Source organism: Xyrauchen texanus, chromosome 1 (assembly GCF_025860055.1).
Source record: "Xyrauchen texanus isolate HMW12.3.18 chromosome 1, RBS_HiC_50CHRs, whole genome shotgun sequence".
In the NCBI taxonomy this organism is placed as follows: domain Eukaryota; kingdom Metazoa; phylum Chordata; class Actinopteri; order Cypriniformes; family Catostomidae; genus Xyrauchen; species Xyrauchen texanus.
This window is the reverse complement of record NC_068276.1, coordinates 56,371,015-56,631,014: the sequence shown is the minus strand read 5'-3', so window position 1 is coordinate 56,631,014 and position 260,000 is coordinate 56,371,015. Positions and strand designations below refer to the sequence as shown.

The 260,000-nt window shown below is 39.0% G+C and overlaps 3 protein-coding genes across 6 annotated transcripts in view; all 3 read left to right on the top strand.

Moving 5' to 3' along the window:
* The first annotated feature begins 53,243 nt into the window (after positions 1-53,243).
* LOC127655101 (transcriptional enhancer factor TEF-1) lies at positions 53,244-176,777 on the top strand. 4 transcript variants are annotated; one of them, XM_052142760.1, is made up of 14 exons: positions 53,244-53,631; positions 54,058-54,173; positions 89,164-89,416; positions 140,007-140,071; positions 143,654-143,716; positions 143,808-143,870; positions 152,498-152,632; positions 152,901-152,947; positions 158,732-158,793; positions 159,859-159,983; positions 164,800-164,973; positions 166,885-167,025; positions 168,212-168,364; positions 172,275-176,777. In XM_052142760.1, the coding sequence occupies exons 3-14, from the start codon at positions 89,293-89,295 to the stop codon at positions 172,386-172,388; spliced, it is 1,266 nt and encodes a 421-aa protein (XP_051998720.1). In that variant the 5' UTR covers positions 53,244-53,631; positions 54,058-54,173; positions 89,164-89,292; the 3' UTR covers positions 172,389-176,777. The 4 variants fall into 4 exon arrangements, with proteins under 4 accessions (XP_051998720.1, XP_051998791.1, XP_051998865.1 ...); XM_052142831.1 differs by lacking the exon at positions 54,058-54,173; XM_052142905.1 differs by lacking the exon at positions 143,654-143,716.
* A 7,159-nt stretch (positions 176,778-183,936) lies between these two features.
* Positions 183,937-186,380, top strand: LOC127654891 (ras association domain-containing protein 10-like). Its single transcript, XM_052142471.1, has one exon. The coding sequence runs from the start codon at positions 184,068-184,070 to the stop codon at positions 185,436-185,438; it is 1,371 nt and encodes a 456-aa protein (XP_051998431.1). The 5' UTR covers positions 183,937-184,067; the 3' UTR covers positions 185,439-186,380.
* A 50,015-nt stretch (positions 186,381-236,395) lies between these two features.
* The window catches only part of bmal1b (basic helix-loop-helix ARNT like 1b), a 40,441-nt gene continuing 16,836 nt past the window's right edge, over positions 236,396-260,000 (top strand). Inside the window, exons 1-6 of the mRNA XM_052141676.1 lie at positions 236,396-236,502; positions 245,672-245,735; positions 255,923-255,987; positions 258,727-258,874; positions 259,150-259,170; positions 259,545-259,613. Coding sequence (XP_051997636.1) covers positions 258,735-258,874; positions 259,150-259,170; positions 259,545-259,613 — 230 coding nt within the window. The 5' untranslated portion in view covers positions 236,396-236,502; positions 245,672-245,735; positions 255,923-255,987; positions 258,727-258,734. The remainder of the gene's footprint in view (positions 236,503-245,671; positions 245,736-255,922; positions 255,988-258,726; positions 258,875-259,149; positions 259,171-259,544; positions 259,614-260,000) is intronic.

Genomic DNA, 260,000 nt, shown 5'->3' with positions numbered 1-260,000 from the left:
TGTGAGTTTAGTGAGAACACAGCTTCCCCCTGCCCTCAAACTGACCATGTTTCAAGCATGTTAAAAGCTGCATTGGAGAAACCATTGTTGATTAAAAAGAGGATGTCGATATGTCTAGGTCTAAGTCAATTAAATAAGAGATCCAATGGAACAGCAAGGTTTAGAGGCTTAATCTATAAACACTGAGCTCTAACTAATCTGTTAATGGGTTTGAGCATTACATGTCCAATGCCTTTATAGTTAAGAAACTAATGATACCATCTCACACTGACAATTTATTCACTCATTCATGTAATTAGACTGAAGAGCACATAGAACAGTTATTTACCATTTAACAAGTCATTATTGTGAATGTGAAATTATTTTTAAAGTCAACATAAAATAAAGATCGCAACCCATTTTATTTCCGTAATCTGGTGTAATTCCAAATGTCAGATATTTGGGATTGTAGTGCTCGGAAATAGATTGGATTGTGAAAAATGGCATTACATACCAAAATGGAGCTACAGTAGGTGTTTGGAGAGAAGGGGTTAAAAAATGAAAGGGTTGTTGACGTCAAACATTTACATTTACATTTATGCATTTGGCAGACGCTTTTATCCAAAGCGACTTACAGTGCACTTATTACAGGGACAATCCCCCCGGAGCAACCTGGAGTTAAGTGCCTTGCTCAAGAACACAATGCTGGTGGCTGTGGGGATCGAACCAGCAACCTTCTGATTACCAGTTATGTGCTTTAGCCCACTACGCCACCACCACTCCACTAAAAGGTAAGATATTACATTCTGGCAAAAAATTACAAAGTCAAACTTTATTTTTTCTTTAGAATAACGTGCACAATAAGACCAGGAATGTGAATGTACATTTTGATTTCATGTATTTTGTAGTGACAGCCAAATATGCACACTCTGTCTTTAATTATATTTTTTTGTGAGTACTGCAGGATGTACTGATTGAAGGTCTGAGCTGAAGTTCTTTTGATAACCTGAACGTGTTCAGGGAAGAATGCATAGCATTAAATGAGACACTTTAAGTATCCCCCTCACAGATAAGGCCATTACTGCATAACTGACCTCCAGTGAGCCACATATTAAATGGAATTGAAAGTACTGTGTGCTTAAGTCAAAAATGGTGAGATCTTTTTGTAAATAGTCAATGCTACATTACTGATACATTAATATTAATAATAATGTTAGTCTGAGTTTCTTAAAAGTGGAATACGATTTAGTATTTATTAACGGCAATTTTCCCAGTCTTAGAATTAGGACGTCTCTGGTGTGGGAGGTGGGTGTGCTAACCAGGAGGCAAAAGGCTACAGCCTCTAGCGTCAGTCGCTAGTGCACCTCTTGAGGTGAGTGTGAGGTTTACACACTGCACAGCTATCTACCAGCTGGCTCCCTTTACACTCACACACTGGCTGCAGGTGTGCTGTTGTGTCTGATTATAATTAAATGTCGAGCACACGTGTTTAAAATGGTAGCCAGGAACTTTCCCAACTGTCAATTACGTTTACATTTACGCATTTGGCAGACGCTTTTATCCAAAGTGACTTACAGTGCACTTATTAAGGACACAATGGTGGTGGCTGTGGCAATCGAACCAGCAACCTTCTGATTTACAGTTATGTGCTTTAGCCCACTACGCCACCACCACTCAATTATATGCTACCTGCAATTCAAGCATGTTGATTCCGAGCATTCCAGTACCCTTGGATCAGACACATTATGCCGACTCCCTTAAAAAGAGAGCTGGAAACCTACACATATTGGCAAAAATGCGTTCTTCAGGGTGCACTGTTATTGTTATATCCGTTGACAATAAAGGCTTTTTAACTATATTTCTGATCTGGATGTGTGCCTTGAATTTCCTTCTCTTTTTTTATATGTATCAGATCTTTGTGGTTGTTTTAATGTAATGTGGTTTAGGTTTATTGTAATGATACTTTTGTTTTCATAGTATCTGAGCTCCAGGAGGAGGGTATGTATGTTATTAACCTGCCCCTCAGCCCCTTTGATAATACTTCCATGAAAATACCACACAACTACGCACTGAGCATGTTATTAGGAACACATGTACACCTACTTATTTATGTGATTATCTAATCAGCCAATCAAGTGATTTGACTGGGGCATGATTGCTGGTACCAGACGGGCTGGTTTGTGTATTTTTGTAACTACTGATGTCCTGGGATTTTCACACACAACATTCTCTAGAGTTTACTTAGAATGGTGCCAAAAACAAAAAACATCCAGTGAGTGGCAGTTCTGCAGATGGAAATGTAAGCGCAGCGTAGTTCTAGCGGGAAGTCTAGCAGCTGTTCATCATCACACCATTAGCCGGGTAATTCCTAGCCAATCACATGTAAGCTGTTGCTTTATAAGTCTGCTCACAATCTATCACTTTGCTGTTTCAGTGTGCTAACATGGCAACCTCCACCACCCCACCACCACCAGTTGAGCCCGTCCCGCACGGGGTAGGCTCCTCGCCCCTGCCTCCTATCTCCGGCAGGATATGACGGTTCCGAGTACAACTCCCTCGGACCACCAGACGAGAGACATTACTTTTCTGTTTTACATTCATCAAATAAATGGCATCTTAAACCTCACTCAACCCTGCCTGTCTTCCCGATAGAAATGCCTTGCTGATGACAGAGATCAACAGAAAATGGGTAGACTGGTACAAGCTGAAAGAAAGGCTACGGTAACTCAGATAAACACTCTGTACAATTGTAGTGAGCAGAAGAGCATCTCAAAATATACAACATGTCAAACCTTGAGGCGAATAGGCTACAACAGCAGAAGACCATGTCGGGTTCCGCTTCTGTCAGCTAAGAACAGAAAGATGTGGCTCACAAAAACATGTGAAGACTGGAAAAACATAGCCTGGTCTGATGAATCTCGATTTCTGCTGAGGCAGAGATGGTAGGGTCAGAATTTGGTGCCAACAGCATGACTTCATGGACCCAACCTGCCTTGTGTCAACAGTCCAGGCTGGTGGCGGTGGTGTAATGGTGTGGGCATTGGGCAAAGTTTTCTGGGCACACTTTGGGCACGTTAATGCCAATCAATCATAGTTTGAATGCCACAGCCTATTTAAGTATTGCTACTGACCATGTGCATCCCTTCATGGCCACATTTGACCCATCTTCTAATGGCTACTTACAGCATGATATTGAACCATATCACAAAACAAAAGTAATCTCAAACTGGTTTCATTAACATGACAGTTAACATGAGAGTTCACTCTTCCTCAGTGGCCTTCCCAGTCACCAGATCTGAATCCAATAGAACACCTTTGTGATGTGATAGAACGGGAGATTCACTTTATAAATGTGCAGCTGACAAATCTGCAGATTGTGTGATGCAATCATGTCAACATGGACTGGAATATTAAATGAATGTTTGCAAAATCTTGTGGAATCCAATGACGCTGGTTTGAGAGCAAAGGGAGGCCCTACCCAGTATTAGCTCCTAATAAAGTGCTTAGTTAGTGTATATATTACTATTGTTATCGCTACAACAATATGTTATGTATCCATTATATGTTCAAATCAATAATAGTGACCACTGTAAGGTATGGCATCTAATTACTGAAATTCAATATAAAATGCATGTTTGTTTTAAAAAATATATTATATATATATATTTCAGATTCAGTAGGAAATTACAGGCAACACAAAGAATGGCATCAATCTTTTGCTTACTCTAGTTTGTAATTCTGCAAATGAAAATTTCAAACTGAAATGTTATGAACATGAATAATAAGCACGTAAGTGAACAAGTATAAGAAGCTGATGCTTATGTTATTGTTTAATTTATGTATATGTGTTTGGTGGATGTGTTATAAAATATTAAGGAAACCACGAATGCCAGTGTCTGGCTGTGACCAGCACTGCATTTTAATGGTTGACACATTAGAAACATGCAGTGATATGCCTGGCATGGAGCTGTGGTGTGTAGCATGTGTACAGTATGTCTGTTTGGAGCTGGATCCTGGTGTTTCTGAGCATCTTTGTCATGTGGTGATAGAGGGTGAGCACCAGGCCTTTTCCTCTGCCAGCTCTCTGCTGCTGCTGATTAACAGCGCTCCAGCGGGCTCAAATCAGTTTGGGAGATAAATCAGAGGGCTTGGCCTCTCATGTGGACTTGGGCAGCAGCTGCCGGAGCATGCCTCTGTCGGGAGAAAGATGAGGAGCTGGTGGGCAGACATCCACTAGGCCAATATCCTGGCACACGTTTCTGTTTGATCGACCTGCTCCTGGGACTGGAGAATCCCTCTGCTAATCTTTTTGTTTTCCTTTCTTCCTATTCCTCTTGATACACCCTTTGAATTCAGATATTATTCTGCCATCTAATGGAGTGACCGTTTGCTTTTAAATCCATCCATCCATCCATCCATCCATCGTCAACCGCTTATCCTGTGTACAGGGTCGCGGGCTTTTAAATCCATTTCATTCAAATATTAATTGACTGTTGATTCATCTTGTAAAGTGATAAAATTGAAATTGGACTCAGTTCAAGTTGTTTAGTTTAGCCCTGGATGTGAAAAATCTTCTTTCATTTATCACAGAGCGAGATGCCTTTGATATCCTTTTCGACCATGCGCCAGATAAACAGAACATGTTGAAAAAGAGTTTTTCTCTGTGAGAGCTTTGACTGTTTGACTGATATTATGGTCTCTTCTTGTCACATTTGTGAACAAAACTTAACAAAACTGAATCTGGAGGTGTCAGAGCTTGACACACAGGTAACATGAATGTCATATACAGAGAACGTGAGCAGAGTGTCAAGTGTGTGATTAAGCTCATTTTACCCTCAAATTATCGTTGCTGTAATGCAATATACAGTCCCATTCTTCTTTTGATAACTTTGCAGATTTATTAAAAAGTATTCAAACCCTTAACTCAGTACTTAGTTGAAGCACCTTTGGCAGCAATTACTGCATTAAGTCTTTTTGGGTATGATGCAACAAGCTTTGCACTCCTGGATTTGGGGATTTTCTTCTCTGGAGATCTTCTCAAGCTCTATCAGGTTCTTTGGGGACTGTCGGTGGACAGCCATTTTCAGGTCTCTCCAGAGATGTTCGAATAGGTTCAAGTCCGGGCTCTGGCTGGTCTACTCAAGGACATTCACAGAGTTGTACCTATGCCACTTTTGCATTGTCTTGGCTGTGTGCTTAGGATCATTGTCCTGTTGGAAGGTGAACCTTCGGCCCAGTCTGAGCGCTCTGGACCAGGCTTTCATTAAGGACATCTCTGTATTTTGTTGCGTTCAGCTTTCCTTCAACCCTGACCAGTCCCCCAGTGAAAAACACCCCCACAGCATGATGCTTCCTCCACCATGCTTCATCATTGGGATGATTTTGCACAGGTGATGAGCAATGCCTGGTTTCCTTCAGACATGATGCTTGGAATTGAGGCCAAACAGTTCAATCTTCGTTTCATCAGACTAGAGAATCTTGTTTCTCACAGTCTGAGAGTTGTTTAAGTGCGTTTCTGCAAATTCCAAGTGGGCTTTCATGTGTCTTACACAGATGAGATGCGTCCGTCTGGCCACTCTGCCATAAAGCCTGGATTGGTGGAGTGTTGCAGTGATGATTATCCTTCTGCAAATTTATCCCATCTCCACACATGATCTCTGGAGCTCAATCAGAGGGACCATCAGGTTCTTGGTCATCTCTCTTACCAAGGACCTTCTCCCCCGATTGCTTAATTTGGCCAGGTGGCCAGCTCTAGGAAGAGTCCTGGTTGTTTCAAACTTCTTCCATTTAAGAATTAAATGGAAGACTGATTATGGAGGTGGGCCTGGGTAGCTTAGCGAGTTTTGACACTGACTACCACACCTGGATTCATGAATTCGAATCCAGGGCATGCTGATAGACTCCAGCCAGGTCTCATAAGCAACCAAATTGGCCCGGTTGCTTGGGAGGATAGAGTCAAATGGAGTAACCTCTTCGTGATTGCTATAATGTGTGGTTCTCACTCTCGGTGGGACGCATGGTGAGTTAGCATGGGCCTCTACATGCGATATGTCACCGCGGTAAAGTACTCAACAAACCATGTGATAAAATGCGTGGATTGATGTTCTTAGACGTGGAGGCAACTGATATTCGTCCTCCGCTACCTGGACTGAGGCGAGTCACTACGCCACCACAAGGACTTAGAGTGTATTGGGAATTGGGCATTCCAAATTGGGGAGAAAAGGGGATAAGAAAAAAAATGGAGGCAACTGTGCTCCTGGGAACCTTCAATACAGCCAAAAATTTGTTTGTAACCTTCCCCAGAACTGTGCCTCGACACAATCCTGTCTCTGAGCTCTGCAGGCAGTTCCTTTGACCCCATGGCAGGTGTGTGCCTTTCCAAATCGTGTCTAATCAATTGAATTTGCCACAGGTGGACTCAATCAAAGTGTAGAAACATCTCAAAGATGATCCAGAGAAATGGGATGCACCTGAGCTATATTTCAAGTGTCATAGCAAAGGGTCTGAATACTTATGTCACTGTGATATTTAAGTTTCTTATTTTTAAAACATTTGTAAAGTTATTAAAAATATGTTATACATACACATAGTGTAATGCTTTTTTTGGGCTTCCATATCTGACAAGGTTACTGCTCAAACATTTGTGTAAATTCATTAAAGTAAACAGGACTTTTCAGGAAATCGATCAGCCACGAGAGACTGTGTGTTACAGTGATTTTACTATGGTTATTGTTTATTAATATAGTTGTAGTTGATATTTTAGAAATATAGACAGTAATATAGAATTAAAATTATGAATGGCCACGGCTTTAATCAAGGATCATTCAATCAGATTTAATAAACATATTTTTTTAAGTGCAGTTGGTTTCTCTTTGTCACTTAATTGCATTGCTTTTTCTATTTAACATATTAGGTGCACAATGTTTTATGTTCCTTTGAGCTAATGCAATTTGGTGGTTTGGAGAAACCAAAGCCTACAACTCTTAAGCAAAGACTATTGAAGGTTATGTTCTTTGTATTGAACAATGAACGTCTTTGTGTTTGTTTTCGTTGTTTTTTTCTTGATTTCTAAAGAACAGCCATGGCATGTTGCCTGATTACAACTAACCATAGTTTATTGTTGTTAAGAACAGTTGCCATGTGTATCAATTCAATTTACACCTCATTGCCCCTCTACTATTACAGCTGAGCTTCAATGAATGTGAGAATGTGTGGTTGCTTTATTCACAACATTTGGTGTACGCCCTGATTGCACGCTGAATGTGCAATTTAATTTCCATTTCACTACAAAAGTGCCTCTGAGCAATCACAAGACTTACAGTAAACATCTGGTTCGTAAGGCACAAATAAAGTATCTGAGAATATGCCTAATGGGCGGTTGTGACTAAATGAGGTTTAATGCAAAATATATTGATATTTTTTCAGTAGTGGTACTTGTTACCTGTGTGAACTTGAGGGCAAATGATTTCATGCATTCACTAAATAACACCATGGCTCCAAGTTGTTTAGTTATTTTAAATGCATTTTAGAAGCAGCAATTACAGTAGCTGTAAAGGTGTCAGTTATGTTGAATGAGAGGGATGAGATGATGCTTAATATTGAAGTGCGCAATGCATAGAGTCACCTTTCTATTTAATTAAATATCTAGATCATATGTTTATGTGTTTCATTAGATATTGTCAACTGTGACCTCAGGTCCACATTGAGGATTCTCTACAACCTCTTCACCAAGTACAGGAATTTGGAGTGAGCATTTGTTCCATAATGTCCCGGTTTTGACCTATTATTAGATAAACAAAACGAGTTGTCGCTTGATGCCCCATTTCGCCAGCGAGCTGCTTGGACTTGCTCTCCTGCACTCTCAAGCTGAGCAACAGTTTTACTTAATTATACATTCGATTTAACTTTTTCACTTTTTCACCAAACCTCATTGTATGCTTTCAGAACAATCAAGAGTCTCATAGAATAATTTCTTAGACTTCTGAATTATAATTTTGCATGCTTTTGTAGCTTGAAGAGGTGGCCTGCCATTGTTTGACATCACTGAGCAAATTTTTTTTTTTTTTCACAATTCCTCCCTTTGTGTTAAGAAAAAGAAAGAAAGTCATATGGGGTTAAAACAGCATAGGGCTGAGTAAACAAAGACTTTTTTGGGTGAACAAACCCTCTAATGTGCATTCTTGTGTTACTGTGGTGGAAACAAACATCAGTACTCAAGGGGTCGATAGAGTTTCCTTCAAAAGTTTTAACTGAATGTATTATGGTGGTAGTTGGCTTGAAAAAGGAAACTCGCTATAGGAGCAACTGTTCAGACTTATGTCCGCTATAGTGGCCCTAGCAGCAACATTGAGAACGTAACGTGTACTTGCGTTGCATTATGAATTGTCTGACACATTTTGAAATGCAACAACACAGGAAAAATAACTTGCGTGGCTATAAGCGTCTGTGTTCACATACTTAAGAGTATGTTTTGGCCTAGCAGGGATAGTTAACCAAAAAATTAAAATTCTCTCATCATTTACTCACCCTCATGCCATCTCAGATGTTTGACTTTCTTTCTTCTGCAGAAAACAAATGAAGATTTTTCGGAGAATATCTCTGTTCAGTAGGTCCATTCAATCCAAGTGAATGGTGACCATAACGTTGAAAAAGCACATAAAGGCAGCATTAAAGTAATCCACACGACGCCAGTAGTTTAATCCAGGTCTTCAGAAGCGATACGATAGGTGTGGGGGAGAAATAGATCAATATTTAAGTCCGTTATTAACTATAAATCTCCACTTTCAAGTTCTGCTTTTGTTTTTGGTGATTTGTATTCGTTGTGCATATCGCCACTTACATGGCAGGGAGGAGAATTTAAAGTAAAAAGGACTTAAACATAGTTCTGTTTCTCACCCACAGCTATCATATCGTTCTGAAGACCACTGAAGTCGTATGGATTACTTTTATTCAGTTCTTTTTGGAGCTTCAAAGTTTTGGTTGCATTGAATGGACCTGCAGAGCTGAGATATTCTTCTAAAAATCTTAGTTTGTGTTCAGCAGAAGAAGAAAGTAATGCACATCAGGGATGGCATGAGGGTGAGTAAATGATGGGACAACTTTCATTTTTGGGTGAACTATGAAGTCACTTTTCCCTGTTGTGAAGACACAGCACACAATTACAGTGGCCCTAAAAAGTACACATAAGTTGCACCTAAAATGTATGAATTTCCTTGTAGTTGATACAGTTGCATTAGGCAAATTCTTTGGTGTCGGGTACGTGGTCTAGGGCTGCAACTAACGATTATTTTGATAATCGACTAATCTAACGATTATTAGAATTACTATTTGGCCGATTACTCCAACGATTAATCATTAGCTCTTAACCAACTATTCAGCGAGTTAAAAGGTTGTATTAAACGTGCTTACAAACAATAAGGAGGACAAAATCATCTTTTAAAAATACCTCTAAATGACATTCACTGAATTCCAAGGAAAACAAATACTTGGATTTTATTGTTAATTTCATTTAAAATGATCTAAAAATCCTTAAAACAAGATACATTTATTTGAGAAGCAACATACAGTATAAGATATTTAGACTTGCTTTCGGAGAATGTATCAGAGAATGCATCTTGAATATGTGTATTTTTAATATAAGTGTATTTTGAATGTAAGTGTATTATTTTACTTTTGCCAGTGCATTAAAGGCAAATATACTTATAATAACCGTCGTTGCTGTGTCCGGTACGTGCTTTGCGTATCTATTTGGACCGCACACAGATCTTTAGACTTTCTGAACAGCCCTTTGTCTGCTTTGGTGGACAGCGGAATGGGAACGCTGTCTCCAAACAGAGGCTTTCTCACTGGGTGGTTGAAGCCATAGCATTGGCCAATCACACCCAGGCCATGCCTGTCCCCTTGCGGGTTCGAGCACACTCGATGAGAGTGTGGCATCCTCGTGGGCACTGACCAAAGGCACCTCCTTAACAGACATATGCAGAGCAGCGGGTTGGGCAATACCCAATACCTTACGAGATTTTACAATCTCAGGGTTGAGTTGGTTTCATCACGTGTTCTCTCAGGTCCGAGCCGGTAGATCTCGGTAACGTGGTAACAACTGACCTGGTGTACCGCTTGCGCATAGCGCCCTTTCCCTCCACTGAGGTAATATTGTGCGCTCTTATCCCAGGAGATCCCACTTACTCGGCTCCCTAGATGACTCCTTCCTAGCCCTCTGGTCCACGAATTCCCCGACCAGACCCACTAAGTGTACTCAAACTACTCTGTACTGGAATAGGTGCTCCACAGGTCGGGCCCCTGTGTGAACTTGTCCCCCTGTGTGTATTTTCTGAGGTACGGTCCCCTTGCGAGCAGACCCGCGTCTCCTTTGGGCAGTCCTCGCTGCCCCCCGGTCGCCGTGTTTGTAGCAACTCCTCCCTCCCAATAAGGTAGGATTTCACCACTCTTTACCTCCCCCAGCCTGGGCAGGTGTGGCATTACTATATGTTAGGTGTGGCATTACTTTATTTGTCATTCCCCCCTGAAAGAATAGGAATTGGGAAAGAACGCCTTCCCCGATGCGTGTGATAGCATTAAGATGGCCCCAGCCACTTTAGCTCTATGTGAGAAACATAGAGAGAGAGAAGGCATGGCTGGCGAGGCTTGCTCCTAAGCTTGGCAAGTCGCCTTGTTCCCCCATATCGGGGTGTTGGGAACCAGAAGGTTATGACGATTTTACGGGGTGTTGGGGAAGGGTATGTGCAGTCTGACATGGCTTGTCGCTTTGGCACGCAACTGCCTGCCAGCACCTGCGTCAGCAGCGCACGTACATGGTTCAGCGCATGGCGTGATTCAAATTGGACCCCTAGTGTCGCTTCTTCGACACAACATCGAAGTGAGCCACAGACGGGGAACGTCTAGGTTACTATTGCAACCTCCATTCCCTGATGGAGGGAACGAGACGTTGTGTCCTCCCGGCCACGTCACTGAACCAAGCCACTGTTACGGCCAAACCTCATTTTCGGCTCTTCAGGCAAAATCCTGAATGGACCGACACATTTCCCTCCCTTTGTACCATATGTCCAGGTGCGGGACATGCACATTCTGTCTGCCAATTTCTCATTGGCCTTTTCTCAAGTTCAGAGATACATGAGGCTCTCAAGAGAGACCCCTAGTGTCGCTTCTTCAACACAACGTCTCGTTCCCTCCTTCAGGGAACGCAGGTTACAATAGTAACCTAGACGTTTTGCTTAAGCGGAACATCAGGTACGGCTGCGCTTTATTTCACATCACTACAACACTGCTTCTGTATTTACTTATTTTGTAATTTTGAATAATATTTCACTCATACTTTGCAAACTACATCACCTTAATCTGTTTGGAAAGTTTGGAGTGCGTCTTGGCTATAAGTGTTCTTTCCTCCTCACGTTAATTTGGCACGAGCTGAAGTGATGCTCTCCAGCGTCATCATTAGCATTTCAAATGATCTCATGTTGCTTTAAATGAGATCAAACGACTATTCGACAATGGGAATATTTTTCGACCGGGAAAAACTGTTGACGTTGTCGATAACATCGATTAATCATTTCAGCCCTTATGTGGTCCTTTTTATAATTCCCTTTTGGCTGACCATTGTGGGACGCCTCTCACCTTGTGCTCTAGTTCAGCTGCCAACCCTGCCCTGTAGTTACTCCGCTGAGTAGATAAAAACTGGCAAACCAAGTGGCATTTGAAACTTGTGCTTTTCTCATAACTAACTTCACTTTTCTGAGCCATTATAAATTACTTTTCACCATCTGGTCCCAAGGTCAATTTTAGTGGATGTATGAAGTCACTGACCCTCAAGTTCACACTGTTGTGCTAGCAGAGTAACAATCTACTGTGTATCCTTTAAAAGCTTAAATTTCTTTTTTTAAACATTCTGCTTAAAAAGTGTGCTTGTGCTATCTTTATTTTATACTAAATGGGACTTGGTTTGATATTTTGTTGCATTCATACATTCTAATGCAATTCTACATTCATTTGTATATTTTTAACTCTGGCTTCAAGTGTCAACCCTGTTAGGGGGCTTCCATATCTGACAAGGTTACTGCAGAAACATTTGTGTAAATCCATTAAAGTGAATGGTCACATTGAATTGAATACAACAATTTACGTCAGAATGGATTTACGAATGATTCACACAGAAACACATTCTGTTTGTGTTTCATGAATACGTGAATGAGGCCCATTAGGTTTATGTAGACATGTCTGACACGGAGTGGTTTTTTGTGAATCGTCAGCTGTAAATATTCAATGTTTAGCAACTTTGTGTTTGCACATTTAATTTTAAGTGGTAAGTTAGAAAGGAACTTTTATGCCAGCGTAGAAAGCTTTATTTTCACTTTTGTAATTCCACAGAACGCTTTACACTGAGTCGCAAATAAGTATCTGATTTAGGTTGTCGGCATTACACCCTGTCCAGCATATGAAGTGATTGGAAAAATAATGTGCTCCATATCATATATATTGGCTGGCGTTAAGTGACGGTGTTATATGCAAAACATGTGTTTAGGTGAGTCTGCGACAATTGCCTTTCGATAAACCTTTGTTCTGAGCAATTTACTGTCGCCCCATGATCACTAGAGGTAAAGGGTTTAAATGGCAAGCACATCTTCATCAGAGAGCTGCCTTTGAGAGCATAAATAACAGTCAGGCACCTGTGCAATCGTGCGTCCTGGCGAAGGTGTCCTGAATAGTTGTGTTCCCACCATTAACAGCCCCGCTGCAATTACCTTGCCATGAGTGTCCTTCTGATCCCTCCCTTCATAATATCAAACAAGGCCATGAGCTGGTTTCAGCTACACTGAGCCATAACTGCTGTTTACTCACAAATACAAAGGGCTGAGGTGCGGAGCCACTGAAATAGCTGATAAATGCTGGACTCTCACTGGCCAAGCATCTGATCTGAGCTTATATTGATCTGTACTAAAGATCTTGGTCATTACAAGTAATTGATTGCACAATCTTAGCAGTGTCTTTAGAGGATTATTACAGGACATTTATTCCCACACAAGAGTGCTTACAACATTTTATAATGTTACATTTAATTTGCAATTGCTTGTGTTGTTAATATACTGTATATTGTATGTGATAGTTTGTTTAAACTTTTTTTTTTTTTTTTTAAATGGACAGTTCTGGTCCTGGATGCCAATCGGTCAGCATGATCTTATTATTTGTAGCTATTTGTACATTCTTATACAAAACATTTAAACATACATTTTGCATGTTTGGATAGAGGCTGAAATGTAGGCCTACAATATGGACGTATTGACAGCATCTATTTTTGCACATTTCCAGCTTTAGATATGTAAAATATTTTCAAATCCTTTATATTATAAATATATTAATATAGTATTTTTTTTTTTACTATTTTATAGATATTTAAGATCCCTTAACCCTACCCCAAAATTTGTTTTTCAACAATATAAAAACATTTAACAGGCAGATTATTGCCCTATACAGTGAAAATATTTTTTGTTACAATATACTATTATTAGGACTGTCAATCGATTAAAATATTTAATCGAAATAATTACATGATGTGCTGATTCATTTCTCAAATTAATTGCTGTAAAAACACACATACATTTTTACTGAATAATAGGCTGCCAAATAAAGTTTGTTTTGAATATAATAAATATAAATATGTAAGAAATATTATCATATAGAGCACTTATATACGTATTACATTACAGTATATTGTGGAAACAGTAAAGCATTCAGACAATATAAAAAGTGCCTTTAATAATCAAAATATTGTTTGTTTTATTTCCATATCATTGAACATAATCCTATTATTGGCCTACTTGCATCTCTATTTTTAATTGTTAGTCTATGCACTCATGCGTCTGACGGGTGCTTTTGGAGCTACTTTGATTGCATCGTGTCTCAGTAGTTTTCAGCACCTTTAGTCATAAGAACTGTGTTTTTTGGAAGGTGTGCCATTGAAATTTTGAATAAAGCATCTCAAGATCCCAGATCAGTCCAGTTGTCTTTGAGCTGCAAGAGCATGTCATCTGTGCAAGGCTGTGCTGCCTGCTCATCTGTACAGCTGGTGTGCTGTCTGCCCCCTACTGCATTAAGGTAGTACATCAAGCTTCAGTTGCTCTGCTAGTAGGAACATTCCTTATAAATGAATATGTATATACTGTATACTCTGTGTGTATACGTGTATATATATCAGGAAAAATATATCAGGAATTTACCAGTTGAAACAGTATATATTTATATACTGTTTCAACTGGTATATTCTTGATATAGTCCTCACACAGAGCAATCATATGGTTTCTGAAGACTTGGATTATAGCACATGCTTTTCTGATATATTTTATGGTAATTTATCTGCAGCATATTCAGTAAACTTAAATTAAATCATTTTTTTTTTTTTTATTAATTTTGACATTTAAATTTAGTCTTGGTTTAAGTGATACAATCCTTTGAAACTGTAGCACCAAAATCACACAGAATTAAATTGTTTTAATGTAAAATTAGGTAAATTCCTCGTCTGCATGACCATTTAAGTAATCTCATTGATTATAAAAACAATAATTCCATGATTTCAATATTAATGAACTCAATATTCCTTTTTGCGAGAAGGATTCGTAAACATGTCTCTATAGTTGCTCATAAAAATTATTAAGATTTTACATGCTGTCAATATTTCATTACTGACCGTTTTTAGTCTCTATGTCTACGCAAGGGGGAGGGGGGCTCTTATTTTGACACACAGCCACATGGCATAAAAAAGAGACAACTGTGACTGGAGCCTTGATGGAAGGTAGTAGTGTAGAATCCAGAAGTGATCAAGATATGGAAAGTGAATTGATTGTTGAGGTTAATGGAGGTACAAAAGGTACAAATTGGATAGTTGTGGAAAATCGGAAAAGGAAGAAGAAATGGAACCAGGCATCGGGTACAGATAGTGAGAGTGTCTAGGAGAAGAAAGAAGGAGGATAAGGTAATGCTGAAGTTTGTTTCTGGAACGTCGAGTACAATAAATCCGCTCAAACTAACGAAAGCGTCGAAAGATGTGATTGGAAAGATGGATAGTGCTAAGATGCTAAGAGATGTTAAAGTGATTTTGTTTTGTAAAGATGGCATAAAGCAAAAGGCGGCTCTTAGTATGATGAACTTACTGGGGCAGAAGGTAGTATGCTCAGTAATGGAAAAATGGATGAGAGGAGTAATCTCAGGGGTACCTACTGATATATCTGTGGAAACAATCAAGAAAAACAGAACTGGGGTGACGGTGGTTGATGCTAGGTGGTTGACAAGTGTAAGAAATAATGAAAGAATGGACAGTCTTTCTGTAATAGACCTTTTTCACACTCCGGGTTTTGGAAGGCGGAAGTAAACGTTTACAGGGTAAACTTCGACAGCGGTGAATGGGAGTGAATGGGAGAACACAGCAAATAGTATTTTCACTTAACCATTTGCTCCAACAGCATGCGAAAAAATCCATCATTACGTTTGAATGATTTTCCAGCAGAGGAAAAAATAGAGAGAGGTGGATTAAGACAGTAAAATTGGGGAAGATGCCAAATTTGCTGTCACTCTTTCAGCAGCTGTTATAGAAACCCCATCGCAGTTGTGGTAATATGAAATATAAAAAAAAATATATAATATAAAAATAAATTGTGAGATTTACGCTGATAAATAAGGTGGAAATGCGTCATCACAGTCTGCAAAAATGTCTATTATGAGATTTGACGAAGACAAGCTACATGAACGGGTATTTCTTGGCTTTGTTTGTTATGTGGTTAGGCCATATGTTACCCCTCCTCTCAGATGTTATAAGTGTCAAATGTATGGACATGTTGCATCTGTATGTAGAGGGAAACAATGGTGCGCAAGGTGTAGAGTTGAAGATGAATATGGGAAATGTCGTCATGGGGTGAAACCAACATGTGTAACCGGTCCTGGTCGCCCCACTCCGAACGGGACTCGAACCGACGTCTCTGACGTGGGAGGTGGGTGCTCTAACAAGGAGGCTAAAGGCACAGCTAGTGCACCTCTTGAGGTCAGGAGAGTGAGGTTTACACACTGCACAGCTATCTACCAGCTGGCTCCCTGTTACACATGCTCAAACTGTGGAGTGCAGCATAGTGCTGGATATAGTGGGTATAAGATTAGGAAAGAAACAGAGGAAGTTCAGAATATTAGGACATTGGAGGGAGTATCCTATTCAGATGCTATAGTTAAAGTAATGGAAGCTACGCAAATAAGAGGAAATGGAGAGATTGATTCAACTTAGACGAGAGATAAATGCCACAGCCAGGGCAGAATATGGGAAAATTCAATGATTGTAAACAAGGTGGCGTTTGTTCTTTTATGACTGAAGTGGTAAATTGTTCAGCTCAAACTGAGAGCAGAACAGAAAGGATAATAATTATAATCAGAGCAGCAGAAAAATACTTAGATGTTAAAGGAGTTAAAGTAGAGTTGATTAATGGGAAGCTAATGATGCAGATTGCAAATACGCAAACAATATGTGAGATCTAATGGTTTTTACCATTTTACAGTGGAATGCAAGAAGTCTTTTAGCTAATGGACAAGAATGAAAAAGTGAGTGGATGAACTAGATGGTAAACCTCAGATAGTGTGTATCCAAGAAACATGGCTTAAACCACAGTTACATTTTTTTACAGTGTTATGAAGTTGTGTGTAGGGTTAGATATTCTGGAAATGGGGATGGTGGCTATTTTTGTCAAGTAAGAGGTTGGTTTCAGGGTGATAGATATTAACAAAGATTGTAAGGCAATAATGGTGGAAATATGGACAGGAATACAGAGTATCAGGATTATTACTATAACACATGTAATAGGTTAAGGAAAGAAGTAGTAGAAAACATTGAGGGATTTTAAAGCACATATACATTATGAGCAGGGTTGGGAGGGTTACTTTTTAAACGTATTCCACTACAGATTACAGGATACATGATGTAAAATGTAATTTGTAACATATTTCATTAGATTACTCAAGGTCAGTAACGTATTATAAATACTTTGGGTTACTTCTTCAGCACTGGTAGATTTTTTTCACTTGTTTTGACTATAAAAACTCTGCCAGTACAGTAAGACAAAATACACATGTTAAAAATACATTCTCTGAAAAACATAAATATCTTATGCAGTGTTGTTTCTAAGACAAGATAAATCAAACTGATCATGTTTTAAGGATTTTTAGATATTTTTACAGGAAAACAATAAAAAAATTATTATCAAGAATATGATTTTTGCCCTAATATCAAAGGTTTTACTAGAAAAAATGAAATTATGATCCAAAGTGAATTTTCTTGATAATAAAATATGATCTGAAGGCATTGAAGTATGAGGTGGTAGAGCGAGTCGGCCACTAATTGCAGGGTTGGTGGTTCGATTCCCGGCCCACACGACTCCACGTGCCGAAGTGTCCTTGGGCAAGACACTGAACCCCAAGTTGCTCCCAATGGCAGGCTAGCGCCTTGCATAGCAGCTCTGCCGCCATTGGTGTATGAGTGTGTGTGTGAATAAGTCTCAGTGTAAAGTATAATTTACACTGAGTGTAAAGGGCTTTGAATACTGTTAAGGCTTAAAAAGACGCTATATAAGTGCAAACCATTTACCATAGTACATATCAACATATCAATCTAAATGAGAAGGTTTAAGAAACAGTTTAAATGAGAATCTAGATGTTTTGGTACACAAAGTTTCAACAGGTTGTACATTATATGCAGATTTTACAGTTTTCAAGCTAAAAAAAAGGCTACAGCTAGTGTTATACAGACTTCCCTGGGAGAGATGAGGTATGTAATAAACACTTATCCGATTCATCACTGAATGTTATATTATCTATGTACAATAACATATGGGAAGCAGAAAAGTTACCATCATCTTGGAAGCATGGAACTTTTATTCTCATTGCTAAACCAGGTACAGATAAATCACAAGCTAATAATTACAGGCCAATAGGACTTGCGTCTAACCTCTGTAAGATAATGTAAAGAATGGTAATAGTTATGCTGACATATATTCTTGAAAGTAAGGGATTCATTTCTTATCATCAGAGTGGTTTTAGAAGAGGACGCATTAATGCTGCAACTCTACACATCAGAAATGGGTCTTTCCTACAATTTGGTTCCAGCTTTGAAACTTTTGAAAAATAAAACATACTTTTGCAAGTTTCTTCATGTTTCATCATTACAGGGACATGTTAAAGATTGTATTAGTCATACTGGTCAAGATAAATTACTAAAGAATTCTGATTTACATCCAGTTAAATGGGCAACATCATGGTGGACAATAACAAGGTGGGTATTGTGTGGATAAATGAGCCACTACATGGTCTGTGATTGATATCTAGGAAACATATTTGTAAAATAATATTTATGATTTTATTTCTGTTAACATATAAACTGCATATTGAAATGTTAAAATTATATTAATTTACCATATATTTTCCCATAGCAGGGTGGATATTAGTGGTCAACCGATATGGGTTTTTTAATGGCCGATGTCGATCGATAGGCCGATGCAAAGCAGATATATCACACAATTTCACACAAAACTTCAACTTTGAAAAAAAAATTATATTGTATTTTAAATGGTAGATAGCAGTACTTTGAAGTTGCACTCACACACTTGTGCAGATCTAACGCGAGCAGCAATCTTCTCCTGACAGATTATATGCCCTGGATCGCCTGTTTGGATTGTCATGAACTGACATTGATCCTGAAGTTTTGATTCTGGCTGATAGAATATGTGCTTAAGGTTTGTGAGTTACATCTGTTTAAATGAGATATCTGCATATATTTGCAAATGGTATATTATAGAAGTTTTATTGATATTTTCCTTTTTATCATTAGAAAAGAAAGTTAAAAGTGACAGGGAACTGCTGAGGAGAGGCTGATAGAATAGGTGTTTTAGAGATAAACAGATGGATCTGCTCAAGTTTTGTGAGGTTTGTTTATTACATCTGTTTAAACAAGATATGCACATATTTGCAGACCGTATAGGATTTAAAAAATATATATTTTCCTTTTTATCATTAGTTAAATGCTACAGGGAACTGTTGAGGAGAGAGCAGGAGAATGAAACGGGCGAGCACTTTAACATGAAGAGCTCAAACGCATCTGCCGCGGCTCTGATGTGTGGACCGTTTAAATGAGACTATGTTGCACACCAGTCTATTATTGTAGTAACACAATAGTACGCAACAACAAAATGAACCTGACTGGTCGATTTCATGTCTCAGTCGCTTCACGTGCAAGCATGTATCGACCAATGCCAATAATGAAAAAAGTCAGAATACTGGCCAATTTATCGGCCTCGGCAATATATCGGTCGACCCCTAGAAGACATGTTACGCTTGACCACATATGACTAACATAACAAAATAAAGGAAAACATAAATAAAACAATAGATTTATAAACGTCAAATAACTCAAAGTAATTTTACAGAATGGCTGAGGTACACCTCCACTGTGTGTGATGTCATTTCCTGACAAATGTCTTCAATGAAAGGTCATGGTATCATGACATAAAAAATCAAGGGATGCACATTTACCACAAATGAATGCATGCTAGTGAGAGAATACTGAACTCTTAACTGTGTGTGGGGGAAAAAATAGAAATCCAATGATTTAGCATTTATTTTTTGTCAAAGATGTTTGATGTGCAGTTTTTGGGACATGAAGAAAAGACACAGTGCAATAGAAATTTTAAAATGTAACTTTTAAATCCACAGAAGTGTGTAACCTTATAAAAAAAGTATTTATTCTTGTATTTATTCACCTGTAATCAGGTGAAATTAAACAATATAAATACCACACACTTGTAATGGGGACTTAAAATGTCACAGAAATGTAGGAATGACACATATTTACAGGTGTTTCTGCACGAGACGCTGCTTTAGAAAAACAGCACAGACAGATGCAATAACGTGTTCTTTGTGAACATCCCCTACTATACTTAAAATGAAAAATGCTTTAATACAATGACCAGGAAGAAGAGAGAAAGGAGAGAAAAGGCTTTACTTGAAAATAGTGTATTTCTCCTTGGATCAGTGTCGTTGTTTTGGCAGTAAATAATGTTTATGATAAGGGAAATGTAAGAAAATCTCGTTAAGTGTTTTAACTAAACCTGTACTACTGTACTTTTATTTTGAATTAATGCAGTGATGCAGTTTTTCTTACCCCTCTCTCTCTCTCTTCCTGAACGAGCTCTGACATATGCAATAAAATGTGATGGTATGAATAGGTGGTGGGAAACAATTCACTTGCACTCGAATGCTATATGATTACGACAAAATGTTCTTGCTTCTGACAGAAAACACAACAGAAGTGGTGCGCTAATTGTCACTGATATTTCCCCCAGCCGTTTCTGTCTAGTGTAGCGTCTGTGTAAAGCAGCATCCAATATCTCACACAACTCAATTGAAAGGTGTGTGTGTGTGTGTGTGTGTGTGTGTGTGTGTGTGTGTGTGTGTGTGTGTGTGTGTGTATGTGTGAGCGTGTATTTATCACTTTGTGGGGACCAAATGTCCCCATAAGGATAGTAAAACCCGAAATTTTTGACCTTGTGGGGACATTTTGTCGGTCCCCATGAGGAAAACAGCTTATAAATCATTCTAAATTATGTTTTTTGAAAATGTAAAAATGCAGAAAGTTTTCTGTGAGGGTTAGGTTTAGGGGTAGGGTTAGGTTTAGGGGATAGAATATAAAGTTTGTAGAGTATAAAAACCATTATGTCTATGGAAAGTCCCCATAAAACATGGAAACACAACGTGTGTGTGTGTGTGTGTGTGTGTGTGTGTGTGTGTGTGTGTGTGTGTGTGTGTGTGTGTGTGTGTGTGTGTGTGTTTCAGGTCCATTTCTCTTGATAAGTGAAACATTCTCAGCAGTTTGGGTGTGTAACCCTAAAATACGGGACTAACAGCATCACGTTTCGATTTCATACGGAATTTCTTTCCCTTGATTTCAAGATGATTCCTTATTTTACAGGGCGTTTGGCATATTTAGTTAATTAATTTGACCTGATACTGCATCAGCTTGACCGGGTGACACTCGATGATGGTTGTGACAACGTTTGTCAGGGGCGGGCAATGGCAGAATTCAAGTGATAATGTAGCCGTTACAACAAAGAATCTCCAGTTTCACAAAACAGCATCCAATACACTTAAAGGGAAACTAACGACAGTAGATTATGGACTTCTGAACAGTAGCAAAACATGTGAGTATACTGAGTGTATATGCAAATATTAAACCTTAGAAGTCGTTAAAAAGTAAGCATACGGCATACACGTGCGGATGGCCCTGACTACACCACTGGTCATGCAGAATTTCGTCCAATTAAAAAAGTTTTGGAGGAGTGTTTGGAGTATGAGGCAGCTCATTTAAACAGTTTTTGAATAAATTGAAATAAAGTGAAGTAGTAAAATTTAAGTAATGTAGATGGGATTGTCTAGAATAGAAATCAGCTCAACTGTGGTAGTGCCAATAGAAGATCTTAAGTTGACTGAAATAATCAAAGATAAATAATAAATATATTTCCAAAGATATACTGGTTAATACATATCTGGACAAGATATACACAGATTACATCTAAATATATACTGATGGATTAAAAAAAACTGAATCCAGACATACAGCTGCAGCTGTGTATATACCACAAGGTAAAGTCAGCATAGCAAAGAGGATATCGGATAATGCCTCAGTTTTCACCACAGAGATGATTGCTATTTTAATGGCCCTTCAGTGGGTGGTGGAAATACAGACAGTAGTCACAGTGATTTATTCTGACTCCTACTCAGCACTGACTAGTCTGCTGAGTGGCAAATCTGCATCAAGACAATGTATAGTAAATTAAATTCTCCCAATATGTTTATGATCCACCAGCTAGGGCTAATAATGTCTTTCTTATGGGTGCCAGCACATGTATTGGTGGAAGGAAATGAAGAGGTAGATAATTTGGCAAAGGAGACCTTGAGATACTCAAACATTAATATTAACGTTCCATTGAGAAAAACAGAAATTAAAGGATTAATTAGAGAAGCTGTGATTAAAAATGGCAGGAGATGTGGGATGGAGAAATAAAAGGTTGTCATCTTTATAATATTCAAAAGCATGTTGGTGCTGAGAGGAGGAAGTATGGTGGAAGGAAAAAGGACACAACAATATCTCAAATGCGTATTGGGCATACCTCACTTGATTATTATCTCTTCGTTGTTGGTTAACATGAGTCTGGTATTTGTAATGCTTGTGGTTCTCCAGAGACTGTGGAGTATTTGCTTTTAAATTGCACAGCATATGAAAATGAAATACAAGTAAGAGAAGAATTAAGAGAAAAGTGTATAGAACAGATAGCACTGAAAATATTATTGTAACGTGCCCCAAAGCAGATTAAAATGAATTATGTTCTCTTAAATTACTGTATCCAAGAACAGGTTTGATCAATAGAATATGGAGGGGTATGTATGTGTATATATAGATATGTGTGTAAAGGACCCCCCCCCCCAATATAAAACTGCTGAACTGATTGCACTATTTCAGAATTACCAGATCCTTGTAGTAACTGTTTGGTTTATCAATAAGCATAAGCCAACTCTTTACATATGGTGGCCCGTACGGGGAATTCTTTGAAATTAATATAAGTGCATGGTTTTATTTTTCATTTGTGTCACACATTGCTTAACAGTGTCATCATATACACCATGAGTACTGCTAACTCTGATAATGTTAAGCTGTGGCAACTCCTGATACTGTGGGTGATGCAGAGCCCCTTCCCTTCAGTCCTCCTCCTGGAGAAACTTTTAGAGATCCATTTTCAGTGATGGAAATTAGTTCAGTGTTACGCTAAATTTATATCTATAGTCAAGCTGAGGAGAGTGATGAAGCACAAAGCCAACACAAAGCACAAGAAAGATGGAAAAAGAGTACATCAACTCGCTTCATCAACATTACAAATCCCCCTAGTGGACAAACTCACCATGTGACACTAATACAGTCTACCACACCTTCACTACTTAAAGTTGCCATAGGAACACGTCGATGCCAAGTGTAAGCCATTATTGACACCGTTTCCACTTACACATTAATGCAGAAGCAGCTGTGAGAAACATTGGCAAAACCTGGTGAGCAGGTAAAGAAACAATTCAGCAGGGCTATTGTAATAGCATATGGGAAGGCACATACACTACTGGTCAAAACTTTTGAAACACGTTACTGAAATATTTCACATGCTCTTAAAAATCTTCTGATCTGAAGGTGTATGCTTAAATGTTTGAAATTGGATTTGTAGACAAAAATATAATTGCGCCACCATATTCATTTATTTCATTATAAAACTAAAATTAATAAAGAAAAAAGTTTTTTGAAATGGATGACTTGGAGCAAATAATTACGAAAAGCAGCCAATAAGTGCCCAACATAGATTTTAAACATAGATGTTTAAAAAGCATCCCAGGGTGATACCTCAAGAAGCTGGTTGAGAAAATGTCAAGAGTACATTTCTGCAAAATCTAGGCAAAGGGTGACTACTTTGAAGATGCTAAAATATAACATAGTTTTGATTTATTTTGGATTTTGTTCAGTCACAACATAATTCCCATATTTCCATTTCTATTATTCCATAGTTTTGATGACTTTAGTATTATTCTAAAATGCGGAAAACAATTATAAGAAAGAATGAGTGTGTTTGAACGATAGTGTATGTCAGAAGGCAGAGTACTGCTTATGAATGACATGGGCTAGTGTGGACTGTGGACACTTACATTATGTCTGATGATCAACTGGCTTTTCCTCTCATACTAAGCCTAAATATCTTAAGTCAATCAGGAGTGCAGCTTGCTATTGGGGAATGGAGTTATGGACTCAGGATTAGGGGACAAATTACCATTTTTCCTTCCCTCCATCAGGCTCTAGGGGAACAGCTCTGAGCCCAGCAAAGGGAACATGCAACCAACTCCTATATGGCTCTGCCCTTAGAAGAGTCTGAAAATCCTGAGCTCATGACTTATGCCAAAGCCACAAGGCATAGTGACCTGATAATGTGTCTGTCTCGATATACAACATCTACTGAATTCCTGGCCTAGTGTCTGTTCTGACAAACTGAGGAGAACTAACCAGACAGCACACAACATCATCACTACCAACAATTTCCCAGTCAAGTGCAAAGCATTTAGAGTCTCACCCCTAAAAAAGATGCGATCAGAATGACATTAGAAAGGATGCTCCAAGATGGAAATATTGAACTATCTCAGTCCTCTTGGGCAGCACAAATAGTACTTGTTCCAAAGTCAAATGGAAGCCTACGATTCTGTGTCGACTACAGATGCCTCAATGCCAAAACCCTACATGTTCCTATGGCCATAATACATGACATACTGGAATCACTCCATGGTGCAAAGTATTTAAGCACTCTTGACCAGAAGTCAGGTTATTGGCAGGTGGAAATGGAGAAGATCAGTAGGGAAAAGACTGTGTTCATTACACCCTTTGGCCTTTATAATTTTTTGAACATGCCTTTTAGACTAAAAAATGCTGGATAGTGCATGGAGAGCGTACTAGGAGAGCTGAAAGAAAAAATTGGTTTTGTATACATAGACTACATCATTGTATAATCCATAACAAACAGCAACACCATAAAAATCTTGAGGCTGTTTAGTGCAAATTCCAGGATGCCAAATTGACCTTGAATTTGATGAAATGCAACTTTCTCAAGATTGAGCACAAATTCCTGTATAGACCCTGAATAGATTGCAGCTGTTACTCATTGTCACACTCCACATGATTTACCAGCATTACAGAGGTTCCTGGGCCTGGTGGGGTGGTATCATAAATTCATCCCATACTTCTCTGAACATGCTGCCCCACTGAATCACCTGAAACATTAAGGCATTGGATAGAAATGGACCAGCGGATGCCAGCAAAGTGAGGATAGCCTCAAAAAAGCATTGCAGCAAGCTCCTGTTCTAGCACAATCATACCTTAGCCAGCCATTTCAAGTGCAAACTGAAGCCAGTGTGGTTGGACTTGGAGCTGTACTCACCCAGAAAACCAAAGGTGAGGAGCAAGTAATTGCTTATGCTTCGAGAAGTCTAAGAGGGGCAGAGCTTAACTATAGTACGTCACAAAAGGTGTGTCTAGCAGTAGTATGGGCAGTTGAAAATTGGCACCACTATCTAGAAGGAGTCCCTTTTGTGGAGTATACAAAATGCTGCATTGTCATTGGCCTTCAACTCTCCAAAAACTACTTCACGGCTCACCAGTTGGACCTTGAGGTTGCAGCATTTTCAGTTCCAAGTCCAGTACTGAAAAGGATGGATGAATGTAGTGCCTGTTGCCCTATCAAGGTCTGTTCAGGATAAAGCTATCTTGGCGACATGCATAGCAGAGAAATCCACACCTTGGGACTTTGATCTGCCTACTATGGCTGAGATAGCTTTAGCCCAAAGTGATGGAAATGATGGGGCGCATTGGGACTGCGGATGACAAAGGTGACAGAATTAGGTGGGAGATCCAGAATGGTGTGCTGTACCGAGTGGTGCCCTATGCTAGAGGCACAATGTACCAACTTGTTGTGCCGAAATCCCGCACACTAACTTTCATTGATCATTTTCGCAACAATCCCTTCGGAGCTCATCTGGAAAAGATGAAGACACTCTTAAAGATCTTGGAGGTTGCATGGTGGCCAGATGTGCACAGAGATGTGTGGAAACATGTCAAAGAATGTTTAGTGTGTCAGCAGTAAAAAAGCCCTAACAAAAAGCCCCTAGGTTTTCTTCAGTCAACTGAAGTAAAGGAACCGGCTTAGATTGGAGTGGATCTCATGGGACCATTGCCAAAGAGCAAAAAAGCAAAGTTTTTCTCGTAGTCATTGATTACTTTACAAAGGGGGTTGAACTTTCCCACTGAAAGACAGGAAGACCCATCATATTTGCCAGATCCTAAAGGATGAGATTTTCACAAGGTTGGGGGTACCCAAGTACATTTTGTCTGATTGTGGACCCCAATTTCGCAGTCAGCTCCTAATGGACCTTTGCAAGTGATGGGGGGTTACTCAAAAACTTACCACGAGCTATCACACACACAAACAATCTCGCAGAGAGGGTCAATAAAACTTTAAAGACTATAATGGCTTCTTATGTGGAAGAGAATCACAGAGAATTGGATAAATGGATTGCTGAGATTAGATTCGCTACAAACAGTGGCAAGTATGAATCCACCAACTGAACTTGTTCTGGGTATACATCTAAAAGGACCATTAGAAAGGCTGATCCTCCCCTCTACAAACCCTAATCAACCCTCTTACACTGTTATGGACAACACCAGCTCAATGAAGAGGTAAAGTGATCTGTGCGAAGACAGGTATTACAATGCCCACAGAAAAGATGCACAAATTCAAGTGGGAGATCTGGTCTGGGACCGGGCATATCACCTATCCAAAGCTTCTGATTATTTTTTTCATCAAAGCTAGCCCCCAAATGGGTAGGCCCAGCCATTGTGAAGAAGATGCTTGGGCCAGTAAATTATCAAGTCAGATGGATTAATCCTAATGACAAAGTAGATACAGTAAATATTGTTAACCTAATTTATGTTCACTGGAAAATGTTTTACTGGATAAAATTTATTTGGAATTCATTTAATTTCTTTGAGTTAATTTATTTGACTTTTATAAGAGACCTTAGTTTCCTGCTGAAGTTAATATGGACTCTTATTTTGATACACAGCCACATGGCATAAAAAAGTGACAATGTGTAGGGATGGGCAATACCACTTATTTTCTTTTCGATCCGATATCAATATTTTCAAGTCCAATATCGTCAATACCGATACTTCTGTTAAATGTATTTTTTTGCGATTACTTTGGATAAAATGGGTAATTTTAAATAATATTTTTAGTCATTATGCAAGTAATTATTTTTATATTTGTTTTTTTTTGCCTGAACAGAAAATTATTAGACTTCTGTTTTGTTGAATCTTACAAAAATGAACCATTTCACTAGAGTAATACAGTATAGTTTAACCATGGTATTTAGTTAAACCATAGTTACCACACAATTAACCACGGTTACTACTACAATATTACTACTACAATATTACTGTAGTAAATCAATGGGTTCAATGGTATAGTAACTTCATATTAAATATGTATTTAAATTAATAGGTGTCATTATTGTTCCTTTTATTATCCTACTATGAAAATTGTCTACCAACAAGCATAAGCCAATTTGTCAAGTCAAGTCAAGTGGTTTTTATTGTCGTTTCAACCATATACAGTTAGTACAGTACACAGCAAAACGAGACAACGTTCCTCCAGGACCATGGTGCTACATAAAAACAACAAAGGACCAACATAGGACCACATGAGACTACACAACGAAATAAAATACCTATATAAACTAACCATATATACCTATATAAAGTGCACGTGCAAACATGTGCAAAAAGTACAGGACAGTACAACAAATTACTGACAATGAACAGGACAATAGACAGTGCAGTGCCGACCAGTACTCAGTAGTGCAAAAAGATGACAGTTTCTAAAAATGTAAACATAACATACTATGAGATAATGTTCTATGCACATAGCAGTTATTGAGGTAGCAGACAGCTATAAAGTGACAGTAATTAAAGTGCAACTCAGGACACGTTTGTGTCAAACCAGTCTCTGAGTATTGAGGAGTCTGATGGCTTGGGGAAGAAGTTGTTACACAGTCTGACCGTGAGGGCCCGAATGCTTCGGTACCTCTTGCCAGACGGGAGGAGGGTAAAGAGTTTGTGTGAGGGGTGTGTGGGGTCGCCCACAATGCTGGTTGCTTTATGGATACAGTGTTTTTTGTAAATGTCTTTGATGGAGGGAAGAGAGACCCCAATGATCTTCTCAGCTGTCCTCACTATCCTCTGCAGGGCTTTGCGGTCCGAAACGGTGCAAGTCCCAAACCAGGCAGTGATGCAGCTGCTCAGGATGCTCTCAATAGTCCCTCTATAGAATGTAGTGAGGATGGGGGTTGGGAGATGTGCTTTCCTCAGCCTTCGAAGAAAGTAGAGACGCTGCTGGGCTTTCTTGGTGATAGAGCTGGTGTTGAGGGACCAGGTGAGGTTCTCCGCCAGGTGAACACCAAGGAATTTGGTGCTCTTGACGATCTCCACAGAGGAGCCGCCGATGTTCAGCGGAGTGTGTTCACCTTGTGCTCTCCTAAAGTCAACAACCATCTCTTTTGTTTTGTCGACATTCAGGGACAGGTTGTTGGCTCTACACCAGTTCGTCAGCCGCTGCACCTCCTCTCTGTATGCTGACTCGTTGTTCTTGCTGATGAGACCCACCACGGTCGTGGTCATCGGCTAACTTGATGATGTGATTCGAGCTGTGCATTGCTGCACAGTCGTGAGTCAGCAGAGTGAACAGCAGTGGACTGAGCACACAGCCCTGGGGGCCGCAGTGCTCAGTGTGGTGGTGGTGGAGATGCTGTTCCCGATCCGACTGACTGAGGTCTCCCAGTCAGGAAGTCCAGGATCCAGTTGCAGAGGGAGGTGTCCAGGCCCAGCAGGTTCAGCTTTCCAATCAGGTGCTGGGGAATGATTGTGTTGAATGCTGAGCTGAAATCTATGAACAGCATTCGAACGTATGAGTCCTTATTGTCTAGGTGGGTGAGGGCCAGATGGAGGGTTGTGGTGATGGCATCGTCCGCTGAACGGTTTGAACGATACGCAAACTGCAGTGGGTCTAGTGAGGGGGCAGCTGGGTCTTAATCTGCCTCATGACGAGCCTCCGAAGCACTTCATGATGATGGGTGTAAGTGCGACGGGACGGTAGTCGCTGAGGCAGGACACTGAAGACTTCTTTGGCATGGGGATGATGGTGGTGGCCTTGAAGCACGTTGGAACAATGGCGCTGCTCAGAGAGATGTTGAAGATGTCGGTAAGAACATCTGCTAGCTGGTCTGCACATCCTCTGAGCACTCTGCCAGGAATGTTGTCTGGTCCAGCAGCCTTCCGTGGGTTGACTCTACGTAGAGTTTTCCTCACATCTGCCGTGGTAAGACAGAGCACCTGGTCGCTGGGAGGAGGGGTGGACTTCCTCGCCATCACGCCGTTCTGCACTTCAAACCGAAGCGTAGAAGTCGCTCAGTGCATCTGGAAGGGAGGCATCTTTGTCACAGGCAACTGATGTTGTCCTGTAGTTGGTGATGGCCTGGATGCCCTGCCACATGCCGCATGTCACCGCTGTCCTGGAAGTGACTGTGGATTCTCTGGGCGCAGGCGCTTTGCCTCTCTGATTGCCCGTGACAGTTTGGCCCTAGCTGTTCTTAGGGCTGCCTTATCGCCTGCTCTGAAGGCGGAGTCTCGGACCTCAGCAGCGTGCGCACCTCCGCAGTCATCCACGGCTTCTGGTTGGAGCGCAGTGGTGATGGTCTTGGAGAAAGTGACATCATCAATGCACTTGCTGATGTAGCTGGTCACTGATGCTGTGTATTCCTCCAAGTTGGTAGAATCGCCATATGTTGCAGCCTCCCTGAACATGTGCCAGTCAGTACACTCAAAACAGTCCTGAAGAGCAGAGATGGCTCCTGCTGGCCAGGTTTTCACCTGCTTCTGAAGCGGTTTTGTGCATCTGACTAGCGGTCTGTATGCTGGAATTAACATAACAGAGATGTGGTCTGAGTAGCCGAGGTGGGGCGGGCTCCACCTGCACGCCTCGGGATGTTTGTGTAAACAAGATCAAGCCGCTCGCCTCTCGCTGCAAAGTCCACATACTGATGGAATTTAGGGAGCACTGTCTTGAGATTTGCATGGTTGAAATCTCCGCGCACAATAAACAGTCCGGCCGGGTGAGCGCTCTGCAGTTCGCTCATAGCCCCATACAGTTCACAGAGCGCTTCCTTAGCGTTAGCTTGGGGGAATGTAAACTCCGGTTATGCAAACAGTGGTGAATTCCCGTGGTAGATAAAAAGGTCTGCATCTAACAGTCACAAGCTCCAACAGCGATGAACAGTAACTAGAGACTAGCATAGAGTTCTTGCACCATTCCGTGTTGATGTAAACACACAAGCCACCACCGCGAGTCTTACCGCAGAGAGCTGTATTTCTGTCGGCACTAAACGAGGCGAGCCCGTCTAGCTGAATGGCGGCATCCGGAACTCTGTCGCTGAGCCACGTCTCCGTGAAAACAAAGACGCAGCAGTCTCTAAACTCACGCTGCGTAGTCTGCTGGAGTCGGATATAGTCCAGTTTATTGTCCAGGGAGCAAACATTTGAGAGCAGGATAGACGGGAGAGCCGGCCGGCTAGGGTTTGTATTTAGCCTAGCATGGACCCCCGCCCTCTTTCTCGCACACCGCTTACGACGTCCTCTCCCCTGGCCACCGGCATCAGGCGACGCCGAGGGCTGGAGGCCTGGTCTCCGCAGCAAGCCGAGTACGCGTAGCGCCTCCTGCAGGCCATCATGCAGCTTGGTTTTTGCATGAGTCTTATATTTCAGTAGTGTCTGGCGATGGTAGACACGAACACCGGTTGCTCCGATGTCCATGTGTTGCAAAAGTCGGGCTTTTTTAACAAAAATAGCACCATTGTGGATCCGGAGTGGCCGCTGCGTGCTACCGCGCCGCCATCTTGGATCAGAAAACAATACAGATTGTTACAATACAGTCTTCCATTCTTGCTAAAATACACAAAATATGTAGGCCTACATAATATAATTTCAACCTCATACATAGAAGACTAATTTATTTGTATTGAGTTACTAAAACATGCTTTGTGCCATTTTGTGTAGCCCTGTGTCACTGATCTAATTATACCTCACATCTGCTTTTAATCATATTTAATGGATAAGTTATGCCAGAAGCTATTTCCAGTTTTAGATAGCTTTGATAGATTATGCGTTTCAAGCAAATGACAAAGTATGTTTATAAAAATTCTTGCTCAGCCTGTACCATTCATGATTTTGCTTGTATAAAATATAAAGTTGCTTCAATTATTTCATGCAGTATTATATGATGTATGTTTCAATGGTACATAATGCCACACGTTCTATGTTTAAAGGGATAGTTCACCCAGAAATAAAAACATTGCATTATTTACTCACCCTTCTGTTTGTCCAAACCTGTATGACTTTCTTTATGGAACACAAAAATGAGATGTTAAGGACTGACGGCCTCCGTCACAATTCTATTTCATTGTATGGATAAAAGATGCAATGAAACTGAATGGTGACTGATGCACATCTTTTGTGTTCAGCGATCTCTTTAGATTATTTATTTTCAAACGTATGTGCCATATGTTTTAGTGGTGCATAACACCACACTTTCTATATTTAAATAAACTGTGAGTGACATATAGAGTACAGCATTGATGAACAGACTGTGGAAATCACACTTTTCACACATTTCAGCCTGTTTTGCTCCTTTTACATTAAGCTCATTGCGTGCTCTTAGAAATGTGGAGGACACAAAAGAACAGTATGATGTGGCCCTTTGAGTGTGCAGGTCTGTCATAGCATGTGTGGCTAATCCTTTTCTGGCAAGGATTGGCTATTAAATCCCCTTCCATTCCCTTTCAGAGTAACATCAGCAGCAGAATATGATCATAGCTTTATTTGCTACATCCCTGCAGTGTGGGATTGTCACAATGACATGCCTCTGAGTACCAGGAGGACCATCAAAGGCAGAAGCCATTGATCCAAATCTTCAAACACTGCATTACAGAATTGAATTAAAGAGACATTTAGTCCACAAACATTTGGACATCAAAAACCTCAGCTGTTGCCTGGAGACTAGTGCTCATCCTGGTTCTCAGCCAGAGCACCGCAGCAAGTGCTTGCTGTAACACGCTAAGAGAACATATTTCTACATATGTGTATATATTTTGAGTCTCTTTGTTTTTTTTTGGCTTATATCATAAATACATATTTAGGCATGCATTGCTGATCGCTTGATTGTTCAAAGGATGCCCGATCGAGCATCCTTTGAACAAATCCCTAACTCTATGTATTAAAATTCAGACATACACAACTTGTTTGATACCTCAAATCATGTGGTTTGTTGAGGAGAGGTGTGCTATTACTTTTCTAAGCAATCAGACTTGTGATTTTTTTGTTCAGGTGGGTGTTAAAACAGATGAAAAATCACATATACTTACACTGAAGCCATATTTAGGGACTGGAATATTGTAAAGACTTTGGGCTCTTGTGACTTGGGCCAGTGTGCAACCATCCAGAACACTATAGCAACTGCTTAGCAATGCACTAAAAACATTTAGAACACCATAGCCAGTGTTGGTGAGTAGTTAAAGGGATATTTCACCCCCCAATCCCAGACCTTCTCTGACAATTTTTCTGCAGAACCCAAATTATGATTTTTAGAAGAATTTCTCAGCTCTGTAGGTTCATACAGTGCAAGTACAGTAAATGGTGGCTAACATTTGAAGCTCCAAAAAGCACGTAAAGGCAGCACAAAAGTATTGTGGTAGGGTGAGCAAGAGACAGACACCGTGGGTGTGATATCAGGCCTTTATTATTTATTTAAAATAATAAATAAACAAAAATGTCCAAAAAGGGGAAATAAAGTGACCATGGTGGAAGTGTCTAAAAAAATCTTAAAAGATCTGGTGTCCTCGCACTGAGAAGGGGATCAGTGAATGTAGGGTCAAGGCAGGGTCTGTCAGTCACATGCATTTCTGCAGTCCACTTCTGGGTCAAGGGCGCAAGGGGCGATGGCTTCCTTGGCGCCTCATGCTTCCTTGGGCCATGGCGTCGAGGGGAATGGTAGCCTAACATCCTGGTCCGACGGCAGCAACATATGCTTTAATTCCCCGACAATTCATCTAAACCATGCTGGGGTTCCATGGAGTAGGTCTTGCAATGCATCTAATTCCGCTCTGCTAATGGACCTGCAAGGTAAATGGCGTGCATGCACAGGAGATAGAGACCAGTCCCTTGAGGAGAGGTGCGCTCTGCATTTTAAAAGGTAGCAGTGATCAGGCTCCACCCACATCAAGTGTGCCTCATCCCCTGCCAAACGACGCTTATTAAATTTCACCTCTCCTCCAAGCCCACTCCCGTTGTGTGCCTGGTTGAAGGATGGCTTTTAGAAGAGATTGGGAGTTGATGACAAGAGGGAGGGGCGGGTCGCCATATAATCCATATTACTCCAGTGCTTTATTGCATGTCTTATTAAGCAATCTAATAGTTTTTTTGGTGTGAACAGACAAAATATAATTTCATCTTAATGTAATAAGATGAAATTGTACATCTTGTCATTGCAGTCTTTAGGCATGCTCATGATTTTAAGCTCAAGTAGATGTCCTAGCACCTTCTAGCGTTCTGGCCATGTGTCAAGCTTTACGAAGAATCAAGCTTGAATCATGATCACCAAGGAGACCGCTGATGTCAAGATTTATAGTGCGTCACAATACGTTACGGGTGCATACCGTTCAGAAGTGATCATCCTTATGACCTATAACGTTCGAAGACTTTTCCATCAACCGTGAAAGCTTTGGAGGGCTAAAAGGTGTGGGGCTAAGAAATAAGGGTTATTATAGAGTCGGGCACAACACGTGCTCCAATCTACCTTGTGGGGAAACGGGGAAAATCATCGTGGGTGACGATGCTTCACGGGAGGGGGGTGTCATTCCGTCACAACGGGTATAATAAATTGTGCATCTTTAACTCGGATTAAGCTCAGATCCATTGACTGTTGGCTACCGTTGGACATTACAATTTCTCCCATTCATTTTAATAGAAGTGTCCCGTCTTGTCTAAATAATCACTGTTCCCCGTCTGTCGCTCACTTCGAAGAAGCGACACTAGGGGTCTCTCTTGAGCGCCGAATATGCCTCTGATCTATGAAAAAAGGCCAACGAGAAGTTGGCAGATAGTATTTGCATACCCCGTCCCCGGACATATGGGTATGAAGGTGAGGAAATACTAAGAGTTCATTCAGAAATGTTCTTCGGAGCCGATGGTCGTGTATGTAGTCAGCTGCGAGTTACACACCCGTTCCTGTTCCTCTGACGCTCTGCATGCTGTTGGATTCTATGGCGCATTACAGCGGCTTTCTCCTTCTCTGCACTGCAGTGCAGTTGCCCCTGGGCGCATCGACAGCGCAGTTAAAAGAGTTATTTTCTCTAAAAGAGCAAATACACAGCTGGCGTTGAATGTCTTTTTCAGGACGCGTCTTTTTAAAGACTTATTTCCGCCTCTTTGTAGTTTCTGGATGCGGTTGATTTCTCCCCACCTCTGACGGTCATAAAAGCTGCCTTGCCTGCCTAGGCTGCGATTACACGCAGGCAGCGTTTTATGAATAGTCTTATGTTCTCAGTGCAAGAACATAGCCATGACAGCATTGCGGTCGCGGCTTTCTTTTGTCATGAGACATTTCCTACGGGATTGGGGCAGGCGCCGCGGGCGATGAAGGCGATTTGGGGACAATGACGGGTAAATGCCGGGTAAATCCCCTCAAACCACCCACCTCCACGGCACGCTTGCTTGCTTCCGTCCGAGCTCAGGATGAGTGCGGCCCACTTAGCGGCCGGCCTGCCGGTCCCTTGAGCTCCCAGAATTGGATGACATCGCCGCTGCATCGGAGAGCGCTACAGCGGCGTCTGATGCTGTTGACTCGTCTGGGCCGGGAGGAGAAACTTGTGTTGAAATTATTCCTAGCGGGGGCTGCGGTACCCACATTCTCAATAACAAAGATATTTCCTTTGTCTCTGGGTCACGTGGCCCGCAAATGCCGTTCTCACGGCACTTTGCTTCCAGATATCAACAGTCCTGGCTTCCTGAACGCGGTACCTCTGCCCTTAGCCCCACGACTGTTCCTCGGCCGGCCGGTTCAGACGAGTCCAGAGGACGCCAACATCGGACCTCCTCCTCAGTCACAAACCCGCCCCCTGCCGGGCACGCGGAGCAAGGTAAGTGCTTACGTTTTTTTCTCAGCACCAAAGCCTCGGGACGCACCCTTGCCTCCCGACGCCGCATTACCTGCTCCGCCCCGCCCCGCTGCGAAGCCCCTCCGGGTACGTCAAAAATACTCATCCCCTTGGTGCCCCTAGCACGGAGTTTGGAGGCGTGACTTTCACTGCCCAACCCGTCTACCTCGACATCGACCCTTTCTACGGTTCGCGTTCAACGGCCAGGCGTATCAGTACAAAGTCTTCCCCTTCGGCCTGTCTCTGTCCCCTCGTGTCTTCACAAAAGTCATAGAGGCAGCCCTTGCCCCACTCCCGAGAAGCCAGCATCCGCATACTCAACTATCTCGACGACTGGCTCATCCTAGCCCCCTCGTGAGAGTTACTATGCGCGCACAGAGACCAGGTGCTCAGGCACCTCAGCCGTTTGGGGCTTCAGGTCCTTCAAGCCAGGCGCAATGGTCCCCTTAAAACTTTTCCAAAGGCTCCTGGGGTATATGGCATCCACTTCAGCACTGGCTTTAGACTCGAGTCCTGAGACGAGCATGGCATCGAGGCACGCACCGTGTTATGATCACCACTGCCTGCCGCCAGACATTCAAACCCTGGACAGACCTCTGCTTTATACGGGCAGGAGTACCCTTGCAGCAGGTGTCCCGATGCGTCTTGGTCACGACCGACGCCTCCAGTTCGGGTTGGGGTAGAGGAATACTTTTTTGTATTTTGCTGCTGTTTGTCACTATATTTTGATTCAATTAAATAAAACTGAAGGGCTGTTTTCTAGTTTATAAGTTTATATTAATTATAAATGTATGTTAAATGTCATGTTGTCACCCTGTTTCTATAGGCCTTACGACAATTAACCATGATTTGCTAAAGTAATATTGTAGTAACAATGGTTAATTTTGTGGCTACAAGGTTTAACTGCAAATATAATGGATAAACTACTGTTAACTGTAGTAAAATCATGGTTAATATTTGTAAGGGAATGTCACCCTAATTAAATATATAATCAGGGGATAATGTTGAATTCTAAAATCAGAACATTGTTCTCAAAATTGTTGTACTGTATATCTAAAAGTATTTTCTTTTTTAAATAGCTTCATTATAGTTAGCTACTTTTTGTTAGCTGGTTGTGTAGCCAACTACAAGTCATTAAAAAATTACTTAAAGAGTAGCTTGACTGCAGTTTAATTATTGAAGTATGATTAATTTGTAGCTTGTGAAGCTACAGTTTCAAAGTAGTTCCCCCAACACTGTTAGCAACTTCATAGCAATGCCCTGGCAACCACCCAGAACATTCTAACAGTACAGTGGTGACAAGTTTGGCAAGGCCCACCTCTATTTTCTTAAAAAACAAAAACAATATATATATATATATATATATTGTTCATCAAAATTAATTAAATTATTTTAATTACATTTTGATAACATTATTACTGCAGCACAGCGGTACCAATGTTTCATGTCAATTATTATTTGGGCATTTGGCAGAGGAATCTGATGAAAGGTAACATCAACAATAACAGGCATGTAATCAACATTTCTCACTAATGAACTCTTTGTTTACAATAATGGCGTTTACACACAGTTTCATGTCCCTCTGATTAATTATTTTATTCGGTGACCATTGGCAAACACATTTCCCAATGATTTACATATTTGTCTCCACTTTAGTAACTAAGATTTTTTTAAATTCCTTATTCTTAAGAGGAATTGTTTTTTTTTTTTTTAGAAAAGTGTCATTTTTGGAAGATGGCTTTGGTGTTCAGTACAACAAAACCTGTTTGGGGTCTCACTATACAGCAAAATGCCCTCCAAACAGAAGACCCATCTTTGACCACAAGGTGGCGGCTCTATATATATTTATATATATGTATGTATTCCCATATTTCACTAAAACTGGAAAGCGTCCATCATCATATTGAAGCTCTTTTGTGCACACAGTCATGGTATCAAAATACATTTTAATGGCACGTTCAATCCATGCCCTGCTGGACGCAGTCTTAAACCAATTGTTGGTTTAAACAAGTGTTTTCAGTTAATTACATAAATACTTTTAATCTGAACAACCCCCACCCCCCACACCCCTTGATTAGAATGAAGCTCTATTATTATCAGTGAATGTTTCTGGCTGACGTGACGTGACATGGCACTTATCTCTCAGTAAAGCTCTGTATAGTGGCTCTGAATAGGCTGAGTGGAGTTCTGTGGCCAGGCCTGCTCTGCACCTGGCCTTGCAAGGGCCCCTGATTAAGAGCGGTCACAGGGCAACAGCGAAATAAACTGATCCAGAGCCGTACCACCTTGCCCCACCTCTAGCCCCCTGGAACAAAAAGGTTGACACACTCCAGTCTTAAAAGAGTGCACAGCCGCGCACACACACAAATAAGGCCTTTGGGGCTTTATTTACCTACATCAGATTACATGGCTGATAATGGACATGAAGAAACTCAATCAAACGAAGCAGCTGAAGTTAGATTTGTGTGTTTGTTAATATCCAATAATGATCTATAAACTGCACATTTCACTTTTTTGAATGATACCTCAAATTGTGTGGCTTGTTGATCAGAGCTGTGCTACTAATTTTGTAAGGGATTACATTTAGATTTTTCGCATGGAGGACAATAAAACAAGTGAAATGGAGACACGTGGGTGGGCACTGTTGACTTAGAGGGGTAAACACCAAGTAAAAACCACCTAGAACACCCAAGCAACCATCTAGCAATGCCCTAGCAAACAGCCAAAACACCCTAGCAATTACCAAGCAAAGCTCTAGAAGCCTGCTAGCACTCAGAGCATCCTAGCAACCATCAAAAATACACTAGCAGCCACCAAGCAATGCCCTAGAAACCACCTAGCAGCAGCGCAATAGCAGCCAGAGCACCCTAGTGACCATATAGCAATGGCCTTAAAACCAACTAGCATAATATTAACCACCTAGAACATCCTAGCAATAAACAAGCAACACACAAAAAAAAAAACTAGCAGCAATACCATAGTTTATCATCGTGGTGACAAGGTTTATAGTAGATTAGTGTCACAGATCGGCTGGATGTCTAAGTGGTGTCCAGAGGATAGCATAGGATTTATAGATAATTGGAAGAGTTTTTGGGGTAGACATGACCTGCTTAAGAGAGACCGACTCCATCCCTCCAGTAAAGGTGCCACTCTCCTCTCTAGTAATTTGGCTCATAGTCTTAATAGTGATAGTATTTGACTAATTGGGGCCCAGGTCAGGAAGCAGAAAAACTGGCTAATCCGAACATCTGCTAGCTGCTTTGAGACGTCAAACAGGTCACATAAACTAAAACACATAGAGACTATATAACCTATATAGAGGGAAGGGTTTTAAGTTAATATAATTTGATTCCAAATTGTCTGTCATGTTTATTTAATGTGACTAGAATCAATAAAAATAGTTAATAACAAAAAAGAAATCAAATTGGAATTATGCAATCATCTGTCACTGACCCTCAGAAAACTGTGTCTCATAAATTTCCTCACGAGCAACTTCAATACTTCACTGTCATGAAGAGTTAACAAAACATATCAAAAAATCAAAAGCCACAACATGTATGTTAGATCCAATACCAACGAAGCTCTTAAAAGAGGTATTCCCTTAAATCTCAGAACCTCTTCTTAATATTATTAACTCCTCGCTATTCTTAGGACATGTCCAGAGAAACTTTAAAATGGCAGTTATCAAACTGCTAATTAAGAAGCCATGATCTTGGAGAATTTACTAATTATAGACTGATTTCAAATCTCCCATTTACATGTATGTCAAAAATACTCGAAAATGTAGTGTCAGCTCAACTATATTCATTTTCACAGAGCAATGGTATATGTGAACAATTTCAGTCAGGATTTAGGTCCCATCACAGTACAGAGACTGCACTTATCAGAGTTATAAATGACTTGCTCTTATCATCTGATCGCGGCTGCATTTCTCTTCTACTGCTTTTAGATCTTGGTGCTGCCTTCGACACGATAGATCATGACATCCTCTTGAATAGGCTAGAGAATTATGTTGGCATTAGTGGACTTGCATTAGCATGGTTTAGGTCCTATTTATCAGACCACTACTATTTTTTTATGTGTAAATGAGGAAGTGTCAAATCAAACAAAATTAAGTATGGAGTGCCACGGGGCTCGGTCACTGCTATTCTCCTTAAATATGCTTCCCTTGGGGGATATTAACAGGAATCATGGAATAAGTTTCCACTGTTATGCTGATGTTACCCAACTTTATATTTTTTTCTAAATCTGACAAAATTTCACAATTCTCAAAATTAGCAGAGTGTATCAATGAAATCAAAGATTGGATGGCCAGAAATTACCTTCTACTCAATTCAGACAAAAGAGAGGTACTAATGATTGGACCAAAAACCTCTAAAAATAAGCAGCTAAAATATAATTTGACTCTCGATTGAAGTACTGTTACGTCGTCTTCTACAGCAAATAACTTAGGTGTTATATTTGTTACGACACATGCTCACTGTTGCTGATGCCAAAAAAATAGTTCATACATTCATGACCTCAAGACTAGATTATTATAATGCATTACAAGGAGGATGTACTGCAAGTTCAATAAAAAAACTTCAATTGGTTCAAAATGCAGCAGCCAGAGTGCTGACTAGAACAAAGAAATATGATCGTTTTAGCCCCATTTTTATCATCATTACATTGGCTACCAGTTAATTTAATTAATTAAAAAATTCTGTTAACTATATACAAAGCTTTGAATGGTCTAGCTCCACAGTACTTAAGTGACCTTCTGTCAGGCTATATTCCATCATGTTCATTATGATCACAAAATGTGGCCTGTTAATCATTCATAGAATATCAAAATCCACAAAAGGAGGTAGATCCTTTTCCAATTTGGCTCCTAAACTATGTCTCCCTAACACTGTTTGGGACACAGAAACACTCACTCAGTTTAAATTGTAGGGAATTGGTTTGATGTAAATGTACATGGTATGGAGTAAAGTGCCTGCATACCTCCACCATTATATGTAGGAAATTTGTTTGTATAAATGTACACAGTACGGATTAAAGTGACGCAATTCTCCACCATTATATGGAGGAACAGTATGCGTGAGCTAGGAATTAAATTAAAATATCCTTATTCTACATTATTATGTTCGACAACCATTATAAATTAAATAAATGACAAATAACTAGATTATTTTTCTGAATAAAATTCTCCACCGTTAAAATTGTAATACATCATCTCGTTGTATCAGCTCAAAATTTGTATTGTAAGGAATTAGCTTTAATAAGGAAATTATGATTAATTAACTTATTGGAGTAATATTATTCTCATGGTTTTTAGAAACTAATATCACACGTATTTAGGTACAGCTTTGAAGTGAAAACTTTTAAAAACAGGGATGAGATTTATCAAAAAATATCACAGTCAAATTATCTTTGAATGCAGACAAACTTTATTACAGTTCCAAACATAAAACTAATCTAACACATACAACATGAAACAGGTTGATGGGTAAAGTGACCAAATGATCAATACAGTGAAAATAAACTTTTTGGAGTCTGTTGACAATGCCTTAAGAATAATTTATCCTTCTTTGAGTCTAAATCGATTTGCAATCAGATTATCAGCACTTTGCGCAAAAGCCTGGAGATGTTTGTGGCATGGGGGGCGTGGTCGTGTGTCGGTCTGCCGGAGTGAGAGAGAGTGGTAAGGCTTGTCACCTGGTTTATAATTACCTCTAACACCTGTGAAAATTCCCGTAGCCGAGTGCCCCTGTCGTGCTTTCTGGTCACTCTCCCCCTCTCTTGACACTTGGTGTTCCATAAATGTCTCTCTCCGTATCACTATAATAAGACACAGGTGTTAGAGGTAATTATAAACCAGGTGACAAGCCTTACCGCTCTCTCTCTCTCCCGCAGACCGACACACGACCACGCCCCCCATGCCACAATGTTCTTGCGTGTCATTGCGTTTCCTTGCGTTGCATTGTCTTGCGTTGCTTGGTTCTTTGGTATTTGTATAAAGTTTGTTCCGTCTATGTTTTGGACTGTTATGATCATGGATAGGTATTGTCTGGATGAAGCAAGGTCTTCTGCAAGGAGGATTTGCAACTCGTGGTGGGTGTGTGAACCGTAGAGCAGAGAGTGAGAGGCTCTACATGGCATGGAGGATCTGGAAGCAGCAAGCAATGGTTCCGAATAGAGCGTTGCAAGAGAGAAGTTCAGCAGAAGAGAGGCAAGCGAGAGAGAAGAGGGTGTTCTTCCTTGGGTATGAAAGTTTTGAACTGAAATTGGCCGCATCCCAAAGGTGTCCTGAGCCAATCAGAAGTGACTTTCCAGAGTCACATGGTCTACTGGGCTGTCATTTTCAAAAGTTGATTCGTGATCCTTTGTGGAGGATTCTTAAAAACTCCCGCTCAAAAATAGTGCATGTTTAATCATTAACTTTTATATCATGAAAATGGTACAAGAGACATGACATTTGTTGTCATCAACATTCTCTATGTAAATAAGCAAGCATTTACATACTAAATATGACATTCTTTAATGAATATTATACGTATAAGTAACAAAAATGTAAATCCCTGGTTACAAATCATACTGGTGAATTCATTAGTTTTACAACATGGATAATACATTATACATTATGAGATACCTGATTGTCGGGGTATAATATCCAGTTGAACCTTGAAGATACCATACAAGATTAAAGATTATAATAATCGATTTGTTAGTTGGAAGTTATTACAAATCACTACACAAGTGAAAGGGTTTAAAAAGGTACATCAGGCTATAATCATTAATTTGTTAGTTATAAATGTGATCACATGTCATAGTCATTTTCAGAATTATCTAGCAAGGCTAGATATGCTGTATATTTTATAGGATTAAATCACATGTACTGGAATGAGGATCTCATGGGGATCTCACAAGGAAATCTTTTAAAGAAAACCTGCTTTAGCTATGTGTGGAAGTTCAGAAGGTCATGCTGAGGGTTTAGATTTGTGGAACAAATAAGGATCTTTTTTATTGGTCAGCTCTCTCATTACAAACCCTAGTTTGAAATTAGACAGGCATGGGAGAGATGGTCTCCTTCAGCAATTTAGGCACCATAGATAAGTATTTATGACTATCTAATGGCTCGGTGGGGGATCTCTCTGATCTGTGGAATGGGATGTGTTCATTTGATGGCTTTGTTTGTGGATAATCCTACAAAGTCTAGACTAAAGATTCATCTATTTAGCCAGGCATACACCTAATTTATCCATCAACTCACAATTAGGCTGCTTTAGTTATGTCTGCCAGAACCAGAAACATTTATCATAATCTATATCTCTGCAATAAATTGAATGGCATCTATGCTAACATTATTCTATTTGGTTCCCTGTCTCAACCCCAGGATTCATATCCAGAAGTTACCAGAGCTGGCCAGATCCAGCTCCATTCTTGCTTGGTGTCGGACTCCACTGCTACGTGTCCCTGAGTGATGATGACAAACTTCAGCTGGTGCTAGCCAGACATCCCTTCAGTTTTTTACAATGGACTTCAGAGGATGAAATTATGTTAACTCCAACTATAAGACATTGGAAACTTCATATGCCACTGCCTGAAACTTGGACTTGGGATGGTCCCCACCGAACCTCAACGAAATGACCTGCCGGTTGAACTGCGATGTACCTCATTGATCTCTGCCTGCATCACCTTTGTCTATTACAGTCTTTAAATGGACTACATAGTCTATCAATTAATTGCCAACAAAAACCTTCATCAGCCAACTAACAAAGGACAATTGCATCTATGTGAACTTCTGCAGTTAATCCAGGATGGACTTCAAAGACAGAAGTCATTAATCTTACAGTTCATAGAAAATATTTGTTTAAACACTGGACCTTAACACTTACTTAGCTTACAAATTTTAAACCATGACTTGCACTGCACATAAATAACTAACCCGTTTAATCCCAAATTTTTTCTTGCAATTTGAGTACATGTATTTTACTCCTTAGACCTCCCTGAAAAACAAACGTTATGCCTTTTTTGATTTTATGTTGGTTAAGTTAGTGAAATAATAGGTTTTATACTCGGTCACAATAGTGACCGGTGGGAAACAGCATAGTCAGAATTCATACAAATTCTTCAATTAGACCTTTACATATTTAGAACATAAAATAATAGTAACTTTTTGGATTGAGGCCATTATCTCATCAAAGCGATTCTTCTCATTGCATTTGAGATGGCTTCATTGTAGACATCAGGGTCATAGAAAGTCAGCAACTCATCCATGTTCAGATCAAGTGTCTTCCCTTTGGTTTGCACTGAATAGATATTTGACATTTCAACATTGAGCTCCCTCAGAGTAGGAGGGTACATCAACAGGAACAAATCGACTGGATCGGGCCTAGTTTGCTTTATGCACTCTGCTGCAGTCGGGCCATAGGTCACGAAAGCTGGAATCTTGGACGTGGCAGGTCGTTTTGATCTTTTAAAAACTCTGTCCCTGTTTTTCATATTTTGAAGAGATGTTTTCTGTTTTTTTGGTGTTGCGGGGTCTCATTTTCCTCAGGGCATCTCCTTTTCTGGCTGGCCACGGTGGGAGACCCGCCAAGATATGGCAGTAGGGGCGCGTTTGCGTCAACACCGACTGCTGCAGCGAGAGGTGGGGGATGATGGTTGAGGTGGGGCACACCAATTGGTTCTCATGAACATCTGTCTCATCCTCCAGATAGTTCACCTCTGCATCGCCTTTCAATAGTCTACCTGGTAAATGGGCCGTTTCACCCTGGTACTCCCAATATGAGCCATCACTATCACAGTCACTTTCAATTGCCTCTTTTTCAAGTGTAGGAATGACGGTGATGCTGCACACAACACTTGGGGCGTCACGTACGCCTAGGAGGTCCAACACATCTGATAGTTTTAAACGGTGTAAAAATAAACAAATGATAACTAGGATTAACAGCTAAAACCTGAAATTTCAATTGAAACACTGTGTTATACTACCGGTCACAATTGTGACCATTAACAAATTTACACCTCTTACGAGCAAAATATATATGCAGGAGTATAGTTCTCAAAATATATTAGTAGTAGACCCTTTTAAGAATAAATGTACAAAATATGATAGTTCTGTTTGTTAATTAAGGTATTTTAGTTACTTCTTTTTGTAGTAGTCTGAGGAAGACATCTTCTTCTAGATGTGCAAGAAGGAAGTAAACTGATCTGGTCATGTGACCTTTTGCACTAGCCACATGAAATTGATACATTTTAATCAAGACAATCTATTTTTTTCATTTAAAAGTTGAATTTCTTGCCCAGAGCCAAAAACAACACTTTTAGAGCTTCCAGAAGTAAGAAAAAAGACACGGTCACAATTGTGACCGGTAGGATTAAACGGGCTAATATTGGCATTATATTCATGCTGTTTAGCCAGAGGGGAACTGGCCCCCACAGTGAGTCTGATTTCTCCCAATGTTATTTTTCTCCATTAACAAACATCTTATGGAGTTTTGTGTTCCTTGCCACAGTTGCCATAGGCTTGATCACTGGGGTTCTAAATACAATTATTATTTATTTTTATACAAAATTTACAATCATATTTAATCAAAGTTTACTATGATCACTCTGAAACATTATAGATATTACATTTTCATTGTCTGTTAAAGCTGTTTTGAAATTATGTGACTTCACTTGACATAGTAACTTCCCAAAACACCCTAGCATCCACATAACAACACCCTAGCAACCACACAGAAACTCCCTAGCAATCACCAAGTAATGCCATAATAACCACCCAGAGCAACCATATGCAAAATACTAGCAACCGCCCAGAACACCCAAGCAACAAATTACCAATGCCCTAGCAACCAGCCAGAACGCCCTTGCAACTACCAAGCAACCCCATAGAAACCACCTAGCAGCACTGACATAGCTAGCACCCAGAATCCCAAAGCAAACACATAGCAATGCCCTAACAATCAACAAGAACAACCTAGCAACCACCAAGCAATGCCCTAGAAACCACCTGACAGCAACATCATAGAAACCACCTAGAACACAGCTCTTTCTAAACTGAAGAGTAAGTTTGTTGCTTAATAGATATATTTATATCCATTTGTATGTGCAAAGAACAATTGAGTGCAGCCTGAAATGAAAGTCCCAAGTTTAGAAGATTATTTTCACCTACCTTACCACCAGTACCTCTCTGACACAGCCATTCTCAGGTTTCTACTGTGCATCTGTCGCTTTGTTCTGAGGCCTGCCCAGTGTTAATTCAGGTGATCTCTGTTTGCGTACACTGTCTGTTTGACCATATGGAGAGGGGTGTGTGTGTGCAGTACATGGAGAAAGACACCTGAGAGTGTGTTTTGAGGTAAACAGCTTACAGCCTCTGATTTCTCCTGCGCTCTCTCTTTTGTCCTTGTTTGATGTCTGAGGGTGTAGACTGCCGGTGTGGGCTGCAAGCAAAATATTGGATGGCAGCACTGGATAATTGTTTATCAAATGTTTAGACCCTTCTGTAGTATAGTCTTTTTATAACAAACAGGTGTAAATTTATAAACTCAAGAAGTTACAGTAAGTCATCATATGCATAACTGGTTCATAACTAGGCCAAGGATCAACTAAATTGTGTAAGTTTTCATAGTCTTTGTAATACATCACACTGTTTGAATGATCAGCCTGAGGCATTTCAAGGGATTGTGAGAATATTGCTCAATTGTACCTTGTATGAAATTGATTGAATCAGAGTGCAGAATGCTGCATGAGGCCGGAGTGCTTATTGGTTTCTCAAATGAGCCACTTTATCATTTTATCTGTGTGCAACACAACCATGCCATCAAGAAAAAAGTAATCTCATCCATACATTTACAGGCTGTGTTTGTTTAGTGTGATGGTATATGATGGGTCGTACTTGTCTATTTGCATTACACAAATCTAAAACTGTATTCGTGGCGCTTCCCTATCACCATTGCTTATACATTTGAAGCAATAGTAATAGTACCAAAGGAATACTTTGGAATAGTTAAACATTAATCCTCTACAAATGAATAATTACTTATTTAAAATTGTAATCTGATTAGAGAACTCTTTATTTAATGAAAAAATAAATCACATTGCTAATTATTTTATTACTATATAATACACTTATTTATTCACCTTAATCATTATCATACGCAAGTCACCATACGTCAGCACCATGCGTTTCTCCCTTACACGGGTTCTAGTTAGTGAAATTAAATGCAAACAGATGTATATATGAACATAATTAATGTTTTAGATATATTTTTTATATTTTATTTTAATATATTTTATATACATTTAATATGTAATGCATTACACCATTTTTGACCAAAAAAAAGGTAATTTTACCTAATTTAGCCCTGGCAACCAACCAGCAACATTCTAACCCAAATCTAGTTAACTGACTGGAATTTCGCATGCCCTGTCCCCAATCGGCCTGATGGGGCGCGCGAGGCATAAAGGCAGCCGGTGACGACGGTTCAAGAGAGAGAGAATTACGGGCATGTCCGTCATGTGTGTGTTTATGTTTGTGCTTTTTGTTTTGAGTTTAATTAAACATTATTTATATTGACAAGCCGGTTAACTCCTCCTCCTTGCCCATCTGAATCCCCTTACACTGATGTACTTGTTCCCCAAAGGACCAAATGTGGCCTTTTCAATATCACCAGTTTTAAGAGCTATAAATGACAGCACAGCAGCAGCGATATATACAGTGTACTCTGTGTTTAACAGTGACCATTCGCTTTGGCATTGTTCCTCGCAAACTACATTTCCACCTGGGTTCACAGACACAGGATTTTCATATGGCTGCTTCCACCAAATCCAATCTGCTAGGGCAGCTCAGCTCTTAGATAAGGCAATGAAAACAGCTTCTGATGTAAGGCTATGAAGCCATTTACAGTCCGCTATTATGCCTGGATCCATCACTGAGGCTTCCTGGATACACAGAGCTAATGTTTAACAAGAAGCTTGTGAAATCCTTCTGGCAGATGACCCATGAGGGTGAATGAATCATGGCTGTGGCTAAACTCAGGTACTGCAGCTGTGTGCCTAGCCAAGGGGGTCGACTGGCTCCTCCAGGCCTAGCTGTATTTGCATAGATAAGCCATCCCTTTTGATGCTTAATAGTTTGGGAATTGAAGGAACAGAGACCCTTTGTGAGGAGGAGCATTAGGTGATAAGATAAGGAAGCCTTGGAAAGCAGACGTTATACTGATGTCACAGATATTGAAGGTAGAAAGGGAAGCATTGCATTGTGGAGGCCCCCCATGACGTGACTACGTTCACCTTTATGTGCTACAGGACGCTTGGCAGATTTGATTGGGTTTTTCAAATAGATGGAATAAACGTTTGTAGCAATGTCTGACACGGCCCATTTTATGTACTTTTTATTATGAACCGATCCAAAATCATGCATTATTATATAGGGACGTGCACAGTACTCAAATACCAAAATCATTATTCGGTTATTCTGCACAGGTATAGAGGTCTTACATGATCGGGCTCTGACGGTAGCCGACAAACCATCAGGTTTTGGGCCAAGTTCGAGTCAGTTTTTCAAGCAGGTTATAGAGTTAGAGAGTTCACACCTGCAGCTGCGCTGTTTTTAAATAGTGTTCTTTGTAAACGCACTGGATGGATGTCTTTGATTGTTGCGCCACAACTCGGGACCATCACATTTTTTAGACACTGCATTAAGTTTGAAAGAACTTTACTATTTATAAACGCATCTCAAGACACTGTGTTCTGTTTCATCATTTGTTGCACTGCATCAATTTTCAGCGCTGGTGTCAAACATCGACATTCTGATGAATTTCAGGTTACAAAGAGGACGTAATGTGAATATTACACATGATTCCAGATTGTTTTTCACCTGGCAAAGTTTCAGCACTTGTTAAACACAGTGAGCCAATGTCTACGCCATCTTTTGCTTTATCATTAAACATTAAATGCATGTACGACTTAAACATTTTAAAGTCATCCATACTGTTGCACGAATGCTGTCGCTTTTATCAATTTAAACCACCAACTTTGTAGACAGCCTAAGTAAACTGCACTTTATCTTTGTGTTTTGTGAATCAAAGCAGTTCTCTGTAGTTCTTCAAATACACGCGCTGCACCTGTGAGACGCAGATTCCTTGTGCTCGCGCTGCTATAGTCCAGCATGCATTTGGCCAAACAAACGGTATTTCACATATGGCTGACATTTACGTGGATTTATAAAGACCCTTTGGATTCAGAGGCCCCTGAGCAATAGTCCAGTCGGCCCAGTGGTTAATCCGTTCTTGGGAGGCACCATCATACTCTAAAGGGGGCGCCAGAAACTCCACTGGCTGCCCTTACTCTAACATTATTTGTTATTGAAGGAGCTGGTAACAGTAGTGGAACACAGACGGTCACCTCACACTTTCACACCACTCCATCAATATAATATAGTATAGTACAGTAGCTTTTTGTTTGGCTGCTTGGCTATTTGGCTACTATGTATCATTGTATATGGCTGCATATAAATGAAAGTTATGAAATATAAATTTTCCTTGTGTTCAGTTTTTGAAAAACATGCCTTTAATTATTTTAAACTACTGTTCTTACTAGCATGCATTACACATTTCAATCTGCTTGACAGAAATGTATGTTTAGTTGAAATAATGGTTCCTCTGATTTAAAGAAATGACTTTTAAGCCATTTCAGAACAAATATCATTATCGCGATACATATTGGCATTTTGTATGATTGAAGATGAATGAATGACTGCTGATGTTAGTTAGTTTTGGATCATTGGAAATCACTATGTGATGTGATGAATGTTCATCGTCACGTTGTACATCATCACTCATATAACAAAATGCAGTGCTAATAATGTATGATCAGGGGTGTAACGTAACAAATTACAAATACTCAAGTTACTGTAATTAACTACTTTCCCCCAAGAATTGCACTTTTTTAAGTATTTAAAAAATTGTATACTTTTACTTTTAATTGAGTATATTTTAAGTGCAAATGTACTTAAGTGTAACTGTACTTTTACTGCGCTATTTTCCCACGGTCTGTGTTCGCTACTTCCCTGTCCTGATTTAATTTTTATCTGTCAATATGATTGGCTAGAGAGAGTCTCGTCCAATCAAATTACGTGTAAAAACTTGAACGGCAGCAACAGATCTGGTGCCAACTATTATGGATCTGGAGAATGCCTCAAGTACTGTTTACAGCTGAACATCTCGGCTGCACCTGGAAGGGCTTTTCGCAGTGTAAAAGGCCAATTGCTTGACTGTGTCATGTGAGTTTAACTTGCTCAAGCCAGGCATCAGCATTAATCCTGCCTCTAATTTGAAGAAACATATCGAGGTAAATTTCATATTTCTGTTTACTGGATTCTGTGTGTCTATAACGTAGCCTGTAAATTAACTATCTATCACTGAGATTATTGGGCTGCTGTGAGAGGTTAATGCAAAGTTATCAATAGAGCTGGGCAATAAAATGATCTAGATGTTTATCGGAAAAAGAGAGATATCCTCGATCAAAATTTTAAGTAGTTTTCTATATTTAACCTACGTTTTCAATATAAAACAGGGGTGTTCACTACAACGATCGTGATAGGAAGAGCACCACTGATTGGTTGATCTAGATGAAATATTAAAGATTGACTTTTTATTTCCTGATGTCTGTAGCTGCATGCTGTTTGATTGACAGGTGGCTAATGTTTCAAAATTATCCTAAAATATCAAATACGCGTTATAATTCCGCCAATGCCCATCTTGATGAGGATTCAATGTAAACGCAGTCGTTTATGTCTAAAGTGAATTTAAACAGTGGGACAAAATGCGTATTTGCATCAAAATGTCAGACTTGAAGTGTACGTGTAACCGAATAGAGCACCTTCTAGTAGGCTATGTCATATAAAAGCTATTAAACAATAATAACAAGGAAACGAGAAAACCACTCACTACTTTTGGCTGAATAACTTGAGTAGCTTAAAAGTATTAATGTAATAGAATACAACAGTGACAATTTTAATAATAATATTTTTTAAATATTGTTAGTTTTTTAATTATACTGACACCTGATGTAGAGAGTGTGTTAATTGTTATAATATATTACCAGGAAAGTAGAGATGATAAAATCATTTATAATTATGCTTAGCCTTTATAAAGATAGAAAAGTCTCAACATTTGCAAAGCAAAACTTCAGCAGAATATTCCACCAGTCACAAACTTCAGAAAATTGTGCATCATGCATGAGAATGAGAACACATCTATTTCTGGGCTTAAAAGACACAAGAACTAAATCAATGTTGTATCTCAAATGGAGGACAATGTGTACCCCCATGTGCTACTTACAGATATAATTCACACAAAAATGAAAATTCTCTTATCATTTACTCACCCTCATACCATCTGTCTATGACTTTCTTCAGAACACAAATTAAGATTTTTAGAAGAATATTTCAGCTCTGTAGGTCCATTCAATGTAAGTGAAGGAGTGCCAAAATTGTTATGCTCCAAAAAGCACATAAAAGCAGCATAAAAGTAATACATACAACTCCAGTGGTTTAATCCATGACTTCAGAATTGATATGACAGGTGTTGGTGAGAATCAGATCAATATTTATGTACATTTTTGCTAGAAATTCTTCTCTCTGCCCAGTAGGTGGCGATATGCATGAAGAATGTGAATCACCAAAAACACAAGAAGAAAGTGAAAGTTAAAGTGGAGATTGACTGAGCAGGGAGGAGAATTAATAGTAAAAATTAATTCAATATTGATCTGTTTCTCACAACATCTATCATATCGCTTCTGAAGACATGGATTAAACCACTGGAGGCACATGGATTAAACCACTGGAGGCACATGGATTAGACCACTTTTATGCGGATTCATGTGATTTGTGGAGCTTCAATATTTTAGCACCGATTCACTTTCATTGTATGGACCTACAGAGCTGAGATATTGTTTTAAAAATCTTAATTTGTGTTCTGCAGAATAAAGAAAGTCATACACATCTGAGATGGCATGAAGGTGAGTAAATGATGAGAGAATTTTCATTTTTGGGTGAATTATTCCATTTTAAGTGTGGTGTACCCCCTGTACCAAACAACTTTTCCCATGCTTGCTCTACTCCAATTGTGCACGACATGACGTGCAAGTGATCCTACATATTTAGCATTTATTTGCATTTCTTGCATTGTTTAAACATGTTTTATGCACAACAATAATGCACGGTCAGCATTAAGGGAAAGTTAGACCATACACATAAACTGATTTTAATGTAATTGTTTCATACATTACGATTAAAAATGTTGATCAGTGTATTGAGAATAACTTTTTTTTGAGAATAAAATGTGTTCATTTCTGTTATCTATCCCTTTTAGATTCATGTAGTGTTTATCATAGATAAGTGATGTATTTTAAAAGTTTGGCATACAGTGTTCATTATAATGGGGCATATGTTTTGCAACTCGGTACTCAATACTCATTACTAATGAGTACTTTTATATGAGCTACTCTTTACTCTTACTTGAGTAGTTTTAGGGCAGCTACTTTTACTCTACTCACACTACATTTTTTGGGAAGTAACAGCACTTCTACTTGAGTATGATTTTTCAATACTCTTTCCACCCCTGTGTATGACCAAGAAGTTATGGCCATACATTTTACAGACCTTTGCTACAGTGTGCCCAAAAATTATTTGGGTACATTTAAAAATGTATGACTGTCATCCCATTACAGAACAAAATACACCCCAAAAATTATTTAAGCTCATTTTTCAGATTTAAAAATTTCAATATCATTACACAATTCCATCAAATTGTGTGATATTTAACCAAATTAAATGAATAAAACCTAAAGTATTATTAGTATTTTTTTAATTGTAGTTTATTAAAGATAACTCAATTCATGGAGTTTTGTTATGACATTGAAATGCGTTAATTTTAAATATTTTATTTGAGTCAATCAAACTAAATGTCATGCAAACAAATGATGCTAGACATTTTATCAGTCATAATTTAACTTTTCTGAGCCATTATAAACAGCTGTTCATTTTCATTGGATGTATGGCAACAGTTACTTTCAAGTTCACACAAGTGGTGTATGCTCATGTGTTATTACATGTACTATGGACATGCACTTACTTAATGGACACACCACTAAGTGTAATATAAAGAAAGTGGCCAAATAGATTTCATCTTCATTTTGAACACTATATCTTTTGTTTTAAACCTTGCAAACTTTGTAATGAGAAATGTGTGCCTGAAAAGTGTGAGCCAGGGGTGCACAGCATAAAATTAGAATAGGAAAAAAAAAAAAAACATCAACTTAATAGCCACAGCACAATGGAAATGAGCCTCAACATAATGAATAAGAAGAAAAAAGCCACAAAAGCCCCAATAAGCATATTACGTATTCCGGGTAGTGCACCAAATCCCTCGGGTGGCACCATCATACCCTAGAGGGGGCACCAGAAACTCCACCGGCTGCCCTTACGCCCACGTTATATGTTATTCAAGGAGACGGTAACAGTCACCGAACACAGACGATCGCCTCATAATGGAAATTAATCACTACAACAGAAAAAACACAAGATAACGAAAATTAGCCACAAAAAATAAAAATTATAAAATAAAAAATAAAAATGCAATGCAAAAATTAGCAAAGCAAAGCACAACGATATTAACAAAAAAATATTTTTACAATATTTTTTTTGTTAATATCGTTGTGGTTTAATTTCGGTTTATTTCCATTGTGTTTTCAACTTTTGTTTGGTTTGCTAATTTTGTTGTGTTGTGCACCCCTTGGCCACTGTACTTAGGCTTATCTTTATTCAAAATAAATGCCACTTGCAAAATCATTTTTTATTTGGTTACATTGGCCAGTGCAATAACATTCATACTTTATTTATGTATTTATTTTTGCTGTGGCTTAGGTATAAAATTACTTTATTCTCCTTTTAATATACATGAAATGAAGTTAAGCTAATACACTATTAAAACTACTAGACAGAGATCTGAATCCTTGCAAAAAATAAAAAAAAAAATAAATAAATATTAAAATAAATGGTGGGTTAGAAAGTATCAACAGCTCAGTTGCTCTCACTCTCTCAATTTCAATTTCAATTTAAAAGTACTTTATTGGCATGATTGTGTTTACATGCAATATTGACAAAGCATTAATACACAAAACAGATAATGACAAGACAAATAATAATAATATTAAAGATAGCAATAAAGATAGAATTAATATAAGGTGCCAGGTATTGAATCAAATAAAATAAAAACTATAATAACAATATACACTATACAATATAAAATAAAATAAGCATTTAACACGACATAACTCTCTCTCTCTCTCTCTCTCTCTCTCTCTTTGGAGGGTGATTTGGACGTGTCCTGTGAGGTCATCCCCATGGTGTGGTCCCTCCTTCCCGGTGGAGAAGCTCTGGGATGACGCCACCCTCTCGCTCCGCCCTACTGCAAACTCGACGCTCGCGTTCATTTCATTCCTGCTCTCATTCCGAGCATTCTTCGCATCTCTATCGGTGCGGCGGAGATTCACGTCACATTCCCGGCCGGCCCAAGAAACACAAGAATAACTTTACACAGTTTGCAAAAAAAAAAAAAAGCTAAAAAAAATTCTAAAAAAAAGAACTATATATAAACACACACACTAGAAAAAAAAAAAAAAAAAGAAACCAAGGGGCCGAACTTAAAAATTGATATAAATAAAGCGGACGTTAAGGTAAGTTTTGAGGCTATTAGCCTTTATGGTATGCGAAATGGTTTATTTTTCGTATAAGTTGGGACACGAGCAAATAAAAACTGTACTACGCTATTATGATTGTTGACAGGCATGTAACGAGAGGGGTCGGACTGAAAGTATCTTTTCAATGGGGTTTAGTTCGACGCTGCATCAACAGGGTGCTTTCACTTTGTGCACCGACTCAGTGTGACATAGCGCGAAAATCTTTGACATTTTTCGCATTTTTTGTTGTTGCGAAAGAAGCATGACCTCGCGCGCTCGTGCCCCTCAGTAAGTCCTGTAAATGTACACCAGAAACAACAAAGCGTCGTTTTGGGGGAAAACATTAATGGACGTACATTATTGCATGAAAAATAATTTTGGACAAGATGACGGATCCAAATGTTGCTGTTTTCTCCTCCATAGTTGGCTGCATATTTCCTCGCAACGTTTTCGGAGCGGTGCAAAAAATATCGCGCGGAGAGACTTGTTGCTCGCGCATCTTTGGCGTTTACTCGCGAGCTCCTGTTGAAATCTTACCCGTAAGTACACATTTGACCTTTCTTCTCTTTATTTATCTGACTTCATTGAACTCTTTGCTTCTGTCTTAGGTTGCATAAAAATGGTCGTCTTGTAATTTAATTGTTACTGAAATACTATAAAATCCATTTTAACTTGAAGCTTTTATTTAATAAACAACAACAACAACAACAACAACAACCACCCTGTGTGCTCTTATAAGTAAACTTCAGAGCCTTAGACACTCTTTAGTTTAGGAAACTTTTGTTGACTGTCACAATAGTTAAAATAACCGAATTATTTAACCTATATACAATCCCAGCTCTTTCATTTTATTCAAATTGTTATTTTAAAAAAAAAATTATTATATCTGTCTTGTTGTTGTATTGTTTGTAGCTATACAAGAAAAATTCCTTGCATGTGGATGCATACTTGGCAATAAAGCTCATTCTGATTCTGTATCCCAGCAGTTGTTGACTTTGTTTGTAGATTTGTGGGCTTGTATTCCGAAAGGTTGCATGGGAGAATCTGAATCTATTCCTCTGTCATTTCCTTTGTTGGGATTGCCCGCCCTGTTTCTTTATGGAGCAATGTCCAGCTTCAGCGTATTGCATTTGGACTTAATATTCAGATGCCAGTTACAGCGTGTCAGGGTGTGATAATGACACTTCTATTGAGAAACACAGTTTTTTTTATAATCATGAGAACAGATATTGAATGCAACGATAACAGCAGGACGGTAGCTAAGCCTAGCACTGTACCAATGACTAGCTTTACCAACTCCAAAAACTGTCCAAGCTTTTTACCTAATGTAATGTAGCATGTTATCTTAGAGCATGTACACGGGTGTTGTTAAACCACTTCTCAAAGTTTTATGAATTTTATTTGTAATTGCCAGAGTGAGCTCGTAAACTTTGACCTGTCACTCTTTGCTCTTCTTCAGTTTATTCCAGTCTGGCATTCAACTCCAGTTCCCATACAGAAGTCTGATATGGCCACATATATAAATATACTTAATATATTTGGGCATATATGTAAATATTGAAATTTCACTATGATTTTGGAAAATATATGTTGCATTTATGAAAACAAGTTTTTTGAAATATACATTGCATATATGTGGAAGTATGTGACTTTTTTAATTGTTTAAATCTGTGAAAACCATACATCAATATTTGTTTTGTGTCTATTGCCATATAGCAGACGTATGCATGGATTAATACAACTAAATGACGTTTAATAAGCCCAGAGCTTTTGTATTCCTGAAATGCTCATCAAATTTGAACAAAGGGTTCATTGCTGAGTTATGAAGTGTTTGCATAATGAGTTGATTATCATGAGTCTCTTGCAAAAAAAATCACTGTTATTACAACAAAAACTGTAACTTGGTTCGGACCCTTTTTACACTTCTGTGTTTTGGAACGTGGAAGTAAACGATTGCAGGGTAAACTTCAATAATGGCAAATGGGAGTGAATGGGAGACAACGGCAAATATAATTTTTGCTTACACATTTGCTCCAACATCAAAAGAAAAACACCACCATTACGTTTGCACAACTTTCCATGTGACGAGAATTAGAGAGCGATTGATTGCGATAATTAGAAGAGAGAAGGTTTAACAGTCGAACTTTACTGCTACTCTCCTAGCAGCTGTTTCAGAAACCTCACTGCATTTGTGGTAACTCGCTTTTTAAAACCAATTCCAGGGTAATGCAATACAAAAGATAATGTTATAAATGTACTCTAAATTATTAAAAAATCCCAAAGAAGTCTGCTACATTTACGCTGCAAAATAAGGCCGAAATGCATCATCACAATCTGTGAAAAGGGTCCATTAGCTAGGATATTATTTTGGCTGACACTATGCTTGCCATGGCGCACATAGAGTATGTTGTAAGAGTTAAGAGTTTTATAGCCTAGTATTTTTCATAACTACTGTACAGGATAAAGAGCATTCATTGTAAATCATGGGTTTACAACCATGATTTTCATCATGGGTTTGGATTATGGGCATTTCCTGTCTTTTTCTAATGCTAAAGCTTTAAGAATGTTGCCCCTTGCCCTGCTATGGAGTTTCATTCTTGACAGGAAACAAGTTCCCCTATTGTGTGTTTTAGGAAAAGACCCCTTTTCTTGCAATTATTTATTGTCTTATATTTCACATTGGCCCCCTTTATAAAGTAGGGTCAGAGAGACACAATGTGTTGATTGTATCCTCTAGTTCATTATCATGTAGTACGTTAAACACATTGACTTCTATCAGACGCAACCCCTGACATGACACAGGCAGTGATGAGATGCAAATCTGCTTGTTGTTTGAAAAATAAGCATAGTAAAAGGTGCTGTGTGTTCAGTTTTATGCAGTGTGTAAACGTGTTGAACACAAGACTGCTTGACATTCTCAGATGAGTATGAAACATTGTACATTGAACTCATGTGTTGATGTTATGTATGTGGTTGGAAGACTAACTACTCATCGGCTACATCCATACACGTTTTAATTTGGTAAACAAATATAAATGATCTAATATGAGGAGAAATAATTATCTTGAGCAGTGAATAAGTTTTCAACTTAGTCTTAGCTGTATACCGGCACACCTTATGCTGGGTGTGCTTTTGGTCAATGCGCAAATTTGTAATAATCAGGTTGCATGAGTTTTTTGTTGTTGTTTGTTATACTGTTCTGTTTTCTTTTATGTGGCACTGTTTGGCTTGCAACGTACAGCATAGCAGTCCACTTTAAAATAGGACTTCAACCTGTGTTAAGGGAAATCCCACATGGCTGGGCATAAATAATGAATTTGAATTAGAAGGATGGAAAAAACCCATACATTTCAATACTTTTCTTTTTCAGTGGTGCTCTTCGCCGTGGCCGAGGAAGAAAGCAGTTCTTTCAGTTGTGAAATGAGAAGAGAATAGGTGCACCGCTCAGACATAGTGGATTGGGTTACCTCTGGGAATGGAGGATTGTGGGGGAATGGGAGCGGATAGAGAGAACCTATTGTTTTTCCTGTTGCTTAGGCTGGGAGGAGTGTGTGCTAGCCTGTTGAGTTGCAGACGGCAAACAGTGCTGTGCTCCAGCAGACATCTGGTTTAGTCCCTCTCTGCACCTGTAAGGAAATAAAATGCAAATATGAACGTTTGCTCGCACATTTACTGCTCAGGGAACTGCCATTTGTCATACTGTGCCCGTCATTCGCTGTTTAGGCCCGGCTATTGTTATGCCAGCAACAGGCGGCAGCGGTCGTGGCACTATATGGCTCGTGTACATTTCAGATGAGATATCTGTTCACTTACCTTATCAATTACATTTTAAACTACTTCATATTTGAGTCGTTAACTTTTTACGTGTTCTCAAGTTATTTGTTTTTTTTTTAATTATAAAAGATTAGAAAGTCAAATATTGTTGTCTGAATGATATGCTGCTCGCTAAACAATAGCATTTCCTTTGTTTGTATTTTTTGAGTGACTGATGGAAATTGAGTTATGCAAATGACATTTTTATTACTAAAATACAGTCTCTTCTAAAAACAACCTGTTGATTCAGTCTACATGTAAAGTTTAAAGGGATAGTTCAACCTAAAATGAAAATTCTCTCATCATTTACTCAGCCTCAAGCCATTCCAGATGTGCATGACTTTCTTTCTTCAGCAGAAGACAAACAAAGATTTTTAGGAGGATATCTCAGCTCTGTCAGTCCATACAATGCAAGTGAATGTTGATCAGACCTTTGTAGCTCCAAATCCATAAGGCTCTAGTGGTTAAATCCATATCTTCAGAAGCGATATTATAGGTGTGGGTGATTTATTAGAAATGATTTTTTACTCTAAATCTCCATTTTCACTTTTACTTTTTCATCTGAAAGTCACATTTAGTGACTGTTTAGTTTCTGTTTTACATGGGAAAGTGAAAGTGGAGATTTAGAATTAAAAAAAGACTTAAATATTGTTCAGTTTCTCACCCACACCTATTATATCACTTCTGAAGTCATTGATTTAACCAATGGAGTCTTATGGATTACTTTTATGTTTGCTTTATGTGATTTTTGGAGCTACAAAGGTCTGCTCACCATTCACTCGCATTGTATGGACCTACAGTGCTGAGATATCCTTCTAAAAATCTTTGTTTGTGTTCTGCTGAAGAAAGAAATTCATATACATCTGGGATGGCATGAGGGTGCGTACATGATGAGAGAATTTTCATTTTTGGCGAATTATCCCTTTAAGTAATATTGTAACTTAATAGTTGTGAGTATTTGCTATTAAAATGTCAATATACTGTACTTTTGTCTGTGGTTAGACTCCCCACCGGAAACATTGCATCATTCTAGTGAATCATTTCAAGGGTTGTTTTGACTGATGTCCAAATTATTGGCTATTCTTGAATTAACACCTGGCACACAGAATAGAAAACAAGCTATAGGCTTTTAGAAATGCGTTGAGCTTCTCTGGGCTTTTTTTTTCTCTTTCTCTCACATGTTGATGCTTTTATTGACGTCATGTGATTTATGTTTACTCAGGGGGCAGCATGGAACAAATAGGTTTATAATGGCGATACACTATGAAATAGGGTTTACCTCAACGAGGCTTCAACAGATATGAATGAACCGCATAAAAGTGCCTTTGCCACTTCTAGAAGCAGCTAACTCACTTTGCAGCTCTCTGTGGTCATGGGGTAATGTGAACTGCTAAACTCTGCTGGGAGACAGACCAACACAAACAGCCACGTCCTGTGCGTTTTACTCTTCATAAGCATCATTTCCTAATAGAATCTATCTGTGGTCAAACAGGAATCAAGATTATCACAGGCAGGACAAAAAAATCAAAGCCATGGAAAATATTGCACATTTGTGAGGTCCTTAGAAGGTCTGGTGTTTAATGACTGACATAATAGCAGGGCTATTTTAAAACAAGTATTCCTCCCCAACTGTATTTCATACTTTTACTGAGTGAAGAATAGGTGAAAGGAATAGTAGTATGCTCACTGTATGTTCAACAGAAATATGCTTGTCTCTTCTCACAAGCGCATTCTTTGAGAAATGGAAACAGCTGTTGTGAATAAATAAAGGGCTGAACTGAGCAGTTTTACAAACTCAAGCATTAGTCACTCTTTTTTGATTGATGAAACTCAAACAGATGTATTTATGGTCTTCATATGGATTCAATGTTTTTGTTTGTACACATTTTTGATGGAGAAAAAAGAAATTGTCAGAATGGCCAAGAGTTAGCGTATGTATTAACATCAGATGTGATACCAAACCAAAGTTTGACCCTTTGCGTATTCAAATATGATGACATATAAATTATAAATCTAGTTAGATTAATGAATGCATGGTCAATTCACTGTTTACTTCATACATGTTCATTGAATGCACCTTGATTTTGAACTAAGGTATAAAATAAAGGAATGTTCCGTGTTCAATACAAAGTAAAGCTCAATTGACCGCATACGTGGTATAATGTTGATTACCACTCATTCCTCCTTTTCTTTAAGGAACGCAAAATCGAGGTTGCGGTGCGGTGCGGCACTTACAGTGGATGTGAATGGGACAATGAAATTGAATGAGGACAATGAAAGTGAATGAGGACAATGAAAGTGAATGGGGCCAGTTTTTGGAGTGTTTAAACAGACATGTGAAGCTTATTATTTTATAAAAGCAATTACATTAATTCTTCTGTTAAAACTCATGTGTTATTTGAGCTGTAAGGTTGTTTAAATTGTCATGGTAATGAAGTTGTAAAATTGGCTATAACTATACACAGAAAAGATTAGTAAGTGATTTTATCACACTAAAATAATGTTTATGTGTATATCCTTTATATCTTGTGGCTATACTTTTGAAAAAGTATTTTAACATAAAAAAATTGGCCCCCATTCACTCACATTGTAAGTGCTTCACTGTAACCTCAATTTTTACTTTTTTAAAGAAAAGGAGGAACAAAATAATTTTTTGTGGTAATCAATATTATGCCACAAATGCTATTGATTGAGCTTTAACTTGCACTGAACCTGGAATATTCCTTTTAAGGTTTAAATTATGTTATTAAAGCTGAAGTGTTTTGATTTTTCCCAATGTTAAATACTTATTTCTATCTCAGCTTAATTTGCAGAGAAAGCCACTTTGTTGGTTGATTTCCTCAAAAAGTGTAAACACTGTGGCATTTTAAAACTGTTATGCCAGAATGCTGAAATCCCTGATATCCGTTCTCATGATCGCATTTGAATTGATGTTACTGGCCGTGCCTAAACACAATGTGAAAGCACCTTTTGCTCTTTCCTCATGGATTATATCTAAAGCTATTTTCAAAAATCAATCAGTCTGGTTTTCTTTTCCACCAGATTCATTACAAACGCTTTGACGATATCAATCATCAGTGTGAACACAGACACAGTGAAAGCGCACGCATTCGCACATGTCCAAAAGTAATTTTACACACATACTAGCAAAAAACAACAGAAGCAACACATTTTTGCGCAGTTGTCAAGCAGGAACCTTTTTTCCCCCGGTATTAAATAAGTTATCTTTTTTCTCTTCTCTGGGTTGCCTTGCTGTAGTTTTGTATTTGTTTTTTCATTCAAGTAAGGTGCTACTGACACGGAAAGATACAGCAGTGATGTACACCTGTAGTTTGTTGATTTTAATAGAAAAGAAATCACATTTTTGTCTTCACACTGCTCTGAAAATATGGGATTTGGATTAGAGCAACCTCCACACGTTACATTGTCATGTAACCTAAAAATGTGCTTCAAAAATGTAAATCTAAATTATCTAGTTTTAATCAGGTAAAAAAATGAATCACAATCTTTACTAAACCAACGTGATTACATTAGGCTACCTGAATGTAATCATTTTTACAACTTAGTCTCATAGAATCAATATTTCTATACATTTTTGCAACCTGATTTTACATGCTGACTTCTATTGTGAAATTAACACTAGAGACACAGCAACTGCAGTTTATTCACTTTCGCACAAATCACGACGACAACAGCTGATTATGACTTTATTAACTTTTATATTTCGCACTATTTCTCACGCACTGCTATGTTATGATTTCAAAACACTTTTACTAACACATCATTTGAAAATCGATACATTTTAATGCTTCTATTACAGACAAACCTGCATTTAAACACTTATTCCAATGTAATTAGCTTCCGCGGTATCTCACCTGATAGAGTGTTGGACTTTGGACTCTGAAGTATGCGGTTCGAGACCAGTGAAGCACGCAAGCTGCCACGTGAGACGAGAGTGTCAGAACCGACACAAGATGACATGGTTGCTCCGGAAAATGTGCTTTTCATTTCTCATTTTGATTTGGACACTATCGGTTAGGTTTAGGTTGTTGGTTTAGGGTTAGTATGTCCTTTTTTATGTCTACCTCTCGCTGTTGTTAAAGGTTTTGGTTAGGGAGGTACGTTTTACTCATTAAAACCTCCATGAAATATTCACCTTAAAAGCCTAGTCTGATTACGACACCGTTTCAATCGCTTTTGGCGCCCCCTGCTGGATATTTCAATGGGAAACTGCAGCCAAACCTGTAATAAGGCACGTAATCGTATTTTACAATAATGTTGCCAAGGTCACGAAATGTTCATGAGACCTGGCAACATTTTTAAGGGTCAAATCAGGTAGAAATAGCTCCTTAAAGGAGCCCGGATATGTATATTCCAGTATCACAACTTTTACCACAGCATCTTAGCACAATAGTCAAAATTGTCGACAGTTGTGGTAAAATAGTACACTTGATGTGTATGCATTTAGTGCATGGCAGGATTTGCATTTAGGCTTTTACATTTGTGAAATTCCTGTTGCCTTTGTTGTCAAGTTGGGGAAATAATTTTTTGATATGACTACTGACTCTTAAAATTGGTGGTGCTTTATACTGTTTTAAAACCAGTAACGGGAAGCCTGCAGTCTGGGCACGGCTGAGGTAAATTGATTCTCAAAGGATATGACTGAGTGTGGTCTGCTGTTTAGTTGTAATGACAAGCCCTTAAAGACACTGAAGTAAATTGCCACCAAAATAAAAAGCTGCCTCTAAGCCACTGACGTCATGTATGTAAATGTGTTTCATGACAACTGCCATAAAAAGACCACCTGCCACGATGCGCTATACAAGTGTATTCACTTTTTGCCCCATCTGAATAACTAAGAAAGGAAAACACTTTATGATTTGTTCTTTGTTTTTGTCTTTGTCAGTCTATCAACTGTGCAAGTGATTGTAATGACCTAATATGCTGAGTGACAATTTCTACATTCACCCATTCGAAAACATTGAGACCACTTTAGTTTGAAGTTTAATTTTAGCATGATTGTGAAGTGTTCAAAGTAAACGTTAGTAATGGAAGATCATTTTGAGAGCCTCAAGATAATTTAGAGAGACTTAAGAGCATTTTTCCTTGTGGCTAAAGGAATAGATCAGCCAAAAATAAAAATGCTGGCATCATTTACTCACCCTCATGCCGTTCCTTATGACTTTCTTTCTTCTGTGGAGCTCAAATGGTGAAATTCTGAAGACAATTCCTTCAGATATATTAAATGGGGACTGAAGTGTTCAGGCTTTACCCACTGTAAAGTGTTCCATATGACTTGTCGATTAAATTCCAATACTTTTGAAGCCATATGATGACTTTGTATGCCAAACAAACCTTAATTTTAGTCATTATTCACTGATAATCTTCACCTCCAGTGAGCTGTTAACTGCTGCAAACGTATTGAGTCAGTGAGTGAATTTGAAAACATAATCATCCTGATTCGTGAACGAGTCATTCAGGCATTTTTCATTTTTTTGTGAACCAGGCTAACCGATTCATTGAAAGGTTATGACAAATAAATAAATAAATAAATGTAAAAATTAAACAAAGTCATATAAGTGTAGAACAACATAACAATTTACATTTGTGGGTGAACTATTCCTTTAAACCCAAAAACAGCGACACGATTGTTCCAACACTTCTAAAGTTATGGCTTTGTAACTCAAACCAGATGGCGAGCTTAGTCAGTTTGAAGGAAGATACAAATTCTGTCCAAACAACTTTAAAAACAATCATTCTACTAAAACTTGGTATTATTTCTAATAATATCATACAGTTTAGATCTCCCACCCGTCTTTATTGTACTGAAACATTGTATGTTCTTATTCAAACAGGTTTTTCCATGACCAGAAACATGTGAAAGGCAATCTCTAATCCATGAATCATTAGATGAGTCAGTTCCTGAAACGGCCATAAACCTCCAAGTTCTTGGCCACAGCTGAAAGCAGGAAATCCAGACTTCAATAACTTCCTTTCCCAGACTTGGCCACACTAGTGGTTAGTGTGTCCCGTTCCTTGCTCGCAATAAGAAGATGTATGCCTGAGGAACAAAGCCGCTCAGTCACTTACTTCATTTGCTGAAACTGTTTATAATTTGTGGCCTGTATTCAAATGTCAAGCGTCCAGAATATTAGGCACCATCTTCTATGCTCCTCCATCACAATAAATCCCTAGCAGGCCTTTCATTAATTGCTGCTGTATTGTTATCATGAGCTGGCCTGGATTTAAAGGGGGAAGAGACAGACTTTAGGCTACCTCTGAACATTAGTATGCAAAGTGGGCCTGGTCATTGAGTTTGAAATCTCACTACAGTGCAGCTTTGTAAACACTGACTTACCTCCCAAATGCCTTATGTACATATTACAAATCACATGGATTCAGATTTAGGTTATTGTTGCTTAAAATATTTACTATACTATTGTTTCAGCCATTGAACTAAAGGTTAAGTGTGTATTTGTTTTATGCTAAAGTACCTAGCCTAGAATAATTTGCCTTTTAAGTAAGCCATTCGTAGGTTGACTTCCCGAAAAGTGTTAACACTGGCTCTGCGGTGCTTTCAAAACATTGCTCTGTCAGAGTGTCTGATGTGCCAACTTCTGACTCAAACAACTGAGTGAGTTTTACGGCGGGATTTCCTGTTTGTCAGAACTATGGTAAATGGGAGGATCATTGTTTTTTCTATGAATTACATAGAATATATATTATAGAAATTATATGACTGCTATACATGAAATCATACAGTAAATTGAAATCTGGTAAGGATGCAGTGTGTAATTTCTGCGCAGCTAGATTCACCAAGCGACTGTTTTCAAACAGGTTTTCCAAACACTCCCAACGCTTTCCATTTGTTGGACCAACAGATAGTCCCACTCCAAATTCACCCCATTTGTTCGACCAGTGTTGCTGTGTCATGTTGATCGGGATACTTTAGCAAAACAGAATATGTTGTGATTGCATAACTGAGTTTACACTTTTGAGGGAAGTCACGCTACAAATATCTTTTTTATAGTGGTCTCTGCACTTTAAGATGGGTTTGAAGTATTTTATATATATTAAAAAAAATGACCTTTAAAGGGATTGTTCACTCATAAATGAAAATTATGTCATCATTTACTAAAACTGAATGGCTAACTTTCCTCTTTTGAACACTAAAGGTGATGTCTGGCAGTCACATTCACTTTCATTTAATGTTTTAAAAAACAAAAAACAATGAAAGTGAATGGGGCTTCAGCCATCTAAATAGAGACCAATGCATCGGTTTTACCGATTAATCGGTGCCGAAAGTTGGATTTTGGAACAATCGGATATCAGTAAAAATCTATATTATCATTTTTGTATTACTTCTTGTTCCTCTGCGGCTGGAGCCGGAGGAGTCTATAATAAAACGGCTTGGTTATACATAACAGTGGGGAAGTATTAATCAGTGCCGATAGTTGCTTTTTGGAACTATCGGATATCAGTAAAAATCAATGCCGATAGTTATTGAGAGATTTTTATGTATGACTTCATGTTCCTCTGTGGGTGGCGCTGGGGGTGTCTACAGTTAAAACGGCTTGGTTCTACAGTATCACTGGGGACTCTAGAGGTGAAATAAATACCTCATGGGGATTTTCTGTATATAAATAGTTTTTTTAAATCTTTGGTAATATTCATCAATTTTTTTTATCCTCACTTCAGTGCATATTTTGTTACTTTGATTAGATAATCAATTGTTTTAAATTAAAATTTAAAGCAAAAGAATGCAAAGACAAATGCAAATCTATGGAAACTTCCTTGTCAGCTCATACACCATGTCTCCAACTTCATATCTTGTGAATAATAATGAACCTTATTCATAGAGGTGTAACGGTGTATCATGACACGATATATAGAATAGTATATGCATCGTGGAGTTTGGACCTTGTTATTATTTTATAAGCATCTGTATCCAAAACACACAAAGTCCTACGTCTACAGAACATTTCAGTAGTGTTTTAAGTAAGGACATTATTTAACTGGATAAACATGCACTTCCATTAAATATGTATTTTTAAAAATAATATTTAGATGGAAGCAGAGAAAATATTATTTGAGCTTTAATGTGAAATATTTTTAATGTATGTAATCAGTGACAGTGTTGTCAAGCAGCATTTGTATCTAACATTATTCCATATTTCCAGGAAAGTTTATTATTAGCTTAGATTTCCAATTGGTGCCATTTGGTGTCAACATTGCCCTGTTCTATCATCTCTGATGGATCATATAGCACTTTTAATAATAGTGCTAAATTTGAAATGTTTTGCATATGTCTTTAAAGTAATAATAACAACAAAAACAACAACAATAATAATAAAACTTTCAATCTTAACATTTCTTGATTCGGGCTTAGTTTAAAGAATCGTAAACTGAACTGATCCGAATCGTGAGATGACTGAAACGTTAACCCTGATTTATTTGTTATTGAATCTCATGTTGTGAAATATCTATGTATGCAAAACTCTTCATCTGGTGAAATATATTGGCTATAAATATCTTAATTTGGCTAATACTTAAATATAGAGCATTATAACACAGCCATGTCTCAGTAATTTCAAAATAAGAGTCCCCAGTGTGTTTTGAACTTGTTTATAGTTAATAGTCTAACGTTATGCACAAAATGTGTATATATATATATATATATATATTTTTTTTTAGGCCAATTATTGGGATTTTGTTTGAACAATAAACTACATCTGGGATTTTGATAATTTTACACCCTTGGAGCCTCTGTGCCCATAAATCGACCAATGTATCTGTTATCAGCCTTTTCCATCACCTTAATTATCGGTATCAGCAAAATCTTCTGTTTGTCGACCTATTATTTCTAAACTTAGAAAGTTAAAAGTGTTTGGAACAGCATGAGTGTGAGTAAATAATTGCATAATTTTCATTTTTTACGGTGAACTATGCCTTTAAGAAACCTTTTTATATTTTTAATGCTGACAGTTTTTAAGGAGAAACTGCGAATATGCTGTATGCTTAGATTGTCAAAGCTACACTTTTTTTACCTAGACAATATTTTGAAATCGCATTGCTCAACCCGACCTGACAGGGGTTTTACAAGCATGTTACTGCAGCGTCTGGTTGGATGGGTCTCATCTGGTCGCCACTGCTCATGAGACACCAATGAACACAGGCTCATCCCTTTGCCGATGGATGAAAAACAAACAGCGTGTCAGAAAATTCCATGTGACCTTTCCGCCATTAGTTCTGTGGCGGAGAGAAGTGATTTATGACAGATGGAGGTGCGCTCCAAACAGACGCTCGCTTTGACGTGCTGGGACTTGTGAAATGCAGATGGCCTCTGCCCATCACTGCCATTTCATTCCTCATGCCTCGCCGCATGTCGCTCAGCCTGTGTCCTCAGCGAGGAAATCTCTTTTATTGTAGGCTGATTTATTCACTGCTTTTATTACATGTGTTTTATATGCACTATTTCCACACTTGTTTTACAAGCTTGCAAGTTGGGATGGTGGAATGTGCAGCATATTTATTTAGACACTTTCTTTTAAAGGTCACCAATGCATTCTAAGAAGCATGGATAAGGTCAATAATATCAGTGTAATTTCAATATTGATTGTTTATTGTTGTCAGAAATATGTTATATATATATCAGTTCACTGGTCCTAATTTTGAAGCTGATGTATTTAAAAATTGCAAGCATGGTTTTCTGTCCTTTGCTGATGTTTTTCCTTGCGAAACAGTACGTTTGGGTGGGACACATCAAAGGGCTCATCCATTAAAAATTAAAAATAGCCAATAGGCTTTAGTTACGTGACAGGGATGATTCATAATTTGCTCCTTGCTGGTCAGTTGTAGTAGGAAGGACCCTCTCATTCTAAAGCGCATTTGATTAGACAAAAATCTGTGTAGTGCAACATGAGAAATCAATATTTTTGATACACTCTGCCTAACATTGCACGTTGTGTTTCGCAGTGGAAAGAAAGTCATATGGGTTTTTGAATCACATGAGGGTGATTTTCATTTTTGCGTGAAATATCCCCATAAACTCCAGGCAGAAAATGGGGCCACTGCCACAACATCGTTGTGATGGGCCAAACATTGCACCTGATTGTGGTGCATTGGAGGCAGGTGGAGAAAGTTGTTTTGACAGGCCCTGTAAATCAATCCAGCTCTCTGGCCAACAGAAATGGATCCCAAAGCAGTCCATAAACGCAGCACCAGGCAGTGGTCATCAGGACTCAGGTTTGAGTTGGATGCTATCAGACGGTTTTGCTGTGTCCAGCCTCGCCAGTTTAAAGAGGCATGAAATAAACGCTTGGGTCTTACCAGCAGGAGGGCTGCACTGGCCATCCACTTCACTGGACCTTTGCCGTCTGTGTGGGGAGATTGGTCGTGAGAGACTCAATCATTGATTCATCAGCGCTCTGGGATTTATTCATGAAACCTGGAGAAAGGTATAGGACAAAACAGATCAATCCGAATTTTTTCATGGAATAAAGATTAAAATTCCTGGATGCTGATGTATATATAAGAATATTATGAAAAATTATTGATTCATATTCAAATATTCAGTATTCAAAAATGTAAATTAATTAAAAATATTATGGACATTTCTGTCCAATATAAATTTTCAAATATTATGAATAAAATGTTCAAATATGATGACGTTTAAAATTCTCGAATACTGACAGAAATTAAAAAACTGCAAACAATAAAATAATTTGTCATACTGTCCAGTCTAATTATTATTTACTAAATTTTGTTGAATAATTACCAATATTAATCCATTAAGAATATTATGAAAAAAATTATTTTAACAAAATAATGTTAACAAAACAACAACAAAAAAAAAAAAAACTGTTGAATAAAAGTCTAAAAAATTTACCGATATTAGGATGTTAAGAATATATGACAATGACATTTTTGGAAAAACTGAATGGCTTTCTAAAATGCTTGGCATGATGGTATAAATTAAAACTGTTAAAAACGGGTGGCGGAGGATGAATCTTAGTTGCCTCCGCAACTGAGACCGTCAATCCGCACATCTTATCGTGTGGCTTGTTGAGCGTGTTACCGCGGAGACATAGCTCGTGTGGAGGCATTACGCTATTCTCAGCGGCATCCACCGAGAGCAAGTACCACATTACAGTGACCACGAGGAGGTTACCCCAACGTGACTCTACCCACCCTAGCAACCGGGCCAATTGGTTGCTTAGGAAGCCTGACTGGAGTCACTGCAGGTGTGGTAGTCAGCAATTGCTTGCTGGGCTACCCAGGCCCCCCCACATTTATTTTTTGTATTTTTTTAAAGTATTTTCTCTCGTACTAGTGGACAGAAAAGTTCCCGTCATTGAAGACTCACCCTTATTTACCTATTTGATTTTATAAGAGTAGAAACTAAAAAATGTCAGAAGTTGAAATATTTACGGAAAGAGAAAAGACATTTCAATAGTTTTCTACTTAGTAAGATGCAACAAGAAAACCATGACATGGCATTTTGATGAAGGATTTCATTAATCATTTTAGAATTTGGTTTCAATGAAAATATGTTATAATGCAAACAATGTTAATGAAATTCAAATCGTCCTTTTCAATTTTGACATAATAACGAGTAAAATGACCTCTCAAGGTTTATGTGTTGTGCGAAAGTCATTTCTTACATTCCAGGAATAATGAATATGCTAGCAATGAATATGTTTGGCACAGTGCATGGAATCCCAGTTATGTCTAGTTGTTGTGAAATGCATAATTTGATAGTGCTTGTTCCAAACAAGCATACTTTGAAATAGACTAGACATTACTGAAATGATTAACCAGAGAAAATAATACACTCTTTGAATATGATGTTTAGTAATCATATGGTAATTAGTTCTTAACTGTAGACCTTATCTACTATGGGTCATTATAGGGTCAGTGAAAGTCATTTACAGAATCATTATTGCACCTTTAGAGATAATGGCACAAAAAGACACCATGCAGAAAATTACATTTCAAACCTCTCATCTTCTGTTTCATTACCCCAGCCTTGTGTGATACCTAAAATTGGTTCGCTTCATTTAGGGAGCCGAATTCCTGCATAGCTTGAACCTGAGTGGTTTATGTAATCTGCCGATAAGTGTCGTCTCACAGCCATGGGCCGCTCTTACCGTGGCATTCACTTGTTGCCTGCTTCCTCCTTTATCCCGCTAATAAGACCATTTCCATGGTGCTGTAGACGGGCAGATAGGAGAATGCAATTATTTGTTGAGGCTGCGACTTTTTTCCACAGGTGACATTCCTGCCTTTTAGTAGCTGTGATAATTAGTGTTCTAACAGGCTGTAGCACCCTCCACTCTGGCTTTGACAGACTTGTGACCAGAGGCGAAGATGTAGTCTCGCTAAAGTTAGTGGAGAGCCACTTACCTCACACCTCTGAATGTTCGATGTGGTTGCCAGATAAAAAGTTTAGAGTCAAAGAAATGTTTTATGATATATATGTGATTTCAAGACCAAACTTTATAATTAGGCAGTATTCTACGTGTCCCCTTCTTTATTGATCTTTATTATTATGGCTAAATAGAGATGGTCCATTAAAAAATGAAAATGCTGTTCTCATTTACTCACCCGCATGTTGTTCCAAACTTGTGACTTATCGTCTCCCATGGAACACAAAAACTAGATGTTAGTCAGAATGTTAGCCTCAGTCACTATTGTACCAGATGCAATGAAAGTGACTGATGAATGGGGCAGTCAGTAATGTTCTGGCTGTACGTTCTTTGTGTGTTCATTTTTTAAATAGGGCTGGGGATTGATATCGGTTTCCTGATTCGATTCCGATCCACAAGCACTCAATTCGATTCGATCTCATTTGGATATGAATTGCAATGTCATTTTTGCTTACAAAAGAAAAAATTCTCTCTCAGCTAATGCTGTTCATTTTACAGGGTACCTTCTACCTAGGTACATAACGAAAATATAAATTTTACTAATTTTATTTTATCATTAGTTTTTCATCATTTGTGTCACATCTTAGCTTTTAAAAAATGTACAAATCCATGTATTCTATGAATGAATGTTAATATAATATCACACACACACACACACACTATGGGCTGGCACGACTATTACATTTGGCTGACAATTAGTTGTCAAACAAATAATTGCGAGTATGTTGATTAATTGTCTGTTTTTGGGCTTTCACGATTAATTGTCATAAATTGTCATATTTCTTAAGGTGTATATGTGATTCATACATCAATACAAGGTCAGCAATTTGTTGCATAATGCAGATAACTACAAAATGATTTGTTGACATTACATCATCTTGGCAAATGTTAGTAAGTGATTTTATCACACTAAAATCATGTTTACACGCATATTGTTTATGTCTTGTGGCTATTGTTTTGAAAAAGCGAGTATTTTCACGTAAGCGAGTGCCTCACTTTAACCTTGATTTTTTCCTTCTTTTTTTTAATGAAATTGTATTGTAGTGATCAATATTGTGCCACAAATGCTGTAGATTGAGCTTAACTTGTAGTGAACCCGGAATATTCCTTTAAATTCAAAATCAAATAATAAAATGGGAATATACACCGATCAGCCACAACATTAAAACCACCTGCTTAATATTGTGTAGGTGCCCCTCGTGCCACCAAAACAGTGTCAACCCACATCTCTAAGATGCTATTTGTCTCACCGCAATTGTACAGAGTGGTTATCTGAGTTACCGTAGACTTTGTCAGTTCAAACCAGTCTGGCCATTCTCTGTTCAACTCTCTCCTCAACAAGACATTTCAGTCCACAGAACTGCCGCTCACTGGAGGTTTTTTGGTAAATTCTAGAGACTGTTGTGTGTGAAAATCCCAGGAGTTCAGCAGTTACAGAAATACTTAAACCAGCCTGTCTGGCACCAACAATCATGCCACAGTCAAAATCACTGAGATACAATTTTTTTCCTCATTCTGATGGTTAATGTGAACATTAACTGAAGCTGCTGACCCAATGAAAATTCTCTCATTATTCACTTACCCTGATGCCATCCCAGATGTGTATGACTGTTTTTCTTCAGCAGAGACCAAATAAAGATTTTTAAAAGAAGATCTGTCAGGTCTTATAATGCAAGCAAACATGTGCCAGTACTTTGATAGTGCAAAAATCACATTTAAGGAGCATAAAAGTAATCCGTGCATCTCCATTCGATCAATGAATGTCTTCTGAGGCAAATCAGTTTATTTGTGTAAAAAATAAATTGATAAAAGTTATTAAATGAAAAGTTGTGAGCCCCTGCACACGTTACGAGTCAGCTTATCTGAATATCGTACAGGTGCAATCGTACATGACACAACTTCACGACCTGGCGAATTCCGGAGCAGTCGCATGAATTTTCGTGCTATTTATCATTATAAGACATGAAGTCTGAGGAGGACATTGCTTTAATCACCTGTAGCTTGCGATTTACAAATAAAAAGAGGACTGGCTTGGCCAGGGCTGCATTAGCTGAAAACTCATCTGCTGATTTAAAAAAAGAAAAGTGCTGTCCAACATTTGACAGATTCAGATTTGATGGAGGATGGTATGTTTTGTTATGTTAACTCTATACTCTGCTGGAAAGCTTCACTTTATTTAGTTGACCAGCTACTGGAAGCTTCTAAAACAACCAGACCAGTTTAACTGTTACACTTAAATCAACATGCAACAACTGCTTTATGCAGCACAATGAGCTAGTAGCTAACAGCTAGCGGTCGTGTTATTGCTGTGTTTAAGATGATGTCACGGCAGTAGAGGCGGCGCAACTATGACGATCAGCCTATAATCCCACCCACGCTGAGGCGGCACTAAACAGCAGTGGAAAAGCAAGCTCAGAAAAGTAAAGGAAGTAGAGTTGTGGCGAGTCGAACCGTAACATGCAGTGGATAATGCCTTAAGTAAACATACTTATTTGGCTCAAGGAAACTGAACTTCATTTTTTAAGTAACATTAAATAGTTACAAGTAGCTTAACTCATCTATGACTAAAGTATCGTTGTTTTGATTTAATTAATGAAATGCTGTTATAACATGTCTTATGCAGTATAAGGGAAATTATGACTAGACTCTAGGTTAGCCATATGGCACACTGGACTCTTTATGTGCACTAAGTACTTCTTAGTGCACATAAATCTGCACTTTTGTAAAGTACAGTTGAGTAAACAAGAATGGCTTAAACTTAACAGGCTCCAAGTTCACCAGAGGTAACACTAATCACCCTCATGTTGACTTCACAAAAATCTCAATTAGCAACCAGCTACAACAGAACAACAACAATATTCATAATCATTTAAACTAAATACATTTTTAAATAAAAAATGATCATTTTACTACATACGTTCCCTTGTTTTGACCAAGCAAACATAATTTATTCCAAGGGTTTATGGGTATTACACAGTTAGTATGAAGCAAGTGTGCCGCACAAGCCCTCAAAAGTGAAGCCAAAACATCTCGATCGCCCCCCGGTGACTGGTCCTAGTATAGGTCATAAACCCCGCCTCCCCATGTTATTCAACGGGACGTGAGACCAAATAAACAATTAAATTACACTTCACATATCTTTTTTCCAAAGATAGTTTCTGTCAACAACCAGGCCACTTTCTATCATGTTGATGTCATTTCAAGTGTTTGTTTTCAAAATAAGTTTGTTTTTAGTTGCTATAAAAACGGTGCTGTGACATCATGATTGACAGCTGTGATTGACAGGTTCTCTGAGCGAAGTAGTCACTGAAGCACCAACTGACTTTTTTTCGGGATCTTCGGAGGACTGAGGAGATTGGAGCTTTAAATTTAATATCTAAATTTCTATAATTAATTATTTCACACGTCATACGTCAAAAGTCAAAAGTGCAGGGGCGTTTGCTTGCGATTGATTCAACGAGAGTGAGGGTGGGGCCTTGATTTTGCGGCTTTATTTCCTGCTCACTACTGCGCAGGTCTGGTCCCGAAATCGCAACTGCGCAGACTCAAGTCCCAAGATGTCAGCGCCATATCGGGACACTGGCGGCTTCAGTTCTCACCAATGGAAAAGAGCGAAGGGGCATCGTCCATCTTTTTTTACAGTCTATGCTAGGAAGCTGTACCCAAAGCCAAAGAACTTATGTATTTGAGTTATGATTGTGACATAATGTGACATTTCAAGTAATGTTTTAATTAGGACCACCTAATTTTGGTTATTAATGACAACTTTAGGATTTAGAGAGTAACGGTAACTTAATTAAAACTAGTAAGAATAGTAAAAATATAAGATTAAGTTGAGTAAAAAAACTTTTTTTTAGAATTTGAGATTACTTACAGTATTTACAGTGCACGCGATCTCTCCTGTCTGGAACAGCCGTAAAGCCGAAAATCGCACCGTGTCCGCCCGCCTTTATTTGGGCATTAAAATATGATTAGATTTTAAATTACACGATAATCACGGTTAGATCAAATAACATATATATAGTTACAATATATAGTAAATGCATAATTTATACTATTTTACAATTGATTTGTAGAGCAGGGGCAAAAATGTTACTGTCTCTTTAAGAATAGCGTCAGTTCATCAAGCATCCCACAGAAGTGTTTTGGTTGAGCGCACATTAACAAGAGAATAATTCTATGGCTTGTGTGGATTTACTCATATTAGAAATAGTTGCCGCATATAGTTAAAGATTGATCTTGGGATTTAAGAATTAATATCGAGATCAGTCAATTAATGTCAAGTTTTTCAGTTTGGGCGTGCTTATACCTAACATGGATTTGCTTGAATATTATAACTATGCACAATAATTTGACTTAATAGTGACAGTGTTCTACATATTGATATGATTCTAATAGCTGTAGCACATGAAAAGAGTGGTGCCTTACGAGACTCACACAACTACAAAAGAGGTGCACACATGTAAATATGCTATTGAAATGCAAATTATCACCACAAAGGAGTAACCTCTTAAAGAACACATTTTGTAAACCTTAATTGACATTTCTAACCACTATATGAATTATCATAAGTATTATGATAAGAGTGCAATATTTATTATATAATTTGCAGAGAAGCATATTATGTAAATCCATGTACTCTCAGTATTTTAATAACTTGCTCTCCCATATATGAGTGACTTTATCTGGTTTTAAGTAATTAGAATTATTATTCCATGCAGGCATGTTCTTCTTAAAGGGATATATCGTCACCATTTACACACCCTCATGTTGGTCTAAACCAGTATGACTTTCTTTGAAATGGAGATAATGAATATTAGCCTTTCTCACCATTCACTTTCATTGCATCTTTTTTCCATACAATGAAAGTGAATGGTGACTGAGGTTGTCAGTCCTAACATACTGCTTATACTCTCTCTCTCTCTCTCTCTCTCTCTCTCTCTCTCTCTCTCTCTCTCTCTCTCTCTCTCTCTCTCTCTCTTCTTGCTCCTACTGGGCAGGAGTGCTCACACTTTTATGGAATGAGAGCTAATTTTTATAATGTTATTATAGCAAGATCTACCATACACTATATTATATATATATATATATATATATATATATATATATATATATATATATATATATAGTCCATACGTAGTGAAATTTGATGATTCTCTATACCTATTTTAAAACCACAAAAAATAATGATAATTATTGATTTAATTATGTAAGCATTGTTTCAAGTTCTCAAGTAATTATTCAAGACAAGTCAACAGTCTGTAATCAAATAAGAACAAAGAAACAAATGGATTAAAAAAGCAATAAATATAAACAAATGAAAAACAATAGTACAAAAAGTCAAATAAAAAAACTGTGCTTTTTTAACAGCTTTAAAAAATTAACAACAGGAGTCCATCAAGTATTCAAGTAAACATTCAGAATGAAATTAAATGTGACATAAAACTACTACAAGGTACTGTCTGATTATATTCCATTAACTCTTTTTAAAGCTTCTAAATTGATTCAGCTAAGAGCAGTGAGTGGCATTTTAGGTTCAGCGGCAGGTCTATTTTATCCCCTTTTTTCCCAATTTGGAACGCCCAATTCCCACTACTTAGTAGGTTCTTGTGGTTGCGTTGATACTCACCTCAATCCGGGTGTTGGAGGACAAGTCTCAGTGGCCTCCGCTTCTGAGACAGTCAATCCGCGCATCTTATCACGTGGTTCGTTGTGCATGACACCGCGGAGACTCTCAGCATGTGGAGGCTCATGCTACTCTCCGCGATCCACGCACAACCTACCACACGCCCCATTGAGAGCGAGAACCCCTAATCGCGACCACGAGGATGTTACCCCATGTGACTCTAACCTCCCTAGCCCAATTTGGTTGCTTAGGAGACCTGACTGGAGTCACTCAGCACGCCCTGGATTCTAACTCGCTACTCCAGGGGTTGTAGTCAGCGTCAATACTCGCTGAGTTTCCCAGGCCCCCCACAAAAATGTTAACTTTAATATTTGTGCTATTTGTGTCTCTTTGGAATCCCTGTTCTTTCCCTTTTGACCTGTTATCGAGATCAACCAGTGCTTCTCTTGCTATCAACTGGTGAGCACCCCTGCTATAGGGGTTTGGAACAACATGAAAGTGAGTAAAAAATGTAGGGCTTAATCAAGATAAAATCTAAATGCTATTTTGAGATTATCAAATGGCAAGGGCTGCGATTTAATTTGATTAATAGTCAGAACACGCTGCTCATGTGCAAGCATAAATTAGTATATCAAATTAGAACATAAATGTACTACTGTTTTATATTAATAATAATAATAATAATAATAATAATACGCTAAATATATTTACATAATTATTTCTTTAAAATAGTTTTCCATTGGGTTCAAAAAATAATGATGAAAAGATGGGTGATATCCTATCACAAAGTAGACAAAAATAGTTACATAGTTTTTTTTCCTCTACTGCCTTGTAATAATAATAATATATAATAATTATTATTATTATTTTATCTACAATGGTTATGAGTTGGTCCCAAAATAATACCATTCAGATGGGTAAAACATTATGGTTGTATTTATTCTTCATGCATGCTATTTGAATTGGTTATTTGGGAATGTTTCTCTCTCTCTCTCTCTCTCTCTCTCTCTCTCTCAGGTTTGTATTATTAATACATTATTATTTTTTTCTCATCCATTTTTTCCTTGAATTCATTGTATTTATGTATTAGTTTTTCCCTCTTATTTTCCTGTAATTGTTTGCCTGTACAGTTATTTTTTGTGTGTTTCTTGAAAAAAAAAAAACTGTTATGCAGGGAATAGATACAACATGAATATGTTTTTAAGTATGAACTTCAAGTTCAAGTATGAACTCCCTTTCTTAAAGACTAGTAAGAATTCCCTTTCTTTTTCTATTGGCAGTCGTGCTTGCCCATTAATTAATTTTGGTCAAAAGAGACACATATATCGCAGTTCAAATCGCAATCACAATATTTTTTCAAAATAATCGCTAATACATTTTTTTCCCAAACCGTTCAGCACTAAAATAAAGACAGAATTTTCATTTTTGGGTGAACTATGCATTTAATAGGACCAGTTATAAGGAAACACCCATACGAACATGTTAAAAGCCCTCTCTCCCTGTGTCACCTCTCATTTGTTTTCTTTCTTCCATATGCCGAATGCTAGTGGAGAGAAAGTCTTAAATGGTATTGAATTATGGCAGAGGCATGTTTGGGCACATCCTGGCTCAAATGTGCAGGAGTTTTATCAGTGCCTAACACATACATGCACGTATAATGCAACACAAATGTGCTGAAACACACATGAACAAAAAAACACAAAAGCACATGCATTTATTCACACACACACACACACACACACACACACACACACACACACACACACACACACACACACACACACACACACACACACACACACACACACACACACACAGAGAAGCATACAGAGATGCCACAATGAATGAGAGTGGATATTTCTAATGCATATATCCAGAAGGTTAACAGTGTTTCGTATAGTTTGCATGTTGATTGGCACTGGCAGTCACCATATTAGAGTTCAAAGATCGATATGTGAAAGTATGGCAAAATTGTATTATGTTTTTAATTATATTTTTCTTTTTGGGAAAAAAAGTAAGCACTATTTAGAGCAAGTTTGTGAGAAAGCAAAACATACTGCAATATTAGGTCACCAAACACTCTAACAGTAATACAGTCTAATAGTTATTATTTATTTATTTTTCTATCCTAACTATCCTGCACGCTTTTATGTTTAGGAGTTGCAGGAGTGGTGGTGGTGTAGTGGTCTAAAGCACATAACTGGTAATCAGAATGTCCATGGTTCGATCCCCACAGCCACCACCATTGTGTCCTTGAGCAAGGCATTTAACTCCAGGTTGCTCCAGGGGGATTGTCCCTGTAATAAGTGCACTGTAAGTCGCTTTGGATAAAAGCGTCTGCCAAATGCATAAATATAAATGTAAATGTTTAGTTTATGATTTGCATTTAAAAATGTTTTTTTCCTGCTCAGAACCGACCTGTGACCCAGTTTGGGACATAACCCACCAGTTTAGAACCACTGTTAACACACAATCTGATCACTGTATGACCACACAAATAAAAGAGAATATTGTTGGATTGCTTTCTAAAACTGGGCAATATGATGGCACCAGAATTGGGTTTTCATACCCACAGCCAATTCAAAAAGACAGGCCTGTTACAAATCACAGTCTTGGGCATTAACGTTTTTAGCCTCCAAGAAAAATTATATTACACATATTCTTTTTATTCTTTAAACAAAAAATATGTTAACAGCATATTTCAGGGTGGTAAAACACAAGCTGTGGCAACGTTTAACTGAAAGATCACCTCATTACATTTTTATGGATAACGTCGAAATTTCCCGTTATCTTATTTTGTGATACACTTTCTCTAGTGAATCAGTTTTAGTCTTGTGAGCAGCATAGTTTAGAGAGATATTCAAGGGAAAATGAGGGAAACTTTTTGTTCTCCACCCTGTGGTTATTATGTGTAAGTGTGCACTCTGTGTAAGGTGCAGGTGCTCGCATTGTTTGAACACAGAGAAGCACTTGTTTCTCCATTAAAGTGTAATTTTTAATGAATCAAGATGAAGATGGATTCTTTTTCATTCTTGCCAAAGTGCATGTTGTCAAGGCTTTTTGGCTGTGTGTGCCTGGTAGCTGCTGCGCATAAAGAAATCTTTCATTGTCAGTTATTCTGTAATCATTGCAGTGGTTTACGATTTCCTGTGAGGACAACAGAGAACTGAAGAGGCTATGATGTATTGTGTCATTGACTGTTGTTCTCATAATACACGCAACAATAAAGTCAATATGAAACCGCGCTCACATTTGACTTCTGCAATGTGATGTATGGATGTAACACAAATGTAGGGCAGGACTTGATTATTTTCCCCCCCAGAAATTTGATTGGATTGTGTAAAGTTGTCTCAATGTGTAAAGTGGTTTGAGGGGAGGGAATTACAGTAAATGCATTACATTTATTTTTAATTCATTGTATCTGCTCTGTCAAAATCGGAAATGATCTCAACATTTTGCAATGGGCTGCTGAGTGCAGTAACTGCAATAAGAATCACATTTATTTTAAAATAATTCTGCCTCAAAAGTAGAAGCATTAATGCAATCATCAAGGAATTAGGGCTGGGTGATAGGACGATGTAATCGGATAGCGACGATATCTTACAAAGATCCGGATGCTGATTGCGACACTCAATTGACAGACGATGATCGACAATGTCGGGAAATGCAAAACCATGGATCTGGGAAGTCAGCAAATATATTAGACAGTAGCCCAGGGTGGAAAACTAGCACCCGCCATATGCAACGAGGCTGAACCCAGTTCGCAAGCTCCAAATGTAATTCATGCGTGAGTAATTTTGCTCATCTACCCGCAACAGGCGGGGGACTTGCAAGATGTCTCGAGTGACGCTGATAAGAAATTCTGTTAGTCACAAAGGCACATGCTTGAAGAAACACACTTTATTATATTTTTAAGAACAGACAAAAGATAAGCTGTCAATGCTTGTTTCTTATTTGCTGTTTGTTCAGAGGCGTGCAGCGTGAGCCTGTCTCATGGAGCAGGTGCATGCAAGAGTTTTCACTCTAGGATCTTTTTCATTCGTGTGTAAACCATTTGCAAGAATAATGTCATCTATGAGGATTCTGCAAATGATCTCCGATCATCTCAGGAGGTGCTGTGAGTTTACTTTACTTTATTTCCACAGAACAGTTCATGGTTAACATGCATTGTGAACACAACTCTACAGGTTCAGTAATACTGTATATATTTTTGTATTAAAGAAACAAAGACGAAAGTAATTAAATCATAAAATAACACGTTCACCTTGAACCTAAAATGAGTTCTATTTTCTTTTCTTTAGGCAACATGAACTGTATTTCCAAAACGCAAATACAAAACATACATTTGTTAAGAGCACACATTAGCCAGCATTATTTTGGCTAATTTATTAGGATTTATTACTATGATTATTATTATTATAATCTTTACATTTATAATTGTCTTTAGTTCTTAATCTGTTGGCTATTAGCAATTTTCCACCTGTTGTCGTTGACTGATGGCAAATGGAGCCGTTGGAGGCGGTAAATGTTTGTATTTGGTTGGGTAGGTGGTCAAATACCAAAGTGTTGGGGGGTATGGGGGTTGTTGACGAAATAGTTTATTTTAGCAATATTTTTTAAGGCGATTATCAATAAAATATTTTTTACCTATCGCCCAGCCCTACAAGGAACCGGAATCATTAACGTAAATCAGTAAAGTAACACAAAGCTGTGTCATGAAGTAGAATCCATTTTTATTGTCAAGTTACTATTTGAGCATAAATAACACTACATCACTCAATGTATATTTAGTTAATGAAGTAGAGAGACAGGGTTTCTCACAGACGTAAATCTAATTAGCTCCATTTCCAGAAGTAAAAAAGTTGTCTCAGCAAGTAAATTCCTTCTGTTTGTCTCTTTTTAGCCAAGACGTGCAAGAACGGACGGTTTGGTGTGAAATATTTTAGAGAGCAATTTCAATTAGATGGGTGACCAGATATAAAATAGAAACGATTAGAGTTGTCTTCTGAAATGTTTTTCACTTTTCATAAAATAGTAAGCACATTTTGTATTCCCTCTCACCTCACTTTAAAAGTTCAGACTTGCAAATTATTTTCTTGCTCTGATCTGATGGATGACGGTTTTATTATCAATTGGAGAGGGAAAAGGCATAAAGATAAAATCCTGCTTTAATCATACTCCATTTATTGTGCATGTTGAAGTAATCCAATAATGCAGAGCTCTCGAACTGGGCGGATATGATAATTATCTTTGTAAACAGCATTGATCTGGGCCTCCCATGAGAAATGTTGCATGAAATAGTGGCAGAGGTAAATCAGTTCCATTGATGTATCAAAGACTGAATGATCATCGAGGGACTTCAGCCATGTTTAGGCTATGTTTTTAGGCTACTGATTTTACCTCCATAACACTTGTTTGTGTTAATGCATGCTCATTTCACACTTGATCTAAAACAAGATGAGACATGGAGTAAAGGCGAATGTTACATTTAACGGGAGACCTAGTAACTGGCCTGCATTAAAACCCGTGGCCTGGTCCCTTGTAACCTCAGCAACAAAGGCGCCTGCCTATCTAGATTCAGAAACATCTTCTCCGAATAACCTCCAATTAATGTAAGTGGAAATGTACATTTAGAGTAGATCCATTTGGTCTGATGATGTACCTCAATGATATCTACTGTATATCACAATCTTTCAGTATTCAGAGGGAATATTGGGAATCTCAAAAAACTGTAGATACCAAAGCTTCCATTGTGAAGGGTTGAATTATTTGTAAGCTTCAAAGGAAAAGCATGACTCATCTACTGTTGTAATTGGTTGAGCTAAATACACCAGGAACTAAATAAATAAAAATAAATTGATAAATTGTCACACATTATACATACATTTCTGCATATACATGGTGAAATTATTTATTTTTCACATATCCCAGCTAAGCTGGGGTCAGAGTGCAGGGTCAGCCATGATACGGCACCCCTGGAGCAGATAGGGTCAAGTGCCTTGCTCAAGGGCCCATCAGTGGTGTCTTGGTGGTTTTGGGGCTTGAACCCCCAACCTTCTGATCAGTAACCCAGAGCCTTAACCGCTGAGCCACCACTGCTGATTGTATTGCCGCAGGTTGCCACATACCTGTATACTTTTTGTCACTAGTTGGTGTTCCTACTGAACTACAGTATCTGACATGAGGCAACTCGCATTTGTTAATGACATCCGGTCCATTTTAAAATATCTTTAGGGCAGTGCTCCCACAGTCATGAAAATTGAAGAAAGGAATTTTAAAATTGTGATTTCTAGGCATGCAAAATCATTTTAAAAAGACAATCTTCAAAAGTAACACAAAAGCCAATAAAGGGACAGTTCACCCAAAAATGTTAATTCTCTCATCATTTACTCACCCTCATGCCATCCCAGATGTGTATGACTTTCTTTCTTATGCTAAACACAAACAAAGATTTTTAGGAGGATATTTCAACTCTGTAGGTCCTCACAATGCAAGTGAATGGTGGACAGAACTTTGAAGCTGCAAATGCACATAAAGGCAGCATAAAAGTAATACATAAGACTCCTGTGGTTTAATCTATATCTTCAGAAGTGATATAATAGGTGTGGGTGAGAAACAGTTCAATATTTAAGTCCTATTTTACTATAAATTCTCCCCCTTGCCCAGTAGGTGGCGATATGCACAAAGAATGTGAATTGCCAAAAAAAGGAGAAAGTGAAAGTGGATATTTATAGTAAAAAATGTCTTAAATATTGGTCTCCTTCTCACCCACACCTATCGTATCACTTCTGAAGATATGGATTTAACCACTGGAGTCTTATGGATTACTTTTATGCTGCCTTTATGTGCTTTTGGGGGCTTCTAATTTTTGGGCACAATTCATTGCAGTGTATGAACCTAGAGAGCGGAGATATCCTTTAAGAAACCTTTGTTTGTAGTCTGCAGAAGAAAGAAAGTCATACACATCTGGGATGGAATGAGAGTGAGTAAATAATAAGAGAATTTTCATTTTTTGGTGAAGGTATCCCTTTATCATTTCTCTAGTTCAGTGTTACCCAAACTGGGGTACGCATACCCCTAGGGGTATGTGAGGTGACAATGGGTGTACGTGAATACAATTCTGAGATTTAAGATCTTTTAATTTCATCACTGTCTAAAATAACATTCAAACCCAGTTCAAGTATTTCTCACTGGCAAAAATTATTTTGTGTGCCCCCTAGTGTAGAAACACCAAAATGGTTGTGTCATAAAGGTTAGATAAATATGCAATGATATAACCCTATATTTTGCAGTTAAAAAAAATGCATTTACTCGTGTCGTGCATCACACAAGTATCTTTTTTTTCACCAGCACATCACACTGCTATGTGACGTAGCTTAGTGATAGTAAATACAATTAATGCTTTACTGTTTTACCAGACTTGCACATGTCAGTCGTCCATGATTTTTGTTTGTTTGTTTGTTTTTCTCAGTTTAATGTGATTTGTATTTAAGGTTAGAATCATAGGGAGCTCAACCTTGCTAAATTGTTAAATGTGACATAAAAAAGCACCTTGAGCTGACCACGCAATTGCACAGATACTTAACTGCAATGCTTGCGAAGTTGGCCGGCAACACCGTACCTGCAATGATGCGCAATTCCACGCACAGAACCGAACGCTATTCTTGCGTACCGTGACGCGAGTTTTCAAGTTATGCAGTTGTATCATATCTAGCACACCCATCTCAATCGGTAAGCCATTTATTCAATATGATTAATATAACATGTACAAAGCATATACAAATATAACATGATTAATATAAGGGAGCTGTTTTACAAAGATAATTATGTTAAATATACATATTTTCAAAGTACATTTTGTGAATTTGATCTATGCGTTATAGAGAGTACTCGAAAGGATGTTGAATGTTTGGAGGGGTACGACACTGTAAAAAGTTTGGGAACCGCTGCTCTAGTGAATAATCATTTTATTATATGCTATATATTCACCCTTATGTCTTTCCAAACCCATATGACTTTCTTTCTTAGGCGGAACTCAAAAGGAGGTGTTTTATTATCTCAATCTGTCTTTTAATACAATGACAGTTGATAGTGACTCATTTTAAAGCTTATAAAAGGACATAAAAAAGCATAATAAAAGTAGTCCATGTGACTTGTGCGTCATTTCAAGTCCTGTGAAGACTTACGATAGTAATTTATCAGTGAAAAAGGTCCTTGAAGTCCTTTGTGCATTCATGAGTATATGAGAAGCTAGTTCACAGTGCCCCACATTTACGTGAGAACTTGCATTGTTTTTAGCGCTTAACAACGCAAGTTTGAGACACTAAAAACATACCCTCATAGCGTATAGGATATTCTCTAAAAAGTGACTTAAGTAAAGAAAGTTATATGGGTTTGGAATGACATGAGGAGTAAATTATGACAGAATTTTCATTTTTGAATGATGAATGAAAAAAAAACCTTATCTGAAAATCACAAATGCCTGGAAAAGCCATGGAAATTAATTTGGTCAATACGTATGTGGGAGCCTTGTCAGTGGGAATCTTCCTGTTTGTCAAATGAAATGTGGGATTGTACATTTTACAAAAAACCTTTGCTGAAATGTCACTGGTGAATTTAGGAGTCAAGCTCCAGAAGGCGCAACAGACATGTCCAAACATTTGCCTTTGTGCTCTCTTTCAAGTAGGCCACCTATGAGTGAGGGACCAATGGTATTTATCAAGAAGGCTCTATGCTGCCATATGTGAGCAACACTGAAAATATAGTCGAAGTAAACATGTTTATCTACGTCAAACTCCTGAGCGTTCCCCCCAAAACAGTTTTTATATCTGACAGTGAGGGAAGAACATGATTCCAAGATGAACATATTAGGTTTGTTGTTGCGCTGGAAGTGATTACCAGTGTAGTTCATTATTCAGTTAGGTTTGGGGAGAGTGGAGTGGGGCAGAAAAAAGGGCCCAAACCATTTAGTGGTCAGAAAGGGAGGCTTTTTTTCCCTCTCTCATCAGTCTGTGAGTCTGTTCTGCAGTGTCAGCATTCAGCACACAAAAACGGAATTCAGTAAAAGCTCCCTTCACTCTCCCTGAGCTTCCCCCCACCCCTTTTTTCCAACAGGCTGCTCCCATCCCCCCTTGTGAACTGACATTCTAGAAGAAACATATGCTGCTAGTCCCACATCACAACAGCTTGTGCTGCCTGAATGGGAGCAGGCACAGAGAGAGGAAGCTGTAAGCAGGGTGGGGTGGTACTAGACTTGCCACGATATAATTTTCACACCGGTGCAGTGTTCAATCCGACTTACCGGATGCTAAGTGTTACTATGGGGTAATTTTTGCAATAACCTACACAATAATGCAAGGCAGCTTGATTTCAAACTTTGGACTTTCGTTTTTGTTTATTTGAACAAAAAACTGAAATGAAACTGAAAAAAATTTGCAATTAAAATGTGTTTTTGAAAGAGGGCTTTTCAACAGTTGTGAAGGGCAACGTCTCTTTGGCAGTGAACCTACTTCATCTGTGCATTCTCTACATCATTTATTTGTATTTTTTAGAAAGTGCATCTTTTTGCACTATTCATTACAAATGTGTACTGGTCGGTGCTGCACTGTCTCTTACTGTGTCTATTGTCCTGTTCCTTTTAGTCATTTATTGTACTGTCCCGTACTTTTTTGCACACGTTTGCACGTGCACTTTATGTAGAAATATTATGTAGATATGTTATTTAGTCTGTGTAGTCTCATGTGGTTCTGTGTTTGTCCTATGTTGTTTTATGTAGCACCATGGTCCTGGAGGAACGTTGTCTCATTTCACTGTGTACTGTACTAACTGTATATGGTTGAACGACAATAAAAACCACTTGACTTGACTTGATCATGGGATACCGGTCGGGTATTTCGTTGTCCGGGCAAATACATCACTTAATGTGGGTTGTTGCGGGTTTAATGTTGATGTTTTATTACCTTTGATCCCAGGACCCAGTTTAGGGTTCGGAAGGGTAATGACTTTGAATGTGTGTGAATATATTTGTTTTGTTCCCTCCTAGGTCTGGGCAATATGCAAGAAATATGTTGATCGATGTTGTTTTATATACAGTATATATATATATATATATATATATATATATATATATATATATATATATATATATATATATACATATACTGCATTTGTGCATAGAACTACTTTCTTACGCGAAGGATCAGAATCTTCCATTGCTGGTTCAACACAAATGATGCGTCCAAGCCTCATGAAATGTCACTTCAGAAATAGTATCATGGCTTGTGCTGTTTCAAACAAGTTATTGGATAAACAAGGATGTGTCTGTGTGTGTCTGTGTGTGTGTGTGTGTGTGTGAGAGAGAGAGAGAGAGAGAGAGAGAGAGAGAGAGAGAGAGAAAGAGAGAGAGAGACAGAGCATGTGCGATCACCTGTTGCCACACCCAAGCAGAGATGCTGTCAGCTTTCTGAATATCAGCTTTCTCTGTGGAAAAATAGCCGTCCAAGCGGGGGTATTTCTCCCTATTTCGCATTAGCCAGTGCACAAAAGTCTTTCACTATAGAAACCGCTATGTCCTCTGCCATTTTAAACATCACGTCCTCTACATATGTCATGTAAAAAAAAGAAAAATAAAGAGACACAACAGTAGCTCTTAATACACATACACTTCTCTTACACTTTAGTTTAGAACGGCACGAACACAAGTGGAGTTATACACACACGGTGAAGCGTTGGATTGCTGAACATTTCACACCATTGTTGTCCCTTGTACCGAGTAAAACCGGTTACACCGTACACTGTTGCAAACCTAGGTGGTAAGTAGAGTAAGGGGGGCTTCAAGAATGCCTCAAAGAAGAGTTGTTGCATGTTTGACAATCAGTATGTTTACATTCACTTTTAAAATGTTATGTTAACGCGTAAGTCCGAATTAAATGTACCAGTCCATTTTTGCGAAGTCAGCCTCAGAGGCCTAGATAATGGAATTGTAGCGTTCCGTCGTCCTACATACACGTTAAGCTCAGCATTTCAAAGTGTCCGCTACAGTCTTTGCTTCAAATCACAGAAAAATGAAAAATGTATTTGCAACTATGCAAAAACCTGCTCGGTTTTTAACTGCACATTTAAGCTTACTGAAAGACATCCTCAATGGTTCATGTGGATTTCGGTGGAGAATATTACATTTGAAAGAGCAAGGCACATTTGTAACGTTTATGACCTCAGACTCATAAGCAATTGACCATATGAATGGGAGATTGCCATGAACAACACAGTTTTTGCATATATATCACATAAATGGAGTGGATAATATTTTTTCTTGGGCTGTATGAAGAATAACATTGTAATGCATATTTATCTGAAGTTTTTTTGTAAAAGAAATTGTTAAATTACACAGTAATTTGATTAAAAACTTAGTTTAAAAGCAATTACACATCTAAAAACATAAGTGAACAGAGCTGTTTAACATCTCAAAACACACACATTTTGATGCTGTGAACTGTTTATTTATTCTTGCTTTTACTTTGACTTGAATCAATACATACAGTAAATGAACGTTCGGTTATTTGCTTTAATTTACCTTGGAGCAAATGTAGGTGTCGTTGCAGATGTTATATGTTCATGTGGGAATGAGGGCTGACAGTTTAATCCATAACATACTCCTCTCCAGATTTATTCAAAGATTATTAAAAAGAAAAGAAAGAAAAACACTGCGTACATCCTCTCTGGGTAACATGTGTCACTATTACAAATGACCCAGCAACAATGTGTTTTATATTTGTTAATATTATTTAGATAAAATCCCACTTAAAAGTACTCAACCTAACATTAATTTCATAGCCTGTCTTTGGAAAATAGCAAAATCGTGTCAGAGTAATTGTGGCAGGGCAACAGTTACTAAGACAGGATTGGTCAGCAGTGATTTTAAGACAGAGCTTAGTGAAGGGTCAGTTTTCTTGCACTCCAAATTAGAAACTTTTGGAACACAAGAACACAAGCCATGGGTCTATGAGGAGAAATATAATATACACTGTAAGAAGTGGTAATGTGCAATTGTTACCATAATGATCTATTTCTTCTTGATCTACCCCTGTTGCTGAAACCTACTGTATTTGGATTAATTTAGTCATGTTAAAAAGTATTTTTCCCCTCAATAAAACCAGTTAATTTAGATTTTTTTTAAAATGTTGGTTGCTGGACAAAACATATTTTAAGTGTCGTTCACAATGAATGCCATTTTTACAGAGAAAAAGGTCTGCAATTTTATGGTTTTGTTGCATTATTATGGAGAAATATTTTTAAGTGTTTTAAGGTTATACCTTCTAGTCAGACTTTTTCTTCAGTCATTTGTATTTCAGTTGTAGTAATTTGACATGCCTGTCTTCAGAATTAATTTAGTCATAACTCCCTTTAAGAAAGAAGAAACTAATTTAGGGGGCACTAGTGTTAAGGTGATTTCATTTCAGTGTTCACTTTGATCATCCAACCCTTGACAATTTAAAGAAAAGAGCAAATTTGATTTTGCAGTGATGTGTAGTTAAAGGTGAAGTGCATATTTCTTTCAATGTCAGAAGGCTTTCTCCTGTGCCAGTTCAATGTGCAGAGACAACTACAAGTGAGTCCTTCGTAGCTTGACTTCCTGAAAAGTGTGAACACTGGCTCTGCGGCACATTCAAAACATTGCACTATTTGAGCAGTCCAACATACCAACTTCTGATTCAACCAATGGCACGAGTCTAGGGCAGGAATGTATCTGTTTGCCTGGACAAATACACATGGGGTCTGGATAGAGGCGGTGTTAGGAGTATTTGGGTAACCTCTTTGGAAACGGTTATTTTTCAAATTCCGTTTGGTGCCGCTAGTGCCGTGGAAATTACACACTTCACTTGAAATCTATGTTCCTGCTTTATTATAGACTTGACCCCACTTTTAAACCTCCTCACAGAAAGGTTTATTTGTTGTAGAGAGTAGAGGTAGACCGATATACTGAAAAGGCCTATATTTTGCCAGTTTTGGCTACATTTCACCAGTTCCAAAATTGACTAAATCTAGTGATTTTGAGTAAATCTAATTTAAAATATGTTTTCAAATCAGCATTTTTGTGTACATCTTATTTGCTATTATTACATTGTATTAAAAATACAGTACTGTGCAAAAGTTTTAGGCACAATTTATCTATAAACATCATACAATGTCCGGTAAACATAAAAAAGCTAAACCAATTCTCCTAGGTACACCTGGACACAGTTTTCCTTGGTTTTTGGCAAATAGGATGTTCCAAGCTTCTTGGAGAGCTTGCCACAGTTCTTCTATTTCTGTCCCAATTGCTTCTGTCTCTTCATGTAATCCCAGACTGACTCAATGATGTTGAGATCTGCACTCTGTGGGGGCCATAACGTCTGTTGTAGGACTCCTTGTTCTTCTTCTATTCAATTCTATTTGCAAAGGGAATGTTGTAATCTAAAATTGATATTTCCTACTGATACACTAAAAGCAGAATATATAAAACAACTGTCTTAAGACAAAGGTTTTAGTGAAAAATATGCACCTAAGTACTGTAGATCGGCATTAAATCAGGCATTAGCCACCCTTCTCTATAGATATTGGCATCAGCTATGAAAAAAACAATATTGGTCAACCACAGCCATGTGTTTTTTTTATCACTTCCAGGATTCACTGTAGTCTGCTCCAGGCTTCGGCTTGGAGGTCTCAACCGCCATAATTGATCCAAGCAGTTGGAGTGGCAGTGAAAGCTCTGCCGAGGACATTGAGAGGTTGAGCGACTCGGCGGACAAGCCCATGGATAATGATGCTGAGGGGGTGTGGAGCCCTGACATTGAGCAGAGCTTCCAGGAGGCGCTTGCTATCTACCCACCCTGTGGACGTCGCAAAATTATCCTCTCGGATGAGGGCAAGATGTATGGTAAGAAAACGGTTCTTCTTCCAAACTATTTACTAAAGAAAAACAACAAGATTGGACAAAGCAAACAATCCATTTCATATGAAACTTAGTCTTGTGTTGCCAGACTTTTGACTATTAGCAAAGTCTGGTCCAATTTTCAGCTTATTCTGGCCAGGAACCACCTATTTAGACTTGAAGAGACAATCTGATCGACAGGTAAAACTATCAACCACAGTTCATATTTGATTTTTGCATGCTGTTTAGAGATGGGTTCATCTGAAATAGTTGGTACCATTTGTCAAACTGGTACTTTGTAAACGTGACTTTATTTCCAGGCTGACTAGTGCACCGCGCGACTCTTGGAAGTTGTGTTAAGTCATCCAATAAATTTTTTTGTGTGCAAGATGCATCAGATGATCAGTTCTTTCATTTTTCAATGTTAAGATACTTTCCTACTTCCATATCCAGGCTTAACATACTGAGACAACTATAACTATGCAATGTTGTTGGTTAATTTACTCAAGAAGTGCAACACTGTAGCTCTGTGGTACTTTAAAAAATAAAAAAGTTGCTCTGTTAGTTTGAACATGCTCAACCGATTGTGTGAGTTTGGGATGGGACAGAGGCGGCACTAGGGACGGTCTAGCATGTGATTCAGCCTCCCCAAGAAAGTCCATAGCACCCAATTGCACCCCCAGCAAATGTTTGTAACAGCCAGCAGATTAATTTGTATGAAGAAACATTTTCCCTGACAATATTTTAGCAATCATGTCGTGTCCCATATTTCTGTCGCCTGTTTAGAATCTGAACTAGTGATACCCAACCTCTAGGTTTTTACCCAAACTAGGTTTTTACACAACCCCTGCTTTGGCAATATTGTATTGTTTACAGTCATGCCAATAAAGCCACTTTGAATTGAATTTAATTGATACCCGATTTATGAATTGATTGCTCATTTGAGTTGATTCCTTCAATGAATAATTCAAACGGTTTAGCAAAATGGTTTGAATTGTTCAGACAGCTCACACAAACTGTATCGTTTGGAATGTTTCTCACTCTGTAAAAATAGAAATTAAATAAATCAAGTGGAATATATACTGACATGATACACAGAGCAGATGAGGAGGTAAACTTAAATGTTGAATCTTTATTAAGTGCACTCCAACTGCATGTTTCACAACAACTCTCTCTTGGTAATGGTGGAACATCCCACGTAACCTAGCAACCCCGGAATCTGCTTTGTAACAATCAGAGTCCTACTTCTTCCAAGGTGAGCCTGCAAAGTTAGCAAAAAAACATAACGCAGCAGTCCCATAGACATTTTTACGACGATTCACTGGCGAGGAGACAAGAGACAAGAATAATAAACTGCTTTTGTGAGGAAACGGTGCATAACTTAATGAACTGACCACCTGTCTGCTAATCTTCAACATGTTTTACACTCAAAAATCCTATTGGAATGAACAATGTGTGGAGTTTACTTCACTAAAAATGGCAGGTTTTTAATAGAGGACACAGATTATTTTGCGTTATGTAGGTGTCAATTACGGCTCTCCCTGTTCATACGGTGACGGCGATATGTTGAATCAAAACCTGCATCCTGTGTTTGACAGTGATGAATAATGTCTATGTTAAGTTCAGCATTAAGTTTGTAGCCTGATATATAATTGTAAAAAGGTAAAAATGCTGCTCCTAAAGTATGCATGTCCCCATACCCCTAATAAGGGTAGACTATTTTGCTGGACCTGTGCTTCAGACAGTACTGTAAAAGGCTAAAAACTCTCCTGAAAGTGTGTTTCCTGTTTTATTGAGGCTGAAGCATATAGATTTCTCTTCTGTTGTCACCTCATGCAAACTGATATTAATAAAATCGCTTGGCCATGCCAAGTTTTGCACATTAAACACTCCACAGATTTCATTTCTCCACAGAAGTTGTTTAGGACATCTACTTTGTGCATGACATGAGTCATTTTTCCAACAATTGTTTACAGACATTGCAGTGGGTCAGAAGTTAACTGTGCCTTTAAGAAGCTTGGAAAATTCCAGAAAATTATGTCAAACCTTTAGGCAATTGGCTAATTAGCTTCTGATAGGAGGTGTACTGAATTGGAGGTGTGCCTGTGGATGTATTTTAAGGCCTACCTTCAAACTCAGTGCCTCTTTGCTTGGCATCAGATAGAACTAAAATAAATCAGCCAAGACCGCAGAAAAACAAATTGTGGAACTCCACAAGTCTGGTTCATCCTTGGGGGCAATTTCCAAATGCCTAAATGTACCACGTTTATCTGTACAAAACATAGTATACATGTATAAACACCATGGGACCATGCGGCCATCATACCTCTCAGGAAGGAGATGCATTCTGTCTCCGAGCGATTAATGTAATTTGGTGCAAAAATTGCAAATCAATCCCAGAACAACAGCAAATGATCTTGTGAAGATGCTGGAGGAAACGGGTAGACAAGTATCTATATGCACAGTAAAACAAGCCCTATATCGACATGGCTGCTCAGCAAGGAAGGCTCCAAAACTGCCATAAAAAAAGCAAGTGCACATGGGGACAAAGATCTTACTTATTTGGAGAAATGCCCTCTGGTCTGATGAAACAAAAATTTTACTGTTTGATCATAATGACCATCGTTATGTTTGGAGGAAAAAGGGTGAGGCTTGCAAGCCGAAGAACACCATCCCAACCATGAAGCATGGGGGTGGCAGCATCATGTTGTGGGGACTGGTGCACTTCACAAAGTAGATGGCATCATGAGTAAGGAAAATTATGTGGATATATTGAAGCTATCTCAAGACATTAGCCAGGAAGTTAAAGCTTGGTCGCAAATGGGTCTTCCAAATGGACAATGTCCCCAAGCATACCCCCAAAGTCAAAGGCAAAATGGCTTAAAGACAACAAAGTCAAGGTATTGAAGTGGCCATCACAAAGCCATGACCTCAATCCGATTTGTGGGCAGAACTGAAAAAGTATGTCCGAGCAATGAGGCCTACAAACTTGACCCAGTTACACCAGTTCTGTCAGGAGGAATGGGCCAATATGTGATGAAAGAAATAAAAGCTGAAATAAATCATTCTCTCTACTATTATTCTGACATAAATTCTAAAATAAAGTAGTGATCCTAACTGACCTAAGACAGGGAATGTTTTCTACGATTAAATGTCAGGAAATGTGAATAACTGATTTTAAATGTATTTAGATTAGTCTTATATAAACTTCCCCGTCAATGATTTAGCACCTCTTCAGCACCAACAATCAAATTAGCTGGGGATATTTAGTCCCTGGGATGGGTCTATTTGTTTGGCCGACCAAATGCAGACACAGGCTTTGTCAAGCCAACATACTCTTATTCTTCAAACTTGGTTCAGAGGTTTTTTAGGTCTGTCTGTCTATCTATCTATCTATCTATCTATCTATCTGTCTGTCTGTCTGTCTGTCTGTCTGTCTGTCTGTCTGTCTGTTGATGGAATACATGGATTTATTCATTTTTAAAAAGCTAACGTTACAGAATGATACAAAAAACAATAAATTATCATATTTATATTTTTGTAATTTACCCAGTTAAATGATCTTCTGAATAATTAACAGCATTAGCAGGGAGAGAATTTCTTTAAAATTTAAGCAAAATGCACATTATAACTGAAATATACCCGTATGAATCTAAATCGGAATAGAAATCAGAATCGAATTGCGAGCTTTTGAATTAGAATCTAATCAGAAAGTGGTCGACCGATATGATTTTTTTTAATGGCCGATGTCCAGAGAGCAGGGTGGTCGATAGACCAATACAATGTCGATATATCACACAATTTAATATAGTAAATAACATAAACATAAAATTGCTAAAAAATTTATAAACTCTTATTTAGCACTATATTTACTCAATTTCACACAAAATGTTAAATTTGTAAAAAAAAATATAAAATTGTATTTTAAATGGTAGATAGCAGTTTCTTCTGATTTCTGTTTAGGTACATTTTAGTAATTTATCTACATATGAAAAAATTGTTAATATATCGGGAAGAAGGAAATAACAGTACAAACAGTAGTCCAGCAACCATGGATGGCATGTCCACGTTTGCTATCACATTTTCTCCAAAAAGACAGAATCAAACCAATTGTACATACAGTGCATAGTGAATAAGACATTTACAAGTGAAGCAGTTTTAAATTAAAGTTGCACTCACGCTCATGCGGATCCAACGCGAGCAGCAATCTCCTGACAGTTTAAATGGCATGGATCGCCTGCTTGGATTGTCACAGACGGACCATCATGTTTTGTGAATCAGAGGAACTTTTGATCCTGAAGTTTTTGATTCTGGCTAATGTAATACGCGCTTCAGAGGAAGGAGAATTTAAATGAGCGCACAACTGGAAGAAAATGCTGGATTCTCGTGAGGTTTTGTTTAAATGAGATATCTGCATATTTGCAGATGGCATATAACAGAAGTTTTATTGATATTTACCTTTTATCATTAGAAAAGTTACAGGAAACTGTTGAGTAGAGACTGTTACAATACGTGCTTCAGAGGAAGATTTATGAGCGCTCCACAGGACGCTGGTTCTGCTGAAGTTGTGTGAGATTGGTTTATTACATCTGTTTAAATGAGATATGCGCATATTTGCAGATGGTATACAATAATAGTTTTACTGATATTTGCATTTTTATCATTAGATAAGACAGGGAACTGTTGAGGAGAGACAGTGAGAATGAAACAGGCGAGTACTTTAACATTATGAGCTCAAAAGTGTCTGCCGTGCCTCTGATATGCGGACCGTTTAAATGACACAGTGTTGCACACGTCTATTATTGTAGTAACGCGACTGCATGTAACAACAAAATGAACCATGACTGGTCATTTACATGTCTCAGTTACTTCACATGCAAGCAGGCGATTCTCAGCGCCCTCAAGAAATCAATCGGCCAAAGGGGAAAATGTATCGGCCTCTGCAATATATCGGTTGACCACTAATCAATACCCATCACTAACTGTTATGTCTGTTTAACCATCTAACTTTTAAACTGTTAAAACTAGTATAAACCTTACAAAAAGTCTCAGTCAAGCCAATTTAAAAATTTGTCTTGACAAGTGGTGCAGAAATGACACACTTCAGCTTCAAACATCAAATATTTCTGATTGATTGTGATTCTGTTGCAGTACATTTCACATTCACTGTGGACTGTGAAATTACTTGTTGCTGGAAACTTGTCACATCGCTCTGGGCTTAGACGTGATGTAAGTGTGTTATATGACAAGGTAAAAATACAAAGCCCGACGATGGACCCTCAGAACTTAGGGTGTTTGGATCAGTCCCGTAGGTGATCGCCAGAGGTGAGAAGTGGAACTGAGGGCTCAGAGGAAATACATGAGAGTGAATGGTTGGAGAACTTGAGAATAATTGTCAATCAGGTATCTCAGAAGTCTTAGTGGGCCTCTGCAGCTGGCTTCCCGTTCGTTTGGCCGTTGTTGAGTAGCACGAGTGTAAGTAAAGCAGCAAGAACTATTAGTCAGGAGCAGATGGTATTGTGGCTGTCACCAGCTGTGCCCCGTCCCTCCTTCTACTCTGTTCCCCCCTTCCCTCCATTCCTGGATGGGTGATTTCATGGAAAGAGGGAATATTTTCTTTCTGCAGCATTGGAGTCTCTCACAGCTGGTCAGTGTCAAGTGAAAGCAGAAGGCCCTTGGGGCAGTCGTTTGCAGCTTTCATGTGACCCCCTCTGGCCAAATGAAATGTAAAGATTAGGAATGGCATTGAAGCATCTCAGCTGCCACTACAAGAAGTGTTTTGGGCCACACTGCCACCCGAATGCCCTGCATGCACTCTGCTCTTAAATTCACTTTCACTCAGTCCCTCTGTTCATGATTAAATTATGAAAAAGAGGGTTGGCTGACCAGTCTTAAATGATTTACTCCAAGTGCAAGATTTACTAGTGGATTAAGCTGTACAAAATATATACTTGCATACAACCTTGTATAATAACTGCAACTCTCTTGGAGATTGATTAAAGTTAAAATGTAAATGTTGGACCTATATTTTACCTTGCTGCATTGCCTCTTAACCATCACTGCAAAAATAGCTAATATAATTATATAATTTTTTTATTTCAGTAACACTAGACATTTTCTGAAGAATGAAGCCTGTGCAAAACTGGCCATCCTAATGCTAGGAATGTTGGGGTAATGTTGGTCTTTACAATGCAAGTGAATGGTTACCCGAACTCAGAAGGCCCAAAAAGGACATAAAGGCAGCATAAAAATAATCCATAAGACTCCAGTGGTTAAATCTTTGTCTGCAGAAGCGATATTATAGGTGTAGGTGAGAAACAGATAAACATTTATGTACTTTTTTACCAGCAATCTCCTCCTTTGACCGGCAACAACCTGTAGGTGGCTGAATGTGACAGTGAACGTCACTTCCACACAAGAATGTGGAAGCGAAAGTAAAAGTAGGTTTATAGTAAAAAAGGACTTAAATATTGATCTGTTTCATATTACCTCTAAAGACATGGATTTAACAACTGGAGTCTTATGGAATATCTTTATTCTGCCTTTATGTCCCTTTTGGACCTTCAAAGTTTTGGTCACCATTCACTTGCATTGTAAGGACCGACAGAGCTGAAACATCCTTTTAAAAATCTTTGTTTATGCTCTAGAGAAGAAAGGAAGTCATACACATCTAGGATGGCACAAGGGTGTGTAAATGATGAGAGAATTTTCATTTTGGGGTGAACTATCCCTTTAATGTTGTTACTAAGAGTGTTTTACGTCCGTTGCTATGCGGTTGGTAAGGAGTTGTGGGTTGTTGCTAGGGCATTGCTGATCGAAAGAAATGTTTTAAGCCCCTACTTTTATGTAAGTCTATGGGATTTCTCACCCGTTTTATCATCAGCCAGGCAAAGTTAGAATAGTAATAGCACAACTAGATGTTTGTTCAAATTCCTAACCAAAACTATGTGCGATAGTAACAGTGCTGCTTGCCTTAGTAAACACCTCTAATATGGAAGAAGAAAAAAAAAAAAAAAAAGAATATATATATATATATATATATATATATATATATATATATATATATATATATATATATATTTATTAGGTTTATGCTTAAAACAAGTGAAATAATTGCTAATGGGCCGAGATGAAAAACACTTAAAATTCAAGAATATTTCCATGAAAACAAGTCTAAATACAGTATTTAGGGTTTTTATAAGCTGTTTGGATATTTTAACATGTGAACAACAATGCAGCCCATTGGAAAGGACAGGACACCAACAAAATCTCCTGAAAGTGTTGTCAGTGGAGATCTCGCCTTGAGATTTGTGTGCAGTACTGGGTATGGTGACCTGTGTTAGAGTGCAGGGATTGACCAGAGGTCAGCTTTACCAGCTGTTCAGGGTGTCCAGTTGCATGTTTACTCAACAGCTATGTCTGTCATAGCCTCAGGAGTAAAGCTTCACAGTCTTGCAGACCCCAGGCAGAGACAACAGATAAGCAACAAACACTCACAAGATGTATTACAAGCAGATGATCACATACTGTAGACAAGCCAGATTTGTGCACTAATGTCTGACAGCAAAGTTGAACAGCATTGTTTTAGCTACATCTGAAGATCTGAAGATTGTTTTGAGATTTTAGTTAAGTTCTTAAAGGGATAGTTCACCCAACAATGAAAATTCTCTCATAATTTACTCACCCTCAGGCCATCCCAGATGTGTATGACTTTCTTCTGCATAATGTATACTTGTATGCAACCTTTACGTGCTTTTTGGAGCTTCAAAGTTCTGGCCACCTGTCACTGGCATTGAATGGACCTACTGAGCTGATATATTTGACTAAAAATCGTCATGTGTGTTCTGCAGAAGAAAGAAAGTCATACACATCTGGTGACATGAGGGTGATTAAATGATGAAAGAATTTTTTGGTGAACTATTCCTTTAATGTGTAACAGAAGGGTGGTGTTTTTGGAAGAAAAGACTAGGGAAGTCTAATAAGATGCTCTATTGTCATGGCATGGTGATTGCACATTGAGTGAGGATAGAGAGAAAACAACTGCAGGAAGAATATCCGACACGTTTAGTGCCAAAATGCCAAATTTTGTCTGCAGTGCAGAAGAAAGAATATTCAGACTTTTAACAGCCTTAGAAAAGGGACATTAAATTCATCCCAGGCCAAAGCTAGACAGACTGTCACCTCAACTAGTTCATTTTTGGACTTTGTTTACAAAGCAAAACATGTTCACTGAGTCCTGCAATACAAACTTGGTTTGAAGAATGTAAAAAGATCAAATAAAAATAATAATGAAAAATGTCTTAAAGGGATACTTCCCCCAAGAATGAAAATTCTGTCATCATTTACTCGTCTAGTTTGAGTCTATTTTTAGTCCTCCAAAGGAATTTCAAGACAGATTTGATACATAAATGAGAAGACCCTTAATTGTCCTATTTTCAAGTTACAGCATGTTATCTCTGTTTTGTATATACAGGCAACAAATGAAAAGCACAACAACCCAAGAGTCAAAATACCCTTGTGTAGAAAAACTGGCCATTAACCAAATTCTATTCACAAAAAATGCCAATCAAGTGTGTTACTCTAATTTACCCTGGAACCCCACTGACAGACGCACCCTGTTGTTTTGACAGTTGTAACGGCCCTTGTTAATGGTTGAGTGAGTGAACGGGTCACAGTTCACGGTGTGATGGCTTTGGCACTAGGACCGAGTGACAGCTGCAGAGCTGAAAGACAAGACTATACAACAACTCAGAGAGAGAGGGGAGCCACAATCTGCTGCACTCAATGTCCCGCCAAACTTTGTTTTATCATTGAAAGGCCCAAACATGGCCTTTCAGAGCTTTGCTACAGATACAATGATACAACACTCAAAGAAGCATTATTGTCATGACAAATACAGAGTTTACATTGCTTATGCATTAGCACACTTAGACACATGCAGCTTAATCTTTAAAAGGACTAAACTTCATCATTATTGTGTATTTATGCATGTATTTTTAGTGTTTGTTGATCATGATCTTGTTTTTTTGTTTTGTTCTAACAGTGGTAGTTAGTCCAAAACTATTTGTTCGAAAGTAGTTCATTCCCTACTATACAGTTTTTTACATGCTGTCCTGCCCCAAACTGACAGCACTGGTTGAGGCAGAAGTTAACATGTTGGTCCGCCCAAATAAACAGAGCAATGTTTTGAAAGTTCCACAGTATTTGCACATTTTAGGGCTGTTCACACTGAATGCATTTCCCGTCTGCACTGTTTTTTAAAATAATTTTTCTATACAAACATGCTCTAGATGGGCCGTCTTATACTGTTGTGGCACGTCTTTGTTTTTTCAAGAGTGCTGCATTTTAAAGCGTGTCGAGAATAAAGAGCTACACCATTTAAAACGTGTCTTGAGAACCTGCATTCTGTTCAATTCATTGTGCTGCATCTAGCTTTTTTTAACGCTAGCACACGATTGCACTGAATGGCCCCTAAAAACGACACGCTTTACCTTTAAACATGATGGATCACCATAAGAAAGATTTTCTTTAGGATTCAAGGCAAAGCTGGCAATCGAGTAAGAGTGACCTGATAATGTTCTGGAAATGTATCTGTAACGTCCTCCACTCTGCACCACTGTGTTGCTTAAATGAAACATGCTAGCTGGCAGGCCATTTTCCAGAATGCCACAGGAGCTGATGAGATCACCTTTGAGAGGTCCTCCATGCTGATGAAGCACCTTGGTTGGCCGGGGATTGGATGATTATTTTGGTTTTAGGGCGGTAGAGAACCTGATGGTATAGAGATTCACACAGTCCTTTAATTGGTGTCCAGCCTTTCGCCTCGATAAAATGACCAGCGCACATCTCCTGGCTCGTACGATGAGGAGAGCAGGAGAGGCACAGGTATTTTGTTACAGAAAGACCCACAGGATTGTACATATTCATCGCGCATAGCTCTCTGCGAGAGACGCCGTCCTGAGTACCCTTAAGCCCTTTGTTCCCCTGGCTGAATGCAGTTAATTAGCAACAGTCACTATAGCAACTGCCTCTCACTTCAAAACAATGTCTTATTTTTGCTGCAAAGCTTATCATACTGTTTACCTGATGGGCTCTCTAGCGCCCTGAGTTGTGCCGGGGCTGGCTCCCTGCCCAGCCTTAGAGGTTAATTGTGACCACGGCGAAAAACATCACGACAGCTGCTTTGTGATAAGACGAGCGTGAAAAGGGATAGAAGAAAGTGGCCAGGAAAGAAGCAAAGACACAGCACTTACATACTGTAATTCACCTTCTTTGCGAGCCTCCATTCAGCACGCCCTGTGTTATTACATACCCTCTGGAGGATACAAATGAACACATGACCAGATGTGAAATATGGCAAGAAACTCACAATAGGACATTGAGTTCCAAGAAATTGCATTTAATGGGTGTTATTGTGCACGCAGCAGTTCCTTAAGTCAATTTGTTATGAATATTGTGCCAAGCATGCTGCTGTCCGTAATGCAGACATGTGTTTTCTGTGAGTCTGTAAAAAGAGGTTTTATTTAACACAAATTTGGGATTCTTGTTCCAAACAGCTAAAAGATTGTTGCTGTTTTCCCTAGTTTGATGGCTTGTATCAGTTTATGTACTGACCTAAATTGAAAGGAATATAATACCCAAAAAATTAAAAATTATTTACTTCCCACTCATGTCAGTCCAAACCCATTTTTTGCATTTTCATCGCAAAATCAATGTGTTTACACACGAAAATGGATTTGTGTGGAGATGGCCTCAGTCACCATTCACTTTTACTGTATGGAAATAAAGATGCAACAGAAGAGATAACAGAAGCAAACACTCTGCCTAACATCTTCTGTGTCCCTGAAGAAAGAAAATCATACACATTTGGAACGACAAGTTTCATTTTTAGGTGAATTATCCCTTTAAGATAGGAAGTGCATATTTTAGACACAAATTGGCCAGTCATTTTGTCTGATTTTGCTCTTGTAGTAACAATAGTTCAAAACAAAGCCAAAGCAGGACTGCTGCGTGCAACACACAGTCCAACAGCCTGTCTGGAACTCCACAAACATGGACAAGTGGTGTGATACAAACAGTGACGTGTCCCGGTGCTGTTATACAAAATTTACTTACCGTATTTTTCTGAATGTAAGTCACAGTTTTGTTCATCATCTGAAAGGTGCAAACATCAGTCAAGAGATGGTAGAAGCATTTTAAAGTTGCCAATTCAGAATATTTTTCCTTTACAAAGTACTTTGTGCAACTAGTTTAAATATTTTGTCCATCATAACATTATTGTTGAAACAAACACAACTCCTCACATGCCCACAAAATGATGTTTTAAATTAAATTTTTTATGAAACATTCACTCAGTTAACTGGATAATTAGTCCAAAGCAAAGAGGGTTGCAATAGTATCAGAAATAACCACAGATGGACAGTCGTTAATGGTAATGAATGAATAGAAGACAACAGGCATACTGTTTTACCCCCAGACTAAAAGCTGTTTATTTGGGCACAGCATAGTTACAGATGTTATAAACAGACGTGGCTTATTGTTGCTTTTCTTTCATGAAACATAATAAGAATATTATTTATTTAAATCAAATTCCTGCATTTAAAACAATACAAATATTCCATTCTATGACAACCATTAAATGTTTTGGTCTATGATTAGTTACTTTTGCTTTATTTTTGCATTAACCTTGTGCGTTAATAAAAGAAATGTTACTCAGAGGTCTTAGAGGACAAAAATGTCTGCATCAAAAAACTGCCATAATAATACTATATATTAATATTATTTTCCACTTTCAATGAGTTGGTTTTTTAACCAACATCAGTCCTGACCATAACTACCAAATACTCATTCATTTTCAGGATTTTAACCCTTTGCCACTGTTGTTTTCACACACACACACACACACACACACACACACACACACACACACACACACACACACACACACACACACACATATGTTGTGTTTCCATGTTTTATGGGGACTTTCCATAGACATAATGGTTTTTATACTGTACAAACTTTATATTCTATCCCCTAAACCTAACCCTACCCCTAAACCTCACCCTCACAGAAAACTTTCTGCATTTTTACATTTTCAAAAAACATAATTTAGTATGATTTATAAGCTGTTTTCCTCATGGGGACCGACAAAATGTCCCCACAAGGTCAAAAATGTCAGGTTTTACCATCCTTATGGGGACATTTGGTCCTCACAAAGTGATAAATACACGCTCTCTCACACACACACACACACACACACACACACACACACACACACACACACACACACACACACACACACACACACTCTCTCTGGCATCCATACCAACACATCCACACAATTTTAGCTGCATCATTTATTCAATTGTCCTGCAGTGCTCTATAATACAGCAAAATAGGAAAAAAGCATGTATTTGCTCCATAGGCTAAACATGAGAAAAATGTCACCATCTCGTGGAAAATATACTTTTTATTATTATTTTGAAGCCAGGGCTCCAGAATGAAAGCATAATATCATAGAATGCATGATTTTATGCTTTAATGGCTCTGGGATCAAATAAATTTTTGTCCTTAAGGTCCTGAGTGTAATTATTTTGTGTACACAGTGTATTATAGATGTATTATAGGAACTGAGGTTGAAATATCAAAATTCCCCCAAATACACACCTTTGGAAAAATATATGCCGTTGGCATTAACAGACAAAATGATCGAAAAATAAAAAATGAAGAGCGCGAAGAATCTTAAATATGGGTTATTGAAATATGGTATTGAAAACTGGTGCGCTAGTTCTATTTCATGGCTCCATGATGGTTTTCTTTTCTTTCTTTTTTTAAATGTCTGAGACCTTGCCATCTAATCCTTAAGGGTTTTCAGTTTCGTACCATCATTGACTTTTTCGAAGGTTTTTCTAGTGTGAATGAGAAGTGTAAACATGGCAAAATAATGGTCATTTTTTTTTATTTTAAAGAAAATGTATTTGTGTGGACGTGGCCTCAATGAGAGCCAGCATTTTATCCATCAGTGTTTTAAAAAATCATTAAATAAGGACAACGTTCCGGTTAACTCAACATCCAATTAATGCTTATTAATAAAATGCTGCAACCTTTGTGGTAGGGAACTGAATGTGTGTATCATGGTATACCATTACTGGCCACATATTTTGTACCTAAAGTTGTATCACCTACCCCATCAGCACTCTTGGAACACAACTTGTCCAATCAGATTAGAGGTTCAGAACTAACTGTTTTTATTTTTGTATAAAAGAAAATTGGTTTTATACTGTATGTACTGGATTTCAGATGCACATGCTTAGACAGTTTCATGACATTTATTAGTATCCTAGCTCGAATAATTACCATACAGCAGTGTAAATATCACATTGTGACAAGAGCGTGAGAATACATGAGGCTGTTGCAATTATTAATTGTGAAACGTCCATCTGTCTCAGGAGCAACGAGCAGCTTTAAGTCACAATCACACTCGCAGTTAGCAGGCTTTTGCCACCAGAACAGTTCCCACAGTTCATCTGTTTGCTTTGAAGGTGGCAAACATTTATCATATTGTGTCATTTCAACTACGGCCAAAGAGTGAAAGACATTTACAGGGAGAGCGCTGCTTGACGTCGGCTGGACTCATTTGCCGCCATTGTGTGGAGATTTTTGTCTGCCGTGTTATTACAGATATGCAGTGTGCTCAGTCATCTCATCAGAGCCGGACTGGCGTCTGGGCACTAAGTGGCACTTGGTTTGCAGGGCTGCTGTGGATCATTTAGGCCTAATGAGCGAGCCTGGCCTCCCCCGTGGGGCTGCCAGAGCTCTGTTCCCAGACCTGCCTCAGTGGCGATCCGTGTAGTGCTCACACTGCCGGCGCACCCTAGCTACCTGCTGTGAGGATGATGAGGAATTCTGGGATCCGCTCAGGCCCCTGCATCCTGCATTCACTCAGAATGGAGTCTGTAGAACTTTCTTAACACACACCTCCGATATAATCCCTCCATTTTGTTTGTGCGCAATTGTGGCTTTGGCACGGCTCAGTGATTTTACACCTCCCAAGAAACACATTTGCGATTACAAAACTATTACATTTTGCACTGTCAAAATGAGTCGGAAATATTGCCTGGGTTTTGAAGCAGTTTGTGGTCTTTGGTAGCAGCATCATGATGATTAGTGTTTTTGCGCGTTCTTATTTGCCTAAAAATCCACGGAGCGCCGTGCCCTGAATAAGATGTTCCTGAGGCGAACAGCTGCAATGAATTCTGTATGGGTAATACAAACCAGCAAACTAGCTGTGCCTTTCTCTTTGTGCCGTGTGAGATTTTTTCATTTTCCTGAAATATTTGGAGTGGTTTCTAACAAAGCAGATTGAATTATCATTCATTGTGTGCCCTAAAATTCATATTACTCCTGTCCTTTTGACTTCAAAAAATGAGAATGAGGGGGGCCTGTCTGCATTTTGTGACGTAAAGACAAAAATTTGCATGTTTCTTCTTTGGTGCACATTTGTACCCTAACAAACACAAAGAGTAGCAGAGCAGTACATTGGTACACATATACCAATGTATAGTGCTGATTTATGTTTTTTAATGTTTTTGGTGAATTGAGTAAATATTGTTGTTTTAATTCCATAGCATTTTTAACATTTGTATTATTATTATTATTATTATTTTAACAGCAACAGTTCCTGCACACGTTGTCAGCAATCTTGGTTCCTGAATTATTTTTTCCATAGGGAATTCATAAAGTTTTTCACAAGAGTTCTAATCCATGAACCAAACCAACCAGCTCTGAGGTGGATCACAACATGATTTGTGGCAAAAAATGTTATTAGAAAATCATACAAAAAGACAAAGATATAAGACTTTCTATCAGGAAGACTCGCATACTTGAGTGAAATTGAAGATTACATTTATTTGATGAATATAAAACAGAAAAGTAATGTCTCTCTTTGGCGTAAAAGTAATGTCTCTCTTTGCCCCGTCTGGCGGTCCGAAGTTGTCGGGGATAGGAGGCATGGGTGAGGAGCCTACCCCCGTGCAGGACGGGACTCAACTGGTGGTGGTGGGGTGGTGGAGGTTGCTGTGTTAGCACACTGAAACAGCAATGTGATAGATTGTGAGCAGACTTATGCAATGCAGACAGAGCAATGGCTTACATGTAATTTTCTGGGAATTACCCAGCTAAAGGTGCGATGATGTACAGCTGCTAGTGCTGTGCTTACATTGACGTCTCTCAAGAGGGAATGAACTACAATTCCATGAAGCATTGTGAATTATGTAATCGGACTGAAGACGATAGAAAAATATAAAACTTGATTTAAAGTTGTTGTTTTAAGTATATAAACATTCTATTTTAATTTAACGCAAACTATTCCTATCTATACAAATATATAAGTAGTTTGTGAGCGTAGGGAGACCAATTCAGTTGCATCATTCGCAGTGTGTCATGGAAGTAAACGGTCACTGCTGAGCTGTTTTCACACTCTTTGTTCGCTGGGATTTTGTGATTGGTGGTTCTTTCTCTGCAGGTTCATTGATAGTGTAGTACTTAACCAGAAATTCAGCTATTACATTTTTTTAAATTTATTTTGTTTATGCAGTTGAAATAACTCATACTGATGGCTTCAAAAATAGCATACCATCTATTAATGACCTCAGTTTTTAAAAGTCTGAGTTATTGTTAAAAATCAATTTGTCTAGAATGAAAATGAATGTGAATTTGACTTCTGGAACCAGACTTTTGGGCTCTACTGGGGGAGGATAATTCTCATTCTAGATAACATTTGATTGGGCACAAATCTGTGTAGTGCAAGACTAGTCATCAGTCTTTCCGGTCCTTTTTCCTGGGAGAGAAAGACTGTAAATTTGTTTTTAGAGACATATTCATGTTTTTAGAGTTGTGAACGTAGATTTTATCTCAAGCTTCCTGGTTCTGCCACTTTTAACAAAGCTCAGTGTTGACGGCCTTGTTGGGGCTTGTCAGCATATTATGTTTTTTGCTAACAACAATAAATAAGAGTATGTGTTGCTCATTTGGACCAAATTACAAGATGCCATTAAAACACATGGATCTGACTGAGAACCAACACATTTTCTAAACGTCACCCTGTTTGCATTGACTTGCTCTGTTATTTAGTGGAAGCTTTAGATTTCTTGACATCTATAGTACCTGTGCAAACACATGCCCTAAGGTATTGACCTTTTCAGTTTTTAAAAGACCCTGTGGTCTACGGCTGCATGTCCACACCAGTCAGATATTCTCTGTTCCTACCAGGTGTAAAGCTAAAGTGCTTTGGGTTGTCTAGTCTAGCTCATGCTTGGCTGGTCAACTCTAAAAGCAAAACACCCAAGGCATTTAACATTTGCTATTTTTTTGACCACTGTGTGACATGATACTTTTGACAGCTTCTCAGATTGCACAAAGAGGGTGGTTTTAAGATTAGAGAACACAACGACATGTAAAACGTTGTGGTCAATTTGAGCAATTTCATCATTAGCATGGAGAACACATTTTTTTTCCGGAATAAAGCCAGAGTAGGACACGTAGGAAAGGAAAATCACTATTAAGAAATCTTTAATAACTCAACTGATTCTCCTAAACAGCAATGGGATGAAAAGGAGAGCAAATCACTGAAGAGAGATGCCAGTATCTATAATCTGCATTTATCTCCTCTATAGTTACAGAAGAGATCTCAACAGTGTTTCAAGCTGTGCTCAGATTTATAAACTACGATCTCAAACATGTCTCATCAAATTCTTAAAAAGATTACAAATATATGTATAATTTTCTGGGTTGTGTTATCTATATTAGTTTTGTAGTCCATACTCTCACTGTATGTCAACAGAGGCTGAGTTTTTATAACAATTTATTAATTTTGTTTCTTTACTATGACAGGCACAAAGAGTCCTAAATGAATAAAGTCCCAGATGCAGTTTATTGTTCAAACAAAAAACCAGAAAACATGAAGATTTGTTGCGTAACGCGGGACTTTCATGTATAAACAAGCCCAAAAAGCACCGGGACTCTTATTTTGAAAAGACGAAATGACGATATATTGTCATATATCATATAACTATCGCCATATATTTTTGCAGATAAAAATAGTTCCAAACTGCAACTATCGGTAAAACCGATTAATAGGTCTACCTCTAAACTACATTATGTATCCTGAGATATGAAAGACCAACCTTCTGAGAAATATAATTTTTCTCTGGGGAGGAATAGATGTATTTTAGAATGTAAAGAAATTCCAACCAGACTTAATTGAAATCCAATTTTTGTCACCAATGACAGGTCAGTCATTTAGTTATATGCAACAGTTAATTCCGGTGCTCGAATCGGATTGGACGAGTGATGTTCCATGAGTAATGATGTCTCAGTACATCAGCACTCAGACGCTTCACTGTGTGTATCACTCCGTTTGTGTTCGTGCCATTCTAAACTAAAGTGTAAGAGCAGTGCAGATGTGTAAAAAGCTAGATGTGTCTCTTTACATTTATTTTTGTGACATCATAGATTTTAGACAGCAGGTGGCAGCAAAAGACCATTTTTGTGTGTAAATGATTCAGCTGAGGTGACGTTCTTTGCCAGTCAGTCAGTATTTTTATTCATCGGCACGCTGTCATTTCTTGGATTACTACTACACTACTAAAGCTGGGAAAAACAACTTTAAAAGAACAACCTCAGCATTAAGGCTCATCACAGCTGAGAGACACAACAGACTGATTAATTACACAAACTCAAGATGCTTACCTCTTACCGGATTCCACATTGGAGAGGACAAAATAGCAGAGGAGTTTGCGGTTTCTATAGTGAATGATTCTTGTGCTCTGGCTACCGCAAAATAGAGAGGAATATCCCTTCTTGGACAGCTATTTTTCTACAGAAAACAACGATGCATTTGACTAAAATGGCATTATCTTAAGAAAGCTGACTAACACACTATAGCATCTTTGCTTGGGAGTGGCAACAGAGACAGGTGATCACACACTCCACATCACTCTCTCTCTCTCTCTCTCTCACACACACACACACACACACACACACACACACACACACACACACACACACACACACACACACACACACACACACACACACACACATCCTTGTTTCTCCAATAACTTGTTAGAAACAGCCCAAGCTATGATACTAGTTCTAAAGTGACGTTTTTGAGAGGCTTGGACACATCATTTGGTACACAATGGCAGATTCTGATCCATCGTGTAAGAAAGTAGTTCCATGCTCAAATGTGTTTTTTGTGACCGTACTTTTTTAAAATGTACTTGTTCATTGAACTGTTGTATATAAGCAATCTCACACTCGCAATTGTGCTATATGGCCCTACATCAGCACAGCTGTGATTCAGTGAATCCAGCAGAAGTCAGTCAGTGCAGACGCTGGTCTCATATTTCACCACTGCAGTTGGCTGCCTTTGTTTGAGTGAAGCAGGAAACTCTGCTCCATTTAAAGCCGTAGCAGCTTTCTGAAATCATATTAATGTGAGCATGTTCCTTTTCTGGTTTCTGCTTTCTTAAATGAAAATTCTGAGTTCAATACATTTTAAGCTCAATCAACAGCATTTGTGTCTTATTGATTACAGCAGACATGTATTTAAAGTTCCCTCCTTTTCTTTAAAAAAAAGCAAGCAAAAATAGTGGTTACAGTAAGGATCAATCAACCTTACAATACTCACTGTTTCAAAAGTATAGCCAGAAGATGTAAACAATATGCATGTTAATATGATTGTAGTGTGATAAAATCACTAACTAACCTTTTCTGTGCAAAGTTATAAATAATTGTAAAACTACTTTGCCATGACAACATAATGCTGTAAACCAGGGATCAGCAACCTTTTTGACATAGAGTGCCATTTTTTTTATTTTCCTGGTGAATGGCTGTGCCGACTTTTTGTTTAATCACCCATTCAGCTCATGAAACACTCTGCGTGATCATGAGGAAGGATTACATAAAGATGTAGATTGGAATACAGGTGTGGAATTTATTTAAATAAAATAGTCTACTTCTCTCTCGCCATTGCTTTCAAACCCTTCTAAGTTTCTAAGCAATGAAGTTTTCTTATGGGTTGGCACAGGAGCACAATTCACTAAAAAGTGGTTTACTAAGAAACTTCACTTGAGTTTGTACTTGGAGTGCTGCATTGCATGAGACAGAGCGGGGATCTTAAAGAGGAGACCCATCAGTGTCATGAAGTTTGGGTTTTCATTTACACATATTGGTGTCTGCTAACAGGTTTCTCTTCATGTTCAGACGTGGCATTGATCCTGAGAGATTGAAAATATTGATCTGTATCTGGCTCTGAATGTGCACGTGCTGGGAGGTGCCAGCTACCGGTGTGTTCACACATCCGCAGGACTGAAGGTGGAGTTCTCCTGCTTCTCTGGGGAGGTTTGATTACAGCTACCAACTCTGGCCTATCAGTCTGCTGTCCATCTCTCTCTCTCTTTCTCTCTCTCTCTCTCTCTCTCTCTCTCATAACCCCCACAGCTAGGCCTGCCTCAGCAGTAATATATGTGATGATGTACTCACCGCCTCCTAATTGATAGAGTGATTCAATGGAGGACTCGCTGTAATAATTGGTCCTATGGGAGCACAAGCAGACCCTGGGAGGGAGGGAGTTTGGCTGCCTGGAAACATGGCGCAATAGAGGAAAAACTCAACCTGCAACTGGTGCTGGGCGAAATGAAGTATATATAAATAGAACTGCAACTCTTAGTTCCGGTCCTCTAATTTTTGACAAATGGCGTTCCAAGGGTGCTGATATTTAGTAACAACACTAGGACATTTCACTGTTTGGATTTGTATCACTCTGCTTGTCTGTGTTTACTGCATTTTGGTACACGTAGCATCGATCCTGCTTTGTTGATAGAACATTATTTTATAGAACTGGTGTATAAAAACAATACATCACTCGCAAACAGCACTCTTAATAGTGTGGTATTGCTTGATTCACGATATAGGGGAGACTGGGGGTAACTGTCAGGCTTTTTACTCCTGTGAAATCTTGTTCATATAGGTTTATTTTCAAAAGCCAATTTCTGCAGAGCCACATACCTTGAAGTCTTGACTACAAAAAAAAAGCTATTGAACATTTTCACCATTCTTGCCCAGGAAAAAAAGTCACAGTTTCTTTTATGACAATATAAACAAATAAAACAGCAAAACAAAATGTACGCATCTCTTTAAATCTAGCCTGTTAATAAGCTTTATAGCAAAATGTAAAAAGCAAAACAGCTAACATACAAAAGTGGTGGTGGTGGCGTTATGGGCTAATGCATAGAACTGGTTTCCTTTCCGGGTTTCGGCACCAGTGTAGCATTGTTCAATGGAAAGGAGGAGGCGAGAACCGGCTTGATAATATAAATAATATTTGAATAGTAAACTTAAACAGAAGACACAATCACACATATGACGGACATGTCCGTAAACTATCTCTATCTCCCGCACAACCCTCCGCAGTTGGCCTTTATCCCTCTCGGAGGCTTGATTAGCCTGATAAGGGACCGGGTGTGTAGAATCATGACCCGCCCTCCGCCCTGCCACATTCCTATTTTCAAAGTGATGGCATTTCCACCCCATTTATTCAATTCTTCTGAAACTTAATGTACATACCTCATTTCTCATTGGGAACAAAAAAGCCTCAAGAGTCCATAAGGTCCGGCATGATGGATTTTCCTGTACACTGAACATTTTTCGTTTAGGATTCCCCAACACTCTACTGATCAATTTTAAATGATTTGCCATTTTGAGGAGGAATCGCATTGCTGCTTGCAGCTATATTTATTGTTTTGCAATCTGCCTTGTCTTGTGCCTCACATTTGTGGTAACGTTTATACAGAGTTGCATTAAAAGCATCTCCGATTTAAACTTAAGAAGCAAAAATGCTACTGTACAAGAATATGTAGATAAATATTGCTGTATATTACTGTGAAATGGACTAAATATAATTCTTTCTTGGGTTTATTTTGAGAAAAACAATGTGGCCTTGATTATTGTAACTAGATTTTTATTGTATTTTACTTCTTGCATTAAACATTTGGAATCTGATTAGCTAAAATAGCATACATGCAGTTGACCTAAATATCAAGATAAAGCCTAAAGACTGAAAAATATCCAGATCTAATTTCTTAGCTAGATCAACCCTGCCTGCCACCTCACCATTAGGATTTATGAGAGGTCGTTTACTGTAATCCCCTCCATATCTCAGTGCAGGCTCGGGGGTTGCGACCCGCAGAAATCTGCTGTTGGCTTGTCTGTTTCCACAATGGATGTCCGCCATTAATCCTCCCGTGGTCTTCTGACTCATGACACTCTGTTTGTAATCCAGAGTCCCATGACCAGAGCTTTTAGACTTTTCACAGGTCACCAGTAGTTATCTATCGATTTCTTTCAGTGTTCTTACACTTTCAATTGATTTTTAAAATGATATTTATTATACTTAAAGACAGTATTATGAGAAATTAATTGATCTGCTGGCAAGTCTGCACACCCATGTTAAGACTGATTATCTTTTAGTCAGCGATAAATACTGCATTACAGAATTGTGGTCTTAAGTCATACTGACTCATTTCTGGTGCTCTTTGACCTGTTTATGTCAGATTCTTTAATGAATCACTCTTTAATGAATCAGTTGAACATTTTGCAAGGCAGTTGTCACTTGATTGTACAGGAGAACTTTGTTTGGGAGTAAAAGTGTAATGTCGGAACCATTAACGTCTAGGTTACGTATGTAACCTCCGTTCCCCGATGGAGGGAACGAGACATTGTGTCTCCCCTGCCACGTCGTTGAGCCGAGCCCCTGTTGTGGCCGGACCATTTCCGGCTCCTCAGAAAAATCCTGAATGAACTCCCGTATTTGCGCCGCTTAAATACCCGTATGTCCGGGGGCGGGACATGCAAATACTGGTTGCCAACTCTCATTGGCCTTTTTTCATAGTTCAGAGGTGAATATCGGCGCTCAAGAGAGACCCCTAGTGTCGCTTCTCTGACACAACGTCTCGTTCCCTCCATCGGGGAACGGAGGTTACATACGTAACCTAGACGTTCCCCTTCTGTCGCTCTCTCCACGTTGTGTCAGAGAAGCGACACTAGGGGTCCACTTAAAAAGTGCCATGCGCTGAGCCGTGTACGTGAACTACTGATACAGGAGCGAGCAGGTATTCCTACGTGCAGACCGACCAACTGTATCAGCTGCACGTACCCTTCCCCAATGCCCCATTTAAGCCATCAGGATTCCTTATCGTTACCCTGGAGGGGGGAACAAGGTGATGGCCGCCAACATGGGAACGGGCCAGCCTGGCTGGGCCTCTTTTCTCTCTATGTTTCTCGCATAGAGCAACTACGGCCGGGGCCCTTACACGCATTGAGGGAAGGGGGTCTAAGCCCTTATTCAGAGCGGGAAAAGACCCTGCGGAGGCCACACCTACCCGGGAGGGGAGGCAACCTTAGTGGCAAATGCATCATATGGCCTGACTTAGGACCTATGTGGAAAAGCTGGTGCGGTGGTAGATCCAGCCTCGTAGAGGGGGGGAAGCATACAGCACGGCGACCGAGGCAGCTGTAACTGCCTAAGGGAAACACGGAGTCAACTCGTGAGGGGACAGTACCGTGGTATTACACACAGGGGGAGTCCGGACAGGAGGCCTTACCTGTGGAGCACCTATACCAGTACAGGGTAGCTTGCGGTACCCGCAGTGGTTTGGGTCAGCAAGTTCCTCCGCCGAACTGCGACCCACGAGGGCTAGGGAGGAGTCAACCAGTGTCCCAAGATGGGATCTCCTGGGAACGAAGGCGCACTGTTTCCCCTGGTTAGGGGGAAGGGCGCTAGGTGCAAGCGGTTCATCCGGTCAGATCGTCAGCGTGTTACCGAGTTCTACGGGCTCGGTACCTGAGAAAGCACGGGACGATACTGACTCAACTCGGAGATTGTAGAATCTCGCCAAAGTGTTAGGTGTTGCCCAGCCCGCTGCTCTACAAATTATCTGCTAGGGCAGTGCCCCTAGCCAGTGCCCACGAGGACGCAACACTCCTGGTGGAGTGGGCTCGGACCCGCAAGGGGGGGGGCACGGCCTGGGTGTGATAAGCCAGGGAAATGGTGTCGACAACCCAGTGGGCGAGTCTTTGCTTGGAGACAGCGTTCCCTTTCTGCTGTCCCTGTGTGCGGTCCAGATAAATATGTAAAGCACGTACTGGACACAGCAATGAAAGGGCTGGGTCTGCCTCCTCCCGGGGCAGCGCTTGCGGGGGACAGCCTCCTCTCCAGCCTCTCCTGCAGGAACACGAGCACTGACCTAACTGCGCACTTCTGTGGGTCTTCGGCTCGGGAAGAACACCAGTCTGCGAACAGACGCCATTTTAGGGCGTAAAGATGCCTGGTCGAAGGGGCTCTGGCTTGGTTGATGGTGTTTATGACGGCCGAAGGTAGGCCGGCTAGATCTTCCGCATCCCGTCCAGGGGCCAGACTTGGAGATTCCAGAGGTCTGGGTGCGGATGCCAGAGCGTGCCCCGTCCCTGAGAAAGAAGGTCCTTCCTCAGGGGAATTCGCCAGGGAGGGGCTGTCATGAGGAGCGTGAGATCCGAAAACCATGTCCGGTTGGGCCAATAGGGGGCCACCAGAGTGACTTGCTCCTCGTCCTCCCTGACCTTGCATAGCACCTGTGCAAGAAGGCTCACTGGGGGAAAGGCGTACTTGCGCAGCCCTGTGGGCCAGCTGTGCGCCAGAGCATCTGTCCCAAGGGGGCCCTCTGTGAGGGCATACCAGAGCGGGCAGTGGGAGGTTTCGTGGGAGGCAAACAGGTCTACCTGGGCCTGCCAAACCTGTCCCAGATCAGCTGGACCGACTGGGGGTGGAGCCTCCACTCTCCGCTGGGCAAGCTTTGTCTTGACAGCGCATCCACTATCACATTGAGGTTGCCGGGGATGTAAGTGGCGCGCAGTGACTCCAGTCGCTGCTGACTCCAAAGGAGGAGACGACGGGCGAGCTCTGACATGTGGAGGGAGCGTACTCCGCCTTGGCGGTTTATGTAGGCCACCACCGTGGTGCTGTCTGTCCTGACTAGGACATGTATCGACGGCCACGAATCAACGGAAGAAACTTCTTCAGGGCAAGAGAAATGGCCAGCAGCTCTAGGCAGTTGATGTGCCAGCGCAGTGGGCCTCGGTTCCACTGGCCTGCGGCTGCGCGGCCGTTGCACACGCGCCCCAACCCAATTTGGAGGCGTCAGTTGTGACCAGAACGCGTCGGGACACCTGCTGCAAGGGTACTCCTGCCCGTAGAAAGCAGAGGTTTGTCCAGGGTTTGAAGGTTTGGAGGCAGGCAGTGGTAACTTCCACGTTGCGCGTGCCGCGGCGCCATGCTCGTCTCGGGACTCGAGTCTGGAGCCAATGCTGAAGTGGTCTCATATGCATCAACCCCAGCGGCGCGGCCGCCGCGGAGGATGCCATATGCCCCAGGAGCTGTTGGAAACGTTTTAAAGGGACCACGGTGCCTGACTTGAAGGAAGCGAGGCATTTCAGCACTGACTGAGCACGCTCGTTGGAGAGACGTGCTGTCATTGAGACTGAGTCTAACTCCAAACCGAGAAAAGAGAAGCTCTGGACCGGGGTGAGCTTGCTCTTTTCCCAGTTGACCTGAAACCCTAGACGGCCGAGGTGCTCGAGCACCTGGTCTCTGTGTGCGCATAGTAATTCCTGCGAGGAGGCCAGAATGAGCCAATCGTCGAGGTAGTTGAGTATACGTACGCCGGCTCCTCGTAGCGGGGCAAGAGCCGCCTCTGCGACCTTCGTGAAGACGCGAGGGGACAGAGACAGGCCGAAGGGGAGGACTTTGTACTGATATGTGTGGCCGTCGAACGCGAACCGCAGAAAGGGTCGATGTCGAGGGCAAATCGAGACGTGGAAGTACGCGTCCTTCAGGTCCATCGCTGCGAACCAATCTAGATGCCGGACGCCAGATAGAATTTGTTTCTGGTTGAGCATTTTGAACGGGAGTTTGGACAAGGTCCGATTGAAAACTCGCAAGTCCAAGGTCGTACGCTGCCGCCTTTCTTGGGTACAACGAAGTAAGGGCTGTAGAAATCCTTCTTCGTTTTGGTTGGAGGGACAGGCTCTACCACGTCCTTGATTAAAAGGGAGGCGATTTCTTCGCACAGGGACTGAGCGTGTCTGTCGTGCACTGCAGCGAAGTGAACGCCCACGAAGGGGGGCGGAGACCTGGCAAACTGAATTGCGTAACTGAGTCGAATGGTCCGGTACAGCCAGCGTGATGGGCTGGGCAGTGAGAGCCACGCCTCTAAGCTCCGTGCTAGGGGCACCAAGGGGACGAGTATTTTGGACGTACCCGGCGGGGCTTCGCAGCGGTGCGGAACAGGTAACACAGCATCGGGAGGCACTGCAGCATCCCGAGGCTCTGGTGCTGAGAATAAACTCAAAGCACTTACCTTGTTCCGCGCACCCGGCAGGGGGCGGGTTTGTGACTGAGGAGGAGGTCTGCTGGTGTCCTCTGGACTCGTCTGAACCGGCCAGCCGGGGAACAGTCGTGGGGCTGAGGGCGAGGACACAGCGTCCAGGAAGCCGGGACTGTTGAGGCCTGAAAGCAGAGTGCCGTGAGAACGGCATTTGCGGGCCAGGCGACCCAGAGACAACAAGGAAATAGCTCTATAGTGTGTAAAGAATTTAACAAAAAAAAATTCTCCTTCCGGCCCTCAACCGGGGAACGGAGTGGTCTTACCAGCTCCGGAGCTACTGTCTCGGTCTCTGGGTCGGTCATCTCAGGGGCGCCTGGGAGCCTTCTGGGTCCACAAGGGGGCCCGTGAGACGATGGGCGTCCAACTTCTGCGGGGAGCTCGACGATGGGGCTGAGAGCTGGGCCCACTCACTTGTTAGTTGAGGCGGAGCACCACTTTCTTTCTTCCTTGAAAGCCGCAGGAGGGCGCCCTCGTCAAGCAGACAGGGCATGGCCCCTGGCGGCAGGTTTGCGTCAGGGCAGGATGTGTGAAAATAGCCTTCGTCTGTTTCTTCACCACTGAGGACTGCCTTTTTGGGTGAAGTCGTCACGCGGCGTCACCGAATGGACGGAACTGGAAGACGGGGGCGTTTGAGAAAGCGTGCTTTGTCTGCCTCCTTTACTGCCTGTCCATCGTTGCGTTTCTGGACCACGGAGTGGCCATCGCCTGTTTGAGTGCAGTTCCTGCAGCATGTCAAAAACAGGACTACCCAAGTGCAGATTTTGGAGTGCCCTGGCCCAGTGGACTTGCAGGAGGGGGCCATGGCGTGCAGGGGGGAGCGGTCTGGGACCGTTCTACCACCGAGGGTAGCGAGAGCGGAGGAGCGAGGAAGCTGGGCTTGCTCAGCTCGTCATGCACGTCCGGGAAGGGACCCGGGGGGGCGCGGCTGTGAGCGGCGCACATGCCCGCGGAACCAATTAAGCCCGGGGAAGCATAGCGGACCTTCGTGCGTCAGGTTCAGACTGGGCGGGGACCCAAAGGTGGCGGTGTTACGCTCTCTGATGCAGCGGTGATGTCGTCATCCAATGCCAGGGAGCTCGAGGGACCGGACGGCAGGCGTTAAGCTGGCCGCACTAATCCCGAGCTTGCGGGAAGCCGGCAAGCGTGCCGGGGAGGCGGGAGGTTTCGAGGGGATTTACCCGGCGAAAGCGCCCCGTTATTCTCCCCAGATCGTTCTTCATCGCCAGCGGCGCCTGCCTCAATCCCATAGGAAGGAGGCGAGGTCGCGGGGCGGCTGAAGTGGCTCTCTCTCACTACAAGAGAAAGCAGGGATAGCAACGCTGCCGCGGTTATGTTCTCGCACTGAAAACATAACCCATTGGAGAGAATGCTCATCCCGAGCTCGGACGGAAACAAGCAAGCGTGCCGGGGAGGCCGGGGGTTTTGAGGGGGTTCACCCGGCGAAAACGGAGCCTGTCATTGTCCCCAGATCGTTTTCATCGCCCACGGCGCCTGCCTCAATCCCGTAGGAAGGAGGCAAGGCGCGGGGGGCGGCTGAAGCGGTTTTTTCTCACTACAAGAAAAAGCCTACGACCGCAATGCTGTCATGGTTATGTTCTCGCACTGAGAACGTAGACCATTCATAAAAACGCTGCCTGCGTGTGATCGCAACCCAGGAATGCAAGGCAGTTTTTATGGCCGTCAGAGGTGGGGAAAATCAACGCATCCAGAAACTACACAGAGGCGGAAAACCGTCTTTAAAAAGACGCGTCCTGAGAAGGACGTTCAACGCCGCTGTGTTTTTGCTCTTTTAGAGCGAAAATTACTCTTTTAGAATAACTCTTTCGAGTTGTCTGCGCTGTCGAAGCGCTCAGGGGCAAAAATGCACAGCCGTGCACGAATGAGAAAGCCGCTGTTGTGCGCCGTCGAATCCAACAGCATGCAGAGTGTCAGAGGATTAAACAGGAACTTGGTGTGTAACTCGCAGCAGAGTTCATGCACGACCATCGGCTCCGAAGAAATTTTCTACGTATTTGCGCTGCTTAAATACCCGTATGTCCGGGGGCGGGACATGCAAATACTGGTTGCCAACTCTCATTGGCCTTTTTTCATAGTCCAGAGGTGAATATAGGCGCTCAAGAGAGACCCCTAGTGTCGCTTCTCTGACACAACGTGGAGAGAGCGACAGAAGGGGAACAACACTTTTGACACAATTGATATAGCCTCATCGAAAAACATAGAGATAAACTGCCAAATTGAGCTAAGAAAGTATTTTTCTAAAAAAATTAATCTGCCTCACAGGGATTTCTGGAAACACTTCTGAGTGAAGACTCGAATTGGTGATTATTTTGTTTTCATTGGTTCATTAAAACAAACTGTCAGAAGGAAAAGATATCAACAAAATTACTCATTTGAATCAATGTAACTTTGACTCTTATCAAGGAAGGGAGGGGATATTATACAGTCAGCTGGTCATTATTGCAAAAGAAGGGTATTCTGTTTAGTATTGGATCATCCTGAAAAATCCACAAAATGTTGATTTGAGTTCATTTTTATTATGTGAGAAGAGAAAGACCATGGAGTGATGTGAGAGACATGAAACTAGCAGTTATGTAGGAAATCAGTTGTATGCAACAATGGTCAGAACAGTTTAGCAGTCGGTATATTAGGGCTGGGCGATAAAACGATATCAATATCTATCGCGATAAAAAAACTCCAGGATATCGACGATAAGCTTTTGAGTAATTTTCGATATTTAGCCTGTGTTCTACATTTAGACATGCGTGTTGCTAAAAACACTAGCAGTTTGGCTTTCTTGTTGTATGTTTCCACTGGCGCGTGCTGAGCGAATGTGAGCGAGCGCTTTCAATTCCTTCCTATGGAAGCCGAGAGTCAAGCTCGCAAGGTGGATTGTAAAATTGACAGCAGCACGGGGCAAGCGGTTCCCTAGCGTTGGGAGTGGCTTTGTGCGGATTACTTCCACGTCAGTGGAAACGCCGCCTCAGACTGTATGAAGTTGCTATTGCCCCCGCTACGCAGGTCACCGCATTCCAGATCCGGACCCCAGATTGATTTGATCTTGACTGCAAGACATCATGACGACGGTTACACCCTCTCATCATCTCTAGTGAGCAACGCGACAAAACAACAATCCCGTTACTCATATCTGAACTTTCTGCGCTGTGTTCTTGAATATTTTTTCTCTATCACTGAAACACGCTTCACTGATGCCCTGTCCCGGTCCGCACCCGCTTCCTCTTTTCCCCACATGTGCGTAAACATGAGGTGCGTGTTTCCAGAGCGCCTTTAGACCATAACGTTTTTTCTTTCTAAATGTAGTTTTATTAATCTGCATGTTCCAAGCCTTTAATAATAAACACATAGATTTCAGTTCTAATTTTGTGAAATTATTCAGATTTCATCATCTCTGACAAGGACAAATGACAAAACAATGACTAGTTTGTTGTCTAGTCTTTCTCACTTTAATGAAAATAGAAAAATGGTCCATTCAGACTTTTACATTTTCAAAAGTTTCTCTCTGGAGATACCCCTGAACCCCCACACAGTATCATTCCTCAGTCACAAGGGCTTCTATAACCCCATACTGGGATATCTGCATGTAAAGAAATATGAAAATATTTTTTATGTAAACTTTATATATATATATACCTTCATTATGATTCAAAATGAACAGATCATCTTATAAAATTCATATCCAACTGCACTCAATTGATAAACTCTATAAAATATTGTAATATTTTTCATAGAAGATCCCTCAGACACCACTGCATTGTCTGTGTCTAGGCCCCCAACACAGTTTTGTAAAGACTATTTAGACTGTTTAGGTGATTGAATATTGTGATAAATACAGGTGAAACTCGAAAAATTAGAATATCGTGCAAAAGTTCATTAATTTCAGTAATTCAACTTAAAAGGTGAAACTAATATATTATATAGACTCATTACAAGCAAAGTAAGATATTTCAAGCCTTTATTTGATATAATTTTGATGATTATGGCTTACAGCTTATGAAAACCCCAAATTCAGAATCTCAGAAAATTAGAATATTACATGAAATCAATAAAAAAGGATTTTAAATACAGAAATGTCGGCCCTCTGAAAAGTATAATCATGCATATGTACTCAGTACTTGGTTTGGGCCCCTTTGCATTAATTACTGCCTCAATGCGCGTGGCATGGATGCTATCAGCCTGTGGCACTGCTGAGGTGTTATGGAAGACCAAGATGCTTCAATAGCGGCCTTCAGCTCTTCTGCATTGTTTGGTCTCATGTCTCTCATCTTTCTCTTGGCAATGCCCCATAGATTCTCTATGGGGTTCAGGTCAAGCGAGTTTGCTGGCCAATCAAGCACAGTAATACCATGGTCATTGAACCAGGTTTTGGTACTTTTGGCAGTGTGGGCAGGTGCCAAGTCCTGCTGGAAAATGAAGTCAGCATCTCCATAAAGCTTGTCTGCTGAAGGAAGCATGAAGTGCTCTAAAATGTCCGGTAGGCGGCTGCGTTGACTCTGGACTTAATAAAGCACAGTGGACCAACACCAGCCGATGACATGGCTCCCCAAACCAACACAGACTGTGGAAACTTCACACTGGACTTCAAGCATCTTGGATTGTGTGCCTCTCCATTCTTCCTCCAGACTCTGGGACCTTGGTTTCCAAATGAGATGCAAAATTTGCTCTCATCAGAAAAGAGGACTTTGGACCACTGAGCAACAGACCAGTTCTTTTTTCTTTAGCCCAGGTAAGACATTTGACATTTGAAGCCCATGTCCAGGACCCGTCTGTGTGTGGTGGCTCTTGATGCAGTAACTCCAGCCTCAGTCCACTCCTTGTGAAGCTCCCCACACATTTGAATGGCCTTTTCCTGAGAATCCTCTCCAGGCTACGGTCATCCCTGCTGCTTGTGCACCTTTTTCTTCCACACTTTTCCCTTCCACTTAACTTTCTATTAATGTGCTTTGATACAGCACTTTGAGAACATCCAACTTCTTTTGCAATTACCTTTTGAGGCTTTCCCTCCTTGTGGAGGGTGTCAATGATGGTTTTCTGGACAACTGTCAGGTCAGCAGTCTTCCCCATGATTGTGAATTCAACTGAACCAGACTGAGAGACCATTTAAAGGCTCAGGAACCCTTTGCAGGTGTTTAGCTGATTAGAGTGTGACACTTTGAGCCTACAATACTGAACCTTTTCACAATATTCTAATTTTCTGAGATTCTGAATTTGGGGTTTTCATAAGCTGTAAGCCATAATCATCAAAATTATATCAAATAAAGGCTTGAAATATCTTACTTTGCTTGTAATGAGTCTATATGTAAGGGATAATCCACGGCTAGCCATGCATTAAAGGATTTTAATGCACGACGTAGAGGCGAAGAACCACCCGACGCGAAGCGGAGGGTGGTTGCCTCTACGTCGTGCATTTAAATCCTTAATGCATGGCTAGTCAGATATCCCGCTATACCACGGTTATTTGCCAAGTTAAAAATAAGTTAAAGCTGTAACTGATGTTAATTTTGTAAAAATAATGTAATTTTTTAACAGACGTGTAAAAATGACGGTTATTTTCTTAAGTTACGGCTCGTTAGTTCTAGCACTCCGTCCACTTTAAATAAAGTAGAGCCATCGGATTGCTTTTATTTGAATGAATTATCACATTTATTTAAATTCATTATTAAAAGAGAGAGACAAAGAACTGAAAGAGTCCCCTCGTTGCTTAAGCATATAGCTAACTTAATGATTATTTAATGGATTTATTAAAATTATTTATGAATGACAGGCAACACTGACAGTGACAAGGCAATCTTTATTTGAACTAATCATGTCATTTATTTAAATGAATTATGTAGAGTGTGAAATAAAACCGGTGTCTCTAACCACGATTAGGCTATATAAAGACACATTAAATTTATTGAAATGCATTAAATTAAATGAAAACAAAAAAATCAAACAGTTGGAAATTTCGATAGGGGATTGTTTTACTCAGCATTATACGAATTGATGTTAAACTCCATATTTCCATTTATCGTGAAGTTAGACATGGAAAAGGGTAGGGTTATTTCAGTTTTAGGCTTGGAGGTGAAATTATGTTTCGCTTTGCTTGTTGAGGTTCTAGATGTCAGTATGTCACTCCATGCCCTCCTCTCTGACAAAGATGGGGCCCAATATGACCACAAACTCGCCTCGCATCGGTGGCCTGTCACTGACATGACCTGGCGACTTTCTAGTCCTGCATCAGAGAGTCGTCCAACGGCAGTGCTACGCAAACTATGGTTTGTGTACATTTGTGAGATACCTTCCACCTGAACAACAACAATTTAAAGTATACAATTTAGATTTGGAAAATAATATAAACACAGTTTAAATTTATGGGCAAAAACGAAATAGGCTATCTATTACCAACCTCTTCACAAATACTTTTTAGCATATTGCCAAGGTAGTTGAGGCCCATCGGCTCCCTGGTGAACCACATTTCGGTGCTCTCGAGTTTGCACAGAGGGATGCGTCTCGGATGCAAATAGAACGCCCGGTATTTTCTGGACACTTTGACAGATATTTTTTAAAGCTGTCCACGGGACAAAGTGGGTCGCCGGGGCTCGCAAACATAAATCCTCGTAAATTTTCTCTATGCGATGCGGTGGGATCCTTGTGGTTTTTTGTCTCTGGGTTATGCGCCAGGGTCAGGTACTCTTTCCCATTCTCGTCTTGCCGGAGAACGAAAGACTCTTTTGATAGGTTACGGTTTCCTTCTCTTCCCTCCGTGCAAAACACAGCTGTATGTCAAACCAAACTTTTCTTACAAGTCCTGTGGGTGTGAAAGGGAGAGTGCAGGTGCATTTCTAATTTTCTCCAAGTCAGACTCAGTAATACGCGGATGATGAACGCTGGTGTCTTTTCCATTTTTCCTGTAGCGCTTTAAAACTGATTTAAAGATGGCATTGCTTGACTTGAAGTCTTTATCACTTACGATGTTGTATTTTGTAATGTGACGGTTTATACCTGCTCTGAGACACATCAAACTTGCAACACTGTATTCGCGTCCAGCGGTAGACTGAACAGAGGCATAAAACTCCCGCAATGTCTCATTTAAAAGAGAATTAGAGCAGGTCTCGAAATCACAATTTTTCTGTCTTTGGCGCAAAAAGTCACTGAAAGTGTTAACTGCCCATTTAGTTGTCTTTTTCGTATTGACCTCATCTTTGTCGTCTTCGATCTTATCTAGCTCTGTCAGTGTTAATTCTTTGTGCCGCTTTTTGTCATTCAACGTCTTCTCCAAGTCTTCTGTTTCGTCTTGTGCCTGGGCCCATTTCTCAAAATTGCCATATTCACCATACAAATTAAACGATATGCAAAAATCATCCATTTAGCCTACCTAAATAAACGTTTTCATATGTTTCTCTCACTCTGTTTGCAAGTGTAACTGTGTTACTATGGTTACCAATGATTATAGTAGCGGATTAATTTCGAACTGTAATCAAACTGACTGGTACTACCTGTGCATTAAACGGTTTTACTGCTCACCTTCCAGCCAATCAGAATCGAGTATATAAACAGCCCGTGGTATAAAATATAATAGTTTCACCTTTTAAGTTGAATTACTGAAATTAATGAACTTTTGCACTATATTCTAATTTTTCGGGTTTCACCTGTATATCGATATCGAATGATATGAAAAAGAATATAGTGATAATGTTTTTGCCATATTGCCCAGCCCTACGGTATATAAAAAAATCTTTGAATCAGAATGCCACTATTTGCCAGTTTGATGAAGTGTTCCGGAGAACTGTGGAATAGACGGTCATATCTCTGGAGGTAGAGTTTTGCTATGCTCCCGGTCAGTACCTGACAATCTTTTTCGGTACTTTCTCGTTCTGTAGATGGAAGTGATGGTCTATTAACAACATATGTCTCTAGTTCCTTTTACATGCCATAATCCCACACACTGTGAAACAGCAGTGCACTGCATGACAATGATGTAGTGGGGGATATTTTGGGCTAAATAAGAATTAGGCAGTTTTCAGGCCTACAGCACTCGTTCGTCATCTGTTGACCACAAATGCAATCATTGATATTGCAGGTAGTTGTCTGTTGTTGGACGACTAGTCAACCACCACAAGTTGATTAGTGAGGTCAACTAGTTTTAGGTTTAATATTTTAGTGGTAATGCTCTATTGCTCTGCACTCCGTCTTGCTGTTTTTGAACTGTTTTGAACATGTCAGATTAATCCGAAAATAGCCTAATTATGTTTGGTTTTCTCGTACATTTTTAAATATGCTGTTTTGCACATGGCTAGTTTTGTGCTGTAGTTGCACGAGGATGCACACTAATCTGTCATCAGTGAATATTCACCCAGAAGCTGCTGATAAACGATTTGCTCAAACAGAAGCTGCTTTTTCTACATTAAGGTTAAATGCTTTTAAATATTTTTTATGCTCATTGAGTATTGGCTCATGAAGTATAGCTGTATAGATATGAATGTTGTGAAACAAAGCCAAGAAATCCTTGGCTCAAGTGTGGATTGGATTAAACGACAGCCTTTGAAGATTAGATTTAATCGACGATCTGAAAGATTAAAGATGTACGATCAGTGTACTTGTGCCCTGCTGAGAGATGATGTACATTATTGCATTTATACAACAGAAAATTAATACCATCTTATAAGAAAATAAATTATCTGATTGATTCAAAAGATGTTTCTCATTATTTTCGTGGTGTGATGGTTCTATGTGTGATCCATGCAGGTCTCACTGTTTTGTGATGTGAAAATGCTCTCAGCTCAGAAATCAGAGCAAGTACTTTCATTAACCTAATGCTCCTAAAATCATCCTGATTTTTGCCAAGCATTGACCAGCATGCACCTTGAAAATTTAACATCTGTTGCATAGTCTAAAGATCCTTTGATGAAGGACATAGTTTATAGTTTTGATGATGCTCTCAATGGCTTGTATGAGAGAAATCAACTAGATATTTACTTTTTCAGAAGAATATGTATGTTTCTTGCCCATACAAAAGGCTTCATAAATGTGGTAATAACATAGATGCAAGCGTTAATGTGTGTGTGTGAGGCCTTGCTTCTCAGTAGGTGGCAGATGGTACAAGAGCCCGGCAAAATGGCCTGACCACAGACACATGCACGCACACACTCATTCACAGTGCATAAATGTATAAGCTTAAACTCTTAGCTTGTTAAAGCAAAAAGATGGGTGGTGGGCCAACATTTTGACCCTCAGAAGGCTAAGGTAGAAGGACTGGTCACCGCTAAGGGCATGCCGACAATGGCCTTTATGTTCATTCTGCAACCCTTCTCTCTAAGCCTCCCAATAAATACAGCTGATTGACATGAGTCACATTTGGAAGGAAACGTTAAAATGGATCTTTCTACATGGACTCCAGTGGCTAAGCACAACATTTTTTTTATAATTATATATATATATAATATACAAATATTTGCTGAGAAATATAAAAATAATTAAATATATAATTATGAAATAATGATACATAGTTATCTTTAAATATTTAAAAATGATATATATATATATATATATATACACACACACACACACACACATATATATACTGTATATACAGTATGTATAAATAAAATAACATATTCAGGTAATTAAAATGCTTTACATTCTTGTGGCAGAAGAGTTAATTATTGATAAGACAATATAAAAAGCGGCTTTAGAATACAATGTATTGTTTACTACCATATTATTGAACTTAAGACAATCATTGGCACACAGTTCACAGCAATCCATTACACAAGTGACTTTGTCAATCAGAGATTTATTATGAGGGCTTGTTAAGGACCTGTCAATGTACACCTGCATCAGACATGCTTGTGTAGCATCAGGGGTGCGTTGCGTCATTTTTAGGTCACTGTGTCAAGATAAATATAGTTTAATACTTAGAACACATCTTGAGATCCCTTAGTTCGGATTTGCACTGTGATCAAGTGTTTTGAAGGCAAGAACGTAACGAATGTTTGTGTTGTGCTGCTACTGAAGTGTTTTCTTCACTGTATAAACTGCACGTTGCCCTCACAGCTGAAGTTTCACTTACTGCCCTCTGGAGTAAACAGGTGGTACTACAAGCTTGCATTTCTCAGGAATCTTCCTTATTACAATCCGGAGTCATTCCATTAAATCAACAGCCCTTATATACATATATATATACATATATATATATATATATATATATATATATATATATATTTTAACTATAACCACAACTAGAAGTTGCTGGTCTAGGATGAGATATCTGATTCTGTGAGAGTGTGAATGTCAACTTATCCTCTCCTCACCAGCACAGGTGATAGTAAAGCGATTTGAATAGAGGGGTTATTGCTTCAGAAATGTATTAAGTATCTTGTGTATGCTGTGCCATCTGTCTGATCTGCGACTAGAAGTCAGATCGCATGACCCTGTCGCAAACACTACGATGGATTTCAAACCTGAGTTGCCCGATGAGCGAGAGATCGGCACAATACAACAGCCAATGAAATGGAGAGAATGCAAGAGGAGAGAAATGCATTGGGAAGCAGAAGACAAAAAAAATTAAATAAAAACTAGAGATGCATCGATACCACTTTTTCTCTTCCGATTGTGTGATCGGAAATCTGAGTATCGGCCGATACCGAGCCAATACATGTGTTGTTGTTTTTTGCATAATCAGTTTAGAATATCTTTACATTATTGTGTGAAACTAATTGGGGTTGCTCTGTAATATGTAAAGAAACACAAACCTCTAACTACACATTATTTCAATATAAATGTACAGCTTATTAAGAAACACTAGTATACTGGATAATGTAGCAGCACAATTAATAGTAATTCCAGTAAAAGTTATCAGTAGAAAAGAAGCATTTTTTACTCTTTTATTAGCATTTGGTTTTTTTTCAACTTGTATCTGGACATAAAGCATTCAGATCTCTTTAATTTTGTTCAGTTAAGTTGTAAGAAATCAGCTCACTTTTCATTCACAGTGTGATTTTTTGTAACCCATCCAACTTAATTATTATTATAATTTGTAAAGAAATAATAATAATAATAATAATAATAATATATTATAATAGTACTAAATAGTAATATATCTCAATCGTGCACCTTTTGTCATCCACCTGTCTCTCTCTCTCTCTCTCTCTCTCTCTCTCTCTCTCTCTGTCTCTCTCTCTCTGTCTCTCTTTCTTCTTCACTGCTGGCTCACTCTCCCCTGAGTTCTGATTACATGCACCTGCATATTATTATTGGCTAATCAATGACTGCATATATACCCTGCTTTCACACACGCTCTCGATCTGTTCTCATCGATAGTATCTCTGAGACTCCAGACTATGTCAAACATATCTGTGTCTTCATTATTACCTGTAAGTATCATACGACTGTTGTGAGTTATCTGTTCATCATGTCTATGCCCTGTCTGGATATTACTCACCTGCTGTTTGCCACTCTGCTCAACTGGATTTACTCACAATGTTTACATCACTGTTTCAATCATTTGTTCAATAAACCCTGCTACTGAGTACATATCTCTGCCTCCATGACACCTTTAACTTTTAAAACCTCATGCTTTTATTTTGACATTCTGAACTCTCCAGGAAGTCCTGTATGTGTCTGTTTGTAAATGCATATAAGTGAACCAAACTATTGAGCATCTACATCTGAGATGTTTGTGGCTCAAATGTTGTGCACCGTGTGGCTAAAAATAGCCGTGAGTGTGTTTGTAAACAGTGCAGTGCCATTCACTGATGCGCTGGAGCTGCGTGTGCATTTTAGATATTTACTTATTAAACACAGACTTTTGTGATTCTCAGAGCTTTCGCACATCTTCAAGTGGCTTTGAATAAAGTGCACAAAACATATGAACTACTTTAATTGTCTTTAATGGTTATTTGTCATATTTTGAGCTTGACAGTTCCGAACATGACTAACACAAAGTATCTGATTTGGAGCGGGCTAGTCAGACCGATTCCCGATCAGTTTAAAAACGATTGGTGCATCCCTAATAAAAATATCACCCACGTCTCCCGCACTGCTGTCTTATTATTTTCAGCAGTTCTTTTCCGTTCTGTGCAAATCAGTGCAATAACGGGTGCGTGCCCGTCTTTCATGTTGTTTGTTGACAAGTTATCACGAATGATCTCTCTCGTTACTACGTGTGTGAATTTGTTGATGGATTTTGAGATTGTACTTTCATTCGGGCACAATTGATCATTGGGTTAATAATACACCTTGTCTGCAAACAGTCTTGTTTGTGAGCTTGGCTGTACGTAGTGTATCCGTGTCTAACATGTGTAATTGTTTCTAGCATCTCACTCTGTCTCTGGCGTGCACAACTGTGCTGCCGTAGTTTAAATTGTACTCTGAATCAATTCTGATTTTTTTTTTTTTTATCAATTTGGAATCATTGGAGAAAGAATCGCGATGCATCACTGAATCATTTTTATTTTTCTCTCCCACCCCTACTATTGTTATCTCCAGTCTAATAATTTTTTATGTTAAATAAAATTAATTAATGGTAATTTTTATATCATTCAGGAGTATTAATGTATTTTAGTTTAGTTTCTGTTTTACCCCATTAACAAATTATGTTTTTGTTTATAGCACTATATAACCTAAACTAAATTACTACACTGTGTATATATATAATATAGTTTCCTACAGAACTCAGTTCTTGCAGCATGGGGAAACCTGGTGTCCAGATATTTTGCAGGCAAAACTTTTGCATATACCACGTGTTTTTTCCTGCTTCAGTACCTCATTTGGCACACTTGAGTTCTGTGTCACCTGCTCTACTCCCAATGCACAAATCTTGCTCTTTGTCTCCTGTCTATGTGTGTTCCCCTTCCTAGCAAGCAGTGGTCCTTGAATGCCGTTGTTCTTGGGAGTAAAAGGCTTCCTGCTTCCTTTTGCCCCACTCTGGCCCTTCCCCCCAGCCCACCCTAGCCAGGGACCCTTGGAGTGAATGCCTACATATTGTTGGTTTAGTCTATTGTGATGCTAATGGTAGCCGGAGACCCTTGAGTCATCTATCACGTGTGACAGGGACGCGGGGCTGTTGTGTGTGTCTTGTATTGCACATTTGAAAAGGACTGCCATCTCCGCTCAATGGGAGAATATCAAGCCCCAAGAATTCATGCTTTTGTGGTAATATGTCCACAATGACTATTGCCAGGTATTACTCACTACCCCAAAATATGAGCATTCAACTTAGAGCTAACCTCATGAAACCTTATTTCATTCTTTAATTTTAAACACAAGTATTTGTACTACTGCCATACTTGCATTGAATCAGTGCACTTGATAATGAAAATTGTAAAGACATTTTTCTTCATTTTCACAATTTATTTTCACAACTAGTGATAGACCGATGTGTTGGATAGGCATGAATTAATGATGACTGAATTTTCATTTTTGGGTGAAGTATTCCTTTAAGCACAGAGAGAATTCAAGTGAGCCTTGTAAGTATAAGAAATATGTAGATATTGTCCAACTCAACAGTCATGATCCAGCATCCACTGACCTCATCCCTGTGCAATCAGCCAGATTTGAGTGTGGTCAGGTCTGTGTTAAACAAATGTGTAGGAAATTAGCCTTTTTAAAAAAGCTCTGAGAAAAAAAACTTTTTTTAGCAATGTTTTTTTAGCAATCAAAGGATAATTACCAAAAACATTAAAAGACATTAATGTTCCATAACTATAAATGATGACAATGTTTATGGCATCGGGTCTGAGATGAGCACCAGGATTTTGATTCGATTAAATAATCTTTGCTGTGACATGCTGTCAGGAAGGATGACGGGGCATTATTTGCTTCACTCCCTCCATGTGGAATCATTGGCAGTTTGATGCTGTCTTTTTTAAATGATATAACACACTCCTGCTGTAGAGGCTGTTTGGCTCCTGTGGAGCACTGTCTGTGAAGGGCTGAGAGGATGCTAATGGAAGGGCTGGTCATGAGGTCATGATGGTTTTATCTCAGTTAGACCTGTAAGAAGGAGGGTACTGCCCCATGTTTTTCAAAAACCAGGTCATTCCATCTTAGTTGGTCAAGCTGGTTTGTTACTCTTCCAAGGTGGTCTGCTAGCTCTGACCAGCTTGACTATGATGTTCTAAAAGGTTGAAACCAGATCCACCAGATGATAGGCCAGCTGATCAACCATGTAGACCTGCTTGGACCAACTAATCACCCTAAACGACCTGCAACCCTCTTAGAAAGATGGTCAACCTGGTTTGTAGAAGGTGGTTACTGCTGTGTTGCTGTCCAAGGTGTTCTAGCATTTCTGACCAGTTTGACATTGATTTTCTGCCAGGTTGAAACCAGATCCACCAGGTGGTAGGCTAGCTGATAAACTATATAGTCCAGCTTAGACCAGTGAATAACCAAAAATGACCAGCATTACGCTCGAAAAACCTAATCATACAAGCTTAAACTGGTTTGTTGCTTTTCCAAGGTGGTCTCCTTCTTCTTTAACCAGTTACTGAACAATAATGGACCTACATCCTACATTGTAAAACATTAAGTGCTAGATTTGCTTACAAATATAGTGTATCATATTTGCGACACACTTTTTAAGCAAATTCCAATAGGAATGTTAAGCAACATTACCTAAAAAACCTTTGTTGGTTATGCCCAAAATTAGGAGCTTAGCTGCAAACATTTTTACATTAAATACTGTGCCATTGTACCCAACCATGCATATGCTCATTTAGCTAAAATGTAAGTGCTATTAGCAGTTTCAAATTCTTGGTTCTCTTTGCGAGGTTTTGCAACTTACACATCCCGACACTCGTCCCGAGTGTTACGAGGTAGGTAGGCCGGGCAGCCGGTTGGGTGTACCACTTGCATTACGCCTTTCCCTTTTTCAAGGTGATAATGTGCGTTATTTTGTCCACAACAGTTTCCCGTAACTGGTGAACCCTGGACACCTCTTTAAATCTTAAGCACTGTTCGTTGACGAACTCCACAGAGGAGTGACGCCACCAGGCCCAGTACTCGTGGTATGCTACTTTTCAGGTGAGCCTGTGTACATGGGCTCAGTGCTTCTTACGTGGTGTTTCCCCTCTGGGTAATCCTGTGTGACATATTTCCACTGTTCAGGTTTCCCCTCTGGTGAACCATGTGTTTTCCCTCATCAGAGCCTCACTCTGCTTCAGCCACTGTTACTGTGTACCCTCTCTCCGTAGGTAGATGGCATCATGGTGAAGGACAATAATGTTGATATATTGAAGAAACATCTCAAGACATCAGCCATGAAGTTAAAGCTCAATCGCAAATTGTTCTTCCAAATGGAAAATGACCCCAAGCATACCTCCAAAATTGTGTCCAAATGGCTTTAGGATAACAAAGTCAAGGTATTGGAGGGGTATCACAAAGCCCTGACATCAATCCGATAGAAAATTTGTGGGCAGAACTTAAAAAGCTTGTGCGATTAAGGAGGCCTAAAAACCTGACTCAGTTACACCACTTCTGTCAGGAGGAATGGGCCAAACTTCCAGCAACTTACTGGGAGAAGCTTGTGGAAGGTTACACAAAACTTTGACCCAAGTTAAACAATTTAAAGGCAATGCTACCAAATAATAACAAAGTGCATGTAAACTTCTGACCCACTGGGAATGTGATGAAATAAATAAAAGCTGAAATAAATAACTCTCTCTAATATTTTTAGACATTTTCACATTCTTAAAAAAAATGTTTTATCTCCTTTTCTCCCCAATTTGGAATGCCCAATTTCCACTACTTACTAGGTCCTCATGGTGACATGGTTACTCAACTCAATCCGGGTGGCGGAGGACCTATTCTGTTGCCTCTGCTTCTGAGACAGTCAATCTGTACATCTTATGTGGCTCGCTGTGCATGGCACTTGTAGAGACTTGCAGCATGTCGAGGCACATGCTATTCTCTGCGATCCACGCACAACTTACCACATGCCCCATTGAGAGCGAGAACCACTCGTCGCGACCACGAGGAGGTTACCCCATGTGACTCTAACCTCCCTAGCAACCAGGCCAATTTGGTTCCTTAGGAGACCTGGCTGGAGTCACTCAGCACTCCCTGGATTCGAACTTGCGACTCCATGGGTGGTAGTCAGCGGAGGAACTTTTATTTGGCATCATAATACATAAAACTCAATTAGTTTGCTGACGATAATGGAATCTTGGTCAAATACAAGCTATTTTCACAGTACTCTCCACTACCATCTCGGAAACTCAGGTATCAAAATTATATCAGTGTTTCCCAGTAATTATGACTTAAGGGGTCATTCGTGTGCAACTTCTGAGTGGAAAACTCATTTACAATAATTCCAATAGCACGTGAAGGCAGCATAACTGTCTCTCTGGTGAAAAATTTGCAGGACTTCTTCGCCACTGACCGACAATGAGAAAGCTTACATGTTCACATCGTATTAGCCTCATGCAGATATGCATTCAATATACTGCAGATTTGCAAACTAAACATAGCGTAGTTTATGTAACTTCTTTAAGCGAACAGAAACTTGAACAAACAGAAAATGTATAGACCTTTATGGCAACGTTGTCCATGAGCCAGTCCCAATTATGCTTGCTTAAAATTCAATCACATTCTGCATCATGTGGTTTCGCATGGAATCTTTAAAAATTGTTGGGTTTACTAAACTCCAGATTAATGTCGCTTCACTTAAAATAATTAGCAAAGTTTCTTAATTATTATGAGTACAGCATAATCTCAATATCTTGTCACATTATAACATTTCGTGGCAAAGGAGGAAGACTTCAACAAACACGAAAGACACTTTAATCACACTTTTCAGTGTACAACGTAACTGAGTGCTTTCCGGACCCACATAAAACACACGCACTGCTTTTTAGACAGCTGCATCAAACAAATGAACACACACACACACACATACAGTTTTGTGAGTCTCTCTCTCCCCTCTGCCACTGTCTCATCTCCTTAAATACTCCCGCCAACCCTCGCTGGAACGCAAGACCAGTGTGGCACACAGGTGGACCTGATTCATCACTCATCTTCCCGGCTTCACTCTCCCCAGATGCCGCTCGGCTCTGCCCTGCTCGCCACATACCCCCATCGCCAAACTCAGTTCAAGGAATTCTCCTGTCTGTGACACCCCCCCCATCCCCACAGATGAGCTGATGAGCCAAATAGATTAGCTTGGACCAGCTTATGACTATAAATGTCCTGCATCCTGCTCTTTTATTGTTATTATTATTATTATTATTATTATTATTATTATTATTATTTTGCTGTTCCAAGATGTTCATCTAATCATCTTGAAAAATGTATTCTACAAGGCTTAAATTTGATCCACCAACTGGAAGGTCAGCTGATGAAGCATTCAGACAAACTTGGCCCAGCCAATGTCAATAAATAACTAACATCTGGATGAAAAAACATGCTAGCTTTAGGTCATCAAGCTGGTTTGTAGAACAACGTGGTTTCTTGCTGTCCTAAGGTGGTCTACCAGCTCTAACCAGCTTAACCAAGGTGGTTTACCAGGTTGAAACCAGATCCACAAGCTCCCGCTGTTTATCCATCTTGTTCAGATTTAACCAGTTAATGACCAAGAATCGGACCAGCTAGAATCCACGTAAAGTATTAAAATTGTTTTAGCTGGATTTTCCAGACAGATTTCAGCAGTAGAATTTTGTTGATCATTATGGACTGTGAAAAGATGTTTAGTGTAGACACATTAATAATGATTACTAATTTGAAAGATGAATTATAAAGCCCTCTTCGTCCATTGCTGCTTGGGTGTTTTGGCAACTCTGAGAAACAGCTATAAACACTGAGGAGATGCTTGCTGTGCAGAGCTGATTAAAAGCAGCCTGGATGAGGTCATGAAACCTCGCGCAAATGAAAGTAGTGTGATGCATTATTGTGAAGGGCGAGTGAATGTGTGGTAAAGTGGGCCGCATCAGAGGGTCACAGGGGGTTAGTGAGAGTAGCGGTAGACATAGCAGCTGTGTAAACCTCATCAGTTCAAAGAGAGGATGCAGTACCGAGGGATGAACGGATATAATGAGAGGGTGAACATTTGTATTAAGACTGTTAATTGTCCTCCAGCTTAGCCAGCGTCCAACTAGAGTCACACCTCAGTTCCAGACCGGGCAATTATCAATGACACACCCTATTCAGATAAAGCCTTCAATGGCAAGTGTCTGTACATGCAGATCTGTGAAGTTTAAGGGGAGGATGAGTTGGTGTCCAAATTGGAAAGGGAGTGCTGACAGCTCTCAGTAGGGATGGAGTGTGTGCCTCTTTCCTCTCAGGGAGTTGGTGCAGAGGGCGGAGGTGCATCTCTAATTGAATGAAGAGTCAGCTGGGTGACAATCCTAGAAAGAGGGGTACTGGCAGGCCCCACTGAGTGGCTTCTGCTGTTTTGGGAGCTATTGATGTGGACCCTGGTGTCTTTAAAATGAAAGGAAGCCTTTTCTTACTCGAGAGGACGAATACAAATATTTCTTCTCTACCTGATGCCCAGTGCTATGCTTTTGGGGGAGTGAGGCCCATAAATACCTAATCCTTCCCTGCTGTTTTGACTGACAACTGGAGAAACTCTTTCAACAGTTCACATCCTCTCATTTCCCACCCTCTGATTGATGTCATCCTCACTTATACTACACTGCTATAGAACCAGCTGACTTAAGGCCTGTCCATACCGAGGGTGAATATTCGCTTTGAAAATTCACTATATTCCATATTTACCAAATTGAACAAACTTCAAATCGTAACAAAGCATTCCTGTTGACCTGTTCACACTGGGGATAAAAGTTTGTCTAATGTCAGAACAAAATTTACTTTCTTGCTGTAGGAAGTACTGTAGAATTAACTGTGGGGCTGTTGCGAGTAGTGGTGGTGTAGTGGGATAAAGCACTAAATTGGTAATCAGAAGGTCGCTGGTTCGATCCCCACAGCCACCACCATTGTGTCCTTGAGCAAAGCACTTAACTCCAGGTTGCTCCAGGGGGATTGTCCCTGTAATAAGGGCTCTGTAAGTCGCTTTGGATAAAAGTGTCTGCCAAATGCGTAAATGTAAATGACTGTTATCTTTGATCTATGGTTTTTCTATTTTTTATTTCCATTGCAGTGATTCTCAAACCTTTAGAAAAAGCCAGAGATGATGTAATAAAGGTGGTGATAGTAAAGGTGTGCGTAAACTCTGACTTATGATTGGTAGGACAGTACGCATGTACGTCAGTAGATTCTGAGAATTTATCCACGTTATTTGAGAAGGAACGTTTCCATCTATTCACTATGCTGCCTCATGCATGAGCAATAACAAAAACCGAAAACTCAGTCATGCCAACTCACTTTTTTATATTATTTACATTGTGTAAATGTTTCCAGGATTTATGCCTACATGGTTTACTGGCATTACGTCGTCTTGACAGTGCAGTTAAAATACTGCATAAGGTAAGTGAGGGATTTTATCACACTAGAGGCATGTTAACACTCGTTATGCTTAAGTGTTGTGGCTATACTTGTGTGCATTTCATATTTTGTATATTGGAACCTTTAAGTTTAATTTTGTGCCTTATTGAACGTAATTTGTTTCTTTAGAAAAAGAGGCACAAATTATTTTCTGTGGTTTCTTATGCCACAAATGCTGTCAAGAGAGTTTAACTACGGTGGTCAGCAAAGTTTTTGACACGGAGCGCCAATTTTTATTTTCCTGTTCAATGGAAAATGATCAAAATGTCTTATGTCATTGTAATTGTGTAATCACTAGCACGCAAGCAACAGCGAGAGAGGAGCAGACTATTTTATTTATATGTATATATATTAAAGTTTTTTGCACCTGAATTCCAATCTACATCTTGATGTAATCCTTCCTCATGATCATGCAGCGTGTTTTCATCAGCTGAATGGGAGACTAACACTGTTAAAGTGTGGCGAGACTCGCGCTGCACGTGCAGGCCATTCGTGCATCACGATCAAATATTTAGCCTTTTCGGAGAGTTGCATCTGCAAAATTCTAAAACTTTATTTTCAGGTTTAATTTATATTTTGAATAGACTCCCCACAAGGTGGGTTTATGTTTTCTCTTTTAATTGTTTAATGTAACTTTGAGTGTGACTATGGTTTAAGGAGGGTGTGCCTGTATGCTGGGTTGGAAATCTCAAGGAATAATAGTGGTGTTTTCCTCATTACATCACATGTTGTTCTGAAAGCAAATAGAAAGAAATGATACACGGAATGTGGACTGTCATCAGTGCAGCCTGACCGAAGCAAAGTGGGAGCATTTGCTTGCACGATTAACCGAAAGTGAAGGATCATGAGGAAGGATTACATCAAGATGTAGATTGGAATCCAATCTAATAAATAAAATAGTCTACTCCTCTCTCGCCATTGCTGGCGTGCCAGTGATTACCCCTCCGTGTGCCAGTATTGGCCATAGGTGGCCGATCCCTGGTTTAACTTGTATTAAACACTTCTTGTGAGAATGAATATCTGTGGATTAATGTAAAGTCTCAAAGCAGTGCTGTATTTGATGGTAATGTCTGCTCTGAGTGCTGTTCTCATTTCATTCTCAAAAGTTTGAACAAAACATCCAAACCTTTTTGCAGATTTGTTCAACAGAACTGTTCAATCATCTTCACTTTTGTCCCACGACTAACATACAGCGAAGTGCCCCTAAATTATTTTATTTTCATCTCCACTTTAATGTGATGTTTAGCCATCTCTTAGGAACTTGCTTGCTGAACTTAATGAAATGTAAAGCTTATTTTTGAAAATTTACAAGGTAAATTTGCTCTTGTTAAAAACAAAAGAAAAAAAAATCTTAGCAGTCTCCAAATATAGATCTCTTCAGCAGAGTTTGACGTCTCCTGTTTTTATAGCTGTTTGTAAACTTTTAGATGCTGAAAGGTGCATTGTGTCACCTGAAGTACTGTCGTAAACTTTCCTTTCGTTTAGCCTGCTGAATATATATATATTTTTTAATCCTGATGTGATAAGTTTTACATTATGTGCTTTTATTGTTCAGCTCTTGGTGTAAATAGACCTTTACAAAATGCTTTTAAAAAAGCACAAAACTTTTGTTGTCTTTGAGGATAAGGAATGATTTTCTAATGTATTCACCTACTTCTATTAAGTTGAAATTTGAGAAGTGCTACAAAGTTGAAAATGTCACAGTATTACTGAGACGGCGATGGTGTTCGCTTGCTTCCTGAAGTTTAAGGAACTCCAATGTGTCCTGTCCCTCTTTTTTTGACTCCTTTTCTCTCTGCCAATATTGTTTTGCCCAGCAAACACAGGAAATAAAGCGTGCTGGCCAAGTCCCGCTGAGCCGGGTTTTTTTCAAGGCGGTGAAAAGAATGAATTATTCAGCAGTAAGCATGCTTACAGCTGGCCGTTTTTGAGCTTTGATCTAGGAATCAGGCGCCTGCATGAATGCCCTTATTGTCATGATATGTGTACACAGTGTGTGAATTATTGAAAGTGGCGAGGCCCTGGCTTCATATGGGAGAGATTACAGTGTTGGCATGGTGGGGAGGTGGGCTGGAACTGAAAATCCCCAGATGCTATTTATTTGTCCTGCAGGTCACATGGTGTTTCTTTGCTGTTGTATCCTTAATAAAATGCCCTACGTTAAGACCAAGAGCTGCGCCTCCTTTCAGAACGCACATGCTTCAAATACACATGTTGGAAAGCCATTGATTGGCTTTGGCCCTCTGTTGAGGAGTGTCTTCATAAAAAGGGTGCCTCGTTTTTTCACATCGAGACCGTTGTTGTTTTTTGGCATGGCTAAATGTTTGGATGATTTGTGAATATCTAGCACAATTGTTAGAACATGGTGCTAGGTCATGGGTTAGATTCTATGGTAATGCATACTGATAAAATGTATATCTTGGGAAGTTATTAAATTAAAGAATCTGCCAAATGCATACACAATCTTACATGGTAAGATGTATTTTGTGCATTACCTTGACTTCGGTTAGCATGTAAAACACCTCTACCAGCATTATGGTGGCTTTGTATTAGCGCTTGCATAACTGTTTACGGTTTCAATGAGATGAGTTTTGATAGTTCCTCTATTATACATTGAAACACTTTCACTGGAAATGCAATTCCAGATTCCAATTTTCAAAGCAAACTGTGCCTTTTGAGCATTATTCAACACTTAATTATTTGAATGCCTCTTTTGATATTTTGAAATTGCAAAAGAAAAAAGAAGGATTTTATTGACGGAGAGACGGAAGGAAAAAGCATTGAATGTGTGAGAACGGGATTCCCTTTCACACGGCAGGTGTGTCTAATAGCAGAAGCTCAAAAGACATTACCCAGCCCACCTGAACGTAACAAGCCAACACCACTCCCACCCCACTCCAGTGCACAGCAGGTGGACTCCATGGCTTTGCCATCTCAGTGTGTGCCCATTTCACAAACAACAGGCCACAGCCCAACCTCAGCCACAGCCAGTCGCCCCACATCCACTCCAATCCACACCTACAACACATCTGCTGCCATTCTTCCTCACACACTATCTCCAAAAATGAATATTCTGTCATTATTTACTCACCGTAATGTTGCTTCAAACCGATACGACAGTCTAAATACTATTTTTGTGATATACGAGTGAATAGCAACTTAAATTTCTGTCAGTTCATCACACAAAGGGATCCTAGACTTCAGTAGACTTTGAAAATAGTGCAAGAGTCATACTATCGACTACTGTAGTTTTATGATGTTTTTCGTTGTCCTTTTTGGAGCTTGACAGCTTTTATGATATGACTAATAAGTAGTATGAAAATGTTTCATATTCATATTCAAAATGAAAATGTTCTATAGAAGAAACAAAGTCATACAAGTTTGAATCAACATTAGAATGAGTAAGTAATAACAGAATTTTTTATTTTGGGTGAACTATCCCTTTAAGTTGGAGCCATGGCCTTGCAATATAGTTAGTTTGAGTCTTTTCCTGGATGCCATTGTGACCCCACGTCCACATCTTTGCTATATGCAGTGCATCATTTAAATGAATTAAAACCAACAGAATACTGTTCACAAGACTCTACTCTGTCATTTAAGAGTTAAACTTCTGGTGCACCGCATCTCTTGACACAACAGCATGATATCGATTTCCATGAAGTGCTAGTATGGGCGCAGCGCCAACAAAAGTGCCTCTGGTAATAAATATCTACGTTTTTTTGTAAACCTGTTTGGATGTCTCTAGTTTTGTTTGATAAGTCGCTTTAGAAAATCCGTACATTTTTCATGCGTCAGTACGCTCACAAAATGAAAATGGTTATTGTCCACGCTATAACATCTGAGGGTCATTTCACTATATTTGAATATATATTGTGTTATTTTATTTTGTTAACACTGAACAACAAGATTTGATTCATTAACATTAGTAAATGCATTCCTATATATTTAATATGCATTTCACATTGAGAATTAATGTATTCATGCAAAGCTGAAAATTTTTGCTTTCAGGGGCTTTATATGGAGTTAGGATTAAAATAAGGTGCATTTCTAACTGTTCTGAGACCAGTGCAGACAGACAGGCAACACACTGGAGGTTAAGTCATTCACTAAATAGGGAGCATCCTATAGCTTTCTATGCAGTGCCTTCACTCCTAAAATCCAACCAAAAGTTCAGTTTCAGGCTGCAGATTATGTTTGGACCACTCAACATGTTTGGCAGACATGGGGCAATGATAATCAGATTTGATGATGCTGGCCATTACTTTTATTCAGAATGATTTATTCAACTTTACAGAAAATCAGCTGTTATGTCTGTAACGTCTCAGAAACGTGAATAACCAACACTCCTGGACACATGATAAACGATTTGATGAAATAAATCAGAATTTCTATAGCTTGGTATTACTTAACATTTCACAACTTAGTCCCATTTGCTGTGCAGTTGCTAGGATGTTCTGGGTGGTTTCTAGGGCATCGCTAGGTTGTCATACATTGTGGTCATATGTATGGCCCTCCTTCAATGTAAGTCTATGGGATTCTTCCCCTACTGTTTTTATCATCCGCCAGGCACTAATTATAGGTACTGTACTAAAAGAGTATCACAAAGCAGTTGTGGTGTGTATGTGACAAACATGTTCGTATTTGCTCGTGGTCAGAAGAGTATCCTTTGAATGGCACCGCCGTCAATCCGAAACACACAGAAACATAGTATATACTTGGGCCCTAACACTTAGCATTAGTGTAGTATTTACAGTAGAACAAATATGTGAAATAGCAGCAGTAATGAAAATGCTTGCTTTAGAATTTGTTGTGTGGCTCAACTATAATGTAACATTTTAATGTTCTTGTCCAACAGCATCATTTTTTTTTTTTTTATGCAAATTGTATTTTGTTCCAGAGTAAATTAGGTGGACATGTTGTAAATTCAAATTGTAGCTACATCAATTTTGTGGTTGCCTGTTTAAATAGCGAGTTTTATTACATGGGCCTGTAAAAAAAAAAAAATAGAGGGCTCTATGGCAACTTTTGGCTACAGCTGGACACATAATTAAAGTGGCTCCTTACATATAATTTGCGTAATAGTTTATGGGTGGAGGTATGTTATTAACATATGAATAGGCTTAGCAGGGGTCACTGTGCCTTGCATCAGTAATTAGAGCAGCGCCAAGGGCACAAGAATGTGTAGAGCTGCCATTAATTGGAGATCACAACAAAACCATGCTTTAATTATTATTTAGTGAGAACAGTAGTGTGTTAAATGAATGCATTTCCTCTCTGCTGTTACGCATGTAACCGTATGAATGTCTGGATCTGTTTCTTTTCATGGCGTGAGGCTTTGAAGAAATTGGGATTAAATTAGATTAAATTTAAAAGCTGTAGAGCTGTTGGGTTATTTTCATGGTAATAGCATCTGCGGGCAAGTTTTCATTTAAATTAGGCGTGTTTGTTCATTTGCTGGGGTAAAGACTGCTACATGTTGCTTACATGGTGGGAACAATTATGGATGTTGTCTTAATTTTGGCTTATGCATGTGAACTGAAGGCCATGCGTTTCCTGTCTGATAAGGGTAATTAATTCCAATAAATTGCATACTGTCTACTAGACACTTCCACATTTTTATGTATTAACATTAACTGAATTTCTTTACAAAGCATATCTTGTCTTCTGTGTTTCCATAGGTCGCAATGAGCTGATAGCCAGATATATTAAACTCAGAACTGGGAAGACGAGGACAAGGAAGCAGGTAAGCGAATCCATATGATCTTGCATGCATGGCATTAAAAAGGGAAGGTCAGTGCTGTTGTAATGCGCCTGCTGTCCGAGCTTCTGCAGAATAAAACTTGCATCTCACACAGACAAAGAGCAGAAATAAAGAGATTCTCACACTTAGGGGTGGTCGGTATGAGCAAGCATTTATATTATGGTATTCTTTGCACTTTTATTGATAAACAATTTTTTAGAAAAGTGACTCAGAAACAACAGAAAAAGATTATGAAAGCGCCATTTTTGAGTTTCAGTCATGTAAATGACAATGAAACAATTTGATCAAAAAATACATTATTTTATGAAATACTGTTTTTTTTCCTCTTAAGTGCTTCGTTTGCCGTAAGCATTTCCTTCGATTGTGAAGCAAATCACTCCATTACGTGTTTCTTTGCCTAATTTTTTATATTTTGATATACATGTAGCCATCCATATTATAGACATCTTAACAACTTTGTATCATTACTTTTTAGATATAACAAGTACTGGTAATATAGATATGATTCAATCATTCATTAAATAATTCAGTGATTCACTTGAGGATTTGAGTGACAGCTGTTGCTGAGTGACACTCTTCAGTACAGTATGTCTACTGTACCTTGTTAGACATGCAATGGTGTTTAAATGTATTTATGATAAATAAGGCGATACTCTGACATTTATACCGGTTGACAAATTACTACCGGTTTATTGTTTAGTATATCGCCCATCCCTACTTGGACACATACAAACACAAGTTTTACACACATGCATGCACACAAACAAACAAACACAGAGCTGCTCACGGAGCTTTGCAGCATGCTCAGGCTGGGCGCAAGAACGCTGATGCAATTTTAGGAGAGAAGAACCCGTAACACTGAACTTTGACTTGAGATATATTATTCAGCTTCATGGGAGCATTGTGCTAAACTACAGCTATGGCTACAGCTATCAGATATTAGCAAACATATAGCCTATCTCTATATCTCTATCACTATTTTAAGGTGTTTAAAGTGTTGAGATCCGATCTAGCGAAACAGAGAACAGACAAATTGAAATACTTCTACACTGATGACCTGTTTACCTGTTTAAATTCATGGATTATTATATTATATGTATTATAATTTGTCATGATGGTCTGTGTGTGTGTTAACAGCTAGATGTACTATAGTGGGCAAGGAACATCATTTATCTGTTTATTTGTTTTATTAGTTAAATAAATATTCCAGGTTCCATGCAACTTAAACTCTATTGACAGCATGCTGCTAATTACCACAGATAATAATTATGCTCCCTTAGTTTTTTAAAAACAAACAAGAAACATGTTTACAGTAATGCACTTAAAAATGGAAGTAAATTGGGTAAGTGTACAGCACTGGACAGAAAAATGAAAAAACACTTTTTAATTGATCAATTCATGTAAGTGCTTGTAAGAACTTGATTCTTCTCATCCTGTAGATGAAGAAACATTTTAAATCACTGTCTAAAAGACCATTCCAGAGCCAGCCTTAAAGGGATAGTTCACCCAAAAATGACATTTCTCTCATCATTTACTCTCCCTCATGCCATCCCAGATGTGTATGACTTTCTTTCTTCTGCAGAACACAAATTAAGATTTTTAGAAGGATATCTCAGCTCTGTAGGTCCATACAATGCATTTAAAAGGTGACTAGAACTTTGAGTCTCCAAAAATCACATTCAGCATTTTAAGGACATAAATGTTGATCTGTTTGTCACCCACACCTTTCATACTGCTTGATGGGAATTTAACCACAGTTATCCTTTATGTCCTTTTTGGACCTTCTGAGTTCTGGTCACCATTCACTTGCATTGTGTGGACCTATAAAGCTGAGATATTCTTTTAAAAATCTTGATATGTGTTCTGCAGAAGAACAAAAGTCATACATATCTGGGGTGGCACGAGGGTGAGAGCGTTTTCATTTTTAAGTGAACTATCCCTTTAACAAAAATACAATCTTCACATTTCTGCATTTAAATCCTCTAGAATACCTTGCCCCATAGACTTCCACTATAAGTATATTAATGTAAATGTGATTATTCTGTTTGTTTGTTTGTTATTTTGTTATAAACATGTAGATGACATGCAAATGCCAAAATGTTTATACTGACTCAAACTCACAGCAAAGAGAAAAGTCCAGAAATCGACCCAAACGTTGCAACATCACAACAGTCCCATTCTAATTTCATTTGGCCAAACTTAAACCATTGAAGTGATTGTTGTAATTAATTTGGAAAGGTCAAAGGACCACTTGTGGTGCTGCGATATGTTTAATGTGACTTTGCCAGGCTGGTCAGATAAGAGCGGCAGGCCTCCGGAGACCACCGGCCCCATTAACGCACCACGTTCAGTGTGAGGCCCTTGTGTGTGATTGGCCTGATTAAGATGAGGAACGCTTTCCACGTAACCCCTCTGAGCAGAGCCTCATTACAACATCACACAAACTCCGATTATAATTATACAATTAGTACATAATTCACAAACACAACTATGACTTGTTGGAATATGCAGCGCAGTGGTTAAAGAGCCTTGCGGCCGCTCTCCTCCCCGAAGAATACTAGACGTGGCCATTCTCATTCAACACACAGAAGATCACATCTGTGCTCTCTTAATGTGCTTAAAAAGCCTGCATCCTCCTTAATCAGCTCACTTAAGTGAGGAGGTAAGCGGACGGTATGCTTGTTGGCTGTCGGCTCGCTGCGTTGCTTGGACATGCTTTTCTTCTAATCAAAAACACTCTAAACCCCTCCTCCAATGTTCTGTTTGTTAAAGGAATAGTTCACCCAAAAAGGAAAATTTCGTCATTATTTTCTCACCCTCATTGTTGTAAAACTGTTTGACTTCCTGTCTTCTGTGAAGTTTTGAGGAGCATCCTGGCCACTCTTTTCCATATAATGGAAGTGAATGAGAACTGGGATTGTCAAGCTTCAAATTGTCAAAAAAGGCCCATTTAAGTCTGATAAAAGTTGAAATTTTGAAAAGATGTACTAGTCGGAGGCTTTCAAGCTTTACAAAATACACAAAAGTACCATAAAAATGGTCCATACAACTAATAATATGATTTATTCTATGTCTTCTAAATCCATATGATAGCTTTGTGTTAGGAACAAATTGAGATTTTAGCTGTTATTCACTGAAAATCTTCATGTCCGCCCTACATTTTGGCACATTTGTGAGAGAAGTATTGATGAGTCATAAATGAATCGTTTTTTAAACTAATAAAATTTCGGTCTGTTCCTAACTCAAAGGAGGAATATTACTTAGTGCATAAGTAATATGAACCACTTCAATGGTGCTTTTGAATTCTTTTTAAATCTTGAAATCCACAGTCCCCATTCCTTGTAATTGCATTGAAAATAGCATAGTGACTAGTACAACTGTTCAAAATGTCTCATATTGTGTTTCAACGAAGAAAGTCATCATATGGTCATTTTGGAACAACATGAGGGTGAGTAAAAATGGTAGAATTTTCATTTTTGGTTGAGCTAATCCATTATAAATGTATATAATTCTTCTTCATTTTCTTTTTGCCTTTCTTGTTTTGTTTTTTTAAAAAAAATGGAGGTGTCTAGTCACATACAGGTCATAGCAAGAAAGAAAGTTCGAGAAATCCAAGCTGCCATCAAGGTACGTCTGGCTCTGCCCAGTTGCAGGGGGGCTTTTCATCGCCATGGTTACAGGCTGTTCCTTTGTTTTCCTCCCCTCCCCTACCCCGCAGGTGTCTAGTCACATTCAGGTTCTTGCCAGAAGGAAATCTCGTGAGTTTCATTCCAAGCTAAAGGTATGCGCTTTTCTGCTTTTGGGCTTGTGGTTGCCATGCGTGTCACTTCCTGTATCCTGTGCATGCCTTGTTGCTCTAATTCTTGTAACCTAGATGCCTTGCATGTGACCGTCTCTTTAGCATACATAATTCATAACACTTCTACCCCCTGATCTAGTCCCCCGATAAACCTCCTCCCTTCACTGTCTCTTCGACAGTCACTCGCTAGTAGACGTCTGTTTTCTTCTCCCCCCGTGTCTCATTGACCACTAAGTGCATGTGCTGTGAGGCTAACACTAAAGATCCTACTGTGATTGCAGGTTTAAATATAGCAGGAGGGGAGTAACTGTTGGCACATGTACCAAACCTGAAAAGAAGCATATATTTAAGAAATTAATATGGATGAGAAATTCAATAGCCTCTGGAGAGTGAAGGCAACTATTACATGCCTGTTCCATGATTCAGCAAATTTGTTCTGCGCTCCGATTTAGAGGTTTTATGAATCCCGGAAATTTCCATCCCTTTAATTTTGGGGACAGTGAGTATTTTTAGAAACGCTCACAAACAAAACTAAATCTTGAGGTTCCATCATTGTGGTTTACGGAAATATTCTTTTTTTTTTAATCAATATCAAATTCAGTCAAATTGTTTTGGACACACTTAGACTGAATTTATGTTTCTCATGTTCTTAAAACCCATTTGCTCTAAAGGGTTATGCTTAAATGCTTGAAATAAGTTTTGTAGAAAAATATATATATATTTTTTTAAAAGTGCATAAAATTAGATTTCATTTTCATGAGGACTTTAATATTATTTTTAGATGTGGAAAATTGTAATGTTAATAATAAATGGTGATCATTTTAACATTAAATTACTAAATGGTTTAATGTGCCCATCTAGTTTAAAAATAATAATAATACATTGAAAATAATTAAAAGAAGCACTTATTACATGTCACAGGGATTCTGGGGGTCTTACCATGTCTTAATTTGCACCTTCCAGAAATTAAGGCCTTAAAAAGGTCATTGCATTAAATGTTACATGAGGGATTGTTTTCTAGTTGTGTTTAAGTCATTTTAAAGTGAAGAGGAGCCCTTTTTTTTTGCGTCACATGGCTTAGATTGCCGATTATTCATTGAACAGTATACAGTAGGTGGCGGTATGTGCTGCTTCATCTGTCAATAACCATAGAGCAAACATGCGCAGATGCTCCTTTTCTGAATCTCGCAGTTCAGAGATGTAGTTCAATTGAGAGGCCGATTGATAAGTTGGAGAAATGGGGAAATTTTTGTTCCAGCCAAAATGGACAAAATTAAGATTTTTGTAATATGAGTTAAAAAGTAATGGACATCTATTGAAAGTTGCATTTTTAAACTATGAAATGTTGCTATAAATATGACTCTTCATGTGCTACCTAGACTTATTGTGTTCCCTTCAATTTATTCCTTTCATTTTCTATAGTTGGCCTTGAAAAGGTCTTAAAGTCTTAAATTTAGCTTCATAAAACCTGCAGAAACCCTGTAAAATAATTCATCCAAAACTTACACTGGAGACCAAAGTTTGGAATAATGTACAGATTTTGGAAATTAGTACTTTAATTCAACAAAGTGGCATTCAACTGATCATAAACTATAGTCAGGACATTACTGATGTAAAAAAACATCACCATCACTATTTTAAAAAAGTCATTTTTGATCAAATCTAAACAGCAGCATCACTCCAAACACCTTATCTTTGAGTAATCATGCTAAATTGATCATTTGGTACTAGACAATCTCTTGCCATTATATCAAACACAGTTGAAAGATATTTGGTTCGTTAAATGAAGCTTAACATTGTCTTTGTGTTTGTTTTTGAGTTGCCACAGTATGCAATAGACTGGCATGTCTTAAGGACAGTTTTAGGTCAAAAATGGCAAAAAAAATAAATAAACAGCTTTCTCTAGAAACTCAACGGTCAATAATTTTTTTGAAGAATGAAAGCTATACAATGCTTGAAATGAAAAGATTTCATAAAAAGGTGTTCACTGTGGTCTTCAAAGTCAAAGGACAACTGGCTCTAACAAGGACAGAAAGAGATGTGGAAGACCAGATGTACAACTAAACAAGAGGATAAGTACATCAGAGTCTCTAGTTTGAGAAATAGACGCCTCACATGTCCTCCGCTGACAGCTTCATTGAATTCTACCCGCTCAACACCAGTTTCAGTACAACAGTAAAGAGAAGAATCAGGGGTGCAGCCTTATGGGAAGAATTGCAAAGAAAAATCCAGAAAATCAAAAAGGAAAGGTTAGAGTGGGCAAAGAATCAGACATTGGACAACAGATAGTTGGAAAAGAGTGTTATGGATCTGAACCCCATTGAGCTTTTGTGGGATCAGCTAGACTGCAAGGTGCGTGAGAAGTGCCCGACATATCTGGAGTGAGTATCTGGACAAACTGACAGCTAGAATACCAAGGATCTGCAAAGATGTTTTGATGAGATCTCTTTGTAGTAGATTAAGAAGTTCTGAAAAAAAAAATTCAAATTGTAATTTCCTGACTATACATTGTGATCAGTTGTAAGCCAAAAGTACCAAATTCTTTCCATAAGAGCAAAATCTGTACATTATTCCAAACATTTGGCAGCCAGTGTATATTATAAAAAATAACAGACAAAAAAATGAAGTCTCAGATTATTGAATGTACAATTGACACCTTTTAACTTTTGTGTTTTGACTAATTTAAAAGAAATGTTAAAGTCATAATTTACCCAAAAATAAAAATGTTCATAATTTACTCACCTTCACGTTGTTCTAAACATGTATGACTTTCGTCCGTGGAACATATAAGGAGATTTTAGGCAGTATGTTAGGGACTAAAGACCTCAGGCACCATTCACCCTCCCCATAAATTAAAGTGAATAGTGACTGAGGTTAACATTCTGCCTAACATCTCCTTTTGTATTCAGTGGAGGAAAAAAACAATGAAGACTTGCCTTTTACACTTTCAAATGCATCTGTTTTTCATGAATCAATTTTAGGAGATTTTAAAACCCTAATAATAATAATAAATAAAGCATACACAAAAGCATCTTGTAATTTGCTGGTGAATGCTTCTGACTCTGTTGTGCTTGCATGTGTGTGTTGTGTGTGGAGTGTCTTTTCTCTTGCTGGCAGTACACTTTAGCTGGTGAAGAGCAGCTGAGAGCTGCAGGTCAGAGTTTGGCAGGTTTCTGGTCACTGTTTATAACAACATGACTTTTGGAAGCGCCCCAGTCTAGAGTAGAGCGAATGCTGCTTTGCCTTTCTTTCTCCTGGAGTTTAATGAGTTCATCTGTTCTCCCTAAATTCCCTGCGCAAGAAACCTAGACCAAAGAGGCCCATTAGAGGCGATGCAAAGATGCTTTTTTTTCCTCAGTCCTCACTATTTCTTCAAATAACCCACTGGCCGTCAAATGCTTCCGTCATGCTGCATTAATGAAACTACCCCCAATCTCTCTATCTCCCACCAATGTCCCTCCTGTGTGATTCAGCCACATAAACAGCAAAGTGTGCTGCATATAATCACCGTACATCAAATACATCTCATTCACAAAGGCTGTGGCTTACAAAAAAGGGGGCCTTTTGTGGACGGGATAATCTGATAATAAATTGACCTGTCATTTAAGACACATCTGCAAGGGTTGTTTCCTAATATCTGTATTTTTACATTAGAGACCTTAGGTTAGTCTGACTTCTCTGTCTCCTTCTCTCTCTTTCTCTTTCTTTTTGTGAGGTGATGACTAACTCCTTTTGACCAGCACACTTTACCACAGTTTCCAGTTTACTAAGATAGATTAATGACTCCCCCATTTGTGTGTGTGTGTAAGTGTGTGTGCCTAGTGGAGCGTCTTGTGTGCGTTTCCGCTATGAATGGCTGGTCTTTCAGGGACACTGACGGCTGCCTGCGTAAAAACAGCCAGCTTTTGTATGGGTCTCTGTCTGCTCTCATCTAAAGCAAATTAGAAATCAGGAGCGGGGAAGAATTTGAGCTCCCTCCTGCCATTTGCAGCGTAGCATTATAGTAAACCTGCCCAGTGTGCTCTTATCTGAGACATGTTGACTGAAATGACAGTCATTATAGTGCCACTCTTTGAGCTGGTCTGTAATGAAACCCTAGCCATAGTGATCTCAAACTGCCATATTATCAGCTATAAATCTTCCCTAAAGATGCTTTCTGCAGTTCATCTGCTCGACCAGCGCTCACATTAAGTTAATCTTGCTTTAAATGTTATAGTGTGCAGTGTGACTTTGTAGGACTTTGCAAAGGTGTATATATATATATATATATATATATATATATATATATATATATATATATATATATATATATATATATATATATATATATATTATTTATAAATGTGTCAGTAGTGGCATACTAATGAAGTTTACTCATTTTAAAATTTGATCAAATTCGTAATTCGTAATCAATCTTTTCCAGCAGTTGTTATCCATCATTTCAGTCAGTGTATTGTATCCCAGCTGAAAAGACCTGCGTAGACCAGTATGAAGTTCAGTTCTGGTTTATGCTAGTTAATGCTTAACTAGTGTAACCAGCAATACTTTCCTGCTCAACCAGCCTCACCAGAAAGATTATACTGGTTACATTTTGTTGGTGAATAGCATGAATATTCTAGCCAAGATTGGTTTATGCTGGTTAGGGCTGGTTTGGTGCTTCCTAACTAACTTAACCAGCAAGAATTTCTTGGTCAACTAGCTTTACAATATATATGTAGTTCATGTAGTTCAAAATACTGGTGCGAGACAGTATTTCTGTGCTGGTCAAGGGCTAGTTCTAGTTCTTCCTAACTAGCTTAACCAGCATGAGTTCCTTGGTCAACCGGCTTTATGAGAAATACCATACAGGTCCAGGATTTCTTGGTAAAAACAGTATTGCTATGCTGGTTTATGCAGGTGCTTTCTAACTAGCTTAATCATTAAGACATTCTTGATCAGGCAGATTTACCAGAAAGTCAACAGGCCAAAGTATTGTTAGTAAACTGTGTGGCTGTGCTGGTCCAGGCGGTTTATGCTGGTTAGTGCTTTTTTGGTCAGCCAGCTTTACCAGGAATATCATAGTGGTTAAAGTAAACAGTATGGCAATGCTGGTTAGTGCTGGTCTAGCTAGTGGATAGCCATGCTGTACACCATGGTGTAGGTGTAGCCACCACTGCCTTTCAGGTGAAGCTTTCTAATCGTCTTGCTGATTAAACCAGTTAAGATGTCTGGTGGGCACAACAACAATCCAGCATCAAAAATATATCACAATAATGCATAGTGCAAGTCTTTTCGGATGAGATAGCTGTTCTACGGAAATCTGTGAAATTGCCACAATTCTCTCGGCACACTCTTAGAACAACTGTAGTATGTAAATATATACTTATCTTAGGGAAACAAAAGTGCAAATTGAAAATTTACAATGAAACCTTGTTTGTGTTTAGGTGACGAGCATGGTAAGTACAAGTTCTCAATACTCTTGGCTACACTGATGTGTCGCTGAACTAGCTGAGGAGTGTCTTCCGCTTACGCTGTCTCAGTATAGCAGCCGCTAAACACCTGCTTGAGCTCTGAGCCTCTCTGCCCGACTCTAAGCCAGCGCTCTCTCTTGCTCTCTATCATATATATATACACACACTTGAGTCGCTACTGCCAGCATGTTGCACTGTCTGTTTTAAATGTTCAGAGGTAGGATTTCCATCTTGATATGAACAATAGCCAGATTCACCCATGCATGCTATACAATCCTTATGTGGAATCTTAGCCTTTGTTGATTTCCGGCATACACGCTTCAGCTCAGTTAATGAAATGGCCAGTTTTAGAAATCTTTCTGTGCATGGACATTCCTTGGGTCTTTCAAATTCAATTTTAAGATATTGTCTTAGGCCTCCTTGTAAAAATAACAAGGAAGACGTGTAAAGGAGAAAGAGCGGTGTCCTTCAGCCCCTTTTCTCCAACAAGTTAGTCTGAACTGTTCTGCTCAGTTTGCTGACCTTGATGGAAGCTTTTAGAATGAGTGCATTACAAACTGCAGGAAAAGAAAGTTAGTATTACTTAACCCTTGTTCCCAACGGACAATGCATTTTATTTGAAAGGAAGGGGCTGCAATTTATGACATCAATGCCACTGCTCGTTGGATTTAGTTCTTTCAGTTCTTTGCTCGATAATCAACATTATAACTCCCATTCTCTGAGCTAAAAGCTTCACTCTTTTCAGACTTTTAGTGTCTTTAATGCTGTTGCACATTCCTCTTACGATCATCTGCTTTTAAGTCTCTGGCATTTAGCATGCTTTCTGTCTGTGGATCTTTGTGTGTGGGTCTTGGCTGCTTTTTCTTTAAGTGTTCCATGTATGTTATTTCTAGGGATGAAGCGGTTCAAATTCCCAATGGTTCGGTTTTTGTGTCACACTTCTGTGTTCCAGTATTTTGTGCATCGCTATTAAGGATAGACTGATTAGAAAATGTGAGGCTAATATGGATTTATAATAGTAACGATTAATTTAACAATGTGAATGGCTCAACTTGCATCACTAGGTTTGTGATGATCACTAAAATTAAGATCTCTAGAATATGAATAATTAAAAAACTAAACATTTGCCAGAAGACTCTGTGTCATTATTGCAGGATAAAGGTATTTTTTTTTCAAATTTGGGCACATTTTGTCAAATGAAGGTCACAATATTTAACTATTTATCCATTATAATACAAATTATTACATGTTTAAAACTATGATAATGTAAATGGAGAGTGAAAGAGTGACATTAGCAAACCTTTTTTGTTTTTTGCATAAAAATGTTATCTATCAGTCTTTCAAAAATAGATCTTTTCAGCCATGATGACAACTTGTAGGCTAATTCGCAAGGGGTCCCCTCAAGATTTTCCTATGGGTTTTTATAATGGAAGTTTTGGATTTATTATCGAAATAAGATCTGTGCTAAACCTCATTTAAAGATACTTGTACGTTTTGTTCTACAACATAAATTCCACTTTCAAATTAATTTTGAAACTGTCATTTTTTTTTTATGTTGCTTAAAGCTGAAGTATGCAACTTTTCCTGTGTTAAAATACTTTCTCCTATCCCAAATGAATATGCAACTATTAGTAAGCCAATCATAGAATCATCTCAGAAACTGTAAGCATTTTGTTTCTGTGGTGCTTTAAAAATTGCTTTGTTTGGTTTGAGCGACCCGCCTAGACCCACCCCAATAACGTAACTCAACCAGTGGCATGAGTTTGGGGGTGGGAAAATATCTTTGTTTGACCTACAGCAGACTGTGGGCATATTCAAAAATCTGTTTTGAAAACAAACTTTATTTTTGCAGTTCGGTTTGGTGGCGCTATTGGTGCAGAAATGGCGTACTTCAGTTTTAAATATGGCTTGTGTGTAATTTAAGTCGTAGAACCAAACATCTACATGTTTTTAAAGCTACACAATGTAATTGTTTTTGTTAGAAATGAAAAAAAATTCATTAATGAGCAATTACATCAACACTCTGTCTTCCAAACCATTTATTTGCCTTACCCCAGTTCAGTATAGTAGCCTATAATAAGTATTTATATTTTAGAGCTGTTGGGACAGATTTGGTGGGAAATTGCATACATCCGTGCGTGTTTACGCCATGTCCGTAAATAAAGAAAAGGAGGTCCGGAGCTACTACAGCGTGTGTATGTGTGCAGTGATAGGTGTGGTTGTAGTTTGAATCTGAAAGCTTGTAGCCACAAGAAATGAACAACATTGACCATAGATCATTCAAAACAGCAACCCTCTGGGGAATCACCAGTTTTCAAAATAAAGAAACCTGGACCCGAGAAGAGTCTGCAAGCAAGGAAAGTGACAGAGCCCATAATAATAAAACACAAAACAACATCAGCTTGGCTTTTTCAGATGTGGTGACAACTCCGAGACCTGAAAGGATTTAAAACGGACCCAGAGATGGCTTTTCCTTAAGATGCTTTATTCAACAGATAGTTAGCCAGGTAGCCCCCTTAGCACATTAGTTGGTTAGATGGCATAAGCCTCTATAATGGGACGTTTTATTATGGGTTGTGGTACTGCGGTGCTAGATTTCATTTTTGAGGAAGGACAATGGTAAATCTTTTACTTTATGCTGGTAACAACAGCAATCTCTAAACCAGTTACTACCTTATTTGCCTGCTAGCTAAGTTATAATAGTTTCCACCATTTGACTTTATCTGATATGACTAGCAATCGTTATGTCTAATGTCATTGTTGCGTTAAAAACTTTTTTAACACTATTTATTTTGAAACAGTTGTTGTCAGCAAGTCAAAACAACTGTGGAATATGTTACTTACCTGCTAAAAATATATATTTTTGAATATCTGTCTGTTTCTTCCAAAAAAGTAAAAGTGCCCAAAGTTGACGAAACACACATAAACTTTTCTTTTTCATAAAAAATACCATCCAGTACATTCTGAAATTCATATAATTTGTGCTCTCAGACTTTTGGACTTAATTGCATATTTTCAGTGGCATCAATTAACATGAGATGATTTTGCTGAAAACATGCATTCTGAACCATGTTTTTTTCAATGGGAGCCGTTTCACCCCTAGTTCAACACATTTATTCCCTTCTGAGTCTTAAGCTTATTTTGTACATGCTTTTGAAGGATCAAAGCGTGAAGGACAAAGCTCTCCAGAGCATGGCATCGATGTCTTCTGCCCAGATCGTGTCTGCCACAGCCATCCACAACAAGCTGGGTCTTCCGGGCATTCCGCGTCCTGCCTTCCCTGGAGCACCGGGGGTAAGACAGCTCTCTGGCACCCACCTATCAGTGCACTTACTTCAGCCACCCGGCAGTTCCAATCCTATTACACACTCTCTGGGCTGTGCCCACATCACCTGCCCTCATCAGATAGCACACTAATGCCACACTCAGGATAACTAGAATGCATGGCACATAGTACACCTCCATATACAGTTGGCATGTGATATTGCATATCAAGAGCATACAGATGGTTTTTGTGAATAGGCTGTTTTTTTGTTGTCTATTTATTTATCTAATTCTCTAGTTTTGGCAGGGCATGATATCCACAGGACAGCCTGGATCCTCGCAAGAGTAAGTATCTTTTAAAGTTCTGATCTAATTTGTAGTATTTTTTATTTATTCCCTTTTCTCCCAATTTGGAATGCCCAATTCCCACTACTTAGTAGGTCCTTGTTGTGGTGCGGTTACTCACCTCAATCCGGGTGGCAGAGGACAAGTCTCAATCCACGCAATTTATCACGTGGCTCGTTTGCATGACACCGTGGAAACTCCGCATATGGAGGCTCATGATACTCTCCGCAATCCACGCACCCCATTGAGAGCGAGAACCACTAATCGCGACCACGAGGAGTTTACCCCATGTGACTCTACCCTTCCTGTCAGAGATTTGGAAAATGTCATGCATGCTTTTATTTCTACCTGTTTAGATTAGATAAAAAGGCTTTTATCTAATTCCAGGAAGAGGGACTATATAACACCTGTTTGGCAGCACTTCACTGTCTTCTGGTGCAGTTTAGGATCCAATATAAGGTGTTAATGTTTGTTTTTAGAGCCCTAAATGGATTGGCGCCACTGTATATCAAAGACTTGATCATCCTTCATCAATCCCAAAGATTCTTGTGCTCTACTGACCAGTTGTGTCTTACAGTTTCATGGTTCCACATGAAGTTCAAAGGCGACCGTGCTTTATCAATGGCAGCCCCAATATGGAATGATTTCCCCCTGTCTATAAAATCTGTATCATGTATTGATGCTTTCAAAACTGGCCTAAAGACTTATTTATTTGCTTAGGCTTTTGATTAAGTTTTAACTTTGTGAGAAGTATTTATTATGGTGTACGTGGCAAAGTAGTATCTTTGCACTTGCTTTTATTTCCCAAGTTTTTATTTGTATGTCTTTGTATAAGTATTTTAATTGTCATGGTGTGCATTGAGTTTGATGTTGAAATGGGAATCTCTGTACAGCACTTTGGTCCATTCTTGTGGTTTTGAAAGTGCTCTATAAATTAATAAAAGTTGAGTTGAGTAGAGTAATGTTGATTACCAAAAAAAAGAAACATAAAAAAGCAAAAATCTTTGTGAGTGTAAAGTGTAATGGGGCCAATTTCTGAACGTTAAAATACTCAATGTATCAAAAGTTTAGACACAAGACATAAAGTAGATTTTAGTGTGATAAAATAACTTACTAACCTAATCTGTGAAAATTGTAAGTGCCTCACTGTATCCTCGATTTTGGAATTTTCGTTTTAAGAAATGGAAATAAAGTCTAAATAAATTTGTGGTAATCAACATTATACTACAAATGCTGTTGATTGAGCTTAACTTGTATTGAACCCAGAACATTCCTTTAACAATCTGTAGCCACTCACAATTTATTATATAAAAATAACGTGTTAAATAAATTTACGCAAATAATCATGCCCCTTGACGCATATGCAAATTCTGCAATAAAAGTACGGATTTTCCTACTATGCAAGCAATTCAATCTTGAAGTATATCTGTTTTTACGAGCCTCGTCAATAGGTATACCGTCAAGCCCAACAGAATACAGGAATCTTGAGACGTGATTTTCAAAATTTGTACTACGTTTAACTTGACACATCATCCTAAAAATGTGGCCTTTATGACGTTGAATACCAATGAGACGCTCCAAGAGTGTCAATCTGAGGTACGCACATGTATATAGAGTGACAATTAAAAATAGTGCAGACGGAAGTATGCAAGAAGGCGTACTGAGAACTGGACATGTAGATGAACTCAATACAAAACAGGTTGCTGTCATCTGTAGGCTTGTTCAATAATATGAGAAAAACAAAATAATATATATACACTCACCTAAAGGATTATTAGGAACACCTGTTCAATTTCTCATTAATGCAATTATCTAATCAACCAATCACATGGCAGTTGCTTCAATGCATTTAGGGGTGTGGTCCTGGTCAAGACAATCTCCTGAACTCCAAACTGAATGTCAGAATGGGAAAGGAAGATGATTTAAGCAATTTTGAGCGTGGCATGGTTGTTGGTGCCAGACGGGCGGTCTGAGTATTTCACAATCTGCTCAGTTACTGGGATTTTCACGCACAACCATTTCTAGGGTTTACAAAGAATGGTGTGAAAAGGGAAAAACATCCAGTATGCGGCAGTCCTGTGGGCGAAAATGCCTTGTTGATGCTAGAGGTCAGAGGAGAATGGGCCGAATGATTCAAGCTGATAGAAGAGTAACTTTGCCTGAAATAACCACTCGTTACAACCGAGGTATGCAGCAAAGCATTTGTGAAACCACAACACGCACAACCTTGAGGCGGATGGGATACAACAGCAGAAGACCCCACCGGGTACCACTCATCTCCACTACAAATAGGAAAAAGAGGCTACAATTTGCAGGAGCTCACCAAAATTGGACAGTTGAAGACTGGAAAAATGTTGCCTGGTCTGATGAGTCTCGATTTCTGTTGAGACATTCAGATGGTAGAGTCAGAATTTGGCGTAAACAGAATGAGAACATGGATCCATCATGCCTTGTTACCACTGTGCAGGCTGGTGGTGGTGGTGTAATGGTGTGGGGATGTTTTCTTGGCACACTTTAGGCCCCTTAGTGCCAATTGGGCATCGTTTAAATGCCACGGCCTACCTGAGCATTGTTTCTGACCATGTCCATCCCTTTATGGCCACCGTGTACCCATCCTCTGATGGCTACTTCCAGCAGGATAATGCACCATGTCACAAAGCTTGAATCATTTCAAATTGGTTTCTTGAACATGATAATGAGTTCACTGTACTAAAATGGCCCCCACAGTCACCAGACCTCAACCCAATAGAGCATCTTTGGGATGTGGTGGAACGGGAGCTTCGTGCCCTGGATGTGCATCCCACAAATCTCCATCAACTGCAAGATGCTATCCTATCAATATGGGCCAACATTTCTAAAGAATGCTTTCAGCACCTTGTTGAATCAATGCCACGTAGAATTAAGGCAGTTCTGAAGGCGAAAGGGGGTCAAACACAGTATTAGTATGGTGTTCCTAATAATCCTTTAGGTGAGTGTAGTTCTTAAGCCACTTTTTGTATTGTCTAATCAACGCTTTATTCATCTGCTACAATGATGCAGTTTATTTCAAACTGAATTACAAGCCTTATAATATATTAACTATAGGCGCTATATATAATATTTACATTTTACATTTACATTTATTCATTTGGCAGATGCTTTTATCCAAAGCAACTTACAAAAGAGGTACCATTCATATTACACATCTGTCTGTCTTGTCATGGAAGTTGTAGCGTTTTCAAATTACATGATGAATCGGCAACATGGGTGAACACGTTACAAAACACTATTGACGAATCCCCGACGACTCTGCCTGGACTCCAAATAATGTTTCACAATGGAGTCCATGCGAGAAGTGATACAAGATATGAAAACAAATGCTCTTGATCATATGTTATGCATTTCAGAAACATATTCTGAAATGCATAACATATGATCAAGAGCATTTGTTTTCGTATCTTGTATGTTTTTAATCTCCTAAAGGCATCATATATTTTATTGGTTACAATATGAAAAAGTACCTCCTACTGAAAAATCTATTCCTGACTGTCCAAGAGAATTTGCAGTTTCTTTCCAACTCTTCTCTTCCTCCACCTGGTTGTGGTACAGTTCCGATGAAACATCAAATAGGCACTGGTGCTCCTGCCAATGTTCCACAAATTTTTCCTCCATTTCTTCGGTCCAATGAGACTTTCTTGACACCGCAGCCATGCTAGTTGATTTTCTGTTGCGGGTACATCAGAATCACAGACAGGGCCAGATATTAAACATTCTAGATATCTAACTTTTTTCATACATTCATACATTGCGCTCGTCCTTCACGGGAGCGAGCTCTGATTTGCCTTCGATTTTGGGCTTTTGTCGGCGATCTCTACAAAACTGTCTGCTAGCGAAAATCGGGCTTAAATTCGTGTAGTGTAATCTCTGCATTAAGAAGAGAATCAGAATTGTTTTCAAAACAGATTAAAGTGCAACAAGAATTTATTATTTTCTTCTTAGTTACTGGTTAAGTTCTCATGGAAAAGATGTGTTTTAAGTCATTTTTTGAAGACAGAGTGAGTCAGCATCACGGATGGTGTTGGGAAGGTCGTTCCAGCAACGTGGTATGATGAAGCCGAAAGTTTGGGAAAGTGTTTTGGTGCCTCCTTATGTTGGTACAAGAAGGCGACGTAATTTAGCCGACCGCAGGCTTCTAATGGACATGTAGATCTGCAGAAATGATTTTAGGTATGCTGGAGCAGACCCAGTGACTGTTCTCTGTGTCAGAGCCTTGAATTTAATACGTGCATCAACCGGCAGCCAGTGGAGAGAGACAAGGAGTGGTGTAACATGTGCTCACTTTGGTTCATTAAAGACCAGACGTGCTGCTGCATTCTGGATCATTTGCAGAGGTCTAATTGCATATGAAGGGAGGCCTACAATGAGAGCATTACTGTAGTCCAGTCTAGTTATGACAAATGACTGAACAAGATGTTGTGTGGCATGTTCAGAGAGGAAGGGTCTTATATTCCTGATATTGTAGAGTGTAAATCTACATGATCTTGCAGTCTTTGAGATGTGGTCTGTGAAACTGAGTTGGTTATCGATGGTTACCCCTAGATTTCTGACCATTTTGAAGGCATTATTGTAGTTGCACCCAGCTGAATGGTGATGTTGGGTTCAACAACAGGGTTGGCTGGAAAGATAAGGAGCTCGGTTTTATAAATGTATAAGTATTTGAATTAGCATGCATTCTTTATATGAACTATCTTTATACTTTCTCAGCAAATAATAATTAATGCAATTTATTGCATTTAATTAGGTTGATTAATCAGCATGCCATGTATTTAATATGATTACAAATTTGTATAGATTGACTGCCTTACTTTTAATTTGAATTGAAATCTAAATTTAGTCTGCCAGTTGTCAGATTTGCGCACCGCCCCAGTTAAGGAGAGAATGGCAAAGACTAACAGCCAATGAATTTGTGATGAAAAAAACTAGGTAAGAGTGAGACATTAGGATGCAGACAAAAACATCAAACTGATATCCACGTCTCCCCAACCACTGTCTCAATCTAAATAGTTAAGTGATTTTCCCCCGTTCTGTTCAAATCAATGCAAAAACCACTGCAAGCACTTCCTCAATGTTTGTTAACATATTGTCAAGAATCAACTCTAGTTTTACTCGGCACCCGAGTTTGTGTGAGAACAGAATTTCACAACATTAGCTTGTCGGAGAGTAGAACGAACTGATCGTTTAATAATCGGCAATGAATTAAAAGAATGCAAGAAACTGCGGTTGTGCACAGGGTGATCTGTGTCTTGTAGTGTGTGCTTGTCCTTGCATTGCCCTTATTGTCATTATAAATACTGGTTTGTGTACACATTCGACTGAAAACAAGACATACGCTGAGTGTCTCTGATTGGCTCTGATGCAACATTTCATTTATATAGACTTCAAAGCCCTGAACCTGAACATTACAAAGAAATGTAACACCTTTACCAAAAGCCTTCTCCTTCCAAATGTGCAAATATATGTAGTTAGCTGTGTTTTCATGCTTTGTTGTTAATATTTTCATCTTGATTTTTGTCTTTTCCCAAATCGTCCATCTCTTTCTCTCTCTCTCTCTCTCTCTCTTCTCCCACCCCTCCCCCCGTCTCTCTCTTAGTTTCTTTCTGAGGCAGAGAATCCAAGTTTGAATACTTTGCACAGCATACTGAATTTTTTGCTATATAACGCGCATAATCTCTTCAGTATGTAGAGCAGCTAAACACTCAGACTGCTGGTTTTCACTTTATTAAATCTCCTTTTTCTTTGTTTTAGCATCAAGCCATTTGCTCAGCAAGCATACCCTATCCAGCCAGCAGTCACAACTACAATTTCAAGTATGTATCACTTATTATTAACTACTACTTATACTATTATTTTGTATTTCTTTTTGTTAGTTATATATATATAGTTATATTTTTTGTTAGTTTTCACTCGATTGGTAAAGATTTCCAATTTTACAATATACTATATACTAAAAACTTAAATTAATTTGTGGTCATTTTATATTATTTTATTGAAAATGTTTTTTTTTATTTAGTTTTTTCAATTATGTTTAGCATTTCAGTTATTAAAACCTTTTTAATGTGGTTTTTATTTTAGTTTTGATTTATAATAGGACTGACTGTAAATTGAATTAATTACATGATGTGCCAATTAATTTATCAAATTAATCGCATACCAATTTTCTCATGCCATTACTGATAAAGGCCCCCATTTAAATGTAATTTTGAATAATTAAAATATTTATAAATATAATTAACAGGCCTAACAAATATTACAATTCAGATCATTCAAATGCATTACATCATATTGTGGTTACAGATAAGTAAAGCATTTAGACAATACAAAAAGTGTGGCTTTAAAAGTGGTCATTGATCAATACTTATCATTGAAAATAACCTTATTATTGGGCTGACTGCCCTTTACTGCATCAAGGTGGTACATCAAGCTGGAATTGCTCCGATGGTAGGATTATTCCTCATTACGGACTTTACGTACAGATCGGGGGCTTGATTCTATGTGCCAAATTTTTCGTTAATTAATCACATTAAATCAACATCCCTAGTTTACTAAAATTACACTAAATAAGTCAAACAGGCTATTCAACTATTTGTGTGTGTGTCCTTGATACTCACAACTCGTGATTCTACTCACAATTGGCCAATTGCTCAGTCAGTCCATTTTAATCCTGATTTCGCAGCACCGTAGTGGAAAAAGGAACCACAACCATGACAACGAGCCTGGTTCCACAACACGAACCGTTAGGCCCTGTGGTGGAAAAGAGCCTAATGACATGACATGTGTGACCTGCAAGTTTTCTTCTGAAGCATCTGAACCATTTATGTCCTTTTCATAATTCTTAATAAATGTTTAATATTTTATTTAATGTGTGTGTTTAGGTTATGAGCCCGCGGCACAACCAGCACCCACAGTGCCCGCCTGGCAGGGCCGATCTATCGGCACATCAAAACTCAGACAGGTGGAGTTTTCTGCTTTTCTGGAACACCAGAGAGATCCAGATTCTGTGAGTAGATTATGTCTGTAACTAAATGTCCATCCACTATTTGCGCTGTTCTGTTATCGACAAAGTGAAAATGCGTAAAAACTACCTCTTGCTCATTTCCATTCAAATGGCCTTTTACCGATAAAATGGTGTGCGTCATGGTATCATTGTAAAAAAAACTTGTGTCTGTTTGTCAGGGGGTGGGGGCAAAGGTAGGACAAAACAAAGTAATTTATTAATATAAAAAACAAAGGCAAGGCCAACATAAAAACATAAACAACCCCAAAGGGGACAAAGGGAAATCCGGGCTGGGAACAGGGGCACAGGATTGAACGGAGCAGGCAGCGAAGAACAGGACTGAAGCAGACAGGACCAACAGGATGCATGAAAAACGACTGATAACAAGACAGTCTGCCACGGGACGGCAAACACGAGGTGCCTAATATAGGGAGAGAAATCAAGTGGGTTAACAGACATGGCAGGTGTGACTAATGAAACAATAATGAGCAAACAAGGAGGCGGGGTATGGCATCAGACAGAGAAACACACGGCGATACAGAAACAATAACAAAGCCGCGTGTTCTCACAAGAGAGCAAACACCCGAATGACATTAGCGCTCATCGCCAAGACAACGAGGTGTTGTACTCTCATGCCAATCGGCAAACAAGACGAGAGAATGCGTAGCAACACTAAACAAAGCAATGCCACGTATTGTCACTCAAAACAAAACCTGAGCGTACATCGCGAGGCAAATGCCACACGATGCACGCAACAGGCGACAAAATGAGACAGGACACTTGTGTGAGACTTCGGTCACACGCACCGGAAACTGAAGACCGACTTGACCGAACCTCAGCACAACATGAAGACAGATCGCGACCCGGACTGTGAGAGACAGTCACAAAGACAGACATAAGTTATCGATGCGATCCAGATCAGAACTGAACTAGACAGGAATTCAGCATCCCGCAACCGCTCTGTCCACCTGGGGGACCGCCGTGTACCCGTGGGCCGCTCCGCCATTGAGGGTCGTTAGAGCGGATGGGCGAGAGGCATGGTGACGGGTGGAGAAGGGTGTCCTCCATGAACTCGTCAGCGCATCATGCACTTCCGGGAAGAAAGGAACTGGGTGGGGGTACGGCTGTGAGCGGCGCGCAGACCCGAGGAATCCGTCATCCAGCCACGAAAGCTGACGGCGGCCCGAGCAAGCATGTCGGACATCTTGGCATCAGCCTCAGACTGGGCATGCTGGCCCAAAGACAGCAGCCCAGTCGAGTCATCCGCGTCAGAAGCCGGACCACTCTCCGATGCAGTGGCGAGCTCATCCGGCTCAGGGGGGCTCAAGAGGTTAGGCAAGCTGGCCGTGAGGGTCGTCCTCAATCCCGTGGGCTGGAGTAGCGTTCCTTCTTAGGAAGGAAAGCCGTGACCGCAACGTTGCCATGGTAAGATTCTCGCAGTGAGAACATGAACCATCCACAAACGCTGCCTCGGTGTGATCGCTGCCCAGACACACGAGGCAGCATCTGTGACCGTCAGGAGCGAAGAGCACTCTACCAGGAACTACACAAAGGCGGAAAGGCATCTTTTTAAAGACGCGCCCTGAAAAGAACTTTGTGTACGCTGTGTATTTTGCTCTTTTAAAGAAAATAACTCTTTTAACTGCGCTGTCGAAGCGCCCAGGGGCAAGCTGCACTGCTGTGCAAAGAAGGAGAAAGCCGCTGATATGCGCCGTAGATCCAACAGCAATCGCTCAGAGATGGGAGGAACAGTGTGTGACTCGCAGCTCGCTGCATACACAACCGATTGGCTCCGAAGAAAATTTCTGAATGAAACAGACGCATTTCCCTCCCTTTATACCCGTATGTCCAGGGGCGGGACATGCTAATTCTGTCTGCCAATTTCTCATTTGCCTTTTCTCATAGATCAGAGATGCAAAAGGCTCTCAAGAGAGACCCCTAGTGTCGCTTCTTCGACACAACGAAGTGTCTACATAGGATTTATATGTTAAACTTAAACGCAAAAATAGTATGTCGACATTTGTGAAATTTTATCGATAATTTGTGATTCCATAAGCTTTATTTTAATGCGCTAAAGTTTTTTTTGCAAAACATCTAAGATGGAAACGCAGTTTGTGACTGTGCACTATTAATGCCCATCAAATTAAAGTGTCGGTTCAGTTCTAAATACATTTTTAGATTTGCTGAAGAAAATGTGAGTGGTGTTGTGCGAAACGTTTCCACCTTAATTCTAGAGTGTGGGTGGTTGTCAGATCGTTGCTATGTGGATGCTAAGGTGTTCTGATTGTTTTTAAAGCAATGTTATGCGGTTGCTATTGTATTCTAGATGTTTGCTAGGCTTCGGTGGTTGTATAAAAGCCAAACTCAAATGAGCCCACCTCCTGGTACCCATTCTCATATTCTGGTCCTTATATATGGCTTTTTTTGTTTAACTCTTTTATTTTATTTTTTTTTCAACTAGGCAAAAATCGTAAGATGAATTACACAGAATATTACTATTTCGGATTAGGGATTTTGAAAAACCCATATATGAGAATTAGTAGTGATGCTTGCCTTGGCAAGCACCTATAATATTAATAATCACACACAACTGATTATGACATTAAATCTTATTTTATTGATGGAGGCACAAACGTGGTCACTTGGAAAGCCCTCTGGCTCTTTAACATCGAGAGACATTTCACTGACTCACTCTTTGAGAATTGCCTGAGAATGTCTTGACATTCTAGTTGCCAAAAGAGACTAAAAATGTTTCTGTTTTCTCAGAATGTCAACCCCGAGACCAGGCTTCACATATTTATTTTTTATTTGCCTCAGATGGCAGCAATCCATCATTGTTTGCGTGTGCTATCCAGAGAATTCAGTTTTTTTTGTTATCGATGAGAAATGGCTGGAGTCATTTATCAGCCGTTTAGTTGCATTTCTGAAAGTCTGGCGTTGGTACATATACTGTAGACATGTAACATTTAGTGATGCTTGCTAAGAACATGAATGATAACTCAAATGATACTTGTGCGGCTTTTTGAGGAGAGGTGTGAGATTATGTTTCTTAGCGATCAGACATGAGAGTTTCGCTTGACAGATGATAAAATGGGTGAAAAAATGTATTTGACTTGAAGGAACTTGAATTGAATGAATGACCCAAAACATATGTAGGGATCCTAATATCATAGAGACTCGAAGGTGAGCTCGTTTGACTTAGTCCAGAAAGTGACCACATATCAACACCCTAGCAACTACCCAGAATTCCATAGCAACCACACAGAACCACCCTGGCAACCAGCCACAAAACGATAGCATCATGGTGGTCTGTTCGAATACTTGATTCTGATTGGATGGAATGTGTGTCCAGCAAGACCACATCGCGATGTTATTCTTAATTCAATCAATCAATCATGCAGCCTTAATGGATACCATATGGATGTCTCAGGGGTCAAAGTCTATAGATTTTGGCTGTTTTGGATGGTTTTCTTCTTGTCTTATACAATAAATGCTACTTTTACAACTGTCACATCACTGCGACTCTGTTTTTTCCTCAATTATGTGAAAATTACAAAGAATAGTAATTCAATATTACATGTTCTGAGGAGTACCAACCCTTCTAAATTATGTGGCTATTATTATTTCTTGATTTAGTATTTCAATTCACAGTTATAAAGAGTGTTTGGTCTCCAAATATCTGTGATATTATTGCACTACTTTATCTCTGTGTCTGATTTAGAACGGGCAGAACTCTAGATCTAACAACCTGTTGATAAAGTTCATCTTTATTGTTATTCTTCCAGTCAAAATTGGAAGTGTAAATATTTTTTTTAAATTGTATAAAAAAAATGGAAAATTGTAACTGTAAAAATCATTGACAGCTGTAACTAATAAATGCTGATAACATAAGTGACTATGGTAGAAGGATAATCCATAGCTTGGTTTTGGGTAAAGGTGATTTTTTTGCGTTAAACGATTTGGATGCACTTTGCGTCGGGTGGGTCTTTGCCTCCACGTCATGCAATAAAATAGTTTAGCGCACAACTAGCCGTGGATTATCCCTTACATATATATATACACACACACACACACACACACACAGTGTATTTACAGGATATAAATGATACTATGTTGCTTTCTCAGCAGTGTTTTACGATCATTAAAATCTGCAAAATATTAAAACGGGCAGTTATTTGAGAAGATCTTTTTTTATGATGCTTTGTGGGTTATGCTCTGAGAATATGACAACAATCTTTCCCTGCAGTCTTTAACAATAATAATAAAAATTAGCGAAATATGAAAATTTGCGCAAACACTGTTTTTCAAGTTTGTGTTTTTGTTATTATGTTTTTCATTTATTTATTTTTTTTAAGAAAATGTCAATTATTTTTGAACATGATACTGTCTTGGTGTTGTTCTGAGAATGTCACAATATGCTTTCCTAGCAGTGTTTTAATTTAATTACAATTTGCGCAAGCACAATTCTTTTCAGATTATGTAAACATAAATGTTTTTTCTATAAAACTGTTTGGGTGGTGTTCTGAGAATGTCACTAATTATATATATTCCCTCCAGTGTTATAAAAAAAAAATTTGCTAAATATTAAAATTTTCAAAAGTGCAAAAGAAAGTGCAACTTGGAGTTATTCCGAAGATGTTGTGGACTCTATAAATATATTTTTTATTGTGTTATGAGAATATCACAATAAGCTTTCGCTTTTACGATTCTAATTAAAATTTGAGAAATATGAAAATTATGTGGAAACAACTTGTTATTTCGAGAAGATTTTTTCTTGTTTCTAACGAGTTTTCTATATGTGTGTTTTTTTTCTCTGCAGTACAACAAGCATCTTTTCGTGCACATTGGTCAGACAAATCACTCATACAACGATGCCTTGCTCGAGTCAGTGGACATTCGTCAAATTTACGATAAATTCCCAGAGAAGAAAGGAGGACTGAAGGAACTGTTTGGCAAGGGTCCTCAGAATTCCTTCTTCCTTATAAAGTTCTGGGTGAGTGACTCTCAGCAGAAAATGAACATTCACAGACTCCCAAAATGCACTTGCCAAAAAAAATGTCATACATGGAAAAACATTGTTGTATAATTAGTCCAGGAGGAATTTGTATTTTTCATGTTGGGATGGAAAATAATTTGTATTTATCGTGCTTTATAATATATTCACAGTCTTTGTTTTCTTCTAATGAGAGTGAAGTTTCTGCAGTTTATGTTTGCCACCCATACAACTGCCTATTTATCACATATTTATCCACTGGGTGATTACATGCATGAATAATTATGCATTTCTCTAAAGACACTGGGCCACTTTAGTTTTAAAGACAGCTCTCGCTCTATTTGTGCATCCAGACTGCCAGCTATATTTGGCATGGCATAGCTGGAGAGTTGATGATCAAAGCTTTCACTTATTCAGTTTAATATTTCAAAACAATTGGATGACCTGGTTGCTCCCCTAATAGCTATTCAAACATTGCATGCATTTTGTGAAATGCTAACTAGCGGCAACCAACAAAGTAGGCCGTGTCGCGGTCAGAGCGCGGCCGCTCAAATTCCGTTTGAAGTAAAAGAGGGGTCTGAATTTCAAATGAAACTCTGAATCTGCACAATAATGCCTCTCTTGAATATGATGTGAAAATGTAACAGGCTTGTCTTAATGAAAAGAGAGCATGCCAGAAATGAATATTTGAGTTTGCTTTCTTCTCCTGTTTTCTAATACCAGTAATGAACAAGCATACTGAAGGAGCTGCAAGCGATCGGTTCTTTTTGAGTGGCTTTTTACTTAAGTTATTAAAACTTTATGGAGAAATAGACTTGATCAAATCCATTTATTGTCACTCAAACATATACACAAGTGCCCCCCCCCCCCCCATGTATTCAGTGTAATTGAATATGAAGTGTTGTGTTGACATTCGGCTGTCGGTTGATATTCACTTGCCAGTGTGTTATTAAGAGAAGTAAAAAATGTGAGTCCAGTCTGAGGCTAATAAAGTGCAGTGCTGATATATGTATCGTGATCAATCAAGAGTTCACATGTCTGATCGCTTGGGGTAAGAAGCTGTCATTTAGTCAGCTGGTGCGGGTCCTGATGCTGCGATACCGCCTGCCTGATGGTAGCAGTTAGAGCAGCCCATGACTCGGATGGCTGGAGTCTCTGTTGATCCTCCAAGCTTTTTTACACACACCGCCTGGTATGGATGTCCTGGAGGGAGGGAAGCTCACCTCCGATGATGTGTCTGGCAGTTCGCACCACACTTTGCAGGGCTTTGCGGTTGAGGGTGGTGCTGTTGCCATACCAGGCGGTGAGACAGCCAGTCAGGATGCTCTCTACAGTGCTTCCAAACTTCCTCAGTCATCTCAGGAAGCTGGTGAGCCTTCTTTACAACGGCCTCAGTGTGGACGGACCATGTGAGTTCCTCAGTGATGTGGACACTGAGGAACTTGAAGCTGCTGAGTCTCCACCGGTGCTCCATTGATGGTGATGGGGCTGTGTTCTCTGATTTGTAGTTTAGTATATGAAAAATACAATCTTTAAGGGTTAGTTCACCCAGACATTAAAGTTACGTCATTTAATCACCCTCATTAAAACACATTGTTTCCTAACCTGTATGATTTTCTTTATGTGGAACACAAAAATATTTTAAGTGTCCAGAGTGCTCTTTGCATGGGTATGAGGGGGCATCAAGCTCTAAAAATCTAAAATAATACAGTGCACTGTATTCCAAGTCCTCTGAAGTCATACGGCAGCTTTGTATGAGAACCAGACTGAAATGTACCGGTATGTCATTTATTGCTGAAAAATGTGTATATGCTATGCTTACAATCTCCAATAGATAGCAGTTTTGTACCGAAACATAATGTGCTGTTAAAGCTATTCATCACTTTAAACTGTGATCTTATTGGTTCTTAGGCTGACTTGAACTGCAACATTCAGGATGAAACTGGGGCCTTCTATGGAGTGACCAGTCAGTACGAGAGTCCGGAGAACATGACCATCACTTGCTCCACAAAGGTTTGCTCATTCGGCAAACAGGTCGTGGAGAAAGTGGAGGTAAATTTTAACCACATGTCACTTTTTGAGTAGAGGCACAGCTAAAGGAAGCAACAGGTGTTGTCCATCAAAATACACAATCTTCTCTGGCAGTTAATGGAGTTTCAAGTTGTTTCAACATTGTCTCAGATGTTTTTCCTGAAATTGCATTAAGATGATGGTATCAGATTGTACTACGGTACTTTGAAATACACCATGGTACAAATTAATGGAAGGCTTCAGGTTCAATTCAAGTTAAGCTCAATTGTAACACTTTACAATAAGGTTCCATTTGTTGATAACATGAACTAACAATGAACTTTAACAGCATTTATTAATCTTGTTTAATGTTCATTTCAACATATACTAATGCATTTTTAAAATATATTTTTTTTATATGTTAACATTAGTAAATGCACTATGAACTAACAGGAACTAAAAATGAACCATTGTATTTTTATTAACTAACATGAACTCAAATTAATAAATAATAAAAAATGTATATTGTTCATTGTTAGTTCATGATACCTAATGCAATAAATAATGTTAACAAATACAACCTTATTGTAAAGTGTTACCGGCTCAATCGACAAAATGTGTGGCATAATGTTGATTACCACAAAAAAATTTAGATTGCTGAGATATAGTGCACTCACGTCCATTCACTATATAGGAAATAGCAAATGAGTGAACGATTTCGGACCCAGCCACTCTTCGCCATATGATTGCCTCGTGCCCGCACATATCTCGCCTCGCCGTGCACGCACAGAAAGGCTGTCTGTTCACACTCCAGTTGTCAATCACGCGAACGGCAGAGCAAAAGGCATGTACACTTAACTTGGACAAAAGTGTCACTTTTCGTGCAAGTCCGCCACCATTTTAACTAGATCGAAATAAACATTGAAACCACTTTTTTCACAAATAACCGTTAGATTTGCCGTAAACATGTGAAACTTATATACCATAAATTGTTTGGCTATGCAGCTTGGACAGAGAGTGCAACAGGAGCCATCAAATGTTGTTTATCAAATTAGATACACACAGCCTTATAGGGTTAAACCCGGAATATTCCTTTAATGTGCCATTATATTTTCATCTTACTCCATGTTACTTTAAAGAATACAATGGTTCTGTCATGGGACATGCCCAAAAACATGATACTTTTTGTAAATGCATGTAATCATCTATCTTTCATCTCTCCTTTTAGACAGAATATGCTCGCTTTGAGAACGGACGCTTTGTCTACAGGATAAGCCGGTCTCCCATGTGCGAATACATGATAAACTTCATCCACAAACTCAAACATTTGCCTGAGAAATACATGATGAACAGTGTCCTGGAGAACTTCACCATCTTGTTGGTAAGTCTGCTTATCTGTCAAGTCATGTTTAAACCACGTTACTCTGAGGCAATCAGTGAGAGCTGTCAGTGAAGGGCGGAGCCTGTGGCCTCTGAGCATTCCGGAGCATTCCTGGCATTCCTGTGGTGCTGTGGACAGCCTGATAATCTCCTGTAGACGGGCAAAGGAACCCCTTTCTTAAACCATCACACACATGCGGATTACTGCCCTATTCTCTCCAGTAGTGAAGGTCTTTGTAATGCAGGGGGGCGCACTTTCCCATCTCACTTCCTCTCTCTTCCTTTTCAAATTCCTCACTTCCTGGTGCTCCACTGTGTAACTGTGACCATTTCACATGTGTGGGTGAACTTATGCCCTATTTTGAGGGTCATTCATACGGAGCTTCCAAAGGGCCAAAGTGTTGGGTCGGGAAAAAATATAAATAACTACTCCCCTGCTAATTTTTGTGTGCTCTCATAAAATGTTTGTGTTCTCTTGCTAATTGTTTTTTTGTTCTCTCACAAAACGTTTGCATTCTCTCACAAAACTTTTGTGTTCTCTTGCAAATATAGAGTTCAACAAGAAGAAAAAGCCAGTGCAAGGAAAGACAATACTTAGGCAATGCACAAATCATAATCCTCAATTTATGAATTTGTGAAAATAAAGACAACACAGTTAAAATTGCTTTAAATGTGATTGGTCTAATTGGTGGACATTTGATTTGCATATCATTATTGTTTTTGTTGTCGTAGTGATGGTGTTTCCTTCTCAATTAATAAAGCAATAAAAACTTGCTTCATTATGTGGGAAGTCATGTCAAGTTTCTTAGTAAACCTAAAGATATGCAGATTTTACATAATAAAGGATAATAAGATTTGTTTTGGTCAAGAACGACTCAGGGTGCGTTCCATTCAGAACCGATCATCCCTGTGCCTTATGCGAGGGCATGGGGGAGGGATGGGTGTTGTTTTTGAAGGTTTTGGGCTTTTAAATTAAAATCATTTGGATGCCACCCTGATTGCTGTGCCCTGTGGAGGCATCATTTATGCTGTTTGGTGTGGCAGTGTTGAAGATTGACTCATAACACAATTGTCACCATCTGCTGGCACATGATAAATGGCCACATAAACATACGTATATATAAAATAATAGTTGATATTTGAGCATATTATGATATTCAATTCACACTATAGTTTGAGAAAACATGCTTCATATATTAAAAGCATAGCATTTTTAAATATGTTGCATTTGAAATTGCATTAAAATCATACATTGTATGAATTATTGAATTATGTATAATGTAATGATGCAATACAGAGAAAGGAGTCACTGTATCTTCTTACTCTATACAAGTTTACAAGTGTCACAATTCACTGTTGTCTGCCCTGTGTTTTGCCTCTCATCTGTTCCCCATGGACTACACTTCCCATAATTCCCTGCCCTCATCACTGCCAGCTGTCTTCCATTGTCCTCACCTGTGTTTATGTCACGATTCACTGTTGTCTGCCCTGTGTTTTGCCTCTGTCATCTGTTCCCCATGGACTACACTTCCCATAATTCCCTGCCCTTATCACTGCCAGCTGTCTTCCATTGTCCTCACCTTTGTTTCATCTACTCATGTATATTATGCCCTGTTGGTTGCTTGTTCTTGGTCAGTTGTTCTGTAACGCAGGGAAGAAGTCAAGAGAGCTGGATCTAGGTGCAGCGAAGAATTTTAATGAAAAAAATAAACAAATACAAATAACTGGGAGACACAGGAACAAAATAAAACATCCACGAAGGGCAAAACGTCCATGAAGGACACTGGCAAAACACCGTAGGTCAGGATACATTCAAGAACATACTTTCAACAACTGACCAAGAACAAGCAACCAACAGGGCATAATATACAAAAAGACTAATGAGTAGACGAAACACAGGTGAGGACAATGGAAGACAGCTGGCAGTGATGAGGGCAGGGAATTATGGGAAGTGTAGTCCATGGGGAACAGATGACAGAGGCAAAACACAGGGCAGACAACAGTGAATCGTGACAACAAGATACAGTTGTCCACAAGTAGACACCGGCATTTGTCATCTCGACTTCTCTCATAAATGCAATAGCCAGCAGAGCATTCAGACAAAGGAGTGCATATACGAGAGCATAAGTTTTTTGCGAGAGAATGCAAAATAATTTGCGAGAGAACACAAAAGTATTTGCTTATTTTTTTCCCACACTACAAGTTTTTTCCCCACCACATTTAGGGGCTACATACATTAAAGGGATTGTTCACCAAAATATTTTTATTCTGGCATAAACTTATGTCCTTATACCCAAGTCTGCATGACTGCATGTTTCAAATCGGCACGACTTTCTTTATTCTGTGGAATGCAAAAGTAAATGTTTGGCAGAATATTTTAGGGGCTGATGAGCTCAGTCACCATTCACTTTCAATATATGGAAAAAAAATGTGCAATGAAAGTGCCTAAGGCTGACATATTATGTGTTTCATGTAAGAAAGTCATGTGGGTTTGAAATGACATGAGGGTAAATCAAGACATATTTTTGTGGTGAACCATTCCTTGACATTTTCATATTTATGCACATTTTTACCACAAATTCTTATTACCATCCTTTTTTTTATTATTTTTTTTTTTTGAGTTTGTAATTCTTGTTGTTCTTCATGGTAATTCTCATTTGATACAATGATTTTTTTTATTTGTTTGTTTAAAATAATACTAAATATACTACAAATAATAATAATAATTATTATTATCATTATATTACAACCCCAATTCCAAAAAAGTTGGGACTGTAAGAAAACATTTAATAAAAGCAAAAAGGTGTGATTTGTAAATGTACTTTGACTCATAAAAGTGGCAGTATTTGCTGCTCCAAAATTTGTACATATCTGTCTGCATTAATGGTGCCCTCACAGATGTGCGATTTACTCATGCCATGGGCACTGACACACCCCTGGCCCATACAGACACTGGCTTATGGACCTAACTCTAATAACAGCTTGGAGAACACAATGGCTGTGTTTTTCAAAAACTATTTGAAATGTGGACTCTTTTGACCAAAAAACAAGGTTCAACAGTTCTACTTTCCATCTATGATGAGAACGAGCACCGAGAAGTCTGCAGCGCTTCTGGTCAGTGTTGATGTATGGCTTCTGCTTGATAGTAAAGTCTTAACTTGCATATGTGGAAGCAGCGACTAACAAAGCTTTACTAAATTAATCCCAAGCCCATGTTCATGATATCCATTACAGATGAATGATGTTTTTAAGACAGTGATGTCTGAGGGATCAGAGATCATGCGCATTCAGAAGTTGTTTTCGTCTTGTCCTTTATGCACCAATATTTGACCATATTCCTTGAATCTTTTAATTGTAGAGGGTGAAATGCCCAAAATCCTCATTTGTCTTTGGGGAACATTGTTCTCAAAGTGCTGCATTATTTGCTGAAGCATCTGTTGGTAAATTGACAAGTCTCGAATGATCCTTGCTCTTAAAGGACTAGGCTGTTTTTGGAGGCTCCCTAAATATACAATGACACGATTGTCTCACCTGTTTCACATCGCCTTGTTATTTTAACTTGTCAAATTGTTATTAGTCTTAAATTGCCCCATCTCAACTTTTTTTGGAGCTTTTTGCAATCATCTGATTTGAAATTACTGTACATAAAAAACAATGTAAAACCTCATATAATGAGTTGTTGTAATGTTTTCAATTGAGCAAATTTACAGATCAAATTGAGCAAATTGTTTTTATTCGCATTTTTCATACTGCCCCATCTTTATTGAATTGGGGTTGTATAAGTACTCATTGTTTTGGGAGAAAATGAAATCAAAGGAGCCTTTTACCCCCGGGAGTCTTTAGCCCCATTGTACCCTACATTTATGTTAATTGTGGTACTTTTACAGTAATGCCATTTCTCACTGTTTCAGGTGGTCACAAACAGAGACACACAGGAGACCCTGCTGTGCATGGCCTGTGTGTTTGAGGTGTCGAACAGTGAACACGGAGCCCAGCATCACATCTACAGACTCGTGAAGGAATGAAACCGCTCTTTCACACAGACTCTGAACCTCAGTACAGTGGCAGTGCCTCTCGCATAACACTCACTCAAGATTATTTTCCCACTCATTTGGGTGACGCTTATAATTATATATATTTTTCCTTTAGTAATATGTGTTTGACGTTTAACTGCAGCTGTGAATTGCGGTACAGTTGTATTATGTTTCAATATGGGAAAGAATGTCAAAGAATACGTAATCAACATTAATTCCTAGGCTGTACAGATAAAGTGACAGTATCATTTGACTTTAAGGTAGGGTTGATTTAGATTGAATCTGAAAACAACCTTGTTTTAATTTGTATCATGTAATGTACAAGAAAAGAGAACATATTTGTCATTTGTATGAAAGCATATGGGTGTAGCCATAAATGTGTGTGTGTGTGTGTGTGTGTGTGTGTGTGTGATGTAGGTGTGTACAAATGTGTATATACATTCTCACATACTTGTAGATTTTTCCCAAAGAAAAGGTATTTGAGAGATTCCATCCCGGAACATTGATTATTATTTTTAAAGAAAGAATGCTACTGTAGACTGACATTCTTGTGGCCATCTGAAAACAACAGTTCCTGCATTCAGAACATCCACATAATTCAGGGAATTCAGAAGTCCAGCCATTGAAAAGAAATTGTTTTGTACACGTTCCTTCATTCTTTGTATTCACATCCTGAGGAATTACTGCACTGTGATAAGTTTATAGTAACCTGTGGGTTTTTTTTTTTTTTCACTTTCGTCATTGCCTGCAATAAGAAATAAGCTTACTGTTTCCTGTACAGCTAAATATCTCCTGCCAACATGCTTGTGTAAAGAGTAACTCAACAAGAAGCACTGCATTAACAAACAGGGGTTGATGGATTATCTATCGACTTATCCCAAGCATTTGGATCCACTTGTTGGACTTGCCTTAGAGCGTACACTCCCTCAGATTTCCCCGCAGATTTGGGACACAATTGTTCCACAGACGCACTGAGGAGGTCACACTTCCCGAAGCCCATCCCTGAACGCTCCTGTACTCTATGGAGCGCTTCATCTTCAATACGGATTTAGTTATGGAATCAATCCTGCTGCCTTTGTATACCCATACAGCCCATGTCTCTGTGGCCTAAGCGTTTTCTACGACTGCAAAGCCTTAATAATAGCTGTGTGAAGTCCAAAAGATGCCACTAAAGCTGTGACCTCTTTCCTAAGCTGGAATACTTTCTTATCACATGTTGTAGGAATTGTACAGTACAAAACTGCCAAAGTGTAACTCATACAGCACAGTGCCTTAGTGTATGAAGTGAATACAATAGAGCGTCATTATTTTGGGAAAAGAAAAAAACCACTAAGATTCTAAAGTGTGTGTCATCGAAATTAAAGAGCACTGGCCAGTGCGCACGTTTGGTCAACCTTTAACTCTTTCTTGATAACGTCTCAGTGATGTAAAACATGTAACACATTAAACAAACTATCCAATCTTGCCTTTCTTATCCAAAAAGACCAAAAGGTTTTAAGGAGTTTCATTTTATCTTCTCTTTATTTCCTGCACTGTAGCATGAAAGTGCCTTTGGTTCCGATTTTCCAGCTTAGAAAAGACTTAAAGGGATAGTTCACCCAAAAATGGTCATTTACTCACCCTCATGCTGTCTCAATCTCGTGTGACTTGAAGGATGTACGATGTGTTTTTGTCCATACATTTTAAGTCAACAAGGTGTAACACTTTCAAGTTAAAAAAGCACAAAAAAGCAGCATAAAAGTAATCCATAAGACTCAATAAATGAGTGGTTTAATCCATGTCTTCTGAAGTTCTGTGATCATATTGGGTTAAAAAAAACAGACCAAAATGTAAGTCCTTATTCACTATAATGTGCCCTTCAAGTGGAGTCGGAAATATCGTAATTAGGAGTTCTGACCACATAAATGACCAAGCGAAGTCATATTAACGAGTGGGAAACTGGAATCCTAGATGATACATGATTTTCAGAGTTGGGACGATGACATGAAAAGCAACGATTTTGCAAAATGATATCATCTTTGTAATTTATTTCAATAATATTAATTTGTTATATATGTCTGTAAACTAATGGCTCACCCTTCGTGGTTTGTTTGAAGCAAATTAATTAATATGTTAGATACCATGCATTAATAAATCATATATGTCTTTTATAAGTGATGCAGGTTTATTCACCGGTACAACAGAAAAAGGGGCATTGTTTATGTTTTGCTTCTTCTGTATTTGGTTTACCACATGAATGCATGACATATCGTAGTAACGAATGCCCGACTTGGAAGTACGAGCTTCCTAGGTGCACTTGAAGGCAGCATAAGTCTTTACACCTAGGCAGATTGGAACACAGTGCAGGCTTCAAGACTATTCCTTGATGATGCACACGATTGCCAAGTACTCAATCCTGATATCAGACAGTATACGTCAATAAGATGTTCCATTTTCATTGTCTAGTGTTCATCATCAACCTTTTGGTGACTGCGATACATTTTAAAAGTAGCCCAAACAACTCTTGTATATGCATTTTCAAAATAGCCCAACTGGGCATGAGAACCTGGCAACACTATGTCTGGTTTGTGTACAGCGCTCTGTATCAAGTGAGAGGAAGTGTGTGAATGAGCTTCTCTCATGAGCATGTGTCAAGATTTACAAGTGAATAAAAACGTACATTTTGGTCCGTTTCGCACACAAAGTGATCGTATTGCTTCAGAAGACATGGATTAAACAACTGGAGTCGTATGGATTACTTATGTGCTACATTCATGTGCTTTTTGGAGAAAATTTCTAACCCCATTGACTTGGACAAAAACACCTCATAGGTCTTTCAAAATGTCTTTGTGTTCTGCAGAGGAAAGAAAGCCATTTGAATTTGAGCCGTCATGAGGGTGAGTAAATGAAGCAAGAATTGTCATTTCTGTGTGAACTATACCTTTAATATTATTTTGCATTATTAAGATTATCATAGATACCAAATAAGTGGATGTAGGTCAAATATTCACCACATTGCCTTCATAACATTTTATAGAAAAATCAACATGGGCTAGTGAGTGGATATGTACTGAGATAAATGTCTATAATAATAATTATTAAAGACAAATATCTATCAGCATTTGGTTTGGTGGATGTGGCAAACTGTCCTTTTTTTAGTTGAAGATCCTCAGTTCATTTGTGCTGAGTGCTGTGAGAGACTCATCTGACATAGAGTTTAGCTACTTTTTTTTAGTGCATACATAAAAGTGAAAAACCTCATGGCGGCGTTGAGATTATAAGAGCTGAAATGGCGTTTTCTCTCTTTTTTGTGTGTGTGTATTGTTTTTAAGCCATTTTAATGTCTTATTTTTCTTTCATGAATATAGTAAACACTATTTTGAGTGACGTCAAGGTGTGTTACTCCTCAAACCTTAGCAAATAGTCAACCACAATGTCACTTTTAAATCCTTTATGGATAAAGCTGACTTCTACAGACCATATTATCTCCACTACACTTCATAATTTATTGTTTATGTAAGTGGACGATTTCAGAGGAACCATCAGAGTGAAAGACTCATAAGTTAGATTTACAGCTCTCTATGTTGTACCGCTTAAAGTAAACTGTGGAGTTCAGTATGCTTGATATCAAAACGGCAAACGATGTTGAGTGTTTTGTGTTTGCCTTCCCTTCGCCCTTGGTTCATGTTTCATATAGAGATCTTTCTGTATTGTTCTACGTGTATATGCGATGGTTTTGTGATGACGTCAGTATGATGTTCTGAACCCATTTTGGGTGGTGATACTGTCACTGCTGCTCTGCTGGTGCTTTTGCTATGTCAGTTCCTCCTTTAACAGTTCTCCTATACGTCTCTAGGGATCTGAGGACTAATGCCTTTAATATGATGAATGTTAAATGGACATTATTTTGCTAGAAATAGACACTACACAAGGATTTGATTGGAATCTGGACTACAGTATGTCGGCAGCTTAGCTTATGTTTTTTGATCGTTTGTATTTTGTCTATGTGTAGGTACTGGTACCTTCTAAGTTCATTACCATTTAAAGATGTTGGCTTTAAAGTGAACTTTTCTCTAGTTCAAGATAGTATCATAAAAAGATATTGGGTTTGTGTGCAGAGATTTTTTTGTAAAAAGGTGCTTTGTATAAAATTATATATTCTGGCTTTTCTTGGTACAAAGGTGTGATATCTTTTAATATCCTGCCGATGATGGAAAAAAACAACAACATTGGAGCAAGTTTAAGAGAGAAGAGAGAAAATGTACTATGTGTGTGTTCTTTATCGCATATGGTCTTGTCTTTGCTCCGTAACATTTTGATGCCTTCTTGATAAAGTGGTAGGTATTTTGTAGCTTTCTAGATACTTTGTATGTACACAATATTGAATAAAATAAATAATTAAAATGCTCCTTGGCTTTTCGCTGTTTTTTTCCAGCATTTTCATTCACATAAAAGTCTTTACATCAACTATTAGAAAATTCCTAATGTTCTGTTTGAGGGTCTGAGAGACCACAAATCCATTTCCACAGCTTGAAAAACAAACTTAAAGGGACAGTTCACCCAAAAATGCAAATTCTCTCATTGTTTACTCACCCTCATGCCATCCCAGATGTGTATGACTTTCTTCAGAAACACACAAATAAGATATTCAGAAGAATTTCTCTGCTCTGTAGGTCCATACAATGCAAGTAAATGGGTGCCAAAAATCACATAAATCAGCATAAAATAATCCATAAGACTCCAGTGGTTAAATCAATGTATTCAGAAGTGATATGATAGGTGTGGGTGAGAAAAAGATCAATATTTAATATTTTTTTTTACTACAAATTATTTCTGCGCAGTCAATCTCTACTTTAACTTTCACTTTTAAATTCTTCTTCCTCTGTTTTTGGTGACTCATATTCTTCATGCATATTGCCCCCTACTTCATGGAGAAGAATCTATAGCAAATAAGTATTTAAATAGTGATCTGTTTCTCACCCACACCTATCGTATCACTTCTGAATACATTGATTTAACCCCTGGAGTCTTATGGATTACTTTTATGTTGATTTATGTGATTTTTGGCGTATAACAATTTTTACTTGCATTGGATGGACCTACAGAACTGAAACATTCTTCTAAAAATCTTCATTCGTGTTCTGGAGAAGAAAGTCTGGGATGGCATGAGGGTGAGTAGTAGTGGAGTGGTGGTGGCGTAGTGGGCTAAAGCACATAACTGTTAATCAGAAGGTCGCTGGTTAGATCCCCACAGCCACCACCATTGTGTCCTTGAGCAAGGCACTTAACTCCAGGTTGCTCCGGGGGGATTGTCCCTGTAATAAGTGCACTGTAAGTCACTTTGGATAAAAGCGTCTGCCAAATGCATAAATGTAAATGTAAATGATGAGAGAATTTCATTTTTGGGTGAACTTTCCCTTTAACTTTGAAGCATCAGGTTAATACTTCATGACTTTTCATCAAGAAATAACCATAGACAAAATTTGAACTTTATTACATGCTTCAAACGTCCCATATAAAAAAATATATTAGACTCCATATAAATAATAATGCATGGTCAAATTTTGCATGGTCAAATTTAATAATTAGTGTACTGTGCACAGTATAGCAGTGCATAAATGCCAATGTTTTTTACATGATTTTCTTTGAAAGTTGCCCTAAATGGAAACAACGGTACTATATTGGACAACAGACATGTTTTTGAATGTGTAAGTCTACATTGTGATACAACAGACAAGTTAATAATGCAATAATATGTACCTACTTTAAAATCAGAGCATATCAAACTAATTTAAAGGTTGATTTCAAAATTACTATTCACACAACAGGTCTGTGGAACCCCCCAAATATAAAGAATATTAAATTAATCTCAACGGAACATGAGTGTTAGCCAATTTAACCTGCAGCATGGATGGAAAATCTGATCTGAAAATGCGGTCTACAGCGCCCTCTGTCGCCACATACAGGAACAGCTTTTCTTCTTAATCCCGTTCAAATAACCGCACAGATATTAGATGTTGTACGCCGCTTGAAATTCAGTGTACCTGCCTAATAAAAAAAATTAAATACATCTAAAAACACCTGATTGACTGACACACCTGCCCTGGCTGCGTTTCCCAAAAGCATCGAAATTTTAATATCGATAATGTACCAAAATGGTTTCTACGATCTACTCACGCTGAGCTGCTTTTGGAAAACGCAGCTCAGTCAGGATGGTCAGTTGGCTGATTTTACAGGGTTTTGGGTACTTGCGCACCAGCTTTTATAGCCTGGGAGACCATCTAAAATCAGCTAGGACCAATTTAGGCTGGTTTAAGCAGTTTAACTCAAAATCTGTCTTCTCTTTGAGAAAGTACAGTGATGCCTGTTGCTGAGGTAATACCAGCCTTGATCACTAGAGAGAGGGACTGTGCCAGATTTCATTTGTGAAAGTGTTGCATCAATCATAGTGAACAGCCATGTGGCAAGATAGACTAATGGCTGTGCACTGAGCATCAGATGACTGTAGTGTGTGCACCAGTGTTGTAGTTGAGACCAGCGCATTCGAGTCCAAGTCCAGACCAGAGTTGGTCGAGTTCGAGTCAAGACCTAGACCAGTAAATGCTGAGTCTAAAACAAGAGTCATTTATGAATGTATTAAATGTATAACTTAAAGAACGATTGACTCTAGGCGCATATCAAACAAAATGTCAGTGAAAAACTTAACGTAAAGGTTCAAAGTGCCTATGTGGCTTAGCATGGCAATACAAACTACCAGCTTCTGTATAGGCTACTATTCTGTTCCATTCAAGTACACATTTCTGCTTTACAAAATACTGTTTTACTGTACTATAACTAAAACAGGCCTAAAAACTGCTTACTTTTGTCTGCAATATTTCATCTCGGGGTATGCACAGAAACCATTTTAATTTTAATTTAATTTTTCAGAAACCAATCAATTCTGATGACACTGAGAGAATAATTTGAACATTTTCTTCAGTATGTTTACCATTCATGTAACTACTGGCTAAAGCATTTCTAAAAGGCTAGAGGCCATTCAGACCAATGCAGTGCAACAAACCAAGATAGCACAAGTACGTCTACAAGATGTCTGTTTTAGATCTTTTCGTCTGGAAAGCATCTAACATCTGCTAAACATCTCAAAAAGATCAGATTTACAATCATTCTAAATCAGATATGTCTCAAAGACATTTGCAAAAATGTCTTATCCAAGACATAGGCTACTTGTTGACATACGTCTTAATAGACGTTTTGCTGATAAGCAAACATTGTAAAATAGACGTCTTCCAGATGTAAACACACACACATCAAAAAGACGTCTGGGTGTTTTACGTGTGCTATCAGGGAAAAGAGTATATCACCGGTGTCTGGAGACACGTTTTTAACAGTTGAGGTTCTTCTTAACTTGACAAAATAACTTTTTAAAACTTATGGTGCTCCTCCAAGTGATGCCAAAAACACAGCGATGCATAATGCAACCGTCAAAGACATCTGTTTAGCGTGTTTACATAGAAAAACAACTGAAAAGCAGCATGGGTGGGCACAACAACACTTTGGTATGAATAGCCCCTTATTAACAAGACACAGCACCAATGGAAGTTGCATTTCAAAAAAAGCAGTCTTTTGTTGACTGTAGGTAAATATCCAATTTATCCAACGATAAGTTTGTTTTCCATTTTTCTAAAATATCCTGATGCTGTTTTAATGAGTGAGAAGCCGCTGCAAATTCTTCAGTGAAATAGCAGTCCGAACCAATAGGACTGAATAGCCAATCGATTCAAACCTTTTTACTAACCTGTTTGGCCAATTCGCAGAAAAGAACCGACTCAGAATGATTTATTTGTGAATCGGGCATCACTAGTTCTGATTCTACGCTGCATACTGAAATGCTGGACAAACGTCAAGATTTCTGATATGTCAAAATTCAGATAAATCAAAGTATCACTGTATATTTTTTTAAAAGAGACTCGACTGGACTCGGGATTAAGTCCGGGTGCACACTTGCTCGGGTACAATTCAAGACCGAGTCACACTGCTCACAAGTCCATGACAAGATCAAAACCATGAAAATGTGGTCTTGGACTTGTATTGCAGATGAGCAAACAACATAAAACTTACTATGTCTTCCAGATGTAAACACACATCAAACAGTCTGGGTAATGTACGTGTGCTATCAGGGTTCCCTTTTCATTCAAGTGAAAATGTCTTTCTTTCTTTCCTATATATATATATATATATATATATATATATATATATATATATATATATATATATATATATATATATATATATATATATATATAGTAATTCCTCAAAACAAAGATTGACAGATGAGTTTCAAGAGAAAGCTTTTTCTTTTTTGCCATTTTGACCTAATATTGACCTTAAGACATGCCAATCTATTGTATACTGTGGCTATTCAAAAACAAACACAAAGACAATGTTAAGCTTCATTTTGATATAATGGCAAGTGATTTTCTAGTACCAAATTAGCAATTTAGCATGATTACTCAAGGATAAGGTGTTGGAGTGATGCTGCTGTCTAGATTTGATCAAAAATGAATTTTCAAATAGTGATGGTGATGATTTATATACATCAGTAATGTCCTGACTATACTTTATGATCACTTGAATGCCACTTTGGTGAATTAAAGTACCAATTTCCTTTCGAAACAGCAAAATCTGTACATTATTCCAAACATTTTGCCACCAGTGTAGTATATACAGTATCTCACAAAAGTGAGTACACCCCTCACATTTTTGTAAATATTTGATTATATCTTTTCATGTTACAACACTGAAGAAATGACACTTTGCTGCAATGTAATGTAGTGAGTGTACAGCTTGTATAACAGTGTAAATTTGCTGTCCCCTCAAAATAACTCAACACACAGCCATTAATGTCTAAACAGCTGGCAACAAAAGTGAGTACACCCCTAAGTGAAAATGTCCAAATTGGGCCCAAAGTGTCAATATTTTGTGTGGCCACCATTATTTTCCAGCACTGCTTTAACCTTCTTGGGCATGGAGTTCACCAGAGCTTCACAGGTTGCCACTGGAGTCCTCTTCCACTCCTCCATGATGGAGCTGGTGGATGTTAGAGACCTTGTGCTCCTCCACCTTCCGTTTGAGGATGCCCCACAGATGCTCAATAGGGTTTAGTTCTGGAGACATGCTTGGCCAGTCCATCACCTTCACCCTCAGCTTCTTTAGCAAGGCAGTGGTCGTCTTGGAGGTGTGTTTGGGGTCGTTATCATGCTGGAATACTGCCCTGCGGCCCAGTCTCCGAAGGGAGGGGATAATGCTCTGCTTCAGTATGTCACAGTACATGTTGGCATTTATGGTTTCCTCAATGAACTGTAGCTCCCCAGTGCCAACAGCACTCATGCAGCCCTAGACCATGACACTCCCACCAGCATGCTTGACTGTAGGCAAGACACACTTGTCTTTGTACTCCTCACCTGGTTTCCGCCACACACGCTTGACACCATCTGAACCAAATAAGTTTATCTTGGTCTCATCGGACCACAGGACATGGTTCCAGTAATCCATGTCCTTAGTCTGCTTGTCTTCAGCAAACTGTTTGCGGGCTTTCTTGTGCATCATCTTTAGAAGAGGCTTCCTTCTGGGACGACAGCCATGCAGACCAATTTGGTGCAGTGTGCCACGTATGGTCTGAGCACTGACAGGCTGACCCCACACCCCTTCAACCTCTGCAGCAATGCTGGCAGCACTCATACGTCTAATTCCCAAAGATAACCTCTGGATATGACGCTGAGCACATGCACTCAAATTCTTTGGTCGACCATGGCGAGGCCTGTTCTGAGTGGAACCTGTCCTGTTAAACCGCTGTATGGTCTTGGCCACCGTGCTGCAGCTCATTGTCAGGGTTTTGGCAATCTTCTTATAGCCTGGGCCATCTTTATGTAGAGCAACAATTCTTTTTTTCAGATCCTCAGAGAGTTCTTTGTCATGAGGTGCCATGTTGAACTTCCAGTGACCAGTTTGAGGGAGTGTGAGAGCGATGACACCAAATTTAACACACGTGCGCCCCATTCACACCTGAGACCTTGTAACACTAACGAGTCACATGAGGGAGGAAAAATGGCTAATTGGGACCAATTTGGACATTTTCACTTTTGTTGCCAGCGGTTTAGACATTAATGGCTGTGTGTTGAGTTATTTTGAGGGGACAGCAAATTTACACTGTTATACAAGCTGTACACTCACTACTTTACATTGTAGCAAAGTGTCATTTCTTCAGTGTTGTCACATGAAAAGATATAATCAAATATTTACAAAAATGTGAGGGGTGTACTCACTTTTGTGAGATACTATATATATATAGTATCCCAGCCCCATATATATATATATATATATATATATATATATATATATATATATATGGGGCTGGGAAATTTAATATTTTAATTTCCACAATATAGAGATGACTGTTTAACGAACACATTAAAAATGAAAACCTTCAAAGTTCTGCTCACTATTCACTTGCATTGTGTGGAGCAACAGAGCTGAAAAACCTTCATTTGTGTTCTGCAGAAGAAAATAAACTGGGATGGCTTGAGGGTGAGTAAATGATGAGTGGATTTTCATTTTTGGGTGAACTATCCCTTTACGTTTTATCTTGCAAACAAAGCTTGACATGAATTGAATCTGCCCATCTGATCCACTGGAAAATGGCAGAAGATGTTGCCCAATTTTAAATAGCAGAATGTCAACTGATTTAATGGCATGTATACATAAACTTATATCAAAAATATTAAAAAAAATTATATTAGCCTACTCTATCTGCAAAATAACTGAACATGTACATATTATTTTCTAGCTCTTTGTGACAAAGTATAAAGTAAAAATTTATTATTAGGCTATATTAATGTATGTTTTAATGTACCATGTGCCACGTTTAATCACGATTATTACAGAAAACTGCGATTTATTAGTTAAAAAATATAATCGATTCACAGCCCTAATATGGCCTATATACTATATCATTATAAAACAATACATTTAATATAGTTATTAGAATTATGATATTATTCTCTATTGCTTTTCTTTGCACTATGTATTATAGCCTACATCATTGTTTACATTCATGTATGTAATACTTTTTATGCTTATATTCATAATATATATTTTTTTTTCACTAATTAGATATATAAATTATAAAAATAAAAAGTACAATGTATTACAGTTAAAAGAATTCTAATATTATTGTAATTATAATAAATTATTGTAATTATGAATTAAATTAGCATTGTAAAAATAAGTAGATTCATTAGAATGGGAAAATGTCAGTAGGTACATTTAATGGAATTTTGCTGAAAAAATAGAATGCGTAAATTTAAGAAAGGTTCTTAGAATGTTCAGACATTGTGTGGCAGTGTTTTAGATCATGTGATCAGAGTAGAGTAGTTTGAGCAGCGCTGTCCCATCTGCTCTCATTCACTCACAGAGACAGAGAAGAGACACATGTGCAGACCCCGCAACCTGCCAACACTGGACTATGAACTTCACTCTATATGGGGAGCAAATGAACAACATTTAATCCGACTTTTACATTACTGTGGATTAACCCTTCATTTTTAACATAGTATCCCACAGTTTTCAATTACCGGACCAAAGCGTTTAAGACAGCAGGCAACTTTAACAGACTTGGTGGGATCAGTTTGAGAGATGGAGGCTGAGGAAAGCAAAATATCAGTGTGGGTTTGTCGAGAGGAGAAGCTCGTGTCGGGCTTGTCGAAGCGCACGACCTGCGCTAATGTGATCCGAGTGTTACTGGAGGAGCAGAACTTGCACCAGTGCGTCACCACCGCGATGCTCTCGGGCTCGCCACAGTCCTACTGCATTGTAGAGAAATGGAGGGGGTTTGAAAGGATTTTGCCGCACAAAACGAAGATCCTTCGTCTGTGGAGTGCGTGGGGAGAGGAACAGGAAAACGTCAGGTTTGTGTTGGTGAAAAATGAGGCTTCTTTACCCAGCAACGGGCCGCGGAGCGCAGAGGCGCGCGTAGTGCTCAGCAAGGAGAGCCCGACGTGCGTCTATAAGGGGACCGCAAGAGCGACCATGGCTCTGTCACAAGAGAAACAAAGGCGCATCGTTAGAAAAGCATTCAGAAAGTTGGATAAAATCAATAAGAAAAGGGCGCAGAGTGTCTCCAAGGACGCATCGTCTTTGGAGAAAATGGAGACCCTTGTGCACCTGGTCATATCTCAAGATCACACCATCCGCCAGCAGATTCAAAGGATAAAAGAGCTTGACATGGAAATTGACAGGTATGAGGCCAAAGTTCATTTAGATAGAATGAAGATGCATGGGATAAATTATGTCCAGGATACGTATTTAGTGGACGCCAACCCAGAAAACCCATCTCTTGATTCTGCAGAAGCACTCGCCCAGTTTGAGGAATACGCTCAAAGATGTGAGGAGGTCATCAAACTGCAGGAAGAACTGGCCGAACATGAGGCTCTTATGGAGAGTATTACAACCGAGATCCAGGAGGAACTCAATAAAAGATGGATGAAAAGAAGGCATGAGGAACTTTCAAATAAAGACTCTGAGACCAGCTCCACCCAGGGGCCCCTTAGAGTTACAACTCAGACTCAAGACAATGATGCAGGACCTCCAAAGGTGGATGTATCATCCGAAAATGAGCCGCTCTTGGAAGAAGAGAGGATCAGAACTCAACTCGATACAAGTTTGTACATCGGCCTGCGGTTGAACACAGATTTAGAGGCTATAAGGAACGATTTGGACTTGGCAAAGGAGATTTGGGGGGCAAAAGACAAGGAACTGAGGGATTTACTGGAGAAAGTGAACTCTTTGGATTTTGAGGAGGATTGCGAGGACGCTGGGGATCTGAAAGAGGATGACAAAATAAAAGCAGACACACTGATGCCTCTCAAGGGAGACAGTGTGTGGGTGGAGCAGGCAAGAGGCCTTTCAAAAACATGCAACACTAATGATGACGACTCAGATACGGGACTCAGTTCAATGCATAGTCAAGACTCAGATATCACACCCATATGCGAATCTTTAGTGTAATAAGAGAGGCTACATAAAAGCCAAACACTCAGGTTCACTACATTGACCACCATTTATCACATCAGCATGCATTAGTGTTATTAATGCCATGTCAAAATGTAACATATTAAGAAGATAATTATGCACTTACGGTATATGAGGATTCTTAATCTCCAATCAGTGTTAATGTCATCTCGATGAGCATATGAATTGAAGTTAAAGTCAAACAAGATTGAAATCATTTTAAATGTGGTTGGATGCATATTTCTGCACAGGGACCAAATATGATTTGGACACTTTACACTGTAAAATGTGTTTGTGTGGTCACATCTAGATTAACTGGTTTAATTCAGTTCTATAATATGACTAAAGTATACTCGCTGCAGTTTTTAAGGGTAACGTATATCAGGTAGAAATAGCTCCTTTGGGTTCAATACTAGTCAACATAAGCTCATTTGACAGCATATGTGACGATGTTGATTACCACCAAAAAAGTAACTTTGACTCGTCCCCTTTTCTTTACAAAAACCAACAATAGATGTAACATTGAGTCACTTACAATGAAAGAGGCTGGACCATTTTTGGAGGCTTTCAAGGCAGAAATGTGTCACTTAGAAGAATTCATCTGTGCTTTTATAAAATGATGTTAAAACTTGTGTATTGTTTGAGCTGTAAAGTGGTTTAAATCATTGTTTCTACAGATGTTTTGGGGTCTGATTCATTTCTGTGGTAATCAATATTATGCCACAAATGCTTAACATGTATTGAACCCAGAATATTTCTTTAAAGGATTAGTTCACTGAAAAAAAAAAATCTTTTGTCATTTACTCATTCTCATGTCTTTCAAACTCATACGGCCTTTTTTCTTCTGTTAAATAAAACGGAGACACTTTGAAGCAAGTTTATCCTTCTCTTTCCCATACAATAAAAGTGAATGGTGACTGAGGCTAACATTCTGTCTAACATCTCCTGTGTTGATTTTTGTGAAAGTCATACAGTCTGGAACAACATGAGGGTGAGTAAATCATGACTTTTTGAGTGAATTATATCCTTATGGTATCTAAACACTGTTGGGCTTTTCTTACATGAAATTGGCAACCCAGGGTCACTTTTAACCCTAGATAAAAACAATCCTAGGTTATCTTGTTCCATATTTCACACGGGATAGTAATTTACACTGCAAACTTTTGGCACCGTAATTTGGGGGTAGCATTGCAGACCTTTCAAAATGACAACTTTGAACCATTGCTCAACTCAGGTTTAAAAGTGGCCTTAACTCTGGGTTAAAAAAAAGATGTTAAGGTTAAACATATAGTGTGAAAAGCCCTTATAAAGACTGTGTCCTGCAAAGCAATTATGCCATCTGATAAGTATTACAGGATGGTTTATTCTGTTTGCATTGTCATGATGAAAGGTTTTTAAGTTAAAGAAAGTTGAGTTATGGCACTGATAGAAGTGCTTTCACTTTGCAGTAAACCTTTAGTTAAGAGTGACACATGATGCAGGTGAGATTTTTGTCATTTCATTGCCTTTTTTATTCAATTAGGCGCATACTTTACAGACTTTACATGACATTATGCTCTCTGCAATTGTTTCTCAGTTAGAATCTATGTTTGTGGAAAAACTAGTACAAGTGGCAGATCGCCAGAGGTATTTTTCTTATAGACACAAGTTGTTAGATGGAGAGGGTATGGGAACGATATGGGACATTTTATTGTGCTGTATTTTAATAGAGGACCACTTGTTTAGAATTGTACAGATATAACTGGTGTGTAATGGTTTATGTTGAGAGTCTTTATAAAACAATGTTATCTAATCATCTCATGATTAAATTATTGGTGAATGCCCCATTTATTGGTGCTTTGAAATAGATAGTCTTAACATGCCACCACTGAAAGGGTGGATCTGACATAAACGGAAAGATTGCGGTCAAATTTCACCACAAAATCAAATAGAAAGAAATAAGCAGTTATATTTTGCTTTTATTTCCATTATGGGAAAAATGTGCTCTTATTATGCAATGCGGATTATTTAAATGGCCCTTCTTGTGCCATGGTAGTGTCTGATATAGTGCCATTATGATCATTAAAAACTTGTAAATTCAGGTGCATGGAGACTCAAAAAAATATCACAAAAACAAAATCACAAAAGTTGCTGTCCGCACTCTGAATGGCAGTCAGATATTATAAAATATATAGCAAAAAAAATATATATATATTTTATAATATATAAATAAATTATATATATGTATATTATAATTATATATATGTAAATATATATATATATATATTTTACTCACAAAGTGAAAATGTGCAGTGTTTATTTATTTATGTATTGTTTATGGTCTATAGGGCTTGAATGAAGAGATGAACAGAGATGAAGCTATGGACTGAAATGTTTGATTTAAAGTATTTTGATATAATTTTTTTATCTATATATTTTTGCTAGATCTTTTTTCGGATTGACTGTCATTCTGTTTGCAGACATCAACTTTTGTGATAAAAAAAAAAGACTATGACAGTAATGAAAACCTAATAAGAATTAAAAAAAAGAATAAATAAACCATCTGTATGCATTATGGTAATTGTCTCTCTCTCTTTCTTTCTCGCTTAATTGTCATAAATATAAATTCTGAACTGTCCCTGAAAATAGGCTTCATTTTCTATTTGTATCATTTATTGATATCTAGTGATGTTGGGTTAAAATGTTTTGGTGAGATTCACATGAGAATTTACATTACACGCTTTACAGCTTATGACACACCCAAGCTACATTTAGCAATTTAAGCACATTCTTTTCAGTGCTTGCGGTGTTTTAGAGTGTTCAGACATTTGTATTTGTTCAGAAACTTGTCAAATTTGTTTAATGAGCATCACAGTTAGTTCAACGTCAAGAGCAATATGTGTTATGAGACAATTGCTGTTGCACTTGTCTGTTCATGCAGCGTCATATATCACAACATTTCCTGATGTTTAACATAAGGGGAATGTTGGAGCATACACATATGTTGTTACCCTGATTGCATAATTGCAGCACTGTAAATATAGTTCTGATAGATAGGTAAAGAAAGGTAACTCGCTCTAAAAGGTAACTATTATTGTTGTTGTGTGAACTGTGTAGATAAGTTGCTGGTAAAGCATTACGCAACTCTCCTGTCCAAGAGCGAGGGCAGGCCGGGCACTTTGGGGAGGTGAGGTGAGGTACACATTTTGCACAGCTTTTCACAGCAATTCATTCATTGGGAAAGCAGGGCATTTACATAACACACCCAGATAACCTCCTCACGTCCTCACACCTCAGCTATGCAAGGGCAAAACTGCCTCAGAGAAAGGCCAGGATCATGAAAAGGCAAAAGACTCTAGACTCTTTCAGATATTATTGTACACTGTGCCAGTTTGGCTGGGTCACTGCTACTTCACTCTACTGAATAGCCAATAGCCGTGTGAGACTGAAGTAATGCTATTGAGACACAGGTGCTGTGTTACATAGAGGCTGTTCCAATTGTTGGCAGGTTACTGAAGGACATTAGGCCCTTTTTTCCTTAGAAAAATTCTGCTATCGGTACAGCGATGGCATCAGATAAAGCCATGGTACTTTGATATATACCATGGTTTTGAATGAAGTACCATATTCATGATTTTTGCATAGTATCCCAAGATCATGAAAGGAATAGTTCTCCCAAAAACGTAATTTACTCATCCTTATGCCATCCCAAATGTGCATGAAAGTGCATGAAATTTTAAGAAGAGTATCTCATCTCTGTAGGTCCATACAATGCAAGTGGATGGTGGGCAGAATTTTGAAGCTCCAGAAAGCACCTAAATTCAGCATAAACATAATCCATATGACTTCACTGGTTAAATCCATGTCTTCAGAAGCAATATGATAGGTGTGGGGGAGAAACAAATTGATATTTAATTTCTTTTTTTTTTTTTTATGATAAATCTCCATCTTTGACCAGCCCAACCAGTAAGTGGTGTTATGCATGAATAATGTGAATTGCCCAAAAAATAAAAAAAATAAAAAAGTTTATGTGAAAGTGAAAGTAGAGATTTATAGTAAAAAATAAAAGAAGATACATTTTAATGTATTTTTGAATAAATATGGACAAAAACCGTCATTGACAATTCTACCACCTGTTATATCAACTTTGTTTATTAATATACCACCAATGGCCGCAGCCCTTTGCCCCAAGCCAATACCCCCTGCCTGGTATTACCACAACTGAATTTATAGCCAATTCTCAAGAGTGTTTGGCTCGCAGGTTGGTACAAACTGGTTATATCCTCACTAATGCCTGTGGGGGAAGAGTTGGCAGTACATTCGAGTACCTTTTGTACACTCTCACACAATAAAGTCAAAAGGCTGTGAAACAGCAGCGGGTGGAATGCAATTAAAGTGCCTGAAACATAGATAAAGTCATCAAACCCTCATGTCAGCAAAGGAACATGCATACAGGCTCCATCTATTTGCTGCGGCACAGGGCAATGAAATGTGGACAAATTGTTGTTTCCTTTTGCAGTGCATATTTTTAGAGGCGTTTAATAGATTTCAGGTGTACACCTGTGCACCAATTTGCACTACAATCGAAGGCACACGCTGTGCAATCAGTTCTGTGTTCCCACTTATTGAAAAGTGCCTGTTATCTCCCTGAAATATAAGCCTGAGGTCTCATTCATAGTGTCAAATGCTTAGTGTCTAACCTTTATGCAGTAAAATTAGTTTGCAATAAATCTGTGTGGTGACAAAACAGATTGTATTATTTTATTTTTTAATTGCTGGAGTAACTGGTGATGAACTATTCACAAACAATGCATTTTGAAATGTGTCTGCACAAATAATAACATGTAGTCGATTTCAGTTCAAATATAATTTAGTACAAAGACTATTAAGACGTTTCTGTAATATGGCCCCTGGTATTTAAACTTTGTCTAACCAAATAGTATTTACACGGTTTATAATAAAATGGGTGCAAGATTTAAGGATGACCACACAGGTTCTGTGTGTATAGATGTAATGAAGTGGAAAGGAATATAACCTTTCAGATGGACTGAGTCTGAAGCCTTTTGGTCAGCTTCCTCGGCATTTTCACATTTACTCTCAAAAATTCCCAAATGGGATCTCTTTAATATCTCAGTTGTTTTCTTTAAACAGCAATGAGATTAAATAGAGAATTGTGCTGCAGTCTCCTGCTTCCCAGATGTTTCTCCTAAGAAATAAATACTTCAGAGTGATTAACGCATGCGCATAGCGCTAGATGGCGCTAGGAAATTTAATCGAGCTTGAAATCATGATCACCAAGGAGACCGCTGATGTCAAGATCTACAGTGAAAAATAACTTATATTTTGGTCTGTTCTCACCCAAAACTGATTATATCGCTTCAGTAGACATGGATTAAACCACTGGAGTCTTGTGGATTTCTTTCATGCTCCCTTTATGTGCTTTTTGGAGCTTCAATGTTTAGCCATCATGCAGAAGAAGGACAGTCATGCACATTTGGGATGGCATGAGGGTGAGTAAATGATGAGAGCATTTTCATTTTTGGGTGAACAGTTTCTTTAAAGGTGACGTGTTTCATTTCTGTGTCACTAAACGTTTATCCGTCTGCCATTTAACAATTCTCTCATCATTTACTCACCCTCATGTCGTTACAAACCCATATGACTTGCTTCTGTGGAATAGAGAAACAACATTTTGTTGAATGTCGATCTAACATTCTGCCTGACATCTCCTTTTGTGCTCCACAGAAGAAAGATAGTCATGCAGGTTTAGAATAACATGAGGGTGAGATTATAACAGGATTCCTTTAAGACTCCTGAGCTATGCAAGTAAAACCTTTGAGCAATACATTTACATATTTTTAAACTCACTTATTTATTTGTTGGTCCCATGTGTAAATGCTCTAACTCAATAACTCAGCATTCTTTCATGTGAATGGTATTAAAGGCAGTGAGGGGCAGAGCTGCATTCAAATTCCTTGGGTCAGCATGTGAAGGTGCTTCAGGGGACACATGCAGAGGAGAGGACAGGTCAAGCTGTCATTCATTGTGCCTTGTGGCCTCTTCTCTGCAGGGCAGCAGTTGTGTGTGTGTGTGTGTGGAGGGCGTCTGAGTTGAGCAGAAGTGTATGTGTGAGGGCGAGGAAGTGGAGTGGAAGAGGAGAGTGGAAGCCATCTGTGGACAGTACACAGGATGGGTCACACACATCCGTTGAAAATGTGGGCCTGCTGCATACCTGGTTCCACTCATTGAGATCTTGATGCACCTTAGGTAAACACATGATAATTGTTGATTTTGGATGTTGATATGCAGATGTCATGCTGCTGAAATTATATAGCCATATGTCTGACAATAGCAGACATGAGATTTGTCATTTGTTATTAATCAAAAGATGTCTCTTTAAACATTATTATACTTGCCTTCAGCACATTTCATAAGTGGGGGTTGCTAAAGGCAAGCATCAGTATTACTTTTATTCATACTTCGGGTCAAGGATTTGAACAAACCACTTATCAGACTTATGATATTTGCCTTTCAACAGGCATTCATTTTATCCTTAGAGGAATTGATTTTTAATGGCAACTTATAAACCTTTTAGTTTGCCCAATAATGAAAGTTCTATCATTATTTCTTCACCCTCATGATATCCCAGGATCCAGGATGAGCACACAAACGCACCATTGTGAGTAAAGAAACAGATCAATGCACATCTAAACCAAAACCATCCGAGATACTGTACAGCGTTCCTCCTTCTCACTTGTAAACAGCGCTGCTCTTCCAGCTGGGATGCATGTGCCTCAGTTCTCATGTGTTTCGAATGTCTATGCGATTATGTCACACGTGCATACTGCAGCAGATCTGAAGCATGATTTAGAGTAAAAAGTACTTTTTGCAGCAAAAGTGATCATGTCACTTTAGAAGACATTCATGTAACAGCTGGTGTCATATGGATGAAGTTTATGCTGACTGTCTGTGATTTGTGGACCTTCAAAAATGTAATCACCATCCACTTGCATTGAACTTACTGAGCTGAGATATTTTTCTAATTTTCTTCATATGTGTTCTGGTGAAGAATGAAAGTCATACACATCTGGGATATCATGATGGTGAGTATATAATGTGAGAATTTTCATTTTTGTGTGAACTATCCCTTTTAAGACAGACCAGTTACCGTTGTTAATTGGTGGTATATTTTCCAGTTGAAGTCATCAGTCCATGTTATTTTAACTTCATTTTTAATTGTGTTTCATATTAGAGAAGATCAACACTACCTATAAACCAGCTTAGAAAGATCCACCAATCAGAGAATCATGATATTTTTGTAAATATCTGAATATTTTGCTGTTAACATAAAATATGTTCCTATACTTACTCTCAACGACTGTAAATCTACTAGGTAGAACTTTAATTCTACTATGTCATTCGCAGTGCTTTATGGAATTGTAGTTCATTTCCTCATTAGAGATGTTAAATTCACAGTCTTGTACCTTTGTCGTTTTTGCTTCAATTCAAAGTTTGTAATGTTGATATTTGCCTCATGTATGGTTGGCTTGATTCATGACTTAGAACCCATTTAATGATTTTATGAAATCCCTATGGAATTTATGAATGGGAAAAATACTTATATCGGGAAGACACGCAGGCTTGAGTGAAGTTTAAGATGCCATTTATTTGATGAATGAAAAACAGAAAAGTAATGTCTCTCTCTTTGGCGTAGGCCCTCCGAGGGAGTTGTACCCGGAACCGTCATGTCCTGCCGGAGATAGGAGGCAGGGGCGAGGGACCTACCCCCGTGTGGGACAGGGCTCAACTGGTGGTGGTGGGGTGGTGGAGGTTGCCGTGTTAGCACACTGAAACAGCAATGTGATAGATTGTGAGCAGACTTATAAAGCAACGGTTTACATGCGATTATCTAGGAATTACCCAGCTAATGATGTGATGATGTACAGCTGCTAGTCTTCCCGCTAGAACTACGCTGCGCTTCCATTTCTGGAAACAAGACGACACAAGAAGTGCACAGGTATTGTTGCGCTCTAAATCAAAGAGACTTTGTAAATGAGATGTATAGCATCATGCTAACAACCACTCGGAATACCTTAGTAATTGCATAGCAACGCCATAGAAACCATCCAGAACACACTAGCATAGCAAAGGGTTTTTCTTTAGAAAATGTAAAGTCTAGTTTAACTTGCTGACTTGCATTCTTTACCATATATTCTGGTGACTCTTCAAATCTCTATCTTCTTGACCTGCTTTGAAAAGAGGTTTACATGCTCTTGTGTTTTCTGCAAATGGAACAAGGCAGCTAATTTGGCCACCCCTTAGCTTAAAGCTAAGCTTAGCTGATACAATAAAATGTATTAGTCACAAAGCCTGAAGTACTACCAAGCATGTCAGTCATGCACCAGTAAACCGAACCCGAACATAAGTAGTTTTTAGTTCCTATTAGACCTTTGCTGACTTCCTGAGAGATGGGTCTCTAACGAAGTTACACTCTCAGAAATGCTTAGATGTGCAGCCACTCATTGTTTTACAATTGAATTCTACAGCAGATGTCCGTGTGATAGCAGATGTGGATTTCCATTTATGTGTCCAGACCAACCCATCTCATGTTATCATTTCTTTGCACTTATATTATATTTGAATTGGCCAGTTTTAAACAAATGTTTACTGTTCTAAATGTAATGTTATGTAACTTTCATGCGCTCATGCCTTGTTAGCAAACATGTTTCCCCTGTCAGACAACTTGAGTAAAATTGTAACAGTGCTTCTCTGTGTCACTGAGCTCATGGGCAGGAAACTGTGAAGCATGATTATTTAATGTGTATCCATTGCTACATGATGACATGTCATGTGTAAAGCCATTAGTTTTATGTAATATGTCTTGCAGTCTCCAGGGATGTCAAATTTTCAGCTTTTCCATGAAGTAGAGGAGATCAGGGCTATTGGGATGACATGAAGGTGAGTAAATAATGACAGTTGGGTGAACGACAGTATTCCTTTAAAAATAATAACCTCGTGCGACCCCACATCCACATATGTGGACGTTGTATTTTGGCTTCGCTACACGCAACGCATAATTTAAACGAATGAAACCTGTCTGAATAATGTTCACAAGACACTACATTTACATTTCTGCATTTGGCAGATGCTTTTATCCATAGCGAATGAGTGCACTTATTACAGGGACAATCCCCCCAGAGCAACCTGGAGTTAAGTGCCTTGCTCAAGGGCCCAACAGCAGCATCTTGGTGGTGCTGGGGCTTGAACCCCCAACCTTCTGATTATTAACCCTGAGCCTCAACCACTGAGCCACAGTACAATGTCATTTAAGGGTTAAACTTCTGGCACACCACGTCACATGACACAACTGCATGACCAGAAGCATTTTTGATTGAAACCTATTTGGCTGTAAAGAGTAGTGTCTCTTGTTTTGTTCGATATGCTGCTTTAAAAAAATCCAATGATAAACATGAAGTCCACATATGTGGAAATTTGGGCAATATTCCCTCAAAAGTTGAAAAAACATGTTAGTTATTTTGAAGAATTTTCAACTATAATACATCTGTGGGTCATTTCGCTTCAATTTAATTCTTTTTATTTTGCTGTCAATGTACAATACTACATTTCTACATAAAGTGTAGTGTGCATACAGAACAAGACGGTACAATAATTGCTGAAACAGGACAATAGGCACAGTAAGAGACAGTGCAGCGCTGACCAGTACACAGTTCTAGTGTGAAAGTGTCAGATGAAACGGGTAGTGCAAAAAGATATTACAATATAATAGAAAATGCTGTGAATGTGAACATAACCTACTATGACATAGTATTCAGCAGATATGCTTATACTATATATGGACATAGCAGTTATTGGGATAGAAGCCAGGTAGGATTGACAAGAAATTAAGTACAATATTTTATGAATACAGTATCAGCAAAAAATAATAAATAAAATGCATTCCTATATATTTAATATGCATTTCACATTGAGAATAAATCTATTCATGCAAAAGCTGAAAAATGTTGCTTTCAGAGGCTTTATATGGAGTTAGCATTCAAATAAGGTGCATTTCTAACTGTTCTGAGACCAGTGCAGACAGATTGTACAGCACACTGTAGGTTAAGTAATTCACTAAATAGGGAGAAAGGGACAAGGGTGCATCCTATAGCTTTTAATGCAGTGCCTTCACTCCTAATATCCAACCAAAAGTTCAGTTTCAGGCTGCAGATTATGTTTGGACCACTCAACATGTTTGGCTGACATGGGACAGTATTAATCAGTACATATATTCAGAAGTTTATAATGCAAAATATTATATTAACATGGTTGGCAGTGATTTGATGATGCTGGCGATTACTTTTAATCAGATTTATTTATTCTGCTTTAAAGAAAATCAGCTGAAATGCCTGTAATGTCTCAAAACCATAAATAACCAACACTCTTGGAAACATAATACAATCTGACTTTCTATAGCCTGGTATTCCTATAAGTTTCACAACTTTGTCCTGCTGGCAGTTGCTCCATTGGTTATTTGTTTATTTGTTTGTTTGTTCATTAGGTGCTACTAATTACAAATCAAAAAGAGGAATGGAAAATACACACAGCAGTCACGCAGAGGTCTCAGGAGGTTAAAGAAGGCACTGGGAATGGGAATTTTGGCAATGCTTCAGAGAGATCACAGTCAAAGAGATATGATGGCTCAATGGATTCCCCTTTTTAAAACACACTTGATTCAGTGTCAAACCTGAGGGCAACTGCAGCGACATCTCTCAATACACATGCACACACACCTTTCTTTACCCTCTTAGACCCACTTTTTGAAAGATCTGTTTTTAAAGTCAACCAGGCACAGAAAGTAAATAAAATAAACTAGTGAATAAATCTGTTGTCACACTGGATCAGTAGAGATGATAGCTGGGATTAAGCAGGAACTTTTCTGCATAATTAGGTCATCGAGTTCATGGAGATTTTACATTTTCTTAAAATCCAGATCATATTTTATTTATTTTCTGTCTTAAATTTCACTAGAGCTCTATTACCTGTTCTCTAATTCAATCTGCCTCACACAAAGCCAGTGTAAATGTACATGAAGTGGATTAACAGTCTTCTGTCCATATGCTCAAATCTCTAAAATCACGGTTTTCAGTCACATGCATTATGCTACTCCACCAAATGCAACACATGCTGATTGTATAGGCTTAAGCTCAGGTGTGTAGTAATGAACGTAGATGTGGGCATACTGTGAATTTTTTGAAGGGTTAGGTAAAACAAAAACTAACCCTAACCTAACCCTGACTTCCACTTATAATTTTAGTCAATGTTTTTTTTGTGTGGTTTTTTGTGGTCTCCTAAAGCTATTACGCCAGACTACATTAAACGTTAGGCCAGCTGACAGTGAAATCGAAAGCACACAAATTAGGATTATAATTTAAATGTGGCTAATGTGAATATATCGATGCCACAAAAAATGCATCGAGAAAATAACTTGCTGATAAATAATCGATATATCAATATTTTATGACATTCCTATTATCCACAAAAAAGAAATTCATACAGGTCTACAACAACACGATGAGCAAATGATTAAAGAATTTATATTTTTGGGAAAACTATCCCTTTAACGTCTCACTCTCTTCACGTATGAATGTAACAACTACGAGGAAGCATTTTATGTTTGCACATACAGTATTGTACTCTCAAAAACTCAAAAGCAGAATGTTCACACAAACTGCATGTAATATACTATACTTGTACATTATATGTAAACACTATCTGGTGTCAAGGTGGATGGACTGAATGGAAAGTTAATCTTCTCAGGTAGTCGTTAACTGAGGCCAATCTTCCTCTGTAAGCTCAGAGCAGGTTGAGTTGTGTTACAGCGAGTGTAATGAGATCCATGTGTGGCAGATTGTGGGTCAAGTGCTAATGTCTGATATGTGTAAGGGGAGACGTTGTCTGCCGTCCTTAGAAGATGTACAAAGAGTCAAGAAGAACATTCAGGCTCTATTCAGTGCTTTAAATGGCCGAATTCTCTTGGAGAATTGTCAAAGCCATTTGGACATGGCCTCATGAGAGGGAGTCCCATAGCTGCCTTTATGTTTGCATTTGTATGACAAAACCTCAAAGCAATGAAAATCAGATTTTTGTGTGTGTGTGTATTGTGTAAAGGAAGTGTTAGAACACGGACAACATGTGCATATACAAGATCGATAGCAAAGATCTGGTTTGTATTTTCAAAATGCAAAATTGTTTTTAATTCAGTCTTAACAATGAAGAATGTCATTTCTGCACCGCTAGTGTGAACAAATGGATTTGCAAAAAAATTATGTTCTTCAAACAGGTTTTTTGAACACTCCCCATCTACTGTTGGTCAGACAAACAGATAGCCACGCCCCAAACTCATGCCATTGGTTGAGCAAATGTTGCTGTGTCAGGCTAGTCGGTATGGTCAAACAGAGTAATGTTTGATAGTGCCACAGGCCCACAGTGTTTACACTTTTGGGGGGAATCACCCGAAAATGTAAAACCTCATAGTGCTAAATAACAAAAGCATAGGAAGTTCTTATGTTGGCTGCAACTAACGATTATTGTGATAATCGACTAATCTAACAATTATTAGAACGATTAATGGACTCTTTGGTTGATTATTGCAACGATTAATCAATAGGTCTTAGACGTTGAATTCAGCTTTTGTCTTAAGTTAAGAGGTTGCGTTTAACATGCTTACTAACAATAAAGGAAAGGGGGGATTGAAGTCAAGTCAAATTTATTTGTATAGTGCTTTTCACAATAGGCGTTGTTTCAAAGCAGCTGTACATCAAATGACGCTATAACAGAAAACGTATGAATATAATTTCAATATTGGTTATTTATGTTTAGAACTATCAGTGGTTCAAATTAGTAAACTAAGTAAGTGCTGTGGGTCAATCATTAAACATGAGGATTTTATATTAACTATAAGTTCTTAAAGTTCTTGAAGCCATCCCGAATTAACTGAGAAAATACACGTAGATGCATTGTCCTTTAATTTTGGCAAATAAAGGCTTTTGTTAGTGGTAAATTCATTTTCTATGTAGTTTAAGAGAGTGTTGTCCCTCCTTTAACCAAGATGATACAGGTATCATTGAGTGAGGTGCATCGCAGTCCGGCTGGCAGCTTATGGCAGTAATTTTGGTGAACTCCATCCTGAGCCCATGTTTTAGACAGTGGCTCATGAAGTATTCCATGTCTTTGAGTTTGCATAAATTAATCCTCTGTGAATTCTGCCTTAGTAGACTGAAGGGAAGTCTGGCTGGCACATGCTGCAGTTGGTCATCATCACTCAGCGAATTGGACATCAGGAAGGTTAAAAGATTATTAGATTAAATTATAGAAGGGTTTCTGGTTCTGGCAGACCTAACTATAGCAGCATAGCTGTGAATTTAGGGATACATTAGGTGCATGCCTGGCTGAATACTCAAGAATTAATTAAAGCAATTAAAAGTACTTTTAAATGACCTTCACTGAATTACAGAAAAAAGCACTTGAGGGTTTTAATTCAGTTCATTCAGCCAATCCTTATACATTTACCCAAAAGCAACATTGCATTAAATATTTTAGACTTATTTTTAGGGAATGTACTGTATCTTCAATATAAGTGTATTTTGTTTTACTGCACGGGCAGATTTCTTTTTATTTCATTTTTTGGGGTCTTTCCTTTGCAGGTGCACATTATTTCATGACAGCATTGGTTGTGAATTTCACTTATTTAGAATATTTGTATAATTCCCTTATACTTGGCTATATACATAATTTTAGGCTCTTTGGAGTGTGTCTATATGTGAGCTGCGATTCTTCCAGCTGTATACGGCACTTGGGCTGCAGTACTACTCTGGTGAAATCACATCATCATTAGAATTTAATATGATCTCATGTTAATGTGAGATTAATTTCTTTTTATTGTCGATAATGTTGACTAATCATTTTAGTCCTAATATTATGTGAACATGCCTCTCATGAACACACAACGGACATCAAGATTTTATTACAGTGTTGAAAGGCAGTGCTTGGAGAGCTGGAATTGTGATGGCTTACACTGCAGCACAACTTCAAGTGTCAGCTCACTTACTCACTCGACGTTGTGTCGAATGAAGTGACACAAGGGTTCTTCCTGGGATGCCAAACGTACCTCTGTACCTGAGAAATGGCCAATGTCAAGTTGGTAGACAGAATTTGCATGCCCCGCCTCGGACATATGGGTATAAAGGGAAGCGGGGCAGCGAGTGCCAGTCAGAATTTTTCTTCGGAGCCGAACGGTTGTGCAACAGCAAGCTGAAGTTTCACTCACCTCTGTCAGCGAGAAGCATTGCTGTTGGATCTATGGCGCGTTTCCAGCTGGCATTCTCTCTCTCTGCACGCTGTGCAGTCTACACCCCTGGGTGCTTCGACAGTGCTTTTCACTGCTAAAAGAGTGTTCTCCTCCTAAAAGTGTTTCATGGATGGCTCATGTACTCATTGCGAGAACATGACCATGGCAGCGTTCCTTCCTCAAGGTGAATGCCACTTCAGCCACCCCCGCGTTGCTCCTTCTTCCCACAGGATTGAGGACAACCTGGCTGGCGATGAAGTCGATATGGGGATAACGACAGGCTCGGTTTTTCAGGGTAAATGACCAATAACCACCAGCCCCCGACATGCTCGCTCGCTTCCGTCTGAGCTCGGGATGAGTGCGGCTCGCCTCACAGCCAGCCGGCATTCTCCCTTGAGCCCCTGGACTTGGATGATGACATCACGCTGCATCGGAGAGTGTCCAGGCGTCTGACGCGGAAGACTCGACTGGGATGCCGCCTTCCGGCAAGCCCGCCCAGTCCGAAGCGGACACGCAGATTGTCGACATGATTGCCCGGGTTGCCGTGAGCGTGGGCTTGGACTGGAACCATCCGTCTTCTCCACAGCCTTCGCGGCTTGATGACTGGTACCACGGCTCCAGGTGCCAAGACAACTCCGTCCCTCAGTGGAGGGCCGGGAGGAGAATCTTTGTTTTGATTACTTTTATTTGCCGCACCACCTTCGGGCTGCGGTACCCACATTCTCAATAAAAGAGCGATTTCCTCACTCCCTGGGTCATCCAGTCAGCGCGCGCCATTCTCACGGCACCCAGGTCCCAAAACTCTACAGTCCCGGCTCCCCGGACGCAGTTCCCTCGCCTCCGGACCCGAACTGCTCAGCCCTGGCAGGCCAGCGCTGACAAGTTTCGAAGACGCCTCTCTCGGACCTCTTCCTCAGTCTCTAACCCGCCCCCCAGCTGGGTGCGCGGAGCAAGGTAAGTGCTTTGAGTCTTTTCTCAGCACCCAAGCCTCGGGACGCTCTTCTGCCTCCCAACGCGCTATTACCTTAAGTTCAATATTTATTAAATATTTGCTTATGGTTCACAAGAGATCATCTGAAAAGTCACTGGTTTCCAAATGTTCAATGCTACTGCCTTGCACGTTCTGTATTAAACACATTTACACATTCAAAAGATTGTAAATTGTATGCATAACTTACACTTTAATTGAATGAATGAATGAATGAATGAATACTTGGAGACCTCCGACATTTTAGTGCTGTGGGTGGAATTTTCATATGGTCCCTTACAGGTGCTAGTTAAGCATTTTTTGGCATAATTCTCCTGCTACAACAAGCATTGACCATTTGAGTTCAATGTTTTATGCCTGTATGATATAGACAAATCTCCAAATTTTTTTAGTCTAGATCTAGGCAAAGAGAGTAAACCAAACTCTGAAGATCTCAGAGTTCTAGAAGGAATATATGGCTGAAGCAAGTTTGACAGATACTTAGGGGTCAAATTATATAGTGCTTTGTAAACAAACAGTAACATTTTGAAGTCAATTCTGCACATGACAAGAAGCCAGTGCAAAGCAATTAGAATAGGAGTAACTGACTCGTACTTGCGAGTCCCTGGGATAAGTCTGGCATCAGCATTTTGTACCAGCTGCAGGCGAGAGAGGGAAGACTGAGAGACACCATAGTAAAGAGAATTACAATAATCTAAACGAGATGCTACCAAAGCATGAATCACAGTTTGAAAGTTGCGCATGGATAAAAAAGGTTTTACTTTTGTGAGAAGGCAAAGATGATAAAAGCATGACTTTACAACCGCACTAATTAGTTTATACAATTTTTAATTGTCATGAAATTGTACACCCAGGTTTCTGGCGCATTGTGTTTTATATGGGGCAAGAGAACCTAGGTCGAGGTCAGCAGCACAATTTTCCTTAGGTCCAAATAAAATAAAATCTGTTTTACCTTCATTTAGATTCAAGAAGTTATTTGCAAGCCATAGCTTAAGCTCTAGTAGACAATCCAACAATGGTTGTAAGGCTGATTTATCATTATGTTTTAGTGGAAGATAGATCTGAGTGTCGTCAGCATATAAGTGATAAGCAACTCTGTATTTATTAAAAACAACAGCGAAAGGAAGCATATACAGGAAGAACGACACCGGACCAAGGATTGATCCCTGAGGAACTCCACATTTGAGAGGTATATTAGAGGAGGAGTGATGGCATACGAACACTGAACCACCTATTTGTCAAATAGGAGCGAAACCACTGTAGTACAGTACCACGAAGGCCCACTGCTATCTCCAAGCGAGTCAACAAGATCTCATGGTCGACCAGACCGAATGCAGCACTCAGGTCTAACAAGACTAAAGCCATAGACTGGACCATTTAATATGAACTAGTGACCATTTACAAGACCTGTACATGCAGATTATAGGCTACTGATTAAATTCTACATAAAAAAATGTATGTAGCCAATCATTCATTTTACTCAAGAATGTTACTATATTAGTCATTCTAAAGAACATCATGACAATGTGGCCTAAAGTTTGTGGGTAAATCCAGAATGTTAGGTTGTATTGACTTATTGAAACATTTGTCCTGAGCCTGTTTGTTTATACATTTTTAAATATATTTTTTAACATATTTACTCAAATTTGGTGAATCTTTGTTTGTCTGCAAATATTAAAACAGCAAATTATGTTTAATACGAGTACAGGGAACAATTAAGGTATAATACGGTTGTTCCCCTACAAGCATAGCTGCACCAACATGTGTGTGTGTGAGAGAGAGAGAGAGAGAGAGAGAGAGAGAGAGAGAGAGAGAGAGAGAGAGAGAGAGAGAGAGAACATAGTTCTAGTGTCCCCATCGCAAATCGCTTAAAAAACATACTAAATGTTGTTTTTGTTTTTTTTCTAAAAATGCAGTGTGTGTATGTGTGTTCTTTCTTATGCTCGGTCAAAATCCACCTGGAACTCGAAAGGTTGATAAAACTTCCTAGATTCATAGAGTCAAGTAAGATTTTGTTTAGATGGCAAATGTAGGAAAAGTCACCAAGCCTTGTACCACTCTGATGGAAACCATTTTTATTAAAACATAATTTTTTTATTAAAATCAAATCAAAATTGGCTGTCTTCAGTCATCAAAAATGACTGAAGACAGCAGAAGGATTAAGGACACTCTACACACTTATGTACACAAGCACCGTCTGTAAGCTCTGCATCACATTTCTGAAATGAATAGAAATCTCCTTCAGGCTTGACACTGTGTGTTTGCAGTATGTGGGACCCTCAGGGCAGAACATGCATTGACTCTAAACTCCAGCCTCAGCGGCATTGCAAAGAATGTCTCCTTATCAGATCTGCTCAAAGCAGACAGTGAGTCAGACACTGTATTGTTTGAGTCTTGAGGGCATGGAGTGCTGTCTTGATGTAGTAATGAATAAAATGAGCATGATTTCTACTTAAACCCAGCCTGATCCAAGATATGCTGCCCTTCAGTTAGATGTGAAACTAGATAGGATGTGCTGAGGTTTATTCTGGTAAGAGGCGAGACGCTTACCTTGCACTAATTTCCCCCCTACAGTTTTTTTTTTGCTTTGTTTTGTTTTTTGGCGTCTACAGTGATGCAACAATTTATTTAAAGGGATATTTCACACAACAATGAAAAGGCAGAGTCTATTTGCACTAAGTGCAAAGTGCTATTTACTAAGTGTAAACAGCAACCAAAAGCATCTTCTGTGCAAAAATTGCAAATAGTGTTAGATGTTATATTCACCCCTAATTAAACAGTATATGGGCATCACTGCTTGTGTTTATTTAGAGTCCCACAGACACCCTACATCAACCCCTACACCTAAACCTTTCCCTATCCTTCCCGTTACAAAAATTAACCATGGTTTTTGTAGTGTATTGAGTAGAATGCACTTAGAGTAAACTCAGGAATAAGTACTGTTTGGCCACTCTAAGTGAACTCTGGGTTAGAGTTGGGTTGTAGTAGTGGGAAGTTCGGATCATTTTACTGACTCGGATCTTTGAGTCTCGTTCAGCAAAATGAACGAATCTTTTTTCGAGTCATTTCGTTCATTTCGTTCATTTCAGCAGAATATAATTAAATGTCATGTTAAATAGCACAACACATCAAGTAGTCTACTTACGAAAATGTTGATTCAATTTGAAATAAATAAATAAAAATAAACTATAGGGTAATGCAGCCAAAGCCAATTTACAAGAAACCGAAATGTTAATTTATTAATTGGGTCTTAAGTTTAAGCTATTGCAGTTAGTTCACCTCACCTCCTTTTTCTCCGCCTCTTGTGTCATCGGGTTCGAACTTCAAAACGTTAAAAATACTTAGTTGTCGATGTCGACTCGTCAGTGTCTGTGTGTGGGCCGTGTGGTGTGACACAGCAGCCAATGCACTCACTGACTGCATGCACATGCAGCATACCGGTCCGGATCCGGAAAGATAAATGATTAGTTCAAGTCTCGACTCTCGAGTCTTGAGTTTAGGTTGGCGGGTCGAGTCTTCGTTCTTCCTGTCAGTCCCATAGAGACTATGCTGTCAGTACGGAAAGAAATGATTAGTTCGTCTCTTGGTTGAGTCGTTAGTTCTTCAAGTCAGACTCACAAACCCATAGCACAGCACTAAGTGCTATGGGTTTGTGAGTCTGACTTGAAGAACGAACGACTCAAACCGAAGAGACTAACTAATCATTTCTCTTCCGTACTGACAGCATAGTCTCTATGGGACTGACAGGAAGAACGAAAGACTCGACCCGCCGAACCCGAAGACTCGCGAAAGATGAACTAATCATTTATGACTTCATGTACCTTATGCGATGTTGCGCGCATGCGCGGTCAACACAAAATGAACGAATCACTCTCTGAGACAACTCGGTAGTCCCGAGTCATATTAAAGATTCGTTCAAAATGAACGAATCGTTCATGAACGACACATCACTATTGGGTTGGCCAGCGAGTTGTCTAATAAGAAACGACATGTATACGCCTTCTGTTAGTGCACAGTAAAAAGAAAGAAGAATTGCCTTCTATTATATTAATAGACAAACACAACAGTTTTAAACCATAAACCATTGTATCACCATTGTATTTTGTAGTAAAATTGTACTAACCACAAAGTTAAAACATGGTTACTATATTAACATCATATAACTAGTAACACCATGGTTAAGTGCTTTAAAACTATGAATTCTGCCAAAAAACATGGTAACAACCTGGATCAAATCTTTCTCTCAACACCTCGACTTTCACAGTGACCAAATCACTGCGAGTGTGAAAAGTGTATATTATTTTCTTAAAGTCTGCCAAAAGGGCCTATTGTTGAATAAAAACGTATTTTATTTCAGTTCACCCTGGAATTTCATTTTTAATTTCCAGACTGATCTCACACAGTGAAATCGGAAACAGTAGGTTGACTTTTCTTTAGCTGAAATCAGTCCGTGCTTACAGAAATGCGAAACACTGCCCCTAGTGAAACTAGTAGTTTTCAGTCGTACAGGCTGAATATACAGTGAAGAGGAATGCATATATTATCAAATGTAACCCCAACACACACCCCAAACCTAAACCTAACCATAAGTGGAGTACAATTGCAGCATTATAGAGGGAAAAATGCAACCTCCCAATCCCGCTCGCCACTGATTATGCGTACATGATTACAACACAGGATCCAAATCCAAGTTTCCCACTCTGCTGGTCACACCACAGGGGAAGGTAAACATGCTGGAGCTGATGCAAAAATGTCTGATAGGAGATGGCACTTGTCAGCAGGTTTGGGGAGTAACGGAATACATGTAACGGGATTACATATTTAAAATACAAAATATAAGTAACTGTATTCATTGGTAATTAGAATACAGTTACATTCAAAAAGTATTTTGATTAATGAAGAGATGACCTTGAGTAATCTAATGGAATACATTACAAGTTACATTTTACAGCAACTGATCTATATTTGTATTCTGTAATCTGTAGTGGAATACGTTTAAAAAGTAACCCTCCTAACCCTGCTTGCCGGTGAGTCGGCATAATGTGGCCGATCTTAGGGTACCAGAAGTATCAGAAAAAACATGCCAACCTCCTGTGTGATCATGTTGTAATTTGAACATGTTTTGGAGTACATACCACTGCATATTTCAAAATGTATTTTGATTAATTATAGCTATAAAGTAAAAAAAAGAACATTAATACAATTACAGCCCTGTATTATAATTATAGACTATCTACAGTATATCATAGATATATTATAGTCCTCTAGAGTTGCCTGCTTGGACATTGGCTGCTTATTTGACCTGTTGCAAATTGAAGAGGACCTTCATTAGGCCTTTAACCCTCTCAAACTGGGAAGCTGAATAGGAATGCTATAACAAAGGCTAGTGTCAGGTAGGTCATGGACCACTGCCCAGTATTGAAAAGTAAGGTCTATTCGCTACAATTGAAGGTTTTGGTGCCCTAGAGACAATACTGGCCTCTTGTGTTTTTTCAGAAAAGGATGTGGACTCAATAGACTTGTAGTTGTCCTCAAGCTGTCTGTGCACATTCTGGCAGGTAAATAAAACATTGGTTTAAAAAATAATTAAGTGAAGAGGGCATTGAAGACAACCAAACACCAAAGAATTATGTAAAAATTATTACAATGAGTTGTTTACAAATTCTACTGATTGTAATTGTAGATGCCTAAAATGCCAAGACTAAAATGAATATTCTGTGTTCAATACAAGTTAAGTTAAATTGACGGCATTTGTTGCATAATATTGATTACCACATAAATACATTTTGACCCTCCTTTTCTTAAAACAGCAAAAATCCTGTTACAGTGAGGCATTTACAATGGAAGTGAATGGGGGCCAATTTTTCAAAAATATAGCCACAAGACAAAAACAATATGCATTTAAACTTGATTTTAGGGTGATAAAAAAAATCACTTACTATCCTTTTCTGTGTAAAGTTATATCCAATTTTACAAATTTGTTGTTATGACGATATAATGTCAACAAACCGTAAAAAACCCAAAAATCTACTTTTAAGCTCAAATAATAACGTGTTTTTTAGCAGAAGAATTAATGTTAGTGCTTTTATTCAATTATAAGCTTCACATTTCTGTGTTTGAAACCTCCAAAATCTTGTATAGATTGTTATGTAAACCATAATTTATTTAACATCTATGTATAGATGTTAAATAAACCAAATTTCAGAAACTTCCCTGGCATAGTTTGTTATTTCGTTAAGTTTGTTTTGTACTTTTTCTATATAAACATGAATGATTATGAAAGTCAAAATATCAAATTAATTAATTAATATCCAAAGTAACAAACAGGCACAAATAACATCATACTGTGTATAAAGATATTTCTAAGAAAATATAATCATTCTAGGGCTACACAATTATGAAAAAAAAAAAAACCATAATAATAATTTCCATTGATACTGTAATTTTGATTAATTTTGTTTAATTGAGGCTACACTAAAATACTTAAGTGGAGAATCCACTGGCCATGTTCTGTTGGTGTTTGTTCTATGCAAAAGACCATCTGACTGCTCATTCAGCTTATTAAATAACTATTTGCCAAATGAATAAATAAATAAATCGACCTGAAACATTGATTTCCATTGAAAATATGCAACAATGTGAAAGAAATCGCTGAACGGCTAAATTCCAACTCCAGTTTGCATCTGAAATCTGCTGGTGTTTACTTTGTAATTAATGACTGTATGACTGCTCATTATCCAGCTCATTTAAAGACTGCTTGCCAAATAAAGAAATAAATGCATATGAAACATTGATTTTAGTTGAAATTATTTTACTAGCTTACTTGTAAGAACACACAGTGATCCACATAGTAAAGATGGTTCGCAATACCCGGATAAGCATTCAGATATGTGGATGAGCGGTTGTTACTCAGAAATATCAGACCACTAGATGGCACCATTGATCAATCAGAATCAAGAATTCAAGAGAGCCATGTAATAAACACACAAAGCAAGTGCTCAATTGCTGCAAAAATAAACAGATATTAATAGGAATTTTGGCCTAAATGCAATGCTGTAATTGACACTTGTCACGATTAGTTAAGTGTGGTGCATGTAATTGTTGAATGTATTATTTATTTGAGTAAATGTGCAGCCCTAAATCACACTGTCACTCATCAAAGTCACTTTGAGGAAAGTCGGGTCACTTAGTGGTCATATTCATAATGGCTCCTGTCAGCTATTTTCTAGTCATGAAAGAACAGCTTCTATCTAAAAACGGAAAGACTAAATTCTAAAATTGTTGGTCGAGATTATATAACATGTTTCAAATCGGAAATAAAACCATGAATAACAACACAGATATCGTGAATCATGCTTCTTTAGCTCTAATGAAAATCCTCTATTTTTATCAGGTTTATCCAGCTAATGAGCATGTGCGTTCTCGAGTAAACTGGCAGACGATGTCTCTATCAAAAAGGTGATTGGCTCTTTTAACTGTAAAGCAGGACTTTCAGTCCTACAGCTGCCAAACTAAGCATTGCAATTTCTCCAATCCAGTCCAGTTACCCACCTCTTCCTATAAAGTCTCTGATATTACAAACCGATGATCTTGCAATATGAAGACAACAGCATAGCTGGACCAAAGCGTTGATGTCTAATGGGACTGAAGTGGTGATTGATGTTCCTCAAAGCCACCTCAGTTGGCAGGAGCTCAATGGAGATTCTCCACCGTTGACAGACAGAACACAAAAACACAAAAACCCTGCATGTCTCCTTTGTGCTTGCTCAGGCTTATAGAGCCCTTTCCACCAGGAAGGAACAACAGGTGACAAAAGGTGTGGACACTGGAAGACATTATCCATTCACATTTTGCTTAATGTGTTACCAGACACTTTTCAAGGAGAAGCATAAATGAAATGAGCTGTGGAGGCCATCCTTAATTGACTAGTGACAATTAGCAGCAGTCTGGAAGGGTTTTTGACATTTTAAGATTTTATAAACTAGTAGGGCTGGTCTCAAGTCTAATGCTTTAAATTTCAGTTGTTCTGACTATGTACGTTTCATGTTTTCGTCTTTTTTCACGTTTCTTCTACGTGATATGGCGGTTGGCAAAGCAGCTTATTGGTGCATTTCCGACACTTGGCTGGGGTTTGGAGCTTTGAAGTTGCTCTCCGGGAATGTGGGCATTGTCTTTTGACCTGTATTTGCTTGGACAAAACACAAACTTCAGATATGAAAGTGAAACTAATCAGGCACCACGTGTGACTTACAGATGTAAAAGTGAAAGTGTAGATTTAGAGTAAAAAAGGACTTTTATCTGTTTCTCACAAAAACCAACAGTATGATATAATTTCTGAAGAAATTGTTTTAACCACTTGAGTTGGAAACGGAGGCTGGTAGCCGAAGCTACACTGGAAGGGCAATAACCCCATAGACGGTGGCAAGGAATTGTGACCGTACTTGACCCAGAGTAAATTATCGCTCCAAGATGATGGGTTACGGGAGGCCATAGAGAGTGGGGTCTTTTCCAGTTCCTGATTAGTTCGCTCTGCTTGCCCATTTGTCTGGGGGTGGAACCCAGAGGACAAACTCACTGTAGCACCCAACTGTTGACAGAACTCTGCCCAAAAACGTGACACAAACTGGGGGCCTCTGTCAGAAACCACATCTATGTGCGTGTTCGTAGACAGGTGTATGCGTTGTGGAAGTCAGGAACAGATCCGTAGGAAGTGTCCGTTGAAGCGTGTGGTGTGGTGAAGGAGGGCAGTCGTATTCCTGACACATGAGCAGAGACGTGGAATCCTCCACTGGCGATTTGTGGGTGGCGAGGACTGGCGAACAGCAAGCTGCAAGGCAACCACACTTTCCAACACGCGGGCAGAGACAGGCAAGCAACAGATACACGAGAAAGCAACAACTAGACAAAGAGAGCAAGTTTAATCACTTGACAGCACAAACAATAATCTAGTGAAGACAGTGAGGGCACACAAGGATTAAGTAGGGAGTGCAATCAGAGTAGTACAGGTGTAGCTAGCACCTATGGCAGTTCCCATTGAAACACTGATCATGCATGCAGGCTCCATCTCAATACATGAGAGAGAGAGAAAATGAAACAACAGAATAAACCAGCAAACTCACCGGAGCATGACCCACCCCCTCTACCTCTTTAGTGTTCCTCAACCTTCTCTTCTGAATAGTGTAACAAAAACACAAACAAATGACAAAATTGCAAAAAATAAATTTTTTAAAAATGCTTAGTTACCAAAAGTGTATTGGGTCATTAAAGACCCGGGATATGTAATTGTGTTTTATTTATTTATTTATTTTTTTGCACTTCCATAAATCCTAAATATTTTTATGATAACCATTTAATATCTATATACATTTACAATCACAGGATATATGTATTTCTTTATTATAAGTGAGAACTACAGTATATTCATACAAATTACTACTATATCACGTTGATTTTCTGTGAGAGAATGGTGAATTATCAGTATTCCATATGCGTGTACACAAATATTATACATGCTATTTCTTGCTCGAAGTAGCACGGATGTTTCAGTGATTGATTTGATTTACATTTGACATTGCTATTTGTCGAATAAGCAATGTGGAAGTAAACTATAGCAAGTGTAACAAATGAACCGTTTTACATTTGACAATGCTATTTGGCGAAGAATAAAAAAGAAGCAAGTTTAACACATGAACATTATGATTTTCTATCATCATTTGTGTGTACTACTGAAATTATGTAAGTTGTGCATCTATTTAGACTCAAAAAATGCCTGAGAAAATACATATGTGTAGCTTACGTGTAGTTATTTGTTATGTGTAGCTCAATATGTGTTTGACAGACAGAATGAAATTCCAGTGTTGAAGTAATGAGTCCTGTTCTATATTTGTTGCATTATCATGTATTTGATAAATGAAAATAAAACAGCACAATATATCAGAATATATCCTATTTTATTATTTTTTAACTCTGTTGAAAATGTTTTGTAAATTTGGTACTATCTGGGAAATTTTATTAGATTAGCTCCATCAATTTCAACATTTAAGTCAACTCTAAAGACATTTATTGTGTCTTTAGAGTCACAATTATTGTGACCTGTTTTATCTTCATTTTATTTGTATCTACTTTGTATGTTTTATTTTTTGTAATAACCATTTTACCTTGTACAGCACTTTGGTCAACCATGGTTGTTTTTAAACGTGCTTTATAAATATTGATTGATTGATTGATTGATTGATTGATTGATTGATTGATTGATTGATCTGGGCCTTTTGTAGATCCATCTGTGATAGCTATACGAACCGGGTCACTAAAGACCTAATTATCTAATAATGTTTGGAATTGTGGGCATTGCTGAGCAACGTCTGTGGAGAGCGACGCCAAGAGAGGAATAGCGGTAAGGACTGACACCTGTGGAAAATAATCTCTAATGGCTGCATTGTGTTGCAGTGAGAGCTGGAGAGGGAGATAAGGGCAGTCAAGACTGCTGGAGGAGGGAGAGAGAGATGCACTCAGCCTTGTTTATGTGTGTGATCATTTTTGTAAAGCTAAAAAGCAAACCTTTTTGTTATGCCGAAAAGTGTTCTCCCCATTTGAATTATTGTATGGGCATCAACCATGCAGTGTGCTCCTACGGCAAAATTGGGAGGGACCTTCAAACAGCAAAAACAAAATTCAATATGTTCTTGTTCTGAGAGCAAAAGTCCACACACTGTGGCAACTAACACAGAAGAATTTGCTCTAGGATTGATGAAGGGACATATTGTCAGATCCCCTTAACCCCAATTTCCCGTGAGAAAACAGACTCCTCCACACCATTCGGTTTACACCAATCCATGACACTTCCGTTCGGTATGTTCATGGCCCTGGCTATGTTCCAGCGGCTCATGGACAGAATCCTCAGACTGCATGTTACTTACATGCAGTATCTGAGGGCTGTCCTGAGGTCATTGAGGCAAGTGGGGCTCATGGCAAACCCAAAGAAGTGCGCAGTTGGGCACGTGGAGGTATGATATCTGGACTTCCACTTTGGACACGGGCAGGTGCGGCCCCAAATTTATAAAACCACAGCGATTGCAGCATGCCTGAGACCTAAGACCAAAAAGGAGGTGATACATTTCCTGGGACTGGCTGGCTACTATTGTGGGTACCTAATTATTCGGCCATCACCATCTCACTGTCTGATCATACTAAAATGGAGAACATGATTGAATGTTTGTCCGGGAAGAGGGAAAGTGTTAAGGATTCACCCCTGGGTGATAATTATGTCTAAAAGCTGTTTGTCGTTACAGTAATCGTCGGGAGAGCTCATGTCAGAGGAAGGGAGATAGAGATGCACAGCAGTGTGGCACGTTTATGTGTTTATGTTTAGATGGAAACGAAAGCTGAATGAGGCTGATTTACCTTTCGGTTAATAAGGTTCAAGTTTTAAGAAGAAAGTCCAATTGCATAAATGTGTGTTTTCTCTTTAGCGTTTGTTATGTTGCATTAGAAATGAGAAATATTAGTGAATTCTAAAGTTCTAACTGAACTAAAATTCATCATATAATTGCAATGCAGTGATAAAGTTGCAATACAATACAGTTTAGCCTATTGCTTAACAATGTTCTTTGCCAAAACAATGGCTTGATATTTTTTATGCAACCTTTTACATTTTTGGCTGTTTCTTGAAACATGTGTTTCATAATTGTTTTACTGTTTGAATTTAGACGAAAAGCTAATAATTGGTAGTTTCATGGCAGGCTCCTATTGTGACAACTATGTTATGGTATGATATGGTATGTTGTCACAAAGGGTCAACTTATATTTGGGTATTTTTTTTCTTCTTCTGGGCATTAATAGTGGAAAAGTTCTCCCCAGTACAATTTTCAGCTCTGTTTTCTTTTCAGCTTGTACATAAACCAGTAGCTCTTACTGAGATTGCATTGGTTTTAATGGGGTACTGACACATTAACCCGACTTAATAGCAATGCCAGGTCTCCCCCCAAGAGCCAATACATTGAGCCTAGATAACATGAAGCCAGTGTAGATTGTTCATGCACAGACCAGAAGCTGATCTCTTGTATTAAAGACTCAGAGGTCATATGCCCCAGTCATTTGAAGTAATAAGCAGTCCAGCAGCATCCTAGATAGGTTTCCAAGCCTTTTTTATGTTTTCACAATTTCACAGTTTTGAGATCTTGGAACAAGACAGAATGCTTTCTATTCTACAGTATTATAGTAGACTTAAATAGGTAAACAGGGGCATTAAATAGTAAAAAGTTTATGACAAGCCAAGTTGTGCAATTTTCTAGTCTTTCCCACTCAGCCTATAGGCAGGGTGACTATTGTTCAGCTGTTCTCTAATAAATGGCTGGATTTGGATGCTTTCACTCCTCTTTTTTTCCATTGGATTTGAAACTGAAATACACCAGTTTCTACAGTTGCATACATCTGTTGCTATTTTATTGGTGGTTGCAGGGTGTTTGTGCTGACAAATTGCCCATTGACAACCAGCCAGTGTGAGCTGTGAATAATGTTGACAAGGAGTTTTTTTTTTTTACATTACAGTTTCTTAGCAGCTTGAATCTCACATATATTATCCAAAACCATGTCACAAAGTTAAATGCTCCTTGTAAAAGGGTTATTTACAATGCACAGTGAGATATACACCTTCAGAGTTCTTCCTTATGACCGACCTGTGACCGTTTCATACCCTAAATCATTGCTCAAACTGTCCATGCCGACTTGAAACTGACAGACTGGCTTTATCTTCATGGTTGAGGCCCTCAAGCATCTGTTCGTTCTTCTCCATTTCCTCAACTCCCAGTGGACTTTTTGGAGCGCTTCCTGTGTAGTTGCACTGTCAGCAGGGGCCTAGTGTGCTCCAGTAAGGGTTGCCAGGGAGGAGCCAGATGAGTGACATTTTCCAAGCTGGATATTCAACTGCCCATATCAAAATCTCAGCACGATTACCAGTACCAAACTATAATTTGACTGATGTCCATCCATTTTTCCAAACTTGCCTACTTTAAAGGGAATAGCCACAGTTAACACACCACAGATGGAGGTTTACAGAGAAGTTGGGCAATCATGTGGAATTTTTTTTTTTTTACAGAGAATTGTGCCAGAAACCTCTCTGCAGGCACTTCAACATAATGTGCAAGCACTGTCAGATCATGCTACAGTCTGGGAAACAAAACAAATGCTGGAAGTTTAGGGCAAAGGTCAATCTCACAAGGCCAGATGCACAGCAGACCTTGGTCTCAAAGATCTGAGAGTTTCATGCATTCTTATCACAGGGACTCCAAAAGTCTGACAGTGCAAACAAATGCCACATGCACTTCTTGGTCTATTCTTTCAGAGAATATAGGCGGTGGGGTGGCTAAACATGACATGCATGTCACATCCTCTCTATGACCTCACAGCGGTGGCGTCTCAGTGGGCAGCTGGCTACTAAATCCACAGACTGCCGTGAAAGACTAGAGCAATGTGGTCCTGGAGGGAGGGACATGGTACAAACTCCACACGCTTCAGCTCAGATGTTTTCACATGGCCCTAAAACTGCTCTCAAAGGCATCCCTTTATTCTGGAGAGCCAGGGCCCAGTCTGTCATCTGTAAATACTATTTTGCATGCCTTTGTCAACAAAGAAGCCAGCCCATCTGTGGGAAGCAGTACGACATGATTTACTTCTTTTGTTCCTCTGAAGACGTGGTGGGTTAAGTCAAGCGTGGGAATTCCTCATTGAGAGGGCTTTGCTTTTCATTTTGATGGCTGGTATAGTATGAGGGCTGCAGTGAGGGCTTGGATTTATTACTGAGGCAATTGCACTCACACTATTATAGCGTTGGCAGACACGTTTTTAACAAAATATTTTTTACGAATAATATTTTGTAAGAAAATACAGTAGTCATATTTACTTTTAGTCAGTTATTATATTGGTTTATTGTCATAGAGTTCTGTGAGATCACTTAAGCAGAATCTGACCCAGGGGTGGGGTTTTTTAAGCTCTTTGACACAGCTTTTTATTGGTCAGATACGTAAGACTGACTTACAGAGGAAACAGTATGTTTATTTAGTCTTGGGTTTAAAAAAGCTCCATATATTTAAAAATGCGTAAGTCAAAAGGAAATCGCGGGGGGTCGGGGGGGTGTTGTCAGGGCAAATAATATAATGATATATTCTTAAAATAATTGTTTAAGAAATAAAATAATACAAATGCAAACGGGGCAACAACAAAAAAACTTTTAAACATTTTGAGTCACCCCTCCCTTGCCTCACAGTGCTTTGGTCAAGTACAATTTTGCCTGTATTATTGGTGTCCCCTTCAAAAATTGCTCTTGAGAATTGTTATGTTTATTGTCCCCCCCCCCCAACATTTTGATGAAATTTTCGCCCCTGCTTTTGATGTAAAAACATGAACAGGCATCTGTACAACACTTGTGCACATTGGATAAGCCAGAAACAATTGCATTAATTGTATTTACAAGCAACATAAAATCAATCGTTTTTCACATTTCTCAAACCGTTTATGACTTTTCCCCAATAAAGGAAAACCGTTTGAAGCATTTAAATACACTTTGACGGCTTATTAGACATAATCAGTGTAAGATCATGAATGCAACGCGCTCCATGAACAGCTTTTCTTCAATTCTTGTTTAAATGTAATAGGAGTGGTGGTGGCGTAGTGGTCTAAAGCACATAACTGTTAATCAGAAGGTTGATGGTTTGATCCCCACGGCCACCACCATTGTGTCCTTGAGCAAGGCACTTAACTCCAGGTTGCTCCGGGGGGATTGTCCCTGTAATAAGGGCTCTTTAAGTCGCTTTGGATAAAAGTGTCTGCCAAATGTAAATGTAATTTCTACATACGTGAAAGTATATATTTAACATGAAAATTTGTACTCTTAAATACACTTATATCACTGATGTATTACACGTTAAGCTCAATCAACAGCACGTCTGGTCTTTAATGAACCAAAAAGAGCACATGTTACACCACTCCTTGTCTCTCGCCATTGGCTGCCGGTTGATGCACGTATTAAATTCAAGAACACTAGTCACTAACAAAAATAAATAAATAAAATATTGCACTTGTATATGTTTTGAATTCTATTCTGATGCAAGTGAAACTTTGTAATATGGCACTTTTGTACCTCTGTCTCCTTAAGATGATTCGCTTAAGATGATTCGCACACACAGCTGTCCGTAAATAAAAATACAAAAAAGAGTGGTGGTGGTGTAGTGGTCTAAACCACATAACTGTTAATCAGAAGGTTGATGGTTTGATCCCCACGGCCACCACCATTGTGTCCTTGAGCAAGGCACTTAACTCCAGGTTGCTCTGGGGGGATTGTCCCTGTAATAAGGGCTCTTTAAGTCGCTTTGGATAAAAGCGTCTGCCAAATGTAAATGTAATTTCTACATACGTGAAAGTATATATTTAACATGAAAATTTGTACTCTTAAATACACTTATATCACTGATGTATTACACGTTAAGCTCAATCAACAGCACGTCTGGTCTTTAATGAACCAAAAAGAGCACATGTTACACCACTCCTTGTCTCTCGCCATTGGCTGCCGGTTGATGCACGTATTAAATTCAAGAACACTAGTCACTAACAAAAATAAATAAATAAAATATTGCACTTGTATATGTTTTGAATACTATTCTGATGCAAGTGAAACTTTGTAATATGGCACTTTTGTACCTCTGTCTCCTTAAGATGATTCGCTTAAGATGATTCGCACACACAGCTGTCCGTAAATAAAAATACAAAAAAGAGTGGTGGTGGTGTAGTGGTCTAAACCACATAACTGGTAATCAGAAGGTCGCTGGTTCGAACCCCACAGCCACCACCATTGTATCCTTGAGCAAGGCACTTAACTACAGGGTGCTCCGGAGGATTGTCCCTGTAATAAGTGCTCTGTAAGTGGCTTTGGATAAAAGCGTCTGCCAAATGCATAAATGTAAATTTAAATGTTATTAAAAAAAACTTCCCTTGTAAGTGCCTTACTGTAACTGCTTTATTTTTTTTTTATAAACAAGGGGTGAGTCAAAATATTTTTTGGTGGTAATCAACATATTGCCGCAAATGCTCTTGATTTAGCTTAACTTGTATTGAACACAGAATATTCCTTTAACATTATTTAATTTTTTTATGATCAAACTTAATTATTATATTTTGTAAAAAATTATTGTTCATTGTTTATTCATGATACATCATGCATTAACTAATTTTAAAAGGATAGTTGACCCAAAACATTGTATTCTGTCATCACTTACCTTCATGTTATTCCAAACCCCTTTGACTTTGTTTCTTCCATGGAACACCAAAGGAGATGTTGGGCAGAATGTTAGCCTCAGCCACCATTAACTTTTATTGTATGGAAAAAAGATGCAATGGAAGTGATTGGTGAATGAGGAAAACGCTGCAGAACACAGTTAAGTGTTCCACAGTAGAAGGAAAGTCACACTAGTTTGGAACAACATGAAGGTGTGTAAATGATGACAGATTTTCATTTTCGGGTGAACTATCCCTTTAATATATAGAACCTTATTATAAAGTGACAAGTACGTCTTTCTTTTCTTTTGCATTTTGGTAGAAGTTACTGGTATATGCACATGTCTATGGTTACATGAACACTTTCTAGTCTTTTATGAAGCATGTAATCACCAGGTGTGCTTTATAGCAGCTGATTTAGTCATCATTAGTGCCCTGTGGAATGGTCAAATGTCAAATGTCAACGATGGTCTCTGAGGTCAAGCGTGTCTTCAGGGAGGTAGAACTAAGTTCACTCTCAACATATTATTTACGCTTTAGACTGAACTCTAAATGAAGACCACAAAGAACCATCTGTACTCCAATTCAGCGACTTAAGAACAAACCTGAAAACCATGCAGACAATGTAAAGTATTTGTGGAGTAGTTACTAATTAGCTATTTGTGTTATTTGACGTAGACTATGTTAAATTCCTTTAGTCCAGAGGAAATGTGCAAGATGTCAATGTGACGACTGTGTATACGGTTACGGAAATTGAAAAAGACACATTTTGTATATACAGCCTATAAGCACATATTGTTTTTAATCTTTCTGCATACTGCATTTAAAAATCTTTGACAATACCTTCTCTTGTGCTTGCCAGCGAATTATTGTTTTGACTCGCTTTTGACCAGAATGTTATGCATCAGGTGCAGGGGAAGTTATGGTTGGATTAACTGATAATGCCATTGTGAGAAAGACCCCCTCCTTGTGGATTTTTGTCCCATATAAACTAGAACTGTATTATATATTCTTCAGACTCCCAAACATAATTTTTGACTATTTATATTTTTTACACAAGTACTTTGGATTGCGTTATGCTCAACCTGGTCTCACCTGGTGTTACTACATGTTTGCTAAATATGTGCTTCATTGTATGGCAGTTTACTGGTGAAACAAACACTAGAGTTGCAACAACTTTTTCACTTTTACACAACTATTTTAATTACGAGTATAACAGCAGATTGTCACTTTTCACACTGTTCCTCACACACTACATTCTAATGACATCTTAACACTTTTACTATTGTCCATGACTTATTAGGCGATAACATTTTGTGGTTTCTTCAACTATTGTGTTTTTTATCTCATATTTGCTTATATGACTCGATTGGTTAGGGTTTAAGGTTAAGGATTGGTAGGTAGGATTTGTTGACCTTAAACTTGATAGAGCATGAACCTTATAATCCACATCTGTTTGGGAGAAAATTAGCACCACACAGTCGACATTTCACATGGGGACTGCCACGAAACATGTACTAAACCAGGAAATGTAATTTTGCTAAATGTCGTCACAGTCACGTAATGTTCACGAGTTCAGGCTGGGTATGCCATTTTCATGCTTGGATATATAATTTATAGGTGTGGCATAGTCTGAGTATTTACTGTACTCATTCATACACCAGTCAAAAGTTTGAAAACACATTCTCATATATTATTAATAGTTTTCACATTTTAAAATAAGTCTATAATTTATCAAACTCTGAAACACAATGGGGAAGTATGTGAATTATGCAGTGACAAAACAACGCCCAAACATATGCCATATGAAGTGTAGTGAAGTTAAATAGCATTTTAGGGGCATTTAACCTCAAAAGCAGCATAAAATGTCATCAGATCTCTTTGTACTACATTTGTGTGTGTTGTACTGTACCATTCTGAACATTAGGCCTTCAAATAATGCCATTACTTATATCAGCATCTGTGGCAGGATTAATGGAATGGAAGAGACGAGAACCGGCTTGACAATATAAACAATATAACTTAAACTAAAAGACAAACACACACACACAGCTGTCCATAAATCAAGTCAATCAATCAATCAATCAATCAATCAATCAATCTCTCTCTCTCTCACTGCCATCTTCAGTTGGCCTTTATCCCTAATTAGCCTGATTAGGGGCCTGGTGTGCAGAATCACAACCCGGCTCCGCCCTGCCAGTGTCATAATAAATTACTTTTATTTATTTTTTAAAAGCACAGTTTAATATGTATTAATTGATAAAACATCCCATCTGTGGGAACTTGCCTTAGGCTGTCGACTTGTGTACCGCAATACTTGTTTGCTGTGACATATGATGATTGTAACTTGCAGGAGAGAGGTGAAATAGGAAAAAAAAATGTTTTTAACTTTCTATTAATTGTAACACGTAACAAAACAAAAGCAAGAACACTGTAAAAATAGATTTCTAAGCTTACGCAAAAATGTGCTTCATGAAGTAATATCTAAATGAATTGCTTTCATGCAAGTCCCTTTTTTAGGGTCAGATAATGTAAAATGAAGTGTTATTTGTGGTTTCGTTGGATAACAAATGCATATCAAATAGCATGCATCTTTCCCTGCATGTTGTGCAGTTGCATTGTTTGCTAAAAAATGTGTCCTACAAAATGCTGAAATGTAATACAAATCTATTGTGATTGGAAACAAACTCTTCCTCATACACAAATAAAGCAGGGGAACTGCAGCAATTGTTTGGATGCAAGATATTATGGGTGATGCCCCAGGGCCTATCTATTCATTTTTATGGAGGAAAAGATAATTCAAGGTGTTTCAGCAACACCCAGACATTCTCATGTTGTGCTTTTACAGAAATAGTGTATTGACTCCTTTGAGTGCATGATAAGGAATCGGCTATAAGCAGAGATCATTGCCTGTACTGTATATGCTCAGCTGTAAAAGCTCATCTTCTTCCTGACAGTGGGTGTGGTAGTAAATATAATCTGCCCCTGCATATGTGTATAACATTATATCACATCTTCAGATTGTTTTAAGATTCCAGGCATGTGATAATGCTTGTCCAAGAAGTAGTTGATAGATGATTTAATTAATTCTGAATAAAAAAATGAACTTTATGAAATGTTGTCAGAAGTATCGAGATGATGCAGTGTTGATCTGTAAATGCCACTGCTTTGTGGAGTGGTCGTGTACAAATCCTTTTTTTTGTGCTGCGAAGAGGCCTGTAGAATTCCACAGATTAGAAATCCCCATAATGTTTGTGTTGAATATTCTCACTGATCTTTAATGTCTTTTTATTTTAACCATTACTTATTTCTTTTTTCATGCAATTGTTAATTATAGCGATGCTTTGAAAGTATATGTGCGCAAAACAATCATGCCAGTAAACTTCTTTGTAAATTGAAATTTTAAATTGAAATTAAAATGATAAGTTAAATAAATTAAATTTAATTATTTTAAATTAAATTAAAAAAAAAAATAATTAAATGGAATTTCATTTAATTTGGCATTAATTTTTTTATGTTGTTCAATTATCTTTTTATTTTATTTTACTTAATTTTATTTTAATTGTATTTAATTAAATAGCATTTCATTTAATTTGGCATTTATTTTTTATGTTGTTCAATTATCTTTTTATTTTATTTTACTTAATTTTATTTTAATTGTATTTAATTAAATAGCATTTCATTTGATTTGGCATTTATTTTTTATGTTTTTCAATTATCTTATTATTTTATTTTACTTCATTTAATTTAATTTTATTTTATTTTATTTCATTTTAAATTTTATTTAATTATTTAATTTTATTTCTTATCATTTGAATTTCAAATTACTGATTCCTTTTTCTGTCATTTTTACTTTATTTGTAGTGATGCTTTGAAAATATTGTGCCAAAAAAAAAAAAACATTCCATTTTTTTATTGGGATTAAATAGAAGAATCACCATAATTTGTCTATATCATTTCATGTAATTTTGAATTTATTTTTGTGTGTGTGTGTGTGGGGGGGGTTTATGTATTTATTGGAATTATTTTATTTTTTGACAATCAGTGATTTTTTTTTCCCTTTTTTTTCTGTCATTGTAAGTTTGAAAATATTGTGTGAAAAACAATCATGCCAGTAAAGGTCTTTGGAAATGTAAATTTTTAATAAAAAATCAAATAAGAATTTAATTTTTATTGTATTCAAATTTTATTTATACTGATGCTTTGGCAAAATGATGAGTATAAAAATATGCTAATAAATGCCCTTTTAAAAACTGAAATTTGAAACTGAATATAGCAGTGAAAATGTGCTAAATCTTTTCCTTTTACATTTTAAAGCCGGTTACAGTCAGATAAATGAACTGAATGTAAATATGCAAATTCTTGAGTCATGTATGAACACATGAATGGCTTTACAACAATTATTGAGTCAGGTTTAACTGAGATGATAATGTTTCCTTCAGGTTACGGTCTCCTGCCCTCCTTCAGCCACACATCTATGAACAGTGTTGGGTAGTAACGGATTGCATGTAATCTGGATTACGTAATCAGATTGCAAAAAGCAAGCACTTATAATTGGATTAAATTACATTTTTAAATACTCATGATCAGATTACAGTTACTTTTTATAGATTACATGATTACATATTAACAAGGCAACGGCAGAAAATTGTTAATAATTACAAAAAAAATTTCATTCTATATATTTCATTTTTCAGCACACCACTGATATAAGTTCATTTTATATAAGTAAGTCTTCAAGTGTTTTCGGAAGAGAGGTGGAGGATTGTGTGTATTGCACTCAGAACTGATACTCGTTAGTCACTACTAGCCAACCAGGTGAAGATAGAGCACTCTGCCTCAGCATTTAACCACTGGATCTATAGAGATGAATGAATGAAGCTACACCAATGTTGTGCAGCTCACACATTGAACTTAATTGCTTTAAATGATCTAGTGGATGCCATTTATAAGTGTCCTGCCCACAGGGTGTATAGTATGTTAGTTCAACTGCAAAGTGTGCTCTACTGTTGCTGCTGATGCAGTGGAGTCCACTGCATGAAACTTGACATAAAATTAGACACAATTGATCCTTGACTTGTTGGGAATCTGCTGTTTTAAAATATACTTGTTGTTAAAAGATAATATCTTGCACATCATCTTTGGATAGATGATGGACTATCAGTAAGCAATAGGGGATAAAAGTGTTTCAGTGTTTTCAGATGAAAGCTTTGACCTTGAAATGTCATTGCTGTTAGATTTAATGTTTATTTAATTCATGTAATGTTTAATGCACATTTTGTTATTATTATCATGCTTTTTTTGTTATTAATAAAGAATGGAATACATTTTATTCCTCTTTGTACTTTTATGTTAAAATAATTATCCTACTCAAATGCACGTGACATAAAATGTATTTAGGTTGAAAGTAATCCACAAGTAATCGGATTAGATTACACCAAATCTATGAGATTACGTGATTGATTGCATTTTTTGTGATGTAATTATTAATCAGTACCTGACTGCAATTCCCAAGTAATCCTCCCAGCACTGTCTGTGGCTACAGACAAAACACTCACACTGAAGAACTTCCGAAACGTGTTCATACTTGACATTCCTCTCTGTTTCCATGCCAGCATGTGAGTGTCTGACATTTCCAGAATGAGAACAGGGTCATCAGGGGTCACTGAGAGGATTATTCTTAAAAGTGTGAAATTAGTTTATATTTTTCTTTTAATTTTATATTTATCTTTTCCCATTGACCAGTGATCAGTCACGTGACACCCGATCCCGGAACTGAGATGGTAGCCTCAATTTCGCTTGCTTTCTGGGAACCCACAGTCATAAATTTAATGTTAGAGGGTAAAAAAGCAACCTCCAAATCGTGCTCTTCACTGATTATGTGAAAAAGATTCATTCCTCCCAAGCTTATCAGTGAGTCGGCATGAAGGAGCTGATCCGAGGTTACTGGATTTCTCGGAAACAACATGCCAACTTTCTGTGTGATCATAAATCTGTGTGACCCAAAGCATCCCATAACACTCTAGCATCATAGTGGCGACTTTTGCATGGGCAAGCACCACATAAAATACTAGTTTTTATCAGGTTTCTTGGGTCTGGTTAATGTTTAACATTAAACAGCAGCATCTAGCAGCTATCTGACTGAATACTGCTGCTTAATACAGGTATGAAACCAATCATTACTGGCAATGAACATGGTTTGTTTTGACTGGGGTCTGTCCTTGTTGTGTTTTGCAAGCTAGTTCTTGATTGTGGGCAAGCTTCCTTAAAGATGTATGAAGGCAAACTAAAAGCAGGGCATTGACTCATTTGTGGGGAGCTTTTCTCAAGACATGATGCCCAGGTGGAATTTTTCTCCTTGACAACCAACAAATTTCATGACTAGCGTTGCATCTAATGGACGAGCTCTATGAGGTAAAATAGCATCTTATAGGGTTTCTGAAAGTCTGAAAAATTCCTTAAAAAGTCTTAAATTTCCATTTTGCAAATTAAGGCCTTTAAAAGGTCTGAAATAAGAGCAACACGTCTTAAATTCATAAGGTCATGGCATTAAATGTTGCATGAGGTATTGGTTTCTTGTTGTGTTTAAGTCATTATACTCTGGGTTCAGCTCAATCGACAGAATTAATGGCGTAATATTGATTACCATAAAACTTCATTTTGACTTGCCCTTATTATTTCTTTTCAAAGAGCAAATATCGAGATTACAGTGAGGAACTTACAATAGAAGTGAATGTGACCAATTTTTGGATGGTTTAAAGGCAGAAATGTGAAGCTTAAAATTTTATAAAAGCACTTGAGTATTATTTCAGCTGTAAATTGTCATAATTTAACAGACATTTTAGGGTTTTCGGGTTTGGTGATATTATAATGTCATGGCAACAAAGATGTAAAATTGGCCATAACTTTATACAGAAAATGTTAGTAAGTGATTTTATCACAATAAAATCATGTTTACATGCATATTGTTTATGTCTTGTGGCTATACTTTTGAAAAAGTGAATATTTTAATGTTAAAAAATGGGTCCTCATTCACTTCCATTGTAAGTGCCTCACTGTAACCTCGTTTTTCCTTTTCTTTAAAGAAAAGGAGAGACAAGTCAAAATTAATTTTTACGGTAATCAATATTATGCCACAAATGCTGTCGAATCAGCTTAGCTTGTTTTTCTTGTTGTGTTTCGTCCCTTGGCTCGGCCGCATCCGCAGACCGCCGTTTCAAGGTGGAAATATCCCATGGTGAAGACTTTGCTGTCCCACACGGTGAATGGGGTCAAAGTCTACCGCAGGGCCCCATGGGCCCCGTACACCTTGTCATTACTCTCATACAGCGACGTCTAATGAGGTGGAGCCCAGATTAATTCCTAAGGACACTTTGCCATCATGGGCCCCTGATCTCTTTGCTCTCAGAAACAACTTGTATGGAAAGCCTCCTGTCTCCAGCTCTAACAGTCCCATAAAAGTCACTGATTCGGGTGAGGTGCGCTTGAGCAGGTCAGCCTATTGCCATTACTGATTGGCCCCCTGTAGGACTATGGTGGTTTGGCTAGCATTATTAGTGACGCAGCGCCAGACCCCTGTCACACATTTTGCAATGCAACACAAAAACACAAAGTAATACATTCCACAAATTAAGAATGGACTGATATTTCTTGACAAGTATGAGTGACCTAAAGTCAAAAGTTTCTTTAAAAGAAAATGTATTTTTATATGTAATGGGAGCCAGCTGGTAGATAGCTGTGCAGTGTAAACCTCACTCTCCTGACCTCAAGAGGTGCACTAGCGATTGACGCAAGAGGCTGTAGCCTTTAGCATCCTCGTTAGTGCACCAGCCTCCCATGCCAGTGACGTCGGTCCGAGTCCCGTTCAGAGCGGGGGCGAGAAGGGCTGGCAACATATACACTCAGAGACCTGTTTAAGCTCTATAAAGGCAAGCTTAGCATTTGTGTTTTTCAACTCCGATGGACAATTAAATGGATGAAAATATCCCATTAACTCACACTAAGAAATCTCGAAACCAGAATATCATAGCGACTTGAGTGTGAGCTCTTTGAAATTTTACAGTAAGCAACGTCTCAGCAACTCCAGCTGTCAAAATTGATTTAGTCCTGTTCAATTTAGCATGGCGCCACTATTACAATATTACCACTATTGCTCCAACATGATCACATGGGAAGTCAGCATGTTGTTTCCGAGAGTTCCGGTACCCTAGGATCGGTCGCATTATGCTGACTTATCGACAATTGGCATCTTATACCAGACATTTTTTCATCTGGTCCAGCATGTGTATCTTCCCATGTGGCATGACCCAGACTAGCAAACAGTCTTTAAGTGTCACCCTAGCAACTGCCTAGCAATTCCTTAGCAACCATCAAGGGCACCCTAGCAACTGTATAGCAACATGTACCAGCAATATCTTGGCACCAGAACGTAGGAGAGTGGTGGGTCACAAGTCAACTCATTTGACTTGGGGCAGTGTAGTGAGGCACTTTGTGGGACATTTTGGCAGCAAGTTTCTAGTTTTCTATAACTGTTGAAGATAGAATCTCCCTTTCAGCGAAGTTGCTATAGAGACGTTTTCCTTCAAGAAAATGTATCAATAGCCTCTTCTCAGAGAATCATAAGGACGTGAGCCTCCAAAATGGTTGCTTGTTGTCTGTAAAGTCTGTTCTATAGTACATCCATGTAGTTTTTAGTATTGAGCAACAACTGGTTGTATTGACCTTAGCACGTTTGGTTGAAGCTTACACAAACTCTACAATACTGAACAGTCAGTCTATATATACTGGTGTTTCTAGGCTTTTGGGAAATAATTACTGGGTAACCTTCTCATACTGCACCTCGTTAATGCCAAGAGACATGCTCATTATAAAATCCATTGAGGAATTTCGAAGGGGACCCTTGAGATTCCAATTGACCCCTCTGATTCACAGAAAATAACTTGCATTGAAAACACAACAGCTACGTGTGGAGGAGAAACTAGCTTATGTGCATGGGAAAGTCACTTGAAAATAGTGTGTGTGTGTCTGTGTGTATCTGTGTGTTACACCCTGTTTTGCTTCATTGCTTCTTTTTGGTTGTTTCTGTACCCTCTCTGCTTTGTTTGAAATGAGCCAGTGGCAATACTTTGTGCCTGTATCTTCTAACAAGGTCACAGAACGTGATACCGTTCTACAAATGATTTTTAAACAAATTCTTCAATACTTGCTATTATTTAGCAATTTGTAGGGATTAGGTTTCCTCTAAAGTGCTGGATGAAAATTAAGGTGTCTCAGGTCTGTTCCATTACATCTCATTTACAGACAGCACTAAAAAAACCTTGAACCCTACAGTTCCCCTTCTGTCGCTCTCTCCACGTTGTGTCAGAGAAGCGACACTAGGGGTCTCTCTTGAGCACCGATATTCACCTCTGAACTATGAAAAAAGGCCAATGAGAGTTGGCACCCAGTATTTGCATGTCCCGCCCCCGGACATCCGGGTATTTAAGCGGCGCAAATACGGGAGTTCATTCAGAAAATTTCTTCGGAGCCGATGGTCGTGCATGCAGTCTGCTGCGAGTTACACACCAAGTTCCTGTTTAATCCTCTGACGCTCTGCATGCTGTTGGATCTGATGGCGCATAACAGCGGCTTTCTCATTCGTGCACGGCTGTGCATTCTTGCCCCTGGGCGCTTCGACAGCGCAGACAACTCGAAAGAGTTATTCTAAAAGAGTGATTTTCGCTCTAAAAGAGCAAAACACAGCGGCGTTGAACGTCCTTCTCAGGACGCGTCTTTTTCCGCCTCTGTGTAGTTTCTGGATGCGTTGATTCTCCCCACCTCTGACGGCCATAAAAACTGCCTTGCATTCTTGGGTTGCGATCACACGCAAGTGTTTTTATGAATGGTCTATGTTTTCAGTACGAGAACATAGCCATGACAGCATTGCGGTCGTAGGCTTTTTCTTGTAGTGAGAAAAAGCCGCTTCAGCCGCCCACAGGGGCAGGGCACTTCAAAATCTGCACTTGGGTGGTCCTGTTCTTGACGTGCTGCAGGAACTGCACTCAAACAGGCGATGGCCACTCCATGGTCCAGAAACGCAACGATGACAGGCAGTACGGGAGGCAGACAAAGCACGCTTTCTCAAACGCCCCCGTCTCCCAGCTCCGTCCATTCGGCAACACCACTTGACGACTTCACTCAGCAGTCCTCAGCGGTGAAGAAACAGACGAAGGCTATTTTCAAGCAAAAAAAAAAAAGCATCCTGCCCTGCCGCAAACCTGCCGCCAGGGGCCATGCCCTGTCTGCTCGCCGAGGGCGTCCTCCTGCGGCTTTCAAGAAAGAAAGAAAGTGGTGCTCCGCCTCAACTAACAAGTGAGTGGGCCCAGCTCTCACGCCCATGGTCTCACGGACCCCCTTGAGGACCCAGAAGGCTCCCAGGCGCTCCTGAGATGACAGACCCAGAGACCGAGACGTTAGCTCCGGAGCTGGTAAGACCACTCCGTTCCCCGGTGGAGGGCCGGGAGGAGAATTTTTTGTTAAATTCTTTACATTCTATAGAGCTATTTCCTTGTTTTCTCTGGGGTCACCTGGCCCGCAAATGCCGTTCTAAATGCCGTCCAGAGGACGCCAGCATCAGACCTCCTCCTCAGTCACGAACCCGCCCCCTGCTGGATGCGCGGAGCAAGGTAAGTGCTTTGAGTTTATTCTCAGCACCAGAGCCTCGGGACGCCACATTGCCTCCCGACACCGCGTAACCTGTTCCGCACCGCTGCGAAGCCCCGCCGGGTACTTCCAAAAAACTCGTCCCCTTGGTGCCCCTAGCACGGAGTTTAGAGGCATGGCTTTCACTGCCCAACCCGTCATGCTGGCTGCACCGGACCATTCGACTCGGTTACGCAATTCAGTTTGCCAGGTCTCCGCCCCCCTTCATGGGCGTACATTTTTCCGCAGTACGCGGCCAACATGCCCATTCCCTGCACGAAGAAATCGCCTCCCTTCTATTAAAGGACGCGATAGAGCCTGTCCCTCCAACCAAAACAAAGAAGGGTTTCTACAGCCCTTACTTCGTTGTACCCAAGAAAGGCGGCGGCTTACGACCGATCTTGGACCTGTGAGTTTTCAATCGGACCTTGTCCAAACTCTCGTTCAAAATGCTCACCCAGAAACAAATTCTATCTGGCGTCCGGCATCTAGATTGGTTCGCAGCGGTAGACCTGAAGGACGCGTACTTCCACGTCTCAATTCGCCCTCGACATCGACCCTTCCTACGGTTCGCGTTCGACGGCCAGGCGTATCAGTACAAAGTCCTCCCCTTCGGCCTGTCTCTGTCCCCTCGCGTCTTCACGAAAGTCGCAGAGGCAGCTCTTGCCCCGCTCCGAGAAGCCGGCATACCCATACTCAATTACCACAACGACTGGCTCATACTGGCCCACTCCCGAGAGTTACTATGCGCACACAGAGACCAGGTGCTCAGCCACCTCAGCCGTTTGGGGCTTCAGATCAACTGGGAAAAGAGCAAGCTCTCCCCGGTCCAGAGCATCTCTTTTCTCGGTCTGGAGTTAGACTCAGTCTCAATGACAGCACGTCTCTCCAACGAGCGTGCTCAGTCAGTGCTGAAATGCCTCGCTTCCTTCAAGCCAGGCACCGTGGTCCCGCTAAAACGTTTCCAACAGCTCCTGGGGCATATGGCATCCTCCGCGGCGGCCGCGCCGCTGGGGTTGATGCATATGACACCACTTCAGCACTGGCTCCAGACTCGAGTCCCGAGACGAGCATGGCGCCGCGGCATGCACAACGTAAAAGTTACCTCTGCCTGCCGCCAAACCTTCAAACCCTGGACAGACCTCTGCTTTCTAAGGGCAGGAGTACCCTTGCAGCAGGTGTCCCGACGCGTTCTGGTCACAACCGACGCCTCCAAATTGGGTTGGGGCGCCATGTGCAACGGGCGCGCAGCCGCAGGCCGGTGGAACCGAGGCCCGCTGCGCTGGCACATCAACTGCCTAGAGCTGCTGGCTGTTTTTCTTGCCCTGCAGAAGTTTCTCCCGTTAATTCGGAACAAACACGTCCTAGTCAGGACAGACAGCACCACGGTCGTAGCCTACATAAACCGCCAAGGCGGAGTACGCTCCCTCCACATGTCACAGCTCGCCCGTCGTCTCCTCCTTTGGAGTCAGCAGCGACTCAAGTCACTGCGCGCCACTCACATCCCCGGCAACCTCAATGTGATAGCGGACACGCTGTCAAGACAAGGCTTGCCTGGCAGAGAATGGAGGCTCCACCCCCAGTCGGTCCAGCTGATTTGGGACCAGTTTGGCAAGGCTCAGGTAGACCTGTTTGCCTCCCAAGAAACCTCCCACTGCCCGCTCTGGTATGCCCGGACAGAGGATCCCCTCGGGGCAGACGCGTTGGCACACAGCTGGCCTGCGGGGCTGCGCAAGTACGCATTTCCCCCAGTGAGCCTTCTTGCACAGGTGCTATGCAAGGTCAGGGAGGACAAGGAGCAAGTCATTCTGGTAGCCCCTTACTGGCCCACCCGGACTTGGTTTTCGGACCTCACGCTCCTCACGACAGCCCCTCCCTGGCGAATTCCCCTGAGGAAGGACCTTCTTTCTCAGGGACGGGGCATGCTCTGGCACCCGCACCCAGACCTCTGGAACCTCCACGTCTGGCCCTTGGACGGGATGCAGAAGATCAAACATGTTTGTTTGCTATCGCGGCCCACCACGACACGGTAGACGGCAAGTCTCTTGGTAAGCACAACTTAATCGTCAGGTTCCTAAAAGGTGCCCGGAGGATAACTCCCTCCCGGCCTAACCTGTTTCCCTCCTGGGATCTCTCAGTCGTCCTTACGGGACTCCAGAGACCCCCCTTCGAGCCGCTTGACTCAGTTGGACTCAGGGCCCTCTCTCTCAAGACCGCCCTGCTGATCGCACTCGCTTCCATCAAGAGGGTCGGGGACCTGCATGCGTTCTCTGTTAGCGACGCTTGCCTGGAGTTCGGTCCGGCAGACACTTTCGTGATCCTAAGACCGCGACCGGGCTATGTGCCCAAGGTTCCTACCACACCCTTCAGGGATCAGGTGGTGAACCTGCAAGCGCTGCCCCGGGAGGAGGCAGACCCAGCCCTTTCACTGCTGTGTCCAGTACGCGCTTTGCGTATTTATCTGGACCGCACACAGAGCACCAGACGCTCTGAGCAGCTCTTCGTCTGCTTTGGGGGACAGCAGAAAGAGAATGCTGTCTCCAAGCAGAGACTCGCCCACTGGGTTGTCGACGCCATTTCCCTGGCTTATCACACCCAGGCCGTGCCCCCCCCTTGCGGGTCCGAGCCCACTCCACCAGGAGTGTTGCGTCCTCATGGGCACTGGCTAGGGGCATTGCCCTAGCAGACATTTGTAGAGCAGCGGACTGGGCAACACCTAACACTTTTGCGAGATTCTACAATCTCCGAGTTGAGTCAGTATCGTCCCGTGTTTTCTCAGGTACCGAGCCCGTAGAACTCGGTAGCACGCCCATGATCTGACCGGGTGAATCGCTTGCACCTAGCGCCCTTCCCCCTAACCAGGGGAAACAGTGTGCCTTCATTCCCAGGAGATCCCAGATTTGGGACACTGGTTGATTCCTCCCTAGCCCTCGTGGGTCGCAGTTCAGCGGAGGAACTCGCCGACCCAAGCCACTGCGGGTACCACAAGCTACCCTGTACTGGTATAGGTGCTCCACAGGTAAGGCCTCCTTCGGACTCCCCCTGTGTGTAACACCACGGTTCTCTCCCGTGTTTCCCTTAGGCAGTCACGGCTGCCTCGGTTGCCGTGCTGTATGTTCCCCCCTCTATGAGGCTGGATCCACCACCACACCAACGTTTCCACATAGGCCCTAAGTCAGGCTTCTGATGGTTTTGCCACTTATACTTGCCTCCCCTCTCGGGTAGGCGTGGCCTCCGCAGGGTCTTCTCCACCCTGAATAAGGGCTAAGACCCCCTTCCCTCAATGCGTGTAAGGGCCCCGGCCTTAGTTGCTCTTTGCGAGAAACATAGAGAGAAAAGAGGCCCGGCCAGGCTTGGCCCGTTCCCAGGTTGGCGGCCAGCACCTTGTTCCCCCCTCCAGGGTAACGATAAGGAATCCTGATGGCTTGGGGCATTGGGGAAGGGGACGTGCAGCCTGATACAGTTGGTCGTCCTGCACGTAAGAATACCTGCTCGCTCCTCTATCAGTAGTTCACGTACACGGCTCAGCGCATGGCACTTTTATAAGTGGACCCCTAGTGTCGCTTCTCTGACACAACGTGGAGAGAGCGACAGAAGGGGAACGTCTAGGTTACGTATGTAACCTCCGTTCCCCGATGGAGGGAACGAGACGTTGTGTCTCCCCTGCCACGTCGCTGAGCCGAGCCACTGTTGTGGCTGGACCATTTCCGGCTCCTCAGATAAATCCTGAATGAACTCCCGTATTTGCGCCGCTTAAATACCCGTATGTCCGGGGGCGGGACATGCAAATACTGGGTGCCAACTCTCATTGGCCTTTTTTCATAGTTCAGAGGTGAATATCGGCGCTCAAGAGAGACCCCTAGTGTCGCTTCTCTGACACAACGTCTCGTTCCCTCCATCGGGGAACGGAGGTTACATACGTAACCTAGACGTTTTACTTACAGTATACAGGATGTGCAAGTTACTTTTGTTAGACAAATGCCCGAGGGCAGATTTGTTGTGCATATTTTTATTTCTGTTAAAATGTAGAAAATAAATGTGAATTATTGATATAATTGCATGTCTTCAGAATTTTAGACAGATTCGTTTAGAGCGATTTTACAGAAATATGTAGTTTCTAATATTGAGCAACTGTTGGTTTATACTGACCTTAGCATGTTTGTTTGAATCCAATTTGCATTGAAAACATTCTGTTAATCACTTAATGCCAGACCCACCTGTTCTGTTTGACTGTATGTTTGGAAAGCTTTATCCCAGCAGTATTTTAAATGCCTTTCATTTGAATATGTTGCATGCACTTTGATATGGACTGATTCAGCCATGAATTTATAAATAGATCATTTCACATTACTTCCAATTTCAACTCTGATTCTAGCTAATATGCTTGAAATTAGCACAGTTTTACCAGATTCATGTTTTTTCAATTATTCAGATTCATACACAGTAAACTATTATTTTTATGTTGTGACAAGCAAAAACATACAAATTAGTCATTTCAAAACAAATATTTGACTGGCAATTCTCCTTCATACGATTTAAACTGCAGAAACGTTCATCCTGGATTCCTGACCATTTGTTTGCACAACAGAACCATTAATGCACCTTCTCCCAAACATCAGGGAGAATGCTCTTTGAGTCATGTTGAGAGGCCTTCCAAAGCGAAAAGGCTTAATCCTCATCCACTTCCATGCATGTTTGTCTGCATCAGAGTACTGTCAGTAGCCTTTGCCTTTTTTTTATAGTAGTTAGAATGTAAAAGAAAAGCATTTGCACAAGAGACCTTGAAAAATAATACACCTGCTTAGTTTTATTGCATAGTGTTTTATTGTTTGCATGTGATGTAAGAATCACCTGCGCTTCATGTGTATTTCATGTCACACAATTCAAGCACAACAATGTCAGTGGTTCCTTACGGTGGCTGCAAGGCTGTTTGCACACCAATCACTTTTCTTTTCTGTCCCTTGAAAAGGAGCTGTCACCAACTCGTCACACACCGTGCCAAGCAAACAACACAAAACAGAATAAACAGAAACGGACTGAAACAGAGTCATTTCAAGCACTTTCCTTCAGCCGGGACTTTGACATTTAAAGTGTAAATTTGTTTGTGCCTCTTTAAAGGTGTTCATTTGGATGCTAAATGCACAGTATAATTGGCACATTAGGGGTGTTTTTTTATTCTATTTGTTTCCTCAATTACTTTAAAGCAGGGACTGATTTTGACTTGCAAAGGCCCCGGGGCCCCTGGTAGTCAAGGGCCCCTGTGCACTGGCCCTGTCGGTAATCCATCCCTGCTTTAAAGGGTTAGTTCGCCCAAAAATTCTCTCATCATTTACCAGATCCATCCCATTGTCATCCCAGATGTGTATGACTTTCTTTCTTCAACCTAACACAAAGATTTTTAGAAAAATATCTCAGCTCTGTAGGTCCATACAATGCAAGGGAATGGTGACCAAATCTTTGAAGCTCCAAAAAAAGCACATAAAGGCAGCATAGAATAGTAATGGAGTAAGACTCCAGTGGTTTAATCCATATCTCCTTTTGGTTTTTGGGTGGGAACAGACTAAAATATAGCACCTTTTTCACTGTTCTTTTTTGCCATTGCAGTCTCTAGTCATGATCGTGATTTCAAGCTCATCATTATGACCGCTGATGTCAAGATTTATATTGAAAAAAAGAGTAACATTTTGGTCTGTTCTCATCCAAAATCAATTAAATGCTGCCTTTTATGCTGCTTTTTGGAGCTTACACGTTTTGGTCACCATTCACTTGTATTGTATGGACCTACAGAGCTGAGATATTCTTCTAAAAATCTTAATTTATGTTCTACTGAAGAAAGAAAGTCATAAACATCTGGGATGGCATGAGGGTGAGTAAATGAGTAAGTAATTGTAATTTTAGAGTAGCCTATCACTTTAACTGTTTTTGATTCTTGATAACAATACTCGACTGACACAATTCAATAAAATTAATAGAAAGACAGATAATTAGTTTAAAAGAATGTTGCAGGTCCAATACAATTCATGTATCAATTGACAGCATTTGTGGTATAATGTTGAGTACCACAAAAAAACAAAACAATGGAAGTCAGTTTCAAAATGATTGCCACATTATAGCCAATCATGTGTAACATGATTTTAGTGTGATAAACTCGCTTACTAACCTGTTCTGAGTAGTTATATCCAATTTCCTTCAAATTAAGTTAAATATTTTACCATGATGGCATAATACTGTAAGCCCTAAACCCCTAAAATGACTGTAAAAACTACAATTTAAACAACTTTACAAAGTCAAATAGTACACAAGTTTTAAAAAAGAAGAATTAATGTAAGTGCTTTTATAAAATTATAAGCTTCACATTTCTCTGCATTTAAACCCTCCAAAAATGTCCCCCATTCACTTCCATTGTATAGTGTCGCACTGTAAATGTGATCTTAGCTTTTTTTAAAGAAAAGTACGGACCAGTCAAAATACATTTTTGTGGTTATCAACGTTATGCCACAAATGCTGTTGATTATGCTTAACTTGTATTGAACACGGAATATTCCTTTAATTCAGTGTAAATTAAAACGAAGGCCAAATAAAATGCATTTACAAACACCTGCATTCAGATTAATTCAGATGTGTTCGGTAATATTTGCTCATCCTAATCTCCTTATGTTCTGCAACCTGGAATGATGATTATTATTATCATTATTTTGACAATTTGGGTATTGTTTAGCATTGCTTCTAAAAAATTAAATCTTTGATTGTAAACAGTGATTCATATACAGTTTTATAGGCAAAAGCTCTGCAAAACTGCAACTATATGGGTGGTGATGTGTAGTGGTCTAAAGCACATAAATGGTAATATGGTAATCAGAAGGTTGCTGGTTCAATCCAAACCGCCACCACCATTGTGTCCTTGAGCAAGGCACCAGGTTGCTCTGTGGGGATTGTCCCTGTAATAAGACCTCTGTAAGTCGCTTTGGATAAAAGCGTCTGCCAAATGCATAAATGAAAATATAAATGTAACTATACTAGCCTAATCAAGTAAGCAATATTTTTTAATGGCTTTGTGCAAATTTATATATATGAATATTTGATGTCGGTTCCGCAATGAATGTGGAATTTTAGTTTTTTCAATTCAAAACACAGAAATCAAACAGGTCCTCAAACAGACTGCACTGTAAAATATCCAACTTGTAAACATTTCTCCCAAAAATTATAAAAAAGTAGCTTGAACTAAAAATGTTCAGTAGGAGACAATTTATTGTTATTGAACAAAATCAGACAAAACATGTTGCAAAGATTATTTTATTGACATTACTTTAATACCGAAGTGATTGCATTAGTGGAAGAAACAGAAATAAATCTACATAAACATGCGTTGCAACTATATTTGCCCCAAAATTTGTCCCAACATGCCAAACACGTCTGAACAAACAATTTCATATTGAACAATGCTTGCAAGTTCCCAGCATTCTTTAATCACATTTCAATTTCACATTTGTGTAGCATTTCAAACAACAGTCTCCTGGCAGAAAGGATAACGGTGCAAGTGCTTCAGTTTGTCTTATCTTTAAACACTAGCTGCCTTATTTACATAAACATATGCTGAACTACCACTGGCATCATAGAAATCCCAAGAGGGCCTGACCAGCAATCCTAATAGAAGAGCAGTGACTCAATGGATCTGTCTGCCCTTTAAACACATTTGAATGGTCTCATGGGGTATTTCCCATCCTCCATGGTCAAACTAAAGCATATTATTAAGGTGAATAGAGCATGTCTGCAGTTCAAATCATTGCTTGCATATATTGTAGACTGTTTGAAACATTAATCGCCCAGAGGAAGTATTATTAGAGCTGGTACATGGAGATAATTTTCTATTCACTGCTTTCATTTCTAATGCAAAACTAACCGTTCATGTGTCTAATAATGTTGTTTTGGCGCCTTCTCGTGGATAACTTATGTAAGTGATTGTTTTGCTGTTGTCTGAAAGGTGTAGCCTACTTTTTCCTGAATAAAAAAACTTAACAAGGCTCGCTAATATATATATATATATATATATATATATATATATATATATATATATATATATATATATATATGAGAGAGAGAGAGATATATATATATATATATAGATATAGATATATGTTTTTTTTATACCAAATTAATCGTATATCTCACATAATAATTTACATATAGGCATCACAAGCGTTAATTACTTAAAACCCATCGCCTATGATCACCACTATAAGATAGGTAGTATACGTATTTAAACCTGTAACCCGTCAAAACAAAATGTCATTGAACTGCGTGCTGCTTAAATACATTAATCCTCAGTTATTATCGCCATAATGACTGCAGCCACGTTAGAGCAGCGTGACGTAATAACCAAACTTTACATTGTACTGTAAGGCTGAACCTTTTTATTTATGGCAAGCTTTAAATCTGATCAATAAAATAATCAGCCTGACACAAACAACATTTTGCTTTGTTTCCGGAAAAGACCACTAGCACTTTATTGTTATACAGTAGTGTTGTTGTTGTTGTTGTTATGATGCTGTTGCAATATTGTGGTCAGTTTCTATTGGCTACAATCTTTCGCTGAGTGTTCTCATTGGCTGTTAAAATCGTTGAGCGCGTTCTGATTGGGTAGAGAAGACAGCGCTTAGTCTATACATGAATGTGATTGGCTCAATAAGTAGGTTAGTGGTCGCCTGCGGGATGGAAGTAGGTCATAACGAATATATATTATTACTGGTATAGCGAGCGCCGTCCATATTGGCCTGATCATGCATGTGCTTTTCTGCCTTCTTCATGTAAGTAAGACCATTCTGATCTGAAAACTGGCTAAAATGAGTGGAGTTATGTATTTAATTCTTTATTTTCTTCTGTGTTGATTGTTAATTCACTGGGTTGTCACAAGAGCGAGATTAATTTAACTTTTTTATTTATTTTTTAATTCACAGCTGTGTAGTTTTCGACATTTATTTCTATCAGCGATTTTTGTCCCCTATTTTTTTTCTTCTGTAAAACGCAAGCTGTCTTTTTACTCTGATTAATGACTGCGTGTCAGTTATATTTCTGAAGAAATTGTAATTGTTCAGGTAAATCTCATGCGCAAACTTGCCATTTAAGCACGTTGAGGTTTGTTGCTTTAAATATTCACTTGGATAAAGTGATCACGAGCCGTTATACAGTCTTCACAGAATGAACGACACGTTCCGGTGTGTCAGGATACTAAAAGCTATAACCAACATTTTTCAAGGTAAACACACTCAACCTGGCGAGCTTCCTACCCAGTTATAATTTTGGGGCATCAAGAGGGCGTGCAGCGAGATATCTCAAGCGCGTGCAGCATTTTTGGGCATTACAGAGCAAATATAAAAAATTGTGTGAGTTTTCTTTGATCCAAATGATCATGACCAGTCTCTTAGAGTTTAAAGGAATAGTTCACCCAATAAATCCACAAAATTCTCTCATTTACTCACCCTCATGCCATGTGTGACACAAACGAAGCTATTTAGTGGAATATCTCAGCTCTTTAGGTCCATATAATGCAAGCGAATGGTGACAACTTTGAAGTAGGGCTGCACGATATTGGAAAAAACTGACATTGCGATATTTAGTTTTTCTGTGATATATATATATATATATATATATATATATATATATATATATATATATATATATATATATATATATATGCTCTATGACAAAATACAGGATGACTTTGCCAGATGACTTGAATAGCTCTATTTGAGAAGAAATAATTATTCTAGAATGATTGGGGTGATTTTGTAGGGAACTGCATCTTCATGGAAAATGTTAATTAAAAAAAGAAACTGAAAATGGCTTTTTACGTTTTGACTTATTTTGGGTAGATTATTTTATTATAATAATTAATACACTGTTTAATTCACCATGGTTCCATTGTACTCATGTAATACTCCTCTATCAATTCACCCTAAAGTCAATGATCTAACATGTTATGATATTAATAATGCATGTTGCTTCCCCTAAAATATAGGGGCTCATTTGTGAATTAAGTGTCTAGAAGGGATCCATGATATTACAGGAGGCTTTATCTCTGTACTCCAACCAGGTTAAAACAGAGCATTACACTAAGTTTCATTATCTCAGTAGGGCATTAATGTGAATGACAAAATAAGTAATTTAGATTACAAATTTTTTTTTTAAAGAAATGTAAACAATAAATATATTTTAATTTAAACCCTTTGGGGGGTTGGGAGTGCAGCTATACACAAAATATACAAAAAAATACAACATAAAATATTTATAAAAGAAATAACTTAAAAAATAGTTGCGTGATTGTATTTCATACCGCTTGTCAAGTGACCGGATCATGTTTTTATAACCCTCTTTGGTAAATGTGTTAATTGGTACCATGTCTTTCGCAAGGTGAAATGTTACTGAATCTGTGATTTTTGTCTGCCGTTTGGAAACTTTCTCGTATGGTGTAACACTGGCAAAGACATCTGAAATAGTTTTTTTTGCTTTGGACGGCATTTAGATCTGGCTTTGCACTCGACATACAAAGATTTGTGGTGCTGACTTAAATGATCAAACAAATTGGTCGGGTTTCCTCGTGTTGTGGCAACAATTGCAAGACACTCGCGACAAAGTACCTATTTTTGGTCAACATTATCTCGTCTGTAGACAAAATATTTCCATATAACTGACAATGCATTTAATTTCGCAACCAAATCCTACATTTCTTTTCGCCTGTTCCTCGCTCATCGTTTCATCAAGCATAAGCAGAACCTGCACGTCAACAGCGTGCAGCAATGAACGTTTAAAACAAAAAATGATAATAAACTCGGTGTATCTGTGAACCTATAAATCGGAGTAAATTACATAATATCAGACAGATATAATGCTACTTTTCCTATTGGAAAAAAAATATTGTAGACTATATGTTTATCTTACTACATCGCACATTCTGCGATGTGACTATTGCGGATGCGCACATCGCGCTGTCGATGCTGAAACGATATATTGTGCAGCCCTACTTTGAAGCTCCAACAAGCACATAAAGGCAGCATAAAACAAAAGTAATCCACATAACTCCAGTGCTTTAATCCATGTCTTATGAAGTGATCTAATAGATTTTGGGTGAGAACAGACCAAAATATACTTCCTAGTGCTTGAAGCATGCATGGCACTAGGATGTGTAATCGAGCTTAGAATAATGATTGCTATTGAGGCTGCTGATGTTACATTTTATAGTGAAAAAGGAGTTATGTTTTGGTGTTTTTGGTCTCCAAAACCAATTAGATCTCTTCAGAAGAGAGTCGCATGAGTTAATATTTATGCTGTCTTCATGTGATTTTTGGTGCTTCAACGTTTTGGTTACCATTCGCTAGCATTGTATGGACCTACAGAGCTGAGATATTCTTCTAAAAATCTTTGTTTGTGTTCAGAAGAAAGAAAGTCATACACATCTGGGATGGCATGAGGGTGAGTAAATGATCATATCATCAAATCATAAATGGTTCTTTCTTTCTTACACGATGTTTCTCCATGCATTAATTCATTAGCATTGGCTTTGTCAGGGATAAGAACATTCCTAAACAAAGATGGGGTTAGTGAGGTATCTTTAACATCTTTAATCCTTCATTCACCCTCTCATAGAGATCTGTCTCATATACAGACTTTGACAAGGAGATTCATTGGTCTACAGACATCAACACCTGGGTTTCCACCACAGCAGACAGTTGAATGCCTCAGTATGAGTGAAAACTCTTGAAATAAAAGTAGAAGCATGTACAAGTGCTAATGATTTGATTCCAACAAACAGCTGAGCTGCTGAGTGGATTATGTGCTGCTGTCTTTTAGAAAACATTCCTCTACAAAGACCAGTATGTAGTAAAGTCTAGTTTATGTTTCAGTCCTTTTGTTTTTGTCCCAGTGTTTACAATAATCTTCACATTTGACATGGGGTAAACACATAAGTTCCTGTACAGATGACGGATCTTTATTATGTTATATACATTTTTATTGCTGTAGATGTGTCACCAGGAACTAACTGATAAAACAGAAAGGAAATGTTTTCGAAAATGTTTTATTGCTAATATATATAGACTCATTTCTGGGCAGACATATAGGAAGTAAAAATTAAATTGATGGATATTGGACTATCTGGACAAAGGAAATAGATTGCAAACTTTCCTTACAAGAAATACTGTGCAGTGTGCACTCACAAAGATGAATGTTTGCTACTTGTTGAATTGAGTTACTTAAATGAGCTTATGTAACACAATTATTGATTTTGTTTTGTGTCAAATTGAATTGTGTGCAATCAGTTTAAATTTGTAAAATGGAAGTATTTTAATCCTTTTGCGTTGGGATAACTAACGTTTTTTAATAATTGGCCATATCCAGATGTACATGTGATGTCAGGTTCCCAGCATGCACCATGGCATAAGTATAAACTTTGAATTAATGTCTTTATATTTTCTTTTTATTGCAGTATTTGCACTGGTGGTGTTGTGTTTGTTTGCCCTTTGGGGATTTACTTTGTCACGTGAGTGCATCTATTTCCAATGATAGTTGAGCGTCACTGTCATTGTGGCTTGTATGTTGGATGTTAAGGACCCCGCGTGCCTGGTTGGGTATCTTGATTTAAAACTCATTGGCAAGATGTTGTCCTCTGCACTGAAAAAAATAAAAAAATTGTGGTGATGTAAATATAGCAGAAAAGATTAAGAACTTTCTACATTGAATACGTTTAAAGCGTGAAAATATTAAGTAAATTATACAGTAATTAAAAAAAAAAGAATTCAAACATGTGAAAATTGCTACTTTAGATTTGAAGGAGTCTAAATATTACAGGGCTCAACGCTAAGGATTTTGTCTACTGGCCCGGTCTGGCTAGTGCTTCAGATTATTACTTGCCCTGCCAAAATTTGCACTGGCCCCAACTCAAAAATGAAAAATAGCTGTTTTTACCATCATGGTTTTAAAATAACATGTTAATGTTTAAAATCAATATGTGGTGTGAACACTTTTGTCTTCAAAACAGCACCAATTCTCCTACTTACACCTGGATACAGTTTTCTTGGTTGTTGGCAGATAAGATGTTCCAAGCTTCTTGGAGAATTTGCCACAGTTCTTTTATTTATTTAGGCTATCTCAATTACTTCTGTCTCTTCATGTAATCCCAGACTGACTCGATGTTCAATGTCATCTGTAGCAGGGCTCCCTGTTCATCTATTCTATTTGAAAAATTAATGTTTGGGATTATAAAATGTTTTTTCCTATTGGCACACTAAAGTAGCCGATATAAATAACCATCTTAAGACAAATGTTTTTGTGAAACATCTTATGTGCCTAAAACATTTGCACAGTATGTACATCATATTAACCTCAGCCGATCTGCCATTTACACACGTGATTTTAAGGGAAGAGTTGTGTGAAACGATTTTTGTCATGCTGTCATGCAACTTTTAGGCCATGTGTAGTGTTTTCACAAGCAGGATCATAGATTTAGTCGCTGAATTAAAGATTTGATTATTGGCTGAATGTTAAATATATATGAATCCCTGAGAGAGGAGACCTTGCTACTAAATTGGTTGTGATGTGTAATATACAGTAGGTGGATATCAGGCCAAATATGTGAATTAAGAGTGTGGATATAAACATAAAATTAGACAACCCAAACAAGACTCAAACTGACTGATACTCAAAGTACAGTAAGAAAATACCTGTAGGCTACAGAAATGAGCAAGATGAGAGAGATCCACTGAGAGAGATGAGAGAGATCCACGGAGAGAGATCCACGGAGAGAGATGAGAGAGATCCACGGAGAGAGATCCACGGAGAGAGATCCACGGAGAGAGATCCACGGAGAGAGATGAGAGAGATCCACGGAGAGAGATCCACGGAGAGAGATCCACGGAGAGAGATCCACGGAGAGAGATCCACAGAGGGAGATGAGAGAGATCCACGGAGAGAGATCCACGGAGAGAGATGAGAGAGATCCACGGAGAGAGATCCACGGAGAGAGATCCACGGAGAGAGATCCACGGAGAGAGATCCACAGAGGGAGATGAGAGAGATCCACGGAGAGAGATGAGAGAGATCCACGGAGAGAGATCCACGGAGAGAGATGAAAGAGATCCACGGAGAGAGATCCACGGAGAGAGATGAGAGAGATCCACGGAGAGAGATCCACGGAGAGAGATGAGAGAGATCCACGGAGAGAGATGAGATATCCACGGAGAGAGATCCACGGAGAGAGATGAGAGAGATCCACGGAGAGAGATCCACAGAGGGAGATGAGAGAGATCCACGGAGAGAGATCCACGGAGGGAGATGAGAGAGATCCACAGAGGGAGATGAGAGAGATCCACGGAGAGAGATCCACGGAGAGAGATGAGAGAGATCCACGGAGAGAGATCCACGGAGAGAGATGAGAGAGATCCACGGAGAGAGATCCACGGAGAGAGATGAGAGAGATCCACGGAGAGAGATCCACGGAGAGAGATGAGAGAGATCCACGGAGAGAGATCCACGGAGAGAGATCCACGGAGAGAGATCCACAGTGGAGATGAGAGAGATCCACGGAGAGAGATCCACGGAGAGAGATCCACGGAGAGAGATCCACGGAGAGAAATCCACGGAGAGAAATCCATGGAGAGAAATCCACGGAGAGAGATCCACGGAGAGAGATCCACGGAGAGAGATCCACAGAGAGAGATCCACGGAGAGAGATCCACGGAGAGAGATCCACGGAGAGAGATCCACGGAGAGAGATCCACGGAGAGAGATGAGAGAGATTCATATTTAACAGTGTCTTTGCTGCAAGGAGATCCACGAAGCGAGATCCACGGAGACAGATGAGAGAGATCCACGGAGCGAGATCCGCGGAGAGGGATGGACAGTCCAACAGAAATAAACTGTTGATTTACTGTGTTCCAATGTGTGAATTACAAATTTTCACAACATTAAATCGAAATCTTTTTGAATTTCATTTACTTTGCATAACGTGCAAGGATACTTAAAATGCTGCTGCCACTGTGAAATTCATGAAGTGGATTTTTTCCCCTGCTATTTTCTACATATTGGTAATTGCTGCTACCAAGACACTTAGAACAGAGTGAGGACAGTTCTAGGAGAACGCGCTAGGCCTCTGCATGCTCTTGTGCGCTCACGTGACTCTCCTTGCTGCGCAAAATTAAAAAAAAAAAAAAATGAAAATAAATCAGAACTTCTTAAACTACTTCAAAGATTTCTCGTCAAAAAATCCTCCACGTGCAGCAATGACAGCTTTGCAGATCCTTGACATTCGAGCTGTCCGTTTGTCCAGATACTCATGTGATATTTTACCCCACACTTTCCTGTAGCACTTGCCATAGATGTGACTGTCTTGTTGGGCACTTCTCACGCACCTTACAGTCTAGCTGATCCCACAAAAACTCAATGGGGTTAAGATCCATAACACTCTTTTCCAATTATCTGTTGTCCAATGTCTGTGTTTCTTTGCCCACTCTAACTGTTTCTTTGTGATTTTCTGGATTTTTCTTTACAATTCTTCCCATAAGGCTGCACCCCTGAGTCTTACATTTACATTTATGCATTTGGCAGACGCTTTTATCCAAAGCGACTTACAGTGCAGTTATTACAAGGACAATCCCCCAGAGCAACCTGGAGTTAAGTGCCTTGCTCAAGGACACAATGGTGGTGGCTGTGGGGTTCGAACCAACAACCTTCTGATTAACAGCCCTGTGCTTTAGCCACTACGCCACCACCTTCTCTTTACTGTTGTACATGAAACTGGTGTTGAGCAGGTAGAATTCAATGAAGCTGTCAGCGGAGGACATGTGAGGCGTCTATTTCTCAAACTAGAGACTCTGATGTACTTATCTTCTTGTTTAGTTGTACATCTGGACTTCCACATCTCTTTCTGTCCTTGTTAGAGACAGTTGTGCTTTGTATTAAAAGACTGTAGTTACACCTTTGTAAGAAATCTTTAGTTTTTTGGCAATTTCAAGCATTGTATAAACTTCATTCCTCAAAACAATGATTGACAGATGAGTTTCTAGAGAAAGCCGTTTTTGTTTTGTTGCCATTTTTGACCTAATACTGACCTTAAGACATGTCAGTCTATTGCATACTGTGGCAACTCAAAAACAAACACAAAGACAAAGTTAAGCTTCATTTAATGAACCAAATAGCTTTCAACTGTGTTTGATATAATGGCAAGTGATTTTCTAGTATCAAGCATGATTACTCAAGGATAAGGTGTTGGAGTGATGCTGCTGTCTAGATTTGATCAAAAATGACTTTTTTCAAATAGTGATGGTGCTGTTTTATACATCAGTAATGACCTGACTAGACATTGTGATCAGTTGAATGCCACTTTGGTGAATTAAAGTACCAATTTCCATCCAAAACAGCAAAATCTGTACATTATTCCAAACATTTAGCTGCCAGTGTATATGAAACAAATATTTATACTATGTCACCCAAGAGCAGAGCCCAGAGAGAAGAGAAAGAGAAGAGCCCTTAGCATAAGTTAAATTGAACATTTATCCTTTCCTTGACCATGTGACCACCTTTATCCCCCACTCTATTCTAATTTTGACCATTTGCAGAGTCCCGTAACACAAACTAGTACAATGTTCATTTTTAAAGTTGACTAAACTTATTTAAATACATGTACATCTGATTTGTATGTTGAAGTTACGACAATTTTTCATTTACATTTACATTTATTCTCTCAGTTCATTCAATATTATATCATGAAATTAAGTCAAATTTACTTTTATTCCATTAACCCTAAAACAGGTGTCTTATAGGGAGTTTCTTACCCAATCTTGTTGTCATTTATTATAGTTGGGTCTGTTTCGAGTTTGTGGGTCACATGACTTTGTTCAGATTTTCTGAACTAAGTCCAACCTGGACCATGACGCAGAAAATGCTGACTTTGTGAGAATTAATTATATAGTAATTATATAGTAATTAATCTTACTTCAGAAAGCAAAACAATAAAACTGCTAATATTGTGAACATTGTCTTAAGATGCAGAAGAAGTTGTTCATAGTGTTATTTAGCACATTTTGAATTGTGCGTCTCCTTTGAGATACATCGCCAGATAAAGGGAAGAAATGGGGTTAATCCACAACATAACACACTCAAACACACAAACATGTTTTTATATCATCGTGGGGACTCTCCATAGACTTCCATGCATTTTATACAGATCTAACGATCATTTCTATCCCCTAACCCTCACAGAAACCTTTTTGTATTTTTACATAAAAAAAACAAACATCATTTAGTATGTTTAATAAGCTATTCCCCTCGTGGGGACTGCTGGCTGGGCACCCCAAGGTAGGTGATCTCAGGTTTTAAGGTTCTTGTGGGGACATTTGGTTTCTGTAAATAAAAATGTTTTATTCTTTTTTTTTTTTTTTTTTTTCATTTAAATGGGAATTTTTCTTAATTTTATTAAGTTCATTGAACATTTAAATTGTTAAATTGTTTTGAGTGTGGCAGGATCATGGTATACGGTGAAGGTATCAAATTGTAACACCATGGTACTTTGCTATAAACCATGATGCAGAATGATTGGTACATCATACCATGTATACATGATACATGATACAGTATTCATGGTATTATGACACCTGTTGCAATGGAGGTCAGTCATGCTATGACTGCATCTGGTGCTCAGGGCGGTCGTATGTTAGGGATTGCGGTGGGTCAGTTAAGCAGCTTGCCTCTCTGCTGAAGTCAGTGTGGCCAAACTCAGAGCCTCTAGCCTCCCGTGATCCTCTGCTTCAGTTCACCATCTGCACAAGGCCCATCTGCTGTCCTTGCAGTCACAGACAATACTCATCACAACATTTGTTACTACTAATGATGACTCCTTATACACTTATCACAGCTCTTCAGTGAGATAATGTTGCTCAACTAACTTTCATGCACTTTGTTTTTGTCTCTGTCCCTGTCCTCTCTCAGGTCCAGTGCCTTTTTGTGGATTTCAGCAGAAGCCAGTGCTGTGAGGAGACGGCTGCTATCTGAGGTATGTGTGCTCTTGGATACTTGGGTATTTGTAGTGTGGAATGAATGCCTCATGGGACTGGTTAAAAATAGTGATTTTCTGATGCATCTTGAAATCGATTCTTATATCCCAAAATATAACCTTTAATGGGTTTTTCTACAATGCGAGTAAATCCCTCACATGAGACTAAATTTTGCACGGTGTGACCAGATATAACTGAAATATACCCTTATGAATTTATATCAAATCAAATTGATAAATCTATCAATACCCAACCCTCAAATAACGAATTTAAAGGCATAGTTGACCCAAAAAGGAAAATGCTGCCATAATTTATTTCATGTTGTCCCAAACCATTATGACAAAGATTTTCAGTGAGTCAAAACTTGATAGGTTTCCCACATGTCCATTTATGACTAATTTTACAGTCATGGAAAACACCTGGAAAATGAAAGAAAATGTCAAATGTCCTGGAAAATCATTTTAATGTATCGGTGGCTCATGTAGCAGCTATATAATGTTATGTTTGAATGTTTGCAGTGATTGTTAACTGGTAAGCAGTGAGCTAGGCTTGGTAATTTTAATGTAGTAACACGTTTGCTAATGTTGCTACAGTATAAAACATATTTTCGAACAGTTTTTTAATGTATGGACCATCTAGGAAAATGTGATCCTGCTCTGTGACTGCTTAAAATTCTGCAGCACGAAAGCCAGTCTAAACCTTTCTCTAACCCACATCAGAGTAGCCTTAAACTTTGTTTTTTGTCATGATTGAGCTTATATTTAATAATTTAGTTTAATATTTAAGGTATAATATCATATTTTCCTTGATTTCATATTTCTATATTAACAATGTTATATTTTAAATGTTAATCTCATATTATGTATGCAATTGTAATATCTGTGTAAATGCATTTATGCCTGCTCTGAGCAGCATTAAACAGTTTGTATAAATGCATCTAAATGCCAGTTTAAATGCAGCTTCTGTGCCACCTTGGCAGTGTAAAGATGGCCTATATGTGCTTAGTTAGTATTTAGTAGGATAAATGACCAATGTTAGATTAGATTTTATGAAAAATTCTCCACCATTAATTATGTAATACAACAGGCTCATTGTTTATGCTCCTAATGTATATGGAAGGAATTTAGCTCAAGAAGGAAATTTTTATTATTTCTGGGATATTGAAAGAATTAATGTGATCTGATCACTCTGCTGCCTGTGCGACATATCTGTTAACTCTTGAGTAATACTATTCTCATGGCCATTGAAAATTATGGAATGATTTTCCGGACATTATTCAAAAGGAATTGCAAATTGTATTTGCAATTGCGTTTTCAATTTGTGGACGCATAAAATGTGACATAATCCAAACGCAATTGCAAATCGCGCATTACCGTTTGCATTTTCGTTTAAGCGAATGCACAGTGACTGCCAGATTTCAAATGGAAAAGAAAAGTCCGTTTGCAACTGTGTTTCCCATATCTTACGAGTTTTGGCCCTGTCATATTTAAATAGCAATTTCAATTACCACGTCTGCTTTTTCACTCTCTCAGCGTCGCGTATGTAGCCAGCCAAAACTCAAATGGAATACTAATTCCCTTAGTATTTCCATTGATGCCTTACACGGAAACCTGTCAATCAGGGTCTAGGGTGGGATTATGCTATGGGGCGTGTTTGTCTTGGGAAGAGACGTCACTCACAGTCGACGGTCAAGAGTCATTATATAAACAAGCATTAAAAGTAATGGACCAGAAATCTGTAAGATGGCATCACTGCATCATTCTAAGGAAGCATAATATCTTGAGTTTTGACAGTTTTGTAAATTTTTCTTTTTAAAACTAATTTTTAAGTGTGTGAACAACGTTGCACCAGAAATATTCTGTCAACTAGTACATAAACAAAAGAGCGGAATAAGAACTAGAGGCACAATAAGTGGAAACTATAGCCGCAAAACGTAGAACAACATTTGGTCAGACATCATTTTCAGTAAGAGGCATACATTTGTGGAATGCATCTGAAATTAAAACATTGACAGACTTCAAGGTTTTTAATACACATTTAAAGCAATGGCTGAAACTGAAGCAACTTTGTGAACACTGACTGTACAGGACATAACACAATGCATACAAACATAATGTTGCATATGTGAGCACGCACAGACATATGCACACTTTTGTGTTCTTGTATTGTTAAATGTGTCTAGACTTTGTTTTATAGTGACTTCTACATCTACTTAAGCCCATATCTTATTTCATATATGGGATGTATTTGATGTATGTATTTTATTAATTATAAATCTTAAACTCAATACTCTGTAATTTTTGTTTTAAATTTATAAGCCTAACCAGGGACAGGGGTTGCAAATTAGTCATGGCTAGAAACATGTATGCGTGGCATCTACTTTGTATTCTTTATAAAGCAATGTTCTATGCATTTGTCCCTGTCAAATAAACATTAAAATAAATACAAAATAAATAAAGAGGTGATGCCCTGAACAGACGCCGGTTTATTTGATCTTGACCGTCAACTGTGAGTGACGTCTCTTCCCAAGACAAACACGCCCCATAGCATAATCCCACCCTTGACCCTGATTGACAGGTTTCCGTGTAAGGCATCAATGGAAATACTAAGGGAATTAGTATTCCATTTGAGTTTTGGCTGGCTACATACGCGACACTGAGAAAGTGAAAAAGCAGACGTGGTAATTGAAATTGCTATTTAAATATGACAGGGCCAAAACTCGTAAGATATGAGAAACACAGTTGCAAACGGACTTTGCTTTTCCATTTGAAATCTGGCAGTCACTGTGCGTTCGCTTAAACGAAAATGCAAACGGTAATGCGCGATTTGCAATTGCGTTTGGATTATGTCACATTTTATGCGTCCACAAATTGAAAACGCAATTGCAAATACAATTTGCAATTCCTTTTGAATAATGTCCGGAAAATCATTCCATAGAAAATAATATCACAAACATGTTGAAATATTGTTGAGCAATGAGAGTATATCTTAAGATTCAAGGGAGTCAACTTCTCTCTGAATACAAACAAAACTTTATTGACTAATTTACAACACAAACTAAACTAACACACAGATAAAACATGAATACTGGTTAATTAGCTTTGACAGTTACAGGAAAAATACATATGTATGAGTCTATGGACTTTGCCTCAAGATGTCGTGATTTGAGATTGGGTTACTCAAATTATATTATATACACCTTTTACATGATCAGTGCCTCTGTCTGTTAATTTCACTTTTCACTATGCAAATTAAAGACTTGAACAGAGACAGGTGGCTAACCTATTATCGTAAGAGAACAGCCAGTGCTTGTCCCTGCACGTAATTGAATGTATGGGCACGGGTGGGGGGGCGGGGGGAGGGGGCGACATGGGGAGATCAGTGTGTTACATAGCAGGTTTAATTGGGTCTCACGGCACCCTGGGTCTGTCAGGTTACCTGGATCAAGAGTAAGTCGGTGAAAAATAGGTCAAAGATAATGATTAGGTCAAAGAGAATAAGAGTGTTAGACAGGTAACAGCCCAGAGAAAACGCCAGTCTCATGACAACAAAAAAATTATCCTATCTTTCAGGATGTCATGTTCTTTGGATAACCATTTGTTTTGTTTGGTGAATAGATCTCTTGGGATCTCTGAGAGACAGAGAGAGAGAGACTTTCTCATTTGTATTTATTTTTATTTTATTATTATTATCATTATTATTCATTTATTGTATATACATGTTGTTGTTTTTATGTTTGTAATGTGTTTATACATCAATGCTTTGGCAACATTGTGCACTGTATGCAGTCATGCCAATAAAGCTCATTTGAATTAGAGAGAGAGAGAGAGAGAGAGAGAGAGAGAGAGAGCTTGGGGGGCATGCACATAATTAGTTAAAGGGGTCATATAATGACAATGAGATTTTCCCAGTTCTTTTGAGATAAAAGAGCTCGATGTATTGTGAAGACATTGTGAAACATTCAGAAGTGAAAACATCCCCCAGAGTGAAAAAAAAATACGGCAACTGTATTCAGGGATTGCTTGGAAATATCATGGAATGTTAAAGTTGGAATTTCCAGGCCTGGAAAAATCGCTGAAATTAGCAACATTTAAAAAAAATTATGGAAATGTCTATAGTAAATATACATTTCTCTAGTTATGCTCTGTTCTAAAATATATAATTCGCTAGAACATTGCTCTTATACATTATATATATATATATATATAGTATATATATATATATATATATATATATATATATATATATATATATACACAAGCTGAATATTAAAAACATGCTTGTACATACATCACCTACAGTAGTTTTGTTCTTACAGTGTTCAAATAGTTATAGGCCAACATACAGGTACTTCTGTGAACAAACTATTAATATAATATAAAATAATATAATATATTTTTCTCTTTCCAATTTATCTATTTATTTGTTTATTTTTTGAGAACAAGCTTATATATATACACATCACATATACACTCACCTAAAGGATTATTAGGAACACCATACTAATACTGTGTTTGACCCCCTTTCGCCTTCAGAACTGCCTTAATTCTACATGGCATTGATTCAACAAGGTGCTGAAAGCATTCTTTAGAAATGTTGGCCCATATTGATAGGATAGCATCTTGCAGTTGATGGAGATTTGTGGGATGCACATCCAGGGCACGAAGCTCCCATTCCACCACATCCCAAAGATGCTCTATTGGGTTGAGATCTGGTGACTGTCGGGGCCATTTTAGTACAGTGAACTCATTGTCATGTTCAAGAAACCAATTTGAAATGATTCGAGCTTTGTGACATGGTGCATTATCCTGCTGGAAGTAGCCATCAGAGGATGGGTACATGGTGGCCATAAAGGGATGGACATGGTCAGAAACAATGCTCAGGTAGGCCGTGGCATTTAAGCGATGCCCAATTGGCACTAAGGGGCCTAAAGTGTGCCAAGAAAACATCCCCCACACCATTACACCACCACCACCAGCCTGCACAGTGGTAACAAGGCATGATGGATCCATGTTCTCATTCTGTTTACGCCAAATTCTGACTCTACCATCTGAATGTCTCAACAGAAATCGAGACTCATCAGACCAGGCAACATTTTTCCAGTCTTCAACTGTCCAATTTTGGTGAGCTCTTGCAAATTGTAGCCTCTTTTTCCTATTTGTAGTGGAGATGAGTGGTACCCGGTGGGGTCTTCTGCTGTTGTAGCCCATCCGCCTCAAGGTTGTGCATGTTGTGGCTTCACAAATGTTTTGGTGCATACCTCGGTTGTAACGAGTGGTTATTTCAGGCAAAGTTATTCTTCTATCAGCTTGAATCAGTGAATCAGTCGGCCCATTCTCCTCTGACCTCTAGCATCAACGAGGCATTTTCGCCCACAGGACTGCCGCATACTGGATGTTTTTCCCTTTTCACACCATTCTTTGTAAACCCTAGAAATGGTTGTGCGTGAAAATCCCAGTAACTGAGCAGATTGTGAAATACTCAGACCGGCCCGTCTGGCACCAACAACCATGCCACGCTCAAAATTGCTTAAATCACCTTTCTTTCCCATTCTGACATTCAGTTTGGAGTTCAGGAGATTGTCTTGACCAGGACCACACCCCTAAATGCACTGAAGCAACTGCCATGTGATTGGTTGATTAGATAATTGCATTAATGAGAAATTGAACAGGTGTTCCTAATAATCCTTTAGGTGAGTGTATGTGTTCTTAAAGTGATCAAATAGTTATAAACCAACATACATCTATGAAAATGTACCGATATTATACTATGATAAACTATAATATAATCGCTTACATCTGTTGGTTCGAAACCCTACATACAGTTGGAAACCACCCCAGTCATCACTTTGAAATGTTTTTTTTAAGAATCCTGATGCACAAAATGATTTTGGTGCATATATTTATAATATAATTCACTAACATTTATAAGTGGACCTCATAGGAAAAAGAAATTAAATGATAAAAAAATGCGTGATCCATCTACAAATATGTTGCATGAGTTTCTTTCTTTACGTATCTGGGATGATGCAATTAGGACAGTCGTGCCAATCTGTGTAGCTTAAAGGGCCCTATTTTAAGAGTGCTGTCCCTTAAGCACGGCGCTATGCAATAAGTCAGAGGCCATGTCTTTCTGAATTTTTTATTCAAGCATGCGCTAAGTCTAGGCGCAAGAGGGTTGGCAAAAAAAAAACGTGCATGCACCGAGCTAATGGGCTGGGTCTTGTGCAATTTAATTCTGAGGATTTTCTCAGGTTATTGCACCGTCTGCATCCTAATATACTATATATATAATATATACAGAGGTGGGTAGAGGAGCCAAAAGCTTTACTCAAGTAAAAGTACAATTACTTAAAAAAAAAAAAAAATGTTCTCTTGGCCCATACAATGCAAATGAATGGTGACCAGAACTTTGACTCTCCAAAAAGCACATACAGGCAGCATAAAAGTAATTCAGACTCCAGTGATTTTCAGAAGCAATATGATAAATGTGGGTAAGAAACAGATACATTTATATAACTTTATAATGTAGAAGTCCTTCTTTTTTTTTTTTTTACTTTTAATTCTCCTTTCTGCCCAGTAGGTGGCATTATGCACAAATAATTTAATTACCAAAAACAAGACTGTGAAAGTGGAGATTTGTAAGGAAGAAAGGATTTAAATATTGATCTGTTTCTCACCCACACTTATCAGATCCCTTCTGCAGACATAGAGAGAGCCAGTTTCATTTCAATTCCTTTAATGCTGCCTTTATCTGCTTTCTGAGCTTCAAAGTTTTGGTTCCCATTCACTTGCATTCTAGTATAAACTAACAGAGCTAAGATATTCTTCTAAAAATCTTGGTGTTCGGCAGAAGTTTTAAAAAAACAATACGCGGGATGGCATGAGGGTGAGTAAATGATGTGAGAATTTTACATTTTTGGAAGAATTATTAATATAAGGAGATGTTAGACAGAATGCTAGCCTTAATCATCATTTACTTTAACTGCATTTTTGTTCCCTTAAAATATTTTGAAAGGTAACAGTGACTGAAACTGTCAGTCCCTGACATTCTGTCTAACATCTTTTTGATTCTACAGAATACAGAAAGTTTCACTGGGTTGGTAGAAAATGAGGGCGAGGAAATTATGATATCATAATTTAATTAATGATATTAATTAAAGGCTGAACTATCACTTTAAGGATGCTTCTCAGATTTGGACTAATCTCTCAGTTAGAAGAGAAGAAATGCTCACAATCGTGATAGGCAGGTCAAAACATTTGCACTTAACGTGGATGTTTACAAAGATTTATAGTGTAGGCACTGATATAAATATGCATACTTAGAAACTGAGGTCATAAGAGCCCACAGTTACAGATTCATGCTGAAAATGAATGAGGATCACCATGACAGATAAACCCACATTGTCACAATCTCTAAAACCTACCTCATCATGATTTCTTGAGCTGCAATTTTAATCTTGTAATATATCCTTGTCTTGGTGTAAAAAGAAGGCATTGTGTGGAGTGAAGAAATGTTTGATTTGTGCGCTTGCTGCTGTAGTGTTGAACGAGACTCGAGTGACAGCTTGCAGCTGTGAAGTTCTGCTGTCATAAGAGTCCCATATCAAAATCTCAATAAATGTATCTGATCCAAATTTGGTGTCTCTAACACATACTCTGTAATGCCACCACCTGTTCAAAGTTTCACTCACGTTTCATTCACTCACTCACAACAGAAATGGAATAATGTGTCTGTAAAGCAGTCAATGGAAAGGAGGAGGCGAGAACCGGCTTGTCCATGTAAATAATATTTTTAATATAAAACTTAAACAGACACAAACACACACGACGGACATGTCCGTAAATTATCTCTCCCGCACAATCCTCCGCAGTCGACCTTTATCCCTCTCGGAGGCTTGATTAGTCTGATAAGGGACCGGGTGTGTATGATCACGACCCGGTCCCGCCCTCTGCCTTGCCACAGTGTCCCTGAACAAAAGAGGGGGTCAAAATCAAAAGTAACAGTCAGTATGTGGTGTGGCCACCAGCTGCATTAAGTACTGCAGTGCATCTCCTCCTCATGGACTGTACCAGATTTGCCAGTTCTTGCTGTGAGATGTTACCCCACTCTTCCACTAAGGCACTTGCAAGTTCCCAGACATTTCTGGGGGGAATGGCCCTAGCCCTCACCCTCCGATCCAACAGGTCCCAGAAAAGCTCAATGGGATTGAGATCTGGGCATTTTGCTGGCAATGGCAGAACACTGACATTCATGTCTTGCAGGAAATCCCGCACAGAACGAGCAGTATGGCTGGTGGCATTGTCATGCTGGAGGGTCATGTCAGGATGAGCCTGCAGGAAGGGTACCACATGAGGGAGGAGGATGTCTTCCCTGTAATGCACAGCATTGAGATTGCCTGCAATGAGAACAAGCTCAGTCCGATGATGCTGTGACACACTGCCTCAGACTATGATGGACCCTCCACCTCCAAATCATTCCAGCTCCAGAGTACAGGCATCAGTGTAACGGTCATTCCTTCAATGATAAATACGAGTCCGAACATCACCCCTGGCAAGACAAAACCACAACTCGTCAGTGAAGAGCAGTTTTTGCCAGTCCTGTCTGGTCCAGCGAAGGTGGCTTTGTGCTCATAGGCAACGTTGTTGCCAGTGATGTCTGGTAAGGACCTGCCTTACAACATGCCCTCAGTCCAGCCTCTCTCAGCCTATTGTGGACCGTCTGAGCACTGATGGAGGGATTGTACATTCCTGGTGTAACTGGCAGTTGTTGTTGCCATCCTGTACCTGTCCCGCAGGTTTGATATTCGGATGTACCGATCCTGTGCAGGTGTTGTTACACGTGGTCTGCCACTGCGAGGACAATTAGCTGTCCTTCCCGTCTACCTGTAGCACTTCACAGTATGGACATTCATTTTTTTTTTGCCCTGGCCACATCTGCAGTCCTCATGCCTCTATGCAGCCTGCCTAAGGCATGTTCACGCAGACGAGCAGGGACCCTGGGCATGGTTATTTTGGTGTTTTTCAGAGTCAGTAGAAAGGTCTCTTTAGTGTCCTAAGTTTTGATAACGGTGACATTAATTGCCTACCATCTGTAAGCTGTTCCACAGGTGCATGTTCATTCATTGTTTATGGTTCATTGAATAAGCATGGAAAACATTTTTTAAACCCTTTACAATAAAGATCTGTAAAGTTATTTGGATTTATAAATTATCTTTTAAAATACAGTGTCCTGAAAAAGCATCTGAGGCTGTATCTCTGCAACGCTTTGCCATATATTCATGAAACTTTGTGTGTGTCATTATGACCATACCCTGACCTCACCATATACATTTAGAGACAGTGCCACCTACTGGTCAAAGTTATAAAAGATTGTATTTTGACCAATTCTACTTTAATATTTATGCTGCTTTTCTTAGTCAAAATCACTGATGTTTATTGACACTTCCATACATGGCGTTGGTGTGCTTGGCTCTGGTGTTGCTGCCTGCAGCTATATTTATTAGTATTATTATTACTGTTGATTGACTGAAAAACAAATCATGGTTAGTTTTAAAAGTGTTCGATATTTATGTCATCTGTTGATGGAATCCCCAATACAGGTAATGATTTTATGACTTTAGACTTTACGCTCAGATTATACATACTGCTGAAACGTTTTAGCACAAGGACCTATTTCTCAGGAAAATAGCAAATGGCGCTCAGTGCCACTTTATGAAAATACAATACACCCACAGTTTGATTGCATACACCCGCAAATAGCCAAAACACTCCCACCCATGGCCAATTACGCTTGCATGAAAATTGCACTTCGATTTAGTGCACTCCCGTAAATTGGATAAGGCGTAGCGCACAGTCTAGCGCGTTCATGAAAATAGAGCCCAATAAGTTTTATGAATATTCCATGCAAAACTCCTGTTTCTCCTATTCACTGTTCTGTTGGGGTTTTTTATTTTATTTTATATTGTGCCTTTATTCAAATGTAATTTGAGATTAGTTGCTTTAATTTCCTGATCGTATCTGTCTGTTTTTTATTTATCTGTCTTAAAGGTAAACTGTGTAATATGCAACAGGACCATCTACCGTATTAGATCACCTAAACCTCTCTATGGTGTCTGTGTTATGAAATGCTAATGTCAGGGTTGAGTTCATATCTGCTGCTTCATCAAAGCTGTGTTCTCTTGCAGACAAGCATCGTGGCAGACAGCCTCCAGAGATGGTGAAGGAAGAGCAGCCCTCGTCAACCTCTGTGGTGAGTTTAAAGAATAGTACATTTACTGTTTTATTTCTACATTCTGTTTCACTTTATATATATATATATATATATATATATATATATATATATATATATATATATATATATATATATATATCAGTGGCGGCTGCTGGTCTTTCAAAGAGGGAAGCTCATTTTCGGCCTACATTATAAACTTATTTAAAAGTAAATTATGCCCTACTTGTTTGACCGTTTCATTATGTTTAGTCACTTGAATGCGAGCACCTTCATTGATTGCATGCTCAACCCTGATCCTGCCCATGCAACTTAATCTTGCACATGCACTCACATGTTCATTGCTCTTTTCATGTCTTTTATATGCCCTGTCAAAGTTAGACAGATCTCCAAACCCCACTTTTGACCAAACAACACATCCGTGAGATGGTTTCATCAAGAGGCATGGCCAGCAGTACATTTTATTTGTCACAGCACTTCCAGTCAGCCAGCTAACTTTGTCATATCAGGAGAGCTGAAAAGACCTGTTATTTTTCCCTATTTTTTGCACTAAATCAATCTTAGGTGTTGATCTGCCGTGCTGTTTAATTCTAAATTTTTCCTCTTAAGAAAGACCTTCAAATGGCTTCGCCAAAATCAGGTCGACAATATTAGCACCGTCTGCCATCGTGCGCAGTTTCACCCGTACGACGCTAGCCTAGCCTACTGTATGAATGAATGAATGAACGAACGAACGAACGAACGCTCTAAAACAAAATATGTTAAACTTGGTAAAACTGAAACAAGGAATGTGGTGTATAATTGTGTGAAATGTATTATGCAAATTGACTAGCAATTTCGCCAAACAAATATAAACAAATAGGTTGCAGCAGTTTGTCTTTCGACTACATTTGAGAAATCTGCGATGGGACTGAGCGCGAAATAGCTTCAGTGACTTCTTATAGTACAGATTCGCTGTCAATCAAAAGGAGATGCAGTCTTTCGACAGATCCTCCAATCATCACGCGGAAGCCCGGAGTCCGGGCCAGCCCACTCCTCATTCACCCCCAGAGACGCTGAGCGTCCGTGGGCGGGACATAATTGCAGCATTTATCCAATGACCGTCTATTTTCGGAGCACTGAAAAAAACTGTTCATAGCAGCCCCATTGAAGTCAATGGATGCTCGGCTTCAACAGGGAAATGCACTGACACTACGGGAATGTATGAGAAGTAAATCGAGTCAGCCGACCTGCTATATGTAATGTAGCTGATTCTGAACGAACTCGTCTTCGAGATGAACGTGTTCTAACGCATTTTTAGTCAATAAATTGTTTACACAATAGTACATATTTGACCATTATTTTTTTGACATTATAGGGGAAGCTGAGCTTCCCTTGCAGTCTTAAAGAAATCCCCACTGATATATATAATTCTGACAATGGTTTTTCCAGTTAAACAAATGCCGGCACAACACAGTACCAAATTTATTGTACGAAAGTAAGCAAAAATTTCGTAAAAATCAGACTCTGAAATGTACTACTATTATTAATGGTGATAATGTGATGTGATGTGAATTTTTATTAGTATTGTTATTATTAATATATTTAATTAATTATTCTTAATCAGCCAGTAATTCTCAGGACAAACCCATGTTTATCCTTGTTGCAAGTGTCTTTTAACGTTTGTAGTTTTGTTCATGGTTTTCAAATATTAGGGAATGTAACCCAACCTTCTCCATGTTGGCATCTGTCTAATTTGGCTAGTTTCTACCAGGTGACATAAATTTGGGCCCAAATACATTGCAGTATCAACAACAAAAAGTATTGGAATCATTTGCTTCAATCTTTTTAAAAGATTTGAAAATGTATTTTGCTATCCCACCTATGCACAATTATATAATTTAGTTTTTATTATGATTTAGTCATTAAATAGTCTTTTTATTATTAGCATGGGTTTTCAGACCTATTGTTTTGGCACACACCAGTTGAGAATCACTACTTTGAATGTTCTATAATAGGTTACTGGAAGCTAAAGCATTAGATATGCAATGGAGTGGTGCACCATGGAGTGGTGGTGGTGTAGTGGGCTAAAGCACATAACTGTTAATCAGAAGGTTGCTGGTTCGATCCCCACAGCCACCAACATTGTATCCTTGAGCAAGGTACTTAAATTCAGGTTGCTCAGGGGGATTGTTCCTGTAATAAGTTCACTGTAAGTCGCTTTGGATAAAAGCGTCTGCCAGTTGTTATCGCAAAATAAACAGCAACAGGGTGATCAGGACCACGACGTGAAGCGGTCTTGTATCACCCTGACTGACTGTACACTGATTATGACTGATCCCACTTATTACACAGCCACTAACCAAATAAATAAATAAATATATGGACATAAAATATTGATTTGTATTGAGTTATGTAATTATGTGGCAAGAAAGAAATCGCTGAACAGCTGAAATCCACCTCCGGTTTGCGTCGGAGTACTGTTGGTGTTTATTTTGTAATTAATAACGTCTGACTGCATCTTTTTCCAAGACTTCTTGCCAAATAAATTAATTAATGCACATGAAACAGTGATTTGAGTTAAAATTGTTTTATTAGCTTCCTTGTAGAGATCGCACAGTGATACGAGAAGCAGGACAGATGGCTTGCAATACCCGATGAACGGTCTGATACTTAGATGTGCTGTTGATACAGAGAAATATCACACCGCTAGATGACACCATTGACCAATCAGAATCGAGTATTCCAGTGTGCCGTGTTATGAATGTTTTTATCTTGCAGATGATCTAATGGCAGACCAAAGAATGGACATCTCCTCCACGATGAATGACCTTATGTTGCCCAGTTCTAGTGACATGATTAGGAACTCCATGGCGACACCGGGCATGGAGTATACTCGCAAGAGAAAGGGCAGCATCACAGACTACGAGTAAGAACTGCTCCATTGACTCTCCAGTTCTATTCAAGACCATTCATTTATATTTAGTGTGCCCATAACGTCTCTTACGGAGCAGGAAAAGGTCAAATATTTGACTGTTGAGTAGTTATTGTACTGATTGTGACGGTCACAAGTGTTTTTGTTGATGCATTTTAAATATCGAATAACATTTATTATAGCTCCGTTGTCATGACTGGGCAAAATTTGTTACAATAATTAATCTGAGATGATCTCAAATGAAATAAGTCAATGTTTTGTTTTTGCAGAATCGATGGATTATCTTTTGAGTAAGTATAAAAATGGCCTAAATGACTTACACTGCATTAGTCTTGTTTATGGTCACTTCGTTCCCTTGCGAAAAAGTACCAGGGTGTTATCATAAAAGTACTCCATAAAAGACCAGTTCTGATGAAATTACCATGGTACATTCTTTGAAGTATATTACAGTACCATTTAAATATGCCATCTGAATATTATAATCATTCAGGAACATGGTATGTGTCAAAGTACCATGGAATTTATTATTGAAGCGTGGCACTGCCACAGTACCTTTTTGTAACCGTTGTCTCCTTGAAGACGTATTATTCATCTAATTAAAATAGTGTAAATCTATCGAACCACCCTTTTGTTTTTTTAAACAAATACAATTTTATTCTTTTAGATCTGAGGCTTCATGGATGAGATTCCTCATCCCAAGCTCACAGCACATACAGTCCCCTGAGAGTGAACGGTCAGTGAGTGTGAATGCTAAAATACCAAATGGACAATTCATCGTCTGTTCCTGCCTTAAGACAAATGTACTGCAGCCATTTTTATATCCGTATTCTCTCACGGAGTCAGAGCACAAAAGGAGCTCAAAGTCATATTGTTTTAAGGGCAAAATAGTGACCATGATAACTCGATAAGCTTTTCCACTACAGCGGTTTTGTATTCAAACCTGCAATCTGGCAGCCCATATGTCTAACCAATAGGCTATCAGACTTGATTAAGTGCTTATTTAACTGTTAGCATGTCAAGATCATGGATGGTAATAGTAATTGTACATTATTTTGTACATTTATGTATTGAATTATTTTGAGGGACATTATTATAATGGAAAACAGTTGCTTAATCAAAA

Coding starts and splice junctions, on each gene's coding strand:
- LOC127655101 (XM_052142831.1), top strand. CDS start 89,293: ATGGATAATGATGCTGAGGGGGTGTGGAGCCCTGACATTGAGCAGAGC. Junction 140,072..143,653: donor AGACGAGGACAAGGAAGCAG/GTAAGCGAATCC, acceptor AAAAAAATGGAG/GTGTCTAGTCACATACAGGT. Junction 158,794..159,858: donor AGTCACAACTACAATTTCAA/GTATGTATCACT, acceptor GTGTGTGTTTAG/GTTATGAGCCCGCGGCACAA.
- LOC127654891 (XM_052142471.1), top strand. CDS start 184,068: ATGGAGGCTGAGGAAAGCAAAATATCAGTGTGGGTTTGTCGAGAGGAG.